Source organism: Catharus ustulatus, chromosome 11 (genome assembly GCF_009819885.2).
Source record: "Catharus ustulatus isolate bCatUst1 chromosome 11, bCatUst1.pri.v2, whole genome shotgun sequence".
NCBI lineage: Eukaryota > Metazoa > Chordata > Aves > Passeriformes > Turdidae > Catharus > Catharus ustulatus.
The window spans coordinates 13292593-13515254 of record NC_046231.1 but is presented as its reverse complement, the minus strand read 5'-3'; the positions used below and the strand labels follow the sequence as shown (position 1 = coordinate 13515254).

Below are 222662 nucleotides of genomic sequence, written 5' to 3'. Positions count from 1 at the left end.
ACTGAAGTGGGCAAGGGTGCATTTCAAGAACAACACAAACAATCTACACACACAAGCTTGGTGCATAATCATGAAGAGCTGGTAGTATTTAATGGGATCAAAAGAAGAAGGTATTGGAAAATGACTTGGCTCCTGGCACAAACCTGTTTGTGTGATCTCTTAGAATTGGATTAAAATATTACAGTAAGGCTCTATCTCAGATCTAAAGGTATTTTAGAACCTTTGCCAAAGCAAATTTATTTTGGAAGCTAAAAATAACCTGCACAGGATGGAGGTTGGGCACCAGTGCTCCTGCATGAGCATCACCCTTGCCACCATATGATGGTGTTTGTGATGTGGGCAGGGAGGAGCTGGCCCATCTCAAAGTTCTTGGGTGGCTTCTTGGGGCTGTCAGAAGGACTCATGTCCTCTAACTGGTCTCTCTTGTGAGCCACTACTGAATTAAAACCAGAAACCCACCCTTTGTTACAGAGCCACTGGTGAGCATGGTGTGACCACCTGAACAAGGAATGTCACTCTTGCAATGTGTTTTATTTCCAAAACTGCCCCTTGCCACTGCCTTGGCCCCTTCCATATGGAGAACTATGCTGCTGAAAGCACAGACCTGTGTCAGTTAGAATCTGCAGCAGGAGCTCATTTGAATCCTTTTAAGAGACTGGTTGTTAGTCAAATCTAGCTGCTTGGTAGAAGGGTGGTGAGCCACCCATGTTGTTCTAAGCAAGTGAGCTCAGAGACGTGATTATGGAACAGTCTTCTGGCATAAGTGCTGGGCTTTCTGCCACTTGCTGTACCTGTTCCCACTGTTTCAAGCTCTTGTTCTTCATGTTCAAAATCCTAATGCTTGCTTGCTTACATTTATGTACTCCATTTCATGATATGAGAGCAAGAGAGCAGCTCTGATCAGACAGCAGCTTTCCCATCAGTCTGATTTTCAGGACTATGCACCAGGTACTGCCAATCCCAGCCCTGCTCTGCTCCTGGCAGTGAGGTCAGTCCTTCACTTGCTGTCCAGACTTTTGGTAAGGCTGATTTCCCCTAAATTTTTGACAAGTGTTTAATTTATTTTCCTAAAACCAACTTTTACCTTTGCCAAATGAAAAATGCACATACTTTGCAAGCAGCTGCGTCTAATTGTGAATACAAATTGGTATCCAGCAAGATCAGCTATGGAGAAAACTCCCATTACTGGTGCTGTATAAATGAGGCCCCTCTTCCTTTAGTAGCTCATGTCATTTGAAATTTTAGTGAGTGAAGTCTTTCCTCTGTACCTGCAGCACCAGTCACGCCCGGGGCTGCCTGTAGATTTAGGACCTAACAAGAAGGGTGGGAGAGCAGAGACGTTCATTTTTAAACCTTTGAAAGCTAACTGCAAATTTGGCCTCTTAAATAACTTAATCTGAGTCACCAGAGGAAGAAGAGTGGTTCCTTGTGTGATCAGGTAGATAGGGACTTGCATAAGCAGAGGCTGGTATGCCCTCTAGTGTAATACTTAATATTAAAAAGCAGCAAGCTCTAAAGAGCCTGACTTCTTTCCAGTCTCCTGGAAGGATGTTCCAAGATCTACCAAGTACATTCTTAAGCTCACAATGCAGTCAAAGAAGTAATTTTGTTTTGTTAATGAATTTACTCCCAACTTTGCCCAGCAGACTATGCTCTGAATAGCTGTGGTGTCTGTCACTTTTGTTCCAAACTACCTAAATAATTTTGGTTTTTTTAAATTTGAAACCTCCATTACTTGTCTTGTTCTAGGGGAGAGCTCAGAGTAAGAACTGTTTTCTTCCCAGGAAGAGCTACTGCCCCAGTAGGCAGAAAAGTACCTCAGAAGCCATGATTCAGAGAGTTCTGTCCTCATTTCAGGGTTTGTTTCTAGCTTCATCTCCTTGTCTTTGTAAGTGGCAAAGGAAGATTAAAACTGAGGAAGAAAGTTTTGGCACTGCTGGCTTTGGGAAATGAGTCGGAATATGAACAAGAATTGCAACAGCACCTTGGGGCAGCCACCTCCCAGCCATCCTTCCTGCCCAACACAGCATGAGGGAGTAGCTAGAAATTAGCAACTGTTCATCCTCTGGCATGGAACTGACCCTGGAACTAGAGTCATGCACAGTGCTAACAGCAGTGTTGGCCCCTTGCTCTGGCACCTGTGGGGCTGAGATACTTTGGAAGCAATGGCAGGAGCTCCTGCCAACTGCCTCAGGGATTCCTTTTTAGAACTTTGTGTATTGGGGTCGAAGCTGAAGGTTGTTGCTCCTGTATCTTCATGCAGACATGCCCACAGGACATCCCACCCGCTTGGGAAGGGTGCAGAGTGCTCTTGTCAACAGTGAGCCTTGCTTTGAGTTTACTGCTCCTGTGTTGTCAGCTGTGGTCTTACAGCACTGTGGTGGCCTCCAACAACAGGCCTGGAATGGGAGAAGCAGCAGACTTTAATCCAAAGCTACCCTCTCCCCACCCAGGAGAGCAATGAAACATGCACACTCCCCAGCTCACTGTAAACCTGCACTGTCTGGCTTGCATGAGCTAAAAGAACACCTGTCTCTCAGTGCCAAAAAGTTTCAGGCAAGCAGGTGCAGGCCAGGGCTGAGCCTCCAGCAGGGTGTTGTGCACTCCGGCTGTTTTCTGAAGCTTTGGTACAGCTCTGCTGCACTTCTTGGTGGGCTGGACACCTCAGAGGTGAAGTCCTTGCACTAAATGGGGGGCAGGTGCACAGTATTCAAAACATGCAGGAGAGTGCTGCAGCAAAGCCACACTCACTGCCTTTCTTGCAGTATTTAGCACAGGATGTGGCTGGCTGCTGCCTCAAACATCTGAGCTGATCTCCAGTGACAGAAGCCATGTTAAAACCCAGGAGATCTCAGGCCATAACTAAAACGACACAAGGCCATGTTGTTGGGTGACCTCCCTCCTACCTGTGGACACCAAGCCAGTAGAAGTTGTCTCATTCTTGCTTCCAGTCCCTCGCCCCTGTTCTGAGGCTACAGCTCAGAGCTGTCTGCACACCCACCCACCGTGTGTGCAGGAGCAGGTTTCTTCTTGGCTGTTCAGCTTGTAAATCCTTTGGAAAAAGGGCTGCATCTAGGTCTGTCTGCACAGCACTTAGCATAATAAAGTCCTGCTCCTTGTTACGGTGCCAAGTCCTTCCCAATGCCTTTGCAGCCTCACTGTCTTCCTTCCCAACTCCACAGAGTTGTGCAGCTGGAAAAACCTCATAGTTCCCAGGGCGGCTTCTTTATTTTTGTCTTAGGAACACAGTTAAGCCCCAGAAAATGTCCTGGGCATTTTGTAACAGAACTTGCCTGACCAGTGTATGAAGCATTTAACTGACCCATTTCCTTTTTTTTTTTTTTTTAATAAAATTGGTCAGCACCTTGGGCAATGTACAGTAATTCTCACCCTGATGGGTCAGAGATGCCACTGTGCTGCTCCCATGAGAACAGCTGGAAAGCTGACAGTTGTGTGACAGCCTCATCCCCAGAGCATTAAAAGCAGTTGAGAGTGTGTTACAATTTCCATTTTTGCAGTAAAAAAAACCACCTGCCCCCACATTATGCAGTGTGATGGAGTCGCATGAGCGAAGTTTGTCTGAGCTGAACTTCTGGGTAGGAACCTGCCCACCACCACCACTGTTCTCTGTGACAGTGGTTACAATGCACCATCACTCATAATAAACAAAGGAAAAATCCCAAAATCCTCTTCTGGTTGGATGCTTGTTCAGGCGTGCCAAGCTTCGATGGTTGATGTATTTCACAAACTTCATCGTTTCTTTGTCTCTATAAACTAAGGCCAAGCAGTTGTCCTCTGGATTCACTGTCAACAGCTAAAGGACACAAAGACAAAGGAAGGAAATCAGTTTCACAAAACTAATTTTGATAAAATTCTTAAAAAAACAAAACAGTTTCAAAAGTTAGTTAGAACAAAGTTCTGGTGTTAGAAAATGAACTGTGACACTATTTTCATTTTAATACCCTTTACCTGAAGCATTGTTTAAGGGCTTCTTACTAGTATGACTGCTCAGCACTGTCTCTAGTACTGATGGTGAATGTGACCCCAGTGAACAGCATTTCCCTGAAAGGGTTATTCCTGCTACAGCCTTGTGGCCCTTCAGCCTTCCCAAAGAGCCCTGGATGTAGGTGCTATGAGGCACTCCCAGAGCCCAGGTCTCTTGCTTCAGCTGAACAGCAGCCTCTTGAAGCTGAGGCCAGAGCTTCACACAGGAGCAGTGACTGGGGCAAGGAGGCTACAGTGTGCTGCTGAGCACCCTCAGCATTTTGCTGGCCTTATGACAAAATGTAATTATGTCTCTCCACCCTAAACAGTTTTATCTGATTTGTAGCTAACAACTGAGGTTCTTACCTCTTCATCTTCACCTTTAGCAATGTAGGAAGTAAAGCCACCATATTCAGGATCCCAGTCTTAAAATAGAAAAGAAAAATTCTTAGAAATCTCAGAGTTGTGCAGCTCCATGCAGCCTTCCAGGAGATGCCATTTTTTCACCACAGTTACTGGATATAGGGTAAGTATTTATCATTCTATTTGTTTTCTTCAGTTAAGAAACAACTTGAAGCAAATGTACTGGATTTGTTTTTTATGGTAGATGGACTATTTAAAGTTGTTTGGTGCACTGCTCCTCATCTGTAGAACACTTCTGCCCTAGCAGATACGCCAAGAATTTCGGTATAATCACATGTGCCAGATGGTTTCAGCTGCACATTCTGGCCTCATCTGGTCTAAAATGCTTGTGTTTAGATTTTTTTTTTTACCACTATCTAACTAGCAAATACCTAGACATGACTAAAGGAACTTTCGAAAACCCTGGGCTTTGTGAATTGGAGGTGCAGTGATAATTCTGATGAGGACAGGGGTGAAATACTCGTGGTGGGCAATGTGGGCACCTGATCCTCCAGCGTGCCCAGAGCCACTGTGAGCCATTGCTTAGGAGAGGAACGGTCTGGGAGACTCAGCCTTTCCCTCTGTCCAAGCGCCACCTCCTGGTGAAGTGGGAAAGGCCAGAGATGATTCCAAGGCCACAATCCCAAACTTTTGCACGAGGACTACTGAAACCAGGGTTTATGCGAAGTGAGGACTTCGACAAAGTCTACAGATACTTTCTATGTAGAAAAAAGCAGGGAAATTTTGGCTGTTTTCGCACTGCTGAGAATTCAGAAGTCATTCCTTTATGCAAACCTCGTAAAAGGAGAGTCTGACATCTCTATCTCATCTACTTACCTTCACAGCCACAGAAGAAGAGCAGGTCAAGAGCAAATTCTGTGGCTTGAGAGTCATGGACAAGAGTGTAGTGCCCGTGGGTCCAGCGTCGCAGCTCCCCTGCACACACAGGGGTGCCTGACCCTAGGAAAGGCACAAACACCAGTGAGAGCCATGAAGCCACATCAGCTCAAAACATGTGAGGAGTTCAGTGATCTCACACCACTGTAAAATTGTCTGCTGGCCCCAGTACAAAAAGGGTAAAACCACAGATCACATGTCAATATCTTTCCTACAGGTGACTCTAGGTTAAGTACTTCAAACAGTGTGTAGGAGTGGGACCAAGATTTGCTCCAGCCTTCCTGCCCGGTAAGTGTTCTGGTGGGATTTTTTCAGTAGGACTTGTCTTTTTATTACCTTTTATTCCAGTGTCCACTAACTTGCCTGACTTAGTGCAGGATGAGCACTTTCAAAAATTCTACCCTTAAACTTCAGAGTTGCTGTTTCAAGTAAACATTACCAATCAAAATCCAAAATTAATCTAATCTTTGACAGTTGTCACTGCTGACAACTAAGTGGTTGTTTAGGCTGGCAAGTGTTTTCTGAAAGGCTGAATCCTAGTTTTAGATATCAATTTTCTAATTCTAAAATTATTTTACTTCTAATTCTGATCTGCTCACCTTTCTCTTTTGGATTTATTATCTCATACAAGAATATGCTTTATATGAAGTGGGGGTATGTGGATTTAGAAACCAAGTAACTATTGACAAAAGATTAACAGCCCCGCCAAAAGTCCCACCCTTAAAACTTAGGTCTGTTCAAAATGGTATCTTCAAGTTAGTCATTGATTTACTCCAAATTCTTTTGCAATGGTGACTGATTTCAGATAATCAATCTAACATACTCCAAGTCACATGTTTAAGCTGGTGCCTTGTGCTGGTTACAGTACAAGGTGAAACACCAGTTCCATGAAAATCACTGTGAATTTTGTTTGAATCCTTTCACACTGCTGCTGCTCTACTCACCGCTCTGCGTCTCACCGTCCTGTGCTTCAGGGGTGTTCTCAGCCTGGTGTGGCTGATGGAGATCGCCATTAGCTGGTTGTTCAGTCTCTTCCTGCTCAGGTTTGGGACTACTGTGCCCAGTGGTGTCTGCTGCTTGTCCCTCCCCAGCATCTTCATCCTCATCAGAGGGAGCAAGGAAGTGCAGTTTTAGGCCAGTGAAGTTGGAAAGCAGTAAAAATAAGGCCTCAGAGCGCAGCAGCTGCAGGAATTTCTTCAAGCTGTCAGGGAGGCTGTCTTCCTCTGCTGCCTCATAGAGTCTGAAAGACAACAGATGTATGTCCTTGAGGGAGAGCCAACAAGGACCATGTCCAGAGGGACAACATTGACCAGTGCAGCCTCATGGCAGCTCCTGCTCAGCCTGATCACCAGGTGCAGTGCGCTGTCATTCCCACCTTTTATTGGCTGGCCCACGACTACTCCACTGGATCTCTTTGCTCTCCAGTGCTTCACACAGTAGTTGGTATTTCTCTTTCTAGGAGAAAGAGATGCAGAAATGTTAATATTTAGCTCTCAGGAAAAGAAGGTTGAAGGCAAATGTTTTATTTTTGCTGAGTCCCCATGCAGCAGTGTACAGGCAGTCAGAGGGGATCATTCCTCAGAATCAGAGTGGTTTGAGGTTGGGAAGAGCCTCTGGAGGTCACCTGGTCCATTCCCCTTTAGGTGTGAAACTCAGGTGTTTTGTTTTAACAGATGTGCAAGCAAGCCCTTTCCCAGCCTTTGTGCCACGTGGTATCTGCCAGCCCTCTGACAAGTTCAGGCAGATCACTTCAAATTGAACCTGGGCTCACCTTAAGAAAGTCTTTCAGGAGAATTTCTGATCGCTCTTCAAATTCCTCCTGGATTTGAGCTTGGGAGTCCACATCCAAATAAACTGGATTGATCCACTCATACAATATTTCATGCTGGAAGGAAAATGGATTAGAAGATTGAATTTTCAAAAGTGAAGAAGGTTCCCCAATTGCCCTTATCAAGCTGGCCACAGGGCTAGATTCCTACACACAAACATAGTCCATTGCACCACAGGTATTCACCACATTTTCTGAACTACTGTAGGTATGCAAAACATACAAAGATGCATAAGAAAGAAACTGGATACAAATATGGACAGGAAACAAAAAGGACAATGGGATAAAGATTAAAGCATCCCCAGTGCATTGATGCATTCCCTAACAGGTATGACAGGAACAAGACAGAGACAGAAATGCAGATATAGGCTTGTTACTCACATCATAGGGGATGTGTGGGCTCCTGGCCAAGGGGGCTTCAATGTGCCGTGCAGGTCTGGCCACAGAGGGGCCGTGGAACCAACCACTCACTGACAGGCGGCACTTCTGCGACAGAACTTCTGACACCTGCAGAAAAGGCAGCAGCACAGCACTGCTTACAGCAACCAGCTCTAACAGGTACCCACTGCACACACTGAAATGTCACACAGGGCTAGACCAGGACACATTATCAGACAGAGGCCTATTGTCCTGAAGTCCATTGCAGGTTTCCAGAATTTCAGTCTTTTACTCCAAGTTCACAGAGAATCCATTCTCTCTCTTCTTCTGAGAGAGAGAATGGATTTTTGAGTTATGAATTTTTAAAACAAAACTAAATCACTACCTGAAAACAACCAGGGCAGTGACCAAGTAGATGCTGCTGCTAATCAACAACTGTAGGACATGAATGACACAAAAATAACCCCCTAAGTGGCCTAGGTCAGGACATGCCCAATCTATATCACTGATCATCTTCCTCTCTAGCTTTCTGTTCTCTGGCCCTCTTTGATACAGTCCCTGGTACTCTCAGGTATGCAAGAGTGTCAGATTTCAGTCAGGTGTTTGTGTCACACAGATCCCTGAATTACTCATCTTGTTCCCAGGCATTCTCCTGACAAGTGTCTCAGAGCACTCTTTAACTGTATCAGCATTTCTGCTGCAGGGCACTGCACCATGTCTGTGTCACTGAGGGGGTACAGCCAGATCTGCACAGTGTCCTTGCACTGTTGGCAAAGTGAGGGATGGCTTGAGGAGCTCTTCTGGTGCAAAGTCATGACCACTACATCAAAAATGTGAGCTGGTTTAAAAGAAGCCAACAAACAGGAACAAGTGAGAGCCAAATTCACAACAGTGGCTTGCCAGGATAGTAACACAAAATAGAAATGGAAATTTTTCTTTCCCAGGATCATGCAGCTAGATTGATGGTTTAAAGTTGGCTTTGTTGGTTCTTGTCCACCTTAAAGTCCTTGAAGCCCTCTCTTTAGCACACAGTGATTAACATGAGCATCCACTCTATCCACAATTCTTCTCCCTTCCCATCGGGATTTAATAACACACAGAATGAATAACCACAACAATGAGGAATAAAAAATTAACAATACACAGTTCCTTGCCTGGTGGAAAGAGACTGGAGACACTTCAAAGAAAACCAGTGTGTTCCATGAAGGCACTAATGACTTGGTGATTTGCTGTGGCTGAAAGTGTTCTGAGGAAGAAAACATACCCTGGTTAAGATATGAACTGGGACTTTTCTCTGACTTCATGACTCTGACTGGAGGGACACCTGGGTGTAAGGGATGGAGCTCAGAGCAAGGGCTTGGTGAGGAATCAATGAACCTCTGCATGGAGACAGGAAGAGAGTTGGGGCCGTTCAGCCTGGAGAAGAGAAGGTTCTGGGGCAACCTAAAGCCTCTTCCAGCACCAAAAGGAGCTACCAAGAGTGCTATAGAAGGACTTGGGACAGACTAGGGCATGGAATAACAGAACAAGGGAGAATGGCTTCAAACAAAGGGTGGGTTTAGGTTAGCTATTAGAAAGGAATTCTTTACTACGAGCAGTGAGGCACTGGCACAGGCTGCCCAGAGAAACTGTGGATCCCCATCCTAGAAATGCTCAATGGGGTTTGCAGCAACCTGGTCTCACTTACAGCAGGTGGGCTGGAACGAGAGGAGTTTTAAGTTCCCTTTCAACCCAAACCATTCTGTGGTTATACTGCTGGGAAGTTGTCATCAGTCTGGAGTTCCAAGAAAATTTTTCTGGCATCACTTCCATCTTGCCTCTACTCTTGACCCTTCCAAAAGTTTGACTGCTGTGGCCTGCTAGCACTGTCTGCAAAGCCTACTACAGCCCATCCCTAAGGGGCACATTTTACTCATACATCAGCTTCTCTGAATGAAGGAGAAACTCTGTATCTCCCTTCTACTGTCTGAGGTGAGTTGCTGCAAGGGGCACATAAGTTTCATCTTTTTCATCCACCTGAGCCTGAGCTTGGAGCTTTTACCGTCTGTGCTGTACAGATCCAACGTTCCCCCATCACTTTTCTCCCAGGGTGGGACGAGGTACAGGATGAAAGCGATTCTCCGACCTTCCAGTTCATCATCGTGGCACAGCAAGACATCTGCAATTACACACGTTTTGCTGCTGTAGCATCTTTCCCATATGCATGACTCAGTCCAACAACTGCTTCCCAGCTTTGTCCCCCCAAGGATATGACAAGAAAAAACACGTTCTTTCCAAGAACTGCATTTTCACTCATCAGCATCACCAGCCTGAGATCTGCAAGATTCACTTCTGTGGGACTGCACTGCAACCAACAGACTGGACACTCTGAAGGTACAGGCAATTATACACAAGCAACAGTTTTTTCATAATTTGTACTTCATTTTCAGACACTGTTTTGCTGATGACAGCCTCTGGGACCCTCTAGAACTGGAATAAAATTAGGTGTTCTACAAACATTTTGTTTCCTACACATGCACAGAAGCTTTAAAGAAAGGATGAGTTATAGACTGACCAGTATATTCATATTTAGCACAGGATATGTCAATAGTTGGCTCCAGCTCTATCTGGGTCACAGCAGAAAGCCACACTCGGAATTCTTCACACAGAGCATGCCTGAGAAGATAAGAACACAGTAACTGTCCTCCTGTGTTATAAAACGTATCATCATAGACTAAACTAATTTCTTGTCTCCCTGCTAACTATTTAAACCATTACAGGTACTGTTGCTGAGTGACTGTGTGTTCCTGAAGAACCACACAGGTGCTGGCCAGGAAAACAGCCCAGTGCTCTCAGCACTGCTGGCGATAACCAGCAGCAAGCATGCAACCAGTCGGAAGGTGCACCGGGAAGGGCTTCAGAGGTGACAGATGCAGGAGAGCTGAGTACGGATGAAAGCTGAACAGATTTCAGTGCCCATGACAAGCACACAGCAGATTCAGCGCTCCAGGGCCGGTTTTTGGCCTCAGTACGGGGCAGAAGGCGGCGATGCCGCGGGCCCACCCCGCAATCAGCTTCCCTGTGGAGCCACCACGGCTCTTCCCCACGGCCGAGCGGGCAAAGCCCGAGCTTTACCTCAGGGCGGCGATGTGGGGCTCCGCGCTTGCCCCCAGCTCCTCGGACTGCGGCGGCCCATGGAAGAGAAGAAGGGACGGGGGTTAGGGTGGCTCGGCTCGGCCCAGCTCGGCCCGGCCCGGCTCAACTCGGCCCTGGGCCCACCTGCCGCAGCGAGAGGAGGTCGTTGCGCCGCCCGCGGAAGCCGAGCCCCAGCAGCTCATCCCGCAGCGCCTCCGCGAAAGCTGGGCCCGCCAGAAAACCGGGAATGACACCGTGCCGGAACGGGGCCGGCTCCAGCACCACCGCTTCTGCAAGGGAAAGGCCGTCGGTGAGGGGCGGGGAGCCGGGTCACACCGTACCGTGCCGGAGCCGCTCCCCGCGGGCCCGGCCGGGCCGTACCGTGCCGGAGCCGCTCCCCGCGGGCCCGGCCGGGCCGTACCGTGCCGGAGCCGCTCCCCGCGGGCCCAGGCCGCCCCCGCGCGCTCCCGCAGCGCCGCGTCCCCGAGCGCCGCGCAGAGCTCTGCGTGCGCCTCGCGCCTCCCGCGCTTGGCCGCCGCCGGCGCTGCCGCTCCGTGACGCTTGGTGGCCATGGTACCGTCCGGCCGGACTACAACTCCCTGCGGTCCCCGCGCTTCGCCCGCCGTGGCCAATCGGATCGCGCGGCGGCGGGAAGGGAAGCCGCTGGCCAATGAGCGAGAGAGACGGGGGCGGAGCGCGGCGGGTCCCGGCAGGCGGCGCGCGGCGCTGAGGGCTGGGCGGGCGTTAATGGCGGACGCCGCTCCCGCCGCCCAGGACTGATTGACCGCTCCCGCCGCCTGTTCCCGCCGCTTCTCGCCATGTCCGTGGTGCCGCCCAACCGCTCGCAGACCGGCTGGCCCCGCGGGGTGAACCAGTTCGGGAACAAGTACATCCAGCAGACGAAGCCGCTCACGCTGGAAAGGACCATCAACCTGTGAGCGCCGCCTCGGGCCTGCCCGGCTCTGCCCCTCCCGTCCCGCCCCGCTGGCGAGCTCGTCCCCGCTCCCTCAGCGGGCTCGGCGGGCTTTCCCCTCAGTGCCCGTCCTGCCAGGTCCGGAGGGTTCCGGCCCTTCGGAGGGCTGGGGGCACAGCGGCGGCAGAGCCCGAGTGCCGCTGGGGACCCGCCCTGTTCACGGGGGCTGCTGAGCCGCGCTGAGGGTACTGAGGGCATGCTGGCCTTCGGGGGAGTGTGGAGTGTTTGGTGTAAAGGCTTTAGTGCTTAGAAACAGCGTCTGGCTCGGGAGGTGTGAACCCCAAGTAACACAGGAAAGGTTTAGGTGTGTGGAGCATCACAGAGGTTTTCGCGCTCTCATAGGCATCCAGAAAGGCGGCAGAGAAGGAGACAGGGTTTATTCTTGGCCTCGCTGGGATTTGGGCTGAGCTGGGCAGTCAGTAGGATGTGGCTGGATGTGCCTGGTGTTTGTAGATTGTCTGGTAAGGTGTTGAAGTTAAAATTCAGAGTGTTTGCTACCACAGAAAATCGTTATAGATACAAACTTCTTACTAATAACTAGTCGTGTATTTTTTATGAGAAATCATATATTTTTGCTTCTTCCAGTAAATTCTGGTGGATTTAGGATGTGTTCTTTGCTATGTGCATCTGTCAAGTTATAAAAATCATCAAGTGTTAGCTGCATTTAAAATATTAAATTTTAGCTATTAATCACTGACACTTTTGTGGGTTTTTTGATGTAGCTGAGTTTATTCAGAGAGTCGTGTGAAAATTCAAATATGAACTTCAGGAATTGGAATATTTCTCTTGGGTTTCTAAAGCAAAGACTTGTCATGAAGCTGTGTTAGCAGCAGCATTTTTTAAAAGTCGAGGCTGAGAGTTTTGATGTATAAACTAATGCACCTACATTAGTATAGTATGGGTTAGCATAATAGGTTATTATTAAAGCCATTTGTGTATCTAAAACTGGAAACAAATGGAAAAAGAAATGTAGATGGCTTTAAACTATAAGTGAAAGTGGGGGAGCTTGTTAGTAAATGAATCTGTGGTTTGGCTCACTTGTTTGCATGAGAAAGCGCTCTCACAATGGCAACTGGCTTGTTTTTTTAACCACTGTAAAACATGAGGAAAATTGGAGGAGGAGGGGGGCTGGAATTTGAGGAGGGAAGAGTGTATGCTACTAAAGTTTGACACGTTTGGGAAAAGAATCCATGCCAAGAAGCATCTCAAGGAAAACCTAAGATCAGTCATTCTGTTAATTCAGCTGCTGTGTGCCCTAAGTCAGTAAAACCATGGTAATAACTCATCACCGCTCTGCCCAGAACTATTTTCTTCTCCCTTTTGACTTAGCTGGCTGATTCTGTCTTTCCTCCAGGTCTCCTGCCATCAGACCTCTCTGTTACATAGATTTAATTGTACCCTAACACTCCCCTGTTGCCCTCTGTGCTGTCTTGGACTGACCCATTTCTTGCCTAACCTTTCCTTTCTTTTCTGTTTTCAGTTCCTCTTACCTGGAGAAATCGCTGAGTTTCTGCTGCACTGTCACAAGAGTGCAGGGCCCCAGCACCAGCCCAACAGAGATCTGCTCCCACTCTTACCCCAGGCTCCCAACCCTGTACTCAGAAACTCAGCATTTCTCCTCTTCTGTGATCCACATGTCTGATTTCCCACTTCAAAACAAAACCACTTCTAACAGTTTAGTTCTCAGGCTCTCATTACATCTGCGGGAAAAAAACCCTGCAGTCCTGTGCAGCTCCCTTCCTTCCTTCCCAGCAGAGTTTTTCCTCCAGTCTCTTTTCCAGCTCCTTTCAGAGCTTCATCTGCCTTTTCCCTGCAGCGTGGAGATCAAAGAGGGTGGCTGTTGAATGACAGTTGGTTCTGTGCTTCTTTTCTTTCTTTTGAGCCTGCACCAGGCTAGAGTGCAGCTCAACAGGACTGTCTGTGCTTGTGTGTTCCATAGTGCAGATCTCCCTGGGACAGGGGCCTCATAAGCCACCAACAAAGATTTTAGCCCCTACACTATGACTTACCCATCAAGCAATGAAGGGTCGGCCTCAGGCTAGATGCTGTGTCATGGTGATTTAAAGTTAGGTTATGCAGTAACATTTTTTCTCCCCCTTGCAGGTATCCTCTGACAAATTACACGTTTGGCACAAAGGAGCCTCTGTATGAGAAGGACAGTTCCGTGGCAGCTCGGTTTCAGCGCATGAGAGAAGAGTTTGACAAGATTGGCATGAGGCGAACAGTGGAAGGAGTTCTGATTGTGCATGAGCACAGGCTGCCCCACGTGCTGTTACTGCAGCTGGGTACAACTTTTTTCAAGCTGTAAGTGTCTGTTTCTTAAGTGTGACTTTAGTTTATTGTCACAGACCACTGAACATGTGGGACAGAAGTTAAACTGTGGCCAACTGCTCAGTGTTTTGAATGGGATTCATTGCTTGTAAAGACTTAGCCTGGAAAGTATTTTTTGAATGATGGAGTTTTAATCTAAAGTGTGTTTGACTGTGCTGGTGAGGGGGATGATTAAGTTTGGAACTGACTGGGAATCTTAGTTACAGTGCATCACTACAGTAAAATCTTGTTTAAAACTCAGTGTCAGCAGTTGGTGTGTTGTACCTGCATTGTGAAAGCTGTAATGCTTCAGTGGCTTACACTATGCCTATAAAAATGGGTAAGTGGAGGTGAAAAACTAACTCCCTGTAAATGCAGAATGATACCTGTTTACAAGCTAATGGCTGAGCTGGGATAGCGAGAAAGGTAGGCATCTAAATTTGAGAAAATTGCTTCAGTTCATCTCATAATTATCACAGCCAGAGTGAAGTTTTAGTGTTTGAACATGGTTGTAGTGATGGTGGTGATTTTATTTTTTAAATTAGATGGCCTTGACTTGTCTCATATTACCACGCTCATGTTCTTGTTCTTCTAACATTTTATATTGTTCTCAATTTTGTGTGTGTGTTAAGTATAATTTTACATCTAGATTAGTTTTTGCCATCTTGATTTGAAGGATTGTTGTGGACAAACTAGGCAAGACTGTAAATGATGTGCAAAATGCTGTAATGATGAAAATGAGTACAGTAAATTCACGAATACAAGCCGCACTGATTATAAGCCGCATCTCTGGGTGTTGGCAAATATTTTGGTTTTTGTCCATAGATAAGCCGCACCCGAATATAAGCCGCTTTGTCGTTCGCAGCGAGGACCCGCGTGCAATTAGTAACAGAGCCACGGCAGGGCGGGGTTTACTGGCTGAGCTAAGGCTGTGCAGGCTCGGCCCGCTAGGGGCCGCTGACGGGGCCAGGTGGCCCAGCCCGGTGCTGCCGCTCGGGGCCGGCCGCCGCTGCCTCTGGGCTCGGTCACCCCGGGTCGGCGCTGCCCCGCGGTGGCAGGCAGGGACGGAGCTTCCCCCGCTCCTACGGCAGCGGCGGCGGGCGGGGAGGGAGCTTTCCCGCGCCCGTGGCGCCGGCGGCGGGCAGGGACGGAGTTTCCCCGCTCCTGCCGCGGCGGCGGCGGGCGGGGACAAAGCACCCCGTCGGCTCCCCGAGCCACAGCAATGGCTGCGCGGGGCTCCCGTCGGCTCCCCGGGCCACAGCAATGGCGGCGCGCGCTTCCCCCCGCTCCCCGGGCCACGGCAATGGCGGCGCGGGCTTCCCCCCCTCCCCGGGCTGCGGCAATGGCGGCGCCGGGCCCCCTCCGTCTCTCCCCTGGGCTGTGGCAGAGGAGGAAAGAGAGCTCTCCCGCCTCTCTCCCCGCCCCCCGTGCTGCCTACAGGGAGCCAGGCTCCACCCGCAGTGCAACAGAGTAGCGATTTGTAACAATCGCAAAATGCCGACTTTGCAGCTGCTCGGCTCAGCACTCTGGCAGGCACTTCTGAGGTTGTATTAGCCGCTCCTGATTATTAGCCGCATTTCCGGTTTAGGAGCAAAATCTTAGTCAAATTGGTGCGGCTTGTATTCGTGAAATTACTGTAATCCTGTATCATTTTCCCACGAGTTTTATTTTCTACTTCCTGTGTGTTTCAGTGAGTGCTGGTTTTGTGATAAAAACAAATACAGGCAGTATTTACAGCTTCTGGTTATTATTGTTAAAACTTCACCCTAAAAGGGTCCCAGTTACTGTCACGTGTATTATTATGCTTTGTCCTGCTGAACTGGAGGTATTTTATGCAATGGTTATTTTTTAAGGGACATAAATAGCCATTTTAGTTTCAGTTTTGGTGAAAACTGCTGCTGTCTTCAAATTAAGCAAAGCTAGCTCTGGAGCTTTTGACTTAAGAGCCACAAGTGAATTTGTAACTCCTTATCTGGAAGCATACTAGAACTTGCCTATGAATTGCGTTGTAAATGCAATAGAATAACTTTAGCTTTCATCATTGATTGTTTTAACAGACCTGGTGGTGAACTGAATCCAGGAGAAGATGAGGTAGAAGGGCTCAAACGCTTAATGACAGAGGTCTGTTTTCTTTCTTTATGTTGCTATAGCAGAATTGCATTGTTGCATTATTTTAGAATTACCAGAATAAGCTAAAGCATTAGAGTAGTGTTCTTACCACTGTTGTTGTTTTGTTGCTTTTGTGATGTTCTCAGGTAGTTAACAAATAAAGCAGTCAAGTTTTCATTTGTCTGCATCATGAGTGTGGCTGACTCCTACCTGCTGCTCAAGTCCTGTGTTCATTTGCAGCTTTGCTTTCTGACTGGCTTCAGGCAAGTGAGTGTAGAGATGAGCAATAAAATTTGTTGTGGAGGACAATTAATGGGGACTTGTCTTTGAGATAGTCCTCCCAATGCACCATTTTCTCCAAGTAGCTAAATTAATTCTGCTAGATAATCTAACAATGTATTTAATCTTCCCATTGGTCTGATAGGACTCAGAACAACTGAGTACAGCATAGATTTTGAAAAGCTTTGTAGAGTGCCCTTGTCCTATCAGGTGAGGCTTTTACAAAAAAACTCACTTTATACAAAAATACTCTACAATTCTATTGGAAGCTGTCTCAGAGCAGTTATGAGCTACATCAGACACATATTACAGCAAGTTTTCGTGGTTCCAGTATGTGTTTACTAAAGCAATTTGCTTGAGGTAGTTTGAGGTCTGATTAGTACTGGGTTTTTGATAGATACTGGGTCGTCAGGATGGTGTTCAGCAAGACTGGGTGATTGATGACTGCATTGGCAATTGGTGGAGACCAAACTTTGAACCTCCACAGGTGAGTACTCCCATGGACTTCCATCTTCTTTGGTCAAATTCTGTTTGTACTTCTAAAAGGCTTCAACATTCCAGATGGGCTTCTTGAGTACCTCTCCATGAGCAATTAGTTCTTCTGGGTTTTGCCTATTTCATCTTTATGTGACTGAAGAGGAACTACAGTCTTATTTTTAATGGAAACTCCTGTCTCCCTTCTCACACCTGTCCTGATGGATGGGAAACCACTGGATGTAGTAGCTTCCAGTTCTATGCTGAGACAAATGCACCATTCCTTTTGTAGCCACAATGGAGACTCTTGCACTGCTGCTTATGGAACAGATGCCCTGTGAATAAATTAGTCTCACTACCCTATTTCTGAGTGCTTTAATATTGAAAATCCTTGCTTAGTTTGTTTTTATGCATTTCTATTTTATTGGGTTCTTTTTACTGCTCATGACATTGGTGCCACTTTAGAGCCTGTCAATAGCTGTGACAGCAACAGCATTCCTTTCTTAAGTACTTTCTTATGAAACTGGTTTTCTTTATTTGAAGGAACAATATATGACATTGAAAGCTTGTACAGGGCTTGATAATTTATAAAGTAGCACTTAAGATTACACAATATTTTTCAAAGCTCTGCACAACTGTTTTTTACCATTTTTCTTCTAGTATCCATATATCCCAGCTCATATTACAAAGCCAAAAGAACACAAAAAGCTTTTTTTGGTCCAGCTTCAAGAAAAAGGTAAGTGTTTGTTTGCATTAAATGGTTGTTTTTTAACAATGTTTAAATGCTTGCCTTTCACACAAGGAGAACCAAGCTGTGATTATATGCTTAGTTATTTGTGGTTGATCACTGACATAGTTAAATGCTGGTATTTGTTTTGAAGGCAGATTATCCTTTGAACATCAGTTCTTAGTAAATTTTCATTCGTGTATCGGTCTGTGTACAGCATGTGAATCCCACATTTAACTAGAAAAGGAATAAACCTGCTTGAGTGCTCCATGTAGTGAACTTGTTTTGAGGTCTATAGGAGACAATACCTTGGCTGAATGTGTGCTGTTTTTTCTGATTCGTCGACTTGTATTTGTTTTTAGCTTTGTTTGCAGTCCCCAAAAATTACAAGCTGGTTGCTGCACCATTGTTTGAGCTCTATGACAATGCACCAGGATATGGACCCATTATTTCCAGCCTTCCTCAACTTTTGAGCAGGTATGTTGTATTTGTATAGTGGTTCTTGGGAACACATTTGCCATGGGACACCAGAGCAAGGCAAGGTGCTGCAGAAACCATCTTGAAAAGGTGACATCTATCCCAAAGATTCTGCTTCAGATGAGCTGTGATGGACAATTTGGAAGCACTGATCACAACTGGCTAGCACCAAAGTCCTACCTTGCAGTTGTAGCTGAGGAAGACATGGAAGGCAGTGAGGATGAGGCTGTGCACAGACTGAGGAACAGCTTCTTGTAGCTGCTGGAGACAGCTGGAGAGTTAAAGCCAGGATGTGATTTTGAGGCATTGATTTAGGTGTGCATGTTACCACAGCTTTGTGCTGGGTTTTTTTTTCTAGTAGAGTTAATGAAGTGTGGCATCTTTATACACAAATGGCTATAGGGACAGCTGTATTTTTGCCTTTCTCTTGCAATGTATACATGCTTTGACTTTGTTACCTGGAAATGGCTTGTGGCTTGTCTCCAGAGCTCACTAGTCTCACTGGTTTCTTAAGAGAATGTTCAGGCATGCCAGGAGTCCCGCAGCCTGCCAGCTCTTTCTCAGGAAGTACTTCTGTCACCTACCTACTATGATGAAAAAAGTATGTTTAGCAGAATGTTAGCACTGGTGTTGCCCATAACATTCTTGTTTCTTGCTGAGTACTTCTTTTCTCTAGCCCAGCTTTTGGCTTCCCCTCCTCTAAAGACAGCAGGTAGTTCCTTTTGAGTACCAGCAAAACACTGTTGTGCAGGTTGGGCAGTGGTGCAACAGACACATCCAAAGGCTGGGCATCTGGAAGCTGAGATGGATGCTTGCTTCCAGTTATTTATGAAACTTAGTTGGGAAAAATTCTCTCCTCAGTATGTCTGCATGTTCCTCTCAGAACACATAAGGTTGGCCTGGCAGCAGAAATGCTGCAGAAGAGTTGCTGATGGAGGAATGTAACTCTCACTGTGATTTATGTATCTATGAACCTATTTTAGTAGATGAAATGTTAATAATTAGTTCTTCTGCAACCCTAAGAGAGTTACACAATGCTAGGGTAGGATTGGCTGTTAAAAATTATTCTCCCTGCTATACTGTAAATCTGTCTTATTAAAAGATGCACTTTTGTCCTGTCAGGTGGAGACTTATCCAGAGCAGAAACAAAACATTTGCTTATTCATTCAAAAATGCCCTTAAAAAAAAAAAAGGAAATTCCTCACTTGGTATAATCCTTTTAATTTTAGGTTCAACTTTATTTACAACTGAATTCCTATATACCTGAAGACTCCAGTAGAAGAAGCCGTCTCTGTGAGCACAGCTTTGAACTGTAGAGAAACGATTATGTGTAACACAAGGATTTTTTTAAGTCATTCTGTTCATGAAGGCCACTAACGAAGCATTCTATGGTATGAACAGAGAAGTGAATCTCAACTGTTTAGCTAGAGAGATGGCAATGGGCTACCAGTGTGTTTAAATCCCTTTTCATTGTAATACTCACCAATTTTTTGTTTTGTACAACATTAAACAATATGGTCAAGATTCTGTTTGTCTTGGGTTTGGTTTGGTTTTTGTTGTTGAGTTTTGGAGTTTCACTTTTTTTCCCTTCTGTTTATTAGTTGTTTTATTTTTTCTTATTGCCTCTTACTTTTAGGTGCATATTTTAAACTTTATTACTTTTCTTCAGGGATACAGATGATCTTGGAATGAGGAGGAGCTAAGCCATTCAAGGCTCTTTCAGATGCTGCAATCTCTATCCCTGATCCCTGAGCAGGGAATATCTCAAGGATCAGGGAGAAATTAAATAGCATAAGTGGGTTCAATAGCGTTTTGAATCTTAATTAACTTGGAGACCAGAACTGCTTTTTTGAGGGAGAATGAGTACTTAAAGGGAAGTGCAGCTTTTACCTTTTTTTACCAGAACTGATCTGTTTGTACAGGGCTTGGAGGAGATGCACCTTAAGACAGTAACAACCCCAAAAATGCTGTTGAACGGCTCTGAGATACAGTCAAAATAGGGAAAGTAAAGTTTATTTTGTATATTTTTCCTTAGCTATGGGACAGAATTATGATCATGCTTAGCCAATACCACATGCAAGTGGTTCCATGTTATGCTGTCCTGTGCCATCTCATCCTGCAAGGGATAGCCACACTTTTGCTTTTTCTCAACATTTCAGTCTCTTGTAGGCAGTAAATATCAATCTTTCTAAATCTGGTGTTTTTACATGCCTGCTAAACATAAAGTCCGGTTGGATGTGACACTTCCCAGTGCTTTTAGTCTCCCATAGTTTTACTTAATGAGTCTTTAAAAGATTTGTTTCCAAGTTCTGCCTCTGATCAGAAGATGCACTGTTGCTTGTGCACTGTCCTCTTTTATGAAGGCAGAATTCTCTGCTGCCAAGAGAACTGAATCTTGCCAAAGTGCTTGGCTCTGCTGCCATCTGCACTGGTAAGCAATGTACAGAACAATCCTGACAGCTTGGTGCTTTGGTCAAATTGAATCTGTGCAGTGTGGCAAATGTACTGCAAATGCTGGGAAAGGTAGTGCAAGGGCTGTTCACTTTGGTCCTATGGATAGAAGGGCCAGACAGATGGTGAGTAGAATGTATGGTTTCTTAGCTGCCAGCTGGGGGAAATGAAGCTAGCAGGGAAGTGGAAAACAGAACCCTTTCCTGCCTGTGGAAGTAAGGACGGGCAGGTGGAAATTTGGAAGTCTTGGAGCTGCAAGAACAAGGATCAGAGTGCAGCTTTTGAGCCCTGGCACTTCAGAGCACCTCTCACCTTGCCACACGGTAGTTTGTGAGACTAATTCTTGTTCCAGGCTCCTGTGGAAGAGCGCTCCAGCAGTCTGTACGCGCTCTCCTCTGCCACGCAGCCCGTAGGTCTGGGGACTCCCGCAGGCCGCTCTGCTCCCCCCGCGCGGCTCCGGCGGCGCGGCCGCTGTCCCGGGCGCGCGGGGTGCGGGGCAGGGCCGGGCCGGTGCAAGCGCCGCCCCGGCCGTGACTCAGCGCGCGGGGTGACGGGCGGACGCGGCGCCCGGAGCCGGGGCGGGGGGTTCGGGCCCGGTCTCTTTGCTTTCTCAAGCGCGGGCGGTTTCGCCCGGCCCCGGGGAGGGGCGGCGGGGCGGGCGTTTAGCCGGGGGAGTGCGGCGGGCCAGGCGGTGGCGAGGGCTCCGCGATGCCGCTGCTGTTCCTGGAGCGCTTCCCCTGGCCCAGCCTCCGCACCTACACGGCGCTCAGCGCCCTGGCGCTGCTGGGCGCCGGCCTCAGCGCCTACCGCGCTCTCAGCCAGGCGCCCGGCGGGGCGGCGGGCAGCGAGCCGGCCGAGCCTCAGCGCTGCGCCGGCCCACGGGCCCTGGACGTCGCCTACTACCTGCTCTCGGACAGCCTCTGCGTCTGGGTGAGCCCGGGGCGGCGGCGGGGCCTGCGGGCCCGCGGCCTGCGGGGCTGGCATCGGCGTCGGCCTCTGCCGGCACCTCCCCGCGGCCGGGGGGAGGCGGGCGGCTCCGGGGGCTGGGTCGTTATTGTTGTTTGAAAACTGCTCGCGGAATCGAGAGGGGATTCGGCTGGGTTTCCCCTGCCCGCGCCGCTTCCGCAGCCGCTTCCCTTCCTGCCTGGCCGGGGCGGTGGGGCAGAGGCAGAGCCGAGCGCCCCGAGAGTTCAGCCCGCGGCTTGTGCTGCTCTCCCCGGGCGGCCCCGCTTGTCCTGCCCGGGGGTTTGGGAGAAGCTGTTGGGAGCGTTTGCCGGCGCTTGCTGGGCTTCAGCTTCGCCTGCTGTGCTAGAAATCTGAATGAGGGGCTGTCAGGTATTCGAGCCCAAGCCTTGCCTGCCTTTATTTGTTTATTTTTTAAACAACACTGAAAATCTTGTAGGTAAAAGGAAACATCCTCACCATTTAAGCAAAACAAACAAACAAACAAAAATTTTCTTTATCTTTTTAAACCCAGATCTCGTAATGGTTTATGAATTTTGGCTTACTGATTTGTAGTTGAAATAAAGGCTCAAGATATTGGAAACCTTGCCGAGTTGTTGCTGTTGAACTTTTCATGTGTCTGTCACTCAAAGGTGGCAGTAGTTGGACATCTGCTTCACAACATACTTACTTGCTTGACTGTGTTGCTGATTTTTAATATACCAAACACATTCCTTGTATTGAAACCTGGTCTTGGGGCCTTAAGATCCCTGGAAAAGTTTATTGTATGTCCTTTGAAAATGACAGGGCAAGGCTTAATCATCCACCTTTTAGCCTTTTTAGCGTCCTGCTTAGGTCAAAAGTTAATTACAGGTGCCTTTGCCAAATGTGAGATAGCCGTTTTCCCAGGCCCATGTGTTCTGCTTCTTGCTACTTTGCTGTAAAGAAGTTTATCAAGAAAGCCTCAAGCAGTTGTTACTGAAGGGGTGTGTGCTATTCAGCATTTTTTGAGGCAACCTCTGAATCCTCTTACTGTAACAACAGATTCAAACTGGATTTTTCTCATCTGCCATATGTTGAACAAAATGAGCATCTTGGTGATCTCTAAGTTTTGTCCCCATGTTCTTTTATGAAATTTCTTAATCTGTATGAAGTAATTTATTGTGAAGAGGTAGAGCACTTTGTTGGCTTTATTGTTGTATCAAACTGACTGTGTTAGTATTTCTAGAAAAAGAGTAAAGCTAAGTGACTTATCAGCTACTTCATGTGTCTTGGAAAAGGCCAGGCTTTAAATTTCACCAAAAAAAGAGGCAACTGATACTGTTCTGTGAACAATGGCAGGTTTTGTTAGACTCATTCATTCCCCTTCTCTTCCTTCTTCTAAATAGGGCGAAAGTATTTGTTGCTGACTGCTTTATTTCTTTCCAGGTGCTGGTGAACACTGCGTGCTGTTTTCTGATGCTGGTTGCTAAGCTAATCCAGTGTATGGTGTTTGGTCCTCTTCGTGTCAGTGAGAGGCAGGTGAGACAGCAAACAAGGAAACAGTGAAACATGACAAATTCTTTGACTTTCTAAATGGAATTGCTGACGCTTCACAAGAAAAAGAAATTTTACCATATATGTCTTACCATTAGGTTAGCTAGTATATCCACAGCCACAAGATTCCATTTTATTTCTAAGGGAATTTTTGCTATTGTATTTTATAAGCCCAGAGTCAACTTGAAAATCCTGTTTCTTTAATGAACTCTGTCAGATTTCTTACAAGCCCACCTCACTTCAAAATACTCGTAATGTGTTTTTCTCTATCCTGCCTGCACCTGGCAGCATTTCTCCACTGAGTTTTGTAGTTGTCAGCACTGGCAGTCTTGAGTTCCCTGTTCTTTTGTACTTTGACTGCTGGAGAAGTGCTTTCCATCCTCATACACTGAGTGGATGGTTTATCAGCCTGCAGGTTTAAGAGGGAGTAGACAAGAAAATCCCCAGAGAAAGGAGGTGAGTGGGGCTGAAAACTGAGGCTGTTTAGTCCTGCTCTTGGCTATGTGAGAATGTTTGTAAAAATTAGCAAGGGAACCATGAAAGCCCAGAGTTTTTAAAAACATCATCATGCAGAAGATGAAAGCAGCAGCAGGATCTTGAATGCTGCCTCTGTATTTATTTTTTAAATGTAAGACAAATGCCTAAGTTGCTCTTATAAATGCAGTAGCAGTGGTTTGGAGTGTGTTCGCTTATTAAAAAAAAATTCTTTAAAAAGAGTTCTTTAGCAAGAATCAGGCCATGATGATTTTTGACATGCAGAACTGAGGCACACAAAGCCTCATTAATAACTGTGGATCTCTCAAAGCTTATTGTATTTGTAATTCATACCTCGTAGAGGCTCTGAGTGGTGTGTTAAAACCAAGGCACTATCAAACTACAGTAGACCAGGTTTTCTTTCCAGTCCACGTTGACTATAAGGATGTGGAATTTTAACTGGTGATGGTTTTCAGGATGTTCTCTACCCTCTTAAAAACTCAAGTGGAAAGCAGTAGCAGTGTGGATCCATTTGTGTTTGGACAGTGGGAGTTTGCCTCAGTTGTCATGCAAATGAAAGCTGATTATTAATACTGGCAAGCCCAAAACAGCAGCATCATTAAGGAATTCAGGGCCTGTCTTAACTAAACTCCTGGTGACTTCATCGTGTACTTTAACAAAACATTTATTTTCATAAATTTTTTTTATCCCCTCCAAGCTGGCTTGCCGTCTGCTTGAGAACATCATATTATTTCTTTCATACTTCGTGTGTGTGGGAATGGTTTTATTTTCATTGCTCATCCACCTCATTCTCCACTGTAGGCATTGTGATTCTTAAGAGCACACTTTGTCATCTTTTCTTAATCATCTGCACTTTTTGGCAGGTTTTTGGAAGCAAGGTGCTCAGCAATTTGGGCATCTTGAATAACTTAACTGTGGCAGCTCTTCCAGCAGAGGGGACTGTGTGTTTGCAGCCTGGTAGCTGAGTTGCTTGGGAATGAAGACTCAAACCGAGATCAGATTTGCTTTGTGCTGAGCACTGTTTTAGGAATATAGCAGGAAACTGCATTCTGTGCTGTGTAGCACAGTTATGCTGCCATAGTTCAAGAAACTAGATACACAGTAAGGTCTGCTAGCATTTTTAATACATTTCTTACTTGAGTAAGGGTAACACTATTTAAGACGTGTATACAAAAGACTTTAGCTAATGTATTGTTGCATTTCTACTTCCATGGGGTTTTTTTCCTTTCCCTTTCTCTTTTCCCCTCCTTCTCTCTGATGTGTGGATTGTCAGTGCTTTCACTACAGTAACCAAGTCTCTTCCATTACAGCATCTCAAGGATAAATTCTGGAATTTCATTTTCTACAAGTTTATCTTCATTTTTGGTGTGCTGAATGTTCAGACAGTGGAAGAAGTAGTGATGTGGTGCCTCTGGTTCTCTGGACTTGTGTTTCTCCATCTGATGGTTCAGCTCTGCAAGGATCGCTTTGAATATGTAAGTTTTGATTAAGGGCTTCTTTTGGGACATGCAAATTCTGTGTCTGGCTCAGGCCCTGGCTCAGATAAGGCACAAATAGATAATTTAGACCTTTTCTGCACCCTGTGGTACTAAACACGTGCACTTCCCATTAGCTTCAAATACTTGCTTTAAAGTACAATGTCAGTCTTACTCCTTCAGTTTTCCCATGAGACAAATGGAGCTGAAGATACTTATTTTCTTTAATAAATTGCTCCTTATATGTGCCTTGTAATTACTATTACATAACTGCATGAGATAACTTCATAGCTCTCCTTAGTAAAGACATCTTAACAGCAGAGCATCCCTTAGATTGGCGTGCTTTAGGATTGGCCTATGGACCCTGTTTCTGCAGATTCTGTGCTCAGGTTTCACACTCACTTAGATACACTGAGTTCTGACTACCAGTGTCTTTACAATATAATGTGTAATTTTGTCTCTAAGCTACATTCCACTTTCTGTTAATACCAGGAATAAATTATGTAGAGATGCAGAAATTGAAGGCTAGGCAAGGAGGAAGAAACTGTAATTTAAACAGTAATTTTTGCCCTTTAAACTAGAATGGGCCTGCATTTTCCTAGGCTTTTCTCTCCCAGCATAGAAGTTTAACCCATACATTTATTTTTGGTACATCTGGGCTTTGCAGGGTTTTTTTTTAATAATGTCAGTAAGGCCTGTTAATTCACAGGTAACTAAGCACTTAAATTTGAAACTGAATTGGCTAGGGTTAGGAAAATTGAGACGGCAGTAGGCAAGGCAGTCATGTGGTATTTTTAGTGTTGTTCAGAAAGCTGTGAAGGAGCAGAGGTCATGTGAAGAAATCTTTATTATATTCCTTTTGCATTCAAAACATGCATAGTCTTTTTTTGCTTGGACAAATTATACTTGTATGATTTGCCTTGTGAAGATGAGGCATGTGGAGCTGAACTAGATACAAAGAAGTAAGAAAGAACCAATTTAAAAACAAAACATGGGAATCAACTTTGTTGATGAGATCAGAGTGAAGCTTTGGGCAGCTCCTTCTTTCCTTGTCCTGTTCTTTTTCATCCTGCCCTGGAAGAAAGAGGATGGACCAACATCCCCTTGGGTTGCCTTTGATTTAGACAGACTAGTTGTAGTCCTCTGTTAAAGTAGTTTAGAGATTTAGCACACTTCACATGCTATTGAATGAGAACTGGTTTTCAGCAGAGTCTGTCCAGCAGTCTCTAGCTGCAGCTTAAATGTTTTCTTGGGTAGATTCTCTTTCTTCCAGAAGAAAATGTCAGTAGAAGAACTACTGGACAAATGACAGATGGAAGACGAAGCTGGACAAATTCAGATCAGTTGTTTGGTGAAAAATTGGCAAAACATTACTTGAAGACTGTATGTTAGGTTAGGTGTCTTTGTAAAATGCATATTAATCCTAAGCAGATGCTGTGGATTTGGTGCAGAAACTACTGTGTCTCTGGTTTTCTTGCACAGGTGATTTAAACAGCTGAAGTAATCATAATAATTGTAGATAAAAAATTGTAACTGATTGTTAAAATAAATGACAATAACATGAATGAGGCTTTGGGATAGTGTGTGGGTTTAGCTTTATTCTTTTTAATTTATTACTACATTGCGTTGTGAAGTTGGTTTTATGCTAGAAAGCAAAAAATTTTCCTGAATGAGGTCATGTTTGGTGAGGTAACAAGGGAAGGCAGGATGGATTAAGTACTCCTTTAAAACTGTCATGTATTGCTGTATTTGTGTTTCAGCTTTCCTTTTCTCCTACCACACCCATGAGCAGCCACGTCAGAGTGCTGGCCCTGCTCATAGCCATGCTTCTGTCCTGCTGTGGATTAGCAGTTGTCTGTGGAGTTGTTGGCTACACCCATGGCATGCACACATTGGCTTTCATGGCAGCAGAGGTGAGACTTTCTTCATGTATTGTGGTTTCTGCTTTGCCTTTGTCCCTTCACGTAGGGGTATCCTGGTACACGATGGATTTGCTTTTAATTCCCGTAAAAAAGAAACTTTGAACACACAAAAAAATACTCCCCTGTGTTCCAGAAGTTGCAGATTGGCATGCTTTCTCTCTTTAGCCTTTAACTCTGAAAAAAGTCTTAGTCTGAAGAAGAGAATGAGAGGATAGACCTGTAAGATGATGCTGAAATCAAATGACATCTTAGAAAATGTAAATAGTGTGCTTCATGAACATGAGGTGAAACAGCACTTGAGAGACATAGAATGTATGTATGAAAGTGTAATGTGCACTTTAGGCTCTTTCTTTGAGGTTGTATTTTCTATTTAATTTCTTTCCAAAAGGAGTGAGACATCCTTAAGGCATACTCATGGGATTTGCTTTTATTTGTGTAATGAGTTGTGTCTTAGCTGAGATGAGCAAGGCATTTTTGTGCACTCTTGAGCACTTTGCAGTGTGGACTAAACATTAATATGTTTGTGCAGTGAGTATCAGTGTGTTTTTGATGTTGTGATGGGTTGTTGCACTCTGCCTGAGGAAGTGATAATCTTAAATGAAGGAGATCAAATCCAAACAAATCCAAGTATGTTGTGTTAGCACATCATTAGTTCAGCTTACAAATAACTTGTACAATTTATTTTTCTTCTCCTATCTTGAATTCATACTTGGTGTCAGGGAGCAGGAAGGAAAACAGCTGATAGTAGGAGAGTATCATGCTTGTCACACCACAGTTCAGTTATTCAATACATCACTTTATTTTTCCATGAATACAAGAATATGCAAGACCAGATTTGTAATTAAACAGTGGAAAGCTATTGGAAGATTTAACAGTGTCTCTCAAAGGTGGGGTCTCGTTGGTGTCGTGTCTCTTATCTTAGCTTGGCAGAAGGATTATCAGCATTGCACCAGCTCGGGGTAGGTTAATCAGGGGTGTTGTGGTGCCTGTGTTGCCTCCTCAGCGCTGTGCTGTGTGGTAGTGTGAGTGTTTGGGGTTGCAGGATGGAGCCCAGTTGTTCCTTTTAGTGAGAGCAGTTCTGTGTGCTGATAAAGGAAGGAGTGGCTCAGTCAGTGGAAGTGGGGGGTGTCTAGCCAAACCCTGGTGGTGGGCAGCGAGGAACTTTGTGCGGAATGCAGAAGAAAAGGTCTCCTAGCTTTGCTTGCAGCCAGCTGTTTCTTGAGAACATTACTGAGCTGAGGGCTGCACAAACCCACTGGGTTTGATAGTCCCAGATGTGCACTGGCAGGTCTGATCATTCATTGAACTTGTTCGTGTGTCAGCCTCTGTAATATCCAAAGGCAACAAATTCCACATTTACTTGGCTTCATGTGCACGAAAGAGCTCTTTGAGTTGTTCTGAATCTTGTATTTGATAATCACAGAATGGTTTTGGTTGGAAGGGATCTTAAAGATCACGTAGTTCCAACCCCCCTGCCATGGGCAGGGAATAATGTCCTTAGCTATTATCAAATACGTTTATGTTGAGAATAAGCAAAGAATCATTCCTGGTTTATTTTTTTCATAGAATTTGTATTTTTATCATCCTTTTACCTGTTCCTTTGCTGCCTTACTTCTAAGCAAAGGAATTCTAGTCTATTTTTTTCTCATAGGAGATTGTATAATATCTTGCCATTTTTGAACATTTTAAATATTCCCTGTATGGATTGGGCAACCATGAGTAATTTCCTTGATTTTAATACCCAGCAGTCATGTGAGTGGAATAAAATATTTAGGTTTTTTTCTATATGGGTACTGGCAACACCTCATAGCAGACTTCAAACTCTTAGTAAAAAACAGTAAATCTTTGAGACTGAAATGTTTTTCTGGTGATGGCTTGTGTGATGCTCCTTGAGAGGGACCCTGCCAAGTGTATTCCATTAGTGTGAATGAATTGCATTAAGTTACATTAAGCTATTAATCTCTCTTCTGCAAACATTGATTTAGCTCAGGGTTTTCAATAAGGCAATGTTTTTCTTGTGTTTTAGGTAACTTCCCCTTGTTTTCTGTTGCTTGTCAGCATTTTTTTTCTGCAGAGGGTGGTTGTGAAATGTGCAAATGCCCAGAGAAAGTTGAGTAGGGACTTGCCTGTATTTTTGAGTAAACATTAATCTTTTTCGCCTTAATATACGGTGTTCAAGATTTATATTATAGCCAGCAGTGTCTAGTCTGTCTATCTTCGCGTGTTATTTTTTAAAGTCACCTAGTAAACAGTTGGGTATTGCAGAGACTTAAATATGCATAGAAACCCTTTAAGAATACCTTTGACAGATGGAAAAAATTATTCAAACTAACCAGCTTATTGCTACTTTGGGAAGTTAGTGGTTTTGATAGTTCTTTTGTTCTGTTTGTAGTACTTATGCTGGAGGCATGCCATCAGACCAGTTTCACAGAAGTGGTTTCAGTTGCTCATTGTAAATCCCCTGCATCTCAGTGTCACTTGGCCCCTGCTAACTACAGGGTGGTGTGGGCATGTCTGGTGGTTTTTACTGTGAAAAGAGAATGAAGAGATGGAGCACTGTGTGCTTGATGGATTACAGAGAGGTGATGGGGCCACTGTCTCAGATGATAAGAGCCCATGGAAATGTAGTTACATTTTTAGTGACTTGTTTTTACGCTTCTGATCTTATACTTTCTGATATACTTAGTTTTTTTCTCTGTAGTTAGCCTAGAAATGTAAGTATGATTAAAGAGAGAAGTTACTTCAGCAGCATTTCCATCTCAACAAATGTGAGGGGGAATTATTTGAAATTATTTCCCTGAAATTTCTGTTGTTACTCAGTTCGTTAAGTTTTGTTTTGTTTTTTTTTTAAGTGGGATGAGGAGAGGAGAGGTAGTTGGTGGGATTGTCATCTCAACACTTGCTGAGTGATAATAATTGAAAAAGGCAATACATCCTGTGTAGCTGGGAAAAAGTGACACTTAGCAGTAACACTGGTGGCTGCTTTAAAAGCATCACGTCTTTGGGAACAATTTCTTCCATATTTATAATGGTAGTCTCAGGTATATTGTGCACACAGTAACCTATAGTGATCATGCATTTTGTGTTTTAGCCCTTGAACTCCTGCATCTAAACCACTGTCCCTGCCAGAATGTTGTTCACATGTATGGTGTTTTTTCTTCCTCTTTTGTAGTCTCTGCTGGTGACAGTCAGAACTGCTCATGTGATTTTACGGTAAGTAGCTCATGTTTTGCAGGATGGGTGTTTAGGATGGTAGTGCATATAGCATGTTGATGTAAGATGTGCATGTAATTACCTCATTGAATTGCAAATGCATGTTTGTACATTGAGAGCAGCCCTGAGGAGAGACTTGGGGGTGTTGGTGGATGAGAACCTTGACATGGCCCCCTAATGTGTGCTTGCAGCCCAGAAAGCTCAACCACATCCTGGTTTGCATCCCCACAGTGTGGGCAGCAGGTCAAGGGAGGCGATTCTGCCCCTCTGCTCTGTTCTGCTGAGCCTCCACCTGGAGTGCTGCATCCAGCTCTGGGATCCCCAACATGAAAAGGGTGGGGACCTGCTGGAGCGAGTCTAGAAGAGTCCTTAGAGATTTTCAGAGGAGTGGAGCACCTCCTGTGGAGACAGGCTGAGAGAGCTGGAGTTGTGCAGCCTGGGGAAGAGAAGGCTCTGGTGAAAACTTAGAGCCCCTTCCAGTACCTAAAGGGGCACCAAGAGAGCTGGAGAGGGACTTTGAACAAGGGCATGGTGTGGGGGAATGACTTCAAAGTGAAAGAAGGCAGGGTTAGATTAGATACTAGGGAGAAAAGTCTTCCCTGTGGTATTGGTGAGTCACTGGCACAGTGAGTGGTTGCCCAGAGAAGCTGTGGATGCCCCATCCTGGAAGTGGTCACAGCCTGATTGCATGAGGCAGCCAAAGGGGTTGGAAAGAGATGATCTTCAAGATTCCTTCTAACCCAAACCATTGTAGGATTCTGTGAGATGAGCAAAGGTGGTGAGGGTTAGCCTGTGCTGTTTTTAAGCACAAGTTTTGCAATTGACTTTTTTTTTTTTGCTTTGAGTAATGTGTGTGTCTTGTCCTGAAGCCTTTATTTGAATAAAAGATTGTACTGGTGTTTAAGTAGTTACAGGAACATTTATTTTGAAGCCAGCTAGTAAACAGCTGGCAGATATGTTGGATAGTACAAAGTACTAAATACATGTAGAAGCATTTTAAGAATGATTTTTACAGATAGAAATGCATTTTAGGAGTGCTTTTTACAGATGGGGATTGAAATGCTTGGATAGCTTTAGTGGGTGGTGATAGCTTGAGGCATGGATTAAAGTGGATGGGTGCTGCTGAATGAGGGTTGATAGATGCTACTTAATGTCATTCTACAGGGTTTGCTTTAAGGCCTTGGTCTTGAAGGTTTGCTTTGAAAAAATCACATGCATGTGTACCTGTAATACACCTGTTGTGCATATGTAGGACATGGTGTGTGACACAGGAGCCTCTTTGTGCAGGTCACTGTCAGCATTTCAGGTCTGACACTGAGCTGTAATGACTCACCTAAGAAACACCTCACGTGCTGAAAAACGTGCTTCTGTAGTTACTATAATCCTGAGACTGACTTTCAGTACATGAAGTAGTTTTTAGCAAATGCTGCATCTTTTCTATCAGCTGGCAGTGTCTGTAGTGCCAGTGTGGGCTAAGCATTGACTGCTTTTTGCTTTTTTAACATGTTGCTGTTTGAAACCAGTAACAATAAAAGAAGTCCCCTTTGAGTGACCATAGACTTTGGGCACAGAGCTGGGAAGGGCAAAGAATCCATATCCAGAAGATTTTTGAAAAATGGACAAAACAGTTTGAATTATAGACATGCTATGTAACAAAAAGAGAGAATAATGTTGATTTCCTCACTCTTGCAGATATGTAGTTCATCTCTGGGATCTCAACCATGAAGGAACATGGGAGGGCAAAGGCACTTATGTCTACTACACAGATTTTGTCATGGAGCTAACCTTGCTTTCCCTGGACTTGATGCATCATATTCATATGCTGGTATGAAATACTGGACATAATGCTGAACAAATAGACTGGCTTTAAAATAAAGGGTATTGGGTATACATATTTTGTGTATTTTTTCACTTTGCTTATTTTAGAAACCAGGTATTACGGAGACGTTACTTAAATAGAAACAAAAATATAGAGGGGGGATTCTGGCATTCTTTCCCCCTGTGTAGCTGAAGTCATCACAAATAACTTTGTTAAGGAGTATTGACAACTTTATGTAATTATCTGTTTAATAGGTGTTTCCTTAGCTTTTTTATTGAGTAATATCAGACTGAATTATTTTCATTGGCAACAGGGAATGCTAATCTCAACAGGACTGAATTCACTTTATGCTCATTATAAAAGCTGTGCTGCCAAAGTTGAATATGAAGAGGTAATGAGTGGTGGTACCTTCGAACACACAGGGTTGGTCTGAATGGACCCAACAAAAGAGAAATTCTTCAGGGCTGGTTTCTCAATTTCATCTCTTAAGACCTGATGCAGCTTCCTGTTTCTCATGCTTGTTTCTAATCCCTGCTCTGTTTTTGTCCCCAAGCTGTTTGGCAATATCTGGCTGTCCATGGCGAGCCTGGTGATTTTCATGCAGCTGCGCTACCTGTTCCACGAGGTGCAGCGGCGAATTCGGCGGCACAAAAACTACCTGCGTGTGGTTGGGAACATGGAAGCCAGGTGAACCCCTTACCTGCTTTTCAGTCTTGATGTACATCTAGTAGAGAGGATCCTGAGAAAGAAGCTAGGATTCTTTTGTGTTCCTTTGATATGCAGTGGCATAGTGTAAGCTGGACAGATGCAATGTTGCAAACCTGGCACTTAAGTCACTACATTTAGAGTATGTTTTCACCCATTTTATTTGTTAGTGGGGAGACTCCTTCTGGTTTTAACAGGTATGCAGGATTGACTTGTATAATGGTAGAATTACTGGTAATGTATAAAGTGACAAAAAATTAACTGCCCTGTCCAATGGTTCTTCTGTATTCTTTTGCATACTACCTTAGCAGGGTGACAGAAGCTCTGAAGAGCTCTGCCTCTTTTAGCTGTCAGATACTGTCTTTGGCTATGATAGAAATCAATGCTCTTAATTTCATTGGGCCATGCTATTCACTTACTGACTGAAATAAAAATATTAATTAAAACCTGCCTAGCTTTACCTAGGTATTTGCTAAACCTGAAGCCAACTCTAAGACTCTACCTAAAGAGGAGCTGAGAGCACCTTGGCAGTACTTTAGTCCATTCCCTTATAGTGAGGTAATATGGAGAAATTGGGAGGCCTGCTAAAAACTAATATTATACCAGATAGTATTGCATTTCTGACCCAATGTTTTCAAAATTCAGCTCTGTTCTTAAAAATTTTAAGAGCCATGAGGAGTTTGATTAATTCTGATTCCTGCTGCTGTAGTACAGGTGGAGAAGGCTGGCTTGTCTAGAAATTCCTGAGGCTTTTTTTTTTGTTTTGAGAAGTCTTTTAATGGCTATGATATCAAATTAAGAGCTGCATAATAAAGTTCATCCACAGTGCATTGTTTCTTTCCAGTAAGATGCAACCACTGAACCCTTCTGAACTGCTCACAAAGCTGTTTGAGTTGCATGTGTCAGACTTGTCTGAATAACTTGATGTGCTTTGGTCATTCTGATTGTGCTGGAAGAACCACATTCTAACCTCCTTCTGAAGCTGCTGTTAGCAGCTGCCTTTATGTGCTTGTTCTTCAGGTATATTCCACACCAGCAGTGTTGTGGAATGTTGTTACACCACTAATTTCTATATTGTTGTGTATATGGATACTGCGTAGTAACTGCTTACATGGCACTGTAGCTTAAAAAAACAAGGGAGAAAAGTCAAGACAAATGGAAATGGCAAAATCTGAGGCCAAAATTAGTCACCATAAATGCTTATGATCCCAAAGAGACAGCTTAATGGGTGCAGCTATTAAAACTCATTTAGAAAAATGACATCAACCAAATCTATACAGATTATAATTTAAGGATCTCAAGAAAATGATCTTATAATTGTCTCTTGGAAGGTACTAAGTCAAAGCTTTTTGCACTTAGGATGTATGAGGAGATTTACAAAAAAAGTACCTGCAAGAGATATCAGTGTGTGTGTTCCTTTGGAGTGCAGTCTGAAAAATAACCAATCAAAAAAATAACAAATCTGTTGGCATAGCTCTCCTAATGAAAAATTAACATGGAGAGTTTTCTTGTGCTGGACTCTCTAGAGAGGAAGCCATACTGAGCTTGTGTAGTCATTCCTTCTGTCTCTTCCTGTTTCTTTTTCATAGGTTTGCAGTTGCAACACCAGAGGAGCTGGCAGTGAACAATGATGACTGTGCCATTTGCTGGGACTCCATGCAGTCAGCACGCAAACTCCCTTGTGGCCACCTCTTCCACAAGTAGGTGTCCAGGCTGGAGAGGGTGCACCCAGCTGAGAAGGGAAGGGATAGATGGGCATGGCTGGAATTTACAGTGGGATGACAAGTAACAAACTACCAGCAGAGCTGTTGTGTACTTGCTGCCTGGGTCGTCTTGGTCTGCAAGTCTTTTTCACTCCAGTCATTTTCATGTTTGAGTTGTTCTACCTAGTGCACTTCTTTTGCCCCAAACTAAGAGTCTACACCTTTTCAGGTAGTGGATTACTAGTCCTGAGATTCTCAAACACAGGTCAATAGATTTCTTGTGTGGAGGTTGTGTTGATTTTTCAGGTGAAGAAGAAAAATTGGAGCTGGATCCTTAAATACTTTTCAGGTATCAGCTTTTAGAGAAAACAGGGAGTATTTTTATATAGTGCATCCTCACATGGGGGTGAAGCCCCCAGGACTGAATCTGTGGTTTCAAGGGGCAATGAGTCCATCAGGGCTGTAAAAGGGGTTAACCAAATCAGCAGAAATGGTCCCTAAGGAGCTGGTAGTTAGAACTGGGAGACTTCTGGCCAAAGAACCTCTCTATACACCACTTTTTACACTCATTCAGTAGTGAATAGCAGCAGATGCTTGTGGACATAGTGTGCTGAACTGGATGTGACTGCCCTTGGATCTCTTATAGCAGTGCTTACATGCCTGTGCTTAAATATGAAATGAGAAACAGGGATTGAAGCAGGCGTTTCTGGAGTGTGATGAATATGCAGGTCAGTTAAATTGTCCCTGTGGTATTACTTTCTGTAAATAGCTTTTTGCTTTTCTGGTAACTGTCAAACCAGAGGTTGTAATCTGTGTGCTAATTTGTTGTTATTTATGACAAACCCTGCCATAAATATTTATCTGTGTTCCAAGAAGTCTCTAATGAGATAATGTGCCTCCATAACAGAAACTCCTTTTCCAGTGCTACTGAATCATGTTAATATTTAATCACCTGCTGAGCACTTGAGAAGCCCAGGGTCTTCTCTTCAGAAAGACATTTTCTCTGTATTTAAAAGGATCCTTTTGTATTTTTTTCTGATGCAATTACAGTTCTGAAGCAAGTTACACTCCTTGGTGCTTTTAGGGAGGGAACATGTTACAGTGGATGGCTTGCATATAAAGCCAGATGTAACTAATAACCCTATTTACAGCCTGAGAGTGGTTTCTCTCCTCGTAAAAGCCTGGTGATTTTGTCAACAGGCTGAACACTGTGTCCATTCTCAATTACACAGGACTTTTTCCCCACCAGTTATTTGGAGAGGAAGAGAAGGTGGCAGGGAAGACTCACATTGCTGAGATTAACCCTGTGCCCAAACATGAAGGAAATTTAATAGCAGTAGGTGTCTGAATCTTTTTAGGGGCATTGAAATCCTCTCTTTACCTTCTAGGAAGCAAGCAATTTCAAGAGTTGCTGCTCTGAAAGGTTGCCAGTATTGACCTGCTGTTTGCCCTTCCCCTGCTGAGGTGCAGTGGGTGACCAAGCCCTTCTGCCTGTGTCACACAATGGTGTTACCACAGCTGGCTTTTTGGGCCTGGTGCTGATGCAGCTGACATGGGGTTGTCCATTCCAGCATCTTGGCTGTTGAACTGTTGAGGAGCAGCAGTGTGGTGGCAGCTTGGGAAACTCCTGGTGTTTCCCAGGTGACCTTAGGATTACAACTCTAGCAGATGTTTGGGTTTGCTGTGGGCAGGGTGGTTTTCCTGTGGTCAGGGAGGTGATGTTGGACAGCACTGCAGAGCCAGCCTGCTGGTGACCAAGGTGGTGGAAGGCAGCAGATTTTTACTGTAGTGCTTTGGTTGTTTTTGGGGAATCCATCACTGTGTACCCCTCCATTGCAATATGATGGAAAGCACTTTGGCAAAAGTTTCAGGAATTGGATGGAAAGCCTGTATCCTTGACTTCACTATAGTCCTGCAATTAGAGCTTCTCCCTTGCTCTACCAACCCAAACCTGTGATCTGTGCCTTCATTTTCTTTACAAATACACAATTTTGGGAACAAATTTATTTGATCTTTTTGCGTGTCTTTATCTTTTTAAAATGTTTTGAGATCTTCTGGGAAAAAAACCCCACCCTGCAAATGTGAAGTATGTGTTATAATATTGAGATGTGTTCAGCCCTGTGAAATTCAGTTCTTCCACACTGAAAATTAAGTTAACTTGAACAAATACTGCAATTGGGTCGTATCAACATGAATCAAAAAGTGTGCACTGCTTTGAGTGTTTCAACCTGCATTTCAAACACTTCTCACTTTCTGCAGGACAGAAAATTTCAGAATTAAGGAAGGATTGCAATTGCACAGAGTTGTTAGTATTAATAAATCTGTTTAGAGAGTTCCTGGAGTGGGTACTGACTTTTGTGATTTGGTTATTGGTATTTTGAAAAGCTTTTTGAAAACGCTGGAGGTGCCATTGCCTCATCACAGGCAGAACTGCTATGAAACTGTGTCAGGATATATTAACTATGTGTCCAGTTGTTTTTTGCCTTTTTCACTTGGGAATGGTGAGGGAAAAGAACTGGTTTCTTTTCCCTTCCAGGCAAAGCTTACTTGTTCTGAGCTAGAAGGACAGGAAGCTTGGAGAGTGTTTTAAACTTGTGATAAATCTGCATGCATGTTTATAGAAAGTGAACACTTGGGTATTTTCAGCTGATAGAAATAGGAAACCTGTGCCGGAGTCATCAGGAGCTCATTCAGGGTATCTCTGAGCAGTCCATGTGTTGATGTTGTGTACAGAATATGCTACAGCTGCTTGATGTACTGGTGATAGTGATCTCTTGGAAAAACACTGCAAGCTCACCACAGTGTTACTGTTTTCCTGTCAGCTCCTGCCTGCGGTCCTGGCTGGAACAAGACACATCTTGTCCCACCTGCAGAATGTCTCTGAATATTACTGACAGCCATCACGTGAGGGAGGATCACCAGAGGGAGAATCTGGATGAGAACCTGGTCCCCGTGGCAGCAGCAGAAGGCAGGCCACGCCTGAACCAGCACAATCACTTCTTCCACTTTGACGGTGAGCTGAGCATGTTTGACATCCACTGCTGATGCCTAAATAAACAAAAGGGGAGCAGCCTTCTGTAGAAGGGAATTCTCTCTGTGCTTCAGCTGAAACTCAAACCGTGCTCTGCTTGTGTTTGTCAAACACTACTGTGTTTCTGGTGATTTTTTTGCAAGAGCTCAGATGCATCTCTGAGGTTTCCCAGAACGGTGGAGATTTCTTAAAAGATTTTGTACAAGTGCTCCCTTTTTCTGGATTTGTTGTGGTCAGCAGCTTCAGTTCCTGCCATTTATTCATTGTGTGCCATGTTGTCAAGCAGAATGGGAAATTCTTGTTCTTTTTCAGTTACCATGCAGTGGTTAATCAATAACAGTCAGAGAGGAAAAAAAACAAAAGCTCTCTGGGGCAGTCTAAAAGTCAGTCTTTCCCCTATCCCCTAGTTAATGTGTGGTTGTCAAAAGTCCATTTGCAACTCAGTTTAACCAAACATTGCAAATGTCTTGTAGGTGCAGAAGATTAGTCTCAGAAGGAATCATGTAACCACAACAGTTTAAAATGTTTGGGTTTTTTAAGTAGTGTGTTATAAGTATTCTCAAAGCAGATGTGATTCCAGGCCACTGTAACTTCTGTGTATGGAGACAACTTGTTTTTGAAAAAGGCAGTTTATGTCATTTGTCTCCATATGTTTTTAGAATTTTGGTATTGGTGTGTGCTGGTCTTCTACAGTTTCCCAGATTTTGATGGAAGTCTTGGTGTTTTTCAGATGATTTCAGTACTGCAAATATTCAGCTTTGGGCTGTGCTCTTTTGGAGCTCCCATGAGGCAGTTGAGATGCTGCAAGCTTACACAATGACCTGTTCCTCATCTGTGCTTGTTTTGAAATCTTTGGAGATTGTGGGGGAAGAATAATGGGCAGAGAAGGGTCAGACAGTTTCTGGGTACATGGAGACTGGCTACTAGCTTCTGCATGGCTTCACTTCTGGGGTGCTTTAAGTCTCCAAAGGACATTTATATTTAGAAACACACTGGATTTTTGATGGCTGTCCTCCCCAGTGCTCTCCAGCGACTTGGAGACCTGCAGAATTACCATGGAGATAGAAGGAGAAGTGGCATAGCCTGTGTTTATTTAAGTGGCAGCACAGAAGGAGGAGGGAGCCACCCATGTGCCCTACTCTGTTGAGCTGAAGCGCACAATTGCAGCAGTCACTTTGTTCGGTTACTCTGTGTCCCTTTGAAGTAATATTTCTCAGTGATGACCCATTTTGGGCCTGGATTCAGATTGCTTAGAAGCTGTCCTGTTTTCATAAAATTGCTGGGTTTATTAATGTATTACAGAACTGGATTTGACTCTGGATTATTTTAATTTTCACTTTAATAGGAACATTAAAAAAAACAAAACAAGGATGTGCTACTTTCTTGATAATTTTCCAGCCCCCAGATTGTTGAACCACTATGACAGTGTGTCCAGCCATCTCCAGTCTGGCACACCTTAGGGATAGATTGCACTGCAGAACTCCTGCATGTACCTTGTGGAATATAAAGATTTATGTTAAATACATGTAGAAGTACCTGGCCTGCTGAGAGTCTCATGCTCTTTTTTGACTTTCTTGGTGATTTCTTATTCCCAGGCTCTCGAATTGCCAGCTGGCTACCCAGTTTTTCTGTGGAAGTGATGCACACCACAAACATCCTCGGAATTGCACAGGCCAGCAACTCCCAGCTCAATGTTATGGTAAGACTGCACCTCAGCCTTCCTGGTTTTGTTGTGTAGAGGAAAGGGTTACATGAAAATGGAGATCATAAAGTGGAAGGAAGGGGAAATAGTGGTTAGACACTAGATGAAAACTGTTTTTCTGAGTGAGAGAAGCTTTACTTCAGTGAAATTAGGGCTATATTTGGGTTCAAATGTGCCAGCATAAAAGAACAGGTATGGAGATAAGTGAATGAGGTGGAAGAATTACATGTACTTCCTGGGTAGATAAGTAGACTTTTTCTCAGCTTGCTTAGTGAAAATTCTTTAGCTCTTTTTCAGTACTTCTGTGACAACTTGCAGCACCAAAAGGTGTGAGTCTGTAACCAGAAAATTTAGCTGTTGGTCAAGTAGTAACTGATCAAACCATTCCATAGGTTTTGATTTGTTTTTTTAATTTTTAATAACACTAAGCTTCAAGAAAGCAATTTCAGTGTCTTATCAGTGTGAGGTGGGATTTCTAGCACCCTCAGCTTTTGCTGATTCATGATGATGACAGAAGTGTAGAGGATGAAATTCCATATTTGTTGAATTCATCAAAAAAAAATCTAATGTAGTCCAAAAAAGAAAAGGATGTGGCCTCATGAAATACTTCATTTTTTAGGGAAGTACTGTTTCCTTTGCATTCTTCAAGCTACTGTATTCTGTACCATGGTAATTCATATTCAGTGAGATGTCTCATGAAAGTGATGGTATTTTCTGAATATTAGGTCTTTCCCATAGCCTATACTTCTGTTTAAACATCAGCAGGGTCAGGCCACTATTTTTAGGGTGTTTGAGGCAGGGAGGGACCAGTAAGATGTTGGCAGATGATTTATTAGTTAAATATGCAGGAACTCTGCATCTGAGGTCAGTTTAATTTTTCTTTTACTGGACACGGTGACACAAATGAGCTTTTGTTAAGGATGAGTAATGGTGTTTTAGGATTGTGTATTCTCAAAAGTACAATAGCAACTTATATTAAAATGTCTACTTTAATGGAAAACTGGCTAAAGGTTAACAAATTAAAGTGTTACACATCTTTAATAGAAAATAAGTGACGTTCTCCTTTGTGTTACTGAATAAAAACCTAGAGAAGTATCCTGAGGGGAAAGCCAGAGGCTGAAATGCTAAATGAGTTGGTTTGGTCACAAGTTAGTACAAGGGAGGGTTAGATTTGCAGTAGTTGCTTGTGTTGGAACTCACTGTCAGCTTGTGCATCGTTTTTGCTTTGTTCTCAGAACTCCTTCCATCTTTCTTTTCTTAGTGCTGTTCTCATTCCCCTCTGCCTGCTGTGACTTTGGGCATTAGTGAAAATCAACATTTAAATATTAAATGAAATCTAGTTGTTGGACTCTAAAATCATATTATTTGTTTGCCCTCTTACCTTTACTTATTTAATTTGGATATTATTTAACTAACTTGAAATTCAATAATAACAGTGCCCTGACAACTCAGTTTAATTTACTTGAATTTTCAGACCCTATTAAACTGGTTTGTAGAGAGGGTAGCTGGAGGGAGTGGGTTATTAAAACTTACTCTCCTTGTCCTTATTGGTACCATTTTGGAACCAATAAAGCAAGATTGTTTTTTCTCCCCAGCGTTGATCTAACTTTCAGTCACCCATGGGTTTTTTATATAGATCTTTATTAAAAAGGCTGTCATAAGAAGAGAGTTGGGAAGCTTTTGAAACCCTTGTGCACCTACAGGCACTGTTCAGGGCCATGTGGTGTCTCCCTAGGAGCTGCAGTTTTGGTGTTGACTTCAGTGGAGGCAGCATATTGCCCTGTAAGTCAAAGCCAGCATGGGTTTTCTTTCTCTTTTCTTTCTCTCTGTGGGTTTTCATATCATAAGCAGAATCTTTGAGCTGGTAATATTTTTGATCTATTTCTGCCGACGTACTTATCTTACAAACTAACTTCTATTTACTGCTGATATTGACTGTATTGCTTTCTCCAGGCCCATCAGATTCAGGAGATGTTCCCTCAGGTTCCTTATCATTTAGTTCTGCAGGATCTGCAGCTAACTCGTTCTGTAGAGATCACCACTGACAACATCCTAGAAGGGCGCATCCAGGTGCCTTTCCCCACACAGGTGAGTCATAAGACTGTGTATCTAAAATTACTTTCTTTCCTATCACATCACTGAGCCTCTTAATAATGAGTGAGGGGAATGAAGCAAGTTAAAGCACTGGTGAATCTTGGATTTGTTTTCCCCTTTTGTTTAAATCTCTGTAAATGCAGTGTATTCAGTTGTGTAGCAAAAATATATTGAAAATATCCTAGCTAGACAAGAGACAAATATTTGCTCAGTTAAAGCAGCTCTTCCCGGACTCTTTTGTGCAGAGCTTTTATAACATTTCCAGTTGATTTCTCTGCTGACAGATAATTGAATTGTACCACTTAGGAAGATTTTTTGCAAAGAAAGTCGGCAAAATGATGCGTTGTTCTTAATTAGTGCCAGCAGATTTCAGTAAAGCAGTCTGAGGACAATGTTTCTGTTAATAAGAATATTGAATTCTGGTTCTGTGCACATCAGATAGCACTGTTATCTGGAGTCTGCGTGTGGGGAAGCAGAGAGAATTCTCCCTCAACACAGAGCATTCTGTTTATTGCTTACTTATCTGTTTCTAAATTGAACACAACGCCTGACATTGCAGCGGGCAGAGTTTGAATGTGTTCAAAGAACTGGGTTTTTTTTGCTATTTCCCACACTGTATTAAACCTGTGATGTTTGCATTTCAGCGTGCAGATAGCATTAGACCTGCATTGAACAACTCTGTGGAAAGGCACAGTACTGATCAGGAGGATACTGGAACTGTCACACAGGTAAATTGGCATAAAAATGGGCAAAAAGCACAATTAGAAACGGCATGGACTGGTAGGTGCCTTTGGTTCTGTACCAGGTCAGGTTGGTGGCAACCCTTCCTTGCATCTCACATCAGAGCTAACAGTCAGGCAGATAAATCAGATATTAATATAGTGCCCCTGTAGAGGATTATCTGTGTACTTTTATCTTTCTTTCTTGGGGGAAAGTGCTCTCAAATGGTACAAAGAACAGAAGACCATCCTGTCTCTTTTCATGTCTGGTCTGCCCCTGCCTGTCTGTGGAATATGACGAGCAGGGTGCTTTGCTCTTCCCCTTTCTCTTCTCATTCTGTACATCTCCAAACACTTCCATTAAAAGGAGGAGTATTTATTTTCTGAGTATAAGAATTCTTTTGTGTTCTGGAGGAAGCACTTTAGGACATGGGGAGCTTTGGTGGGAATGGAGCGAGATAGAACCAGACCAAGAGATAACAGCCCTTCTATATACAAAGCACAATAATGGGGTTTGCTGTTCTTTGCTAAGATCTTTACTAAGCTGCATGTGCTAGCTAAAGTGTGGCAGGGAAAAAAAATTACCCTGTGAGTAGAGTAAGATCTCATTTCACTTTTGTTTTCCCTGACTGTAATAGTGACATCCTGAGGGTTTCTGTTTTATAAATCTCCCTTTTTGCTGGCTGAGTGAATTTGTGAGGTGTGTGACTTTCTCTGCAGCCTTTAGTGACCTGAATAGCCAACCTGTTACTACCTGGAATTCAACTGTGGCAGTTCCCCTGTTAGCAGGTTGCAAGACAAAAGACCCTTTGATTTGGTCTGATTATGCAGTTGAGGCTGAGGAAGAGGTGGTAGTGATGGTACAGGTATTTGATGAGAGCCTGGGGTAGCAGCTACAGAACTGCAGGAATGAAAATCTTGGTCTGGATTTTTGGGTTTCTTTGAAGATTTTGGAGGCATTTGCACTGCTCTTTAATGAGAGAAACCTCTCTTGGTACAAATGGTATCTAACTGGTTATCCTTAGCTCGATTCTGGCTTCAAATCTCACTTTGAATGATTGTGTTGCTGTTCATCTTTCTTCCCTCCTGCCTGGCACTGCCTGTATTTCTGTCCTTCCTTCTACAGAACCTTGAAAACCCGGGAGTGGTGTCCATACATCACAGCACTGAGCGCATGCTCTCTAATAGAGATGCCTTTTTGTTTTGCAGTGCTGCTGTGCTCTGCTCAGATGATCTGTTCTGGCTGGAGCAAATGGTGGTTTAAATGGAGAACCTGTTTTTATCATGTAGGATAGCACAGAGATGACCTGGAGACAGTGGAACAGTTGTGAATATCCTGCAGTTTAGTTGGGCTGCTGGTGGCTACTTGTGGGGGATGAACTGGTGGACTCTGTGAGGGTTTTCCTGGATGGATACACACTGTGCCAAAGGGGAATCGTAGGCAAGAGCTGAAGTGGGAGACTGAAGCTGCCATGCATAGAGAGAAATGTGCTGCTAGGTAATGTTGTGGAAGCTGAAAGGGGCTGCTGTCCTCTTCCTGCCTCAGAAATGCTTTGTGTTAGGCTAGCTTTGGACAAGCTGCTCACTCTTCTTACAGAACTGAGAGTTCTACCAAGGAGTCTTACTAAACTCCTTGCTGTTGAGAGTATTTCTGTTGTGGAGAGGAGCCTTGGGAGCCTCTGGCTCTAGAAAACTCCTGTCAGTTTGGCATCCCCTTGATTATGATTTTAATTTGTAACCAAATACCTGGTGTATCTCCTGCTTGCCAGAAGAATCTATTGCTGTAGTCAGCCAAAGCCTTGTCTGTGAGAAAAGGGCAAGTAGCAAACAAACTACTTCAGCAGGGTTCACTGGAGTTTTGAGAAGCTTTTTAAAGGCAGGTGGGAATGGACATAAGAAGCTGCCATCATCTCCTCTGAGTGTGACTTGAATTTCCATATTGTGGATAGATAGACCTTGACACCTTATGACACAGTCTCTGAGAGTGACCATGGAAACTCCAGTTACTTTGCATTCTACTTTTTTTTTTTTTTTTTTTTTTTTTTAAAATCAGCATACCCACTGGGAATCATTGTAGATCTTCAGCAGCAAGTGGAGATCAACAGCAACCCATCAGTTCTGCTTGTTGGAAACAACACTTCTTAGGGCAACTAAGATGCTCAAATAAAAGAGCCCTTCTTCATGAGTTGTGTTGATTTCCTAGTGCCTTATGTCATATTATGACTTCATTCTACTTAGAGTTCAAAGGTTGTAAGATAGAGATAATGACTGGGTTTTTTTCTCCAATTGTAGCTTGTGGTTTTGGGGAGTAAGTGCTGATATAATGTAATGGTAGTTGAGAGGCATCTCTGAGCACCATCATGGTATAAATCATGTTACAGGTTTGTGAGATAATGCTCTAAATGCTGACAGCCTCTATCAGTCCTGGCCTGTATCCTTAGTGAGACACTGTGCATGTACAGCTCCAGCTGTGCATTGCAATGCTGATGCTTCCAGTGATGTGCACAATGCTCTTCCTCCTCTCCATTCCTATACCTTGTTTAAGTACTGGTTGGCTTTTTAGAGACACTTCTAAGGCATCCCAGGGCTTTCGTGAGACTTTTTCTCTTGGAGCCTGAAAGAGGAATAGTTTCTATAGTATACAGGCTTCTGCATTTGTGTTCTGCTGCATTACTGAGGCTTGTCATAACCTTTACTGCAATTAACTGTGATAGTTTTGTCTCTAAAACCTCCTTGGTAACTATTCCTGTGCTCAGAGGATTGGGAACTGGGTATTGATTTCTGAATCTTCATAACCTTATGAAAACCCCCCAGACCTTAGGTGAGCCAGTTTGCATCTTCTGATACAAGTGGCCCAGGGGGAAAAATGAGTGATCTTGTCTGAACATTGACTGCAATGAGTGGCCTCCCCACTGCTTCCCCCAGTGGAGCTTCTACCCTGCCCACCTCTGTGGTAATTGGAAGCAGCAGCTGAGTTGCTCTGTACCTGTTCCACTGGGTCTGCCAAGGTCATCTTGGCCCCAAGTACAATCCATTGGATCATTCTGTGGGGCTCTCCCTCCCTGCTCAGGACTGTGTCAGTGCTTTGAGGCCGTCCAGTGCTGCCCCTGTTTTATCTCAGTGCATTTGTGTGTGTACTGGAGCCCTTTGGTAAATTGCAGCACTGGTGTTTTTGCTGTTTTTACTTGTTTTTGAGGTTGCAGTGTCTATGCTGTGCTGACTTGGGCTCTGGGATTCCTGCTTGGCTCACCTACCTAATGGGAAGTGACATTTGTCTTGGTGTTTGCTCTCTGAAGGCGTTGTGTCGGGGAGATGGTGTTACTGGCCTCTCTAGGGCTTTGGGATGACTCAAACTTGTTTTGCACATCAGCTGCTAAACCTGTGTGCTGTACTGTGATGCTGCCATGTCCAGGTTGTTGGGGCTGGAGCAGCATTCCCATGGAATCGGCCATCCTCAGCAGCTCTGCCAAAGGCCCCAAACCAGGCAGTAGGAGCTGCCTTGGCCAATACTTGGAGCATCACACTGGCTTGAGTCATCCTCTGGGATACCAAATGAAGGCTGCACCCTTCAGGCCTTCACTGAGGTGATTTGTTTCTCAGCTCTCGCTGTGGTTGTGCATCGTGGGCTGATCTGATCCTGTGTGGCAGGGTGTGATCAGGGTGTGCTGTTTCACCTCTGCTGCCCAGTGCAATGATCCATCAGCTCAGTTTTGGGTTAGTGTTATCAGCTGGCTGTCAGGGGGGAGAGCTGCCATGTGGGGACTGCCATCTCCTCTCTTGGCACACCGTGCTCAGGACAGTTGCCAGCCTTGCTCCAGCAGTCTAAACCAGGATAATTTGGGTGCTGCAGAACCCAGTGAACCGAAGCCTCATAAATTCCGTTCTTGAGCACAAATAATCTTTGCAAATACTTTATTCTTTCCTTAGTATGTGGATTTCTGCTTTTTCAACTCTTTACTGTTGCATCACTTATCAAGTCAGCTGCAGAATCTGACTTTCAAATGCCCCATTTTCAGAGAGCATTAATTATGAGTAATTAATGTTTGTCTTTGACATTACTTTCAAACACAGCATAAAAGATACAGCGTTACAGGATACAGGATCTTTGAGCATGGCTTGAAATAGCTTTGTTCTGTTTTTTGGCTGGGCTTTTCAAAGGAACCCAAGGGAATTGGGTATAGCAGGTGAGACTCTGGTTTCTTCCAGTGCCTCAGAAAATGACAATTCTTTGTAGCTTGCTGTTTTGATGCAAAGAAGCCCAAATTTTGCAAAGATGCATGCCTTATTTCCTTTTCTCTTAGACTGAGAGAGTGCCACTTGAACTGAATTCCAGACTGGAAGAAATGGTGGAATTCAACGAAATGGAAGCAGAACCTAATGAAGCAGAAGATTTTGAGGCCAGGGGAAGTCGCTTTTCCAAGTCAGCCGATGAAAGGCAGCGTATGTTGGTTCAGCGGAAGGAGGACTTGTTGCAGCAAGCTCGAAAGTACGTTCCTTCCTAAAACTCCAGCCTGGCCACTCAGCTGGAGTCCCTCAATGGATTTCAAATGGATTTGGACCACTGGGTTGATGTGAAAAGCAGTAAGAGGAATGCATGCATCTGGCGCAGCAGGCTCAGGATGCTGTTTGACACTGCTAAAGCCAGCTCTGAAACAGCCTCATGTGTCCCAACATGCACACAGCTTCCTGTGCACTTCATCCAGAGCTCTTTGAAATCAAAGGATGATTTTTCCACCTTCAGTGGCTTTAGTCTAAGAATGTGCTGAGAACAGGTTACTTGTGCCCAGTCCTTTAGCAATCTTTAGTTTGGCTCCTGGCACAGTTGTCAGCCCTCACTGCCTGTGCTCTTACAGCTGAAATTTCTGTCAGGCACCACTTTTTCCAGATGCAGAGCCCAGAGCAGTGCAGATGTGACAGGTGACCCTTACTAGACCTCAGCAGAGGAGCTCAGCACCAGCCTGCTGAAGGAAGAGGGGCCAACTTGCACTGTTTCTTTTAGCCCAACCAGTAATAGCTGTGACAGGTAGAATTCAACTTTTTTACTGGTATTCCAGTTACATTGGTGGGTTTCACTAGCATCCAGTTGCTGATTAAGCAGAGATGGAGAAGCACATTAATGATGTAGAAAAAACTTTTTAACAAGTGTTTTTCCTTCCTTCCTTACTTTCCTTCCCTATCACAGGGACACTGCTGAGAGAGTCTACAACAACCCCACTGAGTTCTGGGTCCTTTGGTGCTATCAGGCTACTGCTGTTCTTTTCCACACTGAAATGCCTTATAAATACCTGGGAATGTGACACCTTTTATAAGTCTATGAACAGACTTGCTTCTAGACTTAATTTTTCCTTGATGTTTGAAAAAATGTCTTTTAGGGAGACAGTATTTTTGACTTTCTGGTTTACTGGTTTGAAGAGCTGTTGAATTTCAAACTACTGTTTTTTGCCATTAAAGTATAAAAATTCACTGGGATGTTATCTCTGGCAGCAACTTCCTTGCCCTCTGGCCTTACCTTACACTGTGCAGCCCCCAGTGCTCCTCCTGTCACGGGCTTACCTGCTGCCATCAGGAAGTGCCTTGTGTGGTGGCAGTGCCAGAGGCTCAGGAGTGAAGGATTAACAGGAGCAGAGGGAGTCAGCAACTCACCTGCTGTGAATGGCTCTGAGTTGAGAGGACAGCCCTGACCTTTACAACTGGCTCCCTCCCACAGGCACAAGGATCTTGCACAAAACCTAAGAGCTTCTGCCAACTCTGCAGAGCCTGTTGTAGGTGATCTGGGCTTTTTTTAGGAGCGCATATAACTTGTGTGCACTTCTTTTGAGGCATTTTCCTGCTAGTTTGCCTTCCAGCTCTCCCCGACTGCGGGGATACAACCAGAATGAGGTGGGGTCTGCTCACTCATCTTTTCCTTTTTTCCCTCAGGCGTTACTTAAACAAAACCTCCGACGAGGAGCTGAGTACAGAGAAGCCTTTGCCCGAGGGAGCGACGGCTGACGCTGCCACCCTGCGCCGCAGGACCCTCGCTGCCGCTGCCGAACGGAGACTTCAGATGCAGCAGAACTCTTAGCGCTCGCTGCCCCTTCTTCCTCCTCCTCGTGAGCAACGTTGAATAAATAAATTAAATACAAAAAACCCTGCGCTTTCTATACCAGCAGGAAAGTGTCTCTTCAGAGTTCAGCTGGCTGTGCTGCCGAGTGAGCTGGCTGCCTCTCTGCTGTATAAAGCATGTGGTCTAATAATGTTTGGACAGCTGACAAATTAACCTTTTTTGTAATATTTTCTATGTGACGTTGATCCTCTCCACAACAAACGGCAATTTCTAAACCACGGGCATGATTTCTGCAGCTGGCATGAGCTATGGGGCTGACTGCACAGCAGAGCTGGGGAAGTGTCTGAGGTAGCTGTGGCTGCAGGTCACGGAGTGCACGGGCACGTTCTGCTCCAGATAGGGGCGGTTGCTCCCAGGGAAGGAAGCTTAGAAGCTTGCAGCAAGCCCTGTGTTAGGCGAGCAGGCTCCTCAGTCCCTGTTCCTTCAGCAGCCAAGGGTGTTATGTAGGGCGGCTTGAAGGGCTGGGGCAGCGTTGCTGGGAGGTTCTTACACTGGATGAAGTTGTCTGGCTACACAACACAAAAACCTGAATTCATGAATTGTGCAGCAAAGCGCCGATTCACACCGATTCCCACATGAAATTCCCACTGTTGTTGGGCTGTTCTGCACTGGCAGAGGTTTGGCTCTGTCATCCCTAGGGCTGCACTTTTCCTTTGCCTTTTATCTCCAGGAACGAGCAAGGGACAGAAAGGGATGGAGTGAAGAAGAGGGACCTCAGGTGCGGTTGCAGTGTTGCCATGAGCCGAGGGAGTCCAGAGTAAAACCTGCCTGTCCTGGACTCCTGCGCAACACGGATGGGACGGCGCGGAGATCGCTCCATTACCTTGCTTTTTATTTCGTTTTTAACCCCACAATCCCACCCCGAGTTTATTCAGAAAGACTGGAGGAATGGGGGCAGCTGGGCCTTTGCTGGCTGCAGCCCAACCTGCTAACCTGGATTTTCTTGAGAACTTTTGAGATCCCCTTGGCGCCGCCGCTAGCTTACATAGTTGAATTTTACATGGCAGTGACTTAATTTTTAAAATTCTGAAGAGTGAGTTCTAGTTTCACCGTCCTTTAGAAGGAGCCCAGTATTATCTAGAATTGTTGGTAATTTTTTTACTGTTGGTTTTTAGGTGAAGGTGAATTTAATGAGAGGAATTGCATTGATGTTTAGGTGAAAATAATTTATTTCGATAAAACTCTTTGGGAAGCCTTACCTTGCAATGCTATTAGTAAATCTCAGAATATTTTTTTGAGATCTTTGGTTTTGCTTTCAACACAGCTGTTTTGTTTTTACTGTTAAAAAACCCAACCAAACAAAAATAAAACCTTGATCAGTGTTGGAAATTGTTTGTAAATTTCTGTAGTGTGATTTCTCACGTTTTCTCATGATGGGGGTGTTTCAGAGACTGAGGCTGTTCTTTCCTTTCTGTTGTGCTCCTGCCTTCTGCCGGCAACTCCCTGAGGAGTGGACCCTGGCCAGCCACTGGATGGCACCTTAGCCCGCAGCAGCGCTGCAGCATGACCTACTTGAGCCCTGAAAGGCTGGTTTGTGCAGAGCAGCAGGACCAGTGGTGGCCTCGTGGCTGGCTCTGCCTCCCTGGAAAGGGAGGTCATCCGAGGAGAGGCCTGATGGACTTTCCCAGTGCCAACATATGCTTCTGGTGGCTGTAAACAGCAGGGACCTTGGAAAAGCTGTGTTGGTCGGAGCTGCTGCTGTGGGCAGGACTCTGCCAAGCACCCCTCCGTGCTTGGGGCTGGGCAGGGGACACTCCAGGGGTGGCACAGGGGACACTCCAGGGGTGGCAGAGGGGGCACCTTTCCTATGGCTCCATGCCCGGGTGGTCCCGTGGGGTTTGGAAGTTCCCGTGGTACAGGAGGGGATGTCGGCTGTGGTGCCCAGCCCCGTGCCAGGCTGTGCCCTGGTGCTGGTGGCTCTCCAAGTGTCCCACCTGTCGTCACAGTACCCAGGGCTGGCATGCACAAGATCTGGGCACTTGGGATGAAGGAGAATGCAGGAAAAACCCAAACTGTGGAAAAAACCCCAACCCCCCCCAAATCCAAACAAATCCTGAACTGCTTGAGCAGCAGGGAGAAAACCTCAACTTTCTGGGAAAACCTTCCTCTATATGTTAGGGGAAAAACTTGAATATTGTGGGATTTATGATGTTGCCACAAATGAAGGACTCACCCTAGTGATTAGCTTTGCATTTCCTAAAGAAATAAAAATCGTTTCTTGCCTGGGAAGGTCTTTTGGGGGAGACTTTTGCTCACAGTGATGTTCTGTAGCACCAGAGAGCTTCCTAAGATTTACACCCATTCTACAGTTACACCAATGCATAGTTTCCTTCTCCCTCTGCTACCAGCAGCAAATCCCCCCAAAATGTGATTTTTGGCATTTCCTCTTTGGAAGGAGGCAGGCAGGGGAAAGAAGGAGGCAGAGGCACGGGAGGGAGAGCCCAGGGTACAGACAAACATTCTCTTTATTGAGCTACACATGAATTTTTCCATTAGTCAGAGAAAGAGATTGGCAGTGTGTAATATATCACAGAAACCTCACTGATTGGTAATAGAAAGGCTTAGAAAGACCTGGCGCTTTTTATATATATATATATATAATATCTTTTTTTAAGTTTCCTCTTTATTTATTCATTTTCTTTTGAACAGGTGTGACTGCTCTTCTTCAGCAAAGGTAACTCGTAAAAGTGAAACCGTGAAGACGTCTGGTTACTAATCAAAGTAGAAATGACGAGGGATTGGTCATGAAAACGGTGGCTTCAATGTAAACACTACATTCGATTTTTGTTGTTGTTTTTTTTTATTATTTTTTTAAATTATTTTTTTGTGGTTTTGTGTGTGTTTTTTAAAATTTTTAAATTATTTTCATTCTTGCTTTTTTTTTAAGTTTGTTTTTTGAAGTTTTTTTTGCTTTTTTTTTTTCCTTTTTCTTATTTTGCAGCACAAACATCCCCACATGAGAGAGAAAACACCATTCACTAAAAGGGAGAGAGGACTGGGGCAGGAGTGAGGGAGAGAAAAGCAGCACAGGAAAGCATTCACTGGAAAGAGTTAAAAATAAAAACAAAACGAAAACAAAAAAATACTCTAAACAAAAAATAAAATAATATATTTATATATTTGTATAGCCCTCCCTGATGTCCCTGGTCGGCCCTGAAGGGGGGATGAGGGGGGACTCTGGCTGGGGGGGCCGAGCTGTGCTTTTGGATACAGACCTGGAGACTGAGCAGTGACCGGGAGCAGGGAGATGTTAAACCAGGAGGGAAAAAATGGGAAAAACCCTCCGGCTCCGGCTGGTGAGGGCTTTGGCCTGAATTGGTGTGAGAATTCAAAAAATTCTCTAAACCTCCCTGAAACCCTGGGAAGGGAGCAGCAGGAGGATGCCCCCACTGCAGCCTTCCCCCCAAACAGTCAGGGTGGGAAACAGGATAAAATCCAAAGATCTTTTTAGCTGTGACATGTGGCTGGGGGCAGTTTTCAATTTTTTCCCTCTTTTTTCGAAAAAAAAAAAAAAAAAAAAAAAACCAACATATTTTTGTTTTTGAAGGTGGCAGTGGGGCCAGGGACAGGCAGAGGCAGCCCGGCCTTGCCCATGCTGGAAAAAAAAATTAACCAAAATAATAATAATAATAATAATAATAATAATAATAATAATAATAATAATAATAATAATAATAATAATAATAATAATAATAATAATAATAATAATAATAATAATAATAATAATAATAAGTTTAAAATGCCAACCCACAATAACGAATTATAATAATAATAATTTAAAAATAGTAGCCCATGGTCAAATTGGTGCTGGGAGAAGAAGCCGTGGCCAGAGGGAGCCGGGCACTGCCCTTTCCCCCTTTCCCTGCCCGGTACCGGGGCAGTTCTTGGGATGGTGGGCCGGGCAGAGCCCCCCTGGCCCCCGGGGTGCCCCAGCTGGGACACTGGGGGCCGGAGGGAGGATCCTGATGGGAGAAGGGGGTTAAAAAAAAACAAACTAAAAAGGTGGGTGTGGATTTTTATATATATATATACGTATATATATAATTTTTCCTTATGCCTTTTTATTTACCAACTCGCATGATTATGATGACATTTTTTTTTCTCTCCTTCAATCTGTTTTTTTCGTTTCTTTTTTTTTTTTTTTTTTCCCGCGCGCGTGTGTGTCTGTGTGTCTGTGTGTGGTTGCTTTGGGGTTTGTTTTTTTTGTTGTTGTTGTTATTTTTATGTTTCTTTTCTCTCCTGGCGCCGGGATCGCCACCCAAGCAGTCGCTGTGCGCCAGGGGCTCAGTACAAGCCGCAGCCCCGCAGGTTGTTGGCAATGATGATGTCGGTGACGGCGTCAAAAACCACCTGGATGTTGTTCGTGTCTGTGGCACACGTCATGTGGCAGTAAATCTCCTTGTTGGGGGAGCGGTTTTTGCTCTCGAATTGTGCTTGGATGTAGGCAGCCGCATCCTCGTAGGTGTTGGGACCTGCGGGCAGAGCGGGGGTCAGGGCTGAGGGCACCACCCTCCCCATGCTGCTTGCCAAGGGCTTCCATTAGAACAGAAACAGCCAAAAGCATTTATTATCACACCCCCTCCCCCTTTACCCTTAGCAAGGTCCATTTTCCTCCCATCTCCCTCCTTTCCACCCCTATTACCCTTTTGCTCCCCCCTCTTCTTCATTTTCCCCAAAAACCATCACACCTAAGCCCTGCTGAGGGCTCCTCCTTCCCAGGTGTTGCAGCTTTGCCCTCTTCACCCTCTCCTTTTCCCCAGGAAGGGCAGGTTCCCCCCAGCTGTGCCAGGGGAGCACCCTGACAGTGCTCATGGTCTGCCCGGGCCAGGCAGGGGGAGGGATGGCCAGGAGAGCTGGTGGCCACCCCACCATCCCCCCTGGGTGCCCCCCTGGGCTGGGTGGGCTCTCACCCCAGCATGGTGGTGGCCCAGGAGCTATTGGGGACACACGTGCAGCCTGCTGGCTCCGTGACTGGGGGTTGCTTTGGGAAGGTGGGCTGGACAGGCGCCAGATGTTCGAGCCGAAAAATGTGCATTATTGCATTAAGCTGCTTATGGCAGCGGGAGAGGCCGCGCCGGCCCCTCGTGGGAAGCCACAAAGCTGAGTTACGCCCCTGAAATCGCCTTTGCAAGAGCTGCTATTATCTGCAGATTTATTTTCCTTTCCCAGCTCGCTGGCTCCCCTGGTTCCTGGTGCAGTGGGTGGCCGAAGGAGAGGGAAGCTGAGCTGGTGCCACCGGGCTGTGCCCCTCCACGGGGCAGCCTGGCTGTGCCACACAGCTGCCTGTGGGACAGTCTGGTTTGTTCTACCAGGTGGCTGTGAGAAAAGTGCTGCTGCCTTCAGGATGGAGAAGCCTGAATGCCTCTGGTGGAAATGCTGGTGCACTCATGCTGTAGGGAACGCGTGCCATCTTGCTGGGGGACTCCCTTGTCCCCAGGGTTTGGCATCCAGGATGGATGTGGAACAGTTCAGAGACATCTCAGTATCTGCAGGGGATGCTGGAGTCTGAATTTAAGCCAGCTTTTTTCTTTCCCTTAGAGAATTCCAAAGCATGTATTCTTGCCCATCTTCTTGGTTATTTATCCTTTTCCCCAGGCCATGTTGGTTTTGCTACAAAATGGATGATTCTCTTGTGGTTCCTTCTGTAAAGGGGCTCTTTCCTCCCCAGCCATGCCCAGTGTGAAGGCACTCCCAGGAGGATGCAGCCTGGAGGACCACGAGCCTCAGCTCCTCTTGCAGGAGCTTCCCAGGAGCCACCAGCAAACAGGATGGCTCCAGTGGTGGCTCCTGCCAAATCTTCTTCTTTCCACAGCTCCCTGTGACCAAGCTCATTTCAGCTCCTCTCCATTTGTCTTGAAACCCTCTGTGTCCCACCAGCTGCTCAGGCACCTTCACCACAAGAACTGCCCCACCCAGGACACAGCCCCAGCCCATGTGAGTGGGGTACTGGAGCTGCATCACAGCTCAGGAAATGCTCTGCACCCCCCAAAGGTGCCCTGTTCCCTCTGTCCCCTCTGTCCCCCCTGTCCCCTCTGTCCCCTCTGTCCCCCGGCCCCGGCGGCGCAGGGTGGGCGTCACGGCGGCTGTGCCGTGTCAGCCCCAGGACCTACCTGTGTACTCAGGGAAGCAGATGGTCAGAGGTGACTTCTTGATCTTCTCAGCAAATAGGTCTTTCTTGTTGAGGAAGAGAATGATGGAGGTATCGATGAAGAATTTGTTGTTACAGATGGAGTCGAAGAGCATGAGAGATTCGTGCATGCGGTTCTGCAAAGGGGAGCACAGAGGGAGGAGAGGGGAGAGAGGAAGGCAAAGACAGAGAGTTAGAGCAGAGGAGAACATTTTTGTGAACTGAAATGGTTAGAAAGCAAAAAAAAAAATCTCTGCAATAAGACAGTGGTGAATTTGAGCTGGTTACAAAGGTGGAGGAAATGGGGTATTGAGCTCCTCTTGGGCTGGAGGCCAGGGCAGGTGTGGGGCTGCAGCTGATCCTCCCCCACATCCCTGTGGGGCCACTCTGCCAGGGCACACACTTGAAACCTCAAGGAAGAGCAGGGGAAGAGTCATTTGCTCCTCCCCTGCCTCACCAAAGGAGTAGGGAAGGGGCCCTGTCTCTCTTCAGGGCCTGAGCACCCCTGAAGCATCCTTTGGAGAGCCCAAATAAAGGATGGACAAACAGCATCAGCCAGCAGCTTGGACACACTGGGCACGGGGACTGGGATGGAGGGGACTTTGACCATCCCAGGGCGGTCCTATGGATCTACCTGAAAGGGTACTTGGCACTAAATGGTGCCATTGTAGCTAGACCAATGCCAAGGTATTGCCCAGAGGTTGGGGCAGGTCCTGTCCCTGGAAAAATCTTCAGCTCAGCTTTGAAAATGTGGTGGCTGGGTTGCTCCTAAGAAATCCTAAGGAGGTAACCTGTATGGTAGTAACCAGTACAGGGACCTCTGCCAGCCCATTTCTCAGCTCTCCTGAGAGTTCTGGGCCTGCAGGCTTCTCCAGGGAGAATTTAAGCTTGGAAAAGCTTTGGTAGGAGCATAAGGGTAAATTTCTAAAAGCTGTAGATTTGTTTTTTTGTTTTTTTGCTTTTTGTTTTCCCATTTACATGTGGACAAAACCCATAAACAGTCATTTTTCCCCTATGCTACCAAAGTTTCTTAAGAAGTGGAGAGCAGACAGCAGAACAGGAGGAGGTGAGGTGAGGTTTTCCTGTGCCCCACTGGCTGCCAAAGGGCCCCCAGAGCAGTGTTCCCATGCAGGTGCATGCACTCAGTGTGAAGGTGCCACTGGACAGGACAGATCTGCCCCTCCAAGAGCTCCCAAGCGTTTTCTCCATCATTAACTTGCTCTTAGAATCACCAGAAAGCCATTCCCTGCTGGTCCACTGACAGCTTGGAGGGACCTTTCAGGACGTGCCTGTGTCCCTTTCATTGTTTGTACCCACCTTGTTTCCACTGAACTTGCAAAGTTTCTGGTGCAAACCCAGGGCTTGGTGCAGTCTGAAGCTGCCGCCCCTCCCTGTAACCCCCTCTGGGGCTGAGCCCCCCAGTTCTGCCTCTACTGCCTCAAGCTCACATGGGGACACAGCTGCTCACAAAATCCTTGTGGAAATCTCCTGGAAAGGTGTGCACATGGGAGGCTCTGCAGTGGGAGGGGAATCCTCCCACAGCAAAAGTCCCCACAGGGTCCCCCCCAGCCCCTTTTTTTGGAGGCGCAGCAAAGGGGGCTCCGGACTCGCCAAAGATTCAAAAGAACACGTGTGTTTGCTAATGAAATGATGACCCAATTGCACATTTTGCAGTTTTCCATGAATGTTTTATTAGTGAGTCATTTTATTAGCTCCACTTCAATGGTAGCTTCTGCATGCAAAATTTAGCAGCTGTCTGATTTCATCTTGAAAGGCTTCGCGATTGCACTGTCGGTTCCTTGACAAAGAGTAGCTGGGGATGCCAAGCAGGCGCTTTCCAAAGCCTTGGGACTTCAATTTGATCCTTATCTTGAAATAAAAAAAGGGCCTTATTCATAGGGAAACCAGAAACTACCACAAAAGGATGTGGTTCTTCTTGACTTGTGATGTTGTGAAATTGCTGGGTCTTGAGATTTTCATGGAGAGTATCAGGATGGGCTTTTCCTTGCTCAGCTCAGGTGTTGTCCAATATATATATTAGATTCAAATAAAGAAGTGATGGTGTTAATGGAAAAGCGGCTGAAATAAAACTTCTGCCCAGGGAAATGAGAATTCCCATTCAGGTAAAACAACCCTGATGACTTCAGGGTTCAGAACTCCCAGGCAAAATCTGAGCAGGATGGTGTCCTGGAAGAAGGTTTAAAAATCCCCAATATCAATACAAAAAACAAAATCCATTCCCTCTCAGCCACGTGCTCTGAAGGCTGGTCTATAGTTCTGTCGGATTCATAGGATGGGCCATGTGGGAATTCCTGTCTGAGGATGGCCCAGCTGAAGCCACATCACTGGAAGTTGGTGAAGTCAAAAAGAGCAATGGCTCATTTTCCTTTGCTGAGGCTTATAGAAAATTTTCTCTTGGTTTCTTCAAGTTCCCTACTTCTATATTATGCCCCAAATAATGGAAGATCTTTAGTTTAAACATAAAAGAACAAGCTGGCATTGTTTTAGAGGGAGGGAGGGAGGGATGCTCCAAGTTTTGTGCTGCTGCAAGGAGGAGAACACAACATTTGCTGAATTGAACCAGCAATGGGTCTTCTGACTGTGCTCACACAAAGAGACAGTGGAAAAGCAAAGCTTGTGACTTCTGAAGGATTTGTAACTGATGTGGTGGAGGAAACAGTCGGGCAGCGAGCATGCTCTGCTCTGCTGCTGCCTCTGGTGAGGAAAGGAAGAAAAATGCCTGCCAAATACTTACATAAAATGAAGTATCTTTAGGTTATATCCTTTTCAAATTCCTTATTTCCAGGTGGATGAGGCTCTGGCAGACAGCTGGTGCTGTGTGTTGTGCAAGTGCTTGTGGAGCAGCCATAAGATTAAATAACAAGTTTGAGAAGCTGGACGCGCTCAAGGGAGACACAATAAAACCACTCTCACACTAGAAAAGAGCTGGCACTTTATTAACATTTTGTAACTAATAAATACATTACCAACAGCCAATAAATTATTACAATAACTAACGCTCTATTAAACCAATGGACAGTCACTCTTCGTACAAAATTACAGTTAATACAGTTTGGGCCATCAAACATGCAGGAGAAATGATTCAGCAGGAAACCAGCGAAAGGAAAATGGTGACGGCCTCCGGCGATCCTTTGGGAAATGTGATGGGAGCAGGGAGCCCAGAGGCAGGGTGATGGTCACTCTTCCCTTGTCGAGCTCAAGTGGGGAAAAGGAGGTGGGGGAATAGGGCTGAGGAGCACAAATGAGGAACTGGGCTAATTAACAGGGCCGTGGTTGATGCTTAAGCAACCCTATCTGCTTGCCCAGCACCACCAGGTTGGTCCAGCACTGGAAAAGCTGGTGAGACCCAGGCACTGCTGAAAATGGTGTTTTACCTGCCATGATATCTTCTCCCCACCTGGGGCAATGGCTTTAGCTCTGGAACTGTTTGCCTGCTCTACAGTCAGGACTGGGGCTGAATTTCCAAGACACTGGGTGGAAGAGGGGCTGGGGCAGTGAGGATCCAGCCAGCTCCCAGCCCCTCTACCTCTGCTCCTGGTCTCTCCTCCCTGTGCCTACTGCCCTGTGTCCACGAACAGAGCTGCCCTCTTGGGGAGATGGGGCTGTTTCTTGGATCCAGCTCCCTTTCTCTCTGCCTGCAGGGTGCCAGCTGGAGCCTTTGGTCCTCCTCTCACTAAGGCATTGGTGTTTAAGGGTTGCACTTGCTTGTGTTTGCACACAAACAAAGATCTCACAGGCTGCTGGTTGGGGCATGAGTGCTCCTATGCAAAGTCTCTTCTCATAGCCACATTTTCAGTATAACTATATAGGTCATGTACCTATATCTGTCAGCATCAATTATCTGGTGCCAGTGCTGGAGCTGAGAAATGACACGGTGCCCTCAAGTCCCAGGAGCCTCAGGGTGTGTTTGCCTGCTCTTTCCTGCAGGGAGGTAGAGGCAAGACCATGGTCTGCATTTTTGTGCCACTTGGACCACGTCTCTGCTTTCTCATGTGTGCACTGGGGATGTGAGTGAGTGATGGGTCTGGGTGCTCAGGGTGATGCTCAGTAACACCATTTCCACTGACCTTGACATGTCCAGTGCCAGATCACTAATGAGTGCTTTAGTCTCCTTGGAAATGGTTCCGTTTTTGGTGGTAAGCCTGAAGACAAACAATGAAAACCCCCAAGCACACTGGAGCTAAGCTTCTCTAACTGACTTGACTGATGGTCAGCCTTCTTCCCAGGAACTCAGCAACTCTCCCTGGTGCCAGGAGACTTTGTGACCACAAAAAACTTGGGACATGTCACACAAGCTAACAGTGCAGGGTTGGTCCCTTTCCCAGCACTGACTGCAAATCCCCCAGAGGTGATTCTGCCTTGTTGAGCTGCACAGTGAGGCTGGGCACACGGGGACCTTCTGGCAAAAGGACATCTTCTACATCACATCCTGACCTCTTGGAGATTGCACTCCTGGACTGAGAACAAGGTCTGTTCCCTTGCAGACAAGCACTGGGCTCATGCCATGACAGATTTAACCCACCAGATATGTTTTAACATACATTAAAGACTGCCCTCATTAATACCCTTAGTGTCCTGTGAAACAAAATCACATCAAGAGAGGAGGCACGGCGGGCTCCTCCTGAGGCTGCTCTCCCCTCCATGGAGGGAAAAGCCGGCCAGCCATCCAGGAAAGCTGGCTGAAGGCAAGCAGCTAATTCCGGCACAGAGCCCCTGAGAGAGATAGCTGTGTTTGGAAGTGTTGGAGGGCAGGCAGCGGGGATGCTCCGCAGCCGGCAGCACCAGATGGCCGCTCCTCCGGCCCCCCGTGAGAGCCAGACCCTGTGCCACTTCTGTATGCGAGACTGAAAACTGCCTGTGCCACTCTGGGGCTGTGTGTCAGTGCGTGGTTATTGCTCCTTCTCCCAGCCAGCCCAGCTACCGCATCCTCCCAACCCTCTGCAGCTCAGCCCGGCAGCGCTGCAAGGCTTCGCCTGTACGGCTTGCTCTGCTTCATTGGAATTGTTGCTTAAATAAAGAAGCTATTTGCATTTTTGTGGTCTCACGGCTGCACAACCAACCCTCTCATTGACTACGAAGCAAGCCGACAGGGAGCTTCCTTGTTTCGTTTTGCTGCTGTCTGAAGCTCATCATGAGTTGCTAATGCTGCTTCCAGTGCTGACCCCCCTTCGGATGCTTCTGTTGCTGGAACAGCGACCTGAGTCGTTAAAAACCTTCTGCATCCCAAGAAAGGACTTTCCCCCCCCCAAATTTCCACATTAGCTTTGAAGGGCAGTAGGTTGTATACATAGCTGTTTCAATTTTGTGCTTTTAAAATCTATCCTCCATGCCCTGGTAGGATTTCTGATGCAGCTGTACCAGTTGCAATATCCCTGCTATGTGGAGACTGCAAATGAAACACAGCTCTGGATCTCCAAGGGTCTGGATTCAGAGTGTGGCAATTGCAAAGCATAAGGGGCTGTTCAGAAAAGGCTTTTGAAAGCAGGCAATGTATTTCAAGGTAATTTTTAGGCAACTGCTGCAAGAATTGCTGGTGTTTAGAAAAAGCACAGGGCAAAAGATTGCTTGTGGAAGGCACATCTGTCAGGAAGGGCTTTGGAGGATGCAGAAGCCAGCAGTGAGTAATAATTTGGCAGGAGTTCTGGAGACACAAATCTATACATGGCCATCAAGTGGGAGAAATAGTAGTGTTCAACTCTGGAAGCATTTCATCTTCCAAAGGCTGTTTCCAGCATTTGTCACTGAATCCTCATGACACTCGTGTGAGGGAGGGAATGTCAGCAGCAGCAGCTGAGATGAAGCTTTAGACACACAATATGCCAAAGAAAATGAAAGAAGAGGCTCTGTGGGGCAACATTTCCTCTGCTTTTTCTCCCCATGGGAGCTGTTGATGGTCACCAGCGTGCCAGGGACCTGCTGAAGCTGCAGAGGGGGCTTTGACCTCCCAGCTGGCAAAGCTGGGAATGGGTTGCCTTAATCCAGCCTGGAGAGTGGTAAAGTGCGCTGACCCAGCACTGGCCACTTGACTGCATTTGGCAGTTTGGAGATGAGTTAATTTAAATTGTTTTTACCCAAAATATTCTTGTGTGCTTTATGCTGGGAGCTCACAAAGCCTTGGTGTGGTGCTACCTTCCCTGGGAACAGCTTCTGTTACTTATTTGCTTGGATAAAACATCATTCACAGCAAGGGAAGGAGTGGGAAGAGAAAATCTCCAAAACTCCAGTGCTTCTGATCAAAGTTTTCTTACAGAGCTTAATAAAAGACCTGCATCCCTGCCAGCACCAGCACCAGCCATCTACTCTGGGTCCAGTGGTTACCAAGGTGAAGTAGCCAATGTGTGGATTTTCTGCCCTGGGTTTGACACAGCACCCACGTGGATGCTGGGTGCTGCTGCTGGGGCTCAGACACGTGTGGGTGGGCTGTGGCATGAGGAGCTCCTGGTTTTGCTGGCCAGCTCTTTGCAGCAGCCAATGTCATTGGAGGCATTTTAAGGCTGAGATGGTAAAGAGAAAGGTGGCTGCTGGCTTGTGCCAGAGCAGGGGAGGCAGGGAGTTGTGTTATTGCTGTTAGTGCCCAGCAGAGCAGCAGCAGGTCCTGGCTGTGCAATAGCAAATGCATCATTTAATGCTCTCTGGGGTTACTGACAGTTACCAGCCTGGTACTGGTACTGGTGCTGGGCTGTGGCTGCTTGGATGGGTGACAGACACCTCCATTTCCTCTGCAGGCCTTCCCTGCTTGCCTCAGGGTGCTCACATCCCTGGCTGGGCATTTGTCACAAATGTCCCACAAACAATGTCCTGGCAGAGCACAGCCCCTGATGGGGACTCTCCTCTGGCTCCCAGGTGCCCTTCTCTTCCCATCCTCCCTGCTGTCTCAATCTGCCTCCTCTCCCTTCTGCAGCTTCTCTCCCAAAACGTTCCCTAAGCCTCTCCCACTGTCCTCTCCCTCCTGTGCCACCAGATGTGCTCTGTCCCTGCCTCCTGCACACTGATGCTCACCTGGCCCCTGCCCTCTGGGCTGTGCTGCTCTGGGCTGCTCTCACACCATCTCTCCTAAAGGGGCACAGTGAGAAGGGATATTGTCCCTCCAACCACAGCCCTGAAGAGACCTCCTGAGACCTGAAAGCCACTCCTAGATCATGCCCCCAAGAGAGGACAGTTGAACTTGTGGCCAGCCTGCAAAGATTCACGTTTTTCAAGATAATGGATTTCTAAGAGAGGCAGAGAAGAGGCAGGGTTAACATTGCCCAGGTGAGGTGGGCCCTGAGTGGGACCTCAGAGGTGGTTGCCTCACCCAGACAGCAAAGAAGATTTTGGGGTGGACTTCTAAGAGTCCCTCAGAGGTGACACCCCACCTCTCACATTCCCTCCTGCCTTCAACTCAGCAGCACCCAGAGTTCTTGGTGGTGGCCACACACACCTCAGCCCACCTCCATGTGTCCTCTCTGAGCCCCCAGTTTTGCTGTGCTGGGTGCTACCCTCATCCTTCCCACTCCTCTCCCCTGCCTTTACTTCTTCCTTTCCTCGCACTTTTCTTTCCTACTCCATCACTTGACTCAAATCAGCTCCCTGAGCTCTCCTTTGCTGGTGTTAACCATCCATCTCAATATAGGTACAGGTAAAGAGATGCCCTGACTGGAGACACCAGTCCTGGAGCTGTGTCTCTGGGATGCTCAGGCAGGAGGTGGCACTGGCTTGTGCTCAGCCAAGGAGGCTCAGAGCACAAGGTTGGCTTCTCACGGGGTTTAAATGCCCAAGGGGCAATGAAGGGCCACGAGGTTCTTGCACACTTTGCTGCTACCAAGCACAGGGAGGTTTCTCAAAGCACCTTTTCCCATTTCAGGCACTTGAAGGTCAGACTCTGCCTACAAGAGGCCAGGGCTAAATATTTTTAATGTACCCCAGCATTTCAAGGCTGAAATTTGGAAAGTGATGCTGCTTGTGTGCAGCAGCATCACCTCTGCTGAATCACTAAGGCTGGGAGGTGCTGTGGGAAAGGTCCCCAGGCTGGGTTCCTTGTCAGGATGCCACTGAGTGTGGAGTCTCCATCAGGACACCATTCCCAGGGCATCTTCACTGCCTGCACTCCAGGGGTCCCAGCCCAGTGCCTCCATGGCCTCCTTGGAAGTGCCTCAGAAATGGGTTACAGCAACCACTAGATAAATTTCATCATTAATTTTGAAAAACTTGAGGTAAAACTGCTACCAGTAATGAATGCTTTTAGACAAGGCTTAGTAGGCTTTGTTACTGTGTCCCTGTTACTCAGACACCAGCAGAACTCAGTATGGCTGTTTTACTTGTTCAAATAGCTGGAAAAAGGAGAATGTACAAGTACAAGCTATGGTGGCTGCATTCAACACCAAACCCTCCAGCTTTGGGGTCAGAACTGGAGCTGCAAGGTGCCCTCAAAATGATCAGGTTGTATTTAGCACTTCCCAAAGGAATAGTGTTAAAAAAAAAAATAACCAGGAGAGTGAACAATATCCCTTAATTTTCAAGCAGAAAAAAAGTTTTGGTTCCAAACTACACTGTTCCTGACCAGTATTTTAAGGCTTTGATTTTTTTCTCTCTTTAAAACTGAAGTATTTTTGTCTTTTGGCAGTTGAAATGCACTTTGTGGGAAATGCGTTAGCTCCCTGCACAACACTGTGAATTGGAACGGAGGAGTAGAACGGGGCAGCGAGGGAATGAACCAAAAATGAGCCAAAATAAAATAAAATGGATCTGGGGAAAGCAGAACTTGCTGCAGAGTTTTCTGGGACAGGAGGAGGGAATTATGTATTTCTTCCTTGTCATCTTCTGAGGAGGAAAAAACAAGGAAAGGGAGGACCTGTCCGCGGCCCCGGAGGATGCTCCGGGCAGTGCCAGGAGAGGAGCGAGGAGGGAGCTTCAGTAGAGTCCACAGCCCCGCAGGTTGTTGGCGATGATGACATCCGTGACAGCGTCGAACACGAACTGGATGTTGTTGGTGTCGGTGGCGCAGGTGATGTGAGTGTAGATCTCCTTGTTGGCAGACTTGTTCTTGCTCTCGTACTGAGTCTGGATGTACGCCACCGCCTCCGTGAAAGCGTTGGGGCCTGCAGGAGAGGAAAGGGAAGAATGGGTTAAAGCATCCCCATCAGTCCCCAGGGTACCTGCAAACTCCCCGTGCTGGGGATGCTCCTGCAGCCCAGGAGCCCTCTCTCCATCTCAGGGATGGACACTGCAACCAGCCAGGATTGCTGCCAGGCAGGAGATGCTCCCTGACTGTCAGCTCAGCTGTATTTTTATTCTGAGTTGCTGTTTATAGTCTCTAGAGATGAAATGGATGGGGGAGCTGAGTGTTAAACAGGCTGTGATGGAAGAAATTCCACATCATGGTGACAAAAAAGGAAGAAACCTGCCAGAAATGCAGTAAGTGTTTGACCTAGGGAAAAGGCTTCACTTTTTTCCCTTTTTAGAATTTTTTAATTAAAGTTTCCATTTTTGATGGAAGAGTTAATGTGAATTGAGGGCAGTATTAGTAGCTGTGCCCTCCTTTCCCTAAATCATTAAGAGAAAGGGACACGAAAAGATCCAGCCTCTGTTACAGAGAAAAATGGGCTTTTCTCAAAAAAAAACCCCAAAACCCAACAAAAAGACTGATACAGAATGTCCCTTTCTTTTTCAGGAATTAGGATTTCAGTACTCTCTGCTACAGCCAAGACTAAAATCACATTGTGAGGAGTTTCTTGTTTTGATATATAGAGATGTCTGTGCCAAACCTCATTAATCCTCAAATTTTGTGCTAAAAAAAGCTTCGAAGGAGTCATGCAAATGAGTAGATCCTTTCTCCTCTGGCCAGCTCTGACCCTGCTCACACACACATGGCTCCACTTGGGCTCCTCCTTAAGGCTGATGAAGGCTCTGGCTGGCCTGGAGTGCAGCTCCCAGCACTGCCAGGCACTGCCTGACTCCCAAAAGGCTCCACAACAGTAACACTGCTACTGCTTTTGGGCCCCTTTCTCTCCATGATGCTTTTCTGATGGGAAATGCTGTTATCTGCATTGAGAAGCTTGCTGGGGCTGGAGATGTGCTGTGGTAGAAGGCAGCTGCTCTAGGAAATCCCACTTGCACACACATGCACTGCTAGTTGAAGACACAAGTTCATGAGGACCATGGGACTTGAGAAAAAGTGTGAAGCAAGAGAAGAGAAGCGAAGTTTTTTCTGGGAGCAGGTTCTTCCATGAAGAGCTGTGTAAAGAATCAGTTCCACATGCTGAGCACAAGCAGGAGGGTATTTTATGAACAGGAAGTTGGTTGTTCAAAGACATGAGGATTTAGATGCTTGATTCTGTCTAGGAGAGCAGAGAATCACTAATGCCAGCTTGGTTTATATCAAGCCGTGGATTCTGCTGCTGCTTCACTAAGTATTGTGGATTAGTTAAAAGCATGCATGAATTAAGGGGATGGAAACAGTGCTCCAGCAAACAGCAGGCAAATTTGTGAATGCATCTTCTAATAATTCCCTGTCAGCAGAACTAATGGACATCAGAAATTTCATTTCATTAAAAGCATTTTGTGGAACCTACTTGTGATGTTGAAAGTCTGCTTTTTCAGTTTATAGGCTTTTATCAAATAATTCTTTTGAACTCCAGGGCAACATTCTAATAATGTTGCTTTTTCCTGAGGCCACGAGGATTTCATCCTGTGGGCTGTGGCAAGCAAAGCAAGGGCAAGCAGAATGAAGTGTGTGCTTGGGTCTAAAGCCTGGGCTGAATGTCAGCACAGCTAACTCATAACAGCATTGCTGAACACCTGGGGGTGAGAGACCTCCTTACCTCAGATCCCTGTTGGATCAGTAAAAGGACTTTCAGCAGTCAGACCTCCTGCCCTCTCTGATGGCAAAGAGAGACAGGAGATCTGTTGGGGGTCTCTGGCACTGTGAGAACTCCCAGATTCCAGAAAAGCATTTTGAAGGAATTTAGAGCACCTTTGGGGTCCCTTGAGACTTGGGGAAGATTGGTTTGGTTCACTTGCCGCTGAAATGCTCCAGACAGAAGCTTTCTTTTCCTCTGTTTAATCAGCCAAAAGCTTAGCTCCATGTGTATGAATATCTGCCTCCCCCACTGAACTTCTCTCTTGGGCTGGGATAGCTTGGGAAGGAATATGTAAAATGACATTCATTCTTGTTCTAGTCCCTCTCCCATCAGGGATTCAGTAAGAATGTTATTTCAGACTAAGGTTTCTGGGAGATAAGAGTGAAGATCTACAAAACCAGGTGCACAAAATGAGATCAGGAAGGAGTGAGAGGTTAAGATTTGCTTCACTGAGAAAAGGGAAGAGGACATGACAGAAACCATCCAGTATACAGAAGCACTGCTATAAAGAAGATGGTGATGAGCTGCTCTACAAGCCGTCCAAAAGCAGAAATCTAATTTGCAACCAGGAAAATTTGGAGTAGGCATTATTGTGAGCTCAGCTGTAAAGACTGAAATTTCCATGATTAGATCTTTTCAGACAAATGTGTTGGGAATATGTTGGTTCTGTCTGGACCAAGCAGATGACTAGATGGCTGAAATGTGCTGGTAGTGAAAACACCAAAATCTTCCCCAGAGAGGAAGCCTGCAGATGTTCTGAATTCAGCTGGAGTTATTCAGCTCCATGGCCACAGACCATTCAGCCCAAAGCAGCAATGAGGGATCACTTTTGTCTATTCACAGTGAAAAATCAGAGTGCTCAGAGATAAGAAGCTCTGGTTAATAATTTGTTGGCCTGCCCAGAACTGTGACACTCCTGGTGCTCCTGGTTCACAACTGTGTTTCCTGACAAAGAGATTGGCTTCTCTGTCTGTCAGCTTGATTCATCTGGACGTCTCCGGTGAGTTTAAATAATTCATGACGCTAAAAGTTTATTTTTGTGCCATCTCAGAATGGTAATGAAGGTTTGTGGAAGCTGGTGAGATGCAGAGGGAAGCAGCAGGGTGCAGCTACAGCCTTTGCATGGGTGATGTGCTCCCATCATTAGCAGGTCAGATGCCAGGCAGGCAGCAGGAGCGGGGGCTTCTTGCACGCTGCCCATCCCAGAGCTCCTGCTCTCAACTCCACGGGTCACCAAGGCCTCCTTCTCCCCAGCCAAGCTCAGGGCATGGCTCACTGTGGCTCTCCTCTGCCTGCACTATGGGTTAAGAGGTGTGGGAAGATCAGAATGTGAAACACCTCGTTTTATACCTGCATTTAACTGGAAATTAACTGGATTTTTCATGTCCAGACACTTAATGTAAGCAAACCTGAGAGCAAAACTGGGGACTCTTCAACTAGTGTGATGAAAATGTATTGTTTGAGCTGAAAGCAGCCAAGCTGTGAGACCTGCTGTCTGCATACTGGAGGGCTGACCATGGAATCATAGAATGGTTTGGGTTGGGAGGGATCTTTAAAGGTCATCTGATCTAACCCCCCTGCAGTAAGCAGGGACACCTTCAACAGCATCAGGTTGCTGGGAGCCCCATCCAGGCTGGACATGAATGTTTCCAGGATCATGATGATTCTACAGCCTCACAGTGCCTGGAAGTGGAGAAAGTGGCCAGGAACCTGCAGAGGGATTCTTGTTGCCAGAAGGGAGCATGATCAGGTATGAAAGAACTAAGCTGTACTCCAGCTGAGGACAGCCTAACAAACCCCGTGTGACTGGAGACCAGTCACCCATTTATAATGGTCACACTCACTGCACCTTTCTGAGAGACCTGCAAGAAGGTTCATGATCCTGTGTGACACAGGGAGCCCATGCACATGGGTTTGGGGAGTGCACAGCAGCCTCACACCTGCAGGTGCTGGCTTGGTATCAAACACTGGTGAGGTGCAGATCAGACCCTGAATCAGTGGTGGTCGCCCTTTGCCAGCAAAGAACTTGGGTCAAGTCATCCTCCTGCTTTAAGTGGACTGTGGTGGGGGTGATCCTTTGGCACTTTCTGAAATAAAACCTGTAGTGAAGCCAATGGGAGCTCTAGCTCTGCATCTCTGGCCTTGCTGCCTGCGATTCACCACAGCATCAGCCTGGCTGGGGAGGGCTCGGTGGTCCCTTTGCTAAGCACTCCTGTGCAGCCACATTTCTCATTACCTGTGTACTCAGGAAAGCAGATACTCAGCGGAGATTTCTTAATTTTCTCCTCAAATATGTCCTTCTTGTTTAGAAACAGGATGATAGATGTATCTGTGAACCATTTGTTGTTGCAGATGCTGTCAAAAAGCTTCAGAGATTCGTGCATGCGGTTCTGCAATAGAAAGGAAAGATCACATCAGGCCAAAGTCAGCGACCCAGGGATGTTCAACATGTAGGGAAATCTAAAACAACTAAATTAAGGAGGAAAGCAACAAAAAAAGAAAATCTACAATATACATAATAAATTTATGTATACATACAGCTGAACATATACATACACAGATGCAATCCCTATTACATTTGACATACAATTAGTAACTTAAGGGCATTTAACAATACAGAGCTGTTTTGATTTTGCATAACATTAATTTACAGGATCCCAGCTCATAGAAATCATCATGCACCATGCATGGATGGAGAATTATTTTTGCCCTTTGATCAGATTTATGTGTCGGTGTAGCTCATGCAGATTTTCTAAAACGTTTTCAATAATTTTTCTAAAATGTTTTTCCACTTTCTCGAATGTGTGCGGCACACAACTGGTTGGATACATTAACCAAGGACTGGTAGATCCTTGAATTAATCTAGAGTTGGAAGCAGACATCAAGGTGACATAATTTTGGAAATGACCTTGCCGTGACCTTTGCCTGGTTTTGTTATTTTGTTTAGTGTTGTCTGTTGCTGAGCTTTTAATTTTTAAACTTTTTTGTTTTAGTTCTCTTGGACGATGGCTCAACAGAAAGTGTCTCGCAGAGAGGAAAAAAGTGAAAAAGGAAGAGAAAATAGTATAAAAAGGAAAAACATGACAAAGAACATCTAAGAACAACCAGACTAGAAGTCAGGCTACCACTGGTGTTAGCTCATGCCTCTAGAAGAAGATTAGCAGAAGAGCCATACATCCAAATGTATGCACAGCGAGAAGTCAGCTTTTTGGTTATGGGTCATGCAAAAAAGGACACAGAAAAAGAGAGAGATAAGAGGAATGAAAAAACCAGACCAGTTAGAGAGTTTCAAAGTCCGCCACATGGGTTTATGGTGGTGGAAAGAGCTCACGGCAAAGTCAACCAAGCGTCATGTTCCCCGCTGCTTTCAACTCTCCATTTTGTTTTTCTTTTTTTTTTTTTTTCTCGGTTCAATAGAAGCTTCATACCTGCCAAATTTGGTTGGTCTCTCAAATGCTCATTTTTTGGCCTTTGTTTGGCTAGATAAGGTCAGACGGCCGAGGAAAAGCTGTGGAGGTGCCGAGGCTGGCGACGTTTGGCGCCGAGGCGGACGCCGGAGCGCGCACGCCGGTCGCGTGGCCATCGCTGAGCCGGGAGCCGCGTAGCGCGGAGAGCAGGCGCGGTGAGGACGAAGCACACCCGAGAGTCAGGGGGTTATCAAAAGGCAAAGCATGGTACACACCAGACCGGCTCCTCGGCTTTTCCCAGCAGGATCTCCTTAGGACAGCACTCCCCAAACCCACCAGAGTGCGTAAGAAATGGTTACAGCCACCACCACAGAGACACCGGAGAGAACAGGGCTGCACGGGCTTGTCACTGCAGGGTTTTTGGGGTGGGTGCAGCATGTCCTGTTGCCCCCAGCCCTGGATTTGGGAATGTGGAGCGGTACATCAGTCAGCCAGGGGCCTTCACCCCTCTCCCACTCCATTTCATACCTGTGCTGGCATAAAGTTGAGCCCAGCAGTTCACTGATAAACACATTGCTTTTCATTGATATGCTTTAGCATCTACTGAATGTTTTATATAGAGAGAAGAGGCTCCATGTATGAAAGGAACACCTGATCCAGCCCAGAGTGAAACAGGACACACGTGATTTGGTGTGTGCTGCCTTCAATGACTGACTGCACATTTCCCCCCGTTTGTATTGACACACAGGGACGACGACATCACGTACAAACATAAAAATGCATTTGCTCATTGGGTCTCAGTTGCAACACGTTGCTTATCTGGATCATCCTGTGTCTGTGGGCTGTCTTTTGCTAACCCATTTGGTACTGGCTGGTGTGGGAACCCCTGGAGCAATGCTCCTCTTTGCTACTTGTGGTGCCAAAATTGTAACCACATAGAAACCCGGCGTACAAGGGTTTTGTGCAGGAGATCCTTGGATACCCAAAGCCTTTGGGAGGAGAGAATGACGTGGAGGGTGGTCAGGGGAACATACAGCAAATAGAATTAACCATTTTTTTAAGCAGGGTCCCTCACAGAACATTTTAAATTACATTTTTATCACCCTTGCTGATTTAAATAAAAACATGGAGAAACAGGTAAATGCTGCTTGTGGCTAAACCCACAGCTCATCTGCAGCAGCCATCCGCCACCTGGGCAGCCTCGTGCCACTGCTGCCACACTGCACAGCCCTGGTGGAGAGCAGAGGGGTAAAACTGCTCTTCATGGCGTGGGGAGCACCACAGGTGTCATTGGGTTTGTCTAAGAAACAGAAGCTGAGGACTTTTGAGCCGGGCTTCATGGTTAGGCGAAGCCAACTTTTCTACAGTTGTAAGACTATGTAATGATCCTACAGAAGTCCTCCTACTTCTCTTACCCAGTTTGAGCAATTTGCATTAATGCCTGTTAGCAGATGAGACTGTTTTCCCAAGAAATAGTGACTCTTAGTGTTCAGTGGTAACCAGAATATAGAATCACAGAATCATATACACACAGCACAAACCAATACATCCCACTACAACATGAGGGTTACACTAAATGACCCTTTCAGATTCCAGAAACAAGGTTCAAAGCTTCCTAAGGCAATCTGACCTGGTTTTCTGATCTCTACATGTTGATTTTTCCTCCAGCTTTGTCACTCAGACAAGTAAACATAATGAACTACTCTGCCCACTCATCCTTATTAATGTAGGAAATTTTTTGGTCTTAAAATCCAGCTTTTCCTTCCCCATCACTAAAAGATGACATTATTCCAAAGCCAGAAGATGACATTCAAAAGCCATAAATCGCTTTCTGTGTGTGGCAAAGGTGCAGAGCAATATTCTGATGAGCAGGTATGGATGCTTCTGTTGTCATACCTGGATGCCATATGGGAAATGCTGTTGCATCCCAGGGGGCTTCTGGAAGCCCACACAAGCTGTCCTGGTGCTGGCTAGCATCAGGAATCCTCACTGTCTCCCTTTCCTTTCCCTTCCCAACTGTCACTAGTTCAATAGATGTTTGTAGGAGCTCTCCAACAGCTCAGCCAGACCCAGAGACGAGGATGAGGAAGCAGTGTCTGGGTACCACATATAAAAGGACAGACTGCTAAAGGAGGAGTGAGAAGTTAAATCCCCCAAATAATCCCCCTCCTCGCAGTGAATCCACAGTGAAAGACCAATTTAGTCCCTTAGAATTTGCCTGGGGCCTCTTTCTCTGTGATGGGGCAGATGTGCCTATTCTGCTAGGAGGCACTAAAGGTTATGCTCCTCACACTTTTAGATTAAGTGACACAAATTATTTCACCTGCTTTTGGACCCATCATTCTGCTTTTTCTCACTTTATTTTGGGTCTATCATTAAGGGAAGAACTCTTCAGACAGTAATTTCTTAATGTCACTTCCTATTTAAAAATTGGCATTTAAAATTCTTACACCGGCAAATATTTCATACCCCAACAAGAAAAGTAGCACCAACAACCATGTTACAGAGGAGCAACCATTCACCCATGCATATTCAAAGTCCAGTTAACTTTTCCTGCACAAGACAAGAGACAGAATTGCTCATAGCTGAGTTCAGATGTCATTGCACAGCTGTGTTCCTGTCACTGATATGAAGAGCAAACAGCTTTTCACTCAGCATGAGGGGGAAAGGATGCTGCAGTCAAGACTGTCCAGGCAGAAACATCTTTTTTTTTTTATTTTTACCAGAGCATGGGAGGAGACCTGATGTTTTCTGCAACAACCACTTGATTCAATATTTTCTGTTTTCCTTGGTGATTAAGTGCTCGCTGTCACGCAAACTATAAGGACACTGATGGTTATCCTAAGCAACTCCATATTCCCCCTCCTGCTTATATTTCCTAAGATGTCCAAGCCACTTTGGCTTGCTTTGTCTCTCCTAAGGCAATTCTGAGCACTGCAATTGCATTTTCCTTGCCCAATGACAGCAGAGAGAGCACACTAACCAGGTCATGCTGTACAATACAAACCAACAGGCCAACACTAATGCACACCAAGGGTTCCAGCACAGAGCCTTCCACCCATCCCATCCTCAGCATGGGGACACAAACAATACTTGCATGTCTTGGCTAGATGTGGTTGACCTAAATATCTTAGCTATGGAGGCAGCAATGTGCAGCATCTCCCTCTCTTGCCATGACTCCTTTGAATTTGCAAGGTAAAAAACAGAGGATAGTCTCAGTTCCCATGGCAGGTCCAATTCCATTGCTGTTTTAAAAAAAAATTCCATTAGGAATTCTATTTAGAAAGAACACTGGAAATCTACCTTTGTGAATCATCTTCTCTAGTTTCACTGAGTTATATGACTGCCCCTCTCTCTTCCCAGATTACAGAGCTGAGGCTTTTCCTTCTGTAACCTCAACTTACGAAACAAAAAGGTAAGTCACAAATGAGACAAAACAGCCTTGTTATGCAAAGACATAATCCAGGCAGGTGTTCTGCCAGTTAAAGCAGGGTGTTCCCACTGTGTACAAACGTGGCAGAGAGCCTGGCAGCTCCTTGTGAAGGACTTGAGGGCTGGGCAGAGGGTATCATTTTGCCACATGAGCTCTGGCTTGGGCTGTGGCTGGCAGCAATGGAACTGATGAAAGCATTGCTTGAATCTCTCTCATGCCTTGTGCCTCTCCCCTGGGAGCTGGGCACACAGGGACACAGTTTAGATGTGCCAACAGCAGCATAAGGTGTTGGAAGCAATGGGAGAAGTTGGAGTCATCAGTACTGGGAGTTTCTGTGAAAAGTGTGATCTTTATGGGTGCACAGGCCTAAAAATCAGAGATGCAGAAAGTTTTCTTTGTTTTATTTTTGTCTTTCTGATCTGGACATAGGGAGGTACTTGCTTGCCTTGACTCCTGCTGTGTGGATCTTTGTAACAGGGAAATTAGAGAGAAAATACATCCCTTATAAAAGACTGCCTGCCTTTAAGGAGCAGGGACAGCTTCAAACACACCAGTCTTGTTTTAGCTGCTGCAGGAGGATGGGTGCTCAGTCTTTTAAAACAAAGAGTACAATAACCCACAAAACAACTTTACAAGCACAGAGCTGTATTTGAATTTTAAGTGCAGGGACAGGTCAGAGAGTGTTTCACCCAGCCTTGTTTAACCAGCTCTTTGGAAAGGATTCACAATAAATCAATTTGTGAGCTTTTTCCAGTGAAACAAGCTGACCCTACACTTTTCCCACCTGGAGCTTACCAAGGGGAGCCTGTCCCTGTGATGCTGACTGCATCTGAACTGCAGTTTCCTCCACCTGAAGTGTGGTTTGACTTATAGAAGTGCAAAAAGCACCTGTGAAATCCTGTGCTCATTGACAACAGGGTGCTGAGTGCAGGAGGAAAAAACATTTTCTACATGCACCCAGCTTTGGAAGGGTTTTTTTGGACCCTGATATGCAGTTGGGCTCTTTCCCTCTCATGGCTCCATGCCAGCAATGAAAGCCTTCTGCCAGTCCTTTCATACTCATGGAGACATCTGTACAGCCCCCAAACCTTCAGTGGCTCAACACAGCTGCAAGTGTCTGGACTGTAGTAAGTGTCTCTAAAAAATGAAGCTGGAGGAGCAGCATCCAGCTCACTTTCTCAGCTGCCTCCTCTTTGTGTTTTCCAAGTGAGAAGCAATAAAAGCTGATTGACGTCATTAAAGCCAGCAGATGTGACGGATGCAGACAGCAAATCAGCTGACTGAGGAGATGCTGTGTTACTGCTGGGTTTTTGGAGAGGCACCACAGTACCAAGGAGGGGCCAAATGCTTGGGGGTTCACCTGGCATGGGTCTGTGGGTGCCACGTTTTCCACCTGCCATTTGTGATGGGGTTATAATAGGGCAGGCAAGATGCAGCACTGCTGTTTTTTCCTGAGTGCATTGGTGCCCTTGCTCAGGGCTGTTTATTTGGGTTAGGCAGGGGCGTCCTGCTGGCGTGGTGGTGGCGATGCCGAATCCTTTCCCCGTTTACGCCGAATGTGTAAATGAGCAGCAGCTGCCTCTGCCCTCCTGTTGCTCAGCATCCCCCGAAATGTGTTGTGAGCAGGGACTGAAATAGCAAGCAAATGTCACTGCTGTGCCAGAGCTGCACCAGGCTGCTCTGCTGCAAAGGGAGAGTTGGAGATGCATAAATCCCAGTTTCTGCAGCGTGGCACTCCAGCAGGGAGGCTGAGCTGGCTCTGGGGTGGTGCTGGGTGAGGGACAATCACTGGCAGGGCTCTCCCCAGGAGAGATGTTCTAACCTCCAGTTCAGAGGAGCAGAGATAAGGCTGACATTTAAAAAATGGCACTGACATTCAGGCCATTCCATTCGTGCTCCATGGCTTTGAATCACAGGCTCTGACTTGTGTGGATGGGCACCCAAAGGTGACCTGTATTAAAAGCTGGCTTCACAATTTGGGTGTCACAATCTAAGTTATACCTACAGAGCACCTTGCTCTCTGCTCATATCACAGCTTTGCTCTCTGTCCCCTGGACCTGCCCTTTCTGTGTTCTTCTGTGTCTCCTGGCTGATTTTGCTGCCCAGCCGCAGAGCTCTATAGCGTTGACCTAATGGCTGGATTTTTCAATTCATGTCAGGAGATTTTGGTTCCTTCCCAGTAAATCCTACAGGGCTGAGCATCCTTGAACGTATCATAGCCAGTGTCAGAGGGAGGAGACAACTGGGGATTATAACAAAGTGGACATGACAGGATGTAGAGTGTCTCAGTTGGATTGGAGGGAGATGCAGTCATGATCACAGAATCACAAGGACCATAAAATCCAACTCCTGTTCCTGCAGAGAACAACCCCAAGAGTCACACCATGTGCCTGAGAGCATTGTCAAAATGCTTCTTGAACTCTGTCAGGCTTGGTGCTGTGGCCACTTCCCTGGTGAGTCTGTTCCAGTGCCTGATCACACTCTGGGTGAAAAACCTTTTCCTAATTTCCAGCCTGAACTTCTCCTTGACCTGTTACCAGTCCTGTGACTGGTAATGTTAATATCACCCAGAATTCTGGCACCAATATGATTCAAACAACAAGGTGATTTCATCAGAGTTTGCTAGATCTCACAAATGTGGCTCCGAGGCTAGAAACCACAGACCCCCAGCCTTTTTGGGACAAGACAAGCCTCACTTAACAGCAATCTTTCCCTCAATTCCATCCTTATCCACAGCTTTCTGCAAGCCTGACATCTTTACCAGCAGGAGAATAAAAAGCCTCAGAGAGACAGAGCTGGCAGGAGCAAGCACTCCATGCTGCTGCTGCAGATTGGGCACCGATGAAATCATTACTGAGTCTGAGTATGGCTTCCAATTCCTTTTCATTAGACAAATGTAACTGGGTGCCCACAGTTGTCTTTATTCCCAAAAACATGCATCCCCATCATACTGAATGAATGGTCAGAATATAGTAATGAGTCTCACTGCATCCTTTTTTGTGTATTCAATTCACTTGTATTAATTGCACTCTAATACCAGGGAGCACACAGGTCCTCACCAGCTTTATTTCCAGATGGTATTTTGAGCCTAATGTCACAGCAGGAAGTCATAAAATCTCTCCTAGAGCAAATTACCTGAGGACTCAAACAGTTCCAGCCTCACTAAGGAAAACAAATTTCTCTAGCCTGAAGAAATAGGTTATATTCCTGGGCTGAGCCCCGGGTGTGCACGGCTGTCCTGCACCTCTGCACCACAGCCTGACTGCTTCCCTGCTTTAAAGCCCACCCAGCTGTATCCTCTTGCTGGTTATGGGTCCTGTCATGCATTTTGAAACCACAGGTTGGCTAGAAAGGAGAAGCAAACCAGTGTGCCTTTACCAGTGTAAGGAAGCATTACCTGGACACGCAGACTTCACATCAAAGATTGTGAAGGAGGAGAGATCTCCCCGGGATTTCAGAGTCAAGGGGAGCGACGGACAAAAGCACATTGCTGCAGCACCCCAGGGAGCACTGGCGATCTCTGAGGAGTTGCTGGCTATGCAGTATCCCACAGAGAGCTGTTGGGGCCTCCAAGGCCCAGTTAGACTCACCGTGGTTTCGTCTTCATGGAGCACCTGGTCGTAGCCGCTCAGCGCCACACAGAAGATGATCGCTGTGACGTCCTCGAAGCAGTGGATCCACTTCTTGCGTTCTGACCGCTGGCCCCCGACATCGAAGAGCCTGCAGCACAGGGGGGACCATCACCACTCCTCCCTGGCTACCAGGGAACCTCAGCATTCTGGGCATTCCCTGAGCACACATCTGGGAGGCCCCAAACACAAAGCAGTGGGTCTGTCACTGCTGGCTTGGTCTTCTCCTCCAGAGCCAGAGGAGGACTGGGAGGAGCAATCACAGACAGGGATGTGGGGATCTGTGGGAGAGCCTTAGCAGCATGCTGGGTCCCAAAGGGTCTGTGGAGGTGGAGACCACACACTCTTGACTTTTATATGCTCTCAATACTGTTTGTGTGTGGCTTTCTGTCTTTGTGCTCTCTTCTCTCTACTGGATGGCATCATGAGGGTCCATGTACTGCGTTAAGTATGTGACTGACCCACTTAAAAGATCTGGCCAAATATTTTTACATTTATGAGGCTTGATCAGATTTGGGGGGGTCAATCTTGTATTATACATTCCAACAAGAGTTGTTGTTTAGGTTAGAAGAAGCTGCCCTGAGCTTATATCTTACAGGCAGTGACTTGCAAGACAAGATTGCCAAACTTTTCATATTGTTGACCCTCCAAAGTGCTGTGTCTTTTGTCCATGCATTAACCAGCAATTTAACAACTTCTCCTTTAGGAACTATGGGGAAACCCTGTGATAAATAGTTGTTCTGCAAATTTGCTGTACAGGTTTAGACTAACCTGAAGTGGAGGTTTTTGAATGTGAAATGGGTTTCTACGATGCCAGTTGTTTTGACCCTGGTTCGGAGGATATCCTGCTCCGTGGGCTGGTAGTCTGCAGCTCCAATTCGATCTAAGCTGTCTAGGTAGCTAAGAGAAGGGAAAAGAAAAAGAAAACAGCTAAGAATAAGACACACATTAATCTTTGTCAATCTCAGATGAATCCTTCAGCTTCCTATTAATCTTTTTCAATCTCATTTTTCATGGCTGAATGTATTGTAGCTAAAGGAAAAAAAGTCCTATTCTGGGCAAAAACAAACCTCAGTAAGCTAAGCATAAAATCTGATAGGGAACTGAAAGCAGGAAATTAAGCATGATGTATTGTGAGTCCTGCCTGCAATTTGTAAAAATACACAGTTTTAATATTAACTTGCTATTTTTATTCCCTGAAGATCTAGGGCCCAAATCAGTCCATTGTGCTGGATCCTGTACACACACCTTTTTCTGCAGGGGTTTATTCAGATAAGAGGTTGGAGTATACAGGTCTTGCTCCCAGAACACACAGGTTGAGTCCCCTTTGGCCATGCCTCTCTCTGTGCTGGGAAGGGAGGGAGGGACAGACATGCCTTGCTTTCAGTCAGCTCAAATGAAGGAAGAAGAATCTGCACAGGTGAGTCACTGCTTCAGTTCAAAATCCAGCAAAGGGCTGGGGCTGCAGGAGATGCAGCTCTTGGAAAAAATCCAGGACTCCACTTAAATAGTGATAATCTAGGAGTACAAACTGGGGCTTTGGGGGAACAGAGAGGAGATTTAGCTTTCTAAAATGCCTGGACAGTTTAAAACATGTAACTTTATTCTGCTTTAGGCTTAAAATCTATGAACACAGGCAATGCCTCCCCTAGGCTGAAACTTGGGGTAGGAATCCTGTCTTTTGGCAAGAAATGTTTGTGCAGAGGAACCCAACACCTTTACACATATGACCACAATCCAGTTTTCCATCCACATTCAAGAGAATTTTAGAAAACAATTTATAAAGAAAAGAGGAATTAGGATTACCATTTAATATGAATTATAAACAGACCTCCATCACACAGCACTATCTTTCTCACCACCATTAAGCATGCACGCAGACACTCCAGTTTCTCCTAAAAGGGGTTTGATGTGCATTACAGGGCATAAATGCCCACCTCTAGCCCCAGGAGCATCAATCTAATGCTCTGAGATGCTTTCAATATATTGTGGCTATAATAGAGCATGTCTGTGCACGAACAGCGATCTTTTCCTTTTATCCCTGTGACAGGATGTCACCCAGAGAGGCACTGGGGCAGGAGGTGGCCTGCTGGTGGCAGGACAGGAGGGTACCTGTTCAAGAGCCAGAAGATGGCAGTTTTGCCCAATGCAACAGGCAGAGAATAAAAAGTAGTAAGAGGAGCTGCACAATGCAGAGAAGGAAAAGACTCAGGTAAGAGTTTGCTGGTGAGTGTGAGAGGTATGAGCTGGAACCATTCACTCAAGACAGCCATGATGTCTATGCCTGACTTTCAGTTTAGCTAAATGCAATATTTTTAGAACATAGAACATTAATTTAGTCCTGGTGAGTAACCAAACCAGCCCCCCTCATTTGCCTTGCCATAGCACATCCCATTGGGCCTGAACTTGGCCCTGATCTACTGCTGGAGATGATATCCCTGCTGCATCCGAACCAGGAATGGCTTTCCATTTGTGTCCTGGAGGGATTGCACTGAGCCTAGAGCAGGACACCTGGTGAGCTGGGGCTGTGCACTCTGCTACCCAACAAAACTCCCTGCCACTGTCTCTCATGCCTACCCCACAAGCCTGGAACAACAAACAGCCAAACTCTACACCAAGGTCAGATACATACCTCACCCTGCTCGTATCATGTATTTTCCCTACCTATCATATTTATAATTTATTTTTGCTAAACAATTCCAAGAATCACATCACCCAGAGAAAAGTACATAAGCTAAGCAGACTTATTTTTGCTATGCCCTTTTTCAAGCATTTAAAGGCATTGTGGTTTTGTGACAGATGCCCCCTTAATAACCCTGTGCTGGGCACTGGATGGATGAACGGGGCTTCACTTGAAATCAGATCCTTGGCTGTGATGGCTGAAGCCACGATCACTCATCTATTCACAACTGGTGTCAACTCCTGTTATTTAAGAGACAGCTGCATCTCTTCACAAGGCCCTGCAGACTGAGATACTTCTGTAGTGCTGGTATTCAGAGACTCAGGCTCTTCTCTGTCCTCAGGAGCACTTCAAGGTGATATTAAAAAATTTAGGTGTAAGAGGGGATATTTTCTTTTCCTCTTGCAGCTCTTGGCAGTACCCTGAAGTCCTTTATCATTTCCTCCATCTTCATTTTCTGATGACACAACTCTCTTCAATTTAACATTCCCCATTAATTATTCTTGCTTTTGAGATCCTCCTATTATGCTGGGAGTGGAGCAAATGAAGAAATTTATTGCAAACTGGCCTAAGGACTCAGGTCCTCAGCAGCACAGTGATGCAGAAACTCGTTACTGTAATTGTTGATGATTTGCTGGTGAATGGCAGCATCACCTAAACCCTGGGCTGTGTGCTGGGATTTCAGGGCATTCTCACCCCCACTACAGTGTGCCCAGTCCATGGCTCTTCCACACAACATTCCCCTTGGCTGCCTGACAGTAAGTCTGCTCCAGATTTGATTTGATCGTGCATTCAACCTGGCTCTGAGGCTGGAAAGCCTCGCCTCCCTTCCCTTGTCATGCAGCCTCATGTCTGGCTCCACCCAAGTCCTCTGGGGAGTCAGGGGTTTGGGGAAGCTGGTGCAGCCTGCCAGCCTCTCCAGAGGGCAGGATGGCAATGACAGAGAGAGGGGAGAGCCAAGCAGGATCCATCCCATCTACTGTTTCCTACCTGACAGCATCCAGTTTGTGATCCCAGCTGGGATAGCTCCATAGGAACCTTGGCTGGGGACCCTCTAGTCTCTGCTCCCTGGTGTTTACCTGGTGCTTGGCAGAACAATACTCAGTACCCTCAGCACTGAACCTTTTCTGGCTGCAGGTGAGCTGAGCTCTGCAAATCCAGAGCCTTGATGTCCCTCCCACACCAGTGCCTCCAGCCTGGCTGCTGGGCACTCCAACACCTGCTTGCCAATACACCCTTTGACTTTTCTGTTAACTTCTCTCTTCATCTCTTTCCTCATCTCTACTCTTTTCCAGCACTCTGTGTGCTTCTCAATGACTTAAATTCTTTCAGCTGCCTGGGTCTGCTTTTCATCTGCTCCTGGGAATCTCGATGGGGGCCATCCATCAATTTATATGAAGTTATAAAACATTTTCAGTGCTGGTTTTGAGGCTGCATTCCAAAACTGTTTAAATCTTTGGCTGCTCTCCCCTAGAAAGAGACTGGGGCTGTGGCAGATATGGTTTCCCCTGCATTTGGCTGTGTCTGAGCTGGACCCTGTTGGTGTGTGCAGCCTGTGAAGCTCAGCTGGAGGAGTGTGCCATGGCATGGCTGCCACACTAACAGCCAGCTGTGGGAATAGGAGGATCAGCCAGGCTGCTGTTTGCTGATTTTAGCCGCTGCTTGCTTTCCTGGGTTTCTGCTGGAAGAATCTCTGAGGTTTCACTGGAGTGCTGGTGCTCCCTGGTGGGAGCCTGTGCTGGGGGAGGATGGTGCAGTTTGGGGGTGCCACCTCTTTGGGAACAGGGAAACCCAAGTGGGGACAAATTGCTACACATGGTGCTGGATGGCAGCACTGCTGGTATGCCCTTTGAGCTGAAAATCTCAAGGCCAAACTGTTGTGAGAGATAATTAGTTGTCACAGCCAACAGGCTCTCTGACACATAATCCCCTCAGAAGCTGGCATCTGTTTAACCAGCAGAAATAAGAGCACTTTGGAGGCCATGGAGGGAGAGCTCAGCTCCCCCTTCCACGTCATCAGTGCTGGCATCAGAGCTCTTCCATTTCCCAGCTCCAGGGTTTGCACACTGGAGTGGAAGCATATCTGAAATGACACATCAGCTCTTACTTGCAGCCTGCCTTGCCCCGGGTTTGCAGGGGTTAAAAAAAGCTGAAGGAAGGTTAGAAGGTTTGTGAGTACGTGAGTAACCCTCTAGCATTTCTGCTCCTGAGCCGAGTAGCTCCATTACTGCTTATATCTTTTATTTTAAATGCTTTGTTTTGAAGCAGATTGCAGGTTTCTGAGTCACTCAGTTTACCATGCTCAGGGAAGTGAAGTCCAACTATTTTATGCTGCTAAAAGCAAAATGCAGAGGAAATGGCAATTCACAAATACAGGGAGAGGAGATCATTGAACAGAGGTTAAGAAAGGCAGGAGCTCCATACAGGCTAACTGATAGTGAACAGCTATACACAGTAGTATTGCCCCTCCATTTGGTGTTTCCAAAAGCATCTAGTAGTAGCACTGTTGAAGCCAGAGATACTACATGGAGAAAAGGAAGTTTAGTCCAGCTAAACAGCTGGGAACAGCTTGGTGGCAGCAGCCTACGTGCAGTGCGTGCACAGGGACCCCTCCTCAGGCTCTCAGCTACCACAGGAACCTTCTCCCAGGGCTGTGCTGCCTATGCCAAAAGCTCCACTGGCTGCTTTCTTGGATGAAGAAGAGCAGCTGAGGTTGCAGGCTGTGGTCAAGGCTGGATACCTGCGGCAAAGCTTACACAGACGGACATTCACATCTATTGAGCTTAAGGGCAGTAAGATGGTTTAACGTCTGTTGGGTTTTTCTTGCTTTGAGGGTGACACCTTGGCAGTGTTTTTGCATCACTGACCTCTCCCTGTGCACACCCAAGGTGCTCACACCATGCTGATGCCACGCTCACATCCTCAGTGCTAAACGAGCTGTGGTGCAGCAGCAGCCACAGCTGGGTCTTGCTCTGGGGCACATCTGCAGGGAGTGGGAGCTGGAGCTTCAAGACAGAAGCCTGGAGACAGCAGCATCTTCCCAGTGGCTTCTCCATCTTGGCTGTCCTGAGTTCTGGCCATGTCTCCTCCATGGAGGAAAGGCCACGTGTGCGTGGGATACCCCAGCCTCGATTTGTTGGCTTGTGCTGTATTTGATGAGGAAGCAGATCCCCGTTTGTCAACACATGCAGCTGAGTCACTGCTGGGTTATTTTGGACTCTGTGTACTGAAGCACTCCAGGGGCAGCTCCAACATTGTGTCCTGGCAAATGCTGAGTTTTTAATCAAGGTTGACATGAGCAGACTCCATGTCATCTAAATCTAAATAATTATGTAAAGATGGCTCTACCTGAGCACTCCTTCCTTGCTCATGGATGGAAGGCTGCCTGTATTTGATCTGATCTTCCACCTTATCTTCTTCCTTTCTTTCAATGATGAACACAAAATTCAATGCATATTTAGCATTAAAAGCATTTAGTATTTAGTGACCTTAGAGTAAGGGTTCAGAGGATAAGCACTGGGTTTAGGGAGTGTCAGTAGTGGCTCTACAACAGCAGAGCAAACTCCTGTAGTATCTCCTAACAGAGAGCAAAACCATGTGGGCATTGTTGCCTCAAAGTGTGATACAGTTTGGTTTGGCTGCCCAGGGCAACTGGTGCTGGGCAAGTACCCAGAGGTCATGGCACCACAGTGTTTTTTCTGCAGACACTATGTCCAGTCAGATCTGCTGTTATATCTGAAGAGGAAAATGGAGCACAGCCCACTCTCAGAATCCAGCACTAATCCAGCACACATAGAGGTGATGTCACAGGTGTCATAAATGATCATCAGTTATGAAAGGCTTGAAATGTTGCCAAGCAGTGGCATTATGTCCCTTCAGGAATCAATATTGTCTAAGGGCAGAGACTGTGCAGAGCCCTCCTCTCCTCCTAAAAAAACCAGAGGGTGGTACACACTGTTCCTGAGGCATTTCCATGTTGGTTATGGTGGGCAGGGAAAAGACCTTAGGGAATGAGTAACTCATCTGAGGGCAAGAACACTGGTGTTTTCTCAGTCCAGCCTAGGGAAGGAAGGTCTTGTGAATTTGCTCCTGGACTTTGGGTAATGCACTTAGTGTTTCTGGCTGTGTTCCTCCCTCAGCCATCCATGACAATCACATGAATTACATGACAAGCCCTGCTATCTTGCTGCTGCTCCTAATGATAAATCATCTCACGTCCAACCAGATGTGATACCAGCATGAAAACTCCCCAGCCCCTTCCCTTAACTTAACCCAACCAGTGAGATGTCACCTCTGGTGCCTGTTTCTTACAGGTTGCTAGCAGCTGGAGTGATGGTCACCAGGCTCAGGGATTACTGGGGTGACTTTCCTCAAAGAACCTTGCTGGATGCCATGGGTTTTCATTACTCTTCTCTGGGGAGTGAGGAGGATGTTCCCTGCTATTAAAGGAAGGTGCCAAATCTTGACAAAAAAGATGCTGCGTTGTGATGCATTTTTTATTTTTTTGGCCCTGCACTGAAGCAAGGCTGTACAGGGCTTGTACATCAAGATCAACTTGACAAGTTGATATTAATACTAATGATAGGCAGGAGGAATGAATAAAAGCAGGTTGGAGTTTAGCTGTCCTAGTTAGATTTGCAGTTTTCCAAGGCATGACTGGATCCAGAATAATTTTTAGCATCACACGTGGATGAGAAGTCACTAAATAGCAGCTGTGTAACAAAGGTACTTGAGGACATGAGGGGTCTCCAAGTGCAAGTGCTGGCTGGCTTTGCTCACAGGTCTGGCCATGTCTGCTGGAATTAAAGGCCACTGTGTTATGGTTTGAGTTTGAGATCAGAGAGCTCTGCCTGGAGCTGAGGTGGGTTTTGGAGGAAAAGCAAGCATGAGCAACTTACCCAGAAAGGATTTTGGAGGGGCCCTGGGAAAGGAAATGTGGGCTTATCTTTCTCCAGTGAAGCTTGAAAATTGGATGGGATGTAAGAGGGGATGAAAAAGATATTTTTTGAAATATCAGAGCCCTTATAAAAGAGAAAAACAATGTGTCTGGGTCGGATCAATGACTCACCTATCTTAGCTGGTGTCCAAGAGCAGATGTTAAGAGAAAAGTACGAATACAGGGCAAGCATGCAGTGTTCAGCTTTCCCAGCCTCCAGTACTTCATATGGATAACAGAGTTTCAAAGAGAACTGTGATATCTTTATATTTATTACCCCTCAATGATTTTTCTTCCAGAAATTTGTCTAGGCACTTTTTGCAGCAATTTAAAACCTCTAACAACCACATCTGCAGCCAGGAATTTCCAAGCTCAGCTACCCTGTCTGTGAACAAACTGCCTTTTTCTGGTTTTTAAACTGCCATGTCAGAGTTTAACTTTGTTAACTTTTGAATGGGAACAGCTGTCCTCTCTCTCCTCCCTATCCCCCACTTGTTTCTCTGTAGACATCTCTGAGACTTCCACAACATCCGCCGTGCAGCATCTTTACTCTGCTACCCAGACATTACTGCACAGAAGCACTTTGGAGCCATTCATCACATAGGAAGGGGTTTTCCTCGTCTCCCAAATCCTTTCTGAGATGGAGAAAGGAGGGAGCCATGTCTGCCTTGTTCTAAAAGTGACCATCTGTTTTATGGTCACTCAAACTGATGCTATTTGGAGAACCAGGCAGTGCAACACCAGGCCCCTGGGGCTGCCACGCAGGGCAGATTTGATGACCACAGCCCACCAGCAGCGCTGTGATGCCTTTTAGCAGTGTCCTCATCTGGGCAATGCCACTGTTTTATATAAAGTCTGTGATTTAAATTGTTGTTTAGCACAGAGCTGCTGACCACAAGGCACCCTTGCCTTGTTTTATAAGCGAAGGACTTTGACAGGGGCTGGCTGTGTGTCCAGTGGCTCTGCGTAAGCGCGCGATGACGCACGGCTCAGGCTGGGCAAGGGCTTCTCTCCTGGTGGCCCTGCTCAGGTGTCCTCTGCACAGCAGGGCACACACAGCACTGATGGAACTCTGGCTGAAGCAGAGCTCAGAGCTCCAGCCTTGCTCCTGCTTTACGTAAGGCTCTGCTTCCTTCTGACACCCAGCCCTGAAGGACAGTAGCTGAGATAGAAAAGGGATGAGGAATGGTGGGACTTGGAACCCTGGAAGCGAACAGGATCTGTGCCTAAACCTTTATGCAACAGTCAGAGGGTTTGAAGCTTTTTTTCTTTGCTCCAGGACTGCTGTTATAAGCTGGCTGACAGTGGAGCTGATGGTTTTCTATACTGTAAAAAGAAGAAAGGAAAGAAAAGGAGGGGCTAAAAATAAGCCCCGGGGAGTTTGGGATAATGAAGGGCTTGTTCTGGGAAGGAGTCTTGCTCAGAGAATGCAGGCTCCATGCTGCAGCAGAGCCCCTGGTGCATTCACAAGCATCTGCTGAGCCCAAACTGGGGAGAGACATCAAGTAACCCAGTTTGCTGCGTGCACAGCCCCCAGTGAGCACACCAGCACAGGCACGAAGGATCGCTTGCCCCAGTGCTCCTTCCATTGCACAGCAGACTATTCAGTTTGGCCCCAAGGCCAAATGAGCTAATTACTCAGAATTACTCCAGCCCTGGAAAGCAGACAGCTGGGACCACAGATGAAACCAGTCCCACAGATTTTAACCTTTGGATCAGCCGCTGGCCAGAGATATTCATCAGGGTGTGCACAAAGGCCTGGGACATCTATTTACACACTTGTTGGTGAAGTAGCATCAACATCTCCATTTCTAAGCTGGAAGAAAAGAATTAGATACAGCTGCAGTCCTTTGTAGTGCTTGGTGTCTGTCTGCAGCAGGGATAGCACCAGTGATGGATTTAGATCTAATGCAGCAAAGGAAAGCATCACTTAATGGGATCTGTGTTCTCTATCAAGTAGCTGGAGGATGCCCATGGCTGGATGATGGTGCAATTATGAGGAGTGGGGTAGGTCTGTTGGGAGCTGACTTCAATCAGGGGCCTCATTTATCCACTCACCCTGCTGAGGAAGATGCATTGCTGGTGATGGAGTGGGAATCATACCTCTGGATCTTCTCATCTGTCCGTTCTCCCGATCTATTAGCAAGCTAGGGGGATTTCTGCTTTGAAATGTCATTTAAGCATCCCTGCCAAAAACCATGGGTACCAAAATTAGCCAGTGCTCTGCCATGGACAGATGTGACTCATAGGTAGCAAAAGCAAAACCTGGAAATTTTACCCTTGGCTGCACGCTAAAAATATCTTAGTTATCCCAGACATAGGTGGATCTCCTGGGCGTGTAAAATCTGTGCTACGCAAATGGACTTTCTGGTCCTTCTCAGCAGCTGTCAGGCTGAGGCTCCTTCGAGAACAGCTTTGCTTGTGGTATTGCAGCAGTTTGGTTTCAGTCCAGGCCGGATCCAGAAGCAGAGACACGTAAGGGAAAATTCATGGAGTTTCTCATCCCTTTAGAAAATGTTCGAATCGTTGTCAGGAGAAGATTGTTTATAGTATATCAAAATAGCTCAATTTCTCTCACCAGGAAAGGCTGTCACCTGCTGACCCCCCATTTTTCCTTCCTCCCTCTTCCATTGGCAGGAGCAACCTCAGAGGTCTATCACCACAGTGTTCTGTCACCACACAGCCACTCCTGGGTTAGGCTCCTGCAGTCCTCCAGACAGAGGTTTGGGTTCTCCCAGGTCTCTGCAGGAGTGGGCTGATCCCAGTGCTCAGCCCAAGATGCATCAGGGATATTTGCATGACAAAACTGATTTGGGATACTCTGTACGGGACAGCCCAGCCACAAAGCTGGTGTAGCTTTCTGGAGATGAGCTGAGGACACCACCTCAGAGGCATGTCCCTCCAGGAGGGCTGGGGACAGCTGTCTGCACTTGAGCTTGTGCAGACTTTCCTCTGTGCCCTGGGACATGTCCCTGCCAGAGGCAGCCTCTGCTGCCTGCCCAGGGACCTGTCAGTGACCACATCTTGGGAGCAAGCCATGGCCAAGGTGCTGCAGTGAGCCAGGTGGGCAGAGCTGGAGCTCCTCCCTGCTTGTGGGAGAAGTTTGGATTGACCCAGGAGCACTTCACTTCCAGTGGGAGGATGGGAGCTGGGCCAGAGAAATGTTAGGTCTGGAAAACTTCAGGAGCTCTTCCAGACATTATGGGCTTTATTCCCAATAAATGCCTTTGGTGTGCGTCCTCCAGGCTGCAGGAGGGGAGGAGAGCACCTTGAGCAGATGGCTGGTTAGCAAAGCCTTGCCCTTGCTCCCTGCTGCTGGAGCACCTCAGCTCTTGCTGAGCAGGATTGATGTGTCCTCCCAGGCTCCCACTGGAGCAGGGAAATGCTATTCATCACACTTGCTTTAGGAGGAATAGAAGTATTAAGGGGATAGATGATTTGCCTGAGGACACAATGGGAAGTCTGTGGTGGCACTTGGAAATCGCTTTGGGTTCCCTAAAATGCAGTCAGAAGCTTTGACCACCAGACCTTTCCATATTGAGTTTTATAACCCTCAAGCAATATTCTTCCATGCTTTTAATAGAGATTTTTCCCACTTAGGGGCAAGTACTGCAAGGCTGGTAGAAATGGATTATATTTTATTAAGGCCTACCACAAGAAAGAAATATATTCCCCATATAAAGAGCAACTGATAAAATGGTGTTGCAATTGATGATTAAATCACAAGTTAACCCAAGAATATGAATGGAGATAAATAAATGCTTTCTTCTTTTTTTTTGGTCAACAAACAAGGCTGAAAATTGATGTTGTCATGTACCTTTCTGCTTCATCCAATACAATTTCATGCATTCCCTTATGGATTTTGATGAGTTCTGCAGATCAATGACACAGCACTTAAACACAAGCTAAGCAGTAATTACAGATGCATGCAAGATTTATTCATCTGGTGGCAGTGCACCAGCTGATGGAAGGATCAGCCGTATCCAATCAATGTTTGAAGCTTCTCAAAATACAGAGGTTTTTTGGCTCCCACTGCAAAGTGAAAATAGAAATAACCTCCCAAATCCCAGGAATGTCTCCTTAGGTCCATACAGGGTAAAGCTGCAGGATGGATCTGGGTCATATCTGTACTGTGCTTGTCCCTTGACTCTGCAGCCTCATAAATATTTTTCTTGTGGGGTCTTCTTCACATGCTCACTGCATGACCCACTCGTCCCTAGGGCTGAGGACTGGATTGATGACATTTAAGGCATAAATAAGGACAAAGAAGAAGCAGCATTGCAGGGAAAAGGAGCAGACATGTCCCAGGTGCCCAGGCCTGGCTGCACAGGCTGGGAGCCAGCATGATGTGTCACTCTGTGGTACAAAGGGAGCACCTGGGGGACTGCAGCCGAAACCACAGAGGTGTGTAATGTGGCACTGTTGTTATGGGAACACGTGGCAGGGGAGGCAGGGTAGCATGTGTAAAGAAAGAAACTGGATTTTGTCCAATTTTTCTTCAGGCTTTCCCTGTTGATGTGAGTTATCTGTTCATATAGGAGCTCTCCCCTTCCATGCAGCAAAGCTGCTTGCTCCCCACTGCCACCACGGGGTGCCCTGACACGCCAGGGAGTCCCACACTGCGATGATCTTTGCTGGGATTTCAGAGAGGGTGCTAATCCTACACCTTGCACTGCCAGCCCTGAGTGCAGGTGGGACTGCATTGAGACTGTGGATCAGGAGATTCAGCTCTTTATCATGTGTGGAGGAAGAGGCTCTTCCATCCCCAAGTGTGGTCCCCTGGGCAGGATATAGGTAGTGGAGCTACCTCTTTTCCTGAATTTCTTTGTAACTTCTGCATTTGTGTCATTTCTTTGTTTGTGCATTTTTGTTCAATGAGAAGGTTCTCTGGGGATTTCTTCATGTGAAGTTGCTGCTTTAACATTAGTTTAATTTGAGCAAAGGTTTTTGCCTGGACTCCATTATCAATTCCCAGCTCTCAGCATCTGCTAACTAGCATCAGCCACCTCTGCCTCTTTCTCCTCTTCCTGCCCATGGCAGATTTGGCATCACTACTTAGCACACTGGTGCAGTATTTCTCATGCTGGGGACTGCAAAACCATGGATCTGTTTAACTACAAATGTTTAAACTGACATTAATGATGCTCAGTAGGATGTACTAGCTGGTGTTTTCCTGAAGGAGGATTTGGAAATGGTTCTTATGTTATTGCCAAACCTTACATACCAACAGCAATACTGAGGGATTGGGAAATTCTGATTTATACCACTAAAAGTGCTGTAAAAGCTTCAGAGCTACAGTGACTGCTCACATGGTGTTTCATGGACCAGGCTTGCAGTTTTAGAACACTAAATTTCTTTTCAGTGCTGGTGTCCCCAGCAAACCTGCTGCTCAGCCCTGGGGTGACAATGTAGCCCAGCAAGGAAGGGGTTACAACACAAAGTGCATTGTAAATCCTCAGCAAAAGACTTGGCCTAACCACCAAAACCAGAGCTGATATTTCCTTGGCATGGCTCCATGGTGCCTGGCTTCCCTCTCCCCTTTATCTCCTCCTTCCCCTTCCAACAGCATGGAGTAGGTGCTGGCTAGAATCTAGGCTCAGAACCATTTATCCTCCTTTTTTTCCCAATAAATTCAGTGTCCAGAGAGTCTCAGGGTGCCAAGGGACCTCTGAGGAGGTCCCTTGTCCAGGCACTCAAGCATTCAAATATATTAAATGTATTGGAGGTGGGGAAGGTTGTAAGCATGAGGATTTTGGTACAGGGATGGGTGTTCACTCTGCTGTTCTCCAGCCTCCTTCTGCTGTCATGAACAAACAGAGAAATCCTGCCCAGAGCCTGAGCACACAAAACAGAGTGAGTGTGTGCCTGTCCCTGACAGTCCCTGCAGGGATACCCTGACAGCCTGACCTGGGCAGGGGGAGAGGCAGATTGGGGGGTTAAAGGGTTTTCTGGGTGGACTGAGAATACAGGAGTTTTGGGTTTGGATCTGTGTGATATATCAGTGGTCTGAAGGCAAGGAACATACAAGGGGAAGATGAAATAATAGTTCATAGACAGTCTCTGTTGTTTTTACTGTAACAGTGTAAAAGGTGTGGATGAATGGACTGATATGAACCAAGCACTAGCTAGTCCCAATTAGAGTGTGGCAGAAGCAAAAAGAAAAAAATACAGGAAAAGGTAAAAAATCTGTCTGCAGTGTCTTAGGCCCCCTGTGCTGATGGGGCTCATGCCCAGCTTGTATGGCAGAGTGAGCAGTGCTGTGGCAGCATCACATTTGTCTGCCTTTGCTTCTGCTGCCCAAATCAATGATGTCTCATCTGTGAGTGCTCTGGGGGAAAACAGGTACAAACAAACCCCTTGTCAGGTTTCCAAGAGAAGGAGGAGGCAGGAAGGCCACCCCTGGCACTGACCCAGCCCTGGAGTGCCAGTCTCCACAGGGCTGTACTGAAATCCCAAGGAAAAGCAGAGCCCCCTTGCTGCTTGCACAGCTTGTGCCTAAATGCCCCTGGTGCCAGGGCTCTCCCAAGACACTCCTTTACACACCACACACAAGGCACTGGCCATGTCCAAACACGTGTCCATGCTGCTGAGCCCTGGAGAAAGGACCCCATATTTCCCCTCTTCCCATCCAAAATGCAGCTCAATGGTCGGGGATTGAATGTTGGCTCAGCACAAGGCCTGGATAAGCAAGACACAAAGTGCCTTTTGCTCCAGGGCTAATTAGAGCTATTGTATCAATTAGTCTGTGAAAGAATCAGTGCCTTGAGCTCCACAGAGCGAATCCCAGCTCACAGAACCATCCTGGCCAGGTGCTGGGACTCTGTTCCCATGGGGGTCCCCCAGCCCCCCCAGCCATGCTCTGCCCAGCCCCACCAGCCCCTGCCTGTGCACGCCAGCAGCTCAGAACAGCAGAGTGTTATTGTCCCCACTGGGGAACGTGACAAGGAGCTTCAGCCTGCTGTCCAACAGCACCACGGGCTCCAGGGGCCTGGGGAGCTCTGCCTTCCCAACAGAGGCTGTGCCACCCTCCCTTCATGGGCACAGACCTGGCTTCAAACACATCATTGCTGAGTCCTGGGATCTTGTGATTTTATGGCGTGTCACAGCGTTTGCTACATCCTTTTTCTCCCTCCCCTTCATTTTTGTTCTCTCAAGCCCCTCAAGGCTGGATATTAGATGGGCTATTTGCTCAAGGAAATAAAAAAGGGCTTTCCAGCTCTCCTGTTCACAGACAAAAGGCTTTAAAGTACAAGCCAGAGGGTTTAGGAAGCAGCAGATAAAAGCAATTTTCCTATGGTTCTCTTAATATATTCTGAAAAACAGGGAGTTTTAGCTAAGCTTGTGATTGGTTTTGGATTTAACTCCTACCCTAAAGCTGGATTTTGGATAAAACTCCTAACCTGAGCATGGGGATGCTGCATTCTTCCAGTGGGAAGGGTGAGTGTGTGTGCACTGTCTGGCCCCCAGGAGGGGCTGGGGGAACGAGTGGCAGCAGCTGCACACCTCCAGCAGTCACTCAAAAGCTTTTGGAGCTCTCCTGCACCGTGGGGCTGATGAGTTGCACCACTCCAGCACAGTGGTGCCAGAGCCCTGAGTAGGGCACAGGATGGGGAATGGGATGATCCATGGAGGAATGAGAACTGTGGAGGAGGGGAAAGGAAGATAACTGCATCCTGAACACACAGAGCTGATCTGTCCTGCTTGGCAGGGCTTGTCCTAGGCTGGAGTGGCTCCTCCTGGGCTGTTTCCCCCAGCTGGTTAACCCCAGAGTTCCCAATGTGCTGCTACAAGCTCCCTGGACTACAGCAAAGTCCTTTTTCAACTTTTCCTTACAAACTGGGATGATTTCTCAGATAGGACTTGGGGAAGGGGGGCACAGGTGGCTGTGCAGCATCTCCCCCTCCCCTGACCACTGGTGCCTGCTGACCTGTGTGGAAGACAGCTTGCTCCATCGTGGAGCCTGGCTACAGAGAAATCCCTGCATTCCTGTCATTCTTTGCCATTTAAGGATTTCAAACGGAGAGCAAGCACATCGAGAAACCACATGGCACCGCCAGGCTCACCTCCCAGCGCCACAGATGGTGCCAGACCTGACGCCAGCCGTGTGAAGAGCCTCGGCATGGTGGTCTCCTGACAGGTTTTCCTGCAGACACACTGCAGAATCAGGAGGCTGAGAGCAGCCTGATGGTCCCCACGTGGTGACACACACATTGCTGGGGGACAGGGCTCAGAGCCCCCAGTGCACAGAGCTGGGTGCTGACTAGCTGGCATAAAGCAGGAGTCACACACACACATGAAGGGACATATGCCTTGCTAGAGCTATCCAATTCCCCAAGGAGCTTCTAGGAGCAGTAGTTACCCTGAGAGCCTGTCTGGTGTGCACCCCTCAGCACGTGCCCCATCTCCTGCCCTCAGCCTGTGTGAGTGGTGCTGTTTGTCCTGCAGGGCAGGGTGTGATGCTGGAGCTGTGGGTGCACAGCAAATCAAACCTCAGGATGCAGAAAGGGAGAGGGCAGCTTGGATTCCTTGGCTTTGCAGAGGAAGAGGAGTAGGGGCTTCGAGTTCCCAGGAGGGTCTGGACTCCTTGGCTGTGAAGCTGAACCCCAGTACTGCCATGCCCTGGTGTGATGAGGAGATTGGGGTAAAAGTGAGAGACACAGTGAGGGGCTCACTGCAAGGTGTGAGTGCTGCCTGTGGAAGTGCAGAGCTGGTGGGAGAAGGAAGCTGCAGACAGCAATAGGGGCAGCAGTGAAAAAACAAACTGAAGGGAACAAAAAAAACCCAACCCCAACCCTTGGTGGCAGCCTGCCAGCTCCAGCTGGTTTCATAAGGACATTTCAGCCTAAAAATACACAAATACTCAGCCAAAAAAAGCCAAATCTTTCTGCGCCGAATCTGTCACCCACAGCCCTTCACAAGGCAGGAAGAAATTCCTGTTGGGTCTGTCAGTGGGAGATGAGAACAGATTATCCGGGGTTCAGGACTACGGTTCAGCAGGTTTCCTTGGGGGGATGCCCTGTGCTGTGTTTATAGATGGTGCTGGCTGCTCCTCACCACTCAGCAAAATGTGAAAAGAGAAGAGAGCGTTTCCAAGTTCTTGCAGCGTCTCCTCCTCCAGGCAGTGTGAACTACCTCAGCTCCTACCCTCTTGGGTGTGAGCTTTGCCAAAATGGGGACAGCCCTGATTTGATGAGCCCATTTAATTGTGTCTCATTAAATACCAATTTACTTAGTCAAGATGTCAAGATTTTACTAATCCCAGGCCAAAGACAACACAGTTACGATGCAACACGGAACGAAAAATGGCAGGGAGGTTCTGGTGCTGCTATGCCTTTGTCCTCAAGGAATGAACTACCTTTGTGGCTTCTCTGTTCCTCCTTGCAGGGCAGTCTGTATCTCCTGTGTCTCTTCAGAGCTGTATCCCAAAAGAGGGTGGGTCTGGTGGAGCTCTGCCTCTGCCCTGGGCTCTGAGAGGGGCCAAGTGGGAGGGGCACTATAATGAGATCCAGATAATGAGATCCGATGTCTTATGATGAGGCTGTGTTATGCAGAGTCCTGCAGACCTCAGCCTGTGAGTTTTCTGCCCAAGAATCTCAATCCTCATGCTCTCCTGTTAGTGCTTGGTGGGATAGGAAGGTGAACATCACTTACCACCATCAAGATAGTTTGATGTGGTCTCCACTCTCCAACAGAGGCAGCCCCTGGAGAATTTGTACCCAGTTTTGGTGAAATTGGGTGTTCCAGGTGGATGAAGACTGAGGGGGAATGCTGGAGAACATCCAGCTGGTTTAAAAAACAATGTCTTTTCTATTGTCCTCTTCCTCCACCTCACACTTAGCCCTAGGTGAAGCCATATAACAACAGCAATTCTTTAATTTATGAGATAATAAGGAAACCTCAGACCTCTGCCAAGCTCTGCTAGACTATAACAGGCTGAGGCTCAGATTGCCTGTGACTCCCTCACCCTGCTCTGACAAGAAACAGCCCCACTCCAGAGCCAGCACCAGCAGACATTGCAGAGCTGCTCCTCCCTGGAAATGGATTTGCATCTTATTTGTGGGAATGGAGCAAGGTTGGTGATTCCAGTCAACAAACTCTGGCCTTTATGGACTGTTTTGTTTTTCTTGTCGTAGGGGGAACTTGATTATTCAGAGCTGGTGGGCATATTTACTTACTGGGGTAAATTAAACCATAAATTCAGACAAATGTACCTACCTCTACACTTGTGATGTATTTTCTTTTCTGCTTTATTGGGCTCCAAGACACAAAGGTGGATTGTTCAATAAACAGTGCAATGCAAGTCATCCCAATTAATTGGATTGTTCCATTTATGCTGCTACTGCCTCCAATTAAATGCAAGGGAGCGCAAGTGACAGGCACGAGTAAGATGGGTGTGCAGAAAACCATATTCTAATGCAAAAGCTGTGATGAGAAAATGGAATCTACACACCTGATGGGAATATTAATGCAAAACCTTGACCTATAATTTTTCTTTCTTCAGTCTGAGCGTGCCAGAAACAATTGCAGCTCATTAAAATGGATCATGTCCTGACAGTCATGCATAATGACCAAGTCCCACAAGTCCCATGGTTAAAATGTTTGCCTTGCAGGTGAAGCCAGCAAGGCAAATGTTTAGACCATGGGACTTGTGGGATGTGGACATTATCACAGAGCTGCATGGTCCTACATGACTAGACACAGGAAACCTCAGCAAACCTCAATGACCCTTTCCCTCTTTTAAACCCAGTGTTATCAGAGAGAGAGTGAAGGGGAAAAAACCAAATCTATGAGTGCCAGAGTGGGTTGGACCTTTGGAGTTCATCTGGCCCATGCCCCTGGACCAACCTCAAAGTTAAATAGGTCCTCAAGCAGGACCAACCTCAAAGTTAAATTCAGTTTGAAAGTTAGCTCAGGTGGCTCAGTGTTGAGCACTTCCAAGGATGGAGATTTTACAGCCTCTCTGGGCAGCCTGTTCCAATGCTGCCTTCTCAGGGCTCAATCTGGAAGCCATTCACCACATCACAACAACATCTGGCTCTACTTTCTTAACAGTTTTTTTGATGCAAAGTGTGTGTTGGCATGTGGGATGCAGTAAGTATCAGTAGGGGAGGTGATAGCATCGTGCAAAGACAATTCTTTTGCAAGGAAAATAGATCAGAAAACAGTCCCACACAAGATGGGGAGAGAAGGAAGGCACTGCAGTATTTTGTTCTGAGTCTGGTGCCGTTTTTCTGTAAGGCACTGCCAGACCAGTTCTTGAAGATGGAAGAACCAAAATGTTGTCCAGTTTGAGCTTGGTATTTGGCACAGACTTGAGATGTGGTTAGCTGCGGTAGAGCACCAAACACAATTGCATCTCTCTTTCTCCACTGAGCAGTGAGGTCTGAATCTCTCTTTAGAGACACCTCTCCCTCCCTTGGCTCCTGATGGAGGGAGCCAAAGGCAACAAGCTTCCTAGCCCTGACACCTCTGCTATGTGTGAAGATGGATGGGTTGAATGCAGGCCTAAAATATTTTACATTTTCACGGCAGTTTCACAGCCCTGGCATTATCAAATGATCTTTCAAAGTACTTGGAAGCAGGAGAAGAAGAACTTGAGATAGGTTCTGGCTTTTTTGTGTCTGTGTACTTGCAAAGTGTCTCTGCCTACACATCTTGCAGGGCCTGTTCCTGTTTGGAGATGCACATGGAAAATCAGTGCTCATGTGGATGCTCTGTCTGCTCCATTTCCCCCCTGAAGTTTGGAGGATGTTCAAAGCTGGTCCCCATCCCTGGGTGGTTAAGATCAGACTTGCCCTATGTGCTGCACTCCACTGACCAGCCTAGTTAGGAACTCGAGGCTAGGAAACACAAGACAGTTTTAAAATCTGAACAAAAGTAGGAGATTAAGGAAACCAGCTGGAAACCTCTATTTTGCTGATTTTGAAAGCAAAATGTGGGTCACAGATGTGTTTCCACAGACAGAAACTGGCTGGAGAAGAAAAAGACATCAGCATTGCCCAGACTCTTTGATGATCAGAGGTAGATTTAGCTCCTAGGCACAGAGACAAGAAAGGAAGAGGAGACTAAGTAGGAATAAAAACATAATCAAGATATTAGGAATGTAGAACACAACCCACCCGTAAATTTGCCTTAAGGAACTATGAAAAAAACGCAGAAACAAAATAAGATGAAACCAATTGCTACATCTTGCTCTCTTCCCCTGTCTTGCCTTCCTTATGGCTTTGCTTTTTGTAGTCCAAGACACAGGGGGTCCATTACAGAACCTTCCCTCTTCCTCGATCATATTTTTTCCTTGCAGAAGTGCTGTTTTCTGCTGCTCTTTGCAGCAGCTACGAAACCCTTGCTAAGGACCAGCTGACTTTAGAGCCCAAAAGAAACAAAGCTTTGTAGGAAATTCATACTGTCTGCATGTATCAGAGGCTAGAAAGCAATTGCTCTGACCCATCTGGCTCCAGAAGGGAGCTACTTCTCATTTCTTGTTTAGTCTAACACAAAAGATTAAACTTATTTGCAGTGAAATTGATGACAGACTGGTAAGAGCCATGCTGCTGACCCTTGCAGGCTGTTGATTAGCCTGTGACTTGGTCTCCCAGGGGCTGCAACAGAAGGCCTGTTGTTCCAGCCATTTAAAAAACCTCAAGGTAAAGCACTGGAAGAGCAATTAAGGACAACAGCAGCACTGACTCAGAGAAGCCCAGGTGGTGGTTCCTTAGAAATAGCCAAGCAGCAGGGGGAGGTTCTGAAAAGCATTCAGGGCATTTGGTGGGTGGTTTCTGGGCTGAAGTGCCAGGAGCAATCCTGAAGGTCTCACCTGTGCCGGCCACAACACGACCTGGTCACTTTGTGCCTTCAGGCTTTGTGACATGTGCTGAGCAGCCACAATCAGAGCAATCTCCAGCTCCTGCAGGAAACTTCCCTCCTGCCAGCAAAATGCCAGTCCCTACAGCTTAACACCAAGAGAAGCCTGAAATGAGATGCTAGTGCAGCTCACTACCTGTCACTCTTTTTCAGACTTTGGGGAACTTAGAATGCAGTTCTTGTCTGGAATTTATTTTTCTCAGCCCTAATGAAAACACATTTTGTAGTTGTTAGCGTTTTAAATCGAGTGTCAGTGTCAATAAAGACAAACCTTTTCCCAGGGTGGGGAAAAAAAATATAAAACTGTCTCAAATCTTCCGCTCACGGAAAAGCAAACAACCCCAAAGCATTGAAGAATTAAATAAAATATATTCTTCTTTTCACTGTGAGTCCACTGGGTATGAATAAGTGCCAACTGAGCTCTCACTTGCACCACCATCTCCTGTGATGGCACCAGGGCTAGAGGTGCAGCAGGACGTGTTATGGTGCCCTGCCATGTGACAACACCTCTGCTCCCAGTGGTGGAACACAGAGAGGTTCCTAAACACCAGCAGGGCTGTAAATGAGAAGGACTTTGTCATCTCCAGCTTCCCCACCCAACCTAGCCCAGAGAAAAAAGGTGTCCAGCCACAGCAAACCCACAGTGCAGCTGAGGAGAGTGGCAGCACAGCACTCCCCTGGCAAGGAGGGTGATCCATCCTCATCTGGACACAAAAGATTTTGTCAGGAAGACCAGAATTCATTTGGCTGGGCTGCAACCCCTAGATTGAAATTGCTGTGAATACTACAGCACAGAGCCTCTTCAGCTGATGTCTAGAAACTGCTTGTGGTTTCAGAGCTCTTGCTGATGAATTGCACAGCAGCTGGTCATATTGGGAGGGCTCTGCTTATTATTTTCAACTGCTATCTTGCATGGAAGGAAAATCAAAATACTTTCCTCAAGGTAATTGGCTCTAAAACAATTGAAGATTTTTCCACAAGGTTGTAATGCAATTAGAACTGGCATTTTAGATAATTTATATCTCTAAAGGTATGTTTATGCCATCATACCCTTATTTTGTGGGGTGGGGGGGAAAGCTGCTGGCAAGACAAAGCTTTTTTTGCTATTACAGGCAATGAAATATAGATTAAACCATCATCCACTCATCCACCTAGTACTGATTAAAAGGCAGCAGAATGCCAGGATCATCTCTGAGGTGTGATCATGGCTGGGTGGGATGCTGTGTCACCAACCACACATCTGCAGGTTTCCCATTCAGTTTTCCATCAATGCCAAATGATGTGTCATCACTTGCCTTCTGCTGCAGCACCTCAGGAGCTCTGCTCCCCAGCTGCCCTGCCAGCTTGGATGGGAGCAGCTGGTGCAGCTGGGAGCACCAGGCCCATCACACAGAACAAAACCAGCAGCCACACCAGTGCCTGGGCTGTGTTTTGATAGATATCCAGGAACAGCCCAAGCAGAGATGCAAACCATCCAAACATGCAATAACAACTCCAGAAGTGCATCAAACAGCTGGTGAACTTGTTGATATGGGATATTGTGACAGCCAAAAGCATGGATGTAGCATTGCCCAACACCATTGGGGAGCCTTTATTTCCTTTATTTCCTTTTTTTCCCTGACTACCAAAAGGTCCAAGGGTACACCTGGGGAAATGAGCACTCCCTGCCTGTCTGTTCCTTGTGTTTATACTGAACCATCTTTGGCTCACTCTTGCCCAAGACACAGTCCAGAGCCAAGAGCATTTTGTGTGACTGCAACAGATGCTGTGATTTAAATGATGGGATGAAAACCTTTAGTCTCCTGGCCTGAGTGGAAGTAAATGGATTGGATCAATTATCATTACAAATGGGTCTGAACTGAAACTGGGGAGGTGCTGAACATCTCTTCAGAGCCACAGCAGCCATTTATGGGTGGATGTCCTGTCCTCATGACAGTGTGAACCAAAGCCATGGATTCAGATAATCCCCACTGAATGACATCTGCATATGGTCCCTAATGGTAGAGAAGCCACCAACTGTATTTCAGGAGTAACTCAATGCTTCTGGAAAAGTAAAGATGTCCCTTACCCTCGGTTGTAACCCAGCTGACCTATCAGTACAACAACAGAAAGTACAGTGGGAAGAAAAGCAAACAGAGGAAAGGAGAGCAAACCCAAGAGCTGTACTGCTGTACAAAGCAGGGGATCACACCCTTCTGTTCCCACTCAGATAGACAAAGGAGCCATCTGCTGTGCCCACAGGTTGATCTGCCTCTATTTGCTAGATCCATGTTTGTAAAAACCTACCTTGAGACATTTGGGAACAGTTTGGGAATCTGGCCTTGAGGTCACAGACCTGACCCCAGACCGGCCAAAAGGGGACATGAATGTCCTGCCTGACCCTTTGTGCAGCAGCCTCTGACACAACACACATCCCAGACTGTAAGCAGAGGCACGTTCAGTTCCACTGCTATGAGGTCATTCACTTCAGTTAAAACTTTAACAAATCCAAATGCAGATTCTTAACATGAAACACTATGGACAGGGATACTCACTATTGGGCTGAGTCGTTAAGTTGATATTCCCGGGACCGATTGAAGCATTCTTGGATCCCAGAGTCTGCCCAGAGCCTCATCATAGCTGACAGCAGCTCTGGGGAGAAGGGCTCTGTGTCCTCCATCCGACTTACGACATCACAGACCATCTTGGCATCAGCCTGCAGAGAAAGAAACAAGAGGTCACATAGATGCTCAAGGCAGAATTTGGAGCCAGAGATTTCAGAAACAGTTCACCATCAGGATCTGTTTAAACCATCAGGAGTAAAGAGGCTGTGTTTCTGAGGATGAGGTTTAGCATCCACACTGTGTGATCCAACTGGATGGGCAAAAGGAGGATGGAGGAAGGAAATCACAAGGAAAAAGATTGTTTGTGCAATCCACCTCATATTAACAAGTATTTCTATTCAACAGACAAAGCAGTCTGCACTGCACATGTGTGGAATTTCATAGGAACAGAAAGAAATTCATACATGTACAAGGATATTTAAAATTGTTAGCAACAGTGCCTGCTTTAACTGAGTGCGGAACCTTGCTGAAGTGGGGGCTTTGTATCAGAAAGAACAGCAGAAAGATTCCAGAAACAATTTTTTCCAGATGCTGGTTTATTGCTTTTCCTGAATTCTTGTTCTTTGCTATGAGCCCCTGCTATGAGGGCTAATTCATGTTAATGCAGACCACCTTGGCTGGCTGTGGTGCTCTGTGACTCAGAGGGAGAGGAATCTCCCACGGTCATGGAGCATGGCAGAGAGGGCAGGGCCAGCTGGCCGCTTGCAGATGGAGTCTTTCTTGGTGAGAAAAATGAGATTCACTGGGACAGCAACTTTTCCTAGAGGATAGTGCTCTGACACAGCTTGGGTCTGGAAGATGTCTCAGATTTAGGATGGGAAGGTCTAGACAGGCTTGGAATAGCTGAGTTCAGCCCTCCTGTAATAGCCCACAGTGGCTGATGCTTCACTCATTTGTGATGCAGGACACTCAAATTCATGGCCCCCTCTGCTTGCTTTGCAAAAAGTAAATGTCCCACAGCACCCACAGACTCCTTAAGCCCTTGGGATGTCGACTAATCTGCAGAGTTTTTCTTTCATTGCTTTGAAAATGTCTCATATTGCTACTAGCTGAAACAAACCCAACTATTATTGCTATAATTAATTGGAAAAGAGGAGCTCTTGTTCCTTGTGTGTGTGCAGCAAACTTGTAAAGACAACCTTCTTGTTTTACTACCTTGCCTCCTGTCTGCTAGACTGAACCCATTCTTGGCCAACTGCAGGTGGAAATCTTTGCCTTCCAGTTTGATCTAAGCCAGCAAATGTAGACCAGAAGCACAAATCTTGAGAGGGGAGTGCAGGCTCTGCCCATGCTTTGCTGGGTATAATTAAAAGTGCCATCATTGAGGAGCACCACAATAACCTCATTGTATGGATGGGAATGACAAGTGTATGACAGGGTCTGCATGGTCAGGATCAAAACTCTGTAGCCTCTTTGTTGAACACTGAAACTGTGGAAAAATTGCAGGCCACCAAAGCAAAAGCACTGGAGACTGAAGCTGCTGGAGATTTCAGTGCTCAATGAGAGAGCCTCAGGTGCTCTGAGCATCCAGCCTTTATGGGCTGAAGAAGTCTCAGTACTGTATGTCTCAGTACTGTATCCCATAAAACTTAATGGGGTGGACTCTATGCATTGAAGGCTTTATGAACATAAAATCTTTCTCACAGAGCACTTAACTTCATATTTTAGTGCCCAGGAATCCTCCCAGCCTTCTGTACAGACTCTGCTCATTTTGGAGAAAAAAGTATTGGTGACTCACACCTCAAAGCCAAGACAAACGAAGAGCCTTGAAGAGTTCAGTTAATTTCAAAAGCTTGTTTTCTGCCCTGGAGTGCTTTGTGAGCTGAGTGAATATTCATAAATCATCTGTATGGTTTGCCTGCCCTGCTGGAGCTGCAATTCTGCTCTTTTCACAGACTGTAAATGACATAAAACCTGCTAATGGCAGCGCTCTGCCTTGGCCCCATTATTTGTGCATGGGTGATGCAGGAAAAGCATCCATGCTTCCAGTCAGGTAGAAGGATGTCCTTCTATGTTATCTTGATTGCTGCAGGGGGTTATAGGTAAAAGTCACAGGTCTCTCCATCTGTCTGTGATGGCAAAGCACATTTGAAGCTGTCATGAACATGGTCTGGGCTTCTTCTGAGTTTTGTGGATTTAACTGCAGGCTGTTCTTTCCAAAACATCAGAGACAATGGCAGTCATTTTATTTTCTGTGCTGGGAAATAGCTGCATCACCTTTTCAACTACTGAGACTTGTGGCAGTTCCCTGTGAGTGAGAGTCAACACAGGGGGGTTTTGAGCAGAAGACAGAGATGAACAGCAATGACAAGGCAGAATGGGAGTGAGGAGACACAGACATTTCTGGCTGTGGTTTATCTGTGAGTCTGTTGGCCCAGAAGTGGGGCTGAGCATTTAGGGCAGGGGATTATTTTGGTACATACTCCTCTGCAGTCACTGGAGGTCCCTTTTGGGGACAGGAGAGGCTGTCCTCCCACAGCATGGATACCTGCCTGCAGGGCAGACTGAAACAGGGGAAGAACTTAAAGGAAAGTTTATTTCTCCTCCTGAACAGTAATAAAAATATTCCTGACTTAGTTTTATTTTTCAGAGTGAACCACTGAAATCTTGGTTTTACAGATGCAGAAAAAGCAGGTGAAATGAGTACTTTTAAAATACCCCTTCCCCCTGCCACGGCTGAAGTCCCTCTGTCAAGGAGCATGGGGCCATCCAGGAGTTCAGGCATTTGTTAGATGATTTAACGAGCAATTAAGGATCCAAGAAGAGAAGATACCCCTTTCTTTTCTCACTCTCCAGGCTCTGTCTCAAGCTGGGAATGACATTAAAATCTCCAACTCCCTCTGGGCCCAGCAGGTAGATTTTTAAATACTGCCTGATTGACTTTTTCCTGCCTGCCTCCCCTGGGTCTGCTGCTCCTGCTTTTCCCGAGGTGAGAGGAGCTGAGCCTCCTGCCATGCTCTGCCTCTGTACTGCAGCCAGCAATTAAATAAAGCAAAACAAAACAGGCCAACCAGCCCCCCTACTCCCCTGCCTTGCAGCTCCCATCCGACAGGGATGTCATTAATGAACATCATGGTGGTATTTCAGCTACCTCGGGAGCTAAAAATAGGCAGTGCTTGGCCCCTGGGATTGCTGGAAGGAGCTACAAAATGGTGCAGGGCTCATTCCACCACTGCTGCCTCTGCCTTTCCCAGCTGCAGTCTCCCATCTCCTTGGAACAAGACATCTGGGAGGAGGATAAGAGGTCAGGCTGGTGTCCTTCATGCTGGTTCTTCCCCAGCACGAGCACCCTAGCCTATCTCTGCAGCACTCCCCACGTCTGCTGCCACTCCCCAGTGCATTCCCCATAGCAGGTGAAACCCTAACACCTGAGCTGAATGCCTTTGGGCTGTTCATTAAGAGTGGGATTTGTCACTTGGTGTCATTCTTGAATGCTGATTCCATCCACCCACAGGAGGACAATTAAAGCTGGCTGGGCATGGCCTGGGAAGACAGCTGAGGTTAGAGACTGTGGTAGGGTGAGATTATACATCCCGGCTTTAGACCTCAGGCCAAGACGCCAAATAACTCTTTGCTAAAGACAAACCTCCACTCTGATCAGGGAATGGAGAGGGCTCTGTAAGGCCAGGGCAGGGTCTGAAATCCACAGAGAGATGTGAGTAAGAAGCTTGTAAACACAGTGGGAAGTTGGCATGTGTCATTCCTAACCCCAGGTAGTGGACCTGGGCACCACACCTTCAGTATAAATCCAGTTCAAAAGGGGATCTGTTCTCTCCCTAACACGAACATAACTGCAGTTATTTAATTGTCTCCCATATGTCACTGTCACCAAGCTCACAGCCTGTGCTCAGCATACAAACTTGTGACTTCACTTGCAACAGCCACCCAGCCCAATTAATGTGTTACCTGGCTGGAGGGGAGAGGGGCCCCTCCCTGCAGTCTGACACTCCTGGCACTCGTGTTTGTCTCTGCAAGCAAGTTATTTTCCATCACACTGATGCAGAGCACCCCTAATTACTTGCTCCCCACCACCACCCATGACTGGTGCCCATGAAGATACCAGCAGAGCTGCTGCTGCCCTGGCTGCTGTAGAGTCACACTGGAACAGGACCCACGTCCCCATCTCTGACTATCCCAGGGCAAATCCTGACTGTGATCCTTTGAAGTTGCCTGGACACTGTCTAGGAGATTTTATTTTCCTTTTTTTTTTCTCTTTCCTTTTTTTTCAAAAAGGAATAGTTTTCTGGAAAGGGAAATTTAAGGTAGAAGCAAAACCTTGTGTGAAACTCTGTGGTACAAATCTGTGAAACCTACAGAGCTGTGCTGTATTACAGCCACCAGAGATATGAGCTGGTGTGCCACACTGTACTGTTCTTTCATTTTGCTGAACTAAATCCCAGTAAATATTAATTTTTTTTGCTGTTATTTATTCTGATTAGTGATACTTGTCACTTAGCCTGTCTCAAAGGTTAACCCTAGGGCAATTTCCTCTGGTTGTACCAGGAGCTGCTTCTCAGAACATTTCAGAAAATCCATGCAGTGGGGGAAAAGATAAGCACTGCAATGTGGCTGGTGGAATGAAGCAAATCAGCACAGTACCAGTCATCAGCAATCAGTTTCTTGAAAATAGTAGTGGCCATCATGAGTCATGAACCTGGGCGTAATCAAACTGACGTCTTGAGACCATCCAGCATCCAAAAAGGATGTTCTTGGAAGGGAATCCTTGTGGGGGACCCAGACCCTGACCTAAGGGCACAGCAGCCTGTGCCTCTGCTGCTCCAGTGAGAAATGATGTCTCATAAATGCACAGCAGAACGCATCTCATGAAGTGAAAACCTCCCCGTTTCTCCTTACAGGGTGTCTCAGAAATATGGACCTGACTTCCCAGCCGAAGTGTGGTTGCATTGCAGCAAAAGCCAGTGCTTTTCACAGCATTTCAGCAAGAAAAAATCCTGGAAACAAAAGATGGCTGGTGAATATGCCTTTTCCAGAGACATTCAGAGCCTTCTTCAAGTCCATAGCAGTTTTTGTAGACACTGAAAAAATAGCTAGATGCATGACTCTCCCCCTCACTCTCCCTCTCTTTCTCACACATCTGTGTTTCAGAGCTGACCTCTCAATCTGTGGAAGTCTGTCTGGCATTAAGCAGCTGCTGTGCATCGTGAGAGAGACAACTTTCCTCCTGCACCCTCCATCTACCCTCGTAACATTTAATTGAGGCCTCCCACCTCGACTTGGCATTTGGCTTGCTGAGACATCCTGGAAGGCTCTGAGCAGGTAAAAATCTATCCAGTGGCTTATTAATATCTGTCCCTTTGGAGATTACCTTGAGGTGGGCACTCAGACTTCCCCTCTTCATTCTCATTAGCTGGAGGTGGAAATGCAAAATTCTGGATACAGATCCCAGTGGTGTGGGAAAGGGGTTGACACAAAAGCTCAGTGTAGGGCTCTCTAGCAGTTTGCAACACACAACAAAGCTAAGCCTAAAAAGTTATATTGGCGAGGGCTGGCTTTTCACAGAGTCACAGTAGCCATCCACCCTCATGTAAACCTCTCACAAAAAGGTTGGCTGACTTGGATACAAAGCTGAAGGACTGCTGTCTGTCTGGGGGCAGACAGACTCTTCTGGACAGAAAACATAACCTGAGGGCCACGGTGACATCCAGATCTTCTCGTGAGCTTGTGCTGTCCGGCTGCCAATTAGCACAGCCCTGGTTTTCACATCCTTCTGGAGCCAAGAGGGCACCATCACCTCTGACTGTCTTGGCCAAACAGTTCTGTGTGTCTGGGAAGTGGTCTAGGATCTCTAGCCTGAAACCTTGTTATAGCTGTTTTTTTTCTGTCTGCTGCTTCCTGTTTGGGGAGACATTGAGCAGGACTGATATTACAGATTATTATGTTTCTTACAGCAGCCAACTGCTCTGTGTTCAGTATTGCCTTCATTCCCATTCTGTATGATACTGCAGCTGATTAAATAAAATTTGCCAGCCCTTATGTGGGCATAACCCGCTTTTCTCCTCCTGCAACACATGTAAAATAATATTCCTGGTTTGCTTGGACTGATGACTATCTGGCAATCCAGAGACTGGATAATGCACGACTGAGCTCTTGGGCTGCCAGCTGGCCACTACCATAGTAAGAATTCTGCATCCTGTAGAAAATAGTGGTTCATTCACTACTGGGGGAAAAACCCACGACCCAACAACACAGAACTCAGCATACAAAGACAATTTCCTGAATTTGCTTTTTTTTTAGGAAATGCAGGACCCTTTCCTCTTCTTGAGGAGCTCAGAGAAGCTCCAGAGCTGGGCAAGACAAACGCAGTGGGTAGCTGACCTGATTTTTCCAAGCAAGGATGGGAAAACCAGAAAGCATGAGTTAAATGGTCTCAGAATAGGTCCTGACCCACTAGCTGCAAAGGCAGGAGAGGAAACAGCACTCTGTCCATCCCAGTCCCCTCTATTTCAAGAAGAGGCATCCCCAAGAGACCAAGAACCACTGCACACTCCAGCAGCATCGCTCCAAGAACAGGATGCTCTGATGGGTCCCCTGCCCTACAAGCCCTGAGCAAAGGGGCTGGGTACAGGAACTGACACGTCATCCCTGCTGAGGACTTTGAGGCCATGCAGGCACAGACAGCACTGCCCACCAGGGAGGGGATGAGAGAGAGAGTCACAGATGGGGGACATTAGCCGCATGGCTTCATGCTCCGCAGGGAAGTGCTCTGCCGCAGTGCTGAGGAGCAGCCTGGAAACGTGTAAAGATGAGAGAGCAAAATCCTGCAGCTTACTGCCCTGCTCCTCTCCCTGATATCCTCTGCTGGGTAGAAGTCCATAAAATGAAACAGCACTGGAGTATTTGTGCTGCAGTAAACGACAGGGAAATGCCTGAGATGCCACAGTGAAAACACAGGTGGGGAAGCTGCACGGGCTGCTGGCGTTTGTAAAATAAATGGCTTTTTTCCATTCATTGCAATGCCGACAGCTGAGGATGAACAGAGTGGGAGTGGTGGTGATTTGGTGATTCTCTGGGAACCCACTCCAGGTCTGGGAATTCCTGATGGGTTTAGCCTGTACATTTTCCACTCTTCAAATGTCTTTAAGATTTTCCACACCAACCTCCCTCTAGGTGACTGTGTTAAGGGTGGCAGGGCAGAGGGGGCAGTTGCATCCCAAGCTTTCCCACCACAAAGGGGGAAAGCAGGCTTTGTCTTTGGAACAGAAAGAGATGCAGCTCCTATGGTGGGTGCATTTCCAGGAGAAAGATTTTTTTAAACATCTCTGGCTAAATGCCACTTGTGTATGATGGTTTATAGGGCAGTGCCTTCCTGCTGGGAAGTCGTGCAGTGCTGGAACCTAGTAATTAGTTTAATGCTCGGAGCTTGATGCTGAACGGTGGGTGCTAATCTCCACTCTACAATTAATCTCACAGATTTATCAGTGCCTCTGTGATGAAGGACTAAGCCTGTGGGTTACATTCATCTGTCCCTGAAGAAAGAGATGGTGTTTCAACCAGAAAGAGCCATGTTTCATTTTATGGTCCTTTTTTACTTGGTGATCTCTGTTGAAGATACATACCTAAAGGAAAACAGGGAAAGGAAAATCCCTTCCTTTGGCCCAACCCTGTTAAATTTCATCTCCTGTTGCCTCTTTTCTTCTCATAACCCATAATTTTTTTCTGTAACCCATAACTGGAATATCTGGGTAGGGATTTCGTACTGCCCTCCACTGACAGAGCAGTCAGTGGGTTTGCTGTGCATATTTGAGTTTTGTGCCTGATGTGGGGGGGTCTCAAAATTATCTTGCATTGCTGATGTGACATTAGGCATCATAGTAGCCAAAGAATAGTGATTCTTCCACTTAGCAGCAGAACTGAAAAATTAGGTGGTATAAAAAATCAGTTTTGGTGAAACATTCTCCTGTGAACCCAAATCCTCTCAGAAATTTAATTTCACATCCAGCCAAAGCACTTGCCTTAAGTCCTATCAACATATTTTGAGTTATTTAGGTTCTCAGTATTATTATTTAGAAGTATGTCAAATTTCAAACAAAAATTTTGGGTTTGAATGAAAAGTTGGAAAAATGAAAATTACTTTGTCCTTTCAGGAATGCAAAATCCTCTTGAAAAATTCTCACATAATTTCCTCTTGACCATGACTACATGTAGATTTTGACTAGAGTTGTAGATTTTAACTAAATATGTAGATTTTGACCAGATTTTACAAATTATTTTTGTTTATTTCAGACTATTTTTTAGCCATTTAATCAAGCATTTCTGTCCAAGTCTATTAATAAGGACAACAAGAACTTTCTCATCAGGAGTCCTTCATTTCCTGTTTTAATTTCAATTGTCACCACATCAAATTTTCTGGTTTTTGGTCCTGTGCTCTTTCACCATATGTCCTACAAGATGATCAGTGCTGTTTTCCTTGCAGTGAAGGGGTTTGCAGCAGTTCTCAAAGCAAATACCCAAGTGAGGTTCTGAGTAAAGCACGTGCTCCCTGTCTTTGCCTCTGCTGCTGACTTCCTGCATGGAGATGCAGGGTGACCCCAGACAAGGGGGAAGGACTGCACACTGACACATGGCAAGTTTAGATTAGAAATTAGGGAGAAATTCTTCCCTGTGAGGGTGATGAGGGACTGGCACAGATTGCTCAGAGAAGCTGGGGATGCCCCATCCCTGAAAGTGTTCAAGGCAGGTTGGTTGGGGCTTTAGGCAACATGATCTAGTGGGAGGTGTCCCTGCCCATGGCAGGGAGGTTGGAACAAGATGATCAAGGCCCCTTCCAACCTACACCATTCCAGGATTCTATGATATGAACATTGTGAAGGGGATAGACAGAAACAAGATGTAATTCACTGAGTGACTGGTTAGCAAAATTTTGCCTATGACTTCTTACTACTACAATCTTTGTTTAGCTTCTCTCCCCCTTAATTTCCAGGTGATCCTTCTCTGCAGGGAGGACCAGAGGGGTCCAGGGGTAGAGGAGCATTTGACTGAGGTTCAGCTGCATCTCATGGGACTGAGGTTGAGCAGTGACTGGTCAAAGAGTCTATAGCTGCTTAAAAGGAGCCTCAGAGTTCAGAGCAGATGAAAGACAAATTTTTAGTTCAATCTCCTCTGTGCTGCTGTATTTCCAGTAAAATCAAGACTTGGGTGCTTGTAACAAGTTTGGAGGAGTTCTTCCTTTGATCAGCAGGGATTACAGATACTAACCTCCAGCAAGTTCCTCCTCACCGGAGCTGAGGCACGTCACACACTAACAGATTTGCTCACACATTGTTTCAGGTTGCTGCAGAGAAAAAATGTCCTATATTTTCCTTTCAAGAGCATCAAGAAAGTTTCCCAACCCTTTGACAGGGGGAAGGTGGGACAGGAAGAAGAGGGAAGGGAAAGAAGAGGGAGGGGGAGGAACCTGTTGGGTTGAGTGTGAGCATTGCTATTCCAGGGGAATCTGTTCTCAGGGATATTAAGAACGACTTTATTTTTATTAACTTCTCTTTTCAGACAAAATGGATAAATGAGACCTCAGGTGCATCATTAGATGAAAGGATAATTCATAAGGTAAGTGGCTGGCAGAGAACTACCTTTCTAACAGCTTAACAAGGGTAGGCAGAAATAGGCTGGGGGACTGGAAGAAATCTTTGATGCTGTTGTGTATATTTATTATTTATTCTTCTGGCACAAACATAGCATCAAAGAATATCAAAACCAAAAAACCCATAAACTGCTGTCACTGGATTAGTCCTACATCTCTGTAACCATGGCATCATGTAGTAATGACAGGGAAAATCAGCAACAATGGGAAAAAAGCACCCAGCATTTATGACACTTGTGAGGATGAGGCAGACTTCCTTGCTCTGGTGAGGATGCCTCAGAAGGGATAAGAAAATCTGGGTGCATCTTGCTAGCCTGGGCATCTGTGAAGCTTAACTATGGTGGAAAATGCCACAAAACAATGGAATTGCTCCCTTGGGTGTAAGCCTGTGTGACACAAATAGAGGACAGAGGGTGGTTCCCTCCCTGAAACCCTTTGCTGCCATCAGAGATTACCTCAAGCCCCACAGGACAGTGGGGATGGCACCTGTGCCTGCCTGTAGCCAAGAATGGAAATGGCTGCACCATCTCAGCACCATGGCTGAGGCTCTCCATCACTGTGACCTGCTGGTGCTCATCTCTGGGGGTGTGGCACTGCTGGTGCTCACCCTCTGTCTCTCATGTTCATCCTGTTTCAGTGCATTCCTTCCTCCCCCTCTCCTCCCTCTCTCTTTGTGCCACCCTCCCTGGGGCTGCAGCTGGAAGCCCTCCCTGGTGGTTGTGCAGAGCACAGGACTGTGCTGACATGAGTAGCAAGGCACAGCTTAATACTGTGCTGATTATTTCTTGGAAAATTATATATATTCACTCTTTTCTGGAATACTTTGGCTGGATTGGAAATATTTCAAGTACCATCCGGGGATTAGGGAGCTTCTTTTAAACTGCTTTTGTTTTGTTTCTTTTTTTACATCTTTGCAGAAAAAGGAGTGAAAGCCTCCTCCAACATGTCCTCCGTGGAGGGACTGGGATTTGGCAGTGTCATGCAGTGATGCCAGTGGATAATGGGATGTGATAACAGTACAGCCTGACTGCCTCCCAGAGCCCCTTTGCAGAAAGGGTCAGACTCCTCCTGCAGACAGATTTGGGGCAGGAGTAACCAGCACCCTCCAGCCATGCAGCTGGGAGCAAAGCTCAGGCTTGGGCTCTGTTTGTGCTACCCTGGACTCGCCCAGCAGCACAGAGCAGAATTGCCAGTAAAACCTTGGAGCAGAGATTTTCACAGCTGCCTAATGGGTCTAGAAATCTGATTTCTTCTAAAATAAGCAGCCCAGGCCTGTAGTCACCATGTCCATCTCGGCAGCAGAATGGGTCCCTCCATGGCACAGCCAGGTAGTGGGAAAGTGAGAAACCCCAAGAAATCCAAATTCTGCTATTCCTAACTCGTCTCTATTTTCCCTTCCTTGTTACTTTGGCTTTTTCTCTCCCCAGCACTAGTGTTGCTCTGCCTGCCTGCAGCCATCCCAGCCCCAGGAACAGCCCTGCCTGTGCAGCACTCTCTGGAGATGCCATTTCTCTTGCAGGCATTCAGCCCATGGTGCATCGCAAAAAAAATATCCCCAGCGGAATGAACGATGCCAGTAAGACTCTTGCCTTCCCTCCACCTCCCAGGGCTACTTTCTGCCTTGGCTACGAGCCTGCTGCATCTTTGTGTGGTTAATAAAAATAACCTAAAAGTACTCGGGAGCAGACAGAGCAATCCCAGAGACTCCAAACATCTAAGGGGCTTTGTTTCCAAGGCAACATCTTGTCTCCTAGCTGCAAAAGGCCACGGGAATGAAGGCAGCCTATGGAAAATGAATAGCTAAATGACAACAACAACAAAAAAATCTGCTGGGGAGCATTTCAGAGAGGGAGGGGTGTTCATAGGGGGGCCAGGAAAGAGAGAAGCTAAACAAGCCAGGAGTAGCTGCACAGAGCATGCAAAGGGACAGGGTGTAATTCATCTCATGAGAAGCTCAGTCCTGCCCCCATTGAAATGCAGAGCACCACTTCCAGACACTTAATGGGAGCAGGGGAGCTTGCACAAATCAGCTATTCTTTTCCTTCCCCCCTTTTTTAAGCTACAGTGTTTGAAGATGGGAGCTAGTTAAAAATAATCTATTGTCCAAAGCAGAGACTTCCCGGGTCCCAGGAGCTCCCCAGCCAGGGCTGCAGCTCACTATTGATTTTGGCCACCCCAGTTTCCCACTGCCAGAGCTGCCTCCTCCCTCCACAGCCCAGGGCAGTGAGGCAGGCGGGAGGTGCCAGAGCACCAGAGCATTGCTCCAGCTCTTCCAGGAAAGAAACGTGTTTTCACCCATTTTCTAAGGTTTCCAGAGCCATGCAGTGTGTTAATATCTGTGTGCAGCCCAGGCTGTAGTCAGTTCTTTCTATGGCTGCAAGGATGGCTTTGCTCTCACTCCTTTGCTGGCTTTTTGAGCTGCCCAGATGGCAGACTTGGAGCATCAGGCATGGGGCAAGCACAGACCTCTCTGCCCCCCGTGTCCCCCCATGGCACCCCTGGCCCTGACACCACCCTCCCTTGCCGAGGGCAGGCAGGTCTGGGGCTCCACCACGGTGCATCGAATGTGCGAGCTGCCCTTAGGTAAGTGACTGCTGCAGTCAGATGCTCCTGGGATCACTGATGGGATTGATATCAGACAGGGAGGGAGGAGGCTCCCCATGCCAGCTGAGATGCCTGCCTGCAGATGCACTGCTCCTGTCTTTCCTCATGTCTCATGGGAATGCCTAAAAGCTGAGCATCATGATGCCAAGTGAGCTGACAGAGCTTTTCCTCTGTGTCCCAGGAGGTGGCATGGATGCCCTGGGAACATGACAGGCATTGGGTCAGGAGCTCCTCCGAGACCTGCAAGGAACTCCACCATGCCTGGAGTGGGCTCCTGACACAGCAGGGGAAGCAGGAGGGGGCCTGGGCATTTCCCTGGGGTAGCCAGGAGGGATTGAGGACATTAGGGTGTGTTGGTGCTGGTCTCTGCCCTAGGCTCAAGCTCTCCCTCTCCTTTCCTCAGAGACTCTTCAGGATGATGAACAGCTCAGCCATTGATGTCCTGCCTGATGTTAAAACATTTTATTTAACTAATGTTTTTTCTTTGTACCTTCTCTCAATCAATACCATGTGAACGAGAGGTTCCCAGAGGGAGAGCTGATGGGAAATGCTCACCTCACACTTTTTTTTTCACACCCTCTGCTGTGGGCAGAGTCAATCCATCTACATGGATGGATGGATGATTGCTATTTATTATTCATCTTGGTATGCGGAGCAGAGCCTCTGTCTGAGCAAGTTTTAAGATGATGAGGTTTGCTTCTCACTCCTCCTCCTTAAAATGGTTTTAAATTTAGCTTAACTTCAGGGAATTCCTCCGAAATTGCCCTGGAGAAGCAAGGCTGGGATTTGGTTCCTATAGCTCTGCCCAGAGCTGGAGGGCTGCCATGGGAAGCCTGTCTGCAGGGAAATAGAGCTGGCCTGTCTGCTGTCACCACCACTCCCGATGGGCAGTGCTGCTGTGTCACCCTCCCTGACTCCTGGAGAGCAGTGCAGAGCCAGGGGGACAACCAGTCTGACCAGTCATTCTGTTCCCCCTCTTCCCAGGGAACATTCAGTGAGGGAAAATCCAGGCAACAGGGAGCTCCTGGGGATTGAGGATGGACCAGCAGGGATGAGACTTGATTTAAGAATGGGGAGAGCATGAGACTTGGATGTTTGTATCAAAACCACCACAGCCATTTTACCTTCTTGTTCCCATTTCATCCTTCTTGCAAGCACCCACTGAGAGTATTGTACACTTAATCATTTTCTGTCCTGAACGCCTTTGCTGTGTTCCTGGATCATCTTCCACTGCCATAACTTTCATCCCTACATGGCTGAACTTCACTTCTACATGAAATGATTCCTACTGATCACACTGATTTTTCACTTGTAAATACTCTGGGACCACTTTCAAAGCACTCACCCCCACTTAACCACGACATAAATTGTGTGGTACTCTTTGTACAACTGGCTGCCAAAATAGTTTCAAAACATGAACACAGGAGCTGGGATTTTCCAAGGTACTTGGTATTGACCTAACCTGATTCACACTGGGCTTAGCAACAGGGAACAATAAATGTCCCTGAAAATCCCATCACTTGGACATAATGATAGAGAAAATAGGCGTTGCAGGACACATTATTATTGGCTTGTTTAAAATTCTCACCTAGATGTCCTTAAAAATGCATCTGCTCAGGTCGTTAATGGCATTTGCATGGACAGTCTTGTCATTATGTCTGAACAAATAAATAGTATTGATTTATACTACAATAAATTTATAGAGTGAGTTGGAGCTAAAATACAGCCGGCTGGGTGGCTGTGTTATGCTTCTTTGGAGTATTTGCTGGCAAATGTCTCATGTTTTGGTTTTTTAAGAGGACTGAACAGGGGACAATACACCTGTTACCCTTGGTCCTAGCATGACCAGGTGATAAGCATCTGTTGAGCAGTCAGGGCACTCCAACCCCCTCCTAAAACCTGCCTGCCCCTTCATTTTCTGTGCCACCCTTCTGCTTCAGGTGGCTTAGCTCACTGACTTGGGCTCAACAGACACAGACACACAGACACACAGACACACACAGACACACAAACTCCCAGGCTGGCTTCCAGACCCTCAGCCAGGGATAGACAATACATGCTTACATCTCCCCAGGTAAAAACTGTCAAGCTTTCAACTTGCCTTTGAGCTGGTATCTTCAGAGTAATAGGTCAAGCTGGAAATGCATTTCCAACCCATGCCTGCCTACCAGAAGCAAGCTCTCCTTCGCTCCTTGCCGCTCCTTGTGAGCCACAGCGCTCAGTAATGAGGCCATTGATGGAGCAGTGGTATGTTCTTTTGTCCCTGCCAAAACCCTGCTCCCTCCTATTCAACTCAACAAGATGTGAAGCCCTGGTTCTGCCAAGTGTCTTTTCAGCTGCCAAAGGAAAAGGAGCTAATCAAACGAGGAAAAGAGCCCAAGTACCAGGCTCCATTCCCAGCTCAAAGCCTGTGGATACAATACCCACCAGCTGGACCAGCCGGCTCCGAGCAGCTCCTGTTCTGCCTGTCCTGGGGTGAGAGCCGTGGGCTCTGCTGCTCCCGGTCCACATTACTGCTGCCTCAGTTAGCCTGTGTTGGAAAGCTGCTGCACTGATCCCTCTCAAGGCACACCACAGCCTGTGCTTGTTAGTCCTTTATTTTTTCTTAAATTCTGTTCCACAATGCCAGCTTCCTATCTCTCCCCTCCTTACTTCCCACACAAGGAGAAAAGCCTCATGCTGTGCCTTTCATGTCCCTTGGCCTGTCAGTGGACAGCACCTTTGAAGTCATCTTTTTGGCCTCTGTTTCGAACTCTGCAACCCAAACATATTCTCTGTAAAAAATGGGAGGAATCTGTTGGTTTTCAGTGTCAATATTTGAAACAGCATATGGGTCGTTCTCCCGTAGCGCTGCTCAGCCAGCGATGCTCACAGAACTGGCTGGGCAGTGCCTGTCAGCTGGCACTGCTGTGCTGGTTCTGTGCTGCTCCACATCGAGTTACACCACATGAGGATGGGGTATTTGGCCACATCCTGATCTGCTTCTCCACAACATTCTTCCATCTCTTCATTTTTAGCAGTGACATTAAGTATTTAGAGCATAAAATGACTAATTTGCCTCTGCAGTCGCTATGTTTTGAGGCCATTTGGGAATCGCTGAAGTTATTTGCCACCTACAGCCCAGTGAGTTTTACAAAGGGATCATACATTTCCATACTACTTCTTCCTTCCAACTGCTTATTTACCACGGAGCCACCCCTGTGACAATGACTGGGGGGCATTAACCTCTGCTGAGGTTAAACGTAGAGGTTATTGAACAGTACACAACAGTTTAGGATGGGAAGTGAAAATGTCGCTTTGCTAAATGAGTAGCACCAAGTTATGTTTCAGCTGGAGCTGCTCCAGTGCTTTTGGCATTTCTAGAGCTGATGGACACCTCAAAGAATATTTAAGGAGACAAAAAGTAATCTGCATGCTTTAGAGGTTGGCCATGGTGTCACTGTAAATGCCTCTCTGCTCTAGTAAAGAATGCCACAGGCCCTTCAAAGGTCATGGGCACTCAGCTGCTCAGGGTCACATCTCTCCTGCCAGCACAGGGCCTGCACATTGAAGGGAGAAACAGGCCAGCTCTGAGGTGGAGAAGGATGCAGTATGCTCTGTAGGCCTGCATCCCTCCTCTGATGCTCCCCTCCCTCTCTGGAAAGCCTGTCTGAGCAATCTATCCTTGGGTGCACTGATCCTGGCTTTGCCAGAGCTGCTGGAGGAGCAGGCAGCCCTAGCACTGCCATTGCAAACCATCCCAGGCTGGGGAAGTCACTGACACAGTGACACAGAAACAGGGAGCAGTGCCATGGGGCTGAGCTGGGAGCAGCACAGTGCTCCCCAAACCCAGACACAGCAAATACACGCAGGGCTGGGCAGTGTCAGCAATGCTGCTGGGACCATTTCACAGAGCGGTCAGTAACCCTACCCTGTATGTCACTCCTCTGCTGCACCAGGGTGCTGGGGCTTTGATGGCCTTGCCCTGCTGGGATGTGAAGGTGGCACAGGAGCCTTCCAGCAGCTCTGCTCCCAGCCTCAACATGGGAGGTGAAGTTGGGGACATGCCACTTGTGGGCCCATGCTCCCTTCCATCACAGCCCATGATCCTCACACTGCAGACAGGCCCTCATCACCCATCTTTTGGCTCATCCTTTAGCTCCAGGAAAACATCTTCTGCTCTCTGGCTGGGGCAGGCATGGTCTGGCTGCATCTGTAGTTAATGCCTGCTGAGGCCCCAAGAGCCTGTGGCCTTTCTCTAGAGGCTTAGCTGAAGGGATCATGGTCTACAGAAGGGAATATTTTGTCAACCCAGTTTTTGTTTATTGTCATGGGTGTGGTGAGTCTTGCTTCAAAAGTCACCTGTGAGATCTGGATGTTGTTGAACTAGGGATAACAAACTCCTAAGGAACAGTGTTTTGCAGGGAACATCCTTCTGAGCTGCGGTGTCAGGCACTGGTGCCCTTCTCTGTCTGACATCTGTGCCCTGGACAAAGCTTTGCTTGCTCCCTGGGAGTGCTGTCTCCTCACCTTTGCCCATGCTACCTTCACCTGCCCATCCAAGACCAAAACAGAGTTTGTGTGATATGTATCTTACCTGCTTTCACTGCACTCCAGCAAGTTTTCTTTCTCTTCTCCATTTCTATGAGAAGCTGTACAGAGCTTGCTCCAGCATTAGGGTCTTGTCAAACAAGGGCGTAACACCCATGCATGACCTACCCCACCAAACTTCCCATCCCACTGCTCCAGGCCAGCCTGATGGACTCACAACCTCACAAGCTTTTCCATTTTAATGTGAATGGTCCTCCCCCAGCTGAGGTAATGAACACTGGCAGGAATTTTCTGTGTTCGTAAATATTTCCCTGCTACTGTGAAGAGGCTGTTTTTCCCATTCTTCGTATCAGATGAAGATAGCTGTTCTGCCAGCTCACCATGTAAATTTAATAGCATTCCAAAACCTCTGTCCTACATAAATATGAATGTATTTCATCCAAGAGGAACTTGTTATTGAAGGAGCTGCATTGCTAAATCATTCAGAAGGTTATTGTTTGAAGTACTTGCAGTCAACGGTGTCTTGGCAATTACAGCTCAAAAAGGGAGGGAGGGTGAAGGAAAAGAATGAGTGGGGATCATGGAAACCTCTTTAAATGAGGGAGCTTATGTACTGAGATCATCAAGGTATAAGCAGGGCATTGCCAACCAGCAGGTCTGGCCCCAGGAGGATGGGCCAGCTGCAAGCAGCTCTACAAATTATTCACTGGCAATTGCTTTCTTGCTGCTGCACTGACTTATTTACACTCCAAAAATTTCTGAAGTGTGTTTATTTAAGAAAGATAAATCCAGAGGCTCTGGAAGGGGAGAAGAGCTTTCCAAAGGAATCAGGCCCTGGCATGACACAATTCATTTCACTCATTAACCCCTCCTCACAAGGAACATACTAAGTGCTTATTCATTATGCATCATCAGGAAATTCTGATTTGATGGAGACTGAAGGTTAAAAGGCATTTCTGTGCTTTTCCTTACTCCTCATTGTCATGCTGGAAGATGGAGACATATTGTGGAGGTGGGGAAAATTGGGGGAGTGAGAGCCCCTGTACTCTGACACCAAGTGCCACAGTGCAGATGGGAAAAGCTTCACGGCTGCAGAAGGACATGTGTTCCCCTGACGTGAATGTCTCAGTGAATTCAAACATTTCCACCCTCTTTAGTAAATTCCCTACTTTCTCTGAACAGTTTGTATCATCAGTACACAAACCCACCCCAAATCCTCACCTTCAGCCCTGTTAAGAAACAGTTCAGGGTACTGCAAGAACTTGGAGAAGGCACAAGGTCCAAACAGAGACCTTGTTCAGGCTCTGCACCTTTCTAAGTTTGTAAACCAGCAGCTGGCATAGCTCAGAGTTTCTAAGCTGATTTCAGTCATTTAATTGATGATGCAGCTTAGATATCTACATCTCTGTCCTTTACTTTTTACTGATACATCTGTTCCTCAAGTAAATGTTTAAAATCAATTTGCTTTTTTACACCTGCAAGTTGCAAGTGTTATATTTCAAGATGTCAGTCCAATCTTTTGGAGGGCATGTGTTTATCTGCCCATAACAAGCTGGGTGTCTATCACAGGTAACTGTAAGGGATAAAAGCCTTTATACCCTGCAAAAGTGTCCTTTGGGAGCATGTGGAGATGTCCATCATGGCCATTGTTCTCCTGGTTCTGGTGCAAGGCATCTAAGGCTAGTGTCTGGAGCAGACCAGGTCTCTTGGGTTACCATGGCATGACAATGCTGTATCATTTTGCTGTTGATCCAGCTCCAGGTAAGAAATGGTTGTTTTCTTGTTGCTTTGCTCCTCCATGTGATGCTGTTCAGCCCTTTCTAACAGCGAAGGTTAGAACCCCATCTTGTTTTTACTTGGGTTCAGCTGCATGGATAATTCATATGAATTATCACTCCAGGGCTGCTGCTGGAAAGGCACCTCTGACACCACTGCCCTGGCCCCACTCTGCTGCTTGAACAGCATGTACTTGTTTTTATGATGAGTGAAAGATATCTATCAGAGTTTTGCTCAGAGTTCTGCTGAGCTGCTCAGGGTTCAGAATTTTGTTTTCTGGCAACAGGCTTTCACAGTCAGATACTCCTCAAGCATTGCAATGGGATGAAGATATTAAAAAGACAATTTAATTTTGGTCTCTCTGCTGATAAGTCCAGTGGGAATTCTCACTTACTCAAACTTTAATGTTTTCCTTGTAAATTTCAGTAAAATCAGTAATTGGTCTGATAATTGAATTTTCAGATCATGTGTCAAAGGAATAATGACATGCATGGGATAAGTAGCAGTCTGCCTCTGGAAGCCCAAACATCTGAAATGGAAAATTCTGCAGAATTTAGATAAAGATTTGAATATACTGCTGTGGAGCTAAGAATAGACCATATTATTTATATCGTCAAAGGAAGCGGCAGAAATCACAGAGATCTTCAGAGACTAAAGATGCTCAGACAGTTCTGCACAGGAATTGTGCTCGCGGAGCTGACGCGGAAAGTTACTGACGTCTCAGCACAGGCACGCTGCTCCCAGAGGGCCCACGGACAGGCAGCATTTCATGCAGAAGAGAAATGCCAGGCTTTTCCCTCCTGGAAGACACACTCAAGGTATCTTTCAAGTGCCTAGGCAGAGTGGGGAGTAATGTGCCCGTGGCAGAGATGCTTTGTGCCCCACCAGGGGTATCTCCCCTGCACTGAAGTCCCTGGGTGCTGTGTTGTGTTCCATGTTTCCAGTGGAGAGACTAATTTCAGAGATTCATTAGTGTTTTCCTGTTGAGTTGTTCTCAAGGTCCATTCCTTAATAGGAGTTGATTTCTAACTAGATTGGAGAATAAATGAAGCAGCTAGTGAGAAAAATTCAAAACATCCTTTCAATTAAAAATAAAATAAAATATAGGCTTCATAGTCATAACAGATGTCTGCATTTCTGTGACGTTCACATACTTTAAGAACTGTGCCCCTCTCTCCTGGGACCATGACAGCAATACTCAGTTTTTCCTGTACTTCAGATGCTTTCAAGCTTGGAAGCATTTCCAGAAGTACAATAAATGCCTGCTTTCAGCCCTTGCTTAATTAATCTTTATTTTCTCCCAAGCATGTTTCTTGTCTCTTCACTGACAATTTCCACCTTCTCCTCTAGTTCACTATCTCCCAAATTCAAGGTGACCATCTCCAGTCCTGAAAAAGATACAGATGGAGGGGTCCTGTTTCCTTTCTCTCCCAGTTTGTGCCTTCAGTGGCTTTGGTGAAATTGCTTCTGCTTACATTAAAATACAGGAGAGGAGAATGAGAGCCCATGAGCCCACTCCTGCTGGGTCTGTGTGATACCTTCTTCCATCAAGTCAAGGCCGCAGGGATGTGTGAGATGGAGGTTGGAGCGTGCCCATCCGCAGGGGTAGGAGACAGATGCTGGGTGGGTAGCACGGCTGCAGGCTGCTCGAGAGGCTCAGGTGCCAGATGAAGGATCTGCTTTCCTGGGAGGAACACGCAGTGCCAAGCACATGCTGCATCCAGGACTCTCCCCTGCAGAGGAGGGGAGCAGGGGCTGTTCTCACCCTGCCTACGTGGGTGCCACCAGCCTCTTCAAGGAACTGCAGTCAACACTTGCAAAGAAGGTGATCACTCATCACTCTCATCAGCTTAGGTGTGGAGGGAGAGATGATGTTCACACTAATTCAGGCTTTTTTTTTTTTCTTTTCTTTTTTTTTGACATGAAATGTCTTATATGGCTTTGCCAATCCTACGTCCATCAGAGCCAGCTGGATGCTGGGGTTCCTCCTCAGTGCCATGACAAGAACTTACACTGTTTTTTGCAAAACAAACGTGCCAACAGATTTTGGCAGGTGTTTCTCCCCATGCCCTGTTTAGATAGTATTAGGTTCTCTCACTTCAGTGGTATCAAATGTTTGCACTAGAGTAATGGCAAAATATCCTCTTGTGGTTTTTCTCCCTTAAATTTTAATTTTCCTCTTACATCCATTTATCAGCTAAGCATTGGTATTCCTATGTAGCAAAATTTAAGATATTCAAACTGTTCTGCTCAGCTTTTCACTGTCAAATATTCAAGCAGAACCACTTTCCCTGAAAATGGTGGATTTTGAAAAATCTGCATTTTTAGACAGAAAATTACTTCCAGGGAAATAAATAAAATTGGATAGAGTACATGTGCTGGCATTAGCTCAGTTCCTTCCATCTCAGGGAAGGAGAGTTGTTTTAAAATTCAATCACTTGGATGTGCAGAAAAAAATGGCTCTGATTTGTTTTGATGATTAAAATGTCCAAAAATATCAGTTTCCTGTCCATCATTCAGAGTGTGTTTATGCCAGACAGCAAGATGAAGGAAAGTTTATCCTTGAACAGTAACAGAAGACCAAGTGACTGGCTGCCTCCAGCTGCCAAGGGCCACTTGCCACTGCTGGTCTTGGTGGTCATTTCCACACTACAACCAACCACCGTGTCAAGGTTAAAAACTTACAGAGTTGTGAACACATTCATCTGCAGACACAGAAATCCATAGGTAATTCCTTATTATTAGCTCCTACTGCTGTAAATACCAGGAATTCTGTGCTAACTGATCAATCAGGCAAATTTTACTGACAGCTTTTAAGAAACAAAAGTGCTGTCACTCTGATGGTGAGCACCCCCAAATAGCACTGTGTGGTTTTGCTGTGGGGATGGGAAGCAATCCCTGGCTTCATCCTTCAGCATTACATCGATGATGTTACCCACGTGTTAGTGGGAAGAAAACATGGTCTGTCTACTACATTTCACGTGTGAGATGGGCAAAGAGAAGGGGCTCTGTAGTGGTTTAAGAGTTCACAGCATCCTCAAAGGGTGACAGTCATGCTGTAGGGCCAGGAGAGCTCTTGGGCTGCTCAGGTTCCCTGGTCACTGCTGGTACCAAGCATTGTGGGAGGAAAAGAAAGGGTGGTTGTGTAGCTCTGAGATACACATGGAGAAGTAGGTGGTTTGCAAGCAGTGACAAAGAAGTGGTGGAGGGAAAGGGTGCTCTCAACAGCAAATTACTTTCCAGAGTCATATGTGTATGATCACACTCTGGGCAGCACCAGGGATGTGTCTTTACCCAGAGCCAGCTCTTCCCCCATGCAGTTCACACAGCAACCATGCTTTTCCAAGAAAATGTCAGGTGAACATACTGCTGTGATGGCCTAAGTTGAATTAATTCCTCATGCATTCCTGGGGAGCCTGGCAGAGATAAAACCTCCTGAGCTAGTGGGCAGCACATACCCAGGGGAGCACTCCTGCATTTCCATGGGGCACACGCAGCCAGGCTCAGACCTCACATGGAGCCAAAGCACTGAACCCTTCCAGAACCCTGCAGGCTCATGGAAGAAAAAGCAGTGGGAAAGGAACAAGTGTTAACAAACTGACAGATGTTTCCAGCAGCAGCAAGTTGGACAGAGAGGTGTGGGATCCAGGAATCGTGTCTGTGGGCGACTGCACATCTGAGTCAGGCGGGCTGGGGTGCAGACCCTGCGCTCACAACCACAAACAGCTACAGCAAGTCTCAGCCTAAAGATGGTCTGTCAAATATTTTGGGCCCAGTCTGTGGAGAAATTTTTTGTCAGGTGATTACACAGCCAGTACTTCTCATCTGCCAATGATGGTTAGCAAAGCCACATAGAAGGAGAGACTGCTGTGCCAAAGGAGGGACTGAGGAGTGCAGGATTCTGAAGGCTGACCAGATGCAAGGAAAGCACCTCTCTGTTGCCTACCAAAGTCAAGGGCTCTATGCACTGGAGATGATACATCATGCTCTAGTGTAGCAATTTGAAAATCCATACTCTGCTTTATGGGACTTCTGACAAGCAATAACAGGAGATTAGCAGAGTACAGAGAGGCTCTGAAGCTCCTGACAGCAGAGTTATTCTCTTTAAGATGAAGTTGTTGATAGGCAACCAAATTAAAGGTTGGCAAGATACAACTGATGTCTTCCCTTTACTCTCATCGTTCTCTTCTAACCCTTTTAGCTTCTCACTGCACTCAATAGGTGCTCTGGAGTCACCTCTCTAAATCTGGAGAGGAAAAACTGCCCATTTTTTAAAGGTTACCCAAGTTATTTGCTCCTGGTCAATTCTGTCTGGACCCTGACTGCTCTTCTCCAACCACCTGTTTGTCTGGAGGCAGCCTTGTGTCCTCTGAGCACAGAAGGACCCAAGTCATGGCTTTGAGACTAAGAACCTAAGTTTTAGACACTTTTCTTTGGGAGAGAAATAAGCTAAATAAGCTTAACAATAAAGACTTTTCTGAGCTCTGGCTCAACTGCTTGGGCATTGCAGCAGTATAGGAGGAACTTCTGGTTTTAGGGTTCCTGCAACTGAGAGCAGTCAGGAGCTCAGCCTTGGAGGAGAGGGAAACTCAAGTACGAAATCTAAGCCCTCATATTGCTATTTAAAAAGTTCCTAAAGAAGTGAAAAACAACAAACTGTATCCTAAAGTTGGAAGTTTGACCCTTGGGAATTCCTCCTTGACTTCTAAACTCTTTTACCTCTTTGTAGCTTGTTTTTGCTCTCAGTTATACTATTCAGATCCTGCTTTGTGTATGTGCTGTTTCCCTGCTCACCTTCTGGAAATGTAAAGCTGATTTGCCACCCTAAGGCTGTTCAGCAACCCACTGGTCAGATCAGCCACAAAACCTGTCCATCAGACAACCCCATGGTGGTGCCCAGTGTGCAGTGGTAAGTGCCACAGGGAGTGTGCAGATTTCAGCCTGCTGTGTCCTAACTTCAGTAGGACAGTCTGAAAGCCCTCTTTACTCACTTGAGCTTAATTGCACAAACCATAAAAGTTTCCACTCTTGTTCAGTGGCAGCTAATCCAAACCCTAAGTGCTTCCCAGCCCTTCCAGTGATAGAGGACAGCGCATTTGGATTCAGGTATCGGAAGTTCCCAGCTGGCAAAACATAAAAGCTTTTAAAGTCTACAGGGCTGCTCTCTTTCAATGCCTGTGTGTGAAGGGTGTGAGACTTGTTACTTGTTGGTACTGAGTCACTGGGATGCAGAACTTGGACTGAAACACTGGGAAAGTTCACAGCTCCAAACTGACCTGACCCCACGACTCAGGATGCCTGTGTAAGCACTATGTGAAATGTAACTTCAAGGTCAGGTTCAAAATCTTAAGATTCCAGCACTGTGAGAAATAACTTGAGTTTGGAGAAGTAACTTGCAAGAGTTTAGAGGACCAACAGGAAGTACAGACTTAAAAGAACACCCACCATCTTTGAAGGTGGGAGAACCTCAGGATGTGGCAACTGAATGGGCAAATATTGCAACAACCTCAGACACTGAGAGATTTTCCCACTCACTACCAGGCAGAGGAGTTTGGAAACATCAGCAATGACCCTGCAGACCACCAAAATGGGGTGTTCTGTGAGACACCACTTACAGAGACAGAAATTCCTGAGGTGCTTCAAACCTCATTTCATGTTGCCAAAGTAGTACAGCAAAGGCAAAAGGGAGTGGTAAAATTGAGAGATGTGGAGGACAAAAGACAGAAAGGATACAAACCCATGACAAATAAATATTGAGTGCTGTCTCACTTCTGAGTTTTCTTCAGTGTACAGAGCATACTATGCTGGACTTTTTCTTTCCCTACCAGTCCAGCATAAGTCCAAATTAAAACTAAAGCATATTTTTCACAATGCAGGATTTTCCCCCCGGATCTCATCCTGTTACTGATACTGGACATGGGTAGCTAATATAATCAAAGAAAGTAAGCACTAGAGTGAAGCTTGAAGTAAAGATCAGGAAAGCAAAGGTTATGGGAGGTGGGAATGGTCACTGGATACTTGGACAGCTTGACATGATTGACCTCATGGGGAAAAAAACCTAGAAGAGAAGCCATAGGGTGTTGAGGGAAAAGAAATAGCAAAGGAGGTCTATTGTGTCCTTGCACACATGCACAGCATTAGGTGAAAACACAGAAAGTGAGATTGCATACCTCACTATTGGTTACGGGTCAGGCTGTCACCTCACGTTAAATCATCTTGCTCAACAAGCAAAATCTCTTGCTGGGTAACTTTTCCCTAAATGCTCAATTTTCCTCCTATTAATTTTTCCTACAATAGTAACTTTCTGCTTGAGGAGAAGCTGATGTTTATGATTGCACTTCCAAATGCCAAAGATCCCCAAGAATCAAAACAGACCCATGATTACCTGACAAGTATACTATTTTAAAATCTCTTGCGGCAAAAAAAATCAATGGTTAGGCAAAAGTATACATAAATAGCAGTCAGCTTGGTGTCATTATCCCAAATACAAAAAACATTTGGGGACCTCTTTTATGTGCTGAATATTTCATTCAGTCCTGCAGTGCAGTGACTCCCTAAACCTTTTCAGGCTGAGCTCTGCTTTTGAGGCTCTAATTTGCTGTTGCCATGACATTGTTAATGTCTGAATTGCTTTTTTTAACCACTTTTTTCCTTTTTTTTCAATCTCTTGCAGAGGCATTCTGAAATAGTGGGCATGAGCTGATCTCGTGGAACAGCCTGCGTGTCCTCAAAAACAACAGAAGAGTGTTCATCTTTACAAGCTTTATGGCTGATAGAGTACTGATGGATAGATAATTACAATCCTGATGGATGATAGCTTTTTAATTGGAGAAACCACAATAAACCTATCTGATCTAACCAAGACCATTTTGGCTTTGGTGGGGGAGGGGAGAAGGGTGCTATTTCATCTCTGTTTTTTTCTTAAATAATGACAATGAGGAAAAATGTTATTAAAAAGAAGAAACATCCTTGTTCTCTTATGCTTAATTGGGCTTCCAGAGTGAGTAGAATGTACAGGATAACATTAAGTTTCTCAGCAGTGAGTTTATCAACATACTTGCTTCCCACATCCAAACGAGAAGGGTGAAATCTCAGTCAAGATCAACCTTAGCAGAATGACATTACTTGCTCAGGAACATTTTTTGCAGGAAATGTACTTCCTTTAATGGGGTAATACCTTCCAATTGCCAGGCTTCTTAATAATACAGCAACATTTGCTGTCCAAGGGTTTAAAGAGGATGTTTTTGTTCGTTCTGAATAATAGGTCAGCTCAGCTCAGCCTCCCTTGGGCTTTGAATCTTCCCTCTCTCTGATCAGCCGACCTGGATATGCCCATCCCTTTGAGACTCAGATGGCAGCAAGTGCTCCCATTTCACCTGTAACAGCAGCTACCCCAGACTGGCAAATACCTCTCAGCCAGGGAGGGTTAAGAGATGGAGCCCAGGCTGTCTCTGCTGCTTTCTTGAGGGGCAGATCTCAAGAGCCTTCTGAGCCTAAAGATGAAGTGACACAGCTGAGGTCACCTGCTGTCAGCCCCTCCCAGCAAATGTGTTCAGCACTAGTCCCAGTTCCTGTCCCAGCACGAGCCTGAGATAGACTCCAAAGAGGAAAAGATAGAAAAGGGAGAGACAGTCCTCTGTCATGAGTATTTTGCCTTTGAGGTATTTCTCTGATTACCAAAGCTAGAGAAGTGGGGAATGTTTAATGAGGGTCCAAACTTTTTAAAAAGTACTGAGCTTGACAGAATGAACAGCATATTCTGTTCATATAATTTGGTTTTAGCTGGTCCTGTGAGGAGCAGAATGTTGGATGTGATGAGCTTTATGGGTCCCTTCCAGCTGAAAAGTCTGTGATTCTCTGATCCTCCAAAGGCACTGCTAGGGTTGTAGATGAAACTTTAGCAACTGTCATGACACAGAAAACAGGCAGGAGGGGATGACAGTGCTCAAAGAGCTTTCCTTAACTCTCAGATGTGCCAGCTCCCAGGAAGGGGCTGATACTGGGACATACTGGGAGATTCTGGGGCACTGGTAGATCCCATGCCTGTGAGCTGGGCTGCACTGTAATGCAGTGGCATGTGCAGTAGTGGTGCCTCTTAATGGCACTGGTTTAAATTCTGTCATATCAAGCAGAGATCCAAAGCAGTTGCTCCAAATGTTCACTCTAAGAGGAGAGATGGTGTTTCCTCAATGCCTTGGACAGACGTTGTTGGTGTCTTTTCAGTTTGATCTCTGCTGTGTGGCTCTAATCAATTTCTTGAGCAAAGACTTCTCTCTCACTAGGGCTTTCTCAAGTCAGTGATAAAATTTCTATTCAATGAAAGAAGAATAGGTCCACAAATGGTAGGTTTTTTGGGGCCATACAGAGTGCAAACCACTACTCGAAACCTAATAATCCTGTAATGGCTCTAAATATTTCCGTGCTTCAGTCTCAGTTTTTATAGGTACATCTGAAAATAAATACTGCTCTTAGAACGCACTGACAGTGACATCTGAGTACTTCCAGGAACCTACACTATAAAAATGTCTGCCCACCACTGAAATGAACACAGATCGACATTTCAGATAACAAACAAATGCCTTTGATTTTCTCTGTGTGCCAAGGAACACTGATATTGTCTCTGTCTCCTGGGCATTCCTCAATGTGCCTCATTAGAACGTTATGAAATGTTGCTCTATTTGTTCTGCTGTAAAATACCAAAACAAGCCCTGGGGCCAGATTGACTCCAAGGGAGCTGGATGTGCTCAGGCTGAGGATTGGCCCTGTGCATGGGGATGCTTGTGCCTGGCGTGGCTGGGGCAGGGAGGGCTGGAAGAAGAGGGGCAAAGGGGAGAGACTGTCCTTTGGCACATTCCTGCTGTTTTCTTCCAATAGCTCAGCTAAGGAAAGTCCTAGCCTGGAGCTGCTGCTCTTTAACGTAGAAGCTTGACAAGACCAATTTTGCTGTGTTAACACACATCTGCAGGATTTCAAGGGTTTCAGCCTCTAAGAAAAAGGTATCTGCAAAGGCAGATAGAGAGCACTTTTAGAAATGGTTGTTTTTCTGAAGTTGGAACTCTTAAGCTAAACAGATAGCTGAGAACATCTGAAAATATCACAAGGACTCTACAGTCTTACTGTGTCTTTTCACTTGATGAATACCAGGAAAAAGTGCTCGAGTTTTTTTTTTTTTTTTTTTTTTTTTTTTTTTAATAAACACTCGCAAAGAGCAAACCAGAGGTTCAAGGTTAAAACATGCATGGAAATACTTTCTATGGCTAATTTTGCCACTGCATTTAACAAGCCTTTGGTGTTCACCCCTACTAAGGAGTTTCCTAATGATCCAAAGTGGTTATCAGATCTGCACAGACAGGGTGACCAGTTGTACAAACAGTCCCAAAACACAGAGAATCAGCCCACACCTCTTCTGCTATTCCAGATGCCAGTGTGTTAAAGGGGAATGTCTAATCCTGCCCTGTGCTAATCCCATCACGTTTGCTTAACTACATTAGTCCAGTTACTCCCAAGATCTTTCCCTCTACTATGAATAATCTGGAAGCTCAAGTGGCAAAGACCCATTTCCATTTTTAGAGATTTAAATGTCAGCCACAAACTTAGATATAGATTGGTCTGGAGATCTACCAAATATGGACTCTTCAAAATTCAGTCCTTTCAGAAAGGACAGAAGTAACTGGGATTGCAAAATCTCCTCTAGCCTGGCAAGCTTGCCCTGAGTTGCCATGCTTTGGACTAGAGTTTCAACAGTGTCTTTTAATCCTGGTATTTCAGACGTCACAATGGGATGTTACCATGTGGACTCACATTAGCTTTATGTACAAATCAAAGTGGCGCACAATTGCTGGCTTCAAACCCTTGAAGAATTTGCCCTGCATGATATAGTTAATACAAAACTTGAAAATACTGTGATGGAACAAATTAGAGTGGCATGAAATAGGATTGTAGTTACAACGTCTAATTAGAAAGCACTGTGAATTATACACTTTTTATTCTATGTAAGCTGGTTATAAATAGGACAGCAAGATAGACCAACAAAAAGTTGCTTCTTGGAACCTGAAATGCAAAAGAGTATTATAGGATCAGCTCTTTCACCAGAAACCAGAGCACTTTAGGGACTTCCTGGCTCAAGCCCTGGGTAGCTGATTCCCAGGATAGCAAAGATTAGTTTCCCTGGTTCCACATGCCCAAATTAAGTATTTCAGCTTATGTTTCCTTCTGGGTAGAGACTAAGAGGTTGTTGACAACATTTTTTAAGTTTGTGCTTGAAGATGAGGTGCCTTCACTGAGGAATCATTTCTCAACCTTCTGCATCAGCCTAGCAGATATAGAGGGTTGTTGGTACAGAGGGTTCCTGGACTTAATGCTCTGTTCATAATGTGTATGGCTCTATTACCTGTTTGAGAACTTTGGAGCACCTGGATATGGTGGTGGCAGCAGAACCTCACTGTGTAGGCTGCTGAGGTTTAGCATAGCTTGCAAAAGTATCTGCCTTCCTCCATCTACACATTAGGATAGAAGTGGCTTTGCTGAGACAGGAGTCTCAGGGCTGGCTGGCTCCAGCATCCCTGGACTGATGTGTCAAGTGCAGACCCAAAGGAGCTGTCCCTTTCCCCTCTGGCACTGTGTGTTTGCTACAGGAGCTCCATTCCTGAATGAACACCCAGAGGTTCCCTGTGCTGCCATCTTGGTCTCCTGGCATCATTTCTGTGAGACACACCAACTCTGTTTGACATTTAATAAACTGATTTGGTTTTAGTTTTGTTTCTTAGTTGCCAATAAAGCGTCTTATTGCCACCACAACAAAAGGACATCCATGAAAGCAGGGTTGGATTACCCTCAGCCTTGTCTGGCCATTCTGTGCAGAGTGGCTGTCAATCTTAGGTGTGTGCTGCCAGGACTGTGGGGTCCTTTGGTTTTGACTAGGTATGAGAGAGAGAAAACATACAGGCCAGTCTGCCAATGTTTCCTTCCTGACATCTCACCTTAGAGGGTGGAAAAAGAAGCCCAACTCCACATAAACAGCCTTGGGCAGTGTGTGTGAACGAAAGGTTTCTGGCTTCTGCCTGTGCCTCCAGAGGGGGGCTGAGCAGCAGCTCTGTGCTCAGGGTGTGCTGGCAGTGAGCACACCAGCCTTGCCCTCTCTCCGCAGAGGGGCACTGCAGCATTTTGAAGCCTGGGGATGAAGGTTTGGTGGTGAGGATGGTCCACGTGAGCCATCTGCCCTCCTGGGCTGCTCCCTGCCATGCTGTGTGTTGTATCTGCAGAGGCAGAGCCTGCTCTTGGAGCCAAGCCATTCCCAGCGATAACGGATGGGACAGCTTTAGCCCTGTTTATTTCAGCCTGTCCCAGCCAAAAGCTCAACTTGTGGATGAAAGGAATAGCTGTTCACAGAGCTAGGAGAGTACATGCAGATCTGACCTTTAGAACAACCTTTTGCAGTTACAGAGATGCTACGTTTATCACTCCACTACTTGCTATTCTATTTAGCATTCAGCTAGAATCTACTGCTCCTTTCTTTCCTGTAAGAGCTGCAAATAACCATTTAAGGATCTTTGCTGGTGGTCCTGCACATGAAACTGGATTTCCTTTCCTTCCACACATCAAGTCCTTTATTTCTGGCTGCTCCTAGCACATGCCCATTCAGATTTAGGTGCTGGACACTGCTTCAGCTGTCCTGGATTTACAGCTGTAATTTTCTGTGTCTGCACGAAGATGCTGGAGGTTCAGTAAATTGTTTCACACAACATTGTGATGTCTGGTTCAAGCCCAGAACTATGGTAACCCTCAAGTCTCTGTGGCTCTGTAAGAATTTAATCTCTCAGTGCTACCACCTCGATCACAGGCATTAATGGGCACTTTTCATTAGCAGTCTTCCTTTCCAGGCCAACTGAGAGGAGACAGAAATGAAGTTTGGTGTCTCCCTGTGGCATGCTTGGGCTTGGGCTGCCATTTGCAGAGGATACTTGAGCAAAGCTCACCTGAATCCTGCCACTTGCCTTGAGAGGAAGCAGTGATACTTACCCAGCTCCTGCCCCAAAGGAGAGGAGCTTCTGGTTCAGCAAGGAAGATCAGAGTGAAGTCAGCACTGCCTCTCCTTGCCACTCTTTAGCCCATAGATGATCACTCCTTTCCAGAACAGCCAAGAGAAGAATGCAGTTCAATGCTGGTGGGGGAGATTAGGGATGAGCTGGAAGCTGCCCTTGCACTACTAAACCTCCTTTGTGGTTTGACTGTAGCAAACTGATCAGTAACTCGTGGTCTGAATCTGAACTAGGAGCTGCATAATCAGTATGAAGTGAAATCTGATTTTTCTGGCTCAAGAAACTTGCTGGACTCATTCTTTGTGATCCCAGGCAATACCCTCCAGCTTCTTAGGGAAAAGGGCTTAGAACTGCACGGTGTGCTGGTGCTGCCTGACCCGTGTAACAGGGTTTGCAAGGGCTGCTGGGGGGAACATCTGTTTACATCTGGAATTTAGCTTGCAGAAAGCTGGCACTTGGCTCCTGAGCCCAGTTCTCTTCCTAAAGGGCCACTGGAGACTCTTGAGCACTGGAACTAATTTCTGGCAGTCTCTTGTAGGATTTCAAGGCAATTCAGATAATGATAGTGTGGACTGATAGGCTTCCCTTCCCCATCAGCCTTTACTGTTTATTTGCTGTCCACTCTTTCTCTGCATAGTTGATGGCAAAAGAGAATGGGATGCAGTGCAATAGCCTGTTCACTCTCTCCATCCTTGGTGCTCTTGGATTGGCCTGGAGATACGAAGCTGGTAAATTAAGTGTGGGGGGCATGGCTGTGGCGCAGCAGTGCCTGGGGAAGGACAGTCAGAGGTGTCTGTGTGGTGGCATGGCTGGCTTGTGGTTAAAGGCAGCTGGGGGACACTGAGCCCAGACACTGCATGAGCAGGGCCAGGCCTTGCACCCTACAGCTCCTTGAGGAATGGGAAGAGGAGAGCCAGAAAAGGGGTGTCACCCCAAGAGGCGGCTTTTAAGCTGATTCAATGTCTGTGCATACAAACCCATGACTGAAATAAGCACAGCTGTGGTTTGGGTCTGGTGACTCTTGATTTCTGAAACCTCATGGCCAGGGAGCATTGATGCTGAAATTGCTCAGAGCCCTCATGCTGGAGGACAGGCTTCCTCCTCCTGGTATGTGGTGCAGGGCTTTAGGGTTGGGATTGTTTTAAAGGTGTCATTTTTTTGCTTGCATCAACAACAAGAAATAGAAGATGCTCAACACTTGGTCTGCAACAACATAAAGATCATCTGATGCAAAAGCTCAGCCCTGCAGAGCCTTACATGCTGCTACAAATCATCCTAGAGCCTTCCCCGAGGTTCTTTTCTTGAAGAGAAAGTTGAGGAAATAAGGATTTTTGCCTACTCACTGGTCACAAGACCTGCCTGAACTTGGCTCACAATCCACTGGAATGCTGAATATGGTCTTTTCAGCCTCGGTATGACTTTTGCCTCTGGAGCAAATTAAATAAAGAAGGCTGCAACAGCAGCATGCACAGCCCAACTGCAGACAGCAGATCTAACCTTGTGCCATTTCCTGGGTGAAGGGTCTCATGAGTGGAAGTGAGCATGGGAAGAATCAAAAGCCACAGCAGCTATGAGATTAGGAGATGAAGAACTTGAAACTGCAAGCAAAAGATGTCCATCTTGGTGGGAACTGCCTGCAATGTGCAATGAGGGCAGCTGGAGTAAGACAAAAACCTATTTAAAACCAAGGAACTCATATGAGGACAGCACAGTTAGAAACATGCCCATGGCAGAGGAACTTGGCAAGAGAAAAGCTTTCTAAAGCTTATAGGACCAATAACAGCAATTAAGAAAAAAAGCTGGAAGAAAAATGGCTGTGAGACCTTTGACTAAGGTGCTGGTGAGGTGGTGAGGAAAAACTCGCCTAAAATTCCCCTGCCTTTGGCATCCACAGTGTCATACTGCACCTCCAGATAGGCTGTGTTGCAAACCTGCCCTTTGGAAAAAAAAAAATCCCACAAGTGTGATGACATGTGGAAGGGAGAAAGAGAGGTGAGACCTGCTTCTCACTTGGAAGAAATGAATTTTTAACTTTACAGAAGAACTCAAACTCACTGGTTAGTGGCTACTCGCACCTCTTTCTTCTCAGAAAAAATAATCTTTTATTTCCTGTAACATCATCTACCAGCACTAAAAGCTCTCACAATTTTAAATAAAAACACAGTAAAATTGGCAAGCCAAACACTTTCCTGGACTCAGAAAACTCTATTTCTCTGCCATTGGCTCCTTTTGCTTGGCTTTGATGGCATGGACAGAGACACAGGTGGGAGCAGGGCTGAGCTGTGATCCAAAGGGACTGAGCATGGCTGTGTCCTGCTGTGCCCTTCCTGAGGAGCACTGGGCAATTTGGTTTCTCCTCTGGAGCACAGCAGATGCTGGCAGTTGGAAGGGAGCAGGATGGGACTCTTTTTCCTTCCCAAACATGCAAAGGGTTATTTTGGAGATGTAATTCTGTTTGTATCCTCTCTCATTACTGGATGCTCCTTTCCTCTGTGCAGTACAGTCCCCTCCCATCCCTACTGGTAAAACCTCACCAAATACAGAAAGGTGGGTGACAACCAATAGCTATCCTGAGCATTTACTGTAGGATTGCTCCTGTGTGTCACTTGAGTCTCCATTCCCACTATCTCAGTGTAAATCAAGAGTAATTCCTGTCTAATCAATGGAGTTAATCTAGTCTTAAACCAATCTGTAGGCAAATGAGGACTTAATTATACATAGCCAACCTAGGGGAATTATTTCTCAGTAAGGGAAAAGTATCTAGCAACAGTCTCACCGTCAACACAGATACAACGTGTTGCAAACCAGAAACTCCTACAGCCCTGGAAAACGAATAGCACAGCAAAAAGGAGGAAATGTGTTCAAAGCCTGTGGGTGAGATTTTCTCTGGCTCCTGAGTGGGTTTTGACACTCGGAAGGGATGTGCTGTGCTGCTTGGAGCGATTCCGGGGTGATGTGACGCAGATGTGGGTCTCTGCTGGGGAAGGATGAGCTGTCCTGGGGCCCCCAGTGGCTGCCTATCAAAAACCCCAAACCAGACACAGGCTAATTCACCTACCCTACACTTTTTACTCCGCATTTTCTCTCTGACCACAAGTCTAAATATTGCCAAGGTGCAAAACGATACTGTTCACAGCAGATCTTGAGGCTTTGCTGTTTCTAACCATGTGGAGCTTGATTCTTTCCTTCCTTTCAGTAAAACACCAAGAACTCCTGCCCAGTCACCTGCCACAGCAATTCTGACCTGGATGAATGGCACCTTTGAGCTCCTGCAGCCCTGGGTGAGGCTGGTTCCTTCTGCTCTGCCAGGCACCCCCACATCCGACTCCGTGGGTGAGGCTGAGGTCAGAGCTGTAATTGTAGCTGTTAAATGAGTTCCCTCGTGGTATCTTTAATCAGTTATTACCAAGGTACACAATACTGATTAATAGCCTCAGTAAAACCTGTATTCAAGTAATAAAGTCTTCATGCATGGCAGACATTCTGCCATCCCCATGATTGATGCAGTGCAAGGGACACGTTTGAGGTGGCACCGTCCCACTGTGCCTCTCTGAGAGGGAAGGCAGTCACCACACTCTCTGCCCAGCTGGCTGATCCAGCCTACAAGAAGCAGCTGCTCACTTTGGAGGGACAGCTCACTTGGGTGGTGTGGGGCTTGGGCACAGCATTGGCACATTTTAGCTTCCTTGAGGGCAGCAATCAGCTGGGAGCTCTGTGTCCTTGCCTCATCAGCTCAACAAAATTCCCCTTTTGGAAGGATGGGACTTCACAGCCACAGGCCATGAAATGGCTCCTCTGCTCCAGTGTGTTCCCTTGTCTGGGCTCATTTCAGGGTGTGAAGGGAGCAGGCTGTCAGTGAGGCTTTCCCACACCTCCCTGCTAGAGCTGACAGTGAGACCTGCTCTCACAGTGGCTGAGCTGCTGGGCTCAGTGTCCCCTTGGACCTGGCACACCTGACATCGTGTCCCTTGGGGGCTGAATTGTTTTGGGGTCTGTGGCCAGAGCAGATCATGGCAGATTATTGTGTCCTGAGTTTATGAGCACCTGCTGTAAGCAAGGAACATGTTCCATGTTCTGTGTCCCTCCTCTCCCATGTGTTTGGGCACAGCAAAGCAGCTGCTCACACTCTGCTTCCTCCATCCCCAGCTGTGTCAAGCCCACCCTGCCTGTGCTTCTGCCATTTTGGAGCAAAGACTACCCCTCACCACTATCCCTGAATAAACATCATACAACAGAGCCAAGGGATAGATCCCTTGCTTTATGCCTTTTTGTGAGCTATGCATCCAAGATCTGTTTGAGGCCAGGAATACCCTATACAAATGTTTTCATTTTACATCTGGAGACATTCAAATAATAGGAACATCATAGAAGGCATGTGGAAAATAAATATTTTTAATGGCATTCCTAAAACTGGTGAGTAAGCAGTGTGACTCAGCAGTGCTTCCCAACATTTCCCAGAAGAGATGGAAATAAATCTACTTAATAACTGACATGTATTTGAAATGTGCTGAGTAGTTAGTAGTTATCTGCAATTTCTGCTTGGAGAGCTGACTTGCAATCATACCTGAAGGCAGCATCCTGCCTGTGCAAGGCTGCAGCCAGATGCAACCTGAACTTCAGTCTGAAGCATGGTGGTGATTTTCTGGAAGGACTTCAGCAAGTGCCTGATCACCCATGCAGCCAGAAACACGTACAGGCATCTTTGCAGCCTCTGCCATGCCAGTGTTTAACTTCAGTGCCTTCATTGTGAGCACATCAAATACCCAGATGTAATTTTTTCCTGGCTTACAAACCCTTCCACCCCTTTATGGAGAGAAAGGCTCTAGTGAAGGACAGACAGTATCTGCCTGAGTTCACCCACACCAGATGCCGCCTGCTCTGTGGGGAGTGGCTGCGCTGAGCCCCTCTGGATAAGATGGAATCTGCCTTGGCCAGGCTGTGCCATCCACCAAGGAGTGAATGGGGTGTGCAGCCAGCTCTCTCCTGACCCTGCACCCAGGGGCCAGAAAGCCCTTTTCAAGCAACAAAGTTTTCTGCTTCTTAGGGCTCTGCTCCATCTGCCAAATATTTTTTGAACACTTTGTCGTTTGTGCTGTCCCACTCTGGTGCTTTCCAGGGGCTCCCATAGAAGATGTTTTCCATCAGTACCTTGTAGGCTGGAAAGCAGCACCCCACCCCTCATTAATTCACTGCAAATGTTACAGTCCCATGTCTGCTTCACCCTCCCCTCTGCGCCTTTTCCCTGTCACATCATGGCCCTGGCAGCCCTAACTGAGGCTGCATTTGAATAACAAACCTCAGGTATAAAGAATACAGGGGAAGGCAGGTAGCCCTTCTTCAAAGGAACAGGAATGGGTGGGGTTTTTTTCTTCTTTTCAAACTAAAAATATTCCCTGCATCATCCAAAAAATCAGCTCATGGTGGAAAAATACACGCCTCTCTCAGTGAAAAGAGAGAGCTTGCACACAAGGAGGAGAAAGCCTAACCTCCCTGTGGCACGGGGTCTGCATTTTCACAGGTGAACAGGGGTGTTGGACAGTTTTAGGGGAGGTGAGGATCCTTTTCAAGGATGCTTTAGAGGGCTGTTAATTCCTCAGAAATCAAGCCTGAAATGGCAGTTGATGGCAGAAGCATGAAAAAACTAACATCTCTAAAGATGGATTTGCACCTGAAGGGCTGTGTCATCCACCACCCAGGGAGCAGACAATGCCAGGAGAACTCATCACAGATGCTTTTCTGCTGGTGGTTGGCTGAAGAGGAAGGCAATACCCGTAATTTAAAAATTACTTTTTGGGTATTTTCTATTTTCACTGATCCTCCCATACACAAAGGTCCTCAGACCTCTCTTATCACTCCACTCATCTAATACCCAAAGGCATGGGTAGTCCTTCAAGTGCTGACTGCCCTGATTGCTCCTGATACCATGGAGAGAAGAAGGAAAGCACTGTGAGCCCAAGCTCATCTCTGACTTTAATTCCCTCTCCTGGCACCAGTGACTGCTGCCCTGTCCTCTCACTGTGTCTCTCTGGGAATACTCTGGCACCATCTTCTTCAAAGCCTCCTTTAGGTGGTGAAAGATGTGATTAGACTCAGCCTGGAGCTTGGAGTTGGAAAGAGGTGACTATGGTCTCTCTCTTATCAATGATCCCCTGAGACATCTCTTTATCTTCTGCTTTTCTTCAGAAGAAAATTAAAAGGCTAGTTTTAATTGATGGAATCTGTTCTGGTCAGTGCTTTTGTAGGACATTTAGTTATAAGACTCATGTCACAATTAGGAAGGCAGCATGGACAGCAAGTATCAGCAACCTACAGTACCTGGCTGATGCCAAGCGTTCACCAAAGAAACAGATATGGTGACATTTTAAGGTGTGACCACATCTCTTATTCTCATCTGGCTCCCTTAGAAATGATGTTGAAGCGCTTCACAATACTTTTTTTCCCCAGAAATGTGTTTCTTAGAAACAGATTTCTGACTGCACAGAGGGACTGGAAGACCAGTTGAACTTCTATTCCACCCTGTCCCTTGACTGCTGCCCATTCACCATCAATGTCCAGGAGAACCCAAAAAGCAGACCCATCATTTACTCTAGAGTGAGGGTTGCCATGCCAACACCATGGATATCATCCTGAAACAGGATCAATGTGAAAAACATCAAGCTGGCACATCAGCAAGGTGGCACCTTCCAGCGAGCTGCCTTCCCCACAACACGCGTCTCCAACGTGCTACGCGCCTGCCACCCACTCTCCCCTGCCTCCTTTTGGATCCATTTCAAGCAGTCCTTTTCATTCTTTAGGAATTTTAACTAAAACTGGTATATTGGGCCACCCTGGGGAAGTTGGTTTTTAGTGCTCTTGTGAGTGATTGACAGTCTTCTGCTGAAAGAAAGGTTTCTGGTGCCTCTGGCGCAGCACTGGCCATGTGGTTCAGTTGCTTGCCTACAGCATCCAGCTGTTTCTACTATTACTACTACATTTTCTGGCCATTATGTGTTTATAGCCATGACTCCAGAAGCTTTTTCTCATTTCTGATCATTATCACTATCAGTAGCATGAGTACAGCAAAGCAGACACTGGTTCTGGAGGATCTTTTTTGCCATGTGATGATCACCATATGTCATAGACTTGATGATCATGACTTCATTTCTTCAGGAGCACAGAGCCAGGCTGTGCTGCTGCTGCTGCTGCTGCTGCAAAGCAAGGTCTCCCAGGTCCAGCCACAGGTCTCAGCTGACTTGGCTGGGATCCCTTCTGGTTATGACAAAGTTTGACTCTCCCTAAGAGGCCAAGCAAAGGCATGGAAGTAGACCATTCCAGATTCTTTCAGCTGGCACAAACTGCCTTTGTGTTCTGCTGTTAATTTACTGGTATCATTTATTAGGAAAGATCTTGTATTTTCAGGAGCTCGAGGAGTTCTCGAAGGAAGAAAATATATTAATGGAATATAGATGCTGCTTTGGTTAGAGATGATGCTGTGAGGCCTGTGGGTCATGCCCTGTGACCATGCAGGCAAAGCTTGCTCTGGGCTTTCCCTTGTTCTTTGCTGTCTCCCTCTTTCTCCCACACCCTCATTTTGCAGCAAAGATTCCAAATACATTGGCCATCTTGGCTGGCAACCACAAGCATTTCTTGAATGAGCCAACCATCTCCCTGGCAACAAGGCAGGCTGTGACAATAACAAGTGCTTTCCTCTCTCTTTCATGTTTCCCACCTCTCAAGAAATGCCCTGCCCTTTAGATGTTCCCCACCCCTAAGAAACACAAATAATGGCAACTGAAATGTGCCTTGTGGAAGGACCAAGAGGAGGTGTGTGAGAAAAATGGCTTCAGTCTTAATAGAAAAGTGATAGACCTTTATAAAGGGCAGGCTGAAATATTTGCCCTGGATTGTTACTTGGGTATTTTTACTGGGTCTGATGCAATACAGCAAATATGATTATATGTGAGCTGTGATTATTGCAAGTAGACATTGTCTGCAGCTGGATATCTGGACAAATGCTGACACCAGATAAAAATCTGCATGTCTAGTGCCACCTCTTTATTCCATTTTCCCTTTTCTTCCACTCCATCCTGCTCTTCTATAAAGCAGTGCTAAATTCCCATCACTTACAGCAACAGAGCAGCAAGGATTGGCTGCATCCCCAGTGAAGCAGCACAAGCCCAGGGATGTGTCCATCCCCTAGATCCAGGTAGCTGACAGAGGTTTCCTGCAGCACAGCAGTGCCTGATTAACCTCGCCTGCCCTCCCCAAAGTTATTAGCAGCCTTTTTGCATTTCTGAGAGAGCTTGGGTTGGGGACACACAGTAGGAGCCAGCTGGTCTAAACAGATACCTGACTCAAATGAAGTAGCACAATATCTTGAGCTGGCAAGTACAAAAAGCCATTTACACAGGAGCAGATCTTGTGAAAGAGAGATCCTCCCCCACACTGCTCCCCTCCAGTGCCTGGAAGGCAGCAGGTGACAGTGGCTGTGACTTTGCTCCTGCCACTGCCAAGCAAGAACGAGAGGAAGAGGGCAGCTCCTAAAATCCCCTTTTGGCATGTGCAGAGGGGAAGGGGCTGGAGGCACCAGGTTTGTACACACACCTCTCTGTTCAGAAGCAGATTTGATGCAGATCTCTTTGCCAGCCACGCCGGGTGGGCTGTTCAATTACACTACAGAAGAGTTTTTTTAAAGGCTACTGGCCAGTAATTTAAAATGTCCCAGCACATCTTTCTTTGGCTCACAATTCAGATGTTGCAGACTGTAACTGTGACAGCAGAAGGTCACCACAGACTTATTTTGCTACAAAGTCCAAAAGAAAAAAATCCCAATAAAAATATTTGAATCTTTAGGAGCTTTTTAGTTTTCCCATTCATAGCTGAAGTAGAGACATATCCAGACTCACACTGGGAAAAAGTTTGATGTGAAGGTCACTGCCTGCCACCTCTGGACCCCAAGTGCTAAACCTGTGACCTCTCGCCTCAGACACTTGGATCTGAGCCATACAACTGATATTGGCATTCTCTCTTGAGTACTTTCTGAACAATTTCAGCCTGTTTCTGCCTGGTTTATGAAAATATGAGCATGCTCTACAGCTGCTTTCATACCAGCCTGCACATTGCAGCCTGGACCAATCCACCCTGAAGAGACACCCCCAGACCCCCAGCCTGGCTGCAGCTCTGGCATTTCACCTAAGTGGGATTGCAACTCTGCATTTCCAAGCAAGTTCTGGGGTCAGCATTGACCCACAGAGGAAGAGACTTCATATTTCTTCTGTCTGGGGTTTCTGAAGCCCCACTTCAGAAAGAGATTTTCAAACAGAGACATGAAAATCCATCCTTACCCTGCCCTTCCTGCTTGATCCTTTCCAAACACTTGGACTGACTTCTAGATTCCTGGTTTCAAAACTCCATTTCCCATTTGCTCTGCCTGAGTACACTGAAATGGAATCAGTGAGGAGCTTGTTTTATTAATACATTTGCACTTTAGAGGACCATTTAATCCACAGGCTACATGTTACAGCCTGACTCTTTCCTGCCTGTTAATCTGATTATCAAGGTAAGGACTGAGTAGTGCCCTACAGACCAGCTGCAGAGTACTGAGTAGGCAGCAAGACTAAGCCTCTGCCTCTCTTCCTGTGTGTAACCCCTTGGCTTGTCAGGGATCCAGACCCAGGGCAGTGGTGGCCCTGTGACCAACACCACAGATGGCATTTCTCCTGCAGCTGTCTCCTCATGGGCTGCTCCTTTTCCACCTGCCCCTTGTAACACGTGAAGGATTTGTGACTTTGCACTTGCCCAGCTTTTCTGGAGTCTCAGCCTGGCCTTCCATGCTGTGTGCAGTGATGGTGTGCTGTGAGCTGGCAGGATGTGCTGCTCCCTCCTGTGCTGAAGGACACGAAACCAGGACCTGGGTGCTGCCCACAGGCCATGAACCTTTGGTGAGCTGGGCAAAGCTGCAAGGAAACCCTCTGCCCTGGACAAGGAGGACACATAAAAGTGAAATCCAACAAGTAGACTGGTTTGTTCTGAACCTGGGGACAAATCCTTATCAGCAGAGAGGGTCAGCAAGACCTGGAGCATATGCTTTTTGTGATTTATTTTGTCTTGTTACGTCCTATTTCCTACACTGATCTCATTTTGACCGCCAAAAGCAAGGGGGTTTAGTCTTCCCCCAGTCTTTGCACTTCTATTAGACTAAATACTGGAGGTACAATTATGGGCAGAGAAAAATGAGAACAGTGAGAGGATTTGGTTGTATTCTCTCAATAACAACATGCATTTATTAAGTAGGGGAGGGGTTTTTTCGCTTTGAACATGGTCGGGGTGCCATTTGGAAGGGATACAGGTGCAGATCCCTCTCCCAGAAAGTGGGATGGGAAAAGCAATAATAGCCAACTGGTCTCGGGGGAAAACCTGTCCCAGGTCCAAGTCCCCTCCCTCCCTGCTGCTGAATCAGACTAGAGCAGCCACAGCCCTGGCTCCCCTTCCTGAGCTCCCTTCTCTTGGGGGCTTAAGTGATGAGTAGGGGAAAAATCCCCCACTAGATTTGCTTTGGAAACCCTTGGCTGAGGAATGACTTTTAAAATAGAAAAGCTTTGCCTGAAAAGGGATGAACCATGTACCATAATACTCAACAAATCGCCTGCTAATGGCCCCTCTTTACAGCAGCTGTGCATTAATAACAAAAGCAGGGCAGCAGAAGCCATGTGCTTCTTTGTAAGATTAAAATAAATACTATTTCATACTAATACCAGCAACTTTCTGAGCCTAAGAGAAAGGAGCAAGTGGAAGATCACAGCCTGAGGGACTAGATTTCCTTCCCCTTTGCTGCTGGATGAAGAAATATTTCTGCCATCTATAAAGGGAACAGATACACTGAATCACCCTCGCAGACAGTGGTTTGGTTTATAGTGGTTTGTGGCAGGCTTGTCTCAGACAGTCAGCATGACACCATTGTAAGACAGGAGTAATTCCTCCAGGACTACATCTTAGGGGAAACTAGGCTGGGGAGAACTTAATCTAACTTACTTTTCACTTTGCAAAGTGTAACACGAGTTCCCTACTGCCATAAAGCATAAATTGAAACAACAGTGGTTCATGGTAGACATAAGGAGAAATTTTTTCATCATGAGGACTGTAAGAGCAGTGGAGCAGGTTGCCCAAAGAGAGTGTGCAGTCTCCATCCTTGAATGATTCCAGACCAAACTGGATAGACTCCTGAGCAACCTGGTTTGACCTCAGACTTCACCTGAGCAGGGGTTGGGCTTGACACCTCCTGAGCTCCTCTCCAGCCTGAGTTATTGTACAGCCCTAGGAACATTTGGCATCTTTTCCAGGGGAATATGAACGGACACAACATTTTGTTCAGCCCAGGACTCCACCTCTCGTTCCTGGCAGTGCTGATAACAGCTCTCCTCCTCCACACCCTGCACTGTGCCAGGCCTGGCACTAAAGCAGTGATGAGTTTACCCTCCTCAAATTAGGACTTTAGTAGTTAAAAAAAAAAAAAAAAAAAATTTTTACATTTTAAAGCTGTCTGCCACAGACTATTTATCAGACATGGAGAATGACTTGTTTCTGTTTTCCTAGGCATAGGTTTTAGCTGAGCGAGATACGTTGCCTTGCAGAGAGCTGAGTCACTGAGTAATCAACAGATTAATGTATTCAGTTTGAAAGCCATCAGCATCAGTTCTCGGCAAGCTCACAAGAACTCCATTATGGTATCATCTCCACGTTTGGGATGGAAATGTCTCCAGGATTTAGAGTTCCTATGGGAAAACCCCTAGATGCACAGAAATCAAAGTACCTCTTTGTGATTTGGAGAAATAAGGTACCTCCTCATACAGGAACACCACAGCAGGATTTTGGCACCCCTTCTAGTGAATGCTTTTATTATCAACCCTCAGATAAGGAGTTTGGAATATGTTGTACATCTGTCGTTGGATAGCTACCTAAAAATAGTCATGACAAACTCACTGGCATATAGGACTTTGCCTTTACCAGGTTTTTAATTTGAAATTATTTTATTTCCAGTGAAATCAAGTAGTTTTACCTTCTCTGGGATTGCAGCATGCAAAAAGGGCGGTTTTGACTTCACTCTGGGGTTCTGAGTTCCTCTGTGTGGGCTTGGTCTGAGCCAGAAATGCAACAAGGCAAGGCAGAGGCTGGCAGGGGCACCTCACAGAGGAGCCACTGTTTAAAAATAGGGAGCTGGTGAAAGTAATCACAGACTAGCAACTGTAAAAGGACAGGCTGGCCTAGGTGTGTGGTACAAGGAGGCTGCCAAACATCACATAGCTGTTCTGATAAGACAGATGCCAATGCTGGTGCCTAAGAGCCTGTCCATACCAACCTCACTGAAGTAATACATCCCCTTGTTTGCAACTGAAATTGCTGTTTGGGTTAATCCTAAAGGCTTTCCTACATTAGCAGGCTGGTAGAAGGGCTTTGAATGGCAGCAAGACTTCTGCCTGATTCATCAGTCCATGCAGCCTGTGTGTCCAGCACATGCACAGGACACATGTTCTCACTGTTTTCTCAAATCTATCAGTAGATCTGTCTAGGCTGTCTCTAGACAACAGATTCTTTTTCATTGCTGGCCTGACCAGTGCCAGGGCATGAGAGATTGTGGCTTTTGTGACACAGTGGTCCCCAGGGCTACACTTCCCAGCCTAAGTGTACAAATGGCACATCACATGCAATCATGTCTCTGTTGTACAAAATGCATGTGCAAGAGACATACAACAGTGATGGAAATCTCCCCTCCCTCCTTATCCCTCCAAGGTATTGAAATTGTGCAAATGCCTTCTGTTCATGGTCTGGAGTGTCTGGTGCTCAGCTGTCTGTACCCAAGCAGGTGATTTTAACTTACCCGTCGCTCCTTGTCCCCGTACTCAATGCCCAGGGTATCCATGGCACGGACAATAGCTGCCAGGGACTGTATAGTGTTGCTGTAGACCACTGGCTTGTACTGCTTCACGTCTTCTCCAGAGAAGCCATCCTCATGGATGATCCTGAAGAAAATGCAAAGGACAAAAAACTCTTGAGAATGTAATTTCAGTGGGAGAGACATTTAAAAGACAGCTGTGCTCTTCAGAAGAGCACATCTGCTGCCTTGATTCGCTTAATTTAGTCAGCATTTCTTTTTAAACCTTTCTGGTTGTTCACCAGTAGTGTGTCTGAGCCCAGTGCTGGAATTAGCATCCCTTTTGCTCTCTATCAAGAAGGTTTTGTGCACAGTTGTGCATATGGTACCTCCTTCCCAAATGAACTGCAAACGCTGAAGCCTGGAGCACCTCGTGTTTGCATGCTCAGCAGTCACTGGGGAGAGGTTTCCAGGCCCTGCATTACCTTCCCAATCAAGGTCTATGGAAATATGCTCAGTGTGAACAAATGACCATCAGATCAGATCTTTAACAATGAAACAAGTGTTAGAAACCCTCTGATTCTTGTCTAGTCCTTTTAGTAGTAGTGACCCCTGGGGTATCTTACAAAAGGAACCAGAGTTGAACTACCCCTGTACACTACACAGGGACTGAGCCATGGAGGGGGGAAGTGTCTTGGTTATGAAGCACTTAAAGTACTTACCCTCCACACTTCCTCCCCTCTCCTTCTCTCTCCTTTAGAATAAGGGCTGAGATTTTTTTTTGCCTCAAGGCATGTTATGTTATCCCTTCCCCAAGCAAGATGGGAATGTGACCCACAGACCTACCAGCTCTGCATGCTGGATGCTCTGTGCATTGGTCTCTATTAAACTCTGCAAAGGAACTATTGGATGGAGCAAGTTATTGCAGCCCCTTGCTCAGGTCAGAAGACTGACCTCTGTAATTTCTTAATCTCTAAGTATCTCCAGAACTAAGTCTGGATGTGTCTACAAAAACAACTAGGATTTGCAGAACTAATTGTTTCTGACAATAATTCTTCCCAGTGAAGACATAAGTTATGTCTTAAATGTCAGAAGAGAGGATGATCTGCTTAGCTAAAATGAAATCCTTGATTGCTCATCCTCAGATGTCACTGGACAACAGAGGGTTCTTCAGTAACAGAGCTGGTCTCTGATAAAAGCTAGCACCCTTTCTGTAACAGGATTTTTGATTCCTTTTTTTCCTAAATCAGATACACACCATCAAAGGTCCCGACAAATGCTGGCATCCCCTGGGAGAGAGGGAGCACTATCTCCCACTGTGAGCTTGCAATAGATACAGTGCTGGGATGGAGAACGGGGCTGGATGCCAGCCCAGTGTTATTAACAGATGACTACACGAAGAACAAGGCTGGTAGAAACACGCTGACCAAGACAGAGATCTCCTTCCCCTGATGTGAAGCTCACAGAAAGGTTTTCTAACAAGTGACTGACTCTCTGCTGTTCGCACCACAACCTTTGCTTACTCAACACTGAACACTGAGCTTCTGGGAAGAGCTGCTCAACAACCCCTGAGTCCTGGAAAAACATGACTGCAAGCAAAGACAGCCTCAGACAGACAATAATTCACATCAGTTGGTGATCAGGAAATTTTTAAGCTATTGATCTGAGAAACTGGGTGGAGCCCCCTGTTTGGGTACCCTCCAGCAAAGGCAAACAGTGCTGGTGTGCTGGAAACAGCACAGGGGGCTGCTGGTTCCCCTCACCTAAGTTGATGAGAACAGGGTGGATGAAAACCTTTCTGACTGAGAAAATCCAGACTTGCCAATTTGCCAGAAAAGTTTCGATAGCTTGTTTTGATTTTGATGGAGTTATGGGCAACAGCAGATCTTGTACTCTGTAGCTTTTTTCTGTGAATCCAGTGATTGTGGTGAGGTTTGGAACAGTGGCATTTGAGTGATGGGGAAGGAGGCAGGGCAGCAGAGCCATGTATCAGCACTGGATCTCATGAATCATTTACTGTTACTCAGACAGGTTGCTGAACTTCTGGGAAATGTGTTCTTTGCCAAAAGGAGCAGTCAACCCTAAGAGTTATGGGTGGTGCAAGGCAGAAGGATCTGCATCAATTCTGTTTGAATTCAAGAGAGACTGTACAGCACCACTTCCTCCCAGCTCTGAGCATGACAGCAAGCAGCACAGCAGAGCAGGGGTCCCACGGGAGGCAGGCAGGCAGTTCATGACAGCATCACCAGGAATAATTCATTCTTTCTGGATGGTTGGCTCACAGCTGGATTTTGGGGCAAGCAAGATTAAATGCTGGGTTTTAGGCAACTAAGAGAAGGAAACATAAGAAGGAGAAAAGAAAAGGGTGAGGACAGGCACAAGGGGCAGTGTAATGGCCTCAAGAGGATGCTGCTGAAATTTGTTTGGTCCAGCTGTTGGTCAGCCTGGTGGAGATGGGAGCAATGCCCACAGCTAGGGCTGGATTTGTTTCTGGCTTTTACTAACAGGCATCAACTCAGGAATTCAGAAGGCAAAAAGAGGGCTGAACAGCTGTATGGGGAAAGAGGTGAGCTTTGGTCTTCCTCAGAGTTTAAACCATTTTTAGCTTTGTGCCATGAAGCTGGTGCCTGACATTTTCACTTCTAAATGCTCCAAGCCGATAAGTTCCCTATTGAGTAACAGGCTCCTTATGCAGAATTAAAGGATGGAGAGCAGCTCTGCGATCCCTCAGTGAACACACTACAGCTGGGAAACAATGCTGCCATTGTTCAAACACAGAAGTAAAACTGGTGTTTTTAAAGGGGGCAGAGAGAACATAGAGAAAAAACACCCTGATTGCTCCTGTGTGAAATCTCTCTAGGAGGCAGCCATGGTGACTGAAAACAGCACTGTGGGTGCCAGGATGGAAGTTTTGCTGTAGGAAGTACCTATGGATTAATCAATCATGCAGAGAGAATGTTACCTAATACTTCAGGGAGCAAATCCCCCCCAACTCCTATTGCAAAGCCTGCTAGGACACTGTGAACTGTTTTATTGTCCTATATGCTTTTCACAAATGTTTCTCCATTTGCTTGCCTTGATGATCTGATGGCTTCAATCCTGTGGCAGCTTTTTCCATAGGCCTTTGGAAACGTTCATGCTGCCACTCATGGTTTGGGATACACCTTTCTTCTCACCTGATGTGTTTTACTGTCTAGTGCACATTTAAAGCTCCAACACTAATCCTGGGAGGAATCTTGCTATGGGACATGGCTTGAGCCAGCTCCTGGTGCCATGGGACATGAGGAGCAGTGGGGTTTGTGTGCTGTAGTGAGCTGTGACCATTAAAAAGATACAGGTGTAGGGACTAACAGAAGCAACCAGCATGCCAAGACTGTAAAGTCTTTACAGGTTTAGGCAGGGTGGGCTACTTCAACCTACAAATCATGGGAGCAGAGGGTTTCAGCACCAAAAATGTGAATTCTCTGTTTTCTAAATGGCATATATTTTTCTCAGTGTCCAAATTACAAAGGAAACTGCTGCAGGCAGGTTCCTCTTTGCCACACTAGAACTGGTTCTCTTCAGGGCAAAGGAAAAAATGGGATTTAAGAGGATCCTCAGGGGCTGTGGAGGGGGGAGAAAGTGCTGTAATTTAAAAAAGTGGTTCTGAGCAATTAAAAAGCCATTTCATTCACCAAGTGACTAATAAAACACTGTGCTGTGAAGGGAATGGTGAGAGACAACTGAAGCAACCTGATTGCCTAAGGTACCCATTAATGCCTGCTCCCCATCCCTCAGCTGCTAACAGCAAAACCCATATGTTGGCATGTTGTGTTGCACTCATTTCAGAGTGGCAGTAACAGGCAGGTATTTGCTGGAGAAAATGGCTCAGATCCTCTGCCATCCCCCAGCAAGTCGTTAATGCTGAAGAAGTGCCCAGTGCCTCAGCAATTATTGCTTAATTACAAAATAAATGAAATACTTGAAAACAGGGGGTGCATTCTGCATAGCAGCTTGCTTTGGCTTCTGTTCAACAAAGCACTTACGTGCCTTCAGCCCTTCACTACACAGCGAACGCATTAAGAAGGCAAAGCCAGAGATGATTTTGCCGCCTGTCCCTGCTGACACCACGGCCCCTGTGGCTGTGGAACAGCAGCTCTGAACAAAGCCCACCACAGCTCCAGGGCAGCTGGGGCTGATCCCAGCAAGGAGCCAGTTTGCCCAGGTCACTCCTGAGGAAAATACTTGTCCATCATCCTGAAAACTTCCTGGAGCAGAGGCTACAGTCATCATTCCCATACATCAGCTCCAGCCAAGCTATTCTGGTGCTTTCCTTCCAGCCCTTCCAACCTGAGCCAGGTTTAGAAAGCACACTGACACTTCCCTACACCTTCTCCAAGCAGGTCCTCCTCCTCTTTTTTGAGGCACAGTGCCCTAGACTAGACCCAGTCCTCACATCTCCAGTCTGCCAAGATAATTTGAAGCTGTAAAGCTTATCCTCTGATATGCTGAAGCACCTCTCCCAACTTCGTATCACTGCCAGGGGTAAGTAATGATGAATTTCCCTCCAGTTTTCACTGATGAAAATTTAGAAGGAAATGGACTCAGACCCCCCTGGAGTCCTGGCTGACAGAGCCCTCTGCTCAGACCATAAGCCACTGATAACTCTAGACTTTGGGAATGAGTTGTGCTACTCACCCATTTTTGTGTAAGACCTCTGGCAGATTTATCTGCACAAATTTTCCAGGTCACTTTTTAAAAAATCCAGTGGGATTCTGACAAACCCTTAGCAAAATCTAGATATGGCACCAACTATTGCTCTCCTACTTCTGCTGAGAAATCAAATGAGACTACTTTAACAAGCCTCATTTTTGTATAATCCTTGCTGCATGTCACTCGTTTCCTTTTTTATCTCCTAGGTGGTTGCAAATTATATGATTGATAGTTCAATTCTCTTGAAAGCTTCTAGAAGTTGACTGGTCTATAATTCTTACTCCTCTTTTCTCCCTCTATATTTAGAGAGAGGCACCATGTTTACATTTTTTTCCTGTCTTCTGGTGCCTCACCTGCCCTCCAAGAGCTCTCAAGGAGAAGTGTTTGTATTTCTGAGATGGCGCCTATAAGTATGTACTAAGAATTTCCTTAAACATGCTGACCTGAAGGCATTTAGTCTTACTAAACTTGTCCTTTCTGTGCCAGAAGGAGGGAATGGCATGTGGAGATTTGTGGATACCCTCTTGCTTCCAGTGCTCAGCATCCTTTATCCCTTTCACAGCTTCACATGCAGGTTCTCGTGCCCCAACTGACACAGCCCTGATTTGTCTCCTGCCCTTTGTCATCACTCCAAAACCTCCAACCAATGTCTCTGAAATATTTCCTGCAAAATTCAGGGACCTTTGTGTGGCTTCAAATTGTCTGCATCACTGTGAAAGACATACTTATAAACTTCCAATTGCCTGCCAGAGAAAATAAAACCCATACTGTTTCTGTTTTACCTAAGATAATTTACTTTCAATCAGCAAGATGTTTCCAGCTGAATGAAGTTTTCCCATATCAATGCACATCCCCACAATTACAGTGATTTGCTTGAATAAAACCAGGCAAGAAATCACCAGGAGATTATTACACTCAAAGTGTATCACAAGAAATGAACAGTCCAGTTCCTATAAAAGCAGACCTGGTCTTCACCTTCACCTCACCTGGACAAATTAAGGAATTTAAAGGTCATTGCACAGCTTTTCTATAGAGCCCTGTGCCTTGGCAATGAGTTTCAGCTCTCAGGGCTCTGGGGCTCTGAGCTGGTTTGGGCTGGCAGTGGCACCACCCTGTGTGGCACCCGCAGGGTCCCTGCAGCCTGGGTGGCTCTGAGCTCCTCAGCAGCATCTCCTTCCCCCTCAGGAAAGCTCAGGTCTGCACAGTGCTCCAAGTCCACATGACACTGTGGGACAATGCAAGGTGTGTGAGATGATGCTGGTGGGTGTAAAATGCTGTGTCAAAGGGAGGAGGTGGCATTGCAGGGGCAATAGAGAATTCATCCACAGACACATTTTTGCTCAGGTTGTTGAGACCCATTAGCATGCTCATATTTATGGTATAGACTGATCCAAAGTGGATTTTGGATGGGGAATCTTGGAACAAACACACATCACAAAATTTATTTTTTCTCAGCAAACTTTTCTGATTTTTATCCCCTCCCTTCTTCCCCCTTTTTTCTTTCAAAAATAATCTTTCCTGTTTCCTACCCAGAATCAGGCAGGTTATTCTGGTGGAGCTGGGAAGAGCTCCAGTTAAAAGAAAAAAATCTAATTCTGAAGAAAATTCTGCAATCTTTGTTTGCAAATGGAGAAAGCACAAAAATCTGACTTCAATATGTAGAGAGGAGGATGATCAAATTCTGATGGAAAATCTCCTGCTAATCAGCTACTTTAAATTTATTTTTATCTTGATATGAGGTTAAAAACTTTGTTTACAGGGGAGTTATGAAGCTAAATTCCAGTGATTCTCTTCTCACTCGTTTAATAGCTTGAAATGCGATTAAAAACTCCTGGATTATGTTAAACTAAATCAACACAGATGCCCATGACCTTGTGTTCAAAGACTGCAAAGGCACAGTTCAGACCTCTGTGACAGGGTGCAAATCTCTCTAAATTCCCATTCTTCCCCCCAGCTGTGCTAGAATGCCATGTTGTACATCCTATTCCCACAAGAAATTCTCTGAGATGAAATTAAGATGACTGTTTGCCTACATGCCCTTTATTTTTTTTTTTAAGAAAAACAACTTCCTTAGGGCTGTCTAAAAACTGCAAGTGGAGTTCATTTTAAAAAGCATAATTTTTTCAACCTGGACTTTTAACACTGCTCCAAGAAATACTGATGAAGCCCTGTGATACACACCCAGCTGGGGAAAATCTCCTTTCTGGAGGAAATACCTTTGGGTCACTCAAAACTGAATTCTTACCACCAAAGTATTTCTTGCATGCAAAGATATTATTCTAACTAACCAGATGGTTCACGTTAAAAAATAAGCAAATCCATCAGGCGTTTGAAATGCTGCCAAAATCTACAGCCCTGGAAATGGCCGAGCTTACCCAAATCAATTGCAGAAGTTTCACAGACCTGTACAAGGCAGAAGCACTCTTGCTGCTCTAAGGCACTTCAGTTTGTTCCTAATGCCTGTAAGTCCCTCTGATGCCTTCATGGCGTCTCTCTATAGCCAGCCAAGTCCTTCTGCACCTTAACTGCTGGCCAAAAACCTTGAAGATGATGTTGTAAGAAACTCTCTTATGTCTGCTCACAATCAACATTGCTACTGTCTTACTTTTGTCTTTAGACAAGTGGCTATTGAGCCAACAATGATTAGCTTCTAGACATACAAGAGTCAGATACTGCATCTTCCCCAAAACCTTTGATTTCAGATTGTTTTCAGGTGTATAAAATATTTGCAGAGTACTCTTCATTTCCAGTTTAATATAGCCCTAAACTAGAAACATGTACAGCACTCCCAACATGGTGCTGTGTCCCTGCAGCCCTGTGGCTGTTTGGAAGTAGCTCTTAGTCTTCTTTTAATTATTATTACTATTATTTTTTAATTGAGTTCTACATCAGTGCCTAATTTTGGCTTTGGGCTGTCTTGAGGGGTGATCCCTGCTTCGGTTGAATGCTGCAGCTGAGAAGAGAGATGATTTCCTGGACTGCAAGCTGAGGTTCACACTGTGTCCTTCATTGGACTGGGGTGTTGGGTTGGCTTTTGTACCCCACTTTAGGGATGCACCAATGACCTTCCCGTCTCTGCAGTGTGAGGATTTTTCAGCATTTACATTTTCAACAGGAAGCAGTGGAGTGAAATACTTCGTTTTTAAGTGTGTGTACAAAACAATTTCAAGAGTGTAAACAGTCTACTGCATCCTGAAAGTAATTAATTAGTGTTGATGAATGAAAGACACCAGTTCTGATACTTCAAAAGAAGGCAAGGCTGGGCAGGCAGAGCAGACCCAGCTACTGCGCTAGTACTCCACCCAACACAATAGGGACATAGTCATCCTTTGAAATTTAACACTACAAAGTCAGGAAAATCATAGAATTGTTTAGGTTGGAAAACACCTTCAAGATCATCAAATCCAACCCTTACCCCAGCACTGCCAACTCCACAATAAACCAGGTCCCTGAGTGTCACACCTACATATCTTTTAAATGCATCCAGGGATTGTGACTGCCACTTCCCTGGGCAGCCTGTTCCAGTGCTTGACATTCCCTTCAATTCCCCTGAATATCCAATCTCAACCTCTTCAGGTTCAACTTGAGGCTGTTTCCTCTTGTCCTATGGCTTACCTGTGGCCATAAGCATTGCCCACACCAAGCCTAACTGTGCACAGTCACCACACCAGTGTTTTAACCCACCTGAGGCAACCTAACAAGTTTTTTCCTGCAGAGATTGCTGGTCACTGATTCCCAGAGGAGTTCTGGTACTTGGATGCACTATCCTGCTCCCAAGTGTTAATGACCACAGATCCTCCTTCCTTGGGAGATGCTGGTTCTGGTGAGGGCCAGGCTAGCTGGGGAAGGCACACTGATGTACACAGGCTCAGGATCTCACTCCCAGCATGAACTGCAGGGATTCAGTGCCCAGCTCAGTCCCCAGTCCAAACCCCAGACCCTTCCCCTACAGCACAGATAGGGGATGGCAGTATAGGGGTGTAGTCAGGGGAAGAAACACCCATCCCACCAGCTAACACAGCAGCCACACACAGACCCTCTTTTTTCCTGCTCCAAATCATTTTCCTCTGCTCCTGAGAGGCAGATCTGCCCAGATGGGAAGCAAAGGCTGGAAGCAGGGTGCAGGCAGAGGCTGCCCCTGACCCCTCTTTTGCCAGGCAATCATATTTATAAGGTTTTCCTGTTTCATCTTTCCCAACACCCATGTCCTGCACAAAGCTGGGAGTGGAGCAGACTTGGGTTTTATTCAATGTCAGGCCACTGGTATAATTTGGTTTTACTAAAATTTGCAGTTGGTTAACTATGATAATGCACCCTCTCCTGGGGCCTTTAATACTAAGATCAAATATTGAATACCCTACCATGCACCTCATTAGTTTTAATATGCATCCTGCTCAGCTCAGTAAGAACAGCAAAGAAACACAGTCAAAAACAATTAGATCAGGACTTTTTTCGATTAAAAAAAGACAGCTGGACTACACAGATTCCTGCAGCAGCATTTGCATTAGATGAGATTGCATTTTTCTGTGGAAAAAGCCTTGGAGCCAAAAGGGTTTCAAATAGCACCAGAGGAGGTTGACAGTTGCATTCTTTGTTGTGCATTCCCAAATAATAATTCAGTGAAGGAAAAAGTATTCCTGCTCCGAGTGAGTTATCATCTCCTCCCATGCAATGTGCTACATAGTCAATCTACTTTGTCCACATTCTGCCTGAGACCAATGAGATCCCTCAGGGAAAAAAATCCACCGGGCTGGTGATGACCCACATGAGAGAATTCTCATTAATTCCTTGGTAATGTTACATAAGGTCATTTTGTTGAATTAAAATTATTGGGATTAATCCTCTTAAATGTTCTCTTAGATGCAAGGGGGATCCAACTGCAGCTGGATCATCCCACAGCTGGTTCTAGAAAGTCAAAATAGTGTTTTAAAGCCCCATAATGGTTTTGTTAAATTCATCCCCTGAACAAGGACACAAAGCAGCTTTTTATGGCTTTTTTAGATCACTTACAACTTCTGTAAGCTGTCATTAACTATCATCAAAGCCTGAAAAACGAGGCAAATGGGTTCAATGTCAGTTTTACTGCCCAAACCTAAATAGTATTTTTGGTTTCCCATCTGCCTCATCTGAAGTGTTTTGATAGCTGCAAGGTGACTTTGCCTTTCAAAACCTTTTCAGATGTTGCTCTTCATAACCAAATATTCTGTGGACAACAGAGGAAGCAAGAGGCATGCACAGACTCTTTCTTCATCACCCCATGCATTTCATGCTCACAGTCCAGTACTACAGCCAAAACCCACAACAAGAATACTCAGACATTAACAGTGAGTGTATGACCCTCTCTGTATCAAAGCAAGGCTTTGGTAGAATGTACCTGATTCCTTGCCCTAATGCAACAAACCTGGCTTCCAAAGCCCCTCATTCCACTGAAACCCACTGGAATTCAGAGTTCCTCTTCTATGTCTAGAGCTGATCTTTGCACAGTTGACATATTTTTTGTGTGTCCTAGTTGTATTAGTGCTCATTAGGAATTGTGTGCTGTCATGAAAACACTCAGCTAAAATAAAAAGATGCTTTAAAGCAGCTTTGCCTTTTTGGGATATCAAATCCAGCAGCAACTGTCTTTCTGAAGCAATAATTGATGTGTTTGATTAGGTCTGGTGGCAGATGGGGGTTTTTCAGTACTTTTGATGTTTCAACATGTTAAGCTGAGAAGGAATCAATTCTGGAAAGAGCGATTATGCCACTCCTTGTATCCTGTCCATCTTCTCTGGCACGATTACAGCTCAGGGGCTCCATCTCTGAGCACTGTGCTTGCCACAAGCCCCTGGGTGTGCTGCCAAGCTGACATTAGCCTCCACTAATCTCAGCTCAGAGATTTTTGAGTCATGGTGTTCCCAGCTCTGCAATGTGCTGCCTTTCTGTTAGAGGATGTAATCAAGCATCACGCCACACCCCACAGAGCGCGGGCCAAGGGAGAGTATCTGGCTGCTGGGAAAAATCCCTGAAGACTGCAATGGAGCCTCCATCAATGGAAAATTTTGCAGTCAAAATGAAGATGTCTGGTGTGGATGAGATACAAGTCCTGGGTGGAGGAACAGCAGTTTGGCCTCTGTCACTCCTGCTGCTGCAGGTAGCAGAAACCCAAACCTTGCCTGTCTAACTGTGCTGTTTCTTTCAATGGGGCTGCAAAGTTTCTGCTGTCTGTGTTTAGTGGAGCCCTGTGAAGTCTGCCTGCAGCTGAAGCATGGCTCTGACTGAGCAGGGGTAGGCAGCTCCCCAAACAGAGGTGGTGAGAGCTTGCTTTGGGCCCCTGTGCTCAGTAATGCCAGGTCACAGCTCTGAGCTCCCCCAGCCTGCCTGCTCAGGTCTGCTCACTGAGCCTTTCCAAGCTGAAGACTTCGAGCTGAAACCTGGCAGATACAGTATTTTAGGATTCTGCCCACACTGCTAATAAGATTTCACAGCAGGAAGGAGGTGTGTTGCACTTGTGGTTAATTACATGCGTTTGGATATATTTGAATCATAACTTCTACACTTGTACTCAGAGAACAGGTTATCTGAAATGAAGACAAATGCACAGCTTTTACAGCTTTTCCCTGACACCTGCCACAAGGCTTCAAACAACCCTTTAGTGATTCTCAGATGCAGCTGATGTTTAGAAAATACTGGTGGGGGGACAAGACCTTGGCTGGTCTAACTCAGCACACTCCTCCAGACACACCTCACCTATACTGGAGGAAGGCCCTGCCTCAGCTCTGAGTCCCCCACCTGAAACTGCCAGGAGAAAGAGGAACAGTTTTTTCCAGTGTTTTTCCAAGCTTTTCAGACAACCCATTCCAACACAATACTGTTTGAAAGAGGATTTGAAAACTTTGGGCATCCTCAGTGTCTCATGGCCTTCCCTGGCACAGAAAACACCTGCTCTGGTGTCCCTCTGTGTCTCTCTATCTCCTGTCTCTCTGAGCTGGGACAGCCAGAGCTTCATGTGAGGCTGCTGGGGCAGGGAGTGGAACTCGGAGGTGGGGTGCTGCCAGTAGGGCAAGAGTACAGACATATGACACAATGAATGCCAAAAGACCACAAATAATTGCTTGTCCTTGCTTTGCAGAGTGAGCTGGCACTTTGCAACCAGATCCAAGAGCTGTCCTGTGACCTCCCGGTGGCAGCAGGAGAGAAGGACAGGGCTCTAACCAGAATTCCTGTAAAATCAGCAGACCAAGGGCTGGCCACTGGCACAAAGCAAACCAGCTGCATCCCTGGGTGACTCAGCCACCCTGATGGGATCTGCAGAGTGCCCTTGTGCCCCAGGGACACTTCTCACACCCTCACTGGGTAAGGCATGGGTCCCTGCACTTGCCTAGAGTTTCATGTCAGCTTTTGGCACAGCAGCTCCTGCCAGCAGAGAAAGGAGTGATCAAGAATCAAATATCTGGGGTACCCTGGCCAGACACTCTTCCATCTGAAAGCCTGGCTCAGAGCCAGGCCGGCACTTAAATTCTCCTTCCCAGGCCCATTCCTTGTTAATGGGAGCCCCAGGAGCACTGCACTACCAGGAACCAAGGCAGAGTGTGCCGGGAAGTGACCCTCTGGGGACAGCCACCAGAGTGTGACCATCTGGGGACAGCTACAGGAGAGTGTGACCCTCTGGGGACAGCTACAGGAGAGTGTGACCCTCTGGGGACAGCCACCGGAGAGTGTGACCCTCTGGGGACAGCTACAGGAGAGTGTGACCCTCTGGGGACAGCCACCGGAGAGTGTGACCCTCTGGGGACAGCTACAGGAGAGTGTGACCCTCTGGGGACAGCCACGGGAGAGTGTGACCCTCTGGGGACAGCCAGGGGAGAGTGTGACCCTCTGGGGACAGCCAGGGAAGAGTGTGACCCTCTGGGGACAGCTACAGGAGAGTGTGACCCTCTGGGGACAGCCAGGGGAGAGTGTGACCCTCTGGGGACAGCCACTGGAGAGTGTGACCCTCTGGGGACAGCCACTGGAGAGCACACCTGGCACCTGTGCCCCATCCCCTCCTGCAGCTGCACTGCCTGGTGGCCACCAGACCCGCAGAGCCAGCCATGCCATGGGGCAAGCAGCTGCCCCTGGGTGTACAGACTGGTTCTGCTTCAGCCACCACTGGCTTTGCAGGGGACACCATAGCTGAGAGCAGAGCCAGATTTAAACAGATGTGTAAATGTGTTTGCCCATTATGCTGGGAAGCGACCGCTGCTGCAAGCACCTCAGAACCTGAGTATATTCCTCCTACTGCTTTCATCAGTCTTTGTCATCCCCCATGTCCTCATCTTCAATTGAAAAATTCCTTATTGATTTAATTTGCAAATTTGCCTGTAAGTCTCTCCCAAGAGTACCTGAGAAGATCCAAGGCAGTTCAAAGTGACTGTTTGAACTGTCTTATAAAGCATCCAGCTAGATACGGGAAATCTGCATCGTCGTAAATTTATTCCACATCTGATCATCAGAGTTTAAGCTTATCTCTAGTATTATTTTACTGTCCCCAGTGTAAAAGATTACTGCCTTCTGGAGAAGTTTGATTAGATTCAGAGAGGCTGAGGTTTAATGAGCACAGACTTTTTAGACTCTCTTCCCACCCACATGGTGCGTGCACTGCTGGTATTTGGATGATGAGCCATTTTGATGGTGTAGATTTCCGTTCCTCCAAAACCCATCTAGGAAAGCTCGGACAACTCATTTGTTTCTCAAAGCTTTCAAGTGTTCCAAACAGCACAGACCTTCCTGTCCAGGCTTTCCTCCTCTCACCCATAGTCCCGTGAAAAGGAAGTGCTCCCAGCTTTACTTCTGCTGGTCTGGGGGGGTGAGCTGGGAGCACCTCTGCCCTTTAGGAGATGTGGGCAGGAAAAAAAAGAAAACAAACACAACAATGATCTAAACTTAGGGAACATAGGTAAAGAAGTGCTGATTTAGCATCTAATAGCCCTGACAGTGTCCCCTTTAAGCAGGGTGATTGTGGTTCACTAATACCCATATAACAGATTAACAATCTACAGAATATGGGGAAATGCATGATAAAAAGCAGCACCTAATCTATGAGCAGAGGCAATAGTGCTGAGTAACCTTCGGCAAACAAGTGGCTCATTAACCAATCAATTGACAGTGTTAAATGCAGTAACTCACGCTGAATGCTGCTGCCCCCCTGGCAGGGCTGGGGAAGGCACGCGGGGTGAACGAGTCCATCCCCACTTTGGGAAGGATTGTCACAGGTGTCTCTGCTTGGGAACTGGAGAGCTGGAAATCACGATTATTACAACTAATGCCCAAACAAGAGCCTGAGATGGGGTCAAAGGTCCCCTGAGAAAACCCCAGGAAACAGACTGGCCTTGAGGCTGTTTCATCCGGCTGATGGAAGTGAAATTTCTATTGCTGTTCTTCACTGATGCCTCTCAGGGACCCCCAAATCCCTCAGAATATCATGATGCAAGATTGTTCCCTCCTCTTCATTCCTAAATCTTTGTTTTAGAGAATCCTGGGCAATGAAGCTTTCACCTCTTCTCTAGAAATAATAATCCATGGCATAACACATTTCATCCCTTAGAAATAACTCCTGCTGTCCAGTCAAAATTTATCTATTGACAAACCCAAAAGCACAATGTCATTCACACAGTTATTTTTAGTACCAGTGTTGCCAGCAGAAATAACAGGCCTGATGTGTTTCCTCTCCCCAGCTTAGAAAGAGGCTTCTGAAATTATAGATGGGAGCACTAATTGAGCACCGAGAATGTTACAAATGATTTGCAGTGCTGTGGAATCTGGTAGCAAACCAGTGTGCTTCCAACCCCACTTGCACGAGCAATTATGCTGCTGTCCACTCAAGGGGTGCATATCCACTGGCAGCAGTATTTGTGACCACAGTTTACATTTGTTGCTACAAACCATCCCTGGCAAGAAAGCATTTCGCGTTTCTTACCCAAAAATAACATCAGTCTTGAAGAACTTCCCCTCCCCTTGTTTTTCAGTTGTGGTTCTAGAGACATAATAAGACTGAAAGGAGTCCTTCGATTCTTTTGGTTTCTGTGGTGGGGCGATGGACTCATGCCCACGGTTCCAGGACTCCCGGACCCTCCCAGCCCCGCACAGGACCAGCCCAGGAAGGTTTCCCTGCCAAAGCCTTGAAAGCAACTGTGCCCAGCTAAGGCTAAACTGTAACACAGCTACTGAGCAACAAAAGGAAAGAAAAGCTTTCTGTTCTCCAGTCATTTAAACAAATAAGATAAACAGCATTTCCCAGCCCAGGAAGATTATGTGTGGCTTTTGTCTCTCCTGTTTTGGTTTCCTGTGCTAAGCACTCACTCACCCATTCATAGTCACTAATGCCCAAGGCTCAGAGTAGCACTCCCTTGTGTTGATTTCCATGTGTACTTTAGGGTTTCTTTACATACCAAAATCCTCATTATCACTCTAAACCACGGTAAATTACAGGAACAGTGGGCTGATAAAAGTCCTCCTAATTCAAAGCAATAGTGAGCCTATTACTACTGAAAGCACTGGTCCCTGGCTGCAGCAGCACACAAGAATTGAGTGGGAGATGTAAAAAGGACCTGGCTGGCTAAAGACTGGGATGGAAGGATGCACCGGCAGCACGGGAGTGACATAGCCCCATTGGTGCGGGAGCAGAAGCAGACAGGGCTGGGGGAACACACTCATCTCAAAGGACTATTTCCACCCCAAAACCAACAGGGTTTCCTGATCATTCAACTCAGATCTCTCGTCCCCGCTCTATTGTCTTCCTAACTCATCATACTTCTCATTTCCTTATTTTATTCATTCTCCTTTTCTTGAAGTGTGAATATTAATGTCAGTCTCGGATCATTTAGTGTCTCCTCTTGCTACCCCACTCCCTTCAGCTGCTGCCTTTGGCAATTTTCCTTTTATCAATTTGTCCATCCAGGAACTCACAGCTTCTTAAACCCCTGCGAACCTGCGGCAGCAGAAGGAATGGTGTCACATGGAGAGCCAACGTGTCCCAGTTCAGTTGAATCCTTTGGCAGTGCAGCTGTGGGGGGACCACGGGCTGGATCCCCCTGAGCTACCTGCCAGATGATGGAAAGACACGATGTACTTAACGCTGAGTCCTTACTACGCTAATTTCCTGGGCCCTGTGCAATTAGTCATCAGCAAAGGGGCTGTTAAGTGCTGGATAGAAACTCTGCTGAAATCTGTGAGTGTCTCTAGTTTCTTACCAAGAGTTGGATCAGGCCCTGGGAATGCATTTGTTTGTTTTTCCCTTGTCATCAGCCTGCCTTTGGCTGAAAGCTATAATCCATTCAGGGAGGACCTGTTTATCTGTGAGAATAGCAGCATTGCTGTGAAGAGGTAAGAGTGGGAGTGTGCTTCAGGCAAAAAAATGCAGATTATAGCCCCGCTAGTAATGAATTCAGCGCAGAAAGAAAGAAATGCAGGCTGTTCTAATTTTCTGAATAGATGTAATTCCATTTTGTTCCCTGTGAGTCCCTTCTCTGACAATTGTCTGAGTGGAGGGAGGAAAAAAGGGTTCCAAGCAAAACACTTGTCTATGAAGGATGTTATTAAAATGTCCTACTTGAACACAGGCTCTCTGCAGACCAGGGTTGCAGAATACAAACGTTCTCTCCCCCTTAGACAAGCTTTGTCTAAATTCAGAATGTTTGTCAATTATTTTCGAAAAGCACAATTGCTATCATCAGAATTAGAGCTGGCTTGACTTGTCCTGCCTGATTAAGCACCCACTTTAACAGGGTAGGTTCAGAAGTTCAACATGAACTTGAGGGCTGTTGGATTTGCAGCAGGCTTTAAAAAATGCTCAAGAAAAAAACACAGCAAGGGAACAGATGTGAGATATACAGAAAATAGGGACAAAACCTGAGAGTGGTCAGAGAAATTAAAAAAACTTATAGTGAGTGAAAATCCACTGAAGAAACTCTGTGGTGAAAGTCTCTGACTGGGTGAACTTCATTTGGCTTCTGAGGTCTCATGCTCATTCACACCTGCATACAAACTTGGTTCCATAGATTTACTGGCAGTTCCTTATCCAAGAATTTGGCTGGAGGTCTGCAGCATGGATGTCAGTTAAGTTTTAGCACAGAAGTTTGCCCTACTATCCTCCAACTTCCTTTTCTTTACTGGTCAGGGAATCATGTCCTGTCTTGGGCATGTGCTACAAACAGAAAGGGTGTCCTGTGAGACAGGAAAATGTGTCTTTTTGTGGCCATGTGTGGGGGTTTTTCACTGCAAAATTTAAGAGTGATGGGGCTCCCAAGGTGCTCCCTGTCATGCAATCAATTACATCACATCATGAACCTAACCTGTGAGGCCCAAAAGCATCTCACCCTGTCCTCCAAGTACTTTTTCTTCAACCTCTCCTTGATTTGTAGGAAGAAAGGAGTCTTAATTCTGCAGAGCTGGATTCCAGACACAGTGACTACCATGGGCTAGGGCTGAATTAGAAACAAACAAGAGAGAACCTGGCTGCCCCTCACCCCATCGCTCTCTTGAAGGTTGAAGAAACTTGTCCTGACCTTTACTCCTGGACTAGAAGAAGTTTTACATCAGAATTCTGATCTGCCTTTTTCATTTACATTCCCATACCACACAGAGGTACCAGGGGCACCAAAGCTTCATGCCAAGAGCAAAGGGAACTGGGGAAAAGTGCTAAGGACAATCATGTTCTGTTCATTATGTGAGTAGCAGCACCATCCCCATTGTGCTAGGGCCACATCCCTTGTGAAGAGGACACAGTCCCTTCCCCTAAACTCTGACTGTGTGACTGTGCTATTATTGGTACACTCAATGCTGAATGGCCAAAGGAAAACACTACACTGGCTCCTGCTTTTTTCAGATACAGAAAGGACAGTAGGCACAAAGGCAAACATAGCCTCTCCTGTGCACATGTGACAGTCACTGCATAAGCGACTCGCCATCAAAATGCCTCATTCCTCCTGACAGGTCTTGTCCTAAAACAATGACTTAAAGTCTGCAGCTGGGCTGGATTTTCCATATCCAGCTGAAACTGCCAAAAGAACAGCAAAATCCCTGCCAGCACAAAAGATGCCTCTTAGTTTGGAGAGAAAAGCCTTCCCAGCAGTCTGTCTATAAGCAGTGGACATGGTTTGCCATCCTCCTCGTGAGTGGATGTGCAGCTGTGGCATTTTAAAGCAGAGTATGCTTGGGAAAGGGTGTCTGCTCTGCTCTACACCTGTGCAGAATTGTGGATAAAGGGCATTTCACAGAGAGGGAATGGTAGAGTTCCCATAGTCAATGGGTTTCCTTTGCTATATTTATCTAGATTTGGGCTCACAGCTCAAAAGTGTTGAGTCTATTTTCATATGGCACCTGCTTGGTACAGACTGTACCCACATAAAAACTTGGCTTAACTTGGGTGAAGCACAGTTGCAGTCTGGGACAATGTAGTTTCTCCCTCTTAAATGCAGCACCTTTATATTTTTTACTGAGTTTTACCTCACTGCTTTTCCTGGGCTGTTTCAGCAGCACTGTTTCTCCTGCTGTCCACAGAAGGCCTTGTAGCTCTTCCCCAGTATTTCTGAGCTATATCTTCTGAGTTGTGCCCTTCTTATACTACCACACCAAACATGAATGGGAACACTGAATAGACTGTTTGAAAGCACATAAAAACAGTGTGGGCACTTACAAACCCACTGTACACTCACTCTATGCTCAACACCATGTCTTACAAGGTACTGTTTATGGACTGCTTGATAATTTTTGATCATCACTACCAAGTTCAGGTAGAGCAACACTCACTTTTGTAATCCCTCTTTTTTTTTTTAATTAGTGGTCTTGCTTTCTCCCCCCTGCACTGACAGCTTTGTGGATAATCCATAAAAGAAAAAGGTGTACCTTTCCATTTCTATCTTAATGATTGCTTCTGAGCTATTTTGCCATAAACAAAGTCGTCCCTTACAAATGAATGAGAGCACTCTGAACACAGCAGCCTCTAATGCTGTGAGAGAGCAGGAGAAAAAAATCCTGAACTGATCAGCAACAAACCAGCCTCTCCTACCCGGATGATCCCTGGCTTCTTTCCAGCCTGAAAGAGTAGCGAGAACAAAACCCGCGCTGAGCGCACTGCCTCTGATCCTGCCCCGCTCCAGCCAAGGATGTGTTGACACCAAGTGCTGTGCAAAGACAGACTAGAGCCAAGCTGAAATGCTCTCAGCTTGGCTGGGTGTCAAAGCACTGCTTGGAGTTCAGCTGATCCAAGGGCAGGTAGTGTGAGGTGCCTGGCTGGGGGAACAAGGCTGAGCTTTAACAGCCAGGCTCAGACTAGAGAGACCAAGCCCTGTTCCTTTTCCCAGGGGTAGGTTCCCCTCCTTGCTCCCAGTAATGTCCCACAGAAACCTGTTTTTTGAAGACTGTGGTGGCCTAGGCAAGCAACAGGGGATCTCAGGCACCTGCCTGGAAGAGGAAATGCAAGGAGCATCAGGAAAGGACTCCCACAAAAGGAATTAGCCCTGTTAACTAGCACACATTCCTTACAGCACGTCACAAGGAAATCCCGGCCAGCATTTCTAAGCTTTATCCATCTTGCAATGGTTTCCACCCTTGCTGTTGTTTACAAGCTTAACAAACTGAAGACTGTTTGAAAGAGATCACTCCTTAATCTGGCTTGTCCTAAAACCAATAGGAGAGAAGGAAGGCAAGGTCATACTATCCAAGGCCAGCACAGAAACATCCTTATTTATCTTCCCTAAGCTGTTTTAAATGTTAACTCCTTCAAGATATACTGAAATAGTCAAGCCTTGAATTTGGTAGTGACTGCAGGTAGTGGAGAAACCCTGACACTTTGTTAGCAATTAGTTTTGGTAGGGTTCAAACTTCACCCTGCTTGGTCCCTTTGTGCAGGTCCAAGCCATGGGATCAAATAAGCAGCAAAGTCCCAAATTAGCATCTCCTGCCTTCTACTTCCTACTCAGCTACAAGCTGTGGGTCAGCCTCAGAGCCCTGCTTCTGTGGCACTGCCAGGTGCCTGAAGAAAACAAGCTTCCAAGAGTCTAATTATGCATCCCCAACGTGAAAAGCCATCCTCTAAATATCTGATTGGGGAACACGGAGCCAAGGAGTGAGACAGGCAGCTGAGCATAAAGTTATTTTTTAGAAGCTGAGTTTAAGGTTGGCTAAAAATATGGCCTATCCCTTTCAAGGGTTATTTTGCTTACGGTGTTGACAAGAATAAAGCTATTAGTAACAGAGCATTCAGAGTATTTGGGGCTGGTGTTTGTCTGTCAGTCACTCATCCTCCAAAACACTCTTGTCAACATTTGGAAAGCAAGTGGGATGTATGCTCAGCCCCCTCCCGGGAAGGCTGGGAGAGGATAACAAAGCTGTATGAGCTGCAAAAACCTGGGGCTTAAGAAAACAGGAAAGGGGCAAGAAAAGGAAAAGAAAATCTGTTCAGAAGGAAACACACTAGAAACCCCAAAATATCTAGAAAAATGGTTTTAGAGGAGGAAAAAAATCAAGTACAGGGAAAAATAACAAAAACAATTGTTTACAAAAAACCTTTGAAAATTGAGAAAATAAAATAAGCGACAATGAGTGGAGATTCCATAGGAGAAAAGTGACCATAAGGAAATCAAGTTATCGTATTTTCCTTGTGTAGTGCAAGAACTGTGTTCACATAACATGGATTCCCAGGACATATAAAACACTTCCCTTAGAAAAAAGAGCTCTGTGCCTCAGGCACCCCAGAAGTGTGTGACTGGGGGGTACCTCGAGCACCAGCCTTGCAGTCTGCTCTCCAAGCCAGCTTGCTCAGCTGCTAGGTAGATGATCACAGGGAAATTGAATTCTCCTTATGCTTGTCCTTATCTCCCACAGCCAGTGCACGAACCTCTGCAGTCTGCACTACCCTAAACCAGCCTCTTGTCTCCCTCTGCACCTCTAGCAGATCCCGTAACTAGAACATGTTGTCTCCTTTCCTCTCCTCTGCTCTTCAGGACTGAGCTCCTAGTGTCGACGACATTCCTTTTCCAAAGGAAATCCTTTGCATTTCCCCTTGGTGCTCCCTATGGAAGGTAAGAGTTCTGTTGTCTAACAGCATGTTAAATACGATTGTAATTTAAAGTACCTGCTTGGAAAGGGGAGCAGGAACCTGGTAGGGATTGTTCCCTGCACCCATTGTCCTGGGCAAATTGCCTGCTCGCTTTCTCCTCCTCACAAAACCAGCTCCAGCCTCACCCCTACATCTCCACCACCAAGTTAAAGATCTGCAGAGCCAAGAGACATTCAATGCTTAGCACAGCAATTTCTGTTGTGACTAATCCTGCAGTTAGACACCTTTTCCCAGGGATCCCACTGCTGACACACACTCCCTCTCTGCCTGGATCCGTGGCACACAGTGGAGGAGAAGGCTGAGTGAGCTCCTGTGCCCATGTAACACAGACAAACCAGTGAGCTGCCTCTGCTCCCCTGGAGTATAACCTCTCACCCGGGCTGTGTTGGGAAGAATGGGCTCAGCTAAGCATGTCAGGCAGTAACTGTGGTCTGCAGAAATGGGACAGTAATCTGTCAGCACAGTAAAACCCTGAGGTGCCCAGCCTTGCCTTCAGATGATAGAAATCATTAACTGAGCAGTTCCGAGCCAGGGGGGTTTTGACACTAAGGTACCACTTATGACAATGAAATGTGCACAGGCAAAGTGTCCCTTTCCAGGCATAACCTGGGGGATGAGAAGTAACTTTACTCAGGCTCAATTTCCACCTCAGTCTATGAAGTAGGTCTAAACAGATTGAGAGCAGAGTCACTTAGAGCTATCTTCACAAGGAGCTCATCAATTTGAATAAGCCACCAGCCCCAGGCTATAGCACATGGCCATCCTTGCTTTCAACCTCCAAAGCAGCACTGTTGAGAGCTGTGGAGCTCTGTGGATTTACATCAGTAACAGCAGAGAAGAAATAATCTCAGTGCAAGAAAATGGTTGTGGTCCTGCTCCTGTTAAAGTTCACCTCAAAGCTCTCAGACATAGCCAGGGATGCAGCTGAGCTGGCCAGCTGTGCCCATGGGCAAGCGCAGAGCTCAGGAGAAAACAGAATTATTGTAAAGGAAGAAAACCTGAGATGGGGCTCTTCCCCTCTCACCTGTCCCCTCTGCTCTACAGTGAGTCACTGGGATCTCACATCTGCTTATTGCTAAGCTTCCATACAGCTTATCCCTAGGCCTGAGACCAGCCTGGAAAGGCTGCCACGTTCCAGAGGGCACAGCTCCCTGTGCAGGGTCTCCCTGTGCATATGGACTTGCTCTCCAGCAGGACACTGCATGTGCTGAAGGGAAATGGTGAAAGCAGCAGAGTGTCTGTGGAAAAGACTTGAACAGATCTCCATGCTCTGCACTAGTTCAGGTAAGACCGGTTGCAGCATTTAGAAAAAAATGGGGGAATTAAATGGGTTTGTGAACACATTTTCAAGGTTTTTCACTTAGTGGCTTTGTTATTAGCTTTCTAAAGAGGAGCTTCTACAATGAAAAATGCAACCCATCCCACCGACTCTCCTGAAAGAAGTAAGGCTGCAGTCACCAAGGGTGAAATCCTGTTTGCTTCACTTGTGGACCTTAAACACACAACAGGCTGTAAATACTGCTCAGAGCAGGTTTACAAGGTGGAAATCCTTTGGAGACCTTCTACTGCAGGAGAAGGAAGGTAAATATGCCAATGATATGAAGAAATTCTAAATATTTAGTTGTTTAAATAAATAAAGCTTTTACAGATTTTTGAGATCTATTATTCATGCTGTGCTGGGCGTTGTCTAGACTGTGCACCAAGGGATGAAGCCATTTTGAGAGGGTAGAAAATGACATTTAAGCTCAGAAAGGTGAATCAGTTTGTGTACTGAGTGCTCGCCCAGGCCTGTGTATCACTGGACAGATGAACACAAATTGCCTCAGTACAAAATGTGCCACAATTCACTGGGCATTGTAGCAAAATGACAAGCAACAAGACCAGAATGTGATTATTTTCTTTTCTAGACTGTTGAACAAGATGGGGATCTCTGTCAGCAGTAACAGTGCAAGGTGTACATGTCCCCAGGAAGGGGCTCAGCAAAAGGTGGCAATAAGCAGCTGTGCTAATTCATTCACTGCACGTGAAATCGGTCTAGAAACGACCTGATTTTCAGCTTTATAAAAACACAGAACATTTTAAGTGCTTTGGTGAAAGTGATTGTTTGAAGCAGTTGGAGGACTAGAAAAAAGGCCATTGTAATCCTTTTGGGATGCAGCTTTCCAGTTAGCAGTATGCCAGCTCAGTGCTTCAATACAGGCTTCCTGACTTCACAAAAACACCACCCTATTTCTCTAAGACTTCAAAACGCTGTTCAGAATCCAGTGCTTTCCCTGTGTCTGTAATCACACTGCATGATCTCAGAGAAAACACAGCTAACCAAAGATGGGCTGCTCTGACCTGAGCAACTGTCTCCTTGCATTTGTGCTTTTGTCTTGGCATTTTCAGCAGGGTACAATTAATTAAAATTCCTGATTAATTAAAATGTTTTGCAACAACAGCAGCAAAAATTGCTTGGAGAAAAGCCTGTGCAAAGTGAAACTGGAGTCTGGTTGGTATGAACATGCACAGTGCCCAAAGTACACTGTACTGGCATGTGCAGCCTGTCCCCAAAGTAAATGACACAGTGAAGGAGGAGGAAAGTAGAGGCTTGACAGACCCCTTTACAAAGGGCTGTAAAAATTTGCATTAACCCCTGTATTTCCCTGACTGCCTGTACCTCACAGTGCAAATGCACGGAAATACAGTGGCTTTCAGTACAGCTGGATGAATGCATGGCTCTGCCAAGGAATTAGGACTTGGCTAGTGCTCCTGCTCTTTGTTCTGACCATCACTGGCTGAAAAAGCTTGTACAAGTTGCTTTCCCCTTCTGGGCCTCAGTTTCCCCTCTGTCGAAAGCAAACAACACCACTTCTCTATCTTGTGTGAAGTGCTATGAGAAAGAGAAAGAAATACAGAAAGCACAGAAGTACAGAAAGTACAGAAAGAGAAATACGTGTTAGCAAGTGCCTCTCTTTCCTTTTGCCTTTGTCAAACCCGTACTATAACAGCAGCCAGCCCCGGTGGCTCGGAGCTGTGAGGAAATCTTTGTTGCGCTCTGAAAGCCCTGCAGCGGGCTGGCATTGTCAAAGCGCTGATGAATGGTTCCACTGGGGATCCAGAGCCTGCTCCGGCGGGAGAGCAGCAAGCCTCAATAAACAGCTCCTGCTATTGCCCAATCCGGATAATTAACACTTCTGCAGTTTTATAGGGAAAATGCCACGTTCTTGCAAAGAACGCAGGGGGCCCTGGCCCCGTTCTGTCAGTGGAAGCAGCCCCGGCCCTGGCTCTGTCTCAGAGGGAATGCCCTCTTTCAAATTTCAGCAAAGGGGATGAAGCTTCTCTCCTTCCCCTCCTTTCATTTTTAAAACAGGGTTTCTTTGGCAGGCACGACTCCCACTTCAGCAATTTAAGGGCTACATGGAAGAAGTCATATTCTGAAAGAGCAATTTCAAAAAAACATCTGCCTGCAAATGGTGTGTGTTTGTGCAGCAGCTCTGGAGTCCGGAGTCTCCAGCAACCCTGGAGGGGGTGCAGATTCTGGGCTGCTCATTTTTAGGGTCAAAAACTAAATTTTGCAACTTCCACACCACGAGGGCAGAGAGTCAGAAAGAGAGATCTCTTGCCTTGAGCAGGATTACCATGACGCATGCCAGTGCAAGGCAAAATACTTTCAGGGCAGGATGACACATAATGACCATAATGCCAATGGTCACTGGCTATTGTATGTACACAAGTCAGAAAAAAACCTTGGTTGTGAGATGTTTTGCAGATTTTCAGGTGTTTAAATAGATGATTCATATGAAATTGCTGCTCTAAAGCATGTAAGAATTGTATTTCTCAAATCTCTTATATTACAGCATGATGAACACATATAATTCTTTCTAGTTATATTTAGATCTTTAAGGTTTTTGGGTCCACTGTTCTATGATGCTACAGAGGATGAGATTTTTATTAAAGAAAAGCCCAAGCCCTAGAATTGAGGTTTCTCAAATTCATGTGCCTCCAGGGGCTTTAAAGGAAAATACAGGAGGTATCATAACGCTTGGAAGAAGAACAGGAGTGGGAACCCTGCAGTGACTTTTGAGCATAGTCAGCTTTGAAATTATGAGAGCAATCCACAGAAGCTTAACACTAGCATTTATTATTTTTTAAGTAACAAATCACCAAATTCAAATTTATTACTATCCACAATTACTTACTGCACTAGAAGTCCAAAATTTTGTCTGTCAAACTGAAATGAATAATCCTTTATGTTTTAAAGATGACCAACCCTATTTCTTCTTCATTTCAAATAGTAATTACTTAGATTATATTTCATGGAGAGACTGGGATTTTTTTGTTACTCAGAATCCAGCAGGTGACCAGCTAGGAGGCTCTCAGGTCAGCATAGTGTCACAGCACTATGCAGCATGGAAGCCCAGTGAATCAGATTCATTTCCACCAAGATTCAAAGGTAGCAAAGAATATTTCCTGGGAATGTAAGTGGAAATGACAAACACTCCTTCCAACACACAGAAGCACCAACCTGTTCTTCCAAATGCTACAGGGATCATTGGCTTTTTACTGCTTCTTTGTTTACAATAGAGTGGTGTGATAGGCATCCTACTACCCCTCCATAGCTCAGCTTTGCAGTCAGCTCTGCTTTTCTGTGGGGCAAAAGGGCCACTTGTGGAGAGTTACAAAACCCCCCTCCCAGAGGCACTGGGTGGGATGACATGAGCATGTACCTTGAGCTTGCTGAAAGGTGACATGTTTTGCAGCAGTGATTAGGATGTGGAGGAAGGAAGGGATGGGAGACTCTCTGAGTTGACCTCTGGCTTGGCCAACACACTGCAGATGTACAAACCAGTCCCTCAACCTCTTTCCACCCCCATTTCTCCACCTGGAAAATGGAACAATGATACTGGTCTGACCTTTGAGACTCACTAAGAAAAATGCTCTTGGATGGGTGTTGTTCTCATTTTTCCATCTAATATTGCCAGTCCTGCTGGCTTAAATGTTGGCTCATGCATGTGAGGAAGAAGTATGCATAGACAAAATGCTTAGCATATTAAAGAAAATATTTCTTTAATATTAAGCATAAAATAATATTAAATATTAATTTCTATAATATTTATATAACATTAGGCCATATTTAGGGCTAACAGCTGGTAGCAGAACAGAAAAACTGACTAACACAAGCAAATATTAATTAAAATTACAGTCTGTATTCACACACAGGTTTTCTTTCCCATTCTGTTCCTCAGCTTTTTGATTAGAAAATAATCATCACATTACACTGTATTTTCCTCATTAAACTACAAAGATCCCTTGCTTCTTTGGCCAATTAGTGCCCGTGTACAATCATCAGGAATACAAATCAAAGCATGTTCCAGCTCTGACCTAATAAGCCATCTACGCAAAATCCAAGCTCCACATTTTTCTCTCACTACAGCAATTCTTTTTATTTTACCCCAAAGCAATCAGCACTGAACAGAATCCTTCCTTTCCTAGGAAACCATGACCCAAAATTTCATGGGGCTGGGGGCTGCCAGTCACCTCCAGCTTTGCTGGTGGCTTTGTTTTAATCAACAAACCCCAAGAATCCTTCTGCCCTCTGCTTGGGTGCGGGGCTGGCAGGGTGGGTGGCTCCCAGGACACAAGGAGAAAGAAGAAGCTCTGAGAGACTGGAAGAAATCTGCATTTTCCTCAGGGCACATCCTGCAAACAGGGCCCTTTGTTCCTGGCGGCTGGTACCCACTTCTCACCACAAACAGATCCCTTCCTGGCCTCTCCTTTTTCTCTCCTCTCAGATAAAGGCCATTTTCAGAGTTCATACTTCAACATCCACCCCCGCCCCAAATCTGTGTAAGTTATTCTCACTTAAACCAATTTTGCTTTCCCACTGAGTACCAGAGCGTTGTGTTACACTGTGCCGCGCTACTCACGCCCACCCGACAGCCATTTTCTGACCAATTTCCTTCTGACACGCATCTTAACCATCTTCAGCTTCACCTATGAATTTGGCCTAAACTGGAGAAGAATATACTGAAACTCTGGTAAAAGCAGTACATAACTGATCCCTGCCAGAAGGGTGATATGAATTTTTCTGTTGTTTTTCAGGGAGATGGAGGGGGAGGCAGTAAAAAGGGGGCTGTGTGCTTAGAGATTCAGCTCCTGTTTTCTACTTCTCCAGTTCTCTTACAGAAGGCAATTAGCAGTGTCTGCTCATCAGTGTGATTCTATTTATTGAAACTTGTTAATAAGCCCAGAATTAGCTTTCCTTGTCAAAAAAATGCTTCAGTGAAGAATGACTTCAGAGTGCCTTTAGTATATCTACCTGCCTAGGAATAATTAGGTTTAATATTTGTCCAGTGGTTTAGGAAACCTGGGTGATAACTCTCCTGAAGTGTATATCAGTCTGCTCTTTCTCCATGCATCATCTCTTTCATGGCCATCCATGGACTTCTGCATGATCCTCCTGCTCCTCCTTCAGTAATGTTTCCATTTCTCGGCCAATTTTAGCAAATCTGGTGGAGACCTCAAAGGAACTGGGCTCCTAGACAAATTATACAAGGTGTGGTGGAGGAGAAAAACCCTCCCTGTTCCATCTTTTGGAGACAGGCATCCCTGAGGAACAAAACTGGTGCTCACTTTTGAGACGGGACTCACTGAAGCTGGAACTCACCAATTCCAATGCTCAAGGCACGATTTGATTGATGGAGAGGTTTAAAAGGAGCAGGGAGAATCAGTGAGAGCACACCTCTCTGCAGCAGGCACCATCTCTATGTTGGATTTGGAGTTCCTGGTGTGATGTGCCTTGCTCTGGCAAATCACTGTAACAGAGCTGTCCTCATCCCTGACTGACTTCCACCGGGTGGTTCTCCATGGAGGAGAGCCTTCCTCCGTCACTGTGAACTTCCCTAATCTAATTACTGCTAATCAGAAGTGTGAAGAAAAGCATTTTCTCTGGGTCTCAGGTGCGCAGCAGGTGCGGCAGCCAACTTGGGAGTATGGATATCTGTTTGTTTAAGTGGATGGGGAAAACGATGCATGCTGCAAATCCTGCAGCATGTCAAAGCAGCTGAAAGCCACATGCAATGTTGGGATTGGGTCTGGAATCTGTGTAATCCCTCTGAATTTTCTAGAAGAGGCTATGGAAAATTTTGTGATGGCAAAGGAGTGGAATTGGCCTATTTCTGCTATGATTCACCTCACTGTAGAATGTGTGGCACCTGCAGCTACAGACTGACCCAATATGTTTATTTACTGAAACCATCAAACCATCTCTTGCCATGTGCTCCGATCTTCCAGCCCAAATTAGCGGTGGCTCCCCTGCTCCAAGTGGAACAAATGTCAGTGTCGTGTTTCACTTGGTCTCCTGCTGCTGCTTTATTTTATTTTGGGTCCTGCTGTCTGTCAGGGAAGAAGCACAATCCTGATTTTGTGAGGTTCGAGTGAGCAATTTCACTTTGAAGCTGAACAGGCCATTGCCAAAGGGTTAATGACCGTTTTTATCAGTATCCTGGAAAATTGAATCTTTCTCCCAATGACAGATCCTAAGGGCTTTTCCTGGCCTGTGTAAGCCAGCACGTATCAATTGCTGCCCTTCATCTGGCTTGGCAGTGTGGGCACTGAGGGTGTGATGTCCCCTGTGTGACCAGTGCTGGCACACCACAGCACCCTCTAAGCAAATCCACCATTCCTAGGCACTGCAAAGGCAAACCATTCTGCCGCTAGAAACCTTAGCCTCTAAAAAGCAAACCCATCAAAAGCATGTACTGCTTGCTTTACATTAATGGGATGCATTCCAGGCGCATTTGTTCTGCTGATCAATGCTTTAAAAAATACATCCTTGGCTAGGTGTGCAGAAACACATCATCAGAGAAAGGAGCGTGTGATAGAACAAGTCTATTTGATGCAAAGGAAATTTTGTTAGCCCAACACAATCTCAGAATAGTTAAACAGAGCAAAACAACTTGTATTTGTGCTCAAATCCTGATGATGTTTATTTACTAGGACAAATATAGCTGAGGGTAGCAACTTATCAACGCTTGCTTTATTTCAAGAGCAAATTGCTACCATGGAACCAGACACTTGATGTTTCCCTGCTATCGCCCAACAAAGAAAGCTCGCTTTACTGACTCGGCTAATGACCAGCAAAGTCGCCTCACGTGGATTGGAAAAGTAAAAAGGACAAAAGCTTCAGGATGAAAAATAACAATTTCCCTTGCCTGCTTTTGTGATCAAACAGTAGGGAATTCACAGCAGAAAACTCTGCTTTGAAATAGAAAAATAATAGTAACAGTGAAAATAAATGACAAGGTCTTGGTTCTATTGAGCTTTAGTGAGCCTGAAAACCCACAAGTTTTGCTGCTGGAGAGTGTATGAGGATTCATTCAAAAGTCAATAATCAGCAGAAAGGGATTAGTGCCTTCCAATAACTGTTCTAACTACAAAGACAGTAAAAGGTTCAAGCAACATCCATTATCTTATCCCTTTATACAGGCTCATGGCCCTGAGCTTCACATGTACCGTGTTTACTATTATGGCAACAAAGCAAATTTGAGCAGAGCAAAACCAACAGAGAATCAAACAGCACCATTGGATAAAACCTGTCTTGCTACATCATGAATTTGCTGAGCTGCTGCACCCCAACCTGGCTTTCCTGGGCTGTGGAATATGTTCTTGCACAGCCTGATGGCATCTGCAGGTATGCAGCAGACCCTTGCAGGACTGTGCACCTTTATCCTTTGGGACAGACTTCCCTTTCCATTCCTGGACTGACCAAAGTCCAGAACCCCCACACCTCAGCTAGGAGGGAGCAGACCAGGACACTAACAGTTTGAACTCTGCAGGCATTGAAAAACCAGGTGTGATAAGAGCTGTTTCCCCACGTTTTGCAGCACCCACAAACAGATTTACTTAAAAGATTCATAATGTAAGAAATCAACCGGAAATGGAAAGTTCAATATCAGATGAAATTGGTTTGGCTATCTCTGACACAAAATATTTATCTACTAGGTTCCCAGAGACATCAAGCTCTGAATCAGTTATCTTAGCACAAATCTACAGCTGTAAGTTTTCTCATTTTGAAGTCACACTTCCATCTTGGGCATTTTACTGCTGTTCCTTATGCTCACTGCCCCTTCAGCTCCACTGTTGAGATGTTTCTAGGATAAAAAAGATAATTAAAAGTGATCTGCATGCTTATGCATTCTTCTTCATGCTAAAAATTATTCCTAAAATTATTAGCTGAAGACCTCAGAACACTTGGTGAACTGGTTGGTGGCACCCAGCCCTTTGAATCTACTTTAGCAGCCACCCTAACAAGATAGCAACCTGAATTTAGTCTTGAGCAAGGGCAAGGCACATGCCAGACCCTACACTGAAGTGTGGTGTGGGCTTGCAGGGCACATTTGGTCCTGAGGGCTGATCTGCAGACCAGCTGCACGTGGAGCCTTGCAGCAAGGACATGAGGCAGCCTGGGGAAGGGCAGGTGGTTGCACGTAGAGGGCCACTGGATGGCTCTTGGAACCAGATGTCTGTTTATCAGGCAGAAAGAAAGTTGTTCTTCCCTTATGGGCTTGTGTCTTGGAGGAACTGCCCTACAAGCCAGAGCAGAGTCTGAGACTTATGTCTCTTTATTCACTTCTTGGTTTATATTTCCAAGACTTCTCTGGGAAGATCAAGCCCCTGAAGAACACTCCCTGTGGGCTAGGTTGGAATGATTGCAGGATGAATGTGTCACACAAAGTTAGGTTAATGCTTCTATGACACCTCTGAGAAAACCTTGTCCTGGTTTCCACACCTACACTGCTGCTGGTTCAGCGTTTAATGCCAAAACTGAATACCTGGTTTTCTTGACTTTTAAGTGAATTCAGTGTAGACTGCTCACTGCTCCAAAGGGTTCCAGTAGTTTGTCTTTTGTTCATATGGCATCTCTCAGAGGGGGAAACACACCATATGTGTGCAGTGTCTAGGCTCTAGGAAGACATGAGGACACTACACCAGCTGGCTTCCACTCAAATGCACGCACATCACAGGGGCTGTTACAAGGAGTTGTGTGATGCAGAGGCAAACTGCTTTGGTGTCAACCGGCAAGCAGCAGCCCTTTTGTAAGGGTGTAATGCAGTCTCGAAAACCAGCAAGCAATGCCCATCAATGCAGCAGGGTCATTCATGGTCTGCAAACAGACTGAAGGAACCTCTTGAACTAAGGCAACCCACAGCAGAACAGAAGGTATCTCTAGGTCCCCCTCAGGGAAGGGGCCTTGTGGAGATCTGTAAGCTTGAAAAATTTGAATCCCTCTGTTCTTATCCCCATGCTTTTGTGTTAGAAAAGGCAGAGGGGTTGGGAATGACAGGGAGAGTCTAGATCCACCTTAACCACCACCAAAGAGATGCAGCCTAAAAGAAAAGATAATCCCAACAAAGGGGCACTTGCTGAAAAACCAACTATATCAACAAACCCCAGCTCCTGCAGCTTGGTGACTGTGCTGCCCAGTGACTCCTGTTCATAAAGGGCTGATTCTCCTCCTTTCAGAAAACAATGTGTTCCACACACTGAAATAAATAACAGTCCCTGACCAAGGCCCCGGCAGTGTCAGGGGGTGTCAGGCTCTGCTCAGTGGATAACAAAGGCGTCAGCATGGAGCCAATCTCTCCCTGCCATCTCAGGCTGCCCTTGCTGCACTGAATGAATTTTTTTTCCTAATGGAAATGAAGAAAACCTCCAGTGCAGATAATCCTCTCTTATAATAGCCATACATTTGGGAGAGGGGCCAAGCAGTGTAAAGAACAAGCCAAATCTCTTTTACTTAAAGCCTGGCCTGAATGTGATAATGTAATGACTTTGATTGGGATGTTTCAAATACTATTCATTGGGATTGACTTAGCACATAGATGGTATCAGCCAAAATAATTAAGAACGAGGAATTGAACAGATAGGATCAGCTGACTCCTCCTTCCCAACAAAGCTGGTATCCTTTTGCAAGTAGTGGAAAGGACTACTTGGTTTTAACACTGCTTAGATCAACCCAGCCAGCACACTTTCACTTCCCTTTGCATTGGCCTTTGCTTTCTGTAGAAGTATCAATAACTTTCATCTTAAACGCAGGCTGAAGTCCTAGGGACCCTCTTTGCAAAAGCAGAATTCCTGGTTATTTTGTGCCTAACCTCCATCTGGCCACTGCTGACCACACTTTGCACTCAGAACCTGATCAGAATTCCACTGAATCCCCAGAATCCTTGGGAAGATTCATGCACATTTCACTGGATTCTGGATCCAGGAGTTTCTTTTAGCAATGTAGGTTTCCAAAAGCGTGGTAGCCTTGGCTGTTGTTTAGCTTCCTAGTATCTGTCATAGCTAACTATTATTTCTGTTTTACAGACATAAAACACAGCTCAAACTCTGATACTACATGCAAGCTTAAAATGGCTTTCAATTACTATTAGCAGGCTTTTAAATGCGATTGTGGTGACAACCCAAAAGAAGCAAAATACTTAGGGGAGAAATTAAGCTATTGGAATGACTGGTTATATTGAACATGCTCCTCACACAGCTGGCAAAGAGCAAAATAAAGCTGAAATAAATTGATGACGACCACATTCTGAAGGAATGACACTTTATCTTAGAGGAGAAAAGAACATTCAGCTTCTCTACTAAAACAGCTTATGACAGTGAGCATTTGGACACCTCTCCCACAAACCAGGACACCAGCAGCAACTAGAACCACCACAACAAATCACTTTCTATATCCCACATCAGCATAACTGAGGGCAGAAGGTAAAATGAGTACAAAATGCCACAATTCTGAATTTAATATGTTCAATTAGCATCATTCTGATGGCTACAGAGGATGGAAGGCAACAGGGGATTACATTGCCTTAGATTTCAAGTGTTTCAGTTGGCAAATAAACTGAGACCTTTAAAAAAACCTCTAAAAAACTCCCTCAAAACCAAACCAACCAACCAACCAGCCAACCAACCAACCAACCAACCAACCAACCAAAAAAACAAACAGAAAAACTCATACATTGGACAAGATCTGGAATGGTTACAAGGCCAAGATCTATTGTTCTCGTTGAATTTGTTACAAGCCCTGGGCATATCATAGAGGAATATCTGTATTTGAATGTTTTCATCTTCCTGGTCATCGAATTCAGTTCCTTCCAGGGAGATAATTTATTTTCTTCACTGTCACTTTTATTCACTAGGTTTAGAGATGAAATCAACACACAACAGCAGCCCTGAGCAGGGCGTCAATGCTACTTTGAATTTTCGTTCTCTTCTGTTTAATTGAATTTTCATTTGTATCTCCTCAGTTGTTTCCCCTCCAAGGCCTTTCCCCCCTCTCTCCCCCCTTTTCTCCACTCATCCTTATAGATCATACAAGCATTTCTGGCAAGCACCAGCTGCAAATACAACGAGTTCTTGGGCATCTTCTACTTTTAGAAAAGCACCAAGAGCCCAAATAACACCCGTGCTTGTGCTGTGAAGCTTGAAGTCTGCTTTTCAGAAAGACCAGTCTCTTTATTAACTCCACTGCCCTCTCGAAGACATGTAAGACATGGAGGGCTGCAGAGCAATGCAGTTGTCACTGCAGAGGACAAAAAGCTGTGTCTGGGTTTACAGTTTCTGTTCTGCTGGGTCAGCATAGCCAAACAGGACTTTGCAGTAGCATTTTAAAGAGTTATTTTGAGATTTCTCTTCCACATTCCCCAAAAATTGCCCTGAGCTCCTGGCAGGCCAGCACTCCAAATGCAGTCTAGCCACAACCTCTCCACTTCCAATTTATTTGCCGTCAGCATAATCTTTCTTTTAGCTTTGAGCCTGCTTTATTAGACACAAATTCACTATGAAGCATCTGAGATGTAACCTGTGAAATCTCCCACCTTGAACTGGTATTGCTTCCTCCAACCACTTCCTTTCATTGTGGGGACTGAACAATTCCTGTCTGTGGTTGAAGATGGTCTCTCTCACACTGGAAATCTTCAGTACAGGAAAACACACCAACTCCTCCATCCAAACTTGGTACAAAGGCTAGAAAAAATACAGTTCCTCACACCAGTCATACTTACTACTCCAGCTGAATGTGATAAAAGCTCTTCTGTGCAAAGAAGTGATTAGGAGAAGCAAGAGAAAATTTCAGACAAAATTATCAGGCTATTGGAGAAAGTTCTTTAATGCAAAAACTATCTGCAGCTGAGTGATACACAATTTATATAACAATTTAAATACTTGTGTCTGTAAGTTGTTTACAAGCAAACCATGCAGAACACTGAGGAATATGTAATCTAATAGAATTCTGCATTAGGACAGAGATGGACAAAATGACCTTTCCATGATCTATTCCATCACTCACTAGTATAATTTCTGCTTGTATTTCATTATTCTGAAGCTGTTTACCATTTTGTCTATGACAAGGGCAACTTCCATCAATGAGTTCTTGAATGTAAAATTCCTGGCTCGCTATCAGAGGAAACCGAGATTCTCATTTGAATATTCACCTTTCTTGCTCTTGTACACAGTACTTGATCCATCACTGAAAAGTTGACATTGGCACTGATGCTCTGTCAATCTGACATAACCTGAGAGATATTCAGGGTATGTTTTGCTACATAGTGAAAAACTACAGCACTTCAGTCATTAATAATTAAGTGTGAGTTTGCAATTGGATATAGATCTGCTTCTGTACCTATGTAGGTTTGCATTTATTTTTACACTCATCACACTGCTGTTGGATATATACTGCAGGAACTTTGGGCAAATGCTTCAGTGTCTCTCCACTTACAGTAAGGACCACTACTTCCAATAATATGTATTAAGGAGGTCTTCTAGGAGAGAATAAATCAGAGATTAAAGAAAGCTTGCTTGCAACTGAAGTTGAATTGAAACAGTTTCTCTCCTTTTCCCTCTGTGTTTTGATGTTGGTTTTGGAAGGATGTACTTTAAAAATCAAAAGCACATTGTATCATTATGTCTTTTGGCTTGCAGAGTTTTAAGTCCTGCTTCTTCAGCCTCATTTGGGAAGTTAGTCTTTGAGCCTTACCATGAAAAGAGAGCTTGCTATGATCTCTCTTGTTGGCAATCTCTTATGGTCTCATCCTACACTGTGAATGAGGGGTTGCCATTTCCGCTGCTAGCTTTTGCCCTTCTTAACAGCTCTGACAGCTCTGATCCTCTTACTCTTGGCACTTGCTTTGAGCAAGGTTCACATAAAGATCTCAGTGTCCAGTCCGTGCATTGTTGTATCAAGCTGCTGTCACTCTTCTGGAAGACTGCTCAGCGAACAACCTCATTTTGTTATCCAGAGCCTGAACTCGATCATGATTCCTTGTTTGACTCCTGCTTCAAAAGATCAAGCTCTGTCCCTTTCTGCCTTTTTTCACTATCTACACTAAGTTCTTGTCTTGCCTTGTGGTGTCAAACCTCTGCCAGGCTGGCCATTTCTCTCCTGCATGTTTGTAAGTGATGTTACAAGTAAACAATGCAAGTATTTAGGGCCTTATTTTCTATTTCCTTGGGGGATAATGCAGGAACACAGCTGAAGCCAGCAGGCTACTACTGCAAAAGGCAATGGGAGCAGTGAATTGTTCAAATTCAGAAGCAAGTGGGGCTTCAAAGAACACTAAACAGCCTGGTGTGCTTTCTTGGCTTTTCCTAAGTTCCTTAACATACAGCATCTTCTTTTGGGGAAAAAAGGTGTTTAAGTGGGAAGCCTTCTTTTAAGGAAAAGAGGAAACACAAAACTTACAGAGGAAAGGGATAGGCCAGGTTCCTTCTGGAGCTTTTGAGAAGCTATGAATGTGACAAATATTTTCACAAGAAAGACTTTTTAGCCTGGTTTATTTACAGTGAGAGCACAAAAGTCCCAATGAAGCTGTGAACTGGTGAGTCCTTATGAGGCCAGGGGAGCACTGGGAGAGCTCACTGTCTGAATGGGAGATGGGTGAAGATGCAATTCTGTATCTCCCTTTAAAAGGCAGCAGTGACCTATGCAAACCACCTTGAGCACCAAGGTGCATCAATAACAGGCTTTTAATGCAGGCTTCAAAATTTGCTCCCAATAACATGGAATTTGAAAATGTCGTTCAGCACTCAGGATTCTGTAGCATTTTGGCACCTCAAGAGGGAAAGTTACCTTATAAATGACAAAGACAGTGTGTAAGGCTGAGTCAAAATAGAAGAGAGAAGTCTCCAAAGCCCAGGACAACTAAAGCCTGTTACAAAACCAGAGTGATCATTCTAGTGTGAAGCAAACCTGAGCTTTGCATTAAAAATGTAAATGTGATTGAAATAGCATAACCAGATTAAATGGATTTGACCTCTAAAAGCATGAAAGATGGTCTAAATACAGTGAAACAGCAACAAATGGCTGCACTTTCCTTTTCACTGGGTTATGCATCACAAGAAATTCATTTAAAACAATACACAAATTTCAAGCCAGTGAGAGACTTGCATTTTTTTACAAGAACTCAGAGAAAATAAGGCTGGTTTGGGAAAAAAAACACCCTTCATTTAAATGCCTACAGGTACAGAAGATCTTAGAAACTGCTTTTCAATCTTGAATGCGACTGATTTACCCTCAAAAATTAAGCCCTAGCACACAGAACTAGCCAGGAGTGACAGAATCCTTCAATACAAGCCCACATCTCAACCTTCAGTACATTGCTGCCTTAAGGGAGCATTTGATGGACATTTCTTTCTGAGATTTTGGAATTTTTTTTTGACTTATCTTAACTCATATCAGTGCCACAGTCTGGTTCACTGCACTGCCATACAAGTGCCACCATAGCACCAGAGCTGGTAGGGACAGACACCACCAACAAAAGGAGATGCTAGTCAAACCCCAGCTTAGGATTTCAGAAGGCTGCCAGTACAATGCTGTATGGAATAAATCCAAGATGAAAACACTCAGAAGCAAAGAAACAAACCAAAGTGATGTGAAGGGGAATTAGGAATGAAAACCAAACAGTCACACCTAAGCCTGGCTGTTTTTGCACTCACAGGGAAAATTCTGCTAGTTTTTTGCTGGTTTCAAATTAGAGAGGTAGAGCTTTAGTCAACATTGACATCAGGAACATTGAGTAAGGAGACTAATTAGGATTTTCTTATCATAGAATTGTTGAATAACTTGTGGTAGAGGTCCCATCCCAGAGCTACTATCTCATGTAGGTCCGGTTGCACAGGTCCTTGTCCTGTTGAGCTTTGAAAATCTTCAGAGATGATGACTCTCCCCTTTCCTGGGTTCAGTTGCACTTTTGCACCAACCTCTCCATGAAACATTTTTTCCTTACGTATATATTCCATACTAATTTCCATGAAAGGCTTCTATGTTGCCACTCATCCTTTCACTTTGTATCTCTAAGAAGAGTGGCTTCACCTTATCTCTGCCCTCTTTGTGTGGTGGAAAGGAGCAGCAAGATCTTCCTCAGCTTTCTCTTCTTTGGCTCCCTCAGCCTCCCTTTACTTGACCCCTCCAAATACCCAGGAGGGCCCAGTTTGTCAGTGATTCACCCCTTGATTCAGGAGATCCAAAACTGAACGTGACATTTCAGATGCTGCTTTGTGATCTCCAAGTGGGGTGGGGGGAACAGGAAGATTTTGTGATGATTTCACATTACCTCATTTTTTGAAGTCATTAAATACATATAAAATGCTACAATTAAACCTGCTCTTCCTAAAACCAATGTTTTTTGCCCTTCTCCTTATACAAGTAACACGGCAAAGAACTGTAACAGAAAACAAGCTGGTACCTGAGAGCTCCTGTGGCAAAAGAGAAATGCACGTGGCATGAAAAAGCCCACAACACAACAATCATTTTTTCCCTGATCTTTTATTTTTCAAAAGGTGTAAGAAACAGAACAATAGTTGGACAATGGTTAGATACACAAAGTGACACTAAAACTGGGTGGCAATCAGCACAAACAGAGATGATGTGGACTTCAGCAAGGCTCAGGTGTTAACCCAGCTCTGTTCAAACCCGTTGATTTTGATGTGCACAGTATCAGAAAACTCAGTTGTTCTGGGGTTTGGGGTCTGAGCATGAATGAAACGTGAGCTACCTCCTAAACTTCACCCACCCAGATGAGCTGCAGCCCTGGCTGGGAAGCCCTGTAAGTGCTGTGGCCTCGCTGCAGCAGTGCTGAGCTGTACATCTGTCACACAGCTGTGGGGCTGCTGAAAACCGACAGGAGAGTTAAGCACAGTGAGTCCTCAGGAGCATCCAGACAATGGTTCTGCTGAATGAGGAGGATTCTCCTGGAGAACAGACTGAGCAGGATGTGTCTGAGAGCTTCAGACAGGCTCTGTGCTGCACCAGTGTGTACCCAAGTTAGCGAGGGAGCCACCAAAAATGTTATGACCTTGGTAGTTTAAAAATCTCAGTGTATTTATCCCGTTACTCTAGAATTTAAACACACCACTTTGGCTGGGTTTGTATCATTGTTCTAGACACTTTGTAAGAATTTATTTCCAATTTTTTTTACTGGAAACTCCGAAACCTATTTCAAAGACCATGAAGGAGTAGTGAACAAAATCAGAATTTAAATTTAATCCTGCATACTATACATTGGTTTATGCCAGAAGGCCTCACCTATTTCTTTGATCACAGATGGGGAAATTAGTACTATTTGATCTCACTGATCAGAACTAAAAGAACCAGTGTAATAATTCAATTTTCATGCTCTGTCATGTAGAAAAAAATTTATAATTTGTTCAGCTAAATATGAATTTAAAATAGATTTCTTGAAAGTATCAGCAAACAGAAGTAGTAGATAAATAAAAACTTAGATAGAAAAAGGCTAGATTCTGAATTATTTATTGAACCATATTAAAATTACTAATCACTACTTTTTTACCATTTATGGGCTCTCTTAGTGTTTCTTTCCTCTTCACATTTGTAGCTGTTGAATGCTTTTAATAATTAGCTATGCTGAAAGACACTGAACAGACATCAATATCAGCACAGAAGACACCAAGATTTTGATTTGCTGTCAGTACCTGGATTTCCCAGTGCCATCACTGTCTTTCCTCTTTCCTGCACATCCCACCTCACTGCAGAGGTAAGACCTGGCTGGTCCCAGCAACATGCTTCCAGGGGAATTCTTATTAAGCACAAGGCTGTTGCCAGGAGGAAGGTATTGGGGAACCTTCCTCTTTTCTAATGTGACCCTGATGCCAACAGTCAGTGCTGGAGAAATGCCAACCCTAGAGCTGGGATTTGGCACTGTACTCTGCTGTTCCTCCTTACCAGTGTTTCACAAGGGCTCAGGGCACGCAGGGAGATGCAGATAACAAACCGTGACCATCAGATCGTGTATCTACCATTTAAATATCTTAAATGCACACATTGAGCAGCATCAGGTTTCCTGCTGAAGAACTGTCTGGACAGAAACCAACAGCAACAAGTTGATACAGCACCGTGGCTTTTCTCCTGAGCTGTAAAAAGCAGGAGGATATAAATTTATTGTACCGCTAAATTGAGGAAAACAAGGGCATGCTTCTGGGAGCTTTCTGCTTTATTAAGTAAACATCTTCTCATTCATGTGGAAAATTTTTTCCAATTTGGCTGAAGAATTAATTACCAAAGAGTGACTGGTGATTAATGAACACTATGATGACTTTATGAGGTGTATGTACATCATGACAATTTTCCCTCATCCCAGTGATTTGTGCTGGTGTTACTGAAAAAATGTGATGGTAAAGGCTCTGCAGTGTCTGTGGTGGGGGTACAGATATTCCAATGATACAAATTTGTGCATATTAGAACTTACAGGAGGTGAGATGGGGTCCCCAGCTAACCTTGAGAAGGAGTATCTATCACCTGGGCATCAGCACACCAACCTGGCAATGACTGACTGATTTCTTATTCCCCAAGGGCCCTGTAGTAAGAGCTCTCTTTGACCAGTGGAAAGAGCTGGTTTATTTGCAACAAGCTAAACCACCCTGTAACCACCCCTGCTGTAACATCCTTTCACACTGCTTATAGATGTAAAGAGACTGTGAGTAAATAAAAACATATTCCCAAAATATACCGAATCAAATACTCAGTTCTGCACTACTTAAGAAGCCAAGCTGGTTGTGTTACATTTGAAAATCATTACAAGGATGGTATTTCCCTCCTGTGGATGAAGCTGAGCAGAAACCTTCATGCTGTGGAGGAGCACGTGCCCTGCCATGCCAACCATTTAGAAGCACAGGAGAGGATGACAAATTCACATAGCCTGAGCTACTGCAATCTGAAATTAGGGCATGCAGATCCACATTGTGGTGCCCTGGAAGTGGTTTTAAGATCTCACCATGAATTTTGAAGAGATCCAGAGCTGGTCTGCACCAGTTCCACACAAAATTCCTCCAGAAATATATACATGAGACTATTTCATTGAGAGACATCAACATGAGATATTCTCCCTCCTTTGCTGTAAAGGCAGGAGCTGGATTACAGCGGGGTCCAGCTGTAATAAATAAGGACCACTGTACTGGCAGTGAGGAAACATCTCTGTATCACTGTGACATAGCACACACCACAGCTTCAGAAATCAACCTCTACAACTTCTCATTTGTTACCTAGATAATTCTGCTTAACATCCATTTTGTGCACTCAGCCTTTCCTATACACTTTTATTTAATGCTTTAAAAATAGAGCTAGTAACTCCAATCAGCTCTAAGAGGGTGAGGATAAACCACCAAATTCTGCTAGGAGGTAGTACACATTTTTATCATTTAAGTGATGTTTTCCTCAATAGAGGCCCATTCTCATCTCATTCCCTTCTGTAATGATTTCCAGCTGATATACTCCAAGAAATACTCCAAGTCTTGTACCAGACTGTTATGGTGTGCACAAGTTGCTGTTGATTATGCTCTTGTAGACAAGAGCATTTAATACAAGTCTGAAGCTGCTGGAATCTCAAAGCATGTTGACTCACTGCTCTGCCTTTCAGACTGTTGTAAGCACTCGAGGGGTTTTTTCAGAGGAGGGACATGCACAGAGACAAAATGTCCATTGCCAGCCTCTCTGCCAAGGTGTAAGACTGGGGTCATGAATTCTCTAAAGAGGATATCTTCTCTGGAACAAGTGAAAGGGTGCTGAACCACTCAACTGAAGACATCCCTCATGGCCTCCCAATGCAAACACAGATCTCCCCATTCCTATGCTAGCCTGACAAATGCCAAAGAGAAGAAAATCAATTTCCTTGTTATCAAACCCTAAATTTCCTAGCAGCATTGGATCCTGCTTCTGCTGAAACCTGCTCCCAGTTTTCCTGGAGCACCTCAATCACAGTCAGTCAAGAGCTCTGGGCTTTGTCAGAGGTCATACCTCAAAGCACTTACTAGGATCAACATCTCCCAACCATTTCCCATTAGCAACTCCTGCAACATGAACCAGCAGAATTTCTGCTGAAAGACTGCACAAGTTATCCTGTAACAAATAGAATGGATGATAAATTGTCTTTGGCTCCTGAGGACACAAGACCCCCCAGATGGGCCTGATGGGGAGAGGAGGGTTATTAACAGCCAAACTCATTATATTGCAGGAGGACCCTGTGTTATCCATCCCTCTTGTCTCTCTCTCAAGCTGGTGTATTCCAGCTCCTTTGTTTTAAGCTTACAGATTTTATACTCAGATAAAAGGATTGCTGATGAACTGAAATAATTTTTGGTGACCAAGCAAAGCAGGACATGCCCAAAAATAAAGAAAAATAATTTCAGCTCTGCCAGTCCTTCCCTTTCAATGTCAAAAACTTTATTGATTAGCCTATTGAAAAATAGGCATGGTGTCAGCTTAGTACAGTTTCCTGGGCTCCTTTCTGAGGGCACACCTCAGTTCTTTCTCAATTAACATGAAAGCTGGGGAGAGTAAGCATTTTTATTGGTAAGTTAAGAAATGCCTCCATTAAGAGTTCTATTCTAATATCGCAGTAAGTACACAATGATTCAGTTTTGGATTAAAATACTTTTTTTTCTGCTTATTTCTCAGCACTAGAAAACCATCAGTAACATTTTTCAGCCTTTTGCCTTTTCTGATTTAAGGCAGATTCCTAAGAGCATCTTATAATCAGGACTGTAATCCTCCAACCTCCCTTACATCTGTCATTTTCCTGAATGGTCTTAAAAATAAAATGGGAATGATTCAATTAACAGTTTAGGGAGATTTTTACATTAGGCAGAGCATTTCTTCAGCATTAGAAAATATGTGGCACAAATCATTAGTACTTCCCTCTCTGAACAAAAAGAAAAAAAAAATAAGGCAAGAAAAATGGTGGCAGGTCTAATGTGCCAATGCCTTCTGGATCTTTTTCTTTCCTGGTTTTGTTTTTGTGAATGAATCTTAGCAACATCCAGGATGCCACCAAGTGTCATGCAAACATTTGAAATTCATCACATCTCATAAAACCTACAGATTGAACAGATATCATCTTCAGTGTAGGAAGAACTTGGCCCAAAGTCCAGTGAGCTCAAAGAGAGGATTTGGGGTCAGCAGCATCAAATTGATTTGGAAAAAGTGAGGTTGCTGATTTCAATATCGCCAATGCTAAAAGGTATCAGGCTTCAAAAGTGACCAAGAAATTGAGATGTATTTGGTTTCTTCACTGCCATCTGGGATGTTTTTTATTCTGCTCTCAATTCTTGAGTACTCAGGCTAGAATAAGGTAATTTATTTTTTAACTTTACTCTGAAGTGAGGAGAGCTAGAAGTTTTCTTTCAAAAACAAAATACACATCTAAGCAAAGACCACGTGAAACCAGAGCTAATCCAGTCATCATGTCAGTCCAGGCTCCACAGAAGTAATTTCAGGCTCTACACAAACCCACAAATATCAGATTTGCAATAGCACTAGGAAAAGTAACTAGACTCTTAAATTTGGCCACTTGAATTTGGGGTTTTGGCAATTCTCACCTGCTGGAGCTCCTCCTTAAACCAACATAATAAATAAAGGACAAAATGCCATCTTTCACACTCATTTGCACTCAGGTGTAACCACAGACTTCAGACTGTAGAGGATGGGTCTGCCTGTGCACTGTGTACAGCTGCTGCCTTGTCAGAAAAGCTTTTTGCCTTCTTCACTACCTGAGCAGGAGTTTGCAAAATTGAGCTCTTGGACCCTGCACTAGCATCATGCTTTCTGGCTGCATATCCACCAGCTTCAACACTCAGTTGTGATTTTGTATCCTGCAGATCCAGGAGTAACCAAGAGATCTCGATACTTGCAGAGGCAGGCTGTAACTCTGAAAGGGGACTGAAGAAATCTGGGTAATGATGGGTGTGAGACCTTCCTGACTGCTTGGCTCCTACTCTCCAGCAACCTGCTCCTGCCTTGGCCATCAGTGAAACACTTCTTCCTTTCACTCTTTCTCTTGACCAGACCAAACAAAAGAGCCAAACAGTGCCTTGACCTCCATTGTCTGTCTTTTTTTCATTCTTCACCCATTTTTATTATCCTTCCTGTATTCCCCAGGTATGCACCCTGGAGAACTCACATCAGATATGAATTTGTATGCCTGACAAATGGGAATGGGCAGACTGAAGAGGAAAACCGCAACCTTCTTTCATTTGTTATCTAATTTATTTGTCAATCTAATGTGTCTTGTAACTTCTGGGTTAGCTAAGCCATAAAACAAAACAGATCCCTGGTTACATTTGTGCAGCAGATTTGTCTCTTTCTTCTGAGCTCATTAAAACAACTGCTTTCATCTCATTAGATTGCTAAAACATTTCCAACAGGACTAGATGTGTCATGTCAGAATATGACAGGCAAATTTCTTTTAAGGTTTTAAAACTGGGTTGGAAGAGGAGAAGCTATGCAGTTCACTGTTGTCACTGAAAGATATTTTTACTTTTATGAGTCCCTAAAACAAGAAACAAATTAAGAACTGTCAAGGAAAAAGAAAAAACACAAACCCAAAACGTATTCCATCTTGCCTCCCAATATTGTTACTGCTTTTCTTTGAAATCTCTCTCAGTCTAATAACAAGAACCTCAAACATAAAAGAAGGAACTATAGTTGTTAATGTTTTGGCACAATTAAAAAACCAAGAGGAAGGAAATAAATGCTGAAAACATGGTTACCCTTTGCAATTACAAGCCAAAATTAACAGCCTCACTTTTCTCTGTTCCCAGCTCTCATTCTTCTTGCTTGATTCAGGGGCAATGCCTGTGCTATGCCACTGCAGAGCGTGGAACATGACACCCACAGCATCCAGAGATGCAAGAAAGCATCTGGGAAGGTGGGGAAAAAAAATGCAGTGCAGGGAGAGCCCCCCTCCTACAGCAGCCCCCACGGGGCTGATCTCTGACACCCTGGCAGGAGACTCTGCCTTGCTCAGGGCAGGTAATGCACTGCCCAGCTGCCATCCCAACATCCCAGAGCTGCCCCAGCAGGCAGTTTGCTATTGGTTTCACTGCAGGTTCCACTGCCAAAACAGCTCCACTGGAGCCTACTTCCTCCTTCCTGGGATCTGTGTGCCACATGCGTGGTGCCAAATCCACACCCAGGGCAAAGGGCACTGGGGCAGGTCTTGGGAGAATGACACAACTTCATCAGGAAGGCTGCAGCTCTTTGCCCTGCTTATTGAAACCCAGTTCAAATACTGCCCAGGTGCAGCCTGTCACTGCCCTACTTTGGGCTTTAAATGACAGAAATCCTGGAAAACAGCAGGAGACAAGTAAGGATGAGGATGGCTCAGCCTGACCTGCTGCTCTAGTGAGGTTCGTGCCTCTGGGCTGCCAGCTCACACCACGATCAAACAGCTCCCAGATGGAAGCAGAGCTGAGTGGGGCTCTGCACCCAGTGCCACAGGGCAGAAGAGCTGTGCTGGGCAGTGGGACAGACCATGGAGATGCAGTTTGCAGCTCTGTCCCTGGGAAGATGCTGCAGAGGCAAAGCAACTCTGCGCCGTTAGCCCCTGTGGGGTGAAGCATTCCTGGGGGAAGGGGCTGCAAGTGTGAAATCACTACGGATTTGAGACACAGACATGCAGCAAAGAGCACTCAAGTGGGTGTTCACAACACATCATTTCATTTCAATGGCATTTGGCATCGAATTGCTGTAAAACCAGTGGGCGGGGATCGCTTCTCACTGAAGAAGTTCATTAGATTATAAGTAATTTGGTTATCCAGAGAGCAAGTAGAACCTGGGGCTGTTTTGAGGGGCTTTTTGAAAAAGGTCAGAACAATATATCAGCTGACTGTTGGGACTGATGGCTGTTGGGGAGAAGAGACTAGATATTTCAAGATAAGCACTGTACACTAGTGTATTTTTCTCCTGATTGTATATTTCCATCCTTCTCATACTTAACATAAAAAACTTTTTGTGAAAACTGGCACAGAAGAGAAGCTTATCAACTGAGTTACTACCAGTGTTTCTGGTGAAGTGGCACATAGCTGCTCTGGAGGACATGCAGGGCTGGAAGCTCCAGAATCTTATGAAAGGGAGCTGGACCCAGCTCTCTGCACCCAGCTCAGCAAGGGACAGAAGCTGCTGCTTCTGCAAAAGCAAAATCCAAAACCAAATCCCAAGCTGCAAGATTTTTCCTGTGGGCAGGTGAAGCCACGTCTCCTCCGGAATGCCACACCTATCGCTAACCCCTCATTTGGGAAGGTGAAATACTGCCCTGGCTCACCATCCAGAACGGTGGCTGCTGAGTAGGTGGCAGGACCTTGTTTTTGAAGCCATGCCAGCTAACTCATCCTCTCTGTGCAAGCACAATTAAACACTGAATTCCCTGGAAGCCTTGTGCCGATGGCAGCGGATGGTGTCCCCAGCCGAGCAGTCCAACCCTGCTCACCACTGGACCGTTGCAGGGATTTAAGTGTCCTGATAAGCACTAAGAGATGGAGATATGCTTGGTGTCCTGCTCCACTGGGGCTTTTGATGAACAAGCACATTCGCCAGAGTTTCAAGTCCCCAAAAAAAAAATCCTAGAAAAACATCAGTCTCAATTTCATCCCACAATCTAGGTATTCCAGAAAAGAAGATTGTAAGTTCCAAATTCTGCATGTGCTTGAAATTTATTTGAATATGTAAGATCTAACACATGTTAACATCCATTGCACTCCTACATTGTGAATTTACTGAGATAGGGTGGTGTCAGTGGAAGATGAATTTCTCTTGTCCAGTAACTCTCACCTTCTAGCTTGGATTTTAAAGGAAAGCCCCAGCTTTGCTTGGTTACAGATGGTTTTTAGATTAAGCTGAGTGAAAATAGAATCTGGTCACAACCTGATTCTGAATGCTGTGGCACACTCTGGAGTCTCATTGGCTTGCATGGCACAACCATGCCTTTCAGGACTGTTTCTCTGACTAGCTTGGCTCTCACTCTTCATTTTGAGGCATGGCTAAAAGTATCTGGACTGCAGGACTGGTTGTGAAAAAATACAGCAAAATTAATCAGCCATGGTGAAGTAATCAAAGCACAAGGCTTAAGGGTGTCAAAACAACCATGGGTGCTAAGAAAAGTGTCATTCCTAGCCTGTGGTGCCACTGTTTGAGATGAACATTCCAGACTCCAGTTCCACCTCTCTGTCATTCACCAGCACCTCTTTTCTTGCTCAATAACCCCCACTCACCAGCTAAAAGGTATCTCCAAATATTTCACACAAAAAAATCCTGAATTAAATTTACAAATCCTTATCTCCACCCTGGCTACATTCTCAAATTACTGTAATTTCTACTTCTTCTCCTGTACCTAACATTTCAGGGATTAACTGGGTTAACTGGGCTGTGCATAACCTCTTCTAGTCCCAAGTAACAATGTCTGCTCTCTGTTCCTTTGTCTTAGCATTCTCCAATCTGTCTACAGATTCCTGTGCTTGTTTTCAAGGCAATAACCAAGTGTGAAGCTGCTTTAGCCATTCATGAAGATGAGATTTATTATCTAGAAGCACACCAATAATACAGTATTAAAAAAAAATAGCAGTCTTTCATCAAAATCTAATGAACATGCGATTTAATCTTTATTAAGAATTCATTAGGTTCTCAGCAAGCCTGTCTAATGGAGCTTGACCAGGTGAAATGCTAATGCCTACATTATATTTAAATTAATTTTCAGCAATGTTAGTTTCCCCACGTTGTTCCCTGCACATCGCTCTCCCCAGCGCCCGCGGCTGCGCGCCTCTCCCCAGATGCTGCTGCCGTGCTCATGGCAACACCGCTGTCCCCACCCCAGCCTCCGCACACTCCACTGGAGTTTCCACACTCATGGATGCCTCCCAATTTCCAGCACTATAAGCTCATCCACCACAGCAGCTTCCTTGACATTTTCATATCAGGTACAAAGCTGCAAGCTTAGCATGCCTTACTTTGAGTCGTTTTAACAAAATGCGTGTGTGTATATATATATACACACACAATGGGTATATTTCAGTCCTCAATATACCAATCTAGTCCAGCAAACAGGTTATTATCTTAATGTGATTTGCTTCAAAAAACAAGAGCTTTGCTCTTTGGAAAACAAGAGTGATTGCTCATTTATTGTGTGGCCAGTGTGGTCACTGCCTGCCCTCCTTGCCTATGGGCTCTACGTGTGCACCCTGCTGTTGTAGTTCCTCCAGCCTCTCCCTTCAACTAAAACCCACCGCCCGCCATTCCAGCATGCTTCTGCAGAAGCAGTTCCTAGAGATTAAATAATTTATTGGTCATCTGCAGCGACATGTCTCCTGATCCACCTTTTGCACACAAACGAGAGCAAACCAAACCCACCCCACCCTAGACCCAAATCAAACTGTGGGGGTGGAAGTGGGGAAAGCCCCCTTTCAAACAGTGAAAGGGGATAATCAGAGCCTCTACAGAAGTAGGGTACACAAACGTCAGTGACGAAAGCCACGGACACCACTGGAGGCGAGTCTCCTCACGGTGAGACCTCCCAGCCCCGCAGCGCCTTGGGAAAAGCACTGCCTCAGGCGGGGATGATGGTTTCATTGAACCCCCGAGGGGTGGGCACAGCGGCCACAGAGTTGATACAGAAATATCCGGGTCACCCGCTAAACCGCCCTGCCTGGAGGGGAGCTGGGCTGAAGGCCCCGATCTGCCCCCGTGGTGCACGCACATGCACGCGCACATGCACACCCACATTCACACACTCACGCTCACGCATTCACACTCACGCACACACCCACATCCACACACACTCACACACACACGCACACCGGGGCGGCTACGGGAGCTCAGGGCAGCAGCCTGCGAGGGGCGCGGGCCCCTTGGGCTATCCCGGAGCCCCTCAGGTTTCTCCCCGTCCGCTCCGGAGGCAGCGGAGCGCGGCGCGGCCGCCGCCGGGAGGAGCCGCGCGGTGCCGGAGGGGCCCGCAGCGCCGGCCGAGCCCCGCCGGGCGCTGTCCAGCGCCAGCCGCCTGAACCGCGCCGGGACCCGCCCGTCGGCCCCGGATCCCCGCGCCGGGACCCGCACCCCGCTCCCCGCGCCCCATCCACACCCATCTCCGAGCCTGTTCCCCTCGCTAAGCAACCCCGGTCCCGGGGGGGCCCCTCCCAGCCACGGATCCCTCTGCAAGCACCAGCATCGCAAAGCGGCAACCGCTCCCAGCTGAAATCCAGACCCTGAACCAGCGCCCAGGCTCGTTCCGTGATGGCGCCCGCCTCCAAGCAGCCCGTCATGTTTGTAGCGGTGGGAGGAAGGGGTATTTCATCGTATTTTAATTTAAAAAAAAAAAAAAAGGGTGGAGGAAGAATAGTCGCACCACGGGTGTACCTCCACCCCTATTAGCCTTCCCTGCACCTGCTTTCCTACGGGTTGCATTTACACGAGCCACGGGGATGCTTGGAAGAGACCTTGCGGTGGGATTTTTCACTGCTGTTTATTACACGGTTACATCTAATTAAACACAGGAAGAGGGTGTGGGAAGCCCCAGCGAGGAGCAGCGCGAGTACCATAGGGACACCCGGATCCCAGAGCAGGAGAGGTTTGAATGAGTGGCCAAAGCACGTCATTCATTAATTAAAAGGAGAAGGTACCAGCTCAATAAAAGGGGCTTTCAGTGATAGGAAGCCTTGCTTTAAATCCGCAGAGCCGGCAGATAACACCCCGACGTTAAGCTTAAGTGACAACGGTTCGCTTCGCGGGGCCATCTGCGCGGAGGGGAAGGTGGGCTGCCCGCCTCCCTCCGCCGCCGCCGGGGGCGAGGCCGCGGGGCGCCGCTTCAGCACCAGCGGGCCCTGGACAGCGCCGGGAGCGGCGGCGGCCCCGCCGCGCTGTGCCTGCGCGGTCCCCTCAGGTAAACATGGCGCCCGCGGCCCTCGCTCACCTCCGCGAGCCCCCGCCCCGCTCTCCCGCCCCGCACCGCCGCTCACTCGCTCCCCTCGCGGGACTTACTTCATTTGCTTCACGATGGTGCTTTTTCCCGACTCTCCGGCTCCTGTTGGAAGAGAGATGAGGTGGGATAAGCACGGGGGAGGAGGAGGGGGGCGATGGGGGGGCGACCGGCGGGTTCTCACCGAGCAGGAGGAGTTTCACGTCTTTGGCCGCGCTGATCCCGTCCTCCTTCAGGTTCTTCTCGATGGCCTTGCTCCGCTCCAGGGCGGCTCTTTCCTCAGCACTCAGGGTACATCCCATGGCGGCGATGACAATTTAAAAAAAAAAAAAATTAAAAAAAAAAAAAAAAGGGGGGGAGGGGGGATGCAGCCCCCGCCGCCTCGGCTGGCTCCTGCGGGCAGAGAGGAGGAGGCGGCCGGGGGGCAATAAAAGAATTAAAGCAAATGGCCGTAAGGCTCCGGGTAGCGCAGCGCCTCCGCGGCGGGGCTCCCGGCTCCCTCCTGCCCCTCTCTCCCCGCGCCCGAGCGCTCAGTGCATCCAGCGGGGCTGCAGCGGGCACGGCGAGCTCTTCCCGGCCGGGAGGCGGAGGCGGAGGCGGGGGAGGAGGTGGAGGAGAAGGAGGAGGAAGCGGGTTGGCGGCGGGGGAGGGTCCGTCCCTCTCCCGTGCTCCCGGCTGTCGCTGTCCCCTCCTCGGCGGGCGGCGGCGGAGCCGAATGGAGGCGCGGGAGCGGCGGCGGCGGCGGGAGGGAGGAGGGAGCGCGGGGGCGCGCCGGGCTGCGCGCTCCCGCCGGCCTCGCCCGTGACGCGCGCGGCTCGCGCATGCTCGGGGCGGCCCCGCCCGGCCCCGCTGCCGCTCCCGCTGCCCGCGGCGGGGCCCGCCCGGCACGGACCGGGATCGCCGTCCCGGTGCCCGTCCCCTCGCTCCGGCTGTTCCCGGCTTTTCCCCGGACGGGAGAGGCCGTGGCTCGGGCTGCTACCCCCTGTTCCCGGTGACTCAGAGCTGGGGTCTGCCTTAGTGCAGGGTCTAGAGCTGAAGCCATTCGAGGAGGGGCTGAGGGCGCTTGGCTTGTTCAGCGTGAGGAGATTGAGGGCAGAGCTCATCGTGGGCTGCAGCTTCCTCAGGAGGGGCAGTGGAGGGGCTGCACCGATCTCTTCTTGCTGTGACAAGACCTGAGGGAAGGGCTGGAGCTGTGCCGGGGGAGAATTAGGTTGGATATTAGGAAAAGGTTCTTCCCCCAGAGCATGCCTGCGCCCTGGAAGAGGCCCCCCAGGGCAGTGATCACAGCACCAAGCCTGGCAGAGTTCAAGAAGCATTTTGTCAAGGCTCTCAGGCACATGGTGTGACTCTTGGGGCTGTCTTGTTCAGGGTTAGGAGTTGGGCTTGATGATCCTTGTGGGTCGCTTCCATCTCAGGACACGTCACGGTTCTGTGGCCTGGCCCAGCAGTTCAGGGCTGAGTGCCTGGGGATGGGACAGCTCTGTGTGCCCGTGGCTCCCCTGGGCCCTGAGGGACCCCACAGCTCCTGCCCCCACACCCTGCTCCTGCCCCCACCCCGCAATGTGGCCTGACCTGCCGGGAGCCCTTAGGGGGCTCGTCACAGCTCAGGCACTTTGATCAACACTTGCAACGTGAATCGTTTACATGCTCCATGCAAAGCATCAGGTTTCACCACCGTGCTGGATTATGTTTTCCATCAGTGTAATTAACAGATGGTTTGGGTTTTTGTGCTGCAGTCACAGACCTCACCAGATGACCCACCTTCTTTTCATAACCATTTCATGACATCTAACAATGATTTAAGAATTCTAGTGAATTAAAGTCCCACAATTTTCCTGGCAGGTTTTGCTGTTTCACAAGTCTGGAAAAGAGAGAAGAAAACAAGTGTCAATGGAGAAAATAAAATAAATAGAACTTTGTTTAAAATGCTTTCCTACAGGCCCAGACAAGTCACAATATACTCGACTTTAATCCATAACATTGATTGATATGTGACAATCTAGCTATAAAAAGATTAGAGAGGAAAGAAGGAAGTGTTGAGCACAGCAAGGCAAAATGCATCAAACTAAAATGAAGATAATCAAGGCTTGCTGCCTGATCCATGGAAAGGACACCCACCATTTCAGTAAACAAGAAATCTGCAAAGGGAGGTTTGGTTGTTTGGGAGTGGATTTGAATGCTGAGGCTGCTGATTTTGCCTCTAAAAGCCACTCCACGTCTCTGCCAAAAAGCACCCAGCTACAGGAGGCTTGACAGGAGCATCCCTGAGCTGTGGGAGGGAAATGCAGGGCTGCCCACAGGGGCTGGGGGAAGGCAGGGGGCTGCTGTGAGTGCTGTTGGCTGTGGGTGACCATATGCTAACACTGTGTTGGCTTTCCACTTGGGACCTCTGATCACTGCCTCCTCTGTCATCATCTTTCCTGCTGTCCTGAGTTCACCAGATCCCATATCCAGGACCATTTCCTTAGGGGCAGAAATATAATTTCTAATAGCACTTAGAGTATTTTAAGCATAAAGCTGCAGGCACTTTCCTTCCAGGCAACCATCATCTTCTTCCAGTGCTGTTTCCTATCTCTTCTTCCCCATGGAACATGTTCTTCCCATTTTCCCTCACCTCTGAAATGAAAAGGAAAAACAGGATGTGGTTAATGAGGTAAAGAGGGCTTATGAAAGAAAAGCAGACAAAAGAAAGCAAAAGGTAACTCAGTGTATTCAAGGACCAATAATATTTACTACATATTTGTGAGCTAATAGGTGCAATATATTTGAATTTTGGGTAGTTTATTTCTGGAAGCTCAGGGGATTGAGATGGACAAGCAAGCCTACAGCATGTGCTCAGCAGGGAATAAATGGAGATGGGTGCGGTTACAGAGCAGTTCCTGCTCTTTCATATTCGCACAAATCTCATGTGTAAAATCAATAGGATCAGAATTTCGATCAATAAGTTTCATTTCAATGGTTCTAGCCAGAGGGAATTATGAAAAGTGCCGTCTAGAAAATCACAATGAAGAAATCCAGAGGCAGTGTCCTCATGAGATGACTGCATTTTCTTCCCATCTCCTCCAGCAGCTTGCCAGCCTTGGACTCATATTGGGAAACTCTCCAAGGGTTTTACTAAGAGAATTAGTCTTTTGTATCAGCCTCTGGCTACTCGTTATCTGACAAATTTGTAGCCTGAGACTCCTGCCATGGAGAAAATTATTTCTCTTCTTCTTGACCAGTGTGGAGTCTGCAGTCAGCCCTTTGTCCCATGAACATCCCCATTGCTACACAATAATCTGCTAATTTATTTCTTAAGGGAAAATCAGAAATGGGCAAATCTTCTCCTTGCTCTCTCAGCTCTCAGAAAAATTCAGGGGAGCAGCTGTGAAATTGAGCCATTTCTGAGCCATTTTTTTTGCTGCTGCTAACTGAGCAGAGCTGGTGGAAATGTTTCTTTCAAAATTTTCTTGGAGGGAAATTTCATTTTTTAAAAAAATCTGCTTATTCATGGCAGATGAATTTCAAGAACCTGAAAGAAAAAAGATTGCCTCCTCCACCAAACAAAATGCATTCCAGCCTACTTGGCTTTTGAGATAAATATATTGGGTTTTGTTACTGAAAAAGAGATTTCCCTTTTTCAGGAGCTGACAGAAGTCCTCTTTTAATAAAAAGTGGTTGCTGGTAGTAACAACTTCAGATGAAAATAGGCTTCTTTTTTTCCCCTTGTAAATGAAAGAACCTCTCCATTAAAGGTGGAGAGGAGGAACGAACTTTCTGGCTATTCCTGCAATTTAAACTATTTCATCGAGGTGCATAAAGAACTTGCTTGTTTCTACTCAGACTGCTAGGAGTCAGCAGTGTATTTTAAGCAGGAATCTTTGTTCTCCTGTATTTGATCTGTGCCTCAGCAAAGCCCAGCTTCTTTCTGCAATCAGTTTTCAAATACTGTTCTAGAAAAGTTAATCAGATAGTAATTTCTTTTAAAGTGAAGGATGGTAACAGAACTGATGGATGCCATTGAAAAAGACTCTGCCAAAGTGATGTTGTGGGGTAGAGGATAACTTTGTGATCTCTTGTGTGTTGTCTAATCCTGGGTCCTTCCAGACCTCCAGCACACATCACCATCCTGGGCTCTGCTACCCAGCTCAAGGGTTTGCAGAGTGCTCTGGCTTTCTTCCTACAATCACAGAACAGTTTGGGGTGGGAGGGACTTTTCAAAGCCATCTAGTCCAACCCCTCCGCAGTGAACAGGGACAACTTCAACTGGACCACGTTGCTCAGGGCTCTCCCCAGTCTTGCCTTACATGTTTCCAGGAATGGAGCATTCATCACCTCTCTGGGAACCTGTAATGCTTCACCCCCCTCAAAATCAATCATTTCTTCCTTATATCTAATTTAAATCTACCCCCTTCTAGTGTAAAACATGACTCCTTTTCCTATTGCAACAGATCTTACTGGAATGTTTGTTCCCACAACTTGCCAGGAGGTAGTAAAGAGGGGTGAGAAAACTGCTCCATGGGCCTTGAGAATCTTGTAGTTACCACGACACTCCCACCACCAAAACTGAGGTTGCAACAGTATTAGGGAATACCACATTGGTTCCATCCTTGTAATTAGTTGATATTGTGGGATCAGCACATCCTCAGAGAACTGGTGGGTGGTTTGAGGAGGGAGTGGGACAAGCCCAAAATGATGTGCAGAGCTTTGCAGCTTGTCTTTCCCCTCCTACTTCAGGATTGTTCTGTCCAATCTATAATCTTATATTCCTTCAGTGTGGTTTTAATGTACATGCTAATGGAACAGCCACCAATCCCACGGAGAGATAGCGATGCATTCTAGCAGATCTCACCATTAGGAAGTTTTCCCCGGATATTCAGCCTAATTTTTCATTCTTTAAATTGATGTCAATTACCCCCCAGCTAAACCTAGTTATGCAGTGGAAGACAGGTTTAAAATACTGCATGATCTCACTAAATTGCAGAAATGGACAGAAATCAATACAATGAGAGGCAATAAGAACACCCATAAAGGTTAAGTGGTTGATGGAGGAAGGATTAATGAAATGCACAGATACTAGGTTAAATTGCAAATATCCTTACTTCACTCTTACTCACTCCATACCCCATAAATGTGTTCTGCTCCAGCAAATCAAATGAGGAAGCACCTTAGAATTTGACTAGTGATTTGGAGAAGCAGAGATGAATGCTAAAGGAAGAGACAGTCTAGGATGGATTTATTGTGTGGGAAATTTGCTATAAGACAAGAATGAGACACCAAGGGTAAAAGAAAAAGTGACCTGTCAATAAGAATATGTCAAGAAGTAAGTTGGACAGCCTGATGAAGTCTAGAGAAATGCTGAAAAACCTACTTTTGTTGTTAGTTTTTCATGCTTGTCTGGATGGACAATGATAACTACAGTACTGGGAGTTACTGACAGCTCCTGTCTTGGAGCTGAGTGAAGTTTTTGGGCTAGGGCTTATGGGGTTAACACATTTGCATGGCAGAGAGATACAACAGCTTGCCTTCAAAGCATTTGGAACTAACCTTAGAAAGTTTTCTGTTCAGGTCTGTCATGCCACAGAGGGAAGAATGGGATGTGTTCTGGGCAAAGTAACAAATGCCAGAGAGAAGATCTGCAGGGGAAGCTGAGGAGAACTGCATGTACCAGGGCTGGAGGAGGTCCTGGGGCTGGTCTGTCTGCCAGTCTCAGAAGACAGCAGCTGAATGAAAACACTGCTCAGTACTGTGGTTCAAACCAATGATTTCTTGAGAATCCACATCAGTTTCTACACAACAAAGTTTTTTAAAATATAAAATTCAAGGTTTCTACTACTTATTGTGAAAAGATATTTTTTGTGTGGCCTGAAACAGGACATTACCTAAGTTTTCAGAGAGTCCCAAGTAATGGTTTCTCAAAGTGAGAAAGAACTTGTCACCTCTTAATGTGGTGTGAGTTTCTATCTCTTTTCTGCAATGACTTTCAACTCACAGCTCTAAGGAGCCATTGCAGTGTCAAGTGTTTTCCATTTTCTATTGGTTCAGGGAGACACGGTGGTTAAAAGACTTGTAGGCCTACAAAAAAATTTCGAAGCAAAATGATTAACTGTTTTGCTTCTGATAATTGAGAGGAAATCAGTACAGATTCCCTCATGGGTGTTTTCGTTTTTGGGGACAGATTTACATAATGATGGGCTATTTTCTACCCCTTCATCCAATCCATTTTCTGCCTGTATGGTAGTGCAGATATTTTTCCTTCGATGGTGATGGGAGAACCTAATGGAACAGGATTGAAAGTGGGGAAGAAGCCAACATCTATCCACTTTCCACAGTAAGAAGTATGTAATAGCATGGGTGATTCAGCAGGTACACCAGTAGCCTTGAAAAGCCACAAAACTGAAGCTATGCATTGTTGTCCTTCAGGCAAGGGTGAAATGGTGCCAAAAATGAGACAGGGCAGCTGCCCTTGGCTTGGAACTTAATGACAACAAGGATCTATCAGCCCTTTGCTATTCCTATTTCCACAACATCAAGGGTGATGATTTAGTAGGAATTAAATTATTCCGGCCACAACCCAGGAGTGCTGGTTAGAGGCAAAGTCTTGATTACTCTGTGTAGGAAAATCAGTCATTGCTTGGTCTTGGTGAAACTGAGCTTAACCTTCTGCATTAAGCATTCAAGCTCAGACATGCAACTGATTGCACACAAGTGTCATTTCATTCAGCTACTGCCATCAGATGCAAGGCTTGGATAGACAATTAAAGCAGAACCATTTACAGCACTTCAGGAACATTCCTGGTTTTATATAAATGCTATCCAAAAACCTTGCAGCTCTCATTCACACAAGTAGTCCTGATGAGTGATCTTATTGAGGAATGCTAATTCAGTCCCTGAAAATATCAGTGTATACTTATAAAATTCATAGCTCTCAGAAGCTAACTCCAAGTACAAATATACCACTAGTTACATGCAACTCTGCACTTCTTTCTCTGCAAAAACCTCTCAATTTTTTCTTTTACAGAATTATCATTGTTTTTCTATCAGAAATATCTGATAAAATATTAAAGGAAGCATTGGCTCTAGCAAGTGTTGTTCCAATGTTATGCAGTGCTTCCTAATTCTCAGTACTGATGTGATTCACTAAGGCTGGCTTTAGCTGACAGAGGCTGTAATCAGTGGAGGAAAAGAGACACTTCTCTGGAGGATGAATAACAGGGATCATCTCTCACCTCTGATTTTGAAGAGAGCCTGCAGACTGGCTGTCCTTGGCTGAAGCTAACCTTCATGAGCATCCCTCACAATGCCCTAAGACAAGGACTTGCTTTCACTGGGAGGGGATGTGGAAGAACAAATTCTGCACATGCAAAACAGGCAGTGGTATTCTGAGAAGGTCATGTTGGGGGAAATGACATCTCGGGCAAGAATGAAACAGTACCTGAAGCAAACTCTCTATTTGGAGGATCAGTGCACTCACTTAATATCAAAATATTGGCTGGATGCTAAACCTGATCCAGGTTCAAAAAGCAGAAGGAACAAGTCCTGTGAAAAAGATCCATCAAAGGTTATTAAATACAGAAAATTACTGCCTCTGGCTAAAGTTGTCTCCAGGTGACAGGAGCATGAGTGCAGGAGGAGAGGCTGCAGTGCTCCTCTCCCTCCTAGTGCAGCCTCCACTGGCCTTGGACAGAATCAAGGAGGCTGGGCAGGGCAGCTCATCAGTGTGTGCTGTGCCACCCTTACCTACTGGGTTTGGCTGTGGCCAGTAACACCATGAAACTTCCTGAGAGCAGGGTGTTTCCCTGGGAGCTGCTGTTGGCTGCTTCTCGTGGCTTCACCAGCAGCAGTGAAACTCCCCTTGATTTCTGTGATGTCAGAAACTGAGCATCTGGCCAACTCAAGAAAGTTCTACATTAATGACTAAAATGTTGAAAAATGCATTGTCACAGCATGAGGAATTCAATTTCTGTAGTAGTCCAGCTTGTCTGAGATATATTTCATTGTTGCCTGGTGCAAAAGATCCAAGAACTGGCTAAAAATGCTTATTCTGTGGCTGAAGAAGGGTTTTCAAATGTACTGCATGAGTTCCCTGATGTCCTGACAGAATTGTGTTCAGGGGGTTTAGGTGCTGGGTGGGTAATCTCTGGCAACCTGCATCAATAGTTCATGTGAGTATTAAGCTGGCTGCCTCTTGCTTTCTTGAATTTGTGGAATGTTGTATTCTTTTCTTCACCTCCTTTACTGCTGTTTTAATAATTTATTAAATTATTAAACACCTGTCCTATTCCACCTTTCAGCAGGAGGCGACATGAGACACAGGTAGTCCTATAGTTTGGTGTTCTTTTTTGGGATGAACAGATATGTAAATATAAGTTATTAAGATCTTCTTGGTTTTTTTTACACCTTTGGAAAAGGTTACTATACACATAAGGATGGTATTTATTTACCCTCTTTGCTTCATATGAAGAACAAAATAGGCCAATGAGAAGGGTATTTTAAGCACTGAACATGAATTTGGTAGGATTTACCCTGTGTGCAGAGCTGGAAATTGTTTGGAAGAGAGAAAATTCTGGCTGTGTGTGAGTCCACTGCCTTCAACAGGTAGAATTAAAATGTGATTTTGCTAAGAAAGAAAGTAAGGGTCTTAACTGTTATTTTTTCTTTCTAATGATAATCAGTGGTCATAGAGGATTTGGAGGTTCATGTGACAGATCTACATCATGTAGATCTCTTCAGTCCCAGGACAGCCCTGACCTGCATGAGCTGAACACCAGAGGCACATTTTGGAATTCCTGCTGCACTCCTGGCAGGAGGAGGATGGTTCAGGAGCTCAGCACCACAAATGTTATCAAGCAAATAAAATATGCCTCCCTCACACATCAGCCCTGTCTACTTTAGCATGTGATTATAAAATAATCAAACCAAAGTCCAGCAAGGAACTGAGGATATATCCTGGGCAGTTTGAACATAAAAAAGTAGTGAGGTAATTTATTTCCTCTATTCATTGTAGCAAATGGGTCATAGTGGCTGGCTGGCTTGGGAATAAATACAGTTTTAATCTCTTAACCAAGTCTACAGGAAATCAGTCTCAGTGAATCTCAGCTAAATGAAGAGATATAATGGATATATTTGAGGAAAGAAAAATCTTGCAGCGTGACTGGGCTGCTGGGTGAGTGAGTTGCAGGGCTCACCCTCCATTCCTGTGTGCCCAAACGAGCCAGAGGATTTTGGGAATGACCAAATCATGCTGCAGTGATGCATCCCTTGATCACACCATTCCAGGAGCAGCCCAGGAGCACACCCTGCCCTGGGGTACTTGGTCACTGTCCTGAGCCTTCTCTGATGAGCAAGTGGCTTCCCTGGTTGCTGGGTGATGGCAGCACTGAACAGCAGCACAAACACATGCTTGTGTTGCTGGGCTGGTCCAAGGCAGGGGCTGCTAAAGCACAGATCTCTGCCTGTTTTTCTCTTTCCATGTAAGAACTTCAGCCCCATGCCTTACTCTTGGGTCCTGGCCTCTGCTTGGCCACAGTGAAACTGCAGTGTGTTTTCCTGTGGAATACAAGACAAAAAGGAAACTAGGCTGTGCATTACTACCAGGAGGGTCACAAAGAGGAGGGGACCCCAAATCCTGCATGCCATCTGGAAAGCGGCTGTTCTCTGAAAATAATTTTCACAATTTCTGTTACAGTGCTGTGGATAAATACATCCCAAGTCCTCAAGCATTTGTTCAAGTTGCAGTAATAAGGAACATTGCAGGGAACAGAACAGGGCACTGAATCCTTAAGCATATACAGAGTTATCAAGTGGTATCTAAGTTTCTTGAGTTATGAACGTAGCAGGATGTGTAGGTCCCTACTGTCGCCCTCCTAAAATCTCCATCTTGTTCCACTAGACACATATGAAAATGATGAAGGCTGTCTGAATAATTTTTGTGAATGCATGGGACAGATCGAAGTCTAACAAAATTCATTACTTTATAGAAAGAAGGGCAAAAGCCTTATCTGAAGAAAATCAGAACCTGTAAAAATCTCAGCTGTCCGAAAGCCTTCTCGAGACCATGCTTTACATTTCCTCTTTTCTTCCTGTGATGTTTTGTCTCCAGATTTTTTTTCCTTCTCTCTTAACAGCCGTTCCTCATTCCATTCCACACTGCTATTCCCAGCATTTTTTTTCTTGCTCAGATTCTTGCTCCCTCTTAGAGAGCATGGGGGTAGCTGAGAAGATGTCTGTGAGTCACAGATAAACAGTCTCCACCGTGAGTAACTATTCCAAATCTTGCCATGCAATGACACAGGGTGCTGTCGGTGCCTGTTAAAGAGAAACCCTCCTTTGGGAGCATGTCCTTGCTAACTGGGAAGTTTTATCTTCCAAATATCTTTAAACCCACACTTGAGTCTGCATTTGCTTGTCTCAAGACAAAACTCCGTGGCTACTCTGATGGTGCCAAGGTGAGATGACGTGAGCCTGTGGATATGGGTGCCCTGCTCTGGCTTTGCTTGCTCTCTGCACTGCCAGGAAGCTCTCTGAAGGTGGTTGGACACGGTTTATTTGCACAAGGCTGGGTGCTGCAAGAATTACGCTTATGTGACTTCAACTTAGAGCAGAGCAGATCCTGGCAGGGGGATGTGTTCCCCCACCCTATGTTTGAGTGGGAGATTCTGGAAAAACTGTCTTATTTGCAGCGATACCAACACACTTGGTAGTGATCCCCCAGCCAACCTCCATGGCAGTGTGACAGCCTGAAAAATGTTTTTTCTCATGTGGCACTGCTTTGGGGGCCAGATCTAGGGAGCAGGAGGTGCCCAAGCCCTTCTCTTTGGGTTCCCAAGAGGTGTTTCTTCTGATGATGAGATGAAGAGCTGCAGGTTTGTGGAATGCTGCTCATATTCCCGTGGCTGTGGCATTTCAGGAAGGTGCATCAGGATCTGCTTTGCAAGTCCAAGTTTTGCTTGCCAGGAGATTTTCCCTGTTGATGTCCCTGTGGTGGTGGCCCTGGGTGGGCACCATGTGAGAGCAGAACAGTTGTTTCCTACTGGCAAGGAGCAACAGAGGCAGCTTCAGTCTGTGCAGCACCTTTGCTGATACAAACAGATTTGCTTTTCCCCTGTGACAGGACAATCTTACCTTGGTTTGCTTGGCTTTATTGAGAGAAACAAGCTGAAGGGGTAGGAGTTATCTGAAACTCCCACTCATCTGCCTGGTACATTGCTTCTCTTGCAGAATATTTAGCTTTCAGGCCATGGAGACTGCATCAAGCTTCATCAGCTGATGTTGAACGTTTTTGAAGTTTCAATTGCTTCCTTGCCCGAGATGGAGCTATCATTTTTATTGCTTTGGTTGCTTAGGCAGGAAAAGGGAAAGATGAACAAATCAGTACAGCCCTCTTGAATTAGGATTGATTTTCATGAATTCTTCTTGTTGATTTTGAAACACAATTGTTTCTAAAACATTTAATTGATTGAGGTTTTTTCTTTCTCCATTCTTTTCAGCAGCATTTGTCCTCAGCCATTTGCCACTGCTGGGAGAGGAAAAAAAAAGAAAATAAGCTCTGTGTGAGATCAAGATTTCAACGCATTACACACCAAAACATTTGTTGCTATTTACTTTTAAAAGTGCCCTTCTGAGGCTGCACTGCTACAGCTGCCATCTGTTCGGGATTACGCTTTGGAACTCCTGGTTTCTCTGCAAACCTCCTGCCTGGTGCTGCTCCCTTGGCAGAGGGAAGAGGTGCTGGGGACAGGGCTGGCTGCAGGGGAGCAGCACCTTCACAGCTGGATCTGCAGTCCTGCTTGTCAGGAGACCACCAAGATGGAAGAAGTTTGCAGTTAGTGAAGGTGACTCCAGAGCGTTTTTTCCAAGATTCAGGGAGATATTAATTATGTGTTTGTTGAAACACCAGAGAGGGCCATGACAGGAGTGCTGCTATTCATCTCCTCTGTTTAGTCAGACAGCAGAGGGATGTGGCCTGTGTGTTCCTGTGCCCTTGGAAAAGCTTCTGAACCGTGTGATATGGTGGCAGAACAGAGTTTTTCAAGGTGCTGGGAAAAATATCATCCCCTGAAATGGCAGGAGCATAACTGTGTTCTGGAGTCCATCTCTCAGTCAGGGTGAGTAACTTCCAGTGCTGGAAATCCATAAGTGTGTGACAGCCTGAAAAATGCTTTTTCTCACAAGCAAATGTGCACATCAGTTGGTGAATCAACTGAGGGAGATTTTCTTCAGAAGCTGGTGGAGGCTGTGTTTAGCTCTGTGTTTTGGGAATAAAGTGCTTTTCCAGTACAAGAAACATGCGGTCTCATTGTGGTGTAGTCTTTTTCTCTCTTTCCCAAAACAAGTTTGTGGAATAGGTCTAAGCAAATTCTCTGGGATTCATTTGACAAGGTAAATGGTGGAGCTCCTCTTGCTAGACATGCAGGCTCTGCTCTGAACTCACAATTTTCAATGGCTCCAAGAGCCTTCATTAGTTCCTCCAGGTGATGGGAAGCTGGAGAGTCCCAGTGACCAGCCACAAACCCAATGGAGATGCAGACACAGCATTTTCCTCCCTGCTTGGGTCTTGCTTACAAGCTCTGATGGCAACAGATGCTAATTATTAACGTAACAGTTGTCACCTTTGTGGCTGCAACTCTTCTCTACACGTCCCTGTACCCTTAGCCCATCCCAGCTCTGACATCACTGATGTGACAAATGGTTAAGCTGTGCAGGAGCCTGAAGATGGGTCTGTGTTTGCAAATCAACAAAACGATGTAATAAAGGCTGAAGGCAGGGTATTGCTTGAGCCTGCATCAGGGAATTCTGCCTGCCTGAAAGGGTCCTGCTTTTGCAACATGGGCTTCTGAGGCCAACTTTATAATATTGCTCAGAGACATGAAAAATGAGCAGTGTTTTTCACAAGTATTCAGCAAACAAGAATTCTTGTTGTGCCAGTGCTATGCATAAGAAGGAAACTTGTTTCTCTGGGCCAGATTCTGGATGCTTTTTTGCATTTTTTTTACTTGTGGGCTTGGATATCTGGGGAAGGTCTGAATTATGGATAATGCAGTAACACTGTTCCTCTGGGTCCCCAGTACGTGCTCTGAGTCCCCAGTACACTTCTGCTACAGAGGCTAAATGGATCTGCTTTTCTAGATAGTCTCTTACTCAGATTTGTAATTACAGCCAGAAATAATAAATTTTTTAGAAACTGACAGCGTTTAACCTCCCAAGTGGTGAGCAGTTTTTAAAAATTGCCCTGGTGCTTCTCAGTGACTTGAGTAAATTAGAGAAATATATCCTCTCATGTGCTTCTCATCTATTTACTTACGCTTCTGCTGCCCAGAAATTATTTGCACAGCTAGCAAAGAGGCAAGCCAAGACAGCATCCCTGTTTATAGCAGCACTGCCATTTGGAGGATCTATTCTTGCTTTGGATCACCCTGGCCATGCAAACTCCAGCCCCCAGAGCGGCACAGAGGGTTCAGTGCTGGCACTTGGCGTTCCTCAGCCAGCTCAGGGAAGGTGGTTTGGGAGAAATCAGTGTGGTTTTGGGGCTTGATTCTCAGCTTTCAGTGGTAAGGAGCTGCTCTACATTTGGTGTGCACAGTACAGCTGCTCAGCAGAGCCCTGGGATGGTCTCATCCAGCTATTTTAGTTCACTCTCCAGATTTTTAAGGGTTTATCTCCAATCACTTTACATAACAAGGTTGGTTGTGTAGAGGTTTTGCACTTGTTGGACCATGTTGACTCAGAAAAAAGTTTTTATGAAGCTGGTGCTAGGTTTGTGAGGAGCTGGGGATGAGGAGGAATTTCTTTGCTATTTAAGTGGCCAGATAAGCTGTGCTATGATGTGCAAGCATTTAGCAGGTCTGTTCTGGAGCTAAACTACATGTTAGACCTTTTCATTTCCTCTAGGAATGTTTTTTCCTTTTTTCCCCCTTGGTCTCTGTGTCAATAAGATCTGAACTGAAATCATACCAGTGCTTTTCCAGATAATATCACCAAATGCAGGGGAAAGGAATAATGCACTTCCTGGATGGATCCCTGGGGGCTTGCAGAGCTTCTGGTGACTGCAGGGATTCTGGCTGTGGGCAGAGAGTGAGGCAAGAACCATCTGGACGCTCTGGGCTGGGGAGGCAGTGGCCAATTTTTTCTTGGACTAATCACATCAGGCAATGGAGCCAGCAGCAAACTGTGTCACGAAGAATGCAAAATATTGGCAACATCCCAGGCCTTTCCATTAGGGCTGGATTTCCCATCTCATCTCCCTCCTTCCTCAAACCCGTGTTGATGCTGTTTTTTCTTGAAGAATTAAAGTATGTCAGATCCTGGCTTCTGTCAGGTCACAGTGTTGTCAACTCAGGTGTCCTGCCACAGCGCAGTACAGTCCCAGGGAATCTGCTCTCTAAGGTTACAAAATCAAGGCTGGAATTGTAATAGAAAATGATCCTTTTCAATTTCACCTTCAGCCCATGCATTTCTCACCATCTCCATATTCATATTGTAAGTGGGTTTTATAAGTTTGCTGGAAAAAACAAGGGATAGTTTACATTCTCCTTGTTGGAAAGCAACACTGTTTAACCCTTTCGGTCTGATATGTGTGGCTGGAGGGAGTGGGATTGGTTTTGCTGAAGGCTGGGGTTAAATCTGAGAGCACATGGGAGCTGAGGCACAAGTGTAACTTTCCCTGATCAGGGAAGTAAGCTGAGACCTTTTCCTGACCAGGTTTCCAGCACTCCAAGGTTGACCAACATTGTGGCTTGCAGCCTCTCCAATGCTGGAAGGCTGGGCTAGCAGACCCTACCCAGATTTTTCCCAGAGCTGCCTGCAGCACTCAGTCCCTGCTACACCAGCAGCAGCAGCATGGCCAGGTTCAGTGCTGCTTTCCCACTGCAGCCACTTGCTTGAGCCCAGGGTTCAGCAGCTCTTCGGACAGAGATCAGAGGCTTCATCAGAGAACAGAGGTGATGTTGCTTCTGCTTGGTCTGCAATCAAAAAGGCACAACCCATCAGCTACTCTTGTTGACAGACCATGCAGGACAGTGAATTCCTTTTCTTCCAACGCTTAAGAGGTGGTTTTGATTTTCGGATGCGTGATTGTGTTCCTCGGTTGTCAGGCTGTGTTTAATTATTTAATTAGTCATGCAAATTTCGCTGGCATTTTTGTACATCCAAGTTGTTACTCTAGCAATTAAAAGGCTGCTTTGATGAGCTCCTCTCACAGTGTGCGGTGCAGCAGAGCCTGCTCAGCAAGGTTCGGATGGGGTGGGCGGTGCAGTGATGAAGGAGATCTGCTTTCAGCATTGAAAGACCATCAAGGGTACAGAAAGGAGGGGTCTGCTCCTGGCAGTGGAACACTGGTGATCCCTAGACCTTGGGAAGGTGAAGTACCAAGCAATAGCTAGTCTTCATTGGAGTAAAATACTGGCCTGGGGCACTGCATGAACTCAACACTTCCAGTGTTACTGATGGCAGTAAAGTCCCATGGAGTCCCTCACAGGATGCATCATCAATCACACAGCTAGGCAGAAACCTCCCAGTTTCCCCTCTCAGCTTCACAGGGAATCAACAGGAGGACATTTTTGATGGGCAATGAGCTTCTCTGAAAGAGAAACATCCAGTGCCATGTTCAGTGGTGCCTTCAGACCAAATTGTACATATCTCCTGTGTATAAATGGGACAAAAACTGGCCAAGGTAACTGGAAGAGTGACAGTCCTCAGGCTTGTGTGGTGGGGGCAATTATTTTCTTGACAGTTCTGTATGATATGTGCTGAGCTAAGAAGCAGCATCTCTAGGTTCCTCCTCTGCCAGAGGAACTGGTGGTGAACAGGAATAGTTTCCAGTGGCCCATGTGGGCACTGTGGGAAGGGAGGTGGGGGTAGTATCAATATGTGGAAGTGGCTCATTATATCTTGGAGTGCAAGTGACTTCTGTAGATGGGTCCAAGTTTTATGGGCCTACAAAGCCTTGGGGGTAAAAACATATTTTGTTGGTTCTGGAATGGCAGGAGAAATGCTTGGGACAGAGAAGTGCTTGAAGCACTGGTGCCATGCTGGGAACTTCCATCAAATCAGCATTGGTGGGCTTGAAGTGAGTTCAAAAGCTTTGATTGTTGGTTCTTTGGAAATCCATTTATCCTGCCTATCACCCTCCTAAAATTAAGTTTTTTTTTCTCAGCCCTTAATTGTTTTACTTTGTCAAATGTTGTTTGATGGGAAATCAATCTCAGTGTTTTTGCTATTGCTTTCTCAAGGAGGCCTCCCCCTTCTCCAGCTTATTCCATTAATATTTATTGCACTGACAGGTAGGATCATGAATTAAAGTTTCTGTTATTTCCCCATCTCCCTGCAGCTTTCTCTGTACTTTTGATCAATGTTTGCTTTGACTCTATAAATTCATTGCCCTACATTTTCTCTTGCAGCCTCTAAGCTGCAGCTGTATTTTGCTTGCAGGTCTCCTGAATCCACACCTCCTTAGCACTGTCTTCTTCCAGCCTCTCCTGTCTCTGACTCTTTTAGATCACTGTAAGGAAGGAGCTGCTTCAGCACCTCGTTGCTCACCACTGTAATTAATGCTGCATTTCAGCCCTGTATCTGTCAGTGTTGGGGGAGAGCTGGGGGCAGGCTTCATGTTGGAAGGTGGTGAGGAAGTTCTCCACTGGGGAGGCATTAACTCCACACTGTCCCAGCCAGGCATGGTCACCACTGGGCTGCACCAAGGCTGTTGTGTCTCTGTGGGGCCTGGCCTCTTGTGCCAAAGGGTTGGTGGCTGGAGGGAGCTGGGGAGGCAACTCTGCTGCCATGGAGCTGGTGTGATGTTTCAGCATGTGAACAGCCACCGTGCCTCTGCCAGGGAGGTGCTTGATTACTCTCACTGGGAATGAACTTCCTTCCTCCTGGAAATCCTGTCCAGGAAAGCAGAGGAATTAGCTACATGAATCCGCTGGGAAAATTCACAGAATAGAAAAAGACTGTTTCTGCCTGTTGGAGCTAAACAATTCAGGGGCCCAGTGGTGTGCACTGGAATGGGCTTAGCAGGATGGGCTCTGTCCCCTAAGCTGCAGCCCAGGATGAGCAGGGCTCTGCAGTGCCAGGCTGGGAGGGGAAGGCAGCGTTCATCTAGACCCAGCCTCTGCCTTTTGGGGCAGGGGAGAAGAAAAGGTGCACTGGAGGGAGACTGGGCTGTCATGTTAACCTAGCAAATGGCTTTTGTGAGCTGCCTTACAGAGGAAAGAGGGTGTTGGCTGGCAGCACATGAGCTTGGCTTTTCTCTGCCCCAGCAAGCTGCTGGAGGGTGGGTGCTCCTGCACTGCAGCTCAGTGGCAGAGTGATGAGTGATGTGGCTTTCTCCCCATCTTCTGTTGTCATCCCACACTCCAACCCTCCTACTATCCCTGCAATGGGTGTTCCAGCAGTGCCCAGGGGTGCTGTGGCCATCCTGCAGCCCTCAAGGAGGGGATGTTGTAACCCAGAAGCCTGGGAACACCACAGGGTTCCAGCACGTGGGGCAATATGTTGCAATGGAGTAACATTTTACGCAGTTAATAAAGAGCAGAAACTCGTTTGTTACATTTGGCCATCTACCAGATAACTTAGTAACTGAGCATAGACCAAGCACAAAAAGAGGGGGAAAAGGAATAATTCTGTGATAGTGTAGTGGTAAATTATTATTTATCTATATTTATGGTTGGTTCCCACATCAGCACGTGGGTCAGGGTGGGATGTGCACTGTGTGCTGTGTTTGGCAGAGGACCAGGTCACAGTGCTGTGTCCCAGCACAGGGCTGCTCTGCACTGAATGAACACCAAAAAAAAGGGAACTTTCCCAAAGTCCTGGAGGGAGATGGTGTTTGTGCAGCTCAGTCAACCACTGAAGGCTGCATGGATGGAAAACCAGGACAGGAGGGAAACACTGACATCAGAGCCAAAAGGACACTTATTTCTGTACCAACTTGCTCAACCCTGGCTGTAATAAAAAGCCATTTCCTTCCCACCTTTCTCAGAGCTAAACCGCAGCCTCGAGGACACGACATGCCCCTGTGGCTGAGGCTGGGATCTGGCCCCTCGGTGATGTGCAGGACCCTTTCCCTCTCATGCTGGATGCAGAGGGCACATCTCCCACCAGGATCTTCCCCCAGCTCAGCACTGGGCAGCAGCACGAGGGGATCTCAGGTTTCAGCCCCTTGGTTTGCTGACTCAGGACCTCGCCTTTGGCTGCTGCCGCTTCCCGGAGCTCATTGTCTGGCCACGCTTCCTTCCTCCCCGCTCCAGCCCCGCTGAGGGAGCGGGATCCCCTGGCTGGGAATGAAGGATTACGCTCCCAGGTGCCCATTTGCAGCACATCCCCTTCCCCAGCCTGCCACAGCAGCCATTTCCAAGAAGTAACAGAGGAGGGGAGAGATGCTCCCTCCCTGCCTCTCCTCTTCCAATCCTCAGATCCACTGGGCACTCAAAATCTGCTATTGCCTCCTGAACCTAATCTTCAAATGACAAACTAAGTTGTGGCAACATCTGGGATAAACCTGCTAGGATGCTCTGACCAAAGTGTCTCACCTTGACAGCTCCCTGTTTTTAGGCTATGATTATGTAGAAATGGGTGTTTGGGAAAAAATGTTCTTCAAAGGCTTTTGTGTCTTGTGAAAATGGAGAGATAAACAGAAATTACTTAAAATGTGCTGAATGAATGATGGATGAAATCTGGCTTGGTCCAGCTGGTAGAGGTTTTATGCAGAACAGTCTGGGTCATTGTTGGACACCTAAGCTTTTATTAACTTCAGATTTATAGAAAATAATTTTAGTCCCATTAAAATATGTCCTGACAGTCATTCAGTCCCATCTGCAAAAGGAACTGTACCTTTCCCAAGGCCAAACAGATCTCATTTGTGCTTCATTTGTTCAGCCCATTTATGTTTCTTCTTTGTGTTGCTTCCTTTCAGCCCTCTTTGAATAAACCAGAGCTGAATTATATCCTGGAAAGAGAATGCAATTGGTCAGTGCAAATGAGGAGCAGAAGTGGATTATTTGGATAAATATTCATTCCTAGAGGCTTTTGGAGGTAGCAGAGCTTCCAGAGAAGCACATGGCCTTGTGGAGGATGGATGAAAGCTGGGTCCAAACAAGGCTTGGGATAACCCCTCCACCCAGTACAGAGCTGCATCTCTTGGAGGGCCACTTTATCCCCATAAAATTCCTGTTCTGACCACATTACCTGTATCATTTCAAGATCTGATTTCTGCAGAGCCCTCCTAACTCAGCTGCTCACAGCAGGTGCCTGTGCTCTGGCAGGGCTGGCAGACTGCTTGGCCATAGCTCAGCGTGGCTGTCCCTGCTGCAGCAGTGCCAGTGCATGTGCTGAGCAGTGCAGGGGTGCTCAGGGAGGGTCAGCTCCTCCTGCTGCCACACACCTGGCAAAAAATGCTTCACTAATCCAAGTTTATTCATGGCCTTCTGTTTTAAAAAAATTAAAAATAAAAAATCCACCTTTGCTCACCTTGCCTTTGGTTTGTTTTCTCTGTTTTCTCACCTACCCCTCCCTCTCCTCCAGCTGCACTCCTGTTTCACTAAAGTAGCCCAGCTGGCCTTTCCAGACTGCAAGAAAGCCCTTCTCAGAAAATAAGGGGAGAGATTTTATTGTACATTCATTCTAAAAATAAAACAGTTCTGTATTTCTAGAGCATCTTCCAGCTGCTGATTTCAAAGATCCTTGAAATTCTCAATTAGTGAAGCATCCCAGCTCCCTTGGGAAGGAAGCCCTGGGTATTGTTATTGGTACACCCTGCAAAGAAAGGACTGTTGCTTGTTCTGGGCTTTGCTCAGCTCCTGAAACTGTGAGTTCCTGCGTGACAAGAGGGGGATATGAGGGGATTTGAGCCTGCCTTGCTGTCTGCCAGATCCCAGCAGGAGCAAAAACTCTATTTCTTGTTCTAAATTAGGAGATTTGGTCCCATGCAGTCCCTGTCTGTATTCTGCTTCCATCTTGTATCCCAGTTACAAGAGGCAAAATCACCTTCTTCCTTTCATTTTCATACAGCATTTTATACTGTGCACAGCCAGGACTCAGTCCAAAATCTCCCCAAATCAGAATATGTTAAAATTGGGAGTTTTTCCCAGAACTGGCTATGTTTCAATGGAAGAGAGAATGACTCCTGTGTCAGATTTGACAGAACAATAATACAACAGCCCGATGTGCAGACACACAGAGCCACCTCGGGCTCCCCAGCTGTCCTCACAGCAGTACATCCCCACAAAACAGGAGCAAAGGCTTCAGCATCTGTGTGAAAGCCTCCAACACAGCCCCATGCACTGAGCGAGCTTTCAAGGGCTTATTTTTTTGCATGAAGCATCCTTGAAATATAACGTTCCTCATGTTAGATGATTTTTAAAAGCCTTTTTGCTTTTAGGAGGAGCAGGAGAGGAGCGGCAGCTGAGCCTCACCCCATGGCACAGCGCTCCGAGCCCGGCCCTGCCCGGCTCTTATGGAGCAGCCGGGAGCATCGGCTCCGTGTCCTCAGATGGACTCAAAGTGAGGAAAAGCAGGAATGGGAGAGAGCGAACCAGAGCCCTCAGGGCCTCTTCCCAGCCTCAGGGAGGGGCGGGATGGGGAGGTTTATTTTGGGAGCTGTGGTTGCTCTTGCCGGCGCTGGCCATGGGGCAGCTGCGGGCACGGGCTCTGCCCCAGCGCCTGTCGGTGCTGCTCTGGGCTTGTGGCAGGCTCAGAGCTTGTGGGAAAGGTCGGCAAGGGCAGAAAATGTGAAATTTTACTATTCTCAACCAATCTAATGCATGGAGAATAAGTTTTTTTTTTCTCTAAACCCACCCCGTCCCCTGCTCCAGCCAGCCAAACAGTTTGAGTTACATCAAGCTGGTGGGTTCAGACTTGTTGATCTTTCTTAGAATGCCTTGCAGTCCTTTGGGGGACACTCCCTGTGCCTGGCTCCCTGCAAAGGACATCTCCTGATGCCCCTTGGTGTGCTCTGTTAGAAGTGGGAGAAGCAGGGATTGATACTCCAGGCAAAGCAGGAGAGGGGACAAAAAAGATGCTGAAGCTTTTTATGTGGTGCACAATATCCCTGAAGCCCTCAGATGCTGTTTTTCAGAGTTTGGAGCCCTGTTGAGGTTTTTCCCATGGTTACAAACCCGTGCTGCCAACTTCATTGCTACTGTGCCTGCTGATTTCCAAAGGAGCCAGCACAGTCCTGCAGCCCACAGGACCCACGGCAGAGATGTTTTCCTGGCATGCAGAAGCCTGTGAGATCCCCACAGCCTTTGATATCATCACTCCTGTTTTCAGCTTTTTTATCTTTCCAAGAACTGCTCTTTTCCAATCCTATTTTACTACCCCTGTAGCAAGGCTTTCATCTGCTAGGGCATCAAAAGCTTTTCTGAAGTCCAGAGTGAGTCCTGCCCACTCTTTCCACTTCCCTGAGTGTTTGATTACCCCCCAAGCAGATGATGGCCCTGCATCACGCTCTCCCAGCCAGGAGCCCCAGCTCAGCCAGACCCAGCTCTGGCACAGGGAACCTCAGAACCATCCCATCTTCCTGCTGCTTGGATGTAAATGAGGAACCTAAATATCCACATCCATCCCACAGCCAGCTCCGAAGTGGAGAGTTCTTTAGCTGGGGTACGGGGCAAAAAAGAAAAAGCTTTTTTTTTATTTTTAAACATGATTTTTAGAATTATTTTTAGAGCCTGATGCATGAATGTGAATCATGGGTTTAGCTGTATGAAACCTCCTTTTCATCTTTTTACCTTATCATTATCCTTGCACACTCAGTTTTATCTGTAGTTTGACATCTTTTATCCCCAGCCTTGCAGACAGCAGAAATAAGGGCAGCTCTGCTCCCCAGCACAGGAAGCACTGCTATGCAGGGCACACCGATTTGAAATTATAATCCTCTTTCTGTTGTAACCTCGCACTGTTTATTGTTACTGTATATACTGCTTGTTGTTGTAGTTTTCCATTTCATGCAAAATACATTTTAAAAAATGCCACAAATGCTTGAGGTCTGTTTGTTGTTCTCTGTGTTTAAAACTATTTCCTAAAACCTAACTTCCCCGAAGTGCCTGTGCTTGCCCTTCACTTGCCATCCCTCTGACTCCACTTGCATTAGCACAAACCCTGCGAGCTCCCCAACTGCAGAAAGCTCTTTGTTTGCAAAGGGTTGGAGGAAAAACTGCAAGTATGTTCCCAGAACTGGGAGCTTGTCCCTTTGCTTTGATTTGCTGCTTGGCTGATGTAACTTGGGACTGTTTAGATTTCTTTGATGTGGCTGGTGCTGTGGGTCTGTGATGCTCCTATGGCTTTCTGGGTAGTCATTATCCTGTCTCTGTCGTGCTGCTGACAGCTTTTACGTGGCCTTCCCCCCCAACCCCAACATTTTAAAGCAAAACAAAAATACATCAAATGGCATTTTGTCCTTTGTCTTTAATTTGGACCCAGCCTACAGTTTTGGCAGTGAGGGGAGGGTTTCTGTACGCACCAGGATGAAAAGCCTTTCTCTGCAGTCCTACTGAAGGAACTGTGGAAAAAAACACCCCATAACTGTGGATTTTCATCCTTGAACTGTGTTTTGGGCTTCCCTGATACCTCTCCCTCTGCACAGTGCAGTGAGCAGGGCTGTTGGTCCTCTGGTGAGGCTGGTCTGGTGGCAGTGCTGCTGCTGGGGGGCAGGAAGGAAGCAGTGCCCATCCCTGAGTGTGCCCTGCCCCAGCCTCAGCTCCTGGCTGGAAATGAACCCCAGGAAAAGAAAGAGCTGTGGTCACTGCTGCTTGGTGGAGGAGATGGAGCCAGACCCAGCAGTCTCTCAGCAAAATCAGGGACCAGAGGACATGAGCTGCATGCAGGGAGATTGAGGCTCCTCTCCCTGATCCAGGGCAGGAAGTCACCGATGTCCCCAGATAAAAGTGCAAAGCTGGATGCTTCTGTTCAATGGGGTTATACAACCTGGCACAAAGAAATCTCATTTATTTTCTCCTATCAGCCTAATGTGATGATTTGGGAGAGGGGGGAAGAGTGATCTCCTGAACAGTTGGGCTGGGATTACACTTTTTCTATGGAGCTCATCACCGTAATAACCAGGAGCTCTGTTTATCAGCCCACCAGCCATGCCCTTTTAGGAGATTACCATTTTCCAATCTCATTTCTCATAAAAGAGGATTGCTGCCCATCCCCTCCCCGTTCCAAACCCCTTGCTTATGAGTGTTTATCTGCTCAGGGTGTTTATGAAGCTCCAAACAGGAAACTTCTGTTTATCCTCTGCGTCATCGAGAGCTGGAAACTCAATGGGATAATTACTCTTTCAACAACACACGTAGTCCATCAGTAGACTTTGGCATTTTGCTGGTGTCAATAATATATGTATTTACTCTGTTGAAAGACATAATACTTATTTGTTTCTCTTTCCTGCCTCTTTAACTTAGCATGATATTGGGGTTTCTGACTTTCAGGGTATCTCATGCAAGGGGGGATTTTTACTTAAGGTTAAGGACAGGTGCTGCTTCCCTCAAAACCAGTGGCACTGAGGTGTCCCTAGCAAGAGGGGACAACTTCCTGGACAGTGCCAGCCCCAAGACATTGCTTGCTGGGGCAGGACATCACCGACTGCTCTCACCTTGCAGGTGGAGATGGCTTCTTCAGGTGTTAACACAAGCGCCTAGGCTGGGAGAAGGCTGGGTAATTAATCATTTATTTGGCAGAGCTCTTCCCTTTTCTCTCTCTGCAGGTTGTAGGGAAGACATTCTGATTCCCTTCACCCTTCAGCCGACAGTTTTGAACTATGCAAAATGCAGAAGTAAGTTCATTAGTGATATCCACCCAATGAAATTCAAGACGTGAAGTGTTTTGACTAGCGCTGTTCAAATAGAGGAATCACTCAGGAGTATATTGCAATCAGTGCATTAAGATAAGATCCCAGAGCATTGGGTTTCCAGAGCATTGATTATAGATTAGCATCCCACTGCTTCAGAAATGGAGCCAGCCATCCATGTATAAGCCAGAAGAGCAGACAGATATGGATGGACTCAAGAGGGAGAGGCAGGGAACGCCAGAAAACACCGGTGTGCAGCGTGGTCCCCAGTGCCACGGCCAGCTGAGCATGCCCAGGCAGTCTGTACACACCAACAAATCACAGCATTTCTGCAGGGGATGCATCATTCCTGCTACACAGGGGCTCCCCTGCTGCCCCCCAGGACTTGGCCTCCCTGACCATGCACGGAGCATTATTTTGGCGAGGCTGTGAATGTGGAAACCTCGTGCGGTTGGTCAAAGCAAATTCATTCAAAGGGACTGGGTGCTTGCCAAGTTGCCTTTTTTTTTTTTTTTTTTTTTAATTCATTTTAGCTGTATTCACAGACCACAAATCTGCAGGCAGGAATGGGAGCCGTGTTTCTAATTTGGTACAAAACTTTTATTCCCACTTGGCGCAGAGCTGTTGCGAACGTTGAAGGCTGTTCCTAATCCTCTGCCCTGAGCATTGAAAATGTGCTCCATCCATCCGGAAATGGAGTTATTTGCATTGCATAGCAATTTTCAGGCAATAAATACAAGGTTCAGTGTTTGTGGGGACAAGGACGTGGCATCCTTACTGCATCATCTGCAACCAGAGAGCAAAGGCAGCATGAAGCAACGCGGAAGGGCCGGATTTCAGGAGCTTGTAAAGTTCAAGGCTGCCTTAAAAAATTTAAAGTCAACTTTTGCCTTTGTAAACAGAGCATTTTCAAGATGCTGTTGGAGGAAACCAGCACTAGGCTGTGTGCTAAAGAAGGGGACTTGTCCAGGTTTTGTTCCGGTCGATAGCATTATCCCCATGCCGAGGGAGGAGCACCAGCTTAACCAGTGGGGTGCTGGGGTGTGTGCGGCAGCCATGCCCACATGGGGGGAGTCCTGCTACCTCAACAGGTTCCAGGTGATGCTGTCAGTCAGTCAGGATGTGATGTGGGTATGAAATACTGCGTGTCAGGAGTAGAGGTGTCTCCAAATTCTTTCACCAGTCAAGAAACTGGCAAACCAGATAAAAATTATCTGCCTTGTATCAAGTGTAAATGTGTTCAACATTGTCTTAGAGCGATACTTCTCTGCAAACCCTTGCCATCACCTTGTGATTTCAACTTAAGATGAAATCAGCTGAATCTAGCTGGAAACAGTATCTCCTTTTTGAAAGCATTTTGGCCTTCTTTTCCATGCCCTTTCCTGAATTCCGACAAGTATGCATAACTCTTACCAGGGAATACCCACAAGAGATGTAGCGGAGAAGCTGTGGCTGCCCCATCCCTGGAAGTGTTCAAGGTCAGGCTGGATGGGACTTTGGGCAACCTGGTCCAGGGGAAGCTGTTCCTGCCCATGGCAAGGGGATTGGAATGACGTGAGCTTTAAGGTTCCTTCCAGCCCTAACCATTCTGTGGTTTTGTGATTTGCAAGAGGGTTTAAAAATCCTTATCAGCATTGATATGGATGCTAACTCTGCCACAGATCACTGCCAAGGATCACTGCAGCTCTGGTGGCTGTGGGCTGTGGTTATCTTTCCTCCCTTTTGGGGGCTGTATTTACCAGCAGAGTGCTTGTCTTGTTGCTCCCTTGGTGGGAACCAGATAAGCATCTCCTGACAGCTGTGAGCAGGGTTTGCATCACTGGGCAAAGCAAGAATTTGCAAGGGGCAAAGCCAAGAATTCTCTTTTCAGTGGTAATTTTTGTCTGGCAGGTGTCATAGCCCAGGGAAGGGGACAATGCTGCATTTGCAGAGGTATTTATGAATAGTGGAGGAGATGTGAAGGAGAGTGATCAGAGCAATATGTCTTGAAACATGGGGAAGATTATTTAGATAAACTGCAAAATTGTCAGGATTTCTGTTTCATGAAGAGTTTAATGGAACTGGGGAACTACAGGGCTTCCAGATCCTGGAGGAAAGAAGTTGGACAGTGATAAAAAGAGCTCTTCACACTGCCACAAGCCTGGCCCCATGGGAACACACCCTTGCTCCTCCAGCAGCCTGGCTCCATGGAGGAATGCAATGCTTTCTGCAGTGCTGGACGGAGGAGAGCCAGCTCAGCCTCTCCCCTGAGCTGCTGGGAGCACATCCCTCCTCAGGCAGTGGAGACTCTGCAGTGATGCTGTTAGAGAGCAGCCTGGGACAAGCAGCAGGGAGCTGTGCTTAAGATGTCAATAGGAAAGAGAAGGGTTGGGCAAGAATAGCAGGGCTGTGATTATTTGCCAGAAATTTGAGTCCCAGAGGCAGCAAGCCACAATAAGGAAAATCCTTGTGTGTGGATCTCATTCCTCTGCCAGGAATGCATCTCTTGCATCACCCCAGGCCAGGAGCTGGACATTTTCATGTGCCACCTGCAACCACAGCCTGCAGAGAGCAAGGCACGCTGAGGGCACGAGCTGTGTGCCCCCACGATCCTCGGCAGTAGAGACCAGAGGGGTTTCTCCCTGCCCCACTGCTCCTCACTGCTACCAGCGGCCAGGAAATACCACAAGGGGTGATGCCAGAGGCAGGGAGGGAGGTAAAGACACCCACAGAGATTGACAGCAGCCTCTCCCAGGGTTGGGAGCTGCCTGGCCACGCTGGCATGTGTGTGATGCTGGTTTCCATGGAAACGCAGCACACGATGTACTTCCACCCAGGAGCCACCAGCGATGCAGAGTGGACTGCAGGGTGACCTCTGGTCCCCACTTTGGTGACACAGCAGGGGTTGTAGGGCAGAGGGGACGTGGGACCCTGCTTTAGGATGAGCCCCCATGGAGCACAAGGGTCGTGCTCATAGGGGTGCCCTGGGTGCTGTGCTGCCTTTGCTGCTGCCCTGGAGGGAGGGGGCTGTCATTGCAATGTGTTCTTCACCTGGACCTTGCTGGAGAATTGCAGAGGTGTCCCATGGGGCAGTGAGGGCATGCTTTGAGAAGTGGAGGGAAACCCTGACACATCCCCCGGGTTCTCAGGCCCTGTCTAAAATTGGAATGTGGCTGAGATAACCTCTCTGGGATATCAAGAAGCAGAAATAAGGCTGCTTCATGGGGTTTTATGGTGCCTCTATTTTGCCATCCTCTAAGGTCTGCTTGGGTTTTAATATTTCATTAAATTGCATTGCAGTTTTTTCTGCATGGTCAATGGAGAGCAGCACCTCCAGGTCAGATGCTGCCAAATTCATCCTGCCTGGAGCAGGCAGCAAAAACCATGTCCTGGGTGTTTCCATCAGCCCCAGTGCAGGTGGTTTGTCCACCTCTTGGAGATGCATTGTCCCAACCTCTAGGACTTTGAGCTGCCCATGACAGGGTGGTCCAAGAGATGTAGCAGTTAATGCTCTGCTCTGCCCCAAGCAAGGTGGAGGGGATTTCTCCTCCTCCTTTCTGCTGCAAGGCGTTGTGGCCAAGCTGCTTTCACAGAAGGTGGTTTGGATTGGTGCCAAATAGAGGGAAGCAGGATTTGGCCCAAAGGGACCCTGTCCCTCCATGCCCACAGCTGAAATCTGGGACCACAGCTGGGATGAGTCACTCTGGGCTTATTTTATCATCCCAGGAGGAAAGCAGTGTGAATCATCTCATCCAAATGCAGAGGTGTGCTAGGGTGCCTGATGTACCTTTTGTTGCCTGGGGCTCCCTTCTGGCTGCACACTTTACAAGGCACCATAGCGCTTGGGAGTCAAAATCTGACTTTGAGGCACTGTGAGTCAGCTGAGCTGAGACTGTGACTGTCCTGGGTGGCCAGAGAGCAGCACACAGCTGTGCTACAATGGGTGCATCACATCCTAAAGCCAGAAAGCAAACCACAGGAGGAGGACTCAGGCATTGTGACACAGACACCAGGTACCCTTCTGCTTCCCCACCCTTCCTTCCAAACCCAGGCCTCACAGGCTGTACCTCCCCTTGCTCTGTTTCCAGGAACTTGATCCTCCTAATGCCCAGGATTGCTGATGCCCAGTGGAAAACTACCTGCAGGGAGTGGTACCAGCTCCAACACCAGTGCCAGTGTCTGCAAGGAAGGAGGGCGCCAGCTGAGGATGCTCTTCAAGGTTGTAACAGGGAGTAGATGGGCTGTGCTAGTGTTGAATTACCTGTGGGTGCAGAGGCAGCACTTCCAGCAGGTGAGTGATGGGAGCACTGGTGTCACATAGCACTGGGCTGGCCGGGGGGTGTGGGGAGGAGAAGCCATGTCCATGTCCAGGTGCTTTGCTCAGCAGTGCTGCCTTTCCTGGGATCTCCTCCAGTCCTGCCTAGGACCAATAGCCGGACCCAGCTTGGCAGTGCATTCAGCTGCAGAGCAGAGCTCTTCATGCTCTGCTTCCTGCTTCAGAAGCACCTCCACACCATTTCCTCTGCACCAGCTGAGTGCCCTCATAGCCCATTGTTGGTTTTGTTGGAACAGGCCTTACTTGTTTTGTGGAAACTGCCCACAGTGTGGCTCTCATATTCAATGGAGATGAGCAGCACAATTTCTGTGCTCCTCCTGCCCTCCACCTGGGGATCCTTGGGAGGGTTTTAGGTTTTGACCATCTCAGCCTTTGCTGGCCTGACTCCCAGCATGCCATTGCTCCTAGACTGTAGTTTCCAGCTGCAAACACAAACTTGGGTGTCTGACAGTTGGCCAGGAGAGGGGATTGAGGAATTTGACATGGATGTAGGTGCTGGCTCTGGCTGTACAACCTCCTGGTGAGTTTCTTTGAGTTCAGGATGGAAAGTCATCTAGGTTATGCCAGCATGTTCTGGTGATGCTGGATGAGCTCTCTGCCCTAAAGATCACCCTGCCTGGAGCAGATGAGGAGTAATGAAATGGGTGGTGGGAGATGCACTTGGTTCAAAGGTGTGTGAGTGACACGTGGTGCCTGGGCATCTCCCCAGCATTGCTTGTGAGGAAAGCAGAACCCTGTTTTGTCAAAGCAGAACTGTGTGGCTCATTAAATGGAAACACAATCTCCTGGCCATTTTGGGGTTCTCAGCCAGTCCTGGGCCAGCCCTTGCCATGCCTTTCAGATTTAAAGCAAGGGCACAGATACCCAAGGAAACCGAGCCGGAGGGAGGTGAGAGGCAGCTCTCTCTCCCCGGGGTGCTGCCCATGGTCTCCAGCTGATTTTGAGGTCAGATGGACCCAGGAGGGCCCATGGGGTCTAAGCCACAGGGCTGGGCTCGGAGGGGAAGGCACCCTGACATCCCCCTGCAGCTCAGCTCTCCCCAGAGGGCATTGCAGAGGAGGGAAAAGAGTGAGTGCAGAGACTCAGATTACAAATGTACAAGCATAGGAAGCAGAGATATATATTCCCTGGATATTAATTACCTCTAAAATGTCATCTTTTTCCGGTGAGTGGGTACTTTAGGCAACTGGATATATGATGGAAAGGAGACAGTGTCAGGCAGTGGGAGGACAGGGTGGAGGCAGCTGGACACCACAGAAGGGCTGGGTGCTGCATGGAGCACTGGAGCATCCCAACAGGGCTCAGAGCCAGCCAGGGACATTGCCCCACACACTGCCCTCTGCTAGGATTGGGGGGGACCTGGTCCCTCACCAGGCACACTCATCTGGAGAGCTTAGATCAGAACAAAAACCTGCTGAGGGGAAAATCCTCGGGTTTAAATAAGAATAGGTTCAAAAAAGGTGTCATAAAACATCGAGCTCTGCTCTGAACTGGGAAGGGGCACCTCTGATTGCAGCATGCAGGGCAAGAGGCAGAGGCAGGGAATAACCAACATGGAAATGTTCTTCACATCATCAGCCTGTCAAATTAAAATACTGAAATCACTGAGGAAGATATTTTGGTGGCTACATTGAAAATAAGGGCTACAATTATTTTTTCTCTGTGGTTTGGAGTTAACTCTCCCTATGGATGTTACTGAAGGGCTCAGATGCCAGCAAGGCATCTGAAAGATGTTGGGGATCAAAGTTGAATTTTGGGGAGCTTAATATGGTGCAAACCTGCTTCTGCATGAGAGCTGATGTCCCAGCTGGATCCAGGCAATGCTGGCACCTCCAGTGGGAGCTGCCTTGGCCTCTCCTGCCATTCAGAGGAGCAGGAAGAGTCAGTCTTGGTGTGGGGGATTCTCACACTGATGGTTTAGCACACAGTGGCAGCAAAATCAGTCACAAGACTTTTGTTTCACCATTTTCCAAGTGAAACACTGCAAATGTTGGCTTTGAGCTGACCTTTGGTCATAAAATTACCTTGCCTCAATTAAATATTAAAACCAAACAAAATGTCCTGAGTGTGGAATGATTTGTTTTGCTCCACCTACAGGGATTTTTTAATTTTACTTTAGTGGAAAAACTGAGAACCCAGTGTCACATTGTCTCACCCTGAAATGAATTTTTGCTCTGTCTTCCTAGCACTGAATGTCAGCAAATGAAGAAAAGCAATTATTTGCAGAGTGCTTTTATGACATGAGGATGTACCTCCCTTTGAACACTCTGCTGGGACTTGGGTGCTTATTGCTTTTTGCTGGCTCTAAGGAAGACTCATGCCTGATGCTGGGTTATAGTTGGACCCACAAAACCAATTGGGCTGATGTGCTGGGGTGTCCTGCTGAGGCTGTAGAGCCTCTCCTGCTCTTGGCCTATGTCAGTATATTCATCATTATTATTATTTTGTTGTATTATTTATTCTACATAACAGCTTTGTCGGTTTTTCCCATTGGAATGCTGAAAAATCAGCCCGTTTAAATATCCTGTGAATAAAACTTGAACTGGCTACTGACCTTCCCATCATCCTGACAGGAATAATTTCATGGAAGCGTAGAACAATAGAATGGTTTGGGTTGGAAGTGCCCCTACAGAACATCTTGTTCCAACCTCCTGCCTTGGGCAGGGACCTTCCAGACCTTCCTTCTAGACCAGGTTGCTCAAAACCCCATCCAGCCTGGAACTAAACACTCACAGGGATGGGGAATCCAGAGTTTCTCTGGGCAAACTGTTCCAGTGCCTCACCACCCTCAAAAGGAAGAATTTCATCTAATAGCCCATCTAACCTTGCCCTCTGTCAGTTTGAAGCCATTCCTTTTGTGCTGTCAGTCCATGCCCTGTTAGTCCAAACCCTTTCCAGCTCTCTTGGAGCCCCTTTAGGTGCTGGAAGCAGCTTTAAGGTCTCCCATGAGCCATTTCTTCCCAGTTTCCATGAATTACCCTCCAACAGCCCAGCCCATTCCTGGCATGGCTGCTGACCTGGTATGTTACTGATGCTGAGCAGTTGGGTTTCACAGAACATTTTTCCTTTCCCTTCAGTCCTTTTTCTTTTTGGGATGGACAGAATGGATGGGTGGGATGGATGTGTCCATCTGCCTCATGCCCACCTGAGAGGGATGCTGTGCTCCAGCCTGGGTCACCCCAGGTTAAACCTCATGGAGCAAGCTGGCCTGAAGAGAGATTTACAGCACCAAATCCCATCCTGAGCCTGAAGATGGATATTCATATTTCACTCAACAGGGATATTTACCTACTTAGGAAAAAAAAATACAACACTAAGTGCTTTCTTCCCAGGCATGTTTTTGCCTGACAGTGTGTGTAATCCTAATCCCCTGGCAGGGCTAAACCAGAGCTGGAACGGGCAGGTGCCTGGCACAGGGAGGGAGGCAGGGTCTGATGGACACTGGGACTGAAGAAGGGCTGGAAACATCAACCAAAGTGGCTGTAACAGGAGCAGAAGAGCTGGCATAGCTCAGGGGAACCTGGGTCCTCCACCCTGCTATCCACAAACCACACATTTTGGGGCAGAGCTGAGATGTGGGAAAGCTCAGGTCTGGTTCTGAGGAAGACATGGTGGTTTGAAGATGGGTGGAAAGGCCTGAAGGATGCCACTATATCAGGTCTGGGATCTGGACACAGGATCCTCCCCAGCACTGTCCTCCCAAATGCTGAGCTTGTCCAATTTCTAATTCAGAAAAGGAATGCCAAAGGAAGAAGAAACTGGTTTATATTTTCCTGAGAAAAGCCAGTCCTTGCACT

General features: G+C 46.1%; 4 protein-coding genes and 1 long non-coding RNA gene across 6 annotated transcripts; 3 read left to right on the top strand and 2 right to left on the bottom strand.

The window, feature by feature from the left end:
- Positions 1-3205: 3205 nt before the first annotated feature.
- On the bottom strand, positions 3206-11190 carry OGFOD1 (2-oxoglutarate and iron dependent oxygenase domain containing 1). Its single transcript, XM_033069348.2, has 13 exons — positions 11025-11190; positions 10748-10893; positions 10604-10650; positions 10044-10144; positions 9531-9647; positions 8644-8735; positions 7493-7618; positions 7055-7168; positions 6659-6738; positions 6228-6523; positions 5224-5346; positions 4351-4409; positions 3206-3814 (listed from the first exon to the last, which is right to left on the bottom strand). Exons 1-13 carry the CDS (start codon positions 11173-11175, stop codon positions 3653-3655), a joined length of 1614 nt encoding a protein of 537 aa, XP_032925239.2. The 5' UTR covers positions 11176-11190; the 3' UTR covers positions 3206-3652.
- A 109-nt stretch (positions 11191-11299) lies between these two features.
- On the top strand, positions 11300-19476 carry NUDT21 (nudix hydrolase 21). Its single transcript, XM_042779621.1, has 7 exons — positions 11300-11537; positions 13680-13880; positions 15944-16007; positions 16672-16761; positions 17409-17484; positions 17838-17952; positions 19182-19476. The coding sequence occupies exons 1-7, from the start codon at positions 11422-11424 to the stop codon at positions 19201-19203; spliced, it is 684 nt and encodes a 227-aa protein (XP_042635555.1). The 5' UTR covers positions 11300-11421; the 3' UTR covers positions 19204-19476.
- Positions 19477-20986: 1510 nt separating this feature from the next.
- AMFR (autocrine motility factor receptor) lies at positions 20987-49205 on the top strand. Its single transcript, XM_033069795.2, has 14 exons — positions 20987-21333; positions 22774-22866; positions 24687-24851; positions 26612-26764; positions 29946-29986; positions 31679-31811; positions 32359-32492; positions 34100-34210; positions 37036-37226; positions 38840-38943; positions 40900-41034; positions 41685-41768; positions 46061-46245; positions 47679-49205. Exons 1-14 carry the CDS (start codon positions 21112-21114, stop codon positions 47821-47823), a joined length of 1896 nt encoding a protein of 631 aa, XP_032925686.1. The 5' UTR covers positions 20987-21111; the 3' UTR covers positions 47824-49205.
- A 2704-nt stretch (positions 49206-51909) lies between these two features.
- On the bottom strand, positions 51910-191532 carry GNAO1 (G protein subunit alpha o1). 2 transcript variants are annotated; one of them, XM_033070158.1, is made up of 8 exons: positions 190974-191524; positions 190852-190894; positions 141800-141941; positions 98332-98492; positions 76092-76220; positions 75282-75411; positions 53976-54129; positions 51910-52337 (listed from the first exon to the last, which is right to left on the bottom strand). In XM_033070158.1, the coding sequence occupies exons 1-8, from the start codon at positions 191089-191091 to the stop codon at positions 52150-52152; spliced, it is 1065 nt and encodes a 354-aa protein (XP_032926049.1). In that variant the 5' UTR covers positions 191092-191524; the 3' UTR covers positions 51910-52149. The 2 variants fall into 2 exon arrangements, with proteins under 2 accessions (XP_032926049.1, XP_032926051.1); XM_033070160.1 differs by lacking the exons at positions 51910-52337; positions 53976-54129 and adding exons at positions 56923-63090; positions 67088-67241 and having other exon boundaries at positions 190974-191532.
- Positions 110247-123765, top strand: LOC117001692. Its single transcript, XR_004419101.1, has 3 exons — positions 110247-110581; positions 117371-117726; positions 123582-123765. It is a non-coding gene; the product is annotated as an uncharacterized LOC117001692 (long non-coding RNA).
- Positions 191533-222662: the final 31130 nt, after the last annotated feature.

Excerpts from the sequence above, each read along its gene's own strand:
- NUDT21 (XM_042779621.1), top strand. The coding sequence starts at position 11,422 with ATGTCCGTGGTGCCGCCCAACCGCTCGCAGACCGGCTGGCCCCGCGGG. Across the intron at positions 11,538-13,679 it reads CTGGAAAGGACCATCAACCT|GTATCCTCTGACAAATTACA; the intron begins GTGAGCGCCGCC and ends TCCCCCTTGCAG. Across the intron at positions 17,953-19,181 it reads CTTCCTCAACTTTTGAGCAG|GTTCAACTTTATTTACAACT; the intron begins GTATGTTGTATT and ends TTTTAATTTTAG.
- AMFR (XM_033069795.2), top strand. The coding sequence starts at position 21,112 with ATGCCGCTGCTGTTCCTGGAGCGCTTCCCCTGGCCCAGCCTCCGCACC. Across the intron at positions 26,765-29,945 it reads TGGCTTTCATGGCAGCAGAG|TCTCTGCTGGTGACAGTCAG; the intron begins GTGAGACTTTCT and ends CCTCTTTTGTAG. Across the intron at positions 29,987-31,678 it reads ACTGCTCATGTGATTTTACG|ATATGTAGTTCATCTCTGGG; the intron begins GTAAGTAGCTCA and ends TCACTCTTGCAG.
- OGFOD1 (XM_033069348.2), bottom strand. The coding sequence starts at position 11,175 with ATGGCCACCAAGCGTCACGGAGCGGCAGCGCCGGCGGCGGCCAAGCGC. Across the intron at positions 9,648-10,043 it reads TGCTAAATATGAATATACTG|ATGTCTTGCTGTGCCACGAT; the intron begins GTCAGTCTATAA and ends GTGTAATTGCAG. Across the intron at positions 6,524-6,658 it reads CGTGGGCCAGCCAATAAAAG|ACTCTATGAGGCAGCAGAGG; the intron begins GTGGGAATGACA and ends GTTGTCTTTCAG.
- GNAO1 (XM_033070160.1), bottom strand. The coding sequence starts at position 191,091 with ATGGGATGTACCCTGAGTGCTGAGGAAAGAGCCGCCCTGGAGCGGAGC. Across the intron at positions 76,221-98,331 it reads CTTAACGACTCAGCCCAATA|CTACCTAGACAGCTTAGATC; the intron begins GTGAGTATCCCT and ends CCCTTCTCTTAG. Across the intron at positions 63,091-67,087 it reads CTGCTTTCCTGAGTACACAG|GCCCCAACGCTTTCACGGAG; the intron begins GTAATGAGAAAT and ends CCTCTCCTGCAG.